At 45.8% G+C, this 288,358-nt stretch overlaps 8 protein-coding genes, 1 non-coding gene and 3 pseudogenes across 9 annotated transcripts; 9 read left to right on the forward strand and 3 right to left on the reverse strand.

Moving 5' to 3' along the window:
- Window positions 1-60,509: 60,509 nt before the first annotated feature.
- LOC102575343 (olfactory receptor 4Q3-like) lies at window positions 60,510-79,412 on the forward strand. The gene is made up of 2 exons (XM_059731849.1): window positions 60,510-60,882; window positions 78,472-79,412. Exons 1-2 carry the CDS (start codon window positions 60,510-60,512, stop codon window positions 79,410-79,412), a joined length of 1,314 nt encoding a protein of 437 aa, XP_059587832.1.
- Window positions 79,413-97,891: 18,479 nt separating this feature from the next.
- LOC106740322 (olfactory receptor 12D3-like) lies at window positions 97,892-98,832 on the forward strand (annotated as a pseudogene).
- A 12,697-nt stretch (window positions 98,833-111,529) lies between these two features.
- Window positions 111,530-165,663, forward strand: LOC102574872 (uncharacterized). The gene is made up of 3 exons (XR_009463423.1): window positions 111,530-111,821; window positions 140,075-140,182; window positions 164,272-165,663. It is a non-coding gene; the product is annotated as an uncharacterized LOC102574872 (transcript).
- Window positions 119,147-129,952, forward strand: LOC106740321 (olfactory receptor 11H12-like; annotated as a pseudogene).
- LOC132251470 (olfactory receptor 11H12-like) lies at window positions 141,851-143,257 on the forward strand (annotated as a pseudogene).
- Window positions 153,411-154,340, forward strand: LOC106740320 (olfactory receptor 4Q3-like). The gene has a single exon (XM_019499828.2). It carries the CDS (start codon window positions 153,411-153,413, stop codon window positions 154,338-154,340), a length of 930 nt encoding a protein of 309 aa, XP_019355373.2.
- Window positions 159,231-160,175, reverse strand: LOC102575108 (olfactory receptor 4D1). The gene has a single exon (XM_006277339.1). The coding sequence runs from the start codon at window positions 160,173-160,175 to the stop codon at window positions 159,231-159,233; it is 945 nt and encodes a 314-aa protein (XP_006277401.1).
- A 1,730-nt stretch (window positions 165,664-167,393) lies between the features above and the next one.
- LOC132243293 (olfactory receptor 4D5-like) lies at window positions 167,394-175,507 on the forward strand. The gene has a single exon (XM_059730803.1). The coding sequence runs from the start codon at window positions 167,417-167,419 to the stop codon at window positions 168,335-168,337; it is 921 nt and encodes a 306-aa protein (XP_059586786.1). The 5' UTR covers window positions 167,394-167,416; the 3' UTR covers window positions 168,338-175,507.
- Window positions 175,508-185,172: 9,665 nt separating this feature from the next.
- Window positions 185,173-193,499, forward strand: LOC132251919 (olfactory receptor 4Q2-like). The gene is made up of 2 exons (XM_059731850.1): window positions 185,173-186,070; window positions 193,358-193,499. The coding sequence occupies exons 1-2, from the start codon at window positions 185,173-185,175 to the stop codon at window positions 193,423-193,425; spliced, it is 966 nt and encodes a 321-aa protein (XP_059587833.1). The 3' UTR covers window positions 193,426-193,499.
- A 38,094-nt stretch (window positions 193,500-231,593) lies between these two features.
- LOC102576778 (olfactory receptor 12D3) lies at window positions 231,594-232,532 on the reverse strand. The gene has a single exon (XM_006271092.1). The coding sequence runs from the start codon at window positions 232,530-232,532 to the stop codon at window positions 231,594-231,596; it is 939 nt and encodes a 312-aa protein (XP_006271154.1).
- A 34,481-nt stretch (window positions 232,533-267,013) lies between these two features.
- LOC102567726 (olfactory receptor 4N2) lies at window positions 267,014-267,949 on the reverse strand. The gene has a single exon (XM_006277147.1). It carries the CDS (start codon window positions 267,947-267,949, stop codon window positions 267,014-267,016), a length of 936 nt encoding a protein of 311 aa, XP_006277209.1.
- Window positions 267,950-281,480: 13,531 nt separating this feature from the next.
- Window positions 281,481-282,416, forward strand: LOC102567492 (olfactory receptor 11H12-like). Its single transcript, XM_006277146.1, has one exon. It carries the CDS (start codon window positions 281,481-281,483, stop codon window positions 282,414-282,416), a length of 936 nt encoding a protein of 311 aa, XP_006277208.1.
- Window positions 282,417-288,358: the final 5,942 nt, after the last annotated feature.

Below are 288,358 nucleotides of genomic sequence, written 5' to 3' on the forward strand. Positions count from 1 at the left end.
ACCCTCTCCATCTCTACCCACCCTGCCTCTCCCCACCACTGCTGGTCACTGCACCATGGCTCAGCTTCTCCTCCTCCCCAGTATTCATTTGAACTGATCCGTTATTTATTTGAAATAGCTTTCAGCGCCCCCTCAGCCAACCCATGCAGTGAGCCTACTTGGTCTTGGCTCTGCCCTGGTGTGAGTATTAACCCAACTCCATCCTGATCCAACCCCAATTGACTGAAACATGTGCAAATCTTAGATTTTTTATTTATTCATTTTTTAACCCTCTCTCATTATATCTCTTTGTGCCTGTTCACTTCAAACAGTTTTTTCAAGACTTCTGCCCTTCCCACTCACAACTCCTGCTGGCTGCAGAGTGAAGCCATTCCCAAACCTTCCCACTCCTACTTAATAAATAATTAAGTAAATAAATAAAATAAATTTGTATTTTTAATTAAGTAAATAGCTTTAAGTAAATAATATTTAATTAAATAAATAATTAAGTAAATACATACAATAAATTAAAATAAAATAAATAAAAAATCCTATTTCTCCGGTGGAACTACAAGCCACCTTTCCTCCTCTTTGCCCACCCCAGAGGATGAATAGAGTCTTGGCCCCTGCTCACCAGGCCTTCTGGTGGCAAGTCACAGTTGTTCAGGTCTGAAACAGCATTAAAACTTAACTTGTGACTGCTCTAAAACCACTCTAACTTTATGAGGACATAACATTCCACAGATTTAAAAATGTTTTAAATGTAACCTGGAAACAGCACCCTAAGCCCCAAAGTCTAAGAGTTATTTAATTTCCACTGATTTAACTGGAAGTTAGGCACCTAACCCCAGTGAACACTTGTGTCTAGTTGCCTACAGAATGAAGGGAAGCAAAACCTGATTAAAAATGTAATCACAAAATTCAGACCATTTTGACCTTGATATAAAAAGATATTACTGAAGTTTTAATCCAATCTAAAAATCCGAGTACTTTCAAGTCCTCATTGGCAGAATTGTCAAGGGAGATGTCACAATTGGTCGCAAACACTTATGTATGCTGAATCAGGAGAGACCTTTTGGTGTTAGTCTTGAACATACCACATATATTTTACTAACACAGACAACAAAAGCATAGGCACCAGTCTGGAATATCAGAGTTTCTCCAAGTGTACAAATAAGAAGGGGAGAAAAAACAGATATGAAGCATCCATATCTGGATTCCTGAAATACTCAGGGAAGAAATCATTATGGAATTTGCGCTACGCAAGGGGTGCCATTCTGTTCCCTTCCTAACATCCAAATATCCACTTTTCACTGTCTATACAGCATTTTAAGTCATGTATGGGGCAAGGGAGAACATAATATCTCTTTACTTGGCACTGGTTAGGCCTTATAGCATTGTGTGCAGTTTTGGGTCTCATATTTTGAAAAGTCCATGGAGAAGTGAAAGCCGGTCAAGGTGGGTGAAAACTGATAAAAATGATGAAGGACTCAGAAAGCAAGGCATAGGGGAAGAGGTTGACAGAAATAGGCATTTTCAGTGTGTAGAAAAGGTGAAGAGGGGGACATGAAAGTAATCTTCAAATATCTGAAGGGCTATCATAAAGAAAAGGAAGAACACTTCTTCTCTCTTGGTGTGGATGTAACCATAAAAAATAATATGGTTGATTCCTTCAGGGCATTACATAGCAAATGAGTTTGCTAAAAAGTTACTATCTAGTTAAACTTGAGCAAGCAGCTGCAAGTTTTGTCAAAATATAGAGTTTGTCAAGGACAGTGTGAAGATGTGCAGATAGAGAGATAGTGTGATACGAAAGATATGCTTCTGTGGGTGTGTTTCTGTAAATAATGTTTTAGAAAAACCCCCAACAGTGAAAACTTAATTACATAAATATCCTGTAAATAGCCAGTAGTTGTAATAATAGCAATAGTAGAAATAATGAATATACACCTAACAAACGGTATTAAGTTTGGGAACAAAGAGTCATTGGACTACTAGACTGATGGACTACAAAGACTATGCCCCTGAATGTCCCAGTGTGACCCCAAACTGTCTGATCAACAGATTAGGGAGCAAGACTCATTTCCAAAGCAACTAGTACATTTTCTTAGTATAAGGATGTGTGTTATCTGCTAAATAAACCTACAACAGCGGAGTGCAAACTCCTATCTCTCAACCATTCTCTCTCTCAACCACCCATTAGTTCCCCAATTTAAGATTTTGGGGTAACATAGAGAGAAGGACATGTCTTAGTGGCTGGAGGTTGCAGCAAAGTAGGTTTAGATTAGATATCAGAAAAAAACTTCTTAGCTGTTAGAACGAGAGAGCTGTGAAATAAGGTGCTTAGAAAAGATGCAGAATCTTTAGGAGTCTTAAACTTACGCCACTTCAGGCCAGGATTATCTTTGAGCTTTGCGCTATCTAGCTTGAGTTAAATTAACTTCTAGGGCTGCCTGCAGATCTTAAAAAACAAAAACAAACAAACAAAAAAATTACTGGAAGAAGCAAAGTGTTACATCTGCAGTGCCTGTATAGATTGGATGCTTCAGTGGGGCTTTTTGGCTAAAGCCAATTCAATCAGCTATTGGATAAAAGCACTGAAAAAGCCTCTTTACAGATGCTGGACAAGCTGGGTCCAACTGAGGCATGCCTTTTCTGGGCATGCACAAGGGCTCAGTGTCGGAACACACTATGTTTAAAGTAAAGTGCTGTTTTTTGTTTTTTTGTTTTTAAAACATCTGCAAGCAGCCTAGGTGTTCACCTGAGATAAAACCATCAATCTGCAATCTTCCACTGCTGCCATTTTATAGCCCTGGACTGACAGCTGGGAACAGCTGGGTAATAGGTGTGTGGGTTGGGATGAGTGTCGAGGGAAGGAAAAAGGCTGAAGAGGAGTTGGAAAGCGGGGGAAGGGGAAGTGGAAGTGGAAGGGGTGAGGGAGAGCAGGATTGGAGTGTAGAAGAGGTGGGGCAGGGGGAGTGGAGAGCTGCTAGGCTCCTTCCTCCTCTGCCCATCAAGTGCCCTCCCAGCTCCCAAGTTCATAGATTCATAGATGTAGGGTCAGAAAGGACCTTGCAGATCTTCTAGTCCGACCACCTGCCCTGAGCAGGAGCGAAAAGTGTGCTCAAATGATCCCAGCTAGGTAATCGTCAAGCCTCCTCTTAAAGACCACCAAGGTAGGAGCCAGCACTACTTCCCTTGGAAGTTGGTTCCAGATCCTAGCCACCCTGACTGTGAAGTAGTGCCTTCTAATGTCTAGTTTGAACCTACTCTCTAACAATTTATGGCCTTAATTCCTTATTACTCTGGGAGGTGCTCAGGGGAACAATGTCTCTCCCATTCCCCACTGGTCTCCTCTAGTAAGTTTATAGATGGTCACCAGGTCCCCTCTCAGCCGTGAAGACTGAACAGGGTAAGGTCCCATAGCCTCTTCTCATAAGGTCTGCCCTGCTGTCCCCAGATCATGAGACTGGCCCTCCTTTGGACCCTCTCAATGCTGTCCACATCCCTCCTGAAGTGTGGCACCCAAAACTGGACACAGTACTCCAACTGTAGCCTGACCAGTGTTGCATACTGGGGGAGGATCACCTCCTTGGCCCTCCTTGTGATGCATCTGTAGATGCACGACAAGGTGCAGTTAGCCCTACTGACCGTGTCCTCACGTTGGTGGCCCATGTTAATTTTGGAACCAGTAACGACTCCAAGATCTCTTTCTGCCACTGTGCTTTCAAGAAGAAAGTTCCCCAGTCTATAGGTATGCTGCTGGTTCTTACTGCCCAAGTGCAGCACCCTGCACTTGTCAGTATTGAATCCCATCCTATTCTCATTTGCCCACCCCTGTAACCTGTCAATGTCCAGCTGTATCCTGTCCCTCCCTTCTGGCATGCCCACCTCACCCCAAATCTTGGTGTCATCCATGAATTTAAACAGGGTGCTTTTCACCCCCTCATCCAAGTCACTAATAAAGAACTTGAACAGTCTAAGCCCAAGGACCAGACCCTGGGGTACTCCACTGATCACCTCATCTGACCTGAGGGGATGGAGCTCAGGGCATGGGGGCAGCACAGACTGCAGGGAGCCTGGGAGAAGATTGTGAAGGGATCCTGATCCCTTGCCTCTGCCTTCACTACTCTTGGGCTGATGAGGGTGGCAGGGCAGTGATTTGGGTGTGAAGGGGAAAATTGGGTGTGGGAAATTAATCTGGGATGCAGGTGGTGATCTGGAGGATGATTAGGGGTAGTAGGGTGATTTTGGAGGTGGAGGGGATTATCCAAGTAATATGGGCAGGCTCTTCCCCAGTTCCTCCCCAGTTTATACTATAGCTAGAGAGCCAGCAAGCAGGGAAGGCGTGGAGCTGACTTGTAACTCTTAGCCATACCCCTGCTTACCAGCCTTTTAGCAGCAGGTTTCAGCAGCGCACATTGGAGAGTGTATTAACCCTGAAAATGTGATTGATCACTAGCACAAATTAACACAGACTAACATGCCTGAGAATTAGCATTTGCTAACTCTAATCTGTAACCTCACCCTAGGTGAAGTTCCTCAATATCAAGGTTGGCCGTACTTTGACTTGAGCTAGTCTCAGCATAACCTTTTATTGTGTAAACATAACAGCTGATTCGGAAATGCTGCCAATACCTTTACATGGTACTACGTTGAACATGTAGATGTATTTATGGTTTCTCTTCCTAAATCTGACACTGAGGTGCTTTGCAGATCTAGGCAAGTCACTTCTTTCCCTTAATTATCCTTCTCCATGTTTGTAATTGTGGTGGTCCCAGTAGGGGGAGCTACTACACACAGCCACCTGCCTCACTGTGCCAGGCCCAAAACCTCACTTTGGGAGGCTCCCTCAGGGAACCTACAGCCAGCTGTCCGGCTTCCTGGAGCGCACCCACAAGCCTGGGCTAACACTACCACCACCCGGGCAGTGGTCTCTGGTAGGGCTGTGTACAGTTTGGGGCATATAGACCCTGCAGACCTGGGAGGTGTTTTACCCACAGTAATATTTCTGGGTGCTTCTTTCAGCCTGAAGCATCCCAAGATAACATCAGGTAGAACTGAGGGAAAATAAAAAGACAAACTCCACTGGCCAAGCTAGGAGCAGCAATGCAAGCTGTTACTGCATTCCTGATTGGGGCAGCAGAGGGGGGTGTAGAACGAGGAAGTCAGAATACACTTTGAGCAAACATAAGCTATGTGAGTCTTTATAGCTTTGTACACAGTGATCCTTTTAAGACAAGACTAGCCCGCACATAATTCCTAACTCCTGGTGGGTTTCCATGTTTGCACTTACAGAAAGTCACCTGGAAGCAGCCTGGGGCATTTGCTCGCAGCTTTCAAAATGCTTGCCAGAATGAAGAAAGCACTCTCCACTTCCCCCTAGGAATTTAATCTGGCCAGGTCACCTGACTGATCAGCCTGAACCAAGAAGAAAGCAAAGAGAGAGAGAGGGGTCACTTGGGCTGTGAGGAACAAAAAGAAGGGGAGGTGATTTCTTCACAGTAATATTCAGACAATGATGCTGACCTTCCTTGTTCAGATAGTTGAGATCTTTAGTCAGGAAGTGCTAGAAGGTAGCTGTTATCTAAAAAGCTAGGTAATAAAATGCACAATGGGGACATAAAGGTAAAAAACACCAAAGTTTGAAAAAAAAATAGCATGAAGATAGCAGCGGCAGAAACAGTAGTGGGAGGGTTCCCCTTCCCAGCATCTCCTCCTAGGGTAGCAAGAAACGTGGGGAGTGGGGAGGTGCCAGTAGGGAAAACTCACCCACTGCTGCCATTGTGCCCAGCTAAGCCTGACTGCAAAAAGCCCAGCTGGAGCAGGAAGGAGTGGCTCTGGAGCTCTCTCCACCCCAGCTTCTGAAGCAGCTGGAGACAGGGGCAATGGTGACTTGCCAGGGAGGAAGGGAAGAAGATGTAAGGAACATGTCAGTGTGGGGAAATCTTACTTGTTTCAGAGATTTAAAAAAAAAAAAAAAACCTTCTTGGCTCCTTCTCCTGCAGGATGGCCCTCTGAAAGGGAGCTGCTTCACAGCCCCTGTATATAACTTCCCAGCCAGTATGTAGCCTAAAAGCCTAAAATCTGGGATCACAGCATGTTGAGCTGAGATGGTGCAGCCCCAAGTGGCAGGTGCCTTGGGGGTCAGCCTTCCAGCCTGGAGCTGGTCCCCTCTGGCTCAGTGTACTGTGGAGGGCTGAATGGGGCATGAGGGTGCTTTAGTGTGGGGCTAAATGGCAGGCAACCCCCATACTGAGGCACACTCCTGTCCCAGCCAGCTCTGTCACTATCTACACATGGACTTTTCCACACACAACTACTCCACCCAACTACTTATGTTGTCCTACAGCAGAGTTTATTGTTTTTCTGTGGCCTAATAGCGCTGCACATGTAGACAGTGACACTTTACTGCGGAGCTAATTAGTCACTTTGACAGTAAAACATCTGGTATAGAATGACCCACTGATAAATTTCAGCTCATAATTGTGGCTGAAACAATTTTCTAAAGTTAAAAGTTCTTCCCTCACAACAAACTTCCATGGGGTTTTTGCCACTATTAACATCAGTATTTTAACAATAACATTAAATTAATCATTATTTGTTTTCTCTCCTAATGATTTCAGATCCTCATTAGCAGTGGCTTCAGGGGACATTTTACTTCCTAGTGCACTGGATAAAGTATGAAACAAGTAGTTTAGTTTCTGCAAAGAGTCTGAAGGACAGACAGATCAAGAGTGTCAGCAGAATCATGATGTCTGAACAGGAGCCTGCAGGACTCATTACTGAGTACTTTCTAGTACACAGAATAGGTGAGAAGACAAGACAGACTACAGGACCCATATTTTTTACTTGGGATCACTGAATGCAGAGCTCAGAGGGGAAAACATCTCTTCTTCTGTACCTGCCTTGAGGTAAATAAATTTCTCCAGACTCTTTTAGGCCAAGATGAAATCATAGAATCCAAAACTTTTCTACTAAGCTTCCTTTCTATACCATTTTTTCTGTTCAGGAGCCCAACATACTTAACAAGGTTATTAGAAGGGATACGTTTGATGGTACCTTAGCTCTTGTGTGTGAAAGTTAACAAGATTTACACTTAAGAATAAGGCTATGCCTGCCCTGAAGTGCTGAATATAAAAGGACATATTTTCATGTATTAGGCTGAATCAGGGACTTCATGTTGTAAAATACTTTGATAGAAAGAGATCCTTAAATGCAAACTGTAAATATTGCCTATTATTACCATAATAGAGTAATAGAACAATATTTCTAAACAAACTTAGACTCAGGCTAATCTGCAATTGAGGTCATTTTTTTTTTCAGGCTTTTTAATTAAAATGATCCTTTTTTTAAAAAAAAAAAAAAGGTTTATGCATTATATTTTGCCCTGTTTCCTAAGCAAATACATTTTTCCTACAGTAAGCTGTTATTTTTCACAGGACTGCTAATGCTTTCTTTGTAAAGTGTTAAGTGCATTTCAAAAGGAAATGTTAACAGTTTTAATAAAATTCTCTCTTAAAAAAGTTTTTAAAAATATTTTAACCATTATTTGAGTAAACATAATCAGGTTGGTTAGATCTATCTGATTTCCAATAATAAACCTTTCCTTCCTTCCTTCCTTCCTTCCTTCCTTCCTTCCTTCCTTCCATCCTGATAAGCAATTAGACTTTTAACAAAAAATAATGAAGAAAATCCTAAAATAATGGGACTCTTTAACAAAAATATTTTCTGAAAAAAGGGACATTTTCTGTGAAAATGTATTTCTTCCGGTGAAAAAAGCAATATCCCATTAGCTGTACTATCGGAAGTACTAAGGTAGAATTAAGTCACATTTGCATAAGACTGTCAAATGTGACATACAGCTTTATGCTGAGACAGGAGATTGGAAAACACCGGACAAAATTTCTTTTCAATATCATTTGGACCTATGTGTCTAAGATTTCAAAATTAATAGATGGTGATCTTGACAACATTATTGGAAATACAAATAGGGTGATAAATTATGATAATCGTTTTACTTGTCATGTTAATAATTTTAAGGTTTTGATTTTGCGGGCCATTTCCTAAGAGCAAGATTCGTTTATGCTACTGGAATTACAAAGACAAAGGGATAGGTGGATCGATGAAGCCACAGTATGATAATGAAAACAACTTTCATGCAACTATAAATGCACTATAATAGATATAATCACTATGTGAGCTTTTAGCTCAAATTCCATTTTGGAAGGAATGAAGTACCTACAGTAACATACAGGAATTATTTATGCCAGTCTTAATAATGTTTTTATATCATAATCAACAGCACACAATGAGCATTGAATTTGAAGTGTAAAAAATTTTCTCCCAAAATTAAAAAATAGAAAATGGAGTTTTAATTACTTATATTTATTGATTGGATATCTAGCTGATCAAGTACTCAGCTCAGAATATAGCAAGCACATATGTTATGTATTGTACAAAATCAGAGCTCAAATCATACATTGGAAGATTACTTATCTCCTCCCATATACCAGGAGGTAAAATGTTAAAAAGCAAATTAAACAAAGCCTGTGTTTTTGTTGGGGTCATGAGGACACACAAAATGATCATTAAGAAAAATAAATTATAAACACAATCTATGATGAAAGTAAGCATTGGAGGTAGGATTCTTTAAGAAGTAGAGGAATATTAAGTACATACACTTGACAGAAAGGCAGTGGTAGCTGGGTACTTAATATTCTTAGACCCCTTTAATAATCCCATCCTAAAATTTCAGATCCAGAGGTAGTGCCTACATGAGATGCTGAGTGTACAGTAGCCAAAAAATACTGTACTGTAGTGTGTCACAGCATGAATAGTGCTAATACACTACTGCACAGTATTATTTAGGGTATTGCACTATAGGGTCACCTAAAAGATGTTCACTGGCAGTACTGCACAGTAAGTCTGGTTACTCTGCATTTATTTAGTACTTGCTAATACAAGTATTAAATAAATATGCAGTAATGCCTGTGTGGTAGTGTCTCACATAGCCATGTCCAGTGAAACTTAAGTGTGAGGCTCCATCCAACCATTTTACTTGTAAAAACTGCATGGTCTGAATGGTGATATTTTTGGTATTAAACTGAATCTGAACCATTGGAATTTAGGATTTTTAAACCTTTTTAAAGTAATCTCACAAATTTTCTTTCATTTGTCCTAGGCAAGTAATGGGAACAGCAGAAGAGAACCAAACAGTTGTCATGGAATTCATCCTCATAGGATTCAGAACTATCCCTGAACTGCAGGGTCTTCTTCTTTTGCTCTTTCTAGCAATCTACATTACTACAGTGGCGGGGAACCTCCTCATTGTTGCACTAGTTGTTACTGATCAGCATCTTCACACACCTATGTACTTCTTCCTGGTGCATCTATCCTGCATGGAGATGTGCTGTACTTGTACCATCCTTCCCAGGATGTTGGCCACGTTCTTGACAAATGAGTATGTCATCTCATTAAATAGCTGTTTCTTGCAATATTATTTTCTAAACTGGATGGAAGCAGCTGAATGTTGTCTCTTGTCAGCCATGTCTTATGATAGGTACCTAGCAATATGCAAGCCCCTACATTATGCAACACGTATGAATGGCAAATTCTGTTTGCAGCTAGCTATTGGGTCTTGGATAAATGGGATGGCTGCTAGTACTACTGTAACTGCTTTCCTATCCCATTTGATTTTCTGTGGTCCCAATGAAATTGATCATTTCTTCTGTGATTTAACCCCAATGATGAATCTTTCCTGTGGTGACACCAGCACACTTGAGATTGTTACTTTCATCCTGGCTTCCATATTCACATTGCCCCCATTTCTACTGACAGTCATATCATATATTTGTATCATTGCCACTATCCTGGGGATGCCTTCTGCCACCAGGAGGCACAAAGCATTTTCCACCTGCTCCTCACACCTTATTGTGGTGACACTTTTCTATGGGTCTCTAATCATTGTCTATGTGTTACCAAAAAATAGCATATTCAGAGACCTCAAGAAGGTGTTCTCATTCTTCTATACTGTTCTGACTCCCATAGTCAACCCTCTCATATATAGTTTAAGAAATAAAAATGTAAAGAAGGCTTTTGCAAAAGCTGTGAGCAAATATTTGTCTTTGATGAGAGATCAGAGAACCCATACTAATTATTAATGAAATGCAAGTGGCCATATCTAATAAATGAATTGGAGGGTCAGAGTCATTCAATTCTATATTCCTGATATAAAACAAACAGACTAAAACCAAAACGTTATGGTAGAATTCTAGTTCCCCCTGAGTATCTAAATTACAAATTTCCACCTATATACAGGGTTGGATCAAAAGGGGGTACAGTGGTGTAGTTGCAGACACCTTTGATTCCTACTCCCCTCAAACTTTAAAACTGACTACCTCTGAGGAGCCGCAGCATTTCTATTTGGGCAGCACTGACAGAGTCAATTGACTTCATGGCTCATTGCCATCTCCCTGATTCCTGTGAATCTCTCTCCACTCCCCAGGTGTTAACAAATATTTCTCCTTCTTAAAGCTCTTGATGTTCCAATATTCAAACTTTGCTTTCTTCTGCAGTTTAGCTGTCCTGTAGCCATTTCTGGTAATGCATCTCTTCTATTCCACAGCATAGCAGACTCAGACTGTTTTTTCACCCTAATTAAAAACCTTAACTCAGGTGTGGTAATATTTACTCAGGTATAGAAATAACTGACATTGAAGAATTGGAGGCACCATGAAGATGATAAAGAATACTTGATTTTGTGTTAGGAAACTGAATAAAAGACGTACATTTTTAATATAAAAGGCTACAGGATACAGTATCTTTTTTACCATTTTGATTTTTTTTGCCTAGTTTGTTGTGTGTTTTTTTTAATGTAAGCAGCCATTGATCTTTCTGGATCATGGTGTATGTGTGAGAAGTCATCAGGTCCTATAATGCATACATCTAGACATGAGTATGGAGGAGTGGAGACTTCCCAGACCTTCCATCTCTCCTCTAGACCATTGAGACAAAATCCAAAGGCCAGACCAAGTCTGGACATTCGATGCCTCGATGACTGCAGTTATATGCATGCCTGAGAATCAACGTGCATATACCACCTGCCGTTTCCCTCATGGCAGACAAGGATTCTACTAGTGGAATTAGTGCACATTCCAATAGTTATGTTTATTTTTGCTTTCATCTTCAACTGAATAATATAGCGCTAGCCCCCGCTAGCATATCTCCACCCCCTAGCATATTACTAAACTTCTAGTTTCTCTTTAACAGGAGAAAAATATGTGTTGTATTATGTGATGATATGCCACACCATGTGCACCCCCCTTTTCAAAATCTTAGATCCATCTATGCCCAGGCACTCTTTTGGCATCCTGGTTTAGACCAAACCTGTTCACTAGGCTACCCACAGTTCAGGCATCCGCATGGAAGGGTAGGAGCACTGAAGAATGTAATGGTAGGAGCCTAACATGGGGTGTGGCTTATATTGCCCTATGCCAGGAAGTAAGGGAGACAGATCACTCCCCTTAGGGGAAAAAAGTGCCTAGAACCTCAGGCTCTCATTTCCTACCCATTTGGCTACTGCAAATAAACCATAGGGTTAGGTTGCCTTCTTACTCTATAGTCAGGTATGTGCATGTGTGTCTGATCTTCCAACTGAGCAGACTCAGCTTATCATACATAGTTTCATGCCTACAGTGCAGTCAGGGTCCAAACCAGGCAGATAGCTGCATATTTACTTGCTGGAAAAAATAGTAGTAGTGGTGGCAAAGATGAGTTCCTAGTCTATGTTTTCACTCAACAGCATTTATTCATAGAAACATTAGAATCATAGAAAAGTAAGGCTGAAACGGATGGTCACCTAGTCCAACCCCCTGTTCAAAGAAAAAACCGCCCCATAAAAGTCCTCATCTAACCAATTCCTAAAATTAGAACTTGCATTTGAAAATATCAAAATGGTTTGACTTCAAAAAATATCACTTGTTTTCATCATAAACCTCTTGCCTGAATTCAGCACAAATGTATCATTAATTACAGTCCATCTGAAATTGTGCTTGTTGGTAAATGTATTATACAGTGGAGCGGGGAAGAGGGAGAAGGTCTCACATGGACATGACTAGATGTTTTAGATTGATTCTTTTATTCAGTAAGCATGATTTTTTTTGTGTTTCTATATTGCCAGTTGAGCCTGGATATTCAAAAGAGTCATCACAATTAGTGTCAAAGAACCAAAAATTAGGAATATCCTCTTTCCTCCCCCAACACACAAACACACACACACACACATATGTGCCATGTGGAAAGAATCTGATCCCATTTCCTCAATAAAACCATCAAGGAGAAAACAAGTAGAAAGGAATTTCATAGAAACAGAAATAAACAAGGGTCCAGCTTCTATTCCATTTACTAGGCCTCTAGGTAGACTTAGGGTGAGGACACACACCATGCCCATGTGTTACTGATTGAGGACAGGTTCACTATTGTCATAGTTCAGAGGTGTCCACCTTTCCATAGTGTTCCAAATAGAACAGTGGCATGGCTTCTATACCAGAGGGTGAAAGAGAACACCCAGTCCAGCATTCCTCACAGTAGTTGAGTTGGGAAGGTGCTTGCACATATGTTTGGGAGTCCCAGGGAGTTTTCACATTTCTGTTTCGCCTTCTCTCCTTTACATTATTTCAATAAATTTCAATAACCTGAAAGAGCATAGTCTGCACAATGCTTGAGTGACCTTCATGGATTCATAGATTTATAGACACTAGGGCTGGAAGGAACCTCGGAAGATCATCAGGTCCAACCTCCTGCCCCAGGGGCAGGAAGTCAGCAGGGATCATGGGATCCCAGCAAGATAAATATCTAAATGTCTCTTGAAGGTGTTCAAGGTAGGCACTTGAACCATCTCTGGTGGGAAGCTATTCCAAACCTTGGGGGCTCGGACACTAAAGAAGTTCTTTCTTATGTTCAGCCTGAAACGGTCATGGAGGAGTTTGTGGCCATTTGACCTTGTCATCCCTTGGGGCACTCTGGTGAACAGATGTTCCCCCAGATCCTGGTGAGCACCCCTGATAAACTTATAGGTGGCCACCAGATGACCCCTGAGCCTGCGCTTTTCCAGGCTGAAGAGTCCCATGGCTCTCAGCCATTCTTCATAAGGCCTGTTTTCCTGTCCTCTGATCATGCGCATGGCTCTCCTCTGCACCCTCTCAAGTTTCTCCACATCCTTTTTGAATAGTGGAGGCAAAAACTGGATGCAGTACTCCAGCTGCGGCCTCCCCAAGGCCGAGTACAATGGGAGAATGACATCCTGGAAATTACTTGAGAAGCATCCATATGGATGCAAGCCAGCATTTTGCTAGCTTTACTATCCACAGCATCACATTGAAGGCTTATGTTCGTCTTGTGGTCAATCATGACCCCCAAGTCCCTTACATCCATAGTGCTAAACAGTGTAGCACTGCCAAGCCTATAAGCATGCTGCGGGTTTTTCCTCCCAACCTTACATTTTTCAGTGTTAAACACCATCAGGTTCTCATCCACCATATACCTGAGCCTGTCAAGGTCTGCCTGGATCACCTTTCTGTCCTCAGGTGCGTATGCTTTACCCCAGAGTTTGGTGTCATTGACGAACTTGGCTAGTCCGCTTCTGACACCAATGTCTACATAATTAATGAAGATGTTAAATAGTATAGGTCCTAGGACAGAGCCTTGTGGGACCCCACTGGTTACAGAGCACCATGATGATTGACTTCCAAATCAAAGGCTTTTTTAAATTCAAGATATATGACATCAATCTCTTCTCCCTTATCCAGGTGATAGGTCACCTGGTCATAAAAGGAAATGAAATTGGTCAAGCAAGACCTACCCACAGCAAACCTGTGCTAGCTATTCCTCAGGATGTTGACGTCAGCCAGTCTGTTAAGGATGGCCTCTTTGATAATTTTTTTCCGAGACCTTCCCCAGAATAGAGGTCAGGCTGATGGGCCTATAGTTTGCTGGATCTACTTTCCTCTCTTTCTTGAAGATAGACACCACATTGGCCTTCTTCCAATCTTCAGGCACTTCACCAGAGCACCAGGAGTCCTCGAAGATCCGTGCCAGGGGCTGGGCTATGATGCTTGCCAGTTCCTTGAGTACCCTGGGGTGTAAACTGTCAATAGGATGCTAAGACCCATTTTTTTGAGTTCTCAGTAGAGGGAAGTCTCTGGCAGAGGGCCTTTGCAAGAAAGGAGTGAGGACACAGCTGCTTTTTAGATAGTTTGTGCTGAAGAAGCAATGCAAGGCAGGTAATTAAACAAAAATAAACTGAAGAAAACAAAAGGGGTGCATCTACACACTACATTGCTGTAGCCACGTGCTATAGTGATGTAGCATCCACAGGTGTCTACATGTGACCAGCAGCTACTTTGCTGTACCAGCACACTCCCCCAATATAGCATGCTGCTATGGTGAAGTGGCTGCTAAAAATAACTGTGCATCACGCATATGGCACAGTAATGCACCTAAAGGAAGTACTAAAACATGGCACAGTAACAATGCAACATGTAGACTCATCCAAGGAGCAGTAGAGATCTGGCAGTGTACCAAAATGGCCCACTGAAGCACTGGGGGGGGGTGGGGGGGGGGTGAAGGTGACAAAAAGAGAAGGAAGCAATGCAATGGGTAATATCTGGAGGACTGACAAGACTCATATCATGGAACATTTGGTTTCCACACCCAGAGAGAGAGGTAGTCAGCTGTGTTAGTATGGAATCAAGTAGTAGGTGAAGCAGGGATGCACATTACAGAGTAACTGAATCAGAGAAACATAAACTTCCATGAACGAGAGCTCACTTCATTAGATGCAACTTTCATTGATTTAGTCCATAAGGTGGACCTCTACCCCAACGACTTCTTGGTGTCCACAGATAATACTGAACCAGTCAACTGGTTCAAAAAAAGTCCTTAATTTTCCAGGTACAATTTGAAGTTTCAAGTGGCTTTAAGTCATGTCAATGGGCTTCAAATTGTACCTGGAAAATTAAGGACTTTTTTTTAACCAGTTTACTGGTTCAGTATTATCTGTGGACACCAAGAAGTCATCAGATTAGAGGTCTAGCCATTAAGGTTTAAACCACATTTTACATGAGCTCTGTTATGTGTCTCCATGCCCCTAGTCACCAAAGAGTAATTCTATTCCACCCTGCTAACATCCTCCAAAATCCATTAGTGCATCATCTCTTTGAACATATCAAATCTTATCCTTAAGACTATGCATCAGAAAAGAAGTAAGCATTAGGAGGTTCCATCCACCTTTTGCCTTACGTTTCTTACAGGGACTCATGCTGGGTGGAATAGGATCACATGTATGTGCCTAAGTTCACTTACACACTTTATAGTGGACTAGAATATGGTCCATGCCTAAGATTTACATTTCAATTTTAATTTAACACTAGTACAAAACAAACAAAGCTGTGCATACTGCAGAAGAAACATTCCCAAGTGACACTAGTTAGAAAAGGCTGGTCCATTTTCTCAGTAGACCAGAGCTGCAGACCTCTCAGCCACATGTCATGTAGGCTGCATTGTCTGTAGCATGGGTCCCTACACTACACCACAAGCTTCCTCTCACTGCCTCTCACTTCCTCTCACTGCCTCCATAGTGCATTCCCCCTCACCACTCCGCATAGCCCTCCCCCCCACCCCAGTGCAGTGCTAACCATCCCACCATGTCATGTGGCTGCATCACACTGCGTGGACCCATCCCCAAAATGCAATGGACAACCCCTGCTACACCACACAGCTGCCTACCTGCTCCATGGGGTCCCTGGGGCCCCTCTGATCCCCAGATATGGGCCCTTTTATCCCTATGTGCCACACCAGGCAATCTCATCCCCAGGGAGAAGGGGGAAGAGCTCAGAGACTCTGTCCATAGAAGCAGGAGAGCAATGGCAGGAGTGGCATCTGGACCACAAGCCCAGAAGCCACAGGAAAACCCATTGCAGGCCAACTGGCCATCTTTGAGTTACATCACAGACTGAATTTTGTAGATTGGTGGGTTCTCTCAGTCAGTCTCTAGGAGAAGGTGTTTGCCCATGAGGGAAATGAGAGGAGGCACAACCTTGCGCTAACTGCACACACGTTACAGTCAAGTTACATAGATATACTCATAAGGCTATAATTCAGAGCTGTGCTTCCAGATATGAAACTATGTTCAAAATGGAAACTGAACCACTGTTTTATTTTGGTAGTTTGAACTAGAATTGAACCCAAATGATTGAGTGCATCTGAATCCAAACCTGAACCTGAACTAGATTAAAATAAATTCAGTGGCAGCTGAATCTCTGAATCAGATTTGGCCAAATTGATTCAGGACAGTGATTCAAATTGCTATCCCCCAAATCAGCCAAATCCAAATCCAAATCCAAAGTGAATAGTGGTCACAAGCGTAGTAGCTGGGTATTCTTGTCTGTAATATATTGGATTAGTATGTTGGGAGGTTTTGCATTTCTTGTCATGGCATGGTCTGGATCCATTCAGTATGTTTTGGGCTGTAGGAAGTTTGTTTCTGTTGATGAGGTTAGTGAAGTTTGGTGCTTGTTGGAATTCACAAACCACTTTTCACAGACAAACCTATGAACTTCACTTCATCAACCTCCTAGATACAGAACTCATGTATTCAGTATAGACATTAGATTTATGACACACCATAACCTGCCTGACATCTGACTCCCAAGGTACCTTCCCACTTTTACCTGCTACATCTACCTTCCCCCTGCCTCCCACCCCTGTCCCAGCCCATCCCTCACCCCCTGACACCTCAATTTACATTTTCACTGACTGGCTTTCTTGCCTGCATTGCATGGCAGCCTCTGGCTTCTCTACTTTTCCTTCCATCCAGGAAGAACACACACAAAGAAACTAAATGCTTCCTTAGCCTGACAAAGGGTTTTTAAACCCAAAAGCTTGCTAAGATTTATTTATCCAACTATTCAGTTGGTCTAATAAAAGTTATCAGAGGTACCCTTGACTGGTCCATGCTGGGGCCAAGACCCAAAGCGAGGGTCAAAGGGCCAGGGGCCTACCGCAAGGAATGCCCAGAGCAAGAGGCTCAGGATTCTGACTGGCCTGAAGGCGGGGCCAGGGCCTAAGGGGGAGCCAAAGGTCCCAGAGAGAGGACCACAGCTGGAAGGGGTAAAGGAATGCAATCTGCAAGATATGGGCCACAGTGTAAGGGGAGGTACAGAGCTGTGGAATGGCTGTCACCCCAAGACACCTAAATGAGCAGCCTCCCTCCTGGGAAACATCTAAATCAGGTTTCCATCAAGCCATGGCAGGAAAAAGAGGGGTGGGCGGCTGGCCCAGAAACAGGTGGGTGGGCAGAGATCTAACCAGAACTGGGAAGGCCCCCTGTTACAGGTTACCGCCCCTGCTGGTTTCATTCCACTGTGTCTTAACACATACACAAAGTCACACATGTCACGAGTTTTTCTTTCAGATGTTTGAGGTGCATTTTCCCAGAAACCCCTGCACCTACCTACCTCCTTGAAACTTGGCAGACATCATGCCCTCAGAAGGGGCTACCATCCCAGCTGTTTTTTGTCCAAATATGCCAAAAAATGACAAAAGTATAGGTATATCAGTGATTCCCCATTATAATCTATGGCCGAATCACTGAATCTCTCTGAATCAGTGCCGAATCTTCCGAAGCTGATTCAGGCGAATCAATGCAGGACAGTGATCCAACTCTCCAAATCAAATCACTGTCCTCCAAATCAGCTGAATCTGAATCCGATTCAAATACTTCCCAATTCACACAGGCCTACCCACGACCACTGCTGCCTCCGCATACTACCTACTGTCTGGAATGGAGCAGCAGGGTCAGGAGGAGGATAAAAAGGAGTTGCCAGAGGCAGGAGCTAAACAGTACCAAGGCAGTTACAGCAGCAGTGGAGGAGCCCCATTGGGAAGCTGTGCATGGTAGTTGGGGCCAGGGCTGGGGCTGGGGCTGGGACTGGGGGTGAGATAGTCATGGGTGTGGTGCAGCATGGGTGTGGGAAGGAGTGCAATGTGGATAGCCCTGGGAAGAAGCAGGCAAGGCTTGGCCCCATGTGGAGTGCTGCAGGGACAGATGCAGGCTGTATACAGTCAACTGGGGGACTGAATCTGGCCTGCATGTTGTATTTTGCCCAACCCTGGACTAAGATATTGGGGGAATTAACTTCACCCCATTCATGAAGTACCCAATAGAATAAACCTTCTGGTACCCATTGAGAGGTATCTTGAAGAGTATAGTAGCTACACTGCGCTGGTGCAGTGCTTGTCATGTTTCCTAGGAGTAGGGAGCACATGCTATGAGTTTGGAGCAGGCAAGGGGATAGGGTGTGCTTATGGGCACCCCAGCTGGATGTGCTGCTGTTGCTGTGTGGAAATACTGGTAATATTCATGTCACAAATGTGTGTGAACCAGCTCTCTGAACTTAGAAATTCTTCCCTTCCCAACAAATTCCCTGAAGCAGTTGACACCACTAATATCAACATTTTCTTTTCTAAAACAATACAAGAAAATGTATCATTACTCCTTTTGTCTCATCATAATTTCAGATGCTCATTATCCATGGTGCCAAGGGAGATTTCACATTTTGGTGAGATAAAGGATGAAGCAAGTCAGATGTTTAGCTTTTGCAAAGTGCTTGAAGGAGAAACACACCAAGATCACCAGCAGAACCAGGGTATCTGAACGCTAACATGCAGGTCTCATTACTGAGAAGTTTCAAGTATACAGAATAAGTGAGAATATAAGACAGGTTTCAGGACCCATATTTACGTCCTGGCAATGCTGAGTCAGAGGAAAATTCTGAGCTTCTTTTGTACCTGCCATGAGATAAATAGAATTCACCAGATTCTTTTGGGATATTCTGAAATCATAAATGATATATATAGATATATCTTAGTGAGCCTCTATGCTGTATATGTTTCTATTATAAGTGTCACATAATTCATAAGATTCTTGAAAGGGATAGTGAGTTTGATGGTATGTTAGTTCTTGTGTGTCTAAGTCAGTGCTGAATATGAAATGTCTTAAAATATGTGTTTCTGTGCTTGGCTAAGTAAGGACCTTCATGTTGCAAAATACTTTGAAGATGGAAAGGAATCTATACATACACACTGCTAATTTTATTTACTATTCCACTAGGAATGCAATAGAAATATACTTCTGAACAGACTTCGACTTTGTCAAATCTGTCCTTAAAGTAAATTAATGTTTTCTCTCTGCTTGAGTACAATTGAAGTATCAATTTTATAAGACAAATTTGTTTATGTCTTGCCCTTATTCCTATGTAAATGCATGGGGATACTGCAAGTTATTTTTATAGTTCACACAAGAGTGTAAACACTTATAGTGATGGTGAAACTTATTTTCCAGTAAGAAATGTCAACCTTTTTTTTTTCAGACTCCCCCCACCTCAATAAACCTTTTTTATGTGTGGGGGGTGGGGGGAAAGGCAGGGACAGGAGAGAATTGGTTTAAAAAATCTGGTTTTGATAGACCTCATTAGTTTACAAAAATGCTTTTCTTTTTTCTTCCTGAAAAACAAATACTTTTTCTATCAAAATGTATGAAAACCACCCTAAAATTCAGGCAAACATTAACTAAAACACTTTCTGACAAAATAAATGTTTGCCATGAAAAAATACACCTTTTTGGTCAACACAGGCATTTGTCTTTGATAGTGACATCCACAGTGTTAATGTGGAAGTCAATTTTGTATAGATTGTAAAATGTGGCAATTTCTTTATACCAAAGGGAACCACTACTATTTTTGCAAAAGACAAGGGATTGATGAAGTTGTAATCCATATTTCTTTTGAATATGAAGTGGAGGTGAAAATCCAGGCTTCAGGGAATGGAGTAAAATGCTCAACAGCTTTACTGGAGATATAAAAATAAATAATCATAAAATCATAGGAAGTTTGGGTTGGAAGGGACCTCAGGAGGACATCTAGTCCAAGCCCCTGCTCAAAGCATGAGCATCCCTGACTGCATCAATCCATCCAAAACATTGTCTAGCCAGGTTTTGAAACCCATAAAAATATCAAAGATGATTAACTTTTTATATTTTATTTTGATAATTTTAAGGTTTTAAGCTGGTGAGGAGTTTCCTAATACCAAAAAAACCAAAGGTTTGTTTCTAAAAGAGTTATAAAGACTGACAGACTGAAAGGAAAACAGAAGCCCAGACAGAAGAGATCACCGTATGTGATTTCTGATGGTGCAGAGTTGGAGAAATATCTCAGAAAGCTTAAATGAGTAGGCAAAAAAGTGGCAGTGATCTTGAACACTGATTGCAGTTCTGGTCTTCAGATCACAAAATGGATATAGTAGAAGTGAAAAAAAAGATACAGAGAAAAACAAGCAAAATGGTCAGGGGTATGGAGTACCTACTGTACTAAGGAAGACTGAAGAGGCTTTGGCTCTTCAGTTTGGAAAGGAGAGGGCTGGGGTGGGGAAAATATAATAGAGGTCTATAAAATCATATGGACATGATGAACAGAGAGAAGTTATTCAACAAGTCATAGAATACCAGAGCTAGGGGACACTACTAAAGTTAGCATGAGACAGGTTTAAAACTAACAGGAGAAAATACTTTTTACACGGTGCATAGTTAACTTGCAGAACTCATTGCTACAGCAGGCTTTAGTGGTGGATAAAACAGTCAAGTTCAAAAAGGGACTAGACATATTCATGGATGGTAGATCTATAAATAGTTATTAAATGGAACAGTCAGAGATGTATCCCCTGATATCTCTAAACCAATAATGGTAGATGCCAAAGAGGGTAAGACCAGAGGAGAGATCACTGTGAATATACCCTGATCCTATGCTGTGAGGACTCTCAGTTATAGATGTAGATTGGATAGGATGGAATAATTACAACAATATGTAGGATTTACTATCCCAGCTTTAAGACTGGTATTATGTCATAAGCAACATGATAAATTAAGCATTTAACTTGATATATAAATACTTTCTCCCCCTCAATTAAGATATCAAAAATGTATTTTAATTATATTTATTTATTTATTTATTTATTTATTTATTGAATATATGGTCGACTGCATTCTCTGCTTCACAGACAGCATATATTTTACACGTTCTATATATTCAAAACTCAATTATAGATTAGAAGGGGAAGGCAAATATAGGTAAATCAAAGTCAAAATGTAGTAGTGATGTTTTTCGAGCAGAGGTTGGACATTTTGATGTATCCTTAAGAAAAAAGAAAAGAAGATAAGATAACAGCATATTTATGGTCAAAATAAGCACTGGAGCTATGATTTCTAAGAGGTTTCTAAAAAAAAAATAACTGTATACACCCTACTCAAAGGCATTTTGGAAGGTGTTTAATTCTTTTTCACTTCTCCCAAATCACATCCTAGGATCCCAATCATCTGGAAACTTATATGTTGGTCTCCAAAACAAGTATTTTACTTGTAACTAGCCTGATGGCATACATTATATATTTATGAACTGAAATTGAAACTGCATCACTAATATTTAACATCTTCTTTAATATTACATTTTTTTTTTTGATGCTCCTAGTCAAGCCACATGAAAAAAGCAGAAGAGAATCAAACAGTCATCATGGAATTCATCCTTGTGGGATTCAGGATTATTCCTGAACTGCAGCATCTTCTCTTCCTGCTCTTTCTAGCAATCTACATTGCAACGGTATCAGGGAATCTCCTCATTGTCGCATTAGTAGTAAATTATAAGCAGCTTCACACACCCATGTATTTCTTCCTAGGCAATCTATCCTGCATGGAGACCTGCTATACTTCTGCCATCCTGCCCAGGATGTTGGCCACATTCTTCACAAATGAACATGTCATATCATTAAATGGTTGTTTCTTGCAATATTATTTCTTCACCTGGCTGGCAGGCGCTGAGTCTCTTGTCAGCCATGTCTTATGACAGATACCTAGCAATATGCAAGCCCCTACAATATGCAAGTCTTATGAACAGCAGATTCTGTTTGCAACTAGCACTTGGGTCTTGGATAAATGGGATGGTGGCTAGTGCCATTGTGACATCTCTGATGCCACATTTAATCTTCTGTGGCCCCAATGAAATTGACCATTTCTTCTGTGATTTCACCCCAGTGGTGAAACTTTCCTGCAGTGACACCAGCATGATTGAGCTTGTTACTTTCATCCTGGCTTCCATATTCACACTGCCCCCATTTTCACTGACAGTCATATCATATATTTGTATCATTGCTACTATCCTGAGAATGCCTTCTGCAACCAGGAGGAAAAAGGCATTTTCCACCTGCTCTTCACACCTTATTGTGGTAACAATTTTCTATGGCTCTCTAATCACTGTGTATCTGTTACCAAAAACTAACACATTGAGAGACCTCAATAAGCTTTTCTCTGTCTTCTACACTGTCCTGACTCCCATGGTCAACCATCTCATATATAGCTTGAGAAATAAAAATGTAAAGGATGCTTTTGCAAAAACTGTGAGCAAATGTGTTGCCTTAATGAGAGATCAAAGAATCCACAATGATTGTTAATGAAATATAAGTGATTGTATCAGAATGAATGAATCAGAAACACAGATTTGAGTTCCTAACCCCGATGTAAGAAATAGGGGCCACATATAGACCATTAGGTCAACTATTTTACCTGGCAGGGAACAGGGGAGGGAGAAGGAAGCAAAACACAAAAAATAAAATTAAATTAAAATAACATTCCAGACATAAGAGCATTTGGACCAAGGAACAAGCTGGCCAAGGAAATATTGGGATCTTCTTCCTGGAGGTTTCCAAGAGGAGGTTGGAATTGAAAAAAAAGAAATAAGCGTCTGTCATGGAACTGTTCCTTGTACAATTGGCAATGGGAGATGACATGGTAGCAGACCTCCAGATCGGTAGCCATCTGGGGGATAGTGATCACCTAATAATAGAATTCACCATAAGACGGCGAGTGGGTAAGGTAACTAGTAGGGTGAAAGTGCTAGAATTTAGGAAAGCTGATTTCAATGAACTCAGGCGATTAGTCAAGGACACACTGCAGAGTAGGAGATTTGAAGAGATAGAAGCCCAAGAAGGGTGGCTGTAAGGAAACGATCCTTCGGGCACAAAGCAAGACAATCCCCGAGTGAGGCAAAAGAGGCAAAGGGGCCAGGAGGCTTCCCTGGCTGACCAGAGAAATCCAGAGCAGCCTAAGGGACAAAAGGGGAGCACATAAAAAGTGGAAACAGGGAGAGATCACCAAAGATGAATATACCTCCTCTGCTCGTGCTTGTAGGGAGGCAGTTAGACGGGCCAAAGCTACCATGGAGCTGAGGATGGCAACCCAAGTAAAAGACAACAAGAAATTGTTTTTTAGATATATAGGGAGTAAAAGGAAGGCCCAGGGAGGAATAGGACCCCTGCTAAATGGGCAGAAACAATTGGTGACAGACAGGGGAGACAAGGCTGAACTCCTCAATGAGTTCTTTGCCTTGGTGTTCCTAAGTGAGGGGCACAACAAGTCTCTCACTGGGGTTGTAGAGAGGCAGCAGCAAGGCGCCAGACTTCCATGCGTAGACCCTGAAATGGTGCAGAGTCATTTGGAAGAACTGGATGCCTTTAAGTCGGCAGGCCCGGATGAGCTCCATCCAAGGGTGCTGAAGGCACTGGCCGACATCATTGCAGAGCCACTGGCGGGAATATTTGAAAGCTCGTGGCACACGGGCCAAGTCCCGGAGGACTGGAAAAGGGCCAACGTGGTCCCCATTTTCAAAAAGGGGAGGAAGGAGGACCCGGGCAACTATAGACCTGTCAGTCTCACCTCCATCCTTGGCAAAGTCTTTGAAAAAATTATCAAGGCTCACATTTGTGAGAGCCCGGCAGGACAAATTATGCTGAGGGGAAATCAGCACGGGTTCGTGGCAGGCAGATCGTGCCTGACCAATCTAGTTTCTTTTAATGACCAGGTTACGAAACGCCTGGACACAAGAGGAGGGGTGGATGTCGTATACTTAGACTTCAGGAAGGCCTTCGATATGGTATCCCACCCCGTACCGGTGAACAAGTTAAGAGGCTGTGACTTGGATGACTACACAGTCCAGTGGGTGGCAAATTGGCTGGAGGGTCGCACCCAGAGAATAGTGGTGGATGGATCCGTTTTGACCTGGAAGGGTGTGGGCAGTGGGGTCCCGCAGGGCTCGGTCCTTGGACCGATACTCTTTAATGTCTTCATCAGTGACTTGGACGAGGGAGTGAAATGTACTGTGTCCAAGTTTGCAGATGACACAAAGCTATGGGGAGATGTGGACACGCCAGAGGGCAGGGAACAGCTGCAAGCAGATCTGGACAGGTTGGACAAGTGGGCAGAAAACAACAGAATGCAGTTCAACAAGGAGAAATCCAAAGTGCTGCACCTAGGGAGGAAGAATGTCCAGCACACCTACAGCCTAGGGAATGACCTGCTGGGTGGCACAGAAGTGGAAATGGATCTTGGAGGCCTAGTGGACTCCAAGATGAACATGAGTCAGCAGTGTGACAAAGCCATCAGAAAAGCCAATGGCACTTTATCATGCATCAGCAGACGCATGACGAATAGGTCCAAGGAGGTGATACTTCCCCTCTATCGGGCGCTGGTCAGACCGCAGTTGGAGTACTGCGTGCAATTCTGGGCACCGCAATTCAAGAGGGATGCGGATAACCTGGAGAGGGTCCAGAGAAGGGCCACTCATACAGTTAAGGGCCTGCAGACCAAGCCCTACGAGGAGAGACTAGAGAAACTGGATCTTTTCAGCCTCCGCAAGAGAAGGTTGAGAGGCAACCTTGTGGCTGCCTATAAGTTCATCACGGGGGCACAGAAGGGAATTGGTGAGTATTTATTCACCAAGGCGCCCCCAGGGGTTACAAGAAACAATGGCCACAAGCTAGCAGAGAGCAGATTTAGATTGGACATTAGGAGGAACTTCTTCACAGTTCGAGTGGCCAAGGTCTGGAACGGGCTCCCAAGGGAGGTGGTGCTCTCCCCTACCCTGGGGGTCTTCAAGAGGAGGTTAGATGAGCATCTAGCTGGGGTCATCTAGACCCAGCACTCTTTCCTGCCTATGCAGGGGGTCGGACTCGATGATCTATTGAGGTCCCTTCCGACCCTAACATCTATGAATCTATGAATCTATGAATTCAGAATCACTCAGAAATTGTGGAGTTCTCTCTTTCTGCTGTTAATAATAATCTACAGTGTGACAATCAGTGAGAATTTCATCATAATTTTAATATTATAAAAGCCTGTCTGTCTGTCTGGCTGTAATGCTTTATTCGCGCTCTGATTGGTTGACAGAAACAGCCAATCAGAGTGCTCCAAGCGTAGGAGAGCACCACCATGATTCCAAAGCTATGCTTAGGGCCAGACAGGGGGTGGGGGAGCTGGGGCCAGCGCCCCTTTTATTCACCCCACTCCCTACAAGAGGCACTGCAGCAGCAAAGGGCATTAGGTGGTGGCACTTCATCCCAGGCCCCTCCCCCCATCATTCTTGATGGGGAATTGGCTAGTTGTAATAATAATGGCTGATCAACAGCTTCATGCTCCCATGTACTTTCTTTCTGGGGAATTTGTTCTGCTTGGAGACTTGTTATACCTCCATCATTCCGCCTAAGCTGCTGCCCAGTCTCCTAATACCAAATTGAGTTATTTCTGCAGAACGTTACCTCCTTTCTGCTATACCTTACAATTTGTTTGGCCATTTTGGACAGAGTGGGCGCACGTGTGCCTCAGTGCATGTGTGCCCCCTGGACTCATCTACAGCAGTGGTGGAGGCGGCGGCAGAAGAAGACTCTTAAGGTAGGTGGGGCAGAGGTGGAGGGATGGCACAGCTGCAGAGGATCCAGAGGGGGAGCCCCCTGGAACCCTCTTAAGTGAGCTGGCAGGGAGCCATGCTCCTGAGCCATGTGTGTGAACAGAGCGCGCAAACATGTGTGTTCTGTGGGGCACAGTCAGGGACCAGGCTAGGGCAGGGAAATTTCCGCTGGGTGAGAGGACACAGCTCAGAGACTGATCCCTAGGGCTGCAGTCCTGGCCATCTGAGGAGCCGGGGCTCTCCCTCTTGGGAAGGGAGTCACAGCGAGCGGGGCAGCCAGCAGACACTTCCAGGGAAGCCCAGAAAAGCCCTAATTGGCTGATTCATTTCGGAACCTGATTGGCTCCTGAGCCAGCCCTGGGAAATTCAAACAGCAGCCCTTAAAAGCCGTGGTTTGGTCAAACCCTAGGCAGTTGGGCCTTGAGGACAGAGTGGGACTACATGTACCTTAGCACTTGTGTGCCCCCTGGACTCACCTACAGCAGCGGTGGAGGTGGCAGCAGGAGAAGACCCTTAAAGTAAGTGGGGCAGAGGCGGAGGGCCAGCACAGCTGCAGAGGGTCCAGAGGGAGAGCCCCCCCAAAGCCCTCTTAAGTGAGCCAGCAGGGAGCTGCGCTCCCAAGCCGCGTGTGCAAACAGAGCGTGCAAATAGATGTGCTCTGTAAGGGTGCACCTGCATTTGTGCAGACATTCATGAAAGGCAGGTGCACAGAAGGAGCGAACAAGAAGGAGCACCCAACATGACAAAATCAGTAACACCACTGCAAGGATTCCTAAACACATCAAGCCCTCCGATTACAACCCCATGGTCCTTGTCCATGTGGGCACTAATGATGCAGCTGGGAGGAGTACTGACCACATCATGAAGGACTTCCATGAGCTGGGGGTCAGCCTCAGAAAGTCAGGGGCACAGGTGGTATTCTCCTCCATCCTTCCAGCTGGCAGCAGCTGAAAGCGCCAGGTTGCCCACATCAGGGCGGTCAACTGGTGACTCCAGAGATGGTATCTTCAGGAGGGATTCAGATTCTGCAACTACGACCAGCACTTCCAGGGAGAAGGCTTCTTAGGATGGAATGATCTTCATCTCTCTCCTAGAGGTAAGCATCTGTTCTCCCACAGGTTGGCTGATCTCTTCTGAAGAGCTTTAAACTAGGTTCAATGGGGGACGGGGAACCAGTGGTTGATGAGAACCCAGGGTTAGAAAGCCACAAACAAGGCACTGGACCTAACCAGGTAAGCACTAAGGGGACCACTAGACATCAAGGCAAAGGGACACAAAGAGAACCCACTGGTGGACTAAAATGTCTTTACACATGCCAGGACTATGGGGAACAAGCAGGAGGAACTCGCACTCCTGCTTTTAGCACACAGTATGACCTAGTCAGATTAACAGAAACATGGTGGGATTCTACTCATCACTGGGTGGTAGGCATTGTGGAGTACAGGTTGTATAGACAAGACAGAGTGGGGAAAAAGGCAGGGGTGTAGCTCTCTCTCTTAAGGAGCAGTAGACATCTTCCTTCATCAAGGCAGGAGTGGAGGAGGGAAATACTGAGGCATTGTGGGTCAGGATCCAGGAGGGGCCAGGGGAAAAGGACTTGGTAGTGGGAGTCTACTACAGACCTCCTCACTGGGAAGATGAGCTATTCTCCAAGCAGCTTTCAGATGCCATACAGGAGAGGGAGGCAGTGGTCATGGGGGACCTAAATAACCCTGACATCAGTTGGGAGGAGCAGATGGCCAAAACAAGCTGCTCAAGGAGGTTCTTACACTGTGTGCAGCACCTCCACCTAACCCAGAGAGTATCCAGTCCCACCAGGGGTAATGCCTTGCTAGACCAGGTCTTAGCAACAGGGGATGATCTCGTGGGGGACCTGTGGGTACACAGTAACCTGAGTGGTAGTGACCACCACTTGGTAGAGTTCACTATCCAGTGAAGGGTGAGAAAAATATCCAGTGATGCAAAAGTTTTAGATTTCAGAAGGGCCAACTTTAATAAACATAGGAACCTAGTTAGTGAGGTGGCCAAACTCAAGAGCATTGGGCTAATGGAGGTCCAAGAGGGTTGGAAGTTTCTCAAGGGAATGATCCTTGGGACACAATAGGAGTCTCTCCTCTTATGCAGGAAAGGGGCTAAGGGGATAAAAAAGCCCCCTTGGATTAACAGGAAGCTTAAGGAAAGACTGGGGGCAAAGAAGGAGATGTATAGGCAGTGGAAGCAGGGGACAGCCACCAAGGAGGCATACACCACCCTGGCCCGCTATTGCAGGGAGTCAGCTAGGCAGGCCAAGGCAGGACTGGAGCTTAGGCTGGCTACAACAATCAAGGACAATAAAAACTCCTTCTACAGATACATAACAAGCAAAAAGAAGGTGCAGAATAGCATAGGACCCCTGCAGGACAAATCAGGTCAGTTGGTAGTTGATGCAGACAAAAAGGCAGAGTTCTTCAATGAGTTCTTCACTTCAGTATTCCTTAATACTGACCAAGACAATCCCCTCACCTTGAGCATAGACAGATGTCCAAAAGGCACCAGACCGCCAAAGGTTAGTGTTGACTTAGTTAAAGAGCACTTGGAAGGACTAGATGGGTACAAGTCACCAGGCCTGGATGACCTCCATCCATGGGTGCTGAAGGAATTGGCCAGTGTCATTGCTGAGCCACTGGCATGGCTCTCATGGTGCTCCAGACAGGTCCGTGAGGACTGGAAAAAGGCCAACGTGGTACCCATTTTTAAGAAGGGGAGAAGGGAGGAGCCGGGTAACGTTAGGCCAGTCAGTCTTACCTCTATCCCAGGAAAATACTAGAAAAAAATAATCAAAGAGCGTATTTATGAAAGCCCAGAAGGGGAAACGATGCTGAAAGGAAACCAGCATGGGTTCGTCACAGGTAGATCCTGCCTGGCAAACCTTATAGCCTTTTATGACCAGGTCACACACTACCTTGACACAGGAGTGGAAGCCAATGTCATCTACCTGGATTTTAGGAAGGCCTTCAACACAGTTTCACATCCCATTCTCATAGGGAAGCTAATGGGCTGTGGAGTGGATACCTACACAGTCAGGTGGGTGGCTAACTGGCTTAGGGACAGCACCCAGAAAGTGGTGGTTGATGGGTCATTCTCGGCTTGGAAGGAGGTGGGCAGTGGGGTCCTGCAGGGCTTGGTCCTTGTACTGGTGTTATTCAATATCTTCATCAGCGATTTGGATGAGGGTCTGGTGAGCATCCTCTCCAAGTTCACGGATGATACCAAATTATGGGACAAAGTGAATACACCAGAGGGCAGGGAGCAGTTACAGCCTGCCCTTTACAGGTTAGATCAATGGGCGGAACATAATAGGATGCAACTCAACAAAGATAAATGTAAGGTACTCCACCTAGGAAGGAGGAATCCCCAGCACACCTACAGGTTGGGGGATGACCTCCTCAGCAGCTCAGAGGCTGAGAGAGATCTTGGAGTCATAGCTGACTCCAAGATGAACATGAGCCAGCAGTGTAATGAGGCCATCAACAAAGCCAATCTCACCTTGTCATGTATTAGCAGATGCATGACCAACAGATCGAGGAAGGTGATGCTGCATTAGTCAGGCTGCAGTTGGAATACTGTGTCCAGTTTTGGGCGCCACACTTCCAGAGGGACATGGAGGATCTGAAAAGGGTTCAGAGGAGGGCCATTCACACGATTAGTGGTCTCCATGAAAGACCCTATGAGGAAAGGCAGAGAGATCTGGATCTCTTCAACCTATACAAAAGACAGCGGAGGGGTGACCTTGTAGCCACCTGTGACAGCGGCGCACCGCCATGGGCATGAAAAGAGGCAAGGAAAGGCTGCGGGACATACAAAACCCTGGAACAGAATGCCGGAGGGGGTGACTTACCTCCAGGAGACCCGGCGGTGCCAGAGCCTAGCCCGCGGCAGCAGCTGCAGCTACAGCTACAGCCTCACGAGCCAGCATTACGTTGGCTATTTAAGCAGCTGTTCCCAGTGAGGGAGACAGCCGAGCCAATCACGGCAGCCGACATGTCTGCTGTGGGAAAGTTTAAAAGCCCCAACAGCACCCGCAGGGAGGGCAAGCCAGAAGGAGAATGAGAGATCAGGCAGCACGTCTGGTGTGCTGAGGCTCCCGCCAGGGAGAGGCACAAGCTAGGCTGTGCCATACCAGCGCAAGAGGTAGTGAAAGCCTTTAAGCCTCTAGCAGAAGCAGGCAAGGGGAAACCTCCTATCCCACAAGAAGGAGCAAACAAGGAGAGGTCAGTACTCCCCTTTTGGGGGCGGGAAACAAGGGGAACACTGAGGCATCCTGCAGCTACCATCACTTCCCCTAGGGGAAATAGAGCCGGGGACGGGTGCGGAATCCCCTGGAAGCCACCAGGTAAGGGAAGGCGGCTCCGTGACCCTCTCTACCCAAGGGGAATATTATTTCTAGAGAAGCTAGGGAGGAAGGACACGGAGAAATATAAGAAGAGACGAAAGATAGAGAGAAGAGGACGGGCTGGCAGAGCCGTGCAACTGCGTCCGTGCCCCTGCATTCATAAAATCAACAGCGGGCAGCCCATAGAGGACCAAAGATCACCTTCCCACCAGCACAGGATCAGTTGGTGAGTGGACGGGGTGTAGGGGTGCAGGACCCCCGTGGAACAACGCACACAACAACTGTTAGTACACCCGTGTCGGGGAACCCCTTTGAGAAGAACTCCACTGGCTGGAACCCTCCCATAAGAATTTACCAGCAAAGTCGTGGCAGACAGGATGAGGGGAGGGGCTACCTCACCAATGGGTGACACCAGACATAAGACCACCATCATCACACCACCTATAAATTTATCAGGGGAGGACAGCAGGGAATTGGGGATGTGCTGTTTACCAGAGTGCTCCAAGGAGTAACTAGGGGTAATGGGTGCAAACTAGTGGAGAGTAGATTTAGGTTAGACATTAGGAAGAAGTTTTTTACAATAAGGGTGGCCAGAGTATGGAATGGGCTTCCAAGAGAGGTGGTGCTATCACCTAACTTGGCGGTCTTCAAGAGGAGGCTTGACAATCACCTGGTTGGGGTCGTCTGACCTCGATCCTCTTTTCTGCCAGGGGCAGGGGGTCGGACACGATGATACGTTGGGTTCCTTCCAACTCTATAATCTATGAATCTATGAATTTGTAAACCTCTAAACTATGCAGCCTTTAGGAATGTAAGGTTCTACATTCAGCTGGCACTGCTTTTTCCACTTGATTATTTATTGTAGATACAATTTTCTATGCAACCCTAATGATGGCCTATCTGATAACATCATCATACATTTCAAGAGATGACAAGAAAGCAATAACTATCTTGTGCATTGTATTTGCTCCTCTAATCAATCCCCTTATCTAAAGCCTGAGAAAGAAGTCAGCAAAACTCCCACTACCACTTTTCATAAGCTGTTGGGTTACAAAAGAGGAAAGATTTGCAAGATTTTTAGCAGTTTAAATTAAAATACACATACATTATTCTTTTAAATAAATTTGAAACCTGTAAGTGCAATGGTTTCCCTTTTCTTTCATTCATCACCATTTATCTCCTTTATCCCTATAGGTATAATGTTAAACCAACCATCACATAGAATCATAGAAATTCAGGGTTGTAAAGGATCTCAGGAGGTCATCTAGTCCATCCCCTGGCTCAAAGCAGGAACATCCCCAAAGACATCATCCCAACCAAAATATTGTCTAGCCACCTTTTGAAAACCTCCAAGGGTGGAGCTTTCACCACCTCCCTGAGTAACCTGTTCCAGTGTTTTACTGCCTCCTAATGAGAAAATTCTTCCTAATATCTAACCTAAACTTCTCTTGATGCAACTTGAGACTGTTGCTCCTTGTTCTATCATCTGTCACCAGTGAGAACAGTCCAGCTCCAGCCTCTTTCAAACCCCCCATCAGGTAGTTGAAAGCTGCTATTAAGTCCCCTCTCTGTCTCCTCTGCTCTAGACTTAAATACTCCCAGTTCCCTCTGTCTTTCCTCGTAAGTCATGTCCCCCAACCCTCACCATTTTTGTCATCCTCTGCTGGACTCTCTCCAATTTGTCCACATGTTCAAAGGCTGTTTACATGATGGAATTAGTTTAGCTACTGAGACCACTCTTAGACATGTGGTTATAGCATTTAGATGCATGGTTATGGTAACCACAGTAAACAATGTTCCAAAAAAATTGTAATGCATCAGCCTTGTCCTCTTGAGAAATACTGGATGACCATAATAGAAATGCTGTGGTTGCAAAGTCAACTGCATTTCTGTTCCCTTTTTGAGGTATCCCCTCAGGCCTCTGAACTCAGGGTGCAATCATGGAACCTGTCAGAACTGGCTGTGGATTTTGATTGAGAGAAAGACTAGGGGGGGTCCAACTGACTTGAATAGGCAACGCATAGGGGATGGGGGCACAGGGGGTCCTATCAGATTTCTGTGCTGACAACAGGGCATGGGTCTGCAGCCTGGCTGAAGCCAGGGCCCAGCAGCAGCAAATATTAGAAGGCAGCAGACAGGGATGGGGAAGGAAATGGGGAAGGTTTGGCCATGCTTTTATATGAAAAGAGGACAAACAGAGCCTGAGGAGTGTGGAAGGGACATGAATATAATTTACAGGTTGCTGGGAGCAGGAAAGCAACGGATGCAGGGAATCAGGGGTGGAGAATGTATTATATAATGAACACTAGGTAACATCAGGGACACCAAACAATTCACAAACATTTCACACAAATTTCACCAAAACTTACATTTCCATTTCCATTACCACCTGCCACATGCCCTTTGTTCTGCTCTCCCCAACCTAATTCCCAAATCCACACCTACACCCCAGCCCTCCCCCTTTCCCTTCTCAGTCCATATTCATGGCACCACTGGCCTTCAGCAGTCATCTTCTGTGCTCATCCCTGAAACACCATGTGCCATCTCTTCCGTTTCCATGTCTATTTCATCATGATGTCAAACTATACACACAAATAACTGTATATATATGTAGAGAGAGAAAGAGAGAGAGAGAAAAATTATTATTTTTTACAAAAATCTTTTTCCTTCCCCACCCCTTAACTCCTGCAGCCCTTTCTGGTCCTTATAATGCATAACCGCCCCCTCTCCTCTCCTCATCCTTCACTGTCCCTTGGTAACCACTATATGACACAGTGATCCTCCACTCCTTCCCTTTGTTCTTACCCCCTTGGTGAGTGTATACTCACCTTCACATTCAGCTGTCCCTTCTCACTCCCCAGAAAGGCATTTCTGTCTCCCGGATACCAATATACCATGTAGTCATCCATTTCCAGTTCTTCAGCATCTCCTGCCCTGTTGCCCATTCCATGATACAACTGTCCCTTTCCCACCCCAAACTTAAGAAGTCATAGAATCATAGAAAATGAGGGCTGGAAGGGACTTCTAAAGGTCATATAATCCAACCCCATGCTCAAAACAGGTTTATCCCCAACTATATCATCCCAGCTACGGCTTTGTCAAGCCATGTTTTAAAAATGTCCAAGGATGGAGATTCCACAACCTCTCTGGGTAACCTGTTCCAGTGTTTCACTACCGTCCTGGTGAGAATTTTTTTTCTTAATATCTGACCTAAACTTACCTTGCTGAAACTTGAGACCATTGCTCCTTGTTCTATCATCTGCCACCACTGAGAACAATCTAGCTCCATCCTCTTTTGAACCCGCCCTTGATGTAATTGAAGGCTGCTATTAAATCCCCTCTCAGTTGTCTCTTCTCCAGACTAAAGAAGCTCATTTCCCTCAGCCTTTCCTCATAAGACATGTACTTCACCCCACCCAGCTATTTTCACTGACCTGCACTGAACTCTCTCTGATTTGTCTATATTGTCCTCTATTGGGAGGCTTGCAAACTTGTACAGAAGTAGATTCCTACAGGGTAGCAGTAGATAAGGACTGGAGGGAGGGGAAGTATGTTGTACCATAAACATGGGAATGGTAGGAGAGGATTAGGGCAGGAAGGACATAATTTATGTTAAACACTAGAGATCAGAAGTTGAGGGATGGGGAAAAGGCAAATGCATTATATAATGGACACCAGAGGGAAACCGGGGGTGAAGGTTGTAGTGTACTGGACACTAGGGGGTTGAGGATAGTCAGGGAGAAAGAAGGGATGACCATAGTGCATAATGAGCACTGGGAGTGAAGCAGGTGGAGTTTGGAAACAATCTGTTTTATCTTATGCTGGGGACCATGGGGTGGCAGAGGGTGAGGGATAGGAATTCTCAGCAATACTGTATAATCAGCAGTCAGTGTAGAAGAATGTGAACAACAGGGAAGGGGTTTGTACAATCTGTAATGGGCTTTGAGGGTCAGCAAAGGGTGCAGGGTGGGGAATGGAAGACCCGTGTATAATTGACACTGGAGACAATAGGGAAGGGGAGGAAGAAGGGGAAATTGACTGTATAATGCATAACAGTGCATGGAAACAGAGACTTGGGGATCAAAAAGGAGAGTCTATACTGTATAATGAACAGTAGGGCTCAGCAGAGGGCAAAGGATGGGAAATAAGCAGTTGTACTATATAACAGGCACTATGGCAGGGGCAGGAAAATACAACCCCTGGGCCGGATCCAGACTGCCAAGCAATTCTATCTGGCCTGCAGGCACCTGCCAATTCTACCCTGCCCAGCGCATATGGCTTGCTTCTATCCTGGTGCGCAGAAGGGCCTGGCTCAGCCAGCACAGAGCTTCTGGGCAGGGCTGCTGCTAGACTGCTGAAGCCACTAGGAGACTTGCTTGGCTTCCCCAGCATCCAGTGGCTCCTCCTTGTCTCCCTGCTGCAGTGCTTGCTCTGGGCAGGAGGCAGGGAACTGGTGTGAGTGGGGGGACTTGCAGCAGGGGCAGGGACCATGGGGCTGGTGGGAGTGCTGAGCCCATGCCCAGGTGGGGTGGCAGAAGCATGGAGCTCAGGGGGCAGGGTGTGGGTGTGGGTGTCAGGGAGGGTGGGGAGGTGTGGGGACCTCTTGCACACTCCTCCCTCATGGCCCACAACCCCTGCCACTGATGGTAACAGCAGCCTGTGGGGGCCCTCGGGGTGCTTGTGACCCATGCAGGTGCCACCTGGCAGCACATGGCTCTGGCCAGAGCTGAACAAGGAGCACAGCTTCCATGGCCCACCTCTACTGTGTGGGGTTCCCTGCAGTGCATGTGTGCTCCAGTGCTCCTGACACTCGTCCACCATCAGGGGAAGCCCCGCGCAATGGAGCCAACTGCCTTCCTTGCTACATACAGGTCCCGGGACTCTGCCGGAAGTGGTGGGGAGCCCTGACCCCTGCTTCCATGAAGGCAAGGAGTGAGGAAGGAAGCCAGCTCCATTGTATAGGGCTTCCCCTGGTGGCATGCAAGTGCCAGGAGCTGCACATGTGCCACAGGGAGCCCCATGAGATATAGGCAGGCCAGGCAGGCTCCATTCCATGTCACCATGTGTAGCTCTGGCCAGAGCCATGTGCCACTGGGCAGCAGCACCTGCATGGTCCACAAGCACACTGAGGGTCCCTGCCTGCTGCTGCTGCTGCCACTGGCAGCGGTGGCTGTGTGCTATAGGGGAGAGTATGTGAATGTTTCTTGCAGTCCCCCACCCTCCCTCACATCCCACAAACCCCACACACCCACACCCTGCCTTCACAACCTCCCCACGTATACAACCTCCAACACACCCTATGCCCCCAAATACACAGCCCCAACCCCTCATAAACTGGACACACACACCCCCAACTACACCCCAAACACTCCCCTCCCCACACACAAATACAGTAATACTTTATTTTTTACCTATTTTGCACCTCTATATACACTACATAAACACAAATCATGACAAAAGTATTTTTGAACTAAAATTAAAATATATTATAAGTAGATGTTTGACTTTTAGTTTATGGTTTGGTTTTTTTCTGGTTCAGATAGCATCCCCCACCCCAACACACACACACACACACACACACACACACACACAAAAGGAGTACTTCTGGGGGTGAGAGGAGGGACTCCACTGCCAAAAGTCAGGAGGTAGGGGAAACATTTCTGGTCCCAAGATGGTGGCCAGGGGGTAAGGCACCTATCAAGGGGTGGGGATACCCTTGCAGCCCTTGACAGCTCACCAAAATTCATTAAGTGGCCCTCCAGCTGAAATAATTGCCCAGCCCTACACTAGGGGGAAGCAGGAGTAGGGGAATGAGGGAGCTGTGGGATGGTTGTACTGTATAATAGCCACTTGGGGACTGGAAAAGTTGAGGCAGCTGTACTATATAATAGGCAGTAGGGGGCCATAGAGGATGGTGAGTGGGGAAGGGGTGGCTATACCCATTTTAGGCACTGGTGGGCTGCAGAATGAGCCACTATTTCATGCAAAAGAGATAAGGGGGCAGCACTGGGGGAGAAAAGGGGAAGAAACACTTAAACTATGTAATAGATGCTATGAGTCAGCATAGGGTAAAGAATGGGAAAAGGTCTCTCGTTTCATCTTTCTCCATTCTTTGGAAGTCCAGATCCTGTTCTACCTATGGATCCCCGAAGTGCAATCCTATTCTACCTTCCTTGGGTCTCTGAAAAGCACTTAATGCAAAGAAAAGATAATCCTCACTGGGGTGGTCCCAGGCAGTGGAAAGGTGGCAGGGACAATGCATGGGGTGCTGGAAGTCATAGCGGGCTTGGGGAACAGTTGGATTTGGCTGGGTGCTCCCTCTGAGCAGGGGCAGCACCCAGCCTGCTAGCAACCCACCCGGGCAGCCCTGAGGGGTACCACTTCTGTGGAAGGAAGGACTGGGGGTCCCCACAAGTCAGGGGCCACTCGACCCATCACAGCTCACCCTGCAGTCATCGGAGAGGAAGGTAGGCTTTCCCGGGGTAAAAAAAAAGGATTGGGCCCCTCACTGCTTCTGCCTTCAGCAGTCACCTGCTGAAGGGAAAAGCAGTGAGGGGCCTGACCCTTTTTTTTTTTCAGCGGAGCCTGTCCACCTCTCCCGCAGCCAGGGGGCAAGTTGACAGCTGCATCATTGCAATTTGCAAAGTTGCAAACTAAACTACATCCAGATGTAGTTTAGTTTGCAAGAATGTAAAGTCATCTAAAACCCCCAGAAGTCTTGTACAAATACAGCATGACACCATTAAGCCACACAAAGTGACATTTTCATCATGTGTACATGTTAATGGTATCATGTGTACAAGTGCCCTGTGTGTATTAATGCTGTTCTCTGTGTTTCGTTAATGGTTATCTATCCATCTATCTGTCTGTAGCAAGCTTACCTTTTTGGAGCTTGGGTTGAGTCCCAGGATCAAGGGTCTGCTGTTTGATTGATGGAGCCCACCCACCAATCTGGAGGCAGCACAAGGGAAGCAATGCCCCTGTTTTAGGATGAACTACTGGGTTCAGAAGATTTTCCGTGCTTGAACAAAAGATGTACTCATGGTTTTTTTTCACTCCTGCAAAGCTTTATTTAAGGATACTCGCAGAGGCAGGTGATAGAACAGAGCAGAGAGGATGGTCACTTCACATCAGCCTTAGGCGGCAGCCACCACCCAGCATGGTCCTCCTGGCTCTGGAGCATCCCGATCTCAGGGATGTGACAGCCTGCGCTGGGGCTCTGCGCAAGTCAGAACTCTTGCCAGAGCTGAGGAACTCATCATAACTCAAGAATATACAGTTTATATAGTCTGGAGTAAACAACGTTATTTCGAGCTAGGGATTTGGTTATCTCAAGCTAGGAATTTGGGGATGAGTCATGATCCAGCACACCTGGTGTTTGCCACATTCCACTGTATTACAACATTCTACTATCTAGGTTCATGGTTCAGTTACGCTCACAGAGCAGGAGGCTACATGCCGCTTCACCGGCCTACTATGGAATCAGCAAGCAAAACTCTTGCTATTAGTAAAGCTTTTATTATTACAGTCCACCCCTCATTTGTGAGACAGACTACTAAGTATTTAAGGTTTAACTCGCAATCGTCTTAAGCAGTTCATATACGCTGGATGTTATACAGATAGGCGAGGGACTGAATGCGCAGATACAAAAAGCGTGTTTATAATAACAAGCATACAGCTATGATTCAAATAACAACAATAGGATGCAATAGAAGATTTAACACAACATTCGCTTTAGGGGACTGTTCTTTAAAAATGTCTTACTAATGATGCACTGTAAGGTTGTGCTTTTCTTGGGTGATTTTCAGTAGTTTACTATGGTGAGTTATTATTAGGACTCTGGTTCAGGCAATGGTGGTGGCTATCTTCTGGAGCTGGCGAGTGATTTTTTCACGCTGGTTAAGTAACTGCTTAAGCTGTATAAAAGAAACTTTAACTGGTATCACCCACAGAGGAATGGGGAGGGTAGAGTGCATGACTTTATATGAGACATTAAGGAAGGGGACACTCTCCTTGGTACTTAGGTCAGTAATAATTATCACCTGATGGCAGCATTCACACACAGGGCGTGAGGAGACTTTATCCCCATTCCACTGAATCAGTTTAGGAGAAAACACACAAGCTGTTTTATTCTTTAAGTCATATGTGAGGATTTCTTGTAACTACTAGCATTTTCACCTACAATGACTGGGTTTATGACTAAGTGCATGGCTCATACAAATGGTTACGAGCCGGCCACACACATTTCTCTGGCTAATTCTCACAATCATTTATGCGATGAGTCTTATTCATTAGATTAATGTGGGAACTCTCAAACATGGGGACTTATTATTAATCTTTAAACAACTGGGGGAATATCTGCATTTTACACTACACAGCAGGCTAGGTCTGATTAATGGCTAGTTTAAACTCTACTGTGCAAACTGAAGTATTGCACTGGGTGTACTGAGAGAGGGGTTACAGCTACTTTTTAAATTTTATTCCTAGGGCCTTTCGCTAGTTTGACTCTGAGGATTTTTGTATGACAGCTCTTAAGTTATGATATTGCTGATATGCTTGCAATTGCTAAAGCATACACAAGGTGGCATTCTGAAAGGTGGATTGCTTTTTCAAGATGTTAGTTATTTCAAGAGTGGTCCGGTTAACCCATTGCCAAAGATGATAGGTACCAACTAAATGTGTCTCGATTAACCAAGACAATAACGGTCTCTAAGAACTTATTAATTTTAGGGCTTGTCTATCAAGCAAACTCAATTTATTTAATTTGTTCTCTAAGGTTTTAATGTTAAAGCTATTGATTACTCCGGTGCCTGCTCCAGTTCTCCCTAGGGTAGTATTGCTTATATCTCTCTTAACTCACAGTGTATGTTTTAACTAGGGGGCACATTTTTTTTGGATTTTCGAAGCTCTACTTTGGTTATGTTGATGGTATACTGAACATGATGGATGCAAGGTCCTTGCCACACTGTACGACAGGTTGACTTAACTCTAGCTATGTGGGGTTTCCAGGTGGGCACGCTAGGTTGGTGCCTAACATCAAGCAGTTGAACTTACCATCCCCTCCCCCTTATGATGCTTGTATTACAACAAATCAGGGTGGAGTTTGGAGAAACTTGGGTCATTGGGATTTTATTCCCGGATTTGCTATCCCAACTTCTGGTTAAGTTTCTCAGGCTTTGCTGAACTTCTCTTTTTGTCAACTATATTTGCTTGATTGTGGTACATTTAATGGGGGGGGGGCCAACAGCAAAGGAAAAGTTTCCTATAACCATCTCATTACAATACAAAGTTTTTCACCCTCTCCCAGGTGATGGTTCTACTTGACATGAGGTGCTATTAACACTTAGATTTAAAAAGAGACATGACTGTGACTCAGGGGGGCATGTATAATTGCCGGAAATGCGGTTTCGAGCTGCACCTACCCATCCCCCGTGGTATTGGTAGGTAGCTGCGAAGACTGCGTCTCTACAGATATACAAGCAAGACAGACACACAAAACAGTACATGATAAAGTTAAAGTAATGCATAGCAAAACCAGATTTTTTTTAAAGAGGCTCTGCCAAATAGCTTGTACTAATCCTACTAATGTTGTCAGTCTGTAGAAGGTGGCTACTAGCCGAGCAGTCCACTCAACAGTGTCTTCAACATCCCAACGGGCCATTATTTGGATTGAATGCTAAGGGTTATAATTTTCTTGCTTTCAATTGGTTTTTAGGTTTCAAATGGTACTGATTTCTACTCCTAGGTGCTACTTAATCTGTATTTCCTTCTCCTTCGGCTATTAGTTCAGCAGGTATAGGATTTTTTTCAGGTTGGCTTATCCACACCCATTGCCCCGTAGACTCAGAGCTATCCTGATGCTGCACCTTTGAAGAACTTGATATCTGACCATTAACAGACGCAAGGGGAGCAGGTAGAAGCAATAGTCAGGCTATTCGATCTCCCTTTTCTCAGGCAAAAGGGGTTTCCCCCTGATTGTGCAGTATGACTTTCACCTCCCTCCGGTAATCTGGGTCAATCACACTTCCCTCAGTGACCACCCCTCAAGCCACAAGCCCCAACCAAGATTGTATTTGCCCAAACCAGCCAGGAGGTAAATCCACAGACCAATTCAAAGGTACTACTGCCATCTGTCCCACATCTAATATATCTGCTTCAGGTGCTGCTAAATCCATACTCACTGATCAAATAGTCATGGGGGCGGGAAGAAAAAAAGATTTATTGTTCTGTATTGGTTTAATGGTTAATGGGAGCATTGTCTCTCCCAGTGCTCCCTCCTCCACCCCTTTTTTCTGCATTTATGCATTTTATTAATAGGTGATTGTCTTTTGAAAAGTTTTTTATTATTAAGGGTAGCCACTGTTTTAGGCAGTTGAGAGGGCTACTTTTGGAGGGTTGGGCTTAACGTTTTGGTTAGTACTTGCTTTAGTTGACTATTTTATTTTTTAATGAGGCCTGCTGCCTGTGGGTGGTACTGCACATGAAATGTTTAAGCAATGCTAAGTTTAGCTGCTTATTGTTCGGTAAGCAATGCAGTAAAGTGTATACTTTGATTGGAGGAAATTTCACGGGGTATGCCATGAATATGGACAAGGTATGCTTTTAATACACGGATGGTGGATGAGGCATTTGCCTTCTGGACTGGTACAGTAATTTTATATTCGGAAAAAGTGTCAATGGCTGTCAAGGCATAGCAATAACGATTTATTGCTGGCAGTGGTTTAATATAGTTAACTTGTTATTTTTTAGCTGGTTCGTGCCCTCTGGGGATATGGCTTGGCTTTATGTTTAAGGGCTTTTGTGCTAACTGACATCACGGATACTGTGCTGCTGATGATGTGGTTTTACTCTGCGTTATGGGCAAGTTACGTGCAACTGCTTAGGCATAGGCTGAGTCTCTTCCTGCTTGTCCTGATTGCTGGTGTATTTAGTTGGCTAAAGCGTCAGTTTGACATGCTAATACTGGCCGGGTTAAAGCATTAGCATGGTTGTTTTATTTATGTTTAGGATTTTTAGTGTTGATGGGTTGGTGGGCGTCTACATAGCTAATATGAATTTTTATTATCTTAGATTTTATGGCTAGTTGTTTTTACAGGTTTTGGCTTTATAGGGGGTTTTTTTCTGATTTTTTAGTTTGAGGCTTTTTAGGTGCTGGACTATACTGTTAAACTATTTGCCACTGCCCAGGAATCAGTATAGATTTAAATTGCTGGGCTTTGCTATTTGGTTTTATAATTTACTACTAGCATAAGAGCTCTTAACTTAGCTCACTGGGAGGAGGCTTCCATCCCAGTATCTTTAAGTTGGTGACTAGTTACAGGGTTAATGGCAGCCGCAGTCTTCACGCAAGTAGGATTTTCGTATTGTGTTGAACTGTTTGTAAACTAGGCAGCCTTCCTTTGGTCAGGTAGCAGATTGTTATAGTGAGGGGCTTATGAGGCAAGTCGGGGGGGAAAGGTCGCAACGGGTAACAAATTTGGTTTACCTTCCACTGGTGCCGGCAAGGTAGTTATTTTTTTATGAAGTTTGCTTACGCTATGGGGGCTGGGCTTTGCACGCTCTTGCATGTACTATTTTTATTTGATAATGGAGGATTTGGGGGCTATCCCTATTTTGCTGGAGATGGAGTTCTGCATGACTCACTGCATTAAGGGAATTTTTGGTTTAATACGAATTTTATGTTTTTTAGTTATTTGTTTTGTATTGACTAATACTCAATAGCACGCCAGCAACTGCCATTTAAAAAGGGTGTAGTTAGCAGCTGCATTAGGTAATTTCTGAGTCCAAGAGCTTAATGAGCACTTTTGATGTGTTTTTATAGGAGTCTGCTACAAGTTCTATGATGCATGATTTTGATATACTGACACTTTTAATGTCATAGGGTTAGACGATGAATAAGGGCCCAGGGGCAGGGCAGTCTGTACGGCTGCTTTTATATTATTGAAGGCTTGGTGTTGTTTTTTTTCTTATTTAAAAGCAGCAGCTTTATGTGTTACTTTATATAGGGGCTGCATTAATATTTTAAGATGAGGTATGTGGGTGCACTAGAATTTAAAAAGGCCAATCAGTTTTTGTGCTTTATTTTTTAGTAGTAGGGTCGGGGAGGGAGAGTAGTTTATTCTTTATTTTTTGTGGAATATTTCTAGTAGGCCCTGACTACTGAACTCTTAGAAATTTTACATTTTGGGCTGGACTTTGAATTTTTTGTGAATTTATTTTCCACCCCCTCTCTCGCATATGTTTTATTACACATTTTAGGGTGTTGTTTATTAGCATTATATCATCAATATAATGCTTGGCTAACACTCTTTTAGGCAAAGAAATTTTACTTAGGTCACATTTGCCTATGTTGTGACAATAAGCAGAGGATTTTAAATATTTTTGAGGAAGCATGGTGAAAGTGTATTGCTGTCCCTCCCAAATAAAGGCAAACTGGGTCTGACGATTTGTATGCAGAGGGATAGAGAAAAAGGCATTAGCTAAGTAATTACAGCATACTATTTACCGGAAGCGGTACTAATATTTTCTAGCATAGAAACTATATTTGGTACCGCAGCTGAAATCGGGTCTACTACTTTGTTAAGTTTTCGATAATTTACTGTTAATTTTCACGACTCATTAGGTTTGCGAACTGGCTAGACAGGAGAATTGAATGACGAGTTAATGGGCACTAGTACACCCGCTTCCTGCAAGTCTTTGAATGTCTTGGTAATGTTTTTCTTCCCACCCAGGAATTGATATTGCTTAAGGTTAACAATCTGTTGGGGAATTGGTAGTTCCAGGGGTTCCCACTTAGCATCGCTCACTAATAAGCGTTTGACATTGTTTGGGGTGCCTATTCAGATATTTTCTCATTTTTCTAGAACATCAATCCCTACAATACATTCAGGGATAGGTGATATTACTACTCACATTAATCTGTGTTTGGTGGGTTTCACAGTAATATACAGTTATTAGACACTTGGTCACGGACACATTTTCATATTTTCTTAAAAGCATCTTTTCCCCCTTCAAATTATTCGGGTCTCCCATTATAATGGTAATTTTAGAGCCAGTATCTAATAGTTTTATAAAAGTTTGTACTCTTTTAGCTGGCTATTTTACCATCACTTGAGCATATGGCTTTTGGTTTCTCGGCCAGGGGAGGCTCACACTCCGGCAGGAGGGACTTTGGCTATTATGTCATTGTGGCTGGGGAGTGTGAAACTGCTTTAAGTCAGGGTGTAACGGGGGGGCTGAGGGTTGGACTTTCTCTGCAGGGGCTCTTTGTTTACTTAAAAGCTGATACTTCTGCACTAAAATTTTCATGGGTTGCTCATTAATTTCTTTTTTGGGCACTCCGTGGCTTATGAGCTAGACTCATAAATTTCATCAAGTTAATAGTTTTTTATTTCCTCCCTGCTCCTTGTCTGTTTGCTTTTGAATTGCTCGTGTTTGCAAACCCCCTGCCTCTACTCGAGGAGTATTCTCTAACAATTTGGCAGCTATGTTTTCGACCATTTTCCCCTGTCATTCTGCTAATAGGAGGGACACATGGGTATGCAGATGGGACGGAGTGCTATTGATTAACAAATTCTTAATCTGAGACATAAGAGGCATATTCTCTGGACTGTTTTCTATTCGCCCCTCATACATTTAATTTTGCATCACTTTTTTTCGCAAAAACCCCAGTCCCTCCTCCATGGTCTGCCAAGACTGTGGCTCTGGGTCGTCATGACTTCTCTTCTCTGGCTACTTGTTTATCTAGCATTCTATATACTAATTTAACAGCAGAGCATGGGTGCTCACTGGGGCTTGTGCAGTATGCATTGTAGCATTGTATAAAGTATCTCTTGTTAGATTTCCTAACGCCTTCAATTCAGCTACAGTGACACTTACATGTGCACTACTTTTATCGAGTACTCTTAATATCTATGTTTTTAGTTTCTCTTTCAGCCCTTGTCAAAATTTCTCTGCCAAGGTACTCAATTCTGCTGTTGTGTACTCTCTGATCTCTTGGGATTTACTGACTCTTGCAGGTCCCTGGGTGGTACAATCATAATGTACTGGTTGTGCAAAATACACGTTGGCACTCTCCACCATCTAAACTCTCAGCATGTTCGACTTCATTACTCTATATATTCTCATCCCACTCTTCTGGATCTATCTACCAACCTGTGATCTTCCTAGCATCTTGTAAAGGTATCCCTGTCGTCGCTGGAGCTGCCTCTGGCTTAGACAGCTGGGAGACTAGCTCTGGCGGGGAGGAGGAACAGTTAGGGGAGGCAGAATCAAGTTGTTTAGAACATAACTCATGCAATATTGATTCATTTAAATTCCGACAAGTCTGCCAACGGACGGCCTGATTGAGCTGTTCCTGCAGATGGGCATTTTGTGTGCTTAGACATTTAAGCACTGTAAAGAGCAGCCAAGGGACGGTGCGTTTAGCACCACTCTCCCCGTCAGACTTAAGCTCCTTCTCAACCCACCGTTGCACCTCAGTGGGAGTTACAGGGCACTCCTTCTTACTCTAATAAACAGATGGACTTAATTTACAGAGTGTCTTTGCTACCCCATACCACAACCTGGTATTGGGCCAACTCAGCATCCTTTTTTCCAATCTCTCTCCCTCCCGCTTCTGCAGCCTCTTAAATAGGTCTATGTCAAATCAGGAGAATCCCACCGCTGACCCCAATTGTCTTAGAATGAACTACTGGGTTCAGAAGATTCTCCACGCTTGAACAAAGGGTGTACTCATGGTTGTTTTCACTCTTGCAAAGCTTTATTTAAGGATAATCACAGAGGCAGGTGATAGAACAAAGCAGAGAGGATGGTCACTTCACATCAGCCTTAGGCGGCAGCCGCTACCCAGCATGGTTCTCCTGGCTCTGGAGTGTCCCAATCTCGGGGATGCGATAGCCTGCACTGGGGCTCTATGCAAGTCAGAACTCTTGCCAGAGCTGAGGAACTCATCATAACTTAAGAATATACAGCTTATATAGTCTGGAGTAAACAATGTTATTTCAAGCTAGGGATTTGGTTATCTCAAGCTAGGAATTTGGGGATGAGTCGTGATCCAGCACACCTGGTGTTTGCCACATTCCACTGTATTACAACGTTCTACTATCTAGGTTCATGGTTCGGTTATGCTTACAGAGCACAAAGCTATGTACCGCTTCACCAGCCTACTATAAAATCAGTGAGCAAAACTCTTGCTATTAGCAAAACTTTTACTATTACAGCCCCACACTTTTCCAAAGGCAGGGGGCAAGAAGCAGCTGGACCTGAATCAGAACTGCATCAGCCAGGTCCAGAGAATTTCAGGGGTGGAGCCCCTGAAGAGTATAAAAGGGGAGCATGCTCAGCAGACTAGAGAGATGATGAGGGACAGCGAGGAGAGAGGAGCTCCAGAGATGGCCATCCTCAAGATCCTGCATGAGCTTCAGTGGTGCGCAAATTGGTGCACAGGGATCAGGCTCTAGGAGCCGCTCAAGGCGGCTTGAGCCTGCAAACCCAGCAAGCAGCTGGGCAGTCGGTGTGCAGATTGGCACACGGAGAGCTGGCCCTGGGAGCAGCTTGAGGCTGCTTGGGCCCCACACGGTGTGCAGATTGGCACACGAGAGCTGGCCCTGGGAGCAGCTCATGGCTGCTCAGGCCTCACCCGGTGTGGAGGTTGGCTCACAGAGAACTACTTTGGAAGCAGCTTGTGGCTGTTCATGTTAGCCTTGGCCCTAGGATGAGTGACTGGAGCCCTGCAAGTGTGGCTCCACTTTTAAGTAGAAGAGCCCCAGTGTCCAGAGCAGGGCCCAGGAAAGGGGAGTACCTCTGGTGTGAGACCGGGGAGTCAGAGCCTGCAAGGGCTTGGCTCCCGCAAGAGAGAGAGAGAGCCCTGGTTGCCCAGTGCAGGGCACCAGGCCATTGAGGAGAGCCAAAGGCACCACTGGGGAGAGTCTCTTATTTGATCGGCCACCAGAGGGCAAGCCTTGACTTCTCCAGAGAGGAAGAGAGAGTTAGTGGGGAAGCAGGTCCTGCAGGGGAGGCTGGCACGGGTGAGGAGGGTCTGGCACCTCCACCCTCCATTGCAGGAGGGGCGTGTCCACATCCCAGGGCCCTAAAGGGGAGGGGCTTCAGGGAAACCCCTCAGGGAGGGGCTGAGTGCACTCCCTATTTTGAGTTTGCCATGTTAAGGGCTATATAGCTAGGGGTATTCTTTAAGGGGGTTTACATGGTTTATGTGTTTTAACGTCCTAATGTGTATATTGGTATTGTTATTTGTGAAGGTTGAAACAAATATTATGGTGAAGTTACTATTCCTATGTATTAATTGCGTTGTATAGGTTGTACGTTATTTGGTTTATATTTGGTATTTTATGTGAATTGTGGAATATTATATATAGTATTGTATGTTAAGCCTTGTAAATAGTCTATGTTTTATATTAAACATCTGTCTTTATTCTTGTAATAAATTGTACATAGTTAAGTATTTGGTTCTGGCCTGGCTATATAGAGAGGACAAGAAGCCACTTTAGTAGCTGACCCCTTCCTCAGCACCCTGCCTGACCACCACCACTGTCATTGAAGGACAGGGCACACCCCCTGGGTATACTCAGGCTACATGTCTGTAAGTAAAATTATCTGCTCATCCACCTAATTATTCTTTGAATCTTGCTGTCTGACCATTGAAATGTTTGTCCATTATTTATCCCTCTCATTACCCAATTGAAATTCTTTCAGTTCATTTTGTCATCTATTTAATGATTTCTATTTCTGCCTGTCTAAATATGTTTAGCCCTGTTTTCTCTCACTCATGTCCCTAATATCTGTCAAAATGAGGTACAGTGATCAGGGATGTTGACTGGATATGTTTCAATGGCCTGGAAGCTAAATTTAATAAAACACAATTGTGATTTTTTTGTAACCTTAAAGAATATTTCTTCTGATTCTGTAAGCAGCTGATTGTACACAGAAAGCAGTTAGGATTTGGAGTTGATAACAGATTATGAATGAGACTATCAATCTGCAGTGGACAGGGGTGACAAAAAGGCAAATTGTTCTAAGAGCTCGAGTCCCCAATGATCCATTAGAGAAGCGGCAAAGAATAACTTGTCCATAATGTGGTTAACTTTAAGGGTGCTGTTAATTTAACATGTTTTATACAAGATCTGGGGGGCCAGATCCAGATCATCATGGGAAAAAGTCACCCTTTCATTTCATTTCATTTCCTACTTAGGATAATGTGTGTGTGTGTGTGTGTGTGTGTGTGTGTGTGTGTGTGTTTGTTTATTAAAACATTTTAAAAAAGAAAAGGGGAAGTAGGAGTGTGGAAGAACTATTTCATTATGAACTTTGTTCAAATAATCTCCCTTAGCAACACATCTGCTAAATAAAATCTCTTCAATTAGCTCATTGTACCTGGGAATCTGCAGAGAATTGCAGGTAGCCACACAGCTCATTATAACATTAGGTGTTTTTTTTTAATGAACACTCCCAGGAACTTGCCCCGAGCTGATGAAACCCAAATTCTGCAGGGAAACATGACAAACTTCTCAAGTAGCTTAAGGGCAGTGACAGAAACAAAGGTACTTGTTATGTTAACAAGTCCCACAGAGAGTGAGTTCTAACCAGGGAAATCCTGGCCTGAGCTGCAGGTCCAACGAGGCTAATTAGAAAAGAAAATTAGTTATTGATTAAATTTTTATGAAAGAGGGAAATGGCCAGCTCGTGTCAAGTAGCCTCTAATATGTAAAATGAGACAGGTCAAGCAGTAATCCCCAGCCCCAGTGAAAGGGAATTGCTTGATTCATAAATTCCAGCTTTGGGAAAGTCTGAAAGGGAGAGGAATGCAGGGACTGGGATGTGCAAACAGGTTCCCAGGAGGCTGTCACAGGCAGCCAGGCTCAGGTGTTCAGATCTAAAGACACTGCCTGGCTCATAGGCCTTACTGACACAAATCAGCCAACGTGCCTTGATTTTTGGCAAGCATCCCTGCTCTGCCTGTGATCCTCAGCTGTGTCAATACCCTGTCCTAAACCACAGCCCTATCTCTCCCCACCCCCAAGCCTGTTATTCTATCTCTGGGCATGCACACATAGATAACAGATCTGCTGATGCTCAATTGCATTTCTAGTCTATCTGACATGTGTACACACACCACCCATCTCACTCCTAAACTGCAGACCTACCTGCTGACTCAAGTCTGGTATTGTCCTTTCTCCCTCACCCTGGTATTAATCAATAGTACTAATCATATCACTTAACCACCTTTTCCCTATTCCAGCTCTGGGTTTACTTACACAGTAGTGCTATGCAAAGCTTCAGATAGCAATTCAGATTTGGAGAGTATTCAGACAATTCGGAGGCCAAATCTATTAATCCAAATTGAATCACTAGAAGCTTTAGGTTTTCTGAATCGATTCGGAGCTTCCAAATCAATTTGGAAAAGATTTGGCAATTCAGAGATTTGGCCATAGGGTATAATGGGGAATCAATGAAATATCTATAACTTTGTTGTTTTTTGGCTTATTTGGATGAAGCTGGTGGAGATGGTAGCTTCTGCTGAGGGCATGAAGCCTGTCAAGTTTCAAGGTGATAGGTGCAGGGATTTCTGGGAAACTGGACCTCAAAATCCTGAAAGCAAAACTCATGTCAAGTGTGTGTGTTAAGCCACAGCAGGGTAAAAACTGCAGGGGTGGTAGCTCTTGCTGAGGCCACAAAGCCTGCCATGTTTCAAGGAGATAAGTGCAGAGGGAGTCTGGGTTCTGGAGCCCTGCACCTCTGGCCGCAGGCAGTCAAAACTTGGGACATGGGTGCTTGTGGGACTGTGTGTGTGTTCAAGTGCACTCTTTCTGGTGCTGAGGCCTCTGCACAACATGGCAGCGTGCCCCCATGAGACCTCGTCTATGGTCACAGACCTCCTTGGTCACTTTGAACAAGTGACTTAATTTACCTTGTGCCTCAGTTTCCCCATAAGTAAAATAGAGATCATAACACTTTCCTATTCCCAAAGGCAATGCTGTGGCAGTAAGGTCTGTTAATAAGTATGAGACTCTTTTTGTAAATACAGAGAAATATATAGGGAGACATATACAGATGGCATCTGGGTGTCTCTTTCCCTCCCTTTTAACTTCAGGATAATAACATTTTCTTCCCTCCCACAAATAGTGTAAGATTCAAAGCATTTTATCTGAGCATTAGTTTGCAACATGCTCAGATAAGCATAGTGAGAGGAAGCAGTCAGCTGCCTCAGTAGACATTTTATCTTCAGACAGTGGATCCAAACCTGATCCCATTGACATCAAGGTCAAATTCCCCTGGGAAACCAGAGTTTCTAGGATTTGAGTTTATGTGCAGTATTAGCTGATGAATTAGCACCAAGCAGGAAGTTTTCTGAAGGTAGATGGGCACAGAGATTCAAAGCAAATCCCAAGTGCTTGGGAGAGGAACCAGTGGAGAGGGTTTATAAGCCCTTTGTATTTACAAACATGGACAGGTAAAGGGGAAGCCTATGGAAACTGAGCATAATGACTCAGTGGAGATGAATATTAAAGACATTTGACTTGCCTTCTATGGTCACAAGATGGCAGCAAAGGACAAAAATGAGAGAAGAAACACTGCAGTAGTTAAATAGAAAGAAAAGGTAACACATTTTATGCAGCATGAAAATAAGTAAAGTGCACTGAACCTCTCCAATATATTGCTGCTACTACTACTATTACCACTACTAATTGCAACACCCAAGGACTATTATATTGTTATTATTATTGACAGCTAAAAGGTAAAACAACATTTCATGCTTCAACTGCTGGCCCAGAGAAAGACCAGCATGCAGATGGGCGCTACTACACTAGTCCAAATGGAAGGGGGTATAACCCTCACAAAAGTGGGGCCAGACAATGATCTTGAGACCTATTTGGAGACAAGTGGTATAAGTGGCTGGGATATACAAAAAGCTCTGGGATCACTGGGCCATAAACCTAGCCCCTTATTAGTCAGAAGAAGCTCAGACAGCATACTGGGCCCTGTGAGCTAAGGTTGCACAAGATGGACCCCCCTCAAGACCATCCTCTTAGACTGCATAGGTCTCACTGAAGAGACACACCAGTGCTGGTTCTGGCAGCAACAAGTAGCTAAACTCTGGGTACACAAGACCAGCTTGAGGACCAATTATGGGAAATATTTCCTTTTGATCTCAAGACACATAGACCTCAACTTATGTTGTTCCAGATGCCACAGGTTTTGAAGGAAAACTCCTTTTGGCAACAGGGAGGCTTCATAAGAGGATGTTTAAGGGAGTCAGGGTACAGTGAACAGAGTAGCTCAATGGGCAGCCAGCCTTAGGAAGAGATTGTGCCAGTAGGAGAAGGGCCTGACTTCATAGAGACACAAAGGGAATGGCCAGTCTTTGCTCCACTCTGTGGCTGGTTGGCTTTGGTGAATGAGATGAAAAAGAACTGATAATAGCAAGTGGCAAAACATGTGACCAAGCATTACCTGTGATACATATTGGAGATGCACTACATCTACTGGAAGAGGCCTGGGTGAGGTAACATTGCTCTAAGAAATGTATAGATATCGTTAGACATTTCAGAAGGGATGAAAAAGCACATTAAGATTGCACTGTCTAACTATCAAACACCAAAGAGGGGTGTTTGATTGAGTACAGCTTCCAGTCTCTATTCCCAGTTATGTTTATCTATTTTATCCAGTGATGATTTAATGCAAAAGCCATCCAAAGAACAGAGACAACTACCCAGGTCTTCCAACTCCCAGCAAGTGTCCTTTGACACTACTGTTTCTCCCTTCCCTTGACTCTTGCATTTCTTTCTGCACAGTTGTCCAGCTTTAACAGGGAGAGTGGAGAGTGCACCTCTTTTCCCTAATCACCCCCACTAAACTACCTTCCATCTGTGTATGGTTAGAGCATTTTCTAGGGAATGGAGTTTTCAATGCCCTCATTCCTACAAAGGCAATGACCTGAGGTCTTGACAGCTATTAGTTTTGAATGTAAGTGGCCTTGAATGATGAGTTCAGTGTTGGGCCTCTAGGAACACAAATAAACAATGCAAGCAGAATATCTCCTTGGGCCTCCCCCAGGCATAACCAGTGCACATTTACCCACACTAATAGGTATGTTCCAGAACCAGAATATACTGACAAAGGTGCTTCACAGTGTCTCTCTGAAGCGAAGCTGCTCTTAAAACCTCAGTCTCTGCTGTGCTCAAGGGCACCTGCTGGAGACACCTGGAGGCATCCTCAGTGACATATTTCTGGATTTGTAGTACATGTACCAGTGCAGATAGGTTGGGCACCGAGAGAGTCCTAGGCTATAGAATAGACCATCTGAGAACACTCTCCCTCCCAACTATTCAAGGATTGACTTGATAATCAGTTTGGGCATGCTTGTACTACCAAGATACCCTTATGCCCACCCCAATCACCCACACCCCCAGGGCTCCAGACCTGGAGGTACATCACTGATTTTACTTGTAAGTGGCCCTCTGTAGCTGCTGCTTAAACCATGGGCATTTATACACATGATGATTTTCACCATTTAAAGTAGACTAAAGTCATCAACTAATACACGTGCCAGACTTTAGAGCACTTTTAAAGTGGCAGAAATCGCCTTACATTTAAAACACTTCCAACCAGTTTTTAATTAAGTCAAAACGTGGTAGTGTGTGTCAAAATACCTCATTCGCCTTAATCGTGTGTCTACTTAACTGGGGCTTTCTAAGTGGTAATTCCTAATTGCTACCGCCAGCAGCCCAGTAACAAATCATTCTCATCTGTGTAAATGAAAAAATCAAAAATCAAAATAATCATCTTTGTCTATATAGGTTTTATTTATTTATTCAAAACATACCATTGAGTGGGGAAAGGAAGGTGCAAAAGGGAGAAATGCGGAACTGATCCCCCCCGAGTGCATTACAGCCAGCCATGCAAGCTCTGCTCTGTGGAGCCTGCAAGGGAAGCTTTCCATTTGGGGGAAGGGAACCCCCCCAACACGAGACTCCCCAAAGTCCCCACAAAGCTCCTCCAGGATTCTGTGCAAGCTCTGGAGAAGTGGGTTAAACAGTAAACACCCATGCTCCCCTTTACAGCAAGGGAGGGAAACCCCCATGAGATCTCCCCAAAGCCCCCAGATCCTGAGCAACATGTGGATCCTAGGAGGTAGTCGGCTTCCCCCCCACCGCCACCAGGATCTGCTCAGTAAAGCCAGCTGCATGCTCCATGCCACTGCTGCCACTGCAGCTGTGTTGGCAGTCTCAACCATTTGTTCAGGGTCACCCACAGGGCCATTTTTTCTAAAAGGGAAGGTTCTGCACCAGCCAGCCAGCATAGGTAGTTCTTACTTTATTTTAAAAATACAGTTTTAATAAATAAATAAAGGTTTAAAACTTTAAAATTTGACAAATTAACTGTGTCAGATAACGATTTAAAAAAATACCCTTGTCAGGCCACTGAGCAGCCAGGGACACCAGCACACACAGCACCCCCTCCTCCCCACAACACTTTGCAAGGTAGGTAGTTGGTAGTCAGCCAGGACATTGCAAATGTAGATAGCCTGCCAATGTGTTTTCCTATCATTGCATGGGGTATCACACAGTCCACTCTCCCTTCCCCGCATGATTCTCCAGCAAGGGTTTCTCTCAGTCTGGCCATGTTTCCTTAGCTGTAAGTGGTCTCATGTGGGGTTTTCCCCCCTTGCTGTGAAGGGGAATGCAGATGTTTAACCTGTTTCCCGCAAGTATGCATGGGACTCTGGAGGGCAGTTGGGGGGTCTCTGGTGGGGGAGAGTATAGCCCACTGCCCCCATTGTGCATGGGAACCTGGTGTGGTCTGAGAGACAGGGGCTTGGGGGGGCTGCAGTGGCCAGGGTGTAGTCTTCACTGTCCCCCATCCTGGGTGCAGGGGAACCTGGGGGTTAGCTTGCCAGTGTTGGGGCTGGTTGCAGGGGGTCTCAAGTGGCTGGCCCCTTTTCAGGGGTGATCAGCAGGGGTGGAGTGCGAGATCAGAAAGAGGCTTGCCTGTGTGACTTACCCACCCGCACATTATGGGGTGCAGTGTACCACTTGGTCCTCGCTGTGTATACAACACCCTGCCTCCCCTAGTCTTGCTCTGGCTCTGGGAAGTAGATTGGAGACCAGAGAAGCCTTTTTATATACCTGGGTGCAGAAGTCCTTAGAGATTCCTGAACCATGGGGTGAGGGGCTCTTGCCCCTACATCAGGAGCCCCCTCCCTGTGCTCTCCCCCCTTCAGCATAGCTCCAGATGTGCTTACTGGGATGGCAGAGTGTGGAGCATGCCATCTGCACCCCGTGCCTCCATCACTCACTCACTCCCCCCCTCCTTCCCTTCCTCCATGGAGGGTGTTGTGAAATTGATAAAAATATTGACCAAGTTGATTTTTATTCTGTTCCTTTACTTTATAACAAAGGAGAAGGCACATACCATTCACTCACCCACTCACTTGCAACAGTGCAATTAGATTATGCAGCATCTGGCGCCCACTGCCACCTGCTCCACAAAACTACAGTAAGGTATGAAACTCACCTGAAGCCATGGTATCTGTTTTCATATTTAAAGCACATTAACCTAAATCACTTTAAACAAAACACTAAAGTTAGAGTGCCTTTTTATGTGTTTTCCCTGCATATGTATAGATACCTAATTCCAGGCTGGGAAACATAGATCTCTTCTTCAGCTGACCTCTTGAAACCAAATTCCTCTCGAGCTTGAATTTCATGTGAGATCCTATTTGTTACAGTATATCAGCATCCTAGTGGGGTATTCAGTGGCATAAGGTGAGAAGTGCAATTAGGAACTTTACTGACAGCTATGCTTGGATGTGCCCAAAAGCAGGAAGGATGTCATAGTATAGCTGACAAAGTGGCAGAGTTTGAGTAGATGTGAGAGTGCAGTTGGGGCCTCTCTCACACAGCTACCCCACAGTATGTGTGTCTGTGTTTGTTCATGCACATGTATGAAAAATCTGAGACAGGTTAAGATACAGCTATGTAAAGCAGTTCCTCATTCCACTTATCTCTGTGGAAATATCCACTACAGTGGTTCTCAACATTTTTTACCTCCCACAACAACTCCAGTTGTCTGGCTACCTCCGCAAGCCCTGAACCTCCTGTTTTCCCCCTGGTCCCATGCACAGCCTCACAACAAACCCCCCTCATGATCTGACCCCATCAAATGTTTCCAATGCAGGTTGCACTGGGTGTAGTAGCCCTGTCTTGGGAAGCAGCAGAGTAATGATAGTGCTTTGCCTGGCCAGTTACACTTGCCTTTCAGAAGTGCTAATAAGCCCACTGACAAAGACACCAGTGGGTCTCTGCTACATCTCATGATGGAACAGACTGTTGACAGGAACATTTAAGTCACTCATCACCATCTGGAACTGCCTATTTAGCTCAAGTCTGACTCCCTCACAGGGCACTGATCAATAACCATTAGGCTCATACATTACATAAGATTCAGGTTGGGGTTTTATATTTCTTTTCCAACCCGGGCATTATAAATAAAGTAATACAAATTCACTTCATTATGGATGCATGTTCTCAGTCCACAGTAAAAATTCTTGATATATTGATACATGTATTTTTACTACCTGCTTTTATATAATGAAGAACGTTACTACTATATGAGACACATTAACTTGCCCATTACTCTCCCTAAAGCCTTTTGGATTGTTTTACTTTTCAGACTATAGATGATGGGGTTTTACATAGGGGTTAAGATGCTGTACTGGATGGAGAACATTTTATCTAGAACTACAGAGAAGGCTGAGCTGGGATTCAGGTACCGAGCAAGGCCTGTCAGGTAAAACAAACTTACAAGATGGAAGCTGCAAGCAGAGAATGCTTTGTGCCTGCTCTCTTCAGGGCATATCCTCAAGATAACAGAGATGATGTGAACATAGGAAACTAAAGTGAAGAGCAAGCTGCTGAGTCCAAATATCACAGAAGTGGAAAAAGGCACCATTTGATTTCAGAAAGTCTCAGTGCAGGATAAGAGCAGCAGTGGATGGAACTCACAGCTGAAATTGCTGATCGTATTGAACTCACAGAAGTGCAGGTTTAATTTTTTTAAAGTCTGTTAACATTGAATTAAATAAGCCAGCAGCCCATGAACCACCCGCTATCCCACTGCAGACTACTTTTTTCATGATCTCAGTATAATATAGTGGGTCACATATGGCAGCATAGTAGTCAAAAGCCATTGCTGAGAGAATGCAAACTTCCACAGCAGCTAATAGAGTGAAAAAGAACACCTGCGTAATGCAGCTGTTGACAGATATGGTTGCCTCCTTTTCTAGGAAGTTCTCCAGCATCTTAGGGACATGGGTTGAGGAACAGCAGATAACAACAAAGGATAAAGGGGGGTTCATAGAAGTACATGGGGGTATGAAGATGAGGATCATTCTGAATCACCAGCATGATCATCATGTTCCTGACAAGAGTGATTAGATAAATAACTAAAAACACCAGGAAAAGCAGAATCTGTAGCTGTGGAGTAGTAGGAAGTCCCAAGGGCATAAATGTGTTCACAGTGGTTTGCTTTTCCATGTAGATTTATTCAGCAAAGACCTGGAGGAAGAAAAAAGGGAAAAATAAATATATTTCATAGATTCAGAAAAAAGTTAGGGCCAGAAAAGTTCACTAGATCACCTGCTCTGACCTTATTTTTAGGCCAATAACTTTCATTTGGTTATTCTTTTATTAAGCTCAAAGTTTGAATTAGTGCATCTTTCAGAAAGGTGTCCAGTCATGCCGTAGAGCAGGGGTGGGCAAAATGCAGCCCACAGGCTGGATGCGGCCCACCAGGCCATTCTATCTGGCCCACAAGGCTCCTACAAAATTTAGAAAATTAATATTTATCTGGCCCTGGCTTCCTGTCATGCAGCCCTTGATGGCTTGCTAAAACTCAGTTATGGCTCAGCAGCCCTCCACCCAAAATAATTGCCCACGCCTGCTCTAGAGTCATCAACAGATGGGGAAATTGACCATTTCCCTCAATATATTTTTCTTGATCATCAATCAGCCATGCTATTAAAACTTTGTGCCTTATTTTTTATTTGAACGTATTTGGTTTCAGCCTCCAGATGTCTTTGTTTTGCCATTTTCTGCTGGTATAAAAAGGGAAGCTTTGGTACACATGCTACATGAAATTAATTCAACACTAATATTTAATTACATCTCAATCTTCATTTTGAGAAACAAGGCATAACTGAGGTCCAAGACGCACTGGTGCTCAGTGTAAGGCATTACCATCAGCCCTTAAATAAATTAAGGCTTTTTTCTTCACCCTCTCTATTTTTTATGAAAATCTTTTTTAAAACATGAACACCAAAACATAGTAAGAAATACAGTGATAATAAAAGGAAGAGTCAGGTAGAAAGGGAAGCTAAATAAACAAAAATGTGAACCAGGTAATTCATCATTGAGTGAGATTAAATGTAGATTTTTCCTTGCTGACTGACTGTTACAAACCCATCTGTGGGGGACCCCTGAGTTTCTCTCCATGGTGCTGCTGCTTGCCCCAGGGAACAGGTTGAGATTTCCCTAAAATAGCTTTCCTATCTCAGCAAGCCCCAGTTCCTTCACTAGAATACAGCTACAGTGAGGGATCTCTGCCAGCCCCAAGTGGACCCAACTATTGGGTTATGCAAGAAATGTATAGGTCCCCCTTTCCAAGGAAAGGGTAATCTGGAAACAATCACTTGCCCAGAAATCACTCTTTCCACCATCAATAAGGGGACAAACAGCAAAACCATGCATTACCGAGGATGAAAGGATGAAATTATGCCAGCGGCTCCCAATCTGTGGTACACGTACCACCAACGGTATGCAAACAACTTGTCAGTGGTACACATTAACAGATTTATTATAATTATTTTATCAGACAAAAATTTGCTGGTGGTACATGAGGTTGAACTGAAAAATTTGCTGGTGATACTTAAGGTTGTAGCATTTTAAACTGGTGATGAGCAATCTGTCAGAGTTTGAGAACTGCTGAATTATGGAAACAAATCAGACCACAGGTTAAGAGACAGAAACAGAAAGCAAATGTACAGATTCTTACATTCCTATCTGGCTACTAGGGCCGTGCGAAACAGCACTGTTCTGCTTCGACTTCTGTTTCGACATTTTGACGGAACAGTGTTTCGTTTTGAGTTTTGTTTAGTTTCAAAAGCACCTTTTCGTTTCATCAAAACTGTTTTGTTGTTTCGATTTTTGCCCATAGACTATAATGGGAAAACACAAAACAGCCTATAACTTTATCATTTCTTTCCTGATTTGGATGAAATTTGTGGGTATGGTATCCCCTTTTGAGGGCACAAAGCCTGCCCAGTTTCAAGGAGATAGGTACGTTTTCTCAGAAACTGCACTTCAAGGTGCTGACAAGCAACACTGCCACTTGCCAACAGCAGCAGCCTCCTGTGACCCAGCAGCAGATCTGGGGGCCCACACCCCCAGGAGGGCTGTGGGGCTGTGCTGGACTTCTCCTGGGGGTGTGGAAACCGATCTGTCTGTCGCATCACAGGAGGCTGCTGCTGCTGCCACCTGGGACCAGCGCTGGGAGCAGCCCGCACCCAGTGCTGGGAAGATTGGTGCTGCTGCTGGTCCCAGGAGGCAAGAGCAGCCTCCTGTGATCTGGCAGGCAGATTGGGGGCCCACACCCCCAGGAGGAGCCTGGCACAGCCCCTACAGTCCTCCAAGGGGTGTGGGTGGGCCCCTGAGCTGCCTGCCGGACCACAGGAGGCTGGTGCTGCTGGCTGGGGCCAGTGGCACCATCAATCTTCCTGGCACTGGGTGCGGGCTGTGCCCAGCACCATTCTCAGGCAGCAGGAGCAGCCTCCTGTGATCCGGCAGGCAGATTAGGGGACCCGCACCCCCAGGAGGAGTCCGACTGAACCCCGCAGCCCTCCCATGGGTGCGGGCCACTCGATCTGCCTACCAGATCAGCAGGCTTCATGACTTCAGCAGGGGCTACCATGCCTGCAGCTTTCACCCTGCTGTGCCTTAACAGATATGTGACATAGGTTTTGCTTGTCAGCAGCTTGAGGTGCAGTTTCCCAGAAACCCCTGCACCTATCTCCTTGAACCTTGGCAGACTTCATGCCCTCAGAAGGGACTACCACCCCTGATATTTTCTTCCAAGTATGCCAAAAAATGACAAAGTTATAGGCAGTTTTGTGCTTTCCCATTGTAGCCTATGGGTGAAACGTTGAAACAGTTTCAGTGAAACAAAATGGAACAGTGCTTTCAAAATGAAACAAAACGCGAAACAAAACACTGTCCTGTTGAAATGGTGAAACAGAAGTAAAATGAAACGGTGCTGTTTTGTACAGCCTTAATACCAATAGCAGAAATGGATACAGCAGACCGTGGGCTTTCCAATGAGACCATACATACCATACCAGTAAATAAAACACTAGAAAAATAAATTACATGCTACAAATCCCAAAACATAACAGTTTGTGACAATGACAAAGAACAACAACAAAAAAAAGCCAAAAACAAAACAAAAAAATTACTACACCCAAAGTAATATTCCCTTTCAAACCTGCTGTAGCCCTATAGATGATTCTTCTCTACAAAATCCCCAGAGTTTCATTCTGCCCATTGATCTAACCTGTCCAGATCGGCCTGTATCTTCTCCCTGCCTTCCAATGTGTTAACTTTGCCCCATAACTTGGTGTCAACTGCAAATTTGGACAGGGTGCTTTCCACACCCTCATCCAAATCACTGATGAAGATATTAAATAACACCAGTACAAGGACCAAACCCTACGGGACACCACTGTCCACCTCCTTCCAGGCCAAAAATGACCCATCCACCACCACTCTCTGGTTGTGGTCCCTAAACCAGTTGGCCACCCACCTGACTGCGTAAGCATCCACTCCACAGCCTGCTTGCTTCCTTATGAGAATAGGATGTGAAACAGTTGAAGGCCTTCTTAAAGTCCAGGTAGATGACATCTGTCTCAACTCCTGTATCAAGGCAGTGTGTGACTGGTCTTGGACAGTATTAAGTCCTGCTTTGGCCTGCCTAACTGATTCCCTGCAATAGTGCACCAGGGAGGTATATTCCTCCTTGGTGGCTGCCCCCTGCTTCCACTACCTACAAATCTCTTTCTTTGCCAACAGCAGCAGCAGTATACAGGGGGGCTGGACTCGACAATCCTCTGGGGTCAATGCCCTGAGTCTTTTCTGCAGGTCCCTGCTCAGTCAAGGGGGCTTTTTTGTCACCTTGCCCCCTTTCCTATGTAATGGAATAGTTTCCTTTTGTTCCACAAGGATCACTCCCTTGAGAAACCGCCAACCCTCCTGGACCCCCATTTGCTCAATGCTCTTGAATTCAGCCACCTCACTAACTAGCCTTCTAAGTTTACTAAAATTGGCTCTTCTGAAGTCTAACACTTTAGCCTCACTGGTTATTTTTCCCACCCTTCACTGGATTGTGAATTCGACCAAATTATGGTCACTATCTCCCAGGTTACTGTGCACTCGCAGGTTACCCACGAGATCATCCCCTATTGATGAGAACAGGTCTAGCAAGGCATTACTCCTGGTGGGACTGGACACCTCCTGGGTTATGTGGAGGTCCTGCATGCAGTTTAAGAACCTAGGTGAGCAGTTTGTTTTGGCCATCTTCTCCGCCCAGCAGATGTCCAGGTAATTTAGGTCCCCCATGACCACCACCTCTCTTGCCTGAATGGCCTCTGAGAGCTGCCTGGAAAATACCAGGTCTAGCTCATCATCCTGATGAGGAGGTCTATAGTAGACCACCACTACCAAGTCATTTTCCCCTGGACCCCCCCGTGTCCTGACCCACAATACCTTGGTATTGCCCTCCTCTACCCCTGCCTTGATGATGGAAGATGTGTACTGCTCCCTAACATAGAGAGCTACACCCCCACCATTTTTCCCCCACTCTGTCTCACCTATACAACCTATACTTCTCAATGCCTACCACCCAGTCATGAGTAGAATCCCACCATGTTTCCGTTAAGCTGACTGTCATACTGGGTGCTAGCAAGTAAGAGTGTGAGCTCCTCCTGCTTATTCCTCATACTCCTGGCATTTGTGTAAAGACACATTAGCCTCCTGATGGGTGCTCTTGGTGCCCCTTTGCCTTGATGTCTAGTGTGCCCCTTAGTGCTTACCTGGTTTGGTCCAGTGCCTTGTTTGTGGCTTGCCAACCCTGGGTTCTCCTCCACCACCAGTTCCCCATCCCACATCGAAACTAGTTTAAGGCTCTTCAGAGATCAGTCAACCTGTGGAAGAACAGATGCTTACCTCTAGGAGAGAGATGAAGTTCGCCCCATGCTGATCATGGCTGTAGAATCCAAAGCCCTCATGAAGCCACCATCTCTGGAGCCACTGGTTGACTACCCTGATGCAGGCATCCTGGCACCACCAACTACTGCCAACTGGAAGGATGGAAGAGAATACCACCTGTGCCCCCAACTTCCTAAACTCAGCCCCCAGCTCATGGAAGTCCTTCATAATGCAGTCTGGACTACTCCCAGCCGCATCATTTATGCCCACATGGACAAGGACCATGGGATAGTAGTTGGAGGGCTGGATGAGATCAGGAAACCTTTCAGTGAGATTGCTGATCTTAGCTCCAGGCACACAGGAGACCTGTCTTGCCATAGGATCCGGTCAGCGATTGGCCCTTCCATGCCTCTCAGGGGTGAGTCACCCACTGCAATTACCCAGCATTTCTTCTTCCAACTGAGCAACGATCCCCCAGTCTATCCAGTGGGGGTTGCAGGGACTACTTCCTCCATGGCCTCCTCTGCTGCATCCTCCACCAAAGCTGCCAGGGGCTCGTACCTGTTCCCCAGTTGCAATAGGGAAGCAGATGTCAGCTCCTGCTGCCTGGGTTCAGAGGTGACAATCTATCACAGGGCACTGAGGTGCCCTGCTCCTAAAGGGGGGAAACTGCTGGAGAAAGAGCCCTAGCAGGGAATAAGGAGCCCAGCTGTGGGTTGCCAGGGCAACCAGGAGGTCAGCTGACCAGAAGGGGCAGGGCCTGGCTCCCTTTATAAACCCAAGGAGCTGAAGCCAGAAGCAGTTCCCGACCAGCAGCTAAGGGAAAAGGAGTTCCCTGCCAGAAAAGCGAAGCTAAGTCTGGATGCCAGAAGTAACCGTGTCCAAGGAGACATGAGGCAGCCTCCTAGCACATTGGAACATCAAAGACGTGGCGGGGGAGAATCTGAGGGTGCCCTTGAGCCGACTTGGCACAGGGAGGGGCCTTGAGGAGATCACGGCCCTCCTGTAGGACCCCACCCGTGACACAATCTTTGACTCATTTGCTGCAGATCCCTCTCATGGGGTTTCTCCCATAGGCATCTGGAGCTGTAAGGAATGGAAATACCTGTCAATCACAGCCTCATCCTCCCTGATCCCCCTCAGCCTGCTCACTGCCTCCTGGAGTTCCATCACCTGCTCCTCCAAGGCCCGAAGGTGGGCACATGAGGGACAGGTAAGGGGGCTCCCACTCTCCCCTCCCCTCCCAGCCACTGGGTCCCCACCAGGCCACCTACACCAATCTGGGTGGAGACCTCTGGGGCAGGGTCCCTAGCAGCAACACACCGCATCCTTACCTTATCTACGGAGTTACGAGTCCTCATCACTCCTGCAGTTTGAGTTTTCTGCCCAGCCCAGTAGTCAATGAGGTCACTCCGGGCTGGCTCAGCAAATCAGGCAGCTGTGGGCTTGCCTGAGGAGCCTGTCGGCTGCCCCAATCCCTAAATCTCCCTCCTGCAAGGAGAGCCCCAGTTCCTGGCGTGGCAGCAGCTGCTGCCCCAGGGATCGCCCTCAGGGCAGTCCCCTCTCGCCCTGGGGTGAAGTTCCCCCCAAGCCTGCTCCCTACTTTTGCCCCACAGAGCACACCTGTTTGCAGGTGGCTCCCTGTCAGTTTACTTAAAAGGGCTCCAAGGGGCTCCCCCTCTTGATCCTCTACAGCTGTGCTGGTTCCTCTGCCCCACTTACCTTAAGGATCTGCAGATCTGCTGCTGCTTCCTCCACCACTGGATTTTTCATTCCCAGCCAACCACACCCTTATTAGCCTCCCCCAGCTGCAGTCCTTCAGGCTAACTAGCTGCCTTCTCTTAAAGGGGACAGGCCAGCCCGTTACACAGGACAACTGGCAAAAAAATGTAAGTGGAAACTTAGGATGTACCAATACTCTGCTAGGGTGAGGTGATATCAGGCTTCATCTAATTAAATAGATTCAATCACAGGCTTGGGAGTTGAGGTAGTAGGTCAGAGGTGAAAAGAGAGCAGGATTCTTCCTTCCCTTTCTTTTTTCTTGTAAGCAGCAGTTCATGGGAATCACCAAGTCTGCTAAGGTGTCCAATTGTGGAAGGGTGCAGGGGTGCTTCCATTTGAGGCTGCTCATTTTTAACCTTCTCTTGTAGCCCCCAAGAGGACTGACAGAGCTGGGTCACCTCAATCCATGTCAGTGGAAAAAGGCAGCATAAGGAATAGCCGTGTGTCATTCATGACAGCGCTTCCTTAGTGCAATTTCCACTGCATGGGCCTGATACGGCTCATCAAATGTGGTAGACGGGGATTGGAGGAAAGCCTCTCAGTTCTGGAGGACCAGACTAATCTGCCCCAAGGAAAATGAGACCCAGTCCAAGACTTTCCCAGAATGGGGCTTACTAGCAGGCTCATTTTACCTTGAGCTCTATGCCTGGTTGTGCCAGGAACTGGAGGCATCACTAGTTGTGAAAGCTGCTAAAGCACCGCCATCTCACACCATATCTCTTAGGCAAAGACAACATGATCTGTTGTTCTGTATGCTGGGCACAGATTGTGCAATTTTCCTCCTGTAGCCATTTTGCTTGTTTAATGAGACTCACCCCAGCAGGGGAGCCCCCAGCTGGAAATGATCAGCAACTAGGCTGAGTCATCCTCAAGGGCTACAGAAAGAGACCTCTACCTGTTTAGGCCCATATAAGCCCAGAGTAGGCAGTGTAAAAAAAAAAAACAAAAAAACAAAAAAACCAACAACCTGTATGGGCAACAGAATGCCTTCCAGTGTCTCTGGCTTGCTTGAAACCACTACCTAGCTCTCCCCTGACCCTCTTCCCTATCCCCTAGTTTTCTACTTCTGCTTACATACCTGCCCAAGATCCTAGAGTCTGGACTCCTAGCTTGTGACCCCTCGGCTCCTGGAATCTTGGCTTGTGCCTTTGCAACATGGGGTAACTGCAATTGGATAGGTCACCTAATATGTTACAGCTTTTTTTGAACCTCAGAGACTGCCACCCAAATGGAGCCCATGGTTCTGGGCTCCACGCAGATGGAGCCCCTGGCTCTCAGCTGTGGGGGCTGCCTGTCCCTTTTTCAGGCTCTGAGGCCTGGGAGCATAGCCACCTCCCCTTGTGGGGTCTGCTCCCTTTTGGGGTCTCTGGAGCGCCAGCTGGAGGAGCTCCAGGCCACAGACTGCGTGCCATCAAGGACTGTGAGCAGGGGATAGACTCCTACTGCTAGGCCCTTCTCCCCCAGGAGCTGGAGGGTAGACCACGGTCTCCCTCCAGAACAAGGGAGGACTCCGGGACCTTCCATTCTGTCCAGTCAAGGGGATGGACCAAGGTGGTCAAGGGCCCCAAGGCCTGCCACACCAAGGCCCCTGCCCCACTGGAGCTCAGCAACAGTTACAAACCTCTTGCAGCCCCAGCAGAGCCTACTAAGTTGCCAGCTTCCACAGGCAACACACACTTAACTGTAGCTAGTGCCCCCGCTCTCCCCAAGACTAAACGCAAAGTGTTTGTTGTGGGGGACTCCCTCCTGAGGGGGACTGAGGGGGTAATCTGCCACCCCGACCCCTTAGCCCAAGAAGTCTGCTGCTTCCCAGGGGCCCACATCTGAGACATTGTAGAGAAAATCCCTAAGCTCCTCCAGCCCACAGACCACTATCCCATGCTCCTTATTCATATGGGCACCAATGGCACAGCTCGGAGCACTCCCAGCCAGATCATGAGACATTACAGGGATTTAGGAGCAGGGCTAAAGGGTCTGGGGGCACAGGTGTTGTTTTCTTCGATCCTCACAGTCTCGGGGTATGAGCTGAGGAGGGAGAGGAGAATCCAGGTAGTGAACCAAAGACTGCAGCGCTGGTGTGACTGGGAAAGCTTTGGCTTCCATGACCACAGTCCGCTCTTGGGTGAGAGAGGAAGTGAGCTGCTGGGAAGTGTGTGTGTGTGTGTGTGTGTGTGTGTGTGTGTGTGTGTGTGTGTGTGTGTGTGTGTGTGTGTCGGTGAATGTGGATGCTTATATTTATAATATTAACACTGTATATAGTATGTGTGTATATATGTATTTATATGTGTGTATACAGGGGGGCTGGACTCGACAATCCTCTGGGGTCCCTTCCAGCCCGAATGTCTATGAAGAGATGGCCTCCACCTCTCTCTTCTGGGGAGGAGGCTCTTCTCAGCCAGACTGGCTGACCTGCTCCACCAAGTTTTAAACTAAGCCTGCTGGGGGACGGAGGGACTACTGCCACTGCTGGCCTGCTGAGCAACCTTTGCATAACCAGCAATCCAAGGCAATTAAGGGAACCCACCCCCGCCCCAGCCCTGGTACAATTTGTGGGCAAGGCAAGAGCCCCCAAGGGGACACTTGCCTGCCTGTACACAAATGCTAGGAGTTTGGGGAATAAGCAGGAGTTCCTCCTGCTTAACACAAATTATTACAACATCATAGGGATAACAGAGACCTGGTGGGACTCCACCCATGACTGGACCATGGGTATAGACAGCTATACCCTGTACAGGACAGATCCAGTAGATAAAAGGGGCGGGGGTGTAGCTCTCATGTTAAGGAAAGCTACACGTCCCTGCAAGCTGATCTTGGCAACCAGGGTGGACTGGAGACCCTCTGGGTTAAAATCCATGAGGAACATGGCACAGGGGACATGACAGTGGGAGTCTACTACAGACCTGCCACCCAAAGCCAAAGGTTTGACCAGGAGTCCACCCACGAACTGGCTGAGGCCACATGCTCCAGGACTATGGTTGTCATGGGTGACTTCAACTACCCAGACATCTCATGGGAGGATCACTCGGCAAAATCCGAGCGGCCGCAAAGCTTCCTATCATGCGTGGATGACCTCTACCTGACCCAAGAAGTCTACAGGCCAATGAGAGGTAAAGCGCTGCTTGACCTGGTACTGGCAACTGGGGACGACCTAATCGGTGACCTAGTGATTGATGGGAAGCTGGTTGGCAGCAACCATGAGCTGATTCACCATCTGCTATAAAGCTGGCAAGTCAGTCAGCAACACTGAAGTCCTTGACTTCAGGAAAGCTGACTTTGACAAGCTTAGGAGGCTTGTCAGTGAGGTTGTAAGGGACCACAACCCCGGGGGAGAGGAGTTCAGGAAGAGTGGTTGCTCATCAAAGGAGTGATCCTCAATGCACAAGCTAATTCTATTCCATCTTGGAGGAAAGGCAGCAAGAGGGCACAGCAGCCCCCTTGGCTCTCCAGGGATCTAGAAGACCTCCTGAGCCTAAAAAGAAAGGTCTACAAAGGATGGAGAGTGGATTCACCTCCAAGGAGGAATATTCTTCACTGGTCTGGTCCTGCAGGGAGCAAACCAGGAAAGCCAAGGCTGCAACTGAACTCCAACTAGCTTCGAGTATCAAGGACAATAAAAAGTCCTTTTTCAGATATGTGGGGAGCCGGAGGAAAAGCAGGGGCAATATTGGACCCTTGCTAAACCAGATGGGACATCTGACAACTGACGCCCAGGAAAAAGCCAACCTTTTAAATGGGTACTTTGTGTCGGTCTTTCATCAGTCCCACGGGATGCCCATGCCCACCATGGGACAGGGAGGTTCAGGTGAGGATGATCCCCTGCCTTCCATCAATGCTGACCTCATGAAGGAACACTTTGAGAGGCTGAATACCTTCAAGTCAGTTGACCCTGACAATCTACACCACAGGGTACTCAAGTTGCTGGCGAGCATCATAGCCCAGCCCCCGGCACGGATCTTCAAGAACTCCTGGTGCTCTAATGAAGTGCCAAGACCGGAAGAAGGCCAATGTGATACCTATCTTCAAGAAAGGGAGGCAAGTGGATCCGGCAAACTACAGGCCCATCAGCCTGACCTTTATCTTGGAGAAGGTCTTAGAAAAGCTCATTAAAGAGGCCATCCTTAATGAACTGACTGACACCAACATCCTGAGGGATAGCCAGCTTGGGTTTGTTGCAGGTAGGTCTTGCTTGACCAATCTCATTTCCTTTTATGAACAGGTGACCTATCACCTGGACAAGGGAGAAGAGATTGATGTCATATATCTTGACTTCAAAAAACCTTTGATCTGGTATCCCATGATCACCTCTTGGCAAAACTGGCCAGCTGTGGCCTTGGGTCCACCACAATCCACTGGCTGGGAAATTGGCTCCATGGTTGGACCCAGAGGGTGGTAATAGACGGAAGTCAATCGTCATGGTGCTCTGTGACCAGTGGGGTCCCCCAAGGCTCTGTCCTTGGACCCATATTGTTCAACATCTTCATTAATGATGTGGACATTGGAGTCAGAAGCGGACTGGCGAAGTTCACCAATGACATCAAACTCTGGGGCAAAGCATCCACACCTGAAGACAGGTGGGCAATCCAGGCTGACCTGGACAGGGTCAGCAAATGGGCGGACGAGAACCTTAAGGTGTTTAGGTAACACTAAAAAATGCAAGGTTCTCCACCTTGGGAGGAAAAACCTGCAGCATCCTTATAGGCTCGGCAGTGCTACACTGGCTAGCACTATGGAAGAAAGAGGCTTGGGGGGTCATCGTTGACCACAAGATAAACATGAGCCTTCACTACGATGCTGCAGCTAGTAAAGCGAGCAAACGCTGGCTAGCATCTATGGATGCTTCTCAAGCAAATCCCAGGACATCATTCTCCCCTTGTACTCGACCTTGGTGAGGCCACAGCTGGAGTACTGCGTCCAGTTTTGGGCCCCACAATTCAAAAAGGATGTGGAGAAGCTTGAGAGAGTCCAGCAAAGAGCCACACTCCTGATCAGAGGTCAGGAAAACAGACCTTATGATGACATACTGAGAGCTATGATGAGGCTCTTTAGCCTGGAAAAGCGCAGGCTCAAGGGTGGTCTGATGGCCACCTACAAGTTTATCAGGGGTGACCAACAGTATCTGGGGGAACGTTTGTTCACCAGAGTGCCCCAAGGGAAGATGAGGTTGAAAGGTTGTAAACTACTGCAAGACCATTTCAGGCTGGATATAAGGAAGAATTTCTTTACTGTCCAAGCCCCCAAGGTCTGGAATAGCCTGCCAACAGAGGTGGTTCACGCATCTACACCTTCAAGAGAAATTTGGACACTTATCTTGCTGGGATCTTATGATCCCAGCTGACTTCCTGCCCCTTGGGCAGGGGGCTGGACTCGATGATCTTCCGAGGTCCCTTCCAGCCCTAATGACTATGAAGTGTGTCATGCCCCAAGCTTTTGTGTCTTTCTGGGACTGTTGTCAGATGGGGGTTCATTCATTCTTACACATAGAGATGGTATCAGCTGTCCAATGTAGACAACAAATGGACTCTGCCAGCAGGTGATGGCATATATTATGTTGATAGAAGTGCAGGTAAATGAACATTAGATTATTCCATGTTAATTTATCCAGTGGTGATGCAGTCTGTGTTGATGAGGGGTGCAGCTGGCATCAGGATCCAGACCAAAGTCTGGTGTTTTGGTAACAATAGGACTTAGGTAGTTCATTGCTGGACAGACTCTGTTTGAGGTAAGGGTGTTTGCTGTTTGAGGCCAATGTGGTGCCCATTTTCAAGAAAGGGAGAAGGGATGAGCCAGGTAACTTTAGACCAGTCAGTCTTACCTCTATTCCTGGGAAAATGCTAGAGAAAATAATCAAAGAACACATTTGTGCAGGCCCAGCAGGGGAAACTATGCTGAGGGGAAACCAGCACGGGTTTGTCACAGGTAGATCCTGCCTGACAAACCTTGTAGCATTCTATGACCAGGTCACATACTGCCTGGATGCGGGAGCCAAGGCTGATGTCATCTTCCTGACAAATTTCGCATTCTATCCTCATTGGGAAGCTAGCAGACTGCGGTGTGGATGCCTACACGGTCAGGTGGGTGGCCAACTGGCTTAGGGATCGCACCCAGAGAGTGGTGGTGGATGGTTCTTTCTCGGCCTGGAGGGAGGTGGTCAGTGTGGTCCCACAGGGTTCGGTCCTTGGACCGATTATTATTTAATATCTTCATCAGTGATTTGGACGAGGGCGTGGAGAGCACCCTCTCCAAATTTGCTGATGATACCAAGTTATAGGGCAAAGTTAATACACCGGAGGGCAGGGAGCAGATTCAGGCTAACCTGGACAGGTTGGATCAATGGGCAGAGAGAAATGGAATGCAATTTAATAAAGATAAATGTAAGGTACTCCACCTGGGAAGGAGGAATCCCCAGCACACCTATAAGTTGGGGAGTGTCCTTCTCAGCAGCTTGGAGGCAGAAAGGGACCTTGGAGTCATAATTGACTCCAAGATGAACATGAGCCAGCAGTGTAACAAGGCCATCAACAAGGCCAATTGCATCTTGTCATGCATTAGCAGGTGCATGACTAATAGATCAAAGGAGGTGATGTTCCCCCTCTGTGGCGCTGGTCAGGCCGTAGTTGGAGTACTGTGTCTAGTTTTGGGCACAGAGAATCTGGAGAGGGTCCAGAGGAGGGCCACTCACATGATTAGTGGCCTTCGTGATAGACCCTACAGGGGGAGGTTGAGAGAGCTGAATCTCTTCAGCCTTCACAAGAGACAGCTGAGAGGAGATCTTGTGGCTGCCTATAAATTTATTAGGGGAAGTCAACAGGGAATAGGGAACACGCTATTTACTAAGGCGCCCTAGGCAGTGACTAGGAATAATGGGTGTAAACTGGTTGAGAGTGGATTTAGGTTAGATATTAGGAAGAAATTTTTCAGTGAGGGTGGCCAGGATCTGGAATGGGCTTCCAAGAGAGGTGGTGCTATCACCTAGCTTGGAGGTCTTCAAGAAGAGGCTAGATAGCCACTTGGCTGGGGTCATCTGACCTTGGTCCTCTTTCCTGCCGGGGGCAGGGAGTCAGACATGATGATCCATTGTGGTCCCTTCCGACTCTACAATCTATGAAGTACAGCATAAAGAAGGATGACGGATTCTTATCCTATTACCTGGGTTACCCTTTGTGACCCCTTTTGTCCCTATGGTTATATTTCTTGTTTGCCTCTCCAAGCACTGCCCACTCTCCTTTTCCTCCCTCCCTCCCTTCCCTTATGTTTTGCATTCTAATTACTCTCTCTATTTGACAGCATGCTCCATGCATGTCCTTTCATAGCATCTGATGAAATTATCTTGGCTCACAAAAGCTTGTGCACTTCTAACGGCACACATACAATCAACTGACATGCAAGTAAGCTTGAGCCACTTCCTCTTGCGTTCACCCCTGGGTGCCAGCAGAAGTCTTCTTTGTCATCGGGGCCCCTGTCCACCCAGAGGTCTCAAGCAGCTGTGGGCTGCTAGGTGTTAACAGTGATGTCCACCTTGTGGCAGGGCACTGTTGGTGCCTGCCACTTTAAGGGCTGAGCCAAGCAGCTATCAGGTGCTGAATTGTGACAGTCATTTTAGATCCCTGGCTGCCTATATAAACAGAGCAGTTTGCTGCTGGCAGGCCAGGCAGTAACATTGCTTGGCTGCTAGGCTGAATGCAACATCCTGGAGGTAAGGGCAGGAGCTGTAGGGGATGGTTTGGAGGCTCCTGGTCCTGGGCATGACCTAAAACTGCACTCTGCCAGGAGTGGGTGGCCTGCTGGGACTCTCAGTGGTGTGGGAGCCCCCAGGAAATACCAGGCTAGTTACCACCCCAGTGAAAGGTGCGTAAGGGCACCTTCAGCCCAGCACTCACCTTCAGGTGGTCTATTTGTAACATTGGAACAGGGAAGGCAGGTGAGCTTCAGGAAGTGCCTAAGCCTGCTGGGGTGAGTGACCCTGTGGGGCCAGGCATGCTTAAAGAAGCACCTGAGCCAGGAATGGGGGACCCCAATCTCTGAGTGCAGGCAGGAGGCATAAGCCCAACTGAGGAACTCGACTGGTCAATGCTGGGGCCAGGACCAGAAGGATCAAAAGGGCAAGGGGCCCACCATGAGGGACACCCATATAGAGTGAAGAAGCTCAGGGTCCTGACCAGCCTGAGATGGGGCCAGGGCTTATACAGAAGGCCCCATAGAAGGGGCCACAGCTAAAAGGCAAAGTGGACAGTTGAGTTGACTGCCTGCAATGCCATCTGTGAGGCTTGGGCCTCAGTGTAGGGGTGGAACAGAGCCACGGATAGCACCCCCCCAATATCGGGATGTATAATGGGCAGCCTCCCACAAAATTAAAACTCAATTATGTTCCATCAAGGCATGGCAGAAGAGACAGGTGGGCAGCATGCCCAGAAGCAGGTGGGGAAACTAGCCCTGTGGCTACTCAGGGACTCCCACTCTGTCTCACACCGCTTTTGCGGCTTTGGACCTCAAGTTTACAGAGAAGCAGTCCAGAGAACTTTCAAATACCCCAATCAGTGTTACACTCCAGGCACAGCCACAACAGCAGCCACAACCACAGTCCTATTTCAATGAAAGTTGCAACACCAATCAGTCACACCAGCTCTCTCTCTCTCTCTCTCTCACACACACACACACACCAGTCACTATATCATATAATAGAAATAGGGCTGGAAGGGACTTCAAGAGGTCATCTAGTCCAACCTGCCACCTAAGGAAGGAAAGGTCTTGTGACCCCCATATGGGGATCAAACGTTGGTGTTATTAGCACCATACTCTAACAAGCTGAGCTAACTGGCAACTCTAGTGCAATACTAGTTCAGTAACAATGACAACAGCTATAATTATATTCACAGTCACTGCTGTACGCAGCAACAGTTACACCAATAAGCAAAGTGACCACAGTGACAATCCAATCATAACAGCACCCTGTCACAGTCCATGCAACACATATGAACAAAACAATCCCTAGCCCCAACTCCCGTTTTGCTACCTACAGTGTTGCCTTGTCCACAAAATGCTGCATTTTCTATGGCTGCCCCAGTGAGGATGAGATCTAATCACTCACACCAACCATACCAGTCCCCCACCAGAGAAGACTAGGTGAAAAGAAGAGGCAAAGTGCACACCCCCTTTCACTAGGGACACCCTAAGGACAAACTAGGGACACCCTAAAAGCATGTCACATCCCATCCCCTCCTTGCAGGTCAGTGGCAGGCACCTCTGATCTCAGTCAAAATTTTTCCGCACAAGCTTCGGCAGTATTTTCCAGATCCAGAGGCCTGTGCAAGCTACCAATGTTCCCATCACCCCCAAACCATGCTCAGAGGCAGAGAAGCCTGGGCACCCACATAGTTGAGTCCTCACCTCACAAGACAGAGGGAGAAGCAGCATTCCAGGAAAGGAAACTTTGGGCGGCATACTTTAAACCACTAGACCCCCAGTCTCAGCTGGGGGTCTAGTGTGGCTCATTACACAAAAATGTAAGGGTGTAAGTAGGGCGGTATGAAATTTCACTGGGTGTTTTGTTTCTATGCTGTTTTGACTCATTTCGAGCTCAAAACGTGAAATTGAAATGAAACAAAAGGCTTCAAAAGAGACTTGAAATTAAACAAAGGCACTCAAAATGTTTTGAAAGTTTTAAAATGTTTCAAATTTTGAAGCTGGACTTGCTTTCAGGGAAACAAAGGAGGCTCAGGGTAGCATACCCACTAGACTCCCAGTCCCAGCTGAGAGCTGGGATAGAACATAGGAGTCCCTTACCAATGTAAGGCTGTAAGTAGGGCTGTGCGAAATTTCACCAGGTGTTTTGTTTTGATGCTGTTTCGACTCATTTCAAGCTTGAAACAGTGAAATTGAAATGAAATGAAAGGCTTCAAAAGAGCCTTGAAACTAAACCAGGGCACTTGAAATGTTTCAAAAGTTTTGAAATGTTTCAAAAGTTTTGAAGCTGGGCTTGCTTGCAGGGAAACAGAAACTAAGGAGGGGGAAGAGGGGGGCAGGACTGCTCTCATATTGACATGTCTAGCTGGCCAGTGACTGATCCTTCCCTGAGGTCCCTTCCAATCCTAGTGCTCTGGGGCAGGGACAGAAAAACATCTGTGCCTTAACACACACACAGTCACACGTCACGAGTTTTGCTTGTCAGCAGCTTGAGGTGCAGTTTCCCAGAAACCCCTGTACCTATCTCCTTGAAACTTGGCAGACTTTGTGGCCTCAGCAGAGACTACCACGCCTGCATTTTTCACCCTGCTGTGCCTTAACACACACACGTGACACAAGTTTTACTTTCAAGACTTTGAGGTGCAGTTTCCCAGAAACCCTGCACCTATCTCCTTGAAACTTGGGAGCTTCATGGCCTCAGAAGGGGCTACCATCCCTGCAAGTTTCACGTGAATCAGGAAAGAAATAACAAAGATATAGGCAGTTTTGTGCTTCCCCATTATAGCCTATGGGTGAAACTTCAAAAGAGTGAAACAGTTTAGACAAAACAAAATGGAACAGTGTTTTGAAATGAAACAAAACTCGAAACAAAACACTGTCCCGGTGAAATGGAAGTCGAATCAAAATGGTGCTGTTTCATACAGCCCTAGCTGTAAGTTATAAGGCAGCCCTTGCCCTTTATTCTTCAGTAGCAAGAGCCCTGGTCAGTCCTTCAGAAGAAACCGGGCTCCCTATCTACAGCACCAAGACATGGTGGAAAACTACCAAAAGCTGCCAGATTCCCTATAGAGACAATCCTCTGAGCCCTGGGGACCTCACATTTTCCCAGTCTGAGATCTTGCTAAAGGAAGAACTAATCAGAGTGTTTTCAAAATTAAAGTGAGGGGAGGCCCTTTCTAACACAGCAGGTCCTTTCTAATTTTCAACTTTGGAAAATTATCATTGAAAATTAATATCCTATACCTGAATAAGTACATGCTTGAATTTTTGGAGGCCCAACCCATCTCTAGAATTTACTATTTGAAATCTTCTCCTCACAAAATTGCTCTTAGAAAGGAGCATTTAAAATGGATTCATTACAAATTACACTTTAGAAATAACTTATTTAAAATTATGCCTGAGAAATTAATTTTCCCATAATGTAATGTGTGGGACTTTCAAGGCCTTTGTGCTGTGCTTTCTTGTACAGCTGACTGTGTTCAGCCTACACACGGAGAAGCCCAAACATCCAAAAATCACAAGACTGGTCCCAAAATCTCATGGACTTTTCAGAAAAATCCTGGGGGTCTGAAATATCCTAAATGTGGTGTTCTTTTTCATAGATTAGGATCATAGGAAAGTAGGGGTGGAAGGGACCTCACAAGGTCATCTAGTTCAGCCTCTTGCTCAAGGTAAGATCATTTCTAATTAAATCAGCCCAGTCAAGTGTCTGTCCAACCTGCTCTTGAAAATTCCCGAGAGACGGAGATTCCACAACTTCTCTAACTATTCTGCTCCAATGCTTGACCACCCTCATAGTCAGAAAGCTCCTCATAATCAGGAACCTACTTTCCCCTGCTGCAGATTGAGGCCACTGCTCCTAGTCCTGTCCCCTGTGGCTACATGGAAAAGCCCATGTCCATCCTCTCCACAATCACCCTTCAGTTATTTGAAGACTGTTATCAAATCCCACCTCAGTCCGCTCTTTTTCCATAATAAATAACCCCAGTTCTTTCAGCCTTTCTTCAGAAGTCTTGCCTTCCATACCCCTAATCATTTTTGTTGCTTTGTGTTAGACTGTCCCCAATCTGTCCACGTCATTCTTGAAGTGTGGGGCCCAGAACTGGACACAGTACTCCAAGTGAATCTTCACCAGGGCTGAATAGAGTGGAAGATTTGCAAGTGACAAGCATGTTAATACAACCCAGTATGCCATTGACCTTTTCTGCAACAAGACCACACTGTTGGCTTGCACAGATTCTAAGATTCTGTTGATTCAACAGATTTTGCTGATTCCACAGAAATTAAGATTTTTATGAACAGAAGGTCCATTTATGAGATCATCTGGTCTGATCTGACGTATTGCACAAGTTGTAGTATGTTCCAGTGGTTAATCATCCCGCTTGTTAAATATCTGGGCCTTATTCCTCATACAAACACGTCTAGCCCTAGCCTCCAGCCGCTGGTTTTTGTTCTGTCTTTCTCCACTAGGTTAAAGAGCCCTTCTGTATGAGATAATTTCTTCTTAAGAACGTATTGAGGCACTGTCATAAAGTCTTCTGGGGTTGATTAATACAGGCATAACAGCTTCAAGTTTCCCATAGCAAACACTAGGCCTAGAAATGTGCTTGTGAAAGCTTTGATTCTCATGATATCACTTGCTTTCAAGACTTCAGGTTTCAGGAAAATCAACAACAATCACAGTTTTCAACATGAATGACGCCTGCCCCCGGTGGCTGGTGGGGGGGCACAGCGGCAGGAGCACCATGGTTGTAAGTGGGGAGCTCCCACAGATGCCACCAAAGGTTTCGGTGGGGGGTGGTGAGCACTGACTAGGGGTCAGGGACCTCCCGCACATGCTGCTGGCGACAGTGTCAGTGGTGCCTTTTTGTAGGGGGTGCACCGCCACTCTCAAGGGGGTGTACATGCACCTGCATGCACCCCCTACATGTTGCCACCAGTTTTCAAGATAAAATCATAGGAGCTGGCAATACTGCATGAATTTTGTCACACTGTGTCTGTTTGCTTCTGTATGATTTTTTAAGGAGCTCAGGAGAAAGAAGACATTAGGGTTTATGTTTTGTCTCTGCTGGAGGGAATGAGACTTTCTATGTCCCCTGCTCTGTATGTGTGTGTGCTCTGACCTCTACCTCCACCCTTCCTGCTGCTGTGTGTGTGTGTGTGTGTGTGTGTGTGTGTGTGTGTACGCTCGTGTGTGTGCGCATGTCACTGATGAACTTTGTTGCAGGGAATAAATACTATCCAGTGTATTTTGATTATCTTGCTGTCTGGATATCGGTTGGCTCAGGAGGGTTTGGAATGTTTTACCTGTGGCAGGTTAGGGTGTTACGTCTTGTGTTGTGTCAAGGTTGAGTGTATAGTTTTTCTAACGGTGAAGGATTTGTATGGGATGGTTCGGATAGAGATGATCCTGCCTCAGGCAGGGGGTAGACCTAGATGACCGATGGAAGTCCCTTCCAGCTCTGCTTCTCTATGATTCTATGAATGGCATGTAGATAATTTTATTCTAAGGGCCCTGTCTCTGACCTAGCCCTCTGCAGGGGTTTCAGTTGGATCAAGGAATGAGGAATGGAGCAAGGAGATCTCTTAGGAGGGCTGGCCCTAGTCCAGCCTCTAGAAAGGGGAACTGGCTGGGATGCCAGGAAGAGAATGGAGGATAGGGCCTTTCTAATCTTGGCAGCACTGGGTCTGATCCAGCCTATGCTACTGGTCTGGAGCTGTTTAAAGTGTGGGGAATGAGGCATCAAATATTTCCCATTGAGGAGGTTGGGGAGAGGGTAGGGAGGGGAAGATGATTCTGATCTAGCTGCAGAACAGGAGCTCCTTGTTTCAGACAGTGAGAATGGAAAACCAGACCTTTTCCTGACAGAGGGCAATAGCTGGGTCATTTCTGTACAGGTGGCAGTGGTGAATGCATCATAAATCAGTAATTATCATTTGTCCTTTGCTTGGCCTTCATGGGGAGCAAGTTTCTGGGTTCTCAGTGCAACAGATGATCTTATGAGAGAGAACACTACCACTGATGGCACCAGTCAGCTTTGTGGCTGGCAGTCTCAGAAGAGGAACTAAACACTGAACAGACAACAGTGATGGAGTGCAGCTACTTTAACCACTACAACCCCTCCCCTCCCCTCCCAGGTTATGGATGTTCCTAGGACTCCTGGCTTACAGCACTTTTCCTATTCTCTAGCACACTACACCCTATCATACCCTGCTTACTTCCCTAGGGATAGAATTCAGAAATCCTGACTCCCAGCCTCCACTGTCCCCACTCTCTTATTCTCTTATTATTATTCTCTCTCATTCTCTTGTCCCCACTCTCTTATTCGTACAACTAGATCTCACTCGATTCCCAGAACCATGCACAGAACCCAGGACCCCTGGCTCCCAGTCCTCTCCCACCTCATGCTCTAATTTTAGAGATACTCTGATCAACGTTTGCTTTAGCAAAGGCTTTTGAGTGCAGAGATGCAAGTTCTCTGGGGACTGTCTCCACAGGGAGTCTAACATGTCTTTAAAGTTTCTGCTTTGTTTTGATGCTTTGGCAAAACAGCCTGATTCCTTCTGAACAGCTGGTAAGGGCTAGAACTGCCAGATGGTAAAGGGTGAGACTTTACTTCAAACTTACATTTTTATCCTGAGCTCAAGACACCCAGGTTCTGTATCCAGCTCTGGGAAAGCCAGAGAGGTCAATAAATCAAAATGGAGCTGGGAGCTCGCACAACTGGATTTAATCCCCAGATTAGGGAGAAAAGTGGGGTCTACTTGGTTAGACCATGTGGGAGCAGAGCTAGAAGTTAGAAGTCCTGGCTTTTAGGCCCAGTTCTGGGTATTGACTGGGGTCTAGTTGGTTAGAGCAGGGAAGTGGGGAATCTGGGTTTTACTCCTAGCTCTGGGAAGAGACTAGTGTTCAAGAGGAAGGGAAGAGGGACTGCAGGCGTGAGCTACTGGATTCTCTTCTGACCTCCACATATCTTTTACTTGCTTATCCTGAGCAGATCCCTTACCCAGACTGGTGCTCCTTTCTTTTTTTTCTACTAGTGGGGTTCAGTGCATTTCCCTGTGTCCCTAAACCTAGGACCACTGTTGTGCTAGGAAGGTCTCTGCCACTGAAGCATGCTGAATGCTCCTAACAGGGAGAGAACTGGCTGTGATCAGAGATACCAGCTGGCTTACAGTGAGCTGTGATGGGGTCTTGGGGTGTCCCCGGTAGAGTAAAAGGAGCGTGTGCTCTGCAGAACCACAGGGGATGATGCCTGCCCCTCTTATTCGCTGTTCTCTGGTGGGTGACGCCACAGCTGGTATGAGTGAGGAGGTTTAATTTCCTACTGCGGTGGTTATGGAGGAATGACCCTGTGGCTTGTACGACATGGTGGGTAGGGGTCAGGGTATGAGACCAGTCACTGTGTCTGTTGTTGTGATTGTTCATGTTGTCATTGTGACCACTGCTGTGGCTGGCACTGGGTTTTTATGATAGATAGATAGATAGATAGATAGATAGATAGATAGATAGATAGATAGATAGATAGATAGATAGATAGATAGATAGATAGATAGATCATAAAAACCCAGTGATATATAGCTGTAGATATAGATCTATATCACTAGGTTTTATAGATATAGATATGTATCATATAGCTATAGATCTATATATCTCTATATATCTCTATATATCAAGATCTCTCTCTCTAGATATATATCTAGAGCGAGACAGAGATTGATATATCTATCTATCTATCTATCTATCTATCTATCTATCTATAGTATGTATGAGCACATGTGGCTGTTACTAAAGTGTGGCTTGAATTGTGAATGTGATTGTGCCTGTCACTGATCTGCTTTTTTCTGTGAATGTGAAAGTTTCTGGGCTGTTATGATTATGGCTTTTGGTGTGGCTGTAACTGGTCCATTTTGGTGAGTGGATGGGTTGTTCTTGTTTTTGTGTAATGGGGTTCCTGTGATAGTGACCTTTTGTGGTTATGACCAGAGTGTGGCTGTGATTGTGAATATAATTGTGGATATTATTATGACTGGGACTGGACTGTTCTTGCTGTGACTATGTTGTTATGACTGTCTGGTGTGTCTGAGCTATGATCAATGATACATTTCCATGCTGATGTTTCTGTTGTAGCAGTGGAGAAACATTTTTGAACCATCACACTACGAAAAGTCACAAAACCTTTCTCCAGCACCACAGATTTAGAAACACACACCCTGATCATCTGGCACTGTCACCAAGATAGCCCAGGGAGGGTAAAGCACAGACAATGGGGCTAGGGAGGAAGATGGGGTTGATTTGTGAATGCAGTAACTGACTTGGAACTAGAGATCTGAAAAAGAAAGAGAAACAGTAATATAAGGAGTGTGTCTCGGGGCAGCATGGGTAGAGTGGGGACTAGTGGGGCCGGAAGCCAGGGTTCTATGTCATCAGTGGAGGAGCAGGGGAATGAGTCTGGTGGTTATAGCATGCAGGTCTGGGAGTCAGGATTCTTGGTTCCTATTCAAGACAGTTTCTCTAACTCCCATTATCTCCTCCTTGCCCCAGACACAGAGTGGATGAATGGCTCTGCAGTCTCAGAGTTCATTCTCCTGGGCCTGTCCCGCTCTCGTGCTCTCCAGCTCCTCCTCTTTGCCTTGGTTTCTGCCACCTATACCACCATCCTTCTAGGCAACTTCCTCATCATGGCAACAGTGTGGACAGACTCCCACCTCCTCCAGTCCCCCCAGTATTTCTTCTTGTCCAACCTCTCCTTTATTGACATGGCACTGGGTACTGTAACTGCTCCTAAGATGCTTCATGACCTGATAAACCAAGACAATACCATCTCCTATGGTAGCTGCATGACCCAACTCTTTTTTCTACACCTCCTTGGTGCCTCTGGAATGTTTCTTCTCACTCTCATGGCCTATGACCGCTATGTGGCCATCTGCTACCCACTGAGCTATACAGCCATCATGCACCATCAGCGCTGCTTTTGCTTACTTCTGGTCTGCTGGGCTGGAGGCCTGCTTCATTCTACTACTCAGTTAGCTTTGATCATCCAGCTGCCATTCTGTGGTCCCAGCGAGCTGGACAATTTCTACTGTGATGTGCCCCAGGTGGTCAAGCTGGCATGCATGGACACTTATGTATTTGAGATACTTAGCATGTTCAGCAGTGGCCTTCTCTCACTGCTGTGCTTCTTGGTCTTGCTGGGGTCATATAGTTTCATCCTAGTGAAACTAAAGAGCCACTTTGAAGATGGAAGCGGAAGGAAAGCTTTGTCTACCTGTAGTTCCCACTTGACAGTAGTGAGTCTCATCTTTGTGCCTTGCGTTTTTGTTTACTTAACGCCTTTCTCCAGCTCAAGGATAGACAAGATGGCCTCTGTCTTCTATACTGTCATTACACCAATGCTCAACCCCATTATCTACACGCTGAGGAACCAGGAGGTCAAGGAAGCCATAAGGCGGTTGAGGAGCAGGTGTGTCCTCTGCTGGGCATAAACTTAATTGTGAGCAGAGAAAACTAGTGATACACTTTGAAGGGATGACTACAAAAGGTGTTTTTTTCTAACATGGCATTGGGTTCTGTAGATAAACTTTCTTGTGAGGTCAGAACCTCCTCAATATGTTTTTTGCTTAGGTGTGGGTTAGAAGGGGGCTCCTGAGACTCTGGATCCATACAGTTGTGTGTTTTTTCATGTGGCTTCAAAAACCTCTGTGTCTTTCTGTTTCTGCTTAAGGAAGACAGGGGTCTTAGAAAGGGAAGGAAAACAAAATGTTTGTCATAGTTATTAATGATTTTTTTTTATGCAACTTCTAGACTATAGCAAAAAAATGCCCTTTTAGATTCTCTAGAAATGTGATATTGAGAGCAGTACAAAAGTTTTCATGTTGTCACAGACCTTGCTTCTGTGCCTTTGGTTTAAAGAGCTGCAGGCCAGTAGAAAAGGCAGGAACATCTTTCATAGGAATCCACATTGAAATTTTCACAAGAACATATGAGCTCCTAATACTTAATGCAAAAAAAAAAAAAAAAAGTATTACTTGGGAGTTAGGTGCAAGTCATGAGAGGTGGGTGGGGGATCTGGTGATAATGATTTTCTCAGATTCATACAAGTCATCAGATCTAACCTCCCTACACATATGCATGCAGGTTTTAGCTGAGAAGCTAGATTAAAGGATGTCCTGTAGAAAAATTAACCATCTCCTGTTAAAGATTGGGTGATGAGGAGTCCATACTTCCCTTAGTAAAAGTGGTCCAACATTTAATGCAGACAAGGTTCCTTCAGTGAAGTTGATTTCTTTTATTTCACCAACTTTAATAGTTGGAAAAAAATTTCTTATCAAGTGTTCAGGTTTAAAAACCCTTCATCAGGCTGAGGAAGCATCTGCAGTTGGTGTGGTTGCTGTTCCTGGATGGAGTGAATAGTAAAGAAGCCAGAGGCTGGTATGCATGCAAGAAAGGCAGTCAATTAAGATGTAACCTGAGGAGTCAGTGGGTGAGAGACAGGTGGGGTGGGGGGGAGAAGGGAGATGAATGTGGCAAGCAAATAATGGAGAAGTACTTGGGGAGTCAGAAGCCAGGCAGGTTATAACGTGTCATAAATCCAATGTCCATATTTTTTAGACCTGTGCAAGTCAGCAGTGATCTGATCCAGCTTTGGATCCAGCCGCTTCAGATGGCCGCGACCTGATCCGGAGCTCCGGACCGGGTTTCCGCTTCAATCTGGCCAAAGCTTCAGAGCCACCCTGGAGATCCGGCCATAGGGTATAATGGGGGAATCAATTAAATATCTATAACTTTGTTGTTTTTTGTTCAATTTGGATGAAACTTGTAGGGATTGTAGCCTCTGCTAAGAGCATGAAATCTGCCAAGTTTCAAGAATATCAATATAGGGATTTGGGGGGAACTGTACCCCAAATTCTTGAAAGCCAAACTCATGTCACGGCTGTGTGTTACACCACAGAAGGGTTAAAGCTGCAGGGCTGGTGCACCACTGAGGCCACAAAGCCTGCCAAGTTTCAAGAAGATTGGTACAGAGGTTTGGGGGGAACTGTACCTCAAGCTGCAGACAAGTAAAACTCATGCTATGGGTGACACTGCGTGTGTTAAGGTGCAGCAGGGTGACAGCTGCAGGGATCGTGGCCCCTTCTGTGACGCCTGCCAGCTGTGGAGGAGATCGGTGCAGGGGGCAGTTCTGGGGCCCTGCACCCCTAGCTGCTGACAGACAAACTCATGCCAAGACTGTGTCTGTCTTGGGGCAGTTGTCTGTATTGATTCTTTCCTCTCCTCAGCCTGGTTTTGTAGGTGTTAACTGATGCTCGTTAAGTCCTTATGTAGTAGCTAGGTCCTGTGTATTGAGCTGGTCCCTGAGTGAATCATGATTGACTGATTGGTAACTGGTGTAACAGTAGCTTAGCAGCCAGGCCTGCAGCAGTGTCTCCACTCCCTGTCCCAAGGCAGACCCAGTCAGTGCCACAAGCACCAATGGTACCAGTTTTGTTTGTCCGCAGCTTGAGGGGCAGTTCCCCCAAACCCCTGCACCCATCTTCTTGAAACTTGGCTGGCTTTGTGGCCTCAGTAAGAGGTACCAGCCCTACAGTTTTGACCCCCCCTGTGTCGTAACACATAGATGTGACAGGAGTTTTGCTTTCAAGAATTTGGGGTACAGTTGCCCCAAAACCTCTACACCGATCTTCTTGAAACTTGGCAGGCTTTGTTATCTTAGCATAGGCTACCACTCCTGAAGTTTTCACCCCACTATGTTGTGACGCCTAGACGTGACACGAGTTTTGCTTTCAAGAATTTGGGGTGATATTCCCCCCCAAAAACCCCTTTACCAATCTTCTTGAAACTTGGCATACTTCATCCTCTCTGCAGAGTCTACCACCTCTCAAAACTTTATCCAAATTGGACAGAAAACAACAAAATTATAGGTATTTTATTGTTTCCCTATTATACCCTATGGCCGGATCTCGGACATGGCTCTGAACCACTTCAGGAAGCCTAATGAGGCCAGCGCTTTGACCCAGATGTGCTGCTTTGGACCCTGAAGCATCCGAAGCTTCTCTGGATCCAAAGGCTTGCACAGCCCTAATATTTAGCCCATGATTTTTTGTATCCAGGAGGTTGATGAAGTGAAGCTCATAGGCTCATCTGTAAAAAGAGTTTTATAAGTTCCCTTTGAGAATTAGAACAGAGAGATCGGAGAGAGAGAGTGGTTTTCGTGTGAGAAGTGTGCCCCCACAGGTATTTGGGTATTCTTGTCTTTAATAGATTTCTGGTGTGCATTCATTCTGCTGCATAGTTGTTATCTCTCCTATGTATTTTCCAGCAGGACATTTGGTGCATTGGATGAGATGTATTACATTTCTGGAGGTGCAGCTGAAAGTTCAAGGAATGCTAATGGCTCTGTTGTGGGGTGTAGTAATTGCAGCGGTGGTGGAAATGTGTTAGCAGGTTTTGCATTACTTGTCATGGCATGGTCTGGATCCATTCAGTGTGTTCTGGGTCATAGGAAGTTTGCTTCTGGTGAGGAGGTTGAATTGCAAGACTGAAAACTCCAACTCTTAGACAGCCTTTGATTATGGGAATCCTTATAGACAGTCAGTCAGTCCCCTTTTCTTTCACAAACAGAATTGAGCCATGCACCAAAACTCTGGCTTTCCAGCTCTTGGTTCATTTTTGTAGCTGTCATTCGAGCTCTCTCCACTATTTCCACCTGAGCGGGACATCCCACTCCCAAACAGTTCTTACTAGTGCCAAGAACAATCACCTCCTTGCTTCTACCTGTGTAGTATGAATTTTTGCATATTAGTTATTATGCTTAAATTATAATAGTATTGAATTGATAAACCTCTATGATTGCATTAGCTTTATTTTTTTCTTTTATGAACTAAAACCCATTTTATGCTTGTTTCCTGCTTGACATGAATAAATGAACTTTGTATGCCCTGTGTACGTGAGTGTGTGAGAGGATGAATGATGAATGGTAACTATTTGCATGAAAACAGAAGATTTAACTGACTGTAAGCAACCAGGCACCAATGTATGAGTTACAAGGCAATAAAGTAATTAAGCTAATTAGTGGATGGCTGAAGAACTTATCTGTGATCAGGTGCAAAGAAGATAGTGAGAAGAAGGACTTTTGCATATCCTGCCATTTGAACTACACAATGCTTCAAGGCAGAGATGCCAGCTTTACTGGAATGACCTCAAGTTGAGATAACCAGAATAAACAAACTCTAATTAAAAACTGAGTATGGAAAAAAAACAACCCAGTGCTAAACTTAGACTTGAAATACCTATAAAAGTGAGATGCAGACAAGCCAAAATGGGGAATCCACTCTCTGCAACCTCCTGGAGCACAGTGTCTGTTTAGCCCTGTTCCTATCAGCATCGTCAATGAGCCTGGACTGGCCATACAGTGCTAACATTGATTAACTTCTGCTGGTAACTATAACATCTTACTGGAGTTGTTTGGTCTGTATGTCTGTTTGTATGTATGCTTGTATGACTGGTTTGTCCAATCTTATGCATCTGCTTCATGTAATCAATAAATGTGGCATTTTGCCTTATCCCCCTTTATAAGGTCTTGCTCTTGATTTGAGCAATTGGCATTTTAAAGTAACACCTGAAGCAAGGATCTAATAACCCTGGGAGTGTTCATGTTGCTGGATAAGTAGGGTACCAGCCACAGCTCCCAACAGAAACAGAGCACTAGACTGGTGGCCTTCCAGGGGGTCTTTACTGCACTGGACAATAGCAACTCTGGGGTGCAGCAATAGCAGCTTATGAATGGACACCACAGCAGGCTTGTCTACACATGTATTTATGCATAAACTTTACTTAAGGTGCATTAAGGTGACTCAGGTACATGTCTACATGTGGACGCACTAATATACATTAACGTATTGCATGTCCATTGATGTACACTGTGTTAATGCACATTAGTGTGTCTACATATGCCCCAATGCAACCTAGCAATTTGCACCTAAATTTGATACCTCCCTTATGCAGGTATCAAATTTCGGTGCACATAGCCTAAATCACCATTTTTAAGGCACATTCAGGGTATGCTTGTGTAGACAAGTGCCCTAAATGCTCTTTTAAAATGGTGGTTTTAAACTAAGCCTGCTTAAGAGAGGCATATGTAGATGTGTCCAGCAGCAGCAGCTGGGGATGGGCAAAACAGCAAGGCAGGCAGTAGCAGCTGGGGTCTTTGACTCCCAAGGCAGATTAGACCTCTCCCCTTTCTGCCCCCCACCAACCCCAACCCTGCTCTCCTCTGCTCAACATTTCCTTAGGGCTCAGAGGTTGAAAAGGGGATGCATCAAAATGCATTTTGCTCGACTGTGGCCCATTTAATCAAACAATTTGAAGCACTCTGTACCTGTAACCTGTCTTCTTCAGTATTTACCATTCCACCAATATTGTCATCTGCAGACCTTAAGGTCAGAGGTTTTATTTTATGATCTTGATCACTGACAAAAATACAGAGTAGCTGTGGACCAAGAATGAACCCCTACGGGATTCTCAGAGTAATGGACCTTACTCATGGGTGTTCCTCTGTAACAGGGGGCCTGCTCAGGGCTAACTTCCCAGTGGCCCACCCACCTGTTCCTGGGCTAACCACCTGCATTCTCATCATCACCGGCCCCCACACAGGGCCCCAGAATCCTCCTGATTGAGCCCCACCTGGAATCCTCTCATCAGGCAGTCTCATCCACCTTGATATTAGGCACCATAGCTCCCTGAACCGCTTCCCCTTCCAGGTGTGGTCCCCCCACCAGGACCTTCGGCTCACTAGCCCCGGCCCACCTCCAGGCCAATCAAAGCCCCAGGCACACAGCTATTGGGCGTTCCTTGCGGTGGGCCCCCAGCCCTTCAACCCTTCCAGTCTTGGCCCCAGCATGGGCCAGTCAAGGGATACTCAGAGGCCTGAGCTTATGGCCCTTTTCTCACTGTCTGAGGGTCCACCCTCTGGACCCTCCAAACAAAGGGGTCACCCCCCACCCCAGTCCTGGGGGGGAGGGGTTAAGGCACCCCAACCCACCTTTCACTGGGGTAGTAACTCACCTGGCATTTCCTGGGGGCTCCCACGCCACTGAGAGCCCCACCAGGCCACCCACTCCCAGCAGGGTGCAGCTTTAGGTCATACCCAGGACTAGAAGCCTCCTTACCATCCCCTACAACTCCTCCCTTACCTCCGGATGATATCAGCAACCCTCCAGCCAGACAGTGTTGTTGCCTGGCCTCCAGCAACAGAACTGTCCTGTTTATGTGGGCAGGCCCAGATCCAAAATGGCTGCCCTCATCAGGCAGCTGCCAGCTGCCAGCTCCAGGCCTTTAAAGTGGCAGGCACACACCATGTCCTGCCACACCCTCTTTATCGCTGGAATTCTGATACTTAGCTGTTTGAGATGTCAGTGAGCCATCTGTTAATTCATCTAAAATGTGTCATGTTAGTTGCATATAATGCAATGTTTTTACTCAGGCTGTCCTATACTTTAAGTCAAACTGGTTTAAGAAATCTAAATTTGGGAACAAATGTGGAAAATGTTTCTGCACTGCAAAATTTTCCATGAGATTTCAGACCGCCTCAATACTTTCATTTCTTCTTACAGAGGCAATTAGGGAGAAAAGATGTATTTTCCCTTCTGACACCCAAAGAGGCTCTGTACACCTTCTTCATGTGCTTTTGGGACCTGTCACACTGTTAATTCTTCATAAAGCTGGAAGTGAAACCTAGTTCTAGCCTTTTGGGTAGGAAAAGTGATAAACAAATTGATGAGAATAGTGTGACTTTTTCGTGTCTTGTATTTCCTGTAACTGATTCAATATATTGTCCAGTCCGCTGTGTTGGTAAAAAGGCTTGTGTGGTGTGAATTTTAGTAGGACCTTATTAGAAATACACAAATGCATAATACAGAATCCCCTGTAAAGAGTTTGTAATTGAAATACCTTTTAAGACTAACAAATAGATGCACTTTACAATCTGAGCCACTACATACCAATGGCATCAGGTGTGTACAGTTAATGTAAATCAGGTTATAGAAAGCATAGCTCAGCAAGAAGGTTGGGCCCTGGCTCATTCCAATGGGCCACATAGTACTAAATCCTAGTTCATGTTAATGTGTTTAAATGGTGCATACACAGCTGAGTAATAGCTTGTTTGGACACTTGCTCATACTTTATGTTTCAGTATTGCCCAGGCTAGGCTACTGACTAGGCTAGGACCATGTTTTAACTGAGCAGCTGCATGGGGAAATAGATTACCAGCTATGCACATAAGGCCAGGGAAGTCCCAAAATGTTAATCAGGGAAAGACCACAACCAGGGTCAGGCTAGGCCCCAGGGTCCCCTCCCTGATGTCTCACTCTGACTTGCTTTCATCTTCCTGTCCCTACATATCTCCCTCTCTTTGTTTCCAGTAGGCCATCTTCAAGAGGAAGGATAGGGTCTAGACACTGTGAAGCCCATGGCCTAGTAGTGAGGGCACTTTGCTGAAAAGCAGGATATGCAGATTTAAACCTCCTGTACATGATAGGATCCTAGAACATAAGACTCTCCATGGGCAAGTGCCCCAACCACTAGGGGCTAAATCCTGGGGTGGCAGCTACCTTCCTCTTCACTCCAGGCTTGAGTTCAGGATGGAACAGAATCCAAAAATGTATGTAAGTGCCAAAGACTGCAGTTACACAGATAAATGCATGCCATTTAAGCATACACAGTAAAAGAAGGATTTAGTCCATAGAGGATAAAACCCTACTATTAATACTTTCAAAGTATATTTGGACTTTCAAAAAACCCTTTCTTAAAGAAATAACTATACTTTCTCACACACAACACATGCTTCCCACCAAAAAATAGCTGCTAGAAGCTGGAATGATGTTATAGGTATGAACTACAGCAAGACAGTTTCTGCTGCTTACCGAGAAAAAGTACACATAAAATCTGCACCTGCTTCACAGGCAGCAGAACAATGAGCAGGCTCAGTTGCTGTTGACTCGATTACTACAAGGAAAGGTCTTTTTTTTCTCCATTCTGCCTTTCAAAAAAAAGTTGTGGATTTTATTCCAGGGCATGTTGTATTGAGGAAATACCATACTGTAATGGAATTAGAAATGAAATCCACTTATGGACCAGAACTTGACTTAGGGATAGGAAATAAAGAGTTGGTATAAATGATCAGTTCTCTGAAGAGAAAGAACTAAACAGTGGGGTTTCTTAAGTAACTGTGTTAGGACTGGTGTTTTTTAACATAGTCATCAATGATCTGGAAAGGGCTAGGAGGAGAGTAGTGAGGTGGCCAAATTTGCAGATGACAAAGCATTATTCAAAGTGGTAAAAACTGAAGCAGACCACAAAGAGCTACAGAAGAATCTTGCAAAATTGAGTCAATGCATTATAACAGTGGACGGGGAAGTGGGGAGGGAATGTGTTGCTTGACACAGAGAGGAAGTAGAGGGGATTCTTACTTGATTCAGGAACTTAAAAAAAAGCCCCCAACTGCTGCTCTCATGTTGTGGCCTACAAAGGGGATGTGGCCATGCCATTGCAACCCCTCTGGATCTGCTCCTGAGCATGGTAGATTCGGGCACAAACTCTAAATCAGACCTTCCTAAAGTTCTGAATATTGGAAGTGGCAGTGGGAGAAATCAGGGAGTAGACAGTTCTGGACATGCCCCATTTACTCTTCCCCTTAGCGTTCACTCTGCCACTGTGTGAGATGGACCTATGATCTGACCCACTGAATGACAGTTCTTATGTTCTTACTTGCTGTTGCAGTTGCTCTTCTAATTGAAGTAGTAGGGGGTTGCGTGAACAAGCTGCATGTCCATATTTAATAGGCTGTGCAAAGCTTCGGACCCTGATTCAATTTGACAGAGATTTGGCAGGATTCGGTGGCCAAATCTCAAAATCCAAATTGAAACAGAGGACCCTTTAATCTCTCCAAATTCAATCGGAACCCTTCGGTGGCAGGGCACTGTTGGTGCCTGCCACTTTAAGGGCCAGAAGGCAGCAGCTGGCAGGTGCCTGATGAAAGCAGCCATTTTAGATTCAGGGCTGGCCATATAAACAGGGCAGTTCTAATGCTGAAGGGTCAGGCAGCAATATTGCCTGGCTGGAGAGCTGCTGATATCCTCTGGAGTTAAGGGAGGAGCTGTAGGGGATGGTAAGGAGGTTCCTGGTCTTGGGTATGACCTAAAACTGCACCCTGCTGGGAGTGGGTGGCCTGGTGGGGCTCCTAGTGCTGTAGGAGCCCCCAGGAAATAGCAGGCCAGTTACCACCCTGGTGAAATGCAGGTTGGGGCACCTTAACCCCTAGTTCTCGCAACCAGGTGGGTTATCCCTAGTTTGGAGGGCCCAGAGGGTGGACCCTTGGAGAGAGAAAAAGGACCATAGACTTAATGCCTGTCTGAATTTCCCCTGACTGGCCCATGCTGGGGCCAGGACGAGAAGGGTCAAAGGGCCAGGAGGCTCACCATGAGGAATGCCCAAGAGCCAAGGGCCTGGGGTTCTGACTGGCCTGGAGGTGGGTCAGGGCCAGAGAGCCAAAGGTCCCAGTGTGGGGATCACACCTGAAGGGGGGTCAGTTCAGGGAGCCATAGTGCCTGGTATGATGGTGGAAGAGGCCGCTTGAGGGGAGGAATCCAGGTGGGGTTCAATAGGAGGATTCTGGGGCTCAGTATGGGGCTAGTGACTTATGAGAACATCTAGATGCCATCTGAGAGGCTTGGGCAGTGGTGGAGGGGAGGAAAAGAGCTACAGATAGCACCCCCTCCCTTCCCCTCCCCCCCCCCCGGCATCAAGGCAGAGAATGGTTGCCTCCTGCTTAATACATCTATGAATTAATTAACATCAAGGCATGGCAGATGAGCATGCAGCCAGTTAGCCCAGGAACAGGTGGGTAGGCCACTCTGAGAACAGCCCCGAGCAGGCCCCCTGTTACACCTCCAAATCCATTCGCAGAGATTCAGAAAGATTCAGAGATTCGGACATAGAGATGGCTTTAAATCTTTTTTCTACATACCTTTGGGTAGCAGGGGCTCATGAGTGCTGTGATGCTGGGGCACATGGAGTGTCCCACAGAAGTGCGGGGGCCTCCCCAGTGCACTTGGCAGCAGACCCAGAAGTGGACCAGAAGCATATCTGGTCCACTTCCAGGTCTGCTGGGGAGCATGTGGTGGGGTCCCCTCATGCCTTCCTGGCTCAGTGACTGGTGCCTCCTGGGTCTGGGGGAGACAATGACAATGCAAAAGTCAGTGCACCACCTACAATTCACATGTTGCTTAGGGTCTGGGGGCTTTGGGGAGATCTGATGGGGGTGGGGTCTCCCTCCCTTGCTGTAAAGTGGGGCGTAGAGGTGTTTAACCCACTTCCCCCAAGTATGCATAGGACCCTGCAACGGGCGGGGGGGGAGGTGCTTTTGGGGTCTCTGATGCTGGCATGGGCATGGAGTGGAGCTGAGGCAGAAGCCTGAGCCCCCACTGCAGTCCAAGCTCTGCCACCAGGAGGAGCGGAGCCAGTGGCATGGAGTGCACTACTGGAGCAGATATGGAGGGGCAGTTCCTCCCTACAATCCACATGCTGCCCAAGGTCTGGGGGACTTTGAGGAGATCTCACTGGGGGCTTTTTCACTTTCACTCATTTTGAGCTCTGTGTGCTGTGATGGGATGGGGTGCTTTATCTGCTCCCCACAGTGTGCACAGGACCCTGGGGGAGCTTTTGGTAGTCTCTGGAGCAGAAGGTGTAGTGGACCCCGCCCCCCCCCGCCCCCCGGAGTGTCAGCTCTCCCTGCAGTGGTGGAGAGGGTAGGCCAGGTGAATTCCAGCTGCACTTAAGGATTTACCTGCTCCAGAGCTTGCACAGGACCCTGGAGGAGCTTTCTGGGGTCTTTGGGGCTTCGGGAGGTTCTCATGGTGGGGGAGGGGGGTTCCCCTCCCACAATGGAAAGCTTCCCTTGCAGGCTCCACAGAGCAGAGCTTGCATTACTGGCTGTAATGCACTCATGGGGGTGAGATGATTAGTTCCCCATTTCCCCCTTTTCCACCTTCTTTTTCCTACCCAATGGTATATTTTGAGTAAATAAATAAAACCTATACAGACAAAGTTGATTATTTTTATTTTGGTTTTTTTCTTTTTTTATTTACACAGATAAGAATGATTTGATACCGGGCTGCTGGCAGTAGAGCAAGCTAGCTACACCTTGTTGTAGCAACTGAGAATTCTCTGTAATTATGCATTTGTTTGAGTAAAGATAAAAACTGAAAAACACAAAAAGGAACATTAAATACACATATAAATATTTAAAAAACAACAACATAGGGAAACCCTAATCTCAGCATTTCATTTTCTTTTTCCTCTTGGAACAGAAAGGAAAACAAAGTTTTCCTAGGTGAAAAAGAAGAATAGTAGAAAACCCATAAAAGAACAAAACTGAAGTAACCTGACATTTATAACAAAATATAATCTGCAGTTTTTAAATGCATAGCAGAGAGGAATGTTTGTTTTTGTTTTATTTTGTTTTTGTTTCTTTTTTTTTTTTAAAGGAATCCTGAATTAAAAAGTATTTGATAAAAGTTTGCTAAAATGTTTTATAATTTTCCAAACAGCTTTAGTTTCAGTATTTCAACTTGCCATCAAACTAAGCATCCACTTTTTTATTTTTAACTTCCTGAAAATATGCAAGCCAAGGCAATATATTGTCATATAGGCCATGGATTCTTCACTGCAAAGGATGCTCTGCTATATTTTACTTGTATTATACTACTGCTTCTCTGTTTATACATTTCTTAATATTAAAAAATAAAATAAAAGGATGAACACAATGGGTTGTGGCTTCAGTAAACTTATTGAAGTTCTGACTTTAGAAGTTTAAACAGTCTTGGGTCTTGCTGGTACTTGAATACTGAACCACAGAAACCAAATGAGTGGGGAAATATCATCTGCTCCAGTTGTTGCTGGAGAGTAATAAAAGGAAGGAAGTATCCTACTTTGGGGTGAGAGCTAGACTAGGTAATCCATATAAGCTCCATTCTAACAAAATCTTCCCTGATTATGTGCCTTACCCTTTGAAACAAACCCCAATACAGCAATCCATTGAAATGATGGGAAACTTGATCAACTTTTGAGAGCTCCAACTTGTTCATATTTTTTTTATTTTAGTCATTACCATGGTAATAACATAATTTCAGGATTTTCTTCCCCCTCCCTGCCCAGTAAGTTTATTATGTGCCATTGACTATAGATAGCAGAAGATAAGAAACAGAACAGAGAGATATCTGCACATCTCCAGTGGACAATCCCACTTCACCTTTCTTAGAAGATACGGGACACTGGAGCACCACTCCAGATGTTTCCATGCTTACCTGGCCAGTGTTATGGCTATCTGCCTAGATTGTCAGAGGGGGTATCACTGGGAAACATGGTCCCAGAATACCCAAAAATACTGCTGTACTAGAAGAAATAAGGGCTCTTAAAACCTCTATCAACTTGTTGAAAGCTGCTGCAAAAAGCTACATGAAGGCACCAGTCTGTATGGTATGTTAAGAGAGAGACCCAGTCACCATCCTGCATCAGCCAAAGGAACCGTGCCAATCTGCTTCTCTGCAGGTAGGGTAATTGCTTGGCTGCTTGCATAAGCCAGTTTACTCATTGCTGTAGCACCTCTTGGGTGGTAAGTTAAACTAGCACCTGGGCTAACAGCAGACCAATGTGATGGCCTGCACTGGAAGTGAATTAGATGCAGCCAATGGTAGGAGGAGGGCAGGCTGCCCTCCTCATCCCCCAATCCATTATAGCTCTATTCTCCTATAGGCACACTTGACAGAAGACTTAGCTCAGGTAAAATGAATGGTACAACCATGCTAGCAAAATAGTTGAAGACAAGCTTATTTCCAGAGCCTTTGACTCCTTTTCAAACAGTTTCAGCCTTTTGAGTGTGTACAGAAGTTGCTTTTTTGCCATTTAAAGTACTTTATTGTCATGACTTAACAGAACTGAGTGCCTTTATAGCATTTAAAAAATGGATACGGAGCTTTAAATTAACCTTTGTTAAATGGGTGAGGCATTAAATTTGAAACACTGTATTGTGCAGCACTTTAGTAACCTACAATGCTTAAATAACTTCTGTACATTGGATCAAATTTCTGACCAGTTGAGAAGCCCCAGGAAGCTATGGAGTGCTCCCTGCCTCCTACTCTGCAATGTGCAGGGAGGCTCAGAGCCTTCCCGTCCCCCCCGTCCCCCCTCCCACACATACACACTGTTCTTCTGTCATGTTTAGGAGTAACTTTATGGTACTATAAAAAGTGCTCTAAATTACAGTGCTGTAAAACATGCCTGGAGCCCTTCTGTACACACCCTTTTGTGTTGAGCTCTGTTCTGTCACAACTACATTGCTCGTAGTACCGGAGAGAGTTACACAATGGAATGCATATTACCTTGTGGAAGTCAATGTCACAGGATGTGTATAGGACAATACTTCATATTCATGTTCAAAAAGGGATTAAAGAAATTGATGAACACTATTTCCCTTAGCTTTATTAAGCCCAGAAGTCAGGCTATACCCCCAGGCTCAGGACATCCTAAGCCTATGACAACTTGTAACTGTGGAAGTCAAACAGGGTCAATCAGTTAACATTCATTCTGTTTCTTATTTTGTAAAGCAGTGGTGCTCAACCTTCTTGCCCCTGGGTCAGATGGGCATTGCCCAGTCTATCAGTGGCATGGATCCAGCTGGTGGGCCCAATCTAGCACACAGGCTAGATTGCCCAAGGCAGGCACAACAGGGTGCAATCTGGCTGCATGGGGAAAATAGGGGTGCCCCAGCCCCAATCCAGCTGTAGGGGAAGGGGCATGGCCTGGTCCCTATCTGAATACAGGGGGAAGAGAGAGAAGGGAGCTGGGAGCTGCAGGTTATCTTGGTTTGGATGGGCCAGTACTGCACTATGTTCTCCTTGCCTTCTTCCTGCACACACCCCCCACCCATCATGCAGCCAAACTAGGACAGTGCCACACTGTTTCAATGCACCACTTCAGGCCATGTGGGTGCAGCTGGCACAGTTCCTGCCACAACCTAACCATGTACCTGGGACTCAGAGTAGGGTAGGAGCCATGCTGGGGTTGGACAGAAGTCATGCCAGCTGCGCCCATGTGGTGCAGCCCAAACCAGTGCAGCACTGCATTAATGGATCCCACACTCCTACCAGGCCCCAGCCTGGCAGAGCCGGGATAACCTATAGCTCCTGGCCTTTCCCCTGCATCTTCTCCCCCAGCAGTGGGGAGAACCTTACCAGAGCTTCAGCTCACCGGGGGTCAGGCTGACTGTTCTGCAAATGGCTGCAGGGTTGGAGCTGCACAAACAGGTGAGAAGCACCAAAAGCCAGTGCAGCTGCTGGCTGGATACAATTCTACTGCAGAGAAGCAGCCACAGGCCAGATAGAATCATTTGGTGGTCCACGTCCAACCCATGAGACATATTTTACTCACCCCTGCCCTAAGGGGTAGCAGAGGGAAGGTGAGGATTGGGGAGGTAAATGATGTATTGTATTGTGATACTATTTAATGGACATTAAAACGTGGCAGAGGATGAAGAGTAGGGAAAGGGATGGTTTGCTGTATATGACCAGTAGATTCATCAGAGGATGCAAGTTGCAGAAGAGTTGGTGTAAGTTATGGTGTCACAAGATATGGATGAAAGGGAAGAGTGGGAAAAGAGCAGCTGCACCTGATGATTATGACTAAAGGGTATAGAGAAGGTGAAGAATGGGGAAGGATGGCTATGCATTGTAATAGGCACAAAGGGGCAGCAAAAGTTGCATAATGGGAAAAGTGCAGCTTCACTGAAAATTGGGCACTAAAGATAACATAGAGTGAGAGGTACACTGGGGTATCTATAATCTATAGCGGTCTATAGATGGCTGCAAAGTAGCGCTGTGTGAAACGGCGGCATTCCGTTTCAACCAGTGTTTCGATGTTTCTACGGAACAGCATTTCATTTCAAATTTTGTTTTGATTCAAAACAGCTGTTCTGTTTTGTTCCATCAAAACAGGGTCATAACGGCAAAACTGTTTTGACGTTTCACCCATAGGATATAATGAGGAAGGACAAAATAGCCTATACCTTTGTCATTTCAAGCTTGATTTGGATGATACTTGCAGGAATGGTAGCTCCGTCTGAGGGCATGATATTTGCTAAGTTTCAAGGAGATTGGTGCAGGGGGTTCAGGGGAACTGTACCCCAAAGTTTTGAAAGCAAAGCTTTTGTCATGTTTACGTGTTAAGCCACAGTGGGGTAAACCTGCAGGCATGCTAGGTTTCCCCTTCCTGTGCCTGCTCCCACCTTGAGGGAGAATAAAACTGAAAAAGGATTGAAAAAAAACCAAAAAACTTAAAAGCCCCAAACCAGGGTAGGGCTGGATTCAGAAATTTAAAAAAAAAAAAGTTACTATATTATTGTTAACCCAGATAAAATTAAACTGATTTTTGAAGGGAGTTGACAGACCTGCAACTCCCTGATGTAATTTATGGTGCTTCACAGGAAGTGTCATTATAGTGTTCCCCCTTACCCAACAGACATTTGTTGTTGGGTCCAGGGGGTTGAGGGATTCATCTCCAGTTTGGAGCAGCTGCCTGTCCCTCCCCATTACCTTCAGAATGGGTGGGATGAAGGGAAGGGAGGAAGCCCTATCTGGGGCACTGGAGGGTGGGGAAGGTGGATTGGAGCGCCCCCTCCCCCTGCCCCACCTCAAAGGAGCTCCAATCCACACACCCCACCATCCAGCACAAGTTGGGGAAAACCCAGGCAAAGTCCCTCCGCTCCCTTCTCCTCCTCTCATCATTCTGAAGACAGCACTGGGGGTGGGGTTGGGTTCCATCAACCCATTCCTGCTCCTAGTATATGCTGTGACAGACATTAATGAAGGTGCTCCACTTTGGAGTACCTTCGTCTGAACCTTCATGTAATGAAGGTTCAGATTGTCGCACATTCAGGCACTTTTAAAGCACTGTGCAGCCATGCACTTCTGTAAGAACATGGCTGAAGAGTACTTTCAAGGGCCAGTCACATGACAAATGTAACTTCTGTGCCAAAGATACCAAAATTCATAGTGAAATCAGTTTCAGTATGGTTACTCCAAAATGTATTATACTTATTAATATTATTTAACTTTTCAACTAGTTTAAAGAGACTCTTCAAGAGCGTGAGATATCAATGGCTCCTGGCTTTCACTAATGCTCCATTACATTTGACAGACAAACAACTTTAATTTCCTATGAACTTACAGAAGTTCCTGAGACATTTCAATTGCCTTCTTTTTCCCAAGTCATGGTTAGCTTATTTAAGTCTGTAAAGGACTCAGATGCAGGTAAGGTATGAGCTGGAAGTCAATAATATTTTATGAAATTACAAATAAAAGGATTAGGACTGGAAATTCTTTTGTTTCTCCTTTCTTTCTTCTTTTCTTTCAGTTGCTGCTCCTAGCTACCCATGGGTAGAGAAATGGAATGTGGAGCCTTGTTTCATTTCTCTTTGCCTTAATATTTCCTTAGTAAAATACAGTGAAACATGGAGAAAAAGTGCTATATTAATGCAATAATAAAATCATTGTCATCGTTCTTGGCTAATAGAGTCAGTAAGTTCTGTCAAATGTTAGTGTTGTTATTTTAACTCCTCACATCATAACAACAACAACAACAACAACAATGATGATAATAATGAAGGAATGGCAGAAACTGTTCTAGATCATAATAAACATGAATGTAGGACTTGGATGTATCTGTCCTGTGGCTCTGGGTAGTTGCTGACTGCTTGTAAGAGAGAACACAAAGAGGAGACTTTTTCAGCTTACAAATCAGTGAAAAGGATTCTACCCTTGATCCCCTGTAGCAAGTTAAGGGGCATTTTGATGTTTTGGGCATTAGGTTTGATAGTTGTTTGTGCGAGTTTGTTCATGATGCTTGTAATAACAGATTAGACAAGCATTATCTGGGATAGTTTGGATAGAGGGGAGCCTGTCTTGAGCAAGGCTGTGGGCTAAATTTCTTTCTGATGTTTCTCACAGCCCTACTTAATTCTATTCCATATACTACAGATAGAGGATATAGAGGTTCTATACCATATACTACAGATAGAAGATATCAGATACCTGAACTGGGAGTAGGATCAGCTACAGCAATCAAGGTTAGAGAGAAGCTCGATTCTTCTCCGTAACCTATTAAGTGTCTAATTGGATTTGACATCGAAGTGTGGCTCTGCTCCACCCTGTTAAAGTCCTGGAAATCCAGTCTAATTTTGTAACACTCCACCATTGCCCTCTTAAGACTGAGTCACAAGAAAGAGAGAAGGAAAGGGACTCGCCCTATTTTAACTGTTTTTCAGTGACTTAAGCAGGGATGGTATTGATTTGCACTTAGGAGCCAAAATCCACTTACATGTCTAATAAGTGGAACAGAATCTGGCCCTAAATATTTAATTCTATGCTTGCTGGGGTTCTTCTCTCTCCCCCACTCCTTCCCCCCACCTCCCACTTATTTTGTGAACGGAAGTGTATGAACTCATATTTTAAATGATCGAAACTTACCTGTGCAATTGAGATGGAGATGGACTTATGAATACTAAACATCAGCCTGATTACTTGATATGGTATGTGCTGTATGCACAAAGCATCTTAGTTCATTGGCTCTCTGTTCTTAATGCAGGCAGAAAGAAAAAGAATGGCTCATGGAAATGACCTTTCCACAAACAATGAAAATATGTTAAAGGGTGCTGTTATGACTCTTGCCATGGGTGATTCTGTCTCTTGCTTTTATCCAGTGTTTTAAACTGGTGCATTCTGAAATGGCCAAGGCTTGCCAGATACAGGAGAGCATGGAAACTCCAGAAGGTCATGAAAAAGAACAAGACCTACGGGTATGTAAAGAAGTATTAAGGACAGATCTTGACTGGAATTAAATTTAGACATAGATTCCTGCAAAAGGTATGTTTGTTTATGGTGATATCATAGGATGATGGGACTACAGGTGAGATAGCAATGTGTAGACTACAAAACTTTTTTTCTGATATTGTTTCATTTTTAATAAGGAGTTTTATTGCTTTGTTTTTTTAAAAAGGACTTCAGATCTCTGAGCCCTTCAGGCCATGAATAACTGAAGTATAGAAACAAAGGATGAAGCATGTGGCACAGGGAGGGTATTGCATTCAGACCTTGGTCTAAGAGTAGGGAAATTGTGAAAGTCCACTCTGAGCAAGGTAAGGGCACAGTACTTAGTATTTGAGGGGATTCAGTTAGAAAAAGTTGGCAGAAATGTCCTTAACCCTGTAACTGTGACAGACCCTCCCCAGCATCTGAACACTCATGCTCAGGGTGCATGTAAACATAAATTCAGCAAAGTAGTGTAATTACATTCACACCCAATTTTAAGTGCATGAATAGTGGTGGTAGTCAAAAATGTCTAGTAATTAAATTGAATCTAATGAGTACTTAAAAACATACAAAAACGGCTGTTTCTCCTATACAGGTTGGAGTAATTTCCCTTTTCCTTGTTCAACTCGTGTCCATATTATTTTACCTCTGCAAAGTCTGAATGCGCTTTAAGAAATGCAAATATTGTAGTAGAAATTGTCCTTAAAATGACTCATTGCACCCATATCCATTGCTCAAGGCAAATGATTATCAACAAGTTCTGGGTAACCTCATAACAAGCATAACCCTCTATAATGTATTAGTTTGTGTGTAGTAAGATCTTGGATGTGGATATTAGACCTTGAAGGAGGGAGTGAAAATTTCTTTCCTTTATTCTATAACACTGGTTTCAGTCCTTAATACTCCCCGGACACCCATTGACATTTGACCCAAACTGCAATCATGACCCAGTGGTTTAGAAAAACAAATCTACAAAGCTGGAATGTTATATCTATTGAATGTTTAGTCTAGTTTTTTGTTGTCTTCTTTGTTTTCTTTCCCACAGAGTGATGGAGAACCACACAGAGATAAGCGAGTTCATCTTCTTAGGACTGACCAGCCTCAGGGAACTACAACATTTATTCTTCCCTCTCTTCCTAATAGTATGCACAGCCAGCCTGCTCAGTAGCAGCGCCATTTTGGTTGTGGTGCTGTCTGAGTGCCAGCTTCACATCCCCATGTACTTCTTCCTGGGCAACCTCTCCTGCCTGGATATCTTTTACTCCACAGTCACTGTGCCTAAGATGGTTTTCCCTTGCAGAACCAGACCATCTCCTTTTCAGGCTGTCTGGCCCAGCTCTACTTTTTCCATTTCCTGGGAAGCAGTGAAGCAATACTGTTGGCTGTTATGGCCTATGATCATTATGTGGCCATCTGTAACCCTCTACACTACACGCTAGTCATGAACCAATGGGCCTGCCCACTGCTGGCAGGAAGCACCTGGGCTACTGTCTTCCTTCATGCCCTGATGCACTCAGTTATGACCTCTCAGTTGAGCTTCTGTGGCCCTGTCTCTGTTCACCACCTCTCCTGTGACATCAAGCCCCTGCTGAACCTGGCCTGTGGCAGCACCCAGCTCAATCTGATCCTTCTCAACTTCTTTTCTGGAAATATTGCTCTCCTTTCCTTTAACACCACACTCCTTTCTAACCTCTACATCATCTCATTCCTCCTTCTGAAGATGCAGTCCTGGGAAAGCAGGAGAAAATCCTTCTCCACTTGCACTTCCCACCTCATGGTGGTTTGCCTATTCTACATGCCAGTGTTTGGTAACTACATGCTAGCTTCCCCCGGGGTCTCCTCTGAAGGAGACATGATCCCCACTCTCACGTACAGTGTGGTCACACCAGTTCTGAATCCGTTGATCTATACCTTAAGGAACCAAGAGGTTAAATGTGCCCTGAAAAAATTCCTGAAGAGAAGAATCTTCCCTGAAAAGAAATGACTACAATGAATCCATAAAGGCCTAAAACTTTTTTTTCACCTTTATTCACCTAAGGGGCACTTGCATAACTGTGTAAATACAATTTTGGACACTTAGTTTTTAGATTCTGTTTCAACATGTGGTAGAAGAGGATTATACTTATACATACATATCTAGGAGGAGAAATAAAGAGGGATTTTGGCAACATTTAGCCTGGGTTTTCACAGTCGCAGCCCATTGCTGACTAGTGAGTGTTGCAGAGTCGAACGGTCCCTCCCCACCATTTTTTTGGCCTGTTATATAAAGAGTTAAGGTTCTCTACTGTGAATTTCTTGTTGAAGTATTTTGGGATTTTGTTGAACTTCCACTGGAAATTTTCTCCATGTGTATGCTATGGGGGTGGAGGGGTTGTTGGAAAATTGTAACATTCTTGAGCAGAGAGAGGTAGTTAGCTGTGTTAGTCTGAAGCCAAGCAGAAGGCAGGGTAGAGATGCACCTTATAAATTAAATAAGCACTTGATTAAGTGAGGTTGGGCTTACAAAACTTACACACCTCTCCTCATAAGAGACTGGAACATAGGCCTAGTAGTTACTTGCCATAAATCCTATCAGGAGGCAAAAATCAGGGACCAAGTTACCAGATCCCAAGGGTAATTTAAAGGAAGAATCCAAATACAGGCTGTGTGAGAGATCATGAGTCCATGACTAAGTTACTATAATTAAGGGGGAAAACGACTAGCCAGAGTTCAGGAACCATGCAAGCAGGATCCAGAAGCCAGAAAAATGATCCAAGAATAAATGCAAAGCCAGTTCAGGGACAGAGCCAAACCAGGATCAGGAACCAGGAAACCAGACAGTGCAGGAACTCGGAGGCTCACCAGAGCAGAGCTGAATCAGTACTATTGGCTGGCCTGAAGGCTGATGCCTGGGTGGGATTAAATGGGTAGCTACTGTCCCAGCTGCCGCCTGTGGAGGGTTTGGAATTGAGAGTGTGGTTGGGGGTAGAAAGGTAAGAAAGATTTATTGACTTAACAAAAACACAACTACGCGTAGTAACAAAACAAACAATGACAGACAAAAGCAATTCATGTCAGCAACTTATCAACAGTCCCCTCTGATGCCTGATACACAGCAAGCTTCCCTTTCCACAAAGTTCAGCAAAGTCAGGTGTCCCAGAACAGCGCTGTCTGAAGGGTGCCGTGAAGGACCCTGGAATGCAGTCCTTGGGCTCCTCGAGGTCCATGGGCCCACTGATCCAGGCAACAGCTAACTAATCATTTTTACAGAGCTGTATCTTCTTTCTGAATGGTTTCCAGATATTCTAGCTCATTTATAGCTTCTGAATGATACTGATAACAAACGACCACTCAGATTCTTTGTACTTCAACTGTCTTTAGACTGATCAATTAGCAGTACAAGCCTTGCATTCCTTTGATAAGGTAATTTTAACTGCACCACAGGGCCTTACTACTTCTAGGCTTTGCTAAATGTACTAGGCCTTACTTTATACAAGGCCTCACTACATCTTAAACTTGAATTAGGCTTTTAGCAGCAACATAGTTTAATATCTAAACAAATACAGAAAAACACTTGTTCTAATCTTCATAGAACCATCAGCAAGCACCTTTATCACACAGGCACACTTTTCAGCTGTCACAGCTGTACTCCCAGCAGCCATTTAGGAAGCCAGCCAGTTAATTAATTGGGGCAGATTTATCAATCAAAACCACAGATAGGTGTGGGCACCGAGGCAGTTAAACCAGGCTGGCCTGCCTGATTAGGGTCCCTGACAGTTAGTCTATAAGATACATCTCTACTCTGCCTTCTGCAGTGTTTTTGTAATGTTTCTACCCTAAACTCTAGGTTACTTATATGTGCTCTGAACTGTATACTATCTTAACTTCTGCTGATGGCTAAGTTTCTATTAGAAGCATTGGATCAGAATCTAGTGTACTTATTCAGTGTACAAAAAAAAGGCAGTGGCTGACTTTCCTTGAGGCCATTTATGGCATCAACATTGCCATCCTGGGCCTTACATATCATAGTTGAAGGTACATCAACTGCAAGGGCTTCTTCCCTGTCGTGTTTCAAAGCATTGTGAACCACCTGAGGTAGTTCATTCATGTTAATGTTGGCTAGTTAGGCAAGATCCAACTCTGCAACTCTGGCCTCCTTAACCTGATAAAGCGAGGACAATTTGTAAGCATTGAAGTGGAGGGGGTGACCATGTCCTTCCTCAAAAATCAGAGATTCAGCATACCTGCTCTGTCCCTGACTCAAAGCCATACATAGGGTACTTGGATGTCAGGAAGAATCTCTTCTACTACTGCCTCATCAATAGACACATGATTCTGCAGTACAATTTTGGAAGTCTCAAGGCATTCTCAAATAATCCATTTCTAAGTACTTGGAGGAGAAGAAGCTGATTAGGAACAATCAGCATGGATTCAACAAGGGTGAATCATGGCTGACCAACCTGATTGCCTTCTATGATGAGATAAGTGGCTCTGTGGATGCGGGGAAAGCAGTGGACTTAATATACCTTGACTTTAGCGAGACTTTTGATACCATGTCCCCCAGAATTCTTGCAAGATAGCTGAGGAAGTATGGGTTAAATGAATAGACAATAAGGTGGATAGAAGCTGGCTGGAGTGTTGGGCTCAACAGGTAGTAATCAAAGGCTCAATGTCTAGTTGGCAGCCAGTATCAAGTGGAGTGCCCCATTGGTTTGCACCCTCAGCAAGTTCATGGATGACACCAAGTTGGGGGTGTAGTAGATACACTGGAGGGTAGGGCTAGGATTCAGAATGATCTAGACAAATTGGAGGATTGGTCCAAAAAGAAATTTCATGAGATTCAAGAAGAACAAGTACAAAGTCCTGTATTAAGGACAGAAGAATCACATGTGCTGCTACAGCCTGGGGATTGACTGGCTAAGCAGAACCTCTGCAAAAAAGGAACCGGTGGTTATAATGGACAGTAAGATGGATATGAATCAGCAGTATGCCCTTGTTGCCAAGAAGGCTAACAGCACACTGGAGTACATTAGCAGGAGCGTTGCCAGCAGATTGAGGGAAGTAATTATTTCACTCTATTCTGCACTGGTGAGGCCACAAATGGAATATTGTGTCCAGTTTTGTGCCCCCCCTCCCCCCCCTAGAAAGAATGCGGACAAGTTGGAGTGAATTCAGCAGAAAGCAACAAAAATGGTTCATGGCTGGGGCATATGACTTCTGAGGAAAGGCTGAGGAAACTGGGTTTAGTTAGTCTGCAGAAGAGAAGACAGAGGGGATTTAATAGCAGCCTTTAACTACCTGAAGGGGGTTCCAAAGAAGGTGGAGCTGGACTGTTTCCAGTGGTGACAGATGAAAGAACAAGGAGCAATGGTCTCAAGTTGCAGCAAGGGAAGTTTAGGTTGGATATTTGGAAAAACTCTCTCACTAGGAGGGTGTGAAGCACTGGAATGAGTTACCAACAGAGGTGGTAGAATCTCCATCCTTGGAGGTTTTTAAGGCCCAGCTTGACAAAATCTTGGGTGGAATGATCTAGTTGGGTATGGCCCTGCTTTTAGCAGAGGGTGGGACTAGATGACCTCCTGAGGTCCCTTCCAACCCTAATTTTCTATGCTTCTATGATTATGAAAGATACAGGGTGTCTGCCTGGTGACTCCAAGCACTACGTGCCCCACTCTCTATTCTTCACCTGTGTCCTGCACATCTGCTAGACAATGGAGAAGCTTTCCACACTACTTGGGCAGATGAAGTACAGTGACTGTTGGCCTGTTATGGAACCATGGTTGTTGAGCACCTAGGAAAAATCAATCACCAGAACATTTTTTGAGGGATAACTTGGCAGACAACTTCAAGACAGTGTGGGACATGGGACAACAGGAAGACAAGTAGCGGGGAAGGGCTGTGGACTAGTGTGCTCATTGTATACATAGCTAAAACTTTCATTCAACATTTCAAACTAAAAATAAAATTTCATGGGCTCCTTATCAAGGAGGAACAAGGTTGACAATGTTTAAATTATATCTGGCATACGTGGGGCCATAGCCAAGGCAGTAGGCATAATGTGGAGCACACAGGGCTGGGGCTGGGGCAGGGACAGTGGGCCTAATTTAGCACACAGGGTGGGGGTGCGATATGGGGAGTGGGTTGGGGGCAATGTGCTGGATTGCACCAATGTGCCAACACTGTGCTGGATTGGGCCTACTGCAGCCCAATGTTGTTACCCTTCTTGGCAACAAGGACACACTGCTGGCTCATATTCAGCTTATTGTCCACTGTGACCCCCCAGGTCCTTTTCTGCACAGCTGCTGCCCAGCCAGTCAGTCTCCAACCTGTACTGGTGCATGGGATTGTTTCATCTGAAGTGCAGGACTATGCACTTGTCCTAGTCGAACCTCATGAAATTCCTTTTGGCCCAGTCCTGCAATTTGTCTAGGTCACTCACTTGTCATCAGTATTCATGTCTGCAATATGGCCAGAGCTGTGGGCAGTGACAGGGAGGGAATAGCATCAAGGGGCTGAAAATCAGGGAGTGTAAGGGGCAAGAGCTTGGTGTCACAACCTGATGTAACACTGAAAGACTGATGTTCTGGGATGATGTAGACTGCTTCATGTCGGTCCCAGTGTTGATCTTGTCATCACTTTCCTATGGTAGAGGATGGTAAGGCTTTACTTCCTCACCAAAAAGAATCAAGAAGTCTTTTGAAAGTGGCTTGACTTCCTGTATAAGATCCAAGGTGCTGTGGGAACAGACTTAGGCAGGGCTTTCTTCTCCTCTTCCTTGGAAGCATCAGAGTCTTTGGTGCCTTTTGCCCAGCATTGCCAACAATAAAGCGAAGAGTCATTCCACCTTGTGGATGTGTAAAAAATCCTTCTAGTAGGTGGCCATCATCCTGTGGATGCCAGAGATCCAATTGTGTGTCATGCCATCTTGTACCTCAGGTTCAGGATATTGGTCTTTGTGTAGTACTGGTTACAGTCCTGGTTGTGTTCCTGAGCTGCCATTTTAGCAGTGATGCAATGAAAAACAGCATGGTTGTAGTGGTTTATCCTGAGTGCCTAATCGGTTATCTCATTGTTGCAGATGAGGAGTATATCCAACACTTTGTTCCAATTCACTTATTGGCACACCTATAAAATTTGTCCAAGACAGTGACAGGGATATTGTGGTCTTTGGCTCTTCCCCACCTTGAGGTAAATACACACAGTCAGTAATCTAATATTTTATCCCTCAGGATTACTACTGTAACAAAAACACCAACTGAGGCTTATTCCCTAATTTGGGTCTACTCACTTAATCTGCAGCAGCTTTCCCCTGAATCTGCCAAAGGAAATCCATCCTCTTCTACAATGTGGGGTTGAATATCCCCCTCTATCCTGGGGTAGGCTTTTATACTCACTAGCTCTTCTCCTTTTCCAATCACATGACCCCTTCTGCTCCACCTGATGGAGGAGTCCCTCACTGCCTGTGCAGTCACTGTACCAGTAGTGGGTTTATTACTTGGGTCTCTCTGCCTTCCCTTAAGCTCCCCTTTAGGCCTCTGCTCCTATTGGCCCAAAAATGAGTCTTAAGGAGGCCATGTCATCTTTCCAGGCTTTTCTGTCCATTCTTTATAATAGTGACTTGACTCCCTGTTACAACATTTATCCTACATGTGAAATAGGACTTAAAGTTTAAATGCCCATGGGCTCATATACATGCCACAATTTTTGCCCTTTCATGTCCTGCAACTGCGTGTATGTTTGCACAAGCAGGATTTCATGATGCTTTAAAAATTTTGTTTGAAAACCTAATGTGTGTAAACACTGCTGTGACGCTCCAAAATAAACAAGTTTAAATTTTATAAACCTATCTAATTTAATGAGAATTAAAACCTGTGGTGTGTACAGGCACTCCATAAGTGGCACTTATGCATCTAAGTAAAGTAATTTGGCTGCATAAAATAAAATAAGTTCTATCTATCACAGGGATGAGCAATTATTTCTGGTAGAGGGCTGCTTACTGAGTTACTGCATGGGTAGCCCTGCCCCTTGATGGGTGCCCCACCCCCCAGGCTCCATCTTATGACCAGAAGTCCTGCCCCCTAACCCCTGACCTTTGCCACCAGAAGTCCCTCTCCTTGCCTCTGGAAATACTCCTTTCAGCAAGGAGTTTTGCCACAGCCTCTTAACTTTTTCACCTGTATGGGGTGGGATACCGTATCGAAGGCCTTCCTGAAGTCTAAGTAAATGATGTCAACCCCTACTCCTGCGTCCAGGTGTTTTGTAACCTGGTCATAAAAAGAGACTAGATTAGTCAGGCATGATCTACCTGCTACGAACCCGTGCTGGTTTCCCCTCAGCATAATTTTTCCTGCTGGGCTCTCACATACATACCACGCACCTACACATACACACAGGTGAGTTCCTAACTTGGATGGTATGGTATATATGTGTGTGTTTGGGGTAAGGTGAGAGAGAAAGTGTAAAGAGTGAAAGTTGCCAGAACTGGGACTGGAACCAGTAGACTAGAAAGAAGCTGGGCTGAGGACCTGACGCTTAGGGTTACTTAAGGTCAAGTGGCCCCAGGGTTACTTGAGGTCACTGGTGCAATGGAGAAAGCCCAGTGGGAAGGAGGAGACATCCAGGAAAGAGAGAGAGAGAAGCAGAAATCTGGGAGCTTGGGGCTGGAAACTGAGACATACAGCTGGGAGCTTGGGACTGGAAACTGAAGCATACAGCTGGGAGCTTGGGGCTGAGAAGTGGTGGCAAGGAGGAAACAGTCAGGAAACAGACAAAAACCCAAATTGTGGTTTCAAAATAACAGATTTATTAAACAAACAACACACTACACAGTCCCATGAAGTTATTGGTTCACACACACACACACACACACACACATACACACACACACAAGCACTCACAATGGCAGCAGGAGAAAGAGACTCAGTGGAAGGGTTGGAGTCCAGGTAGGGAAAAGAAACAGAGTCCAAGTCCTTGGTTGAAGAGAGCGTGGGGGTGATAGCTACCTATCCAGGCTGGAAAGGGGTCTTTGTCCAGCAGGTATTGTCCAGAGGAGGGTCACTAACAGGGCCTCTGGGTGGATAGGTGGTGTGGTGAGGTGCTGGTCCAGATGGAGAGGGTGTCCCAAGGAGTAAGTCTTCACTACCCCTTTTTATGGGGCAGACTACCTATGATCTCCTATCAGAGGGCCTGTCCAGGCAATGTCAGTCCTGTTCCAAGGGGCTTCAGGTGTTCATACTGAGCATGTGCAGCCTGGCACAATGGTGGGTTGCCTCATCTTTTGTTTCTTGAATGCTGAGGGTGGTTCCAAGGGCTGGATTGTTGTCCAGATATTGGTTCTGATGGTTCGATCAGGCAAAGGAACCTATTTTTAGACCTATTGCCATTGTCTCTCAAGCACCCTCATTCATCCCCATTCATTCAGGAACAAAGTTACATAGGACGGGTAGTATGAGTCATAGGTTACACAACAGGGCATGGAGACAAGGTGGAGACTTGACAAACAAAATGGAAACTTGGCATGACTTATGCTAACTTACATATGTAGGCCTAAATCATATAGTATCAGTAAAACAGTAATATAGAACAGTAAAAATCAATATAAATATAATAATTATACAATATAAAGAAGGAGAAAAAACAAAACAAATACAACTTGTTACCAAAATAAAATGCTGAAGCTTATCCTGTGTCTTAGCAAACTTATACTTATCTATAGGGAATAGAGAGGGAGAAAAAAAGTTAGAAATGGTTGGGGAGGGGAAGGGAATGCATTTTAAAATAATAAACAAGAAAAACTGGGGGTTTTGCTACATATTCAGCAAGAAAACCAGAAAAAGCCAGTGAGAAACCGCAAGTGAAAGAAGATAGGGGTCATGCTTTGCAGAAGGGTCATGCTTTGCAGAGAAGTATGTAAAAGAAGGGAATACCATGCTAATGAAACAAACAGTAAACAGAGGCGGAGTTTGACATGGGAGTAGAAATGGGTGGAACCAAAGGAGGGACATAGACGGGGGGAATCTTAATATGTATGAACCAAGGTGTATAAATGTGGAAAGAACTATTGTTCAGGGCGACTCCCCAGTTTTTTGGTTTTTTGGGAGCTAGTCCAAAGCTGTCTCCATTCTGAATAAGGCTGTTGCGAGCAATGTGTGCTGGTGTTTGCTCCCTGCTTGCTCTGACTAATGAGTAACAGGATCCATGAGCAATTGAATCATCATCTCCCTAAGTCATTGGGCACCGCGTGGAGTCAGGGTCTAACAGGAATGTGTGTGTGTGTGTGTGGGGTGCCTGCTGGCAGTGGGGGAAGGTGGACATATGCCAAGTCTGTATCAGGGTAGGCAGTGGTGGAGTGGGGGGAGGTGTCTTCCCTTCCAGTGAGATAAGGGAGCAGTCCTTCCAGGGTGGCAGGAAGCTACATGACTGGGCAAGTGGTACATGGAGCGGTGCCCATACATGCAGGGTTGGAATGTCTAGGAGACCTGCTTGGGGGGCAGGCAGGACCATGACCAGGCTGCCTGGTGCAGCGTGGGAGCCCCAGCCTAGGGCAGGGGAGGTGCCACAGGCCTCCCCTCCTTCCCCCTTCAGCCTGTGTTGGGGCTGGATTCACTCCAATGCCACCTGCATGAGCCAGAGCTGCCACAGTCACTGTACTCAGGCCCGAGTGAGACAGGGTCAGCTGGGGGCCCCCTCTGACAAATTCAGGGAGCAGGAGACTGCAAGTTGTGAGGGACACCAGCATGGCCCAGGGTGGCAGGGGACTGTGGCTTGGGAGTGAGGGTCACTGGCAGGACCAGGGGCTCAGGACTGGCCATTGATCTTTACAAATGAGTCCCAGTACAAAAAAGGTTGAGAACCACTGCTCTTGAGCATCATGTCCTTTCATGACCAGCATAGAGAAGGGTTTCCCATCCTCTAGACCAGTGGTTTTCAAACTACCTAAAGCCACAGAAGCTTCTCATAACACTTCTTCTGCCATGAAACCCCTACCACTATTCTGTGAACTGACATGGATCCAGATGACCTGGCCTCCAATGGCAGCACATCATCTCTCATCATGCTCAGCCTCAACCCCTGATGATCACTTTTGAAAGCCCAGGGCTTCATGGAACAGAATTTGAAAACCATTGATTTAGACTCACCGTGAAAAGCAGGTCTTGGCATGGGGATATATTCCCTAGACAGTATAGCTGGTCTAGAATGGCGATTCTCAACCAAGATGCTGTGGCACCCAGGAGTACTATGAGGTCCTTTTAAGGGTGCTGCATCATATTGGCACTGTCATTTGGGGCTGTGTGAAAGAGCACCATTTTCTTTTGACTTCCATTTCACCGTTTTGAAGGGGCAGTGTTTCGTTTCATCATTTTGTTTTGTTTTGAATCATTGTTCTATTTCATTTTGTCTAAACTGTTTCTCTGTTTTGACATGTTTCAACATTTTGCCCATAGGCTATAATGGGGAATCATGAAAATCCCCGAAATGTTGTCATTTCTTCCCTGATTTGGACAAAAATTGCAGGACTTCTAGCCCCTCCTGAGGGCATAAAGCCTGTGAAGTTTCAACAACACTGGTGCAGAGGTTTCTGGAAAACTGCACCTCAAACTGTTCAAAGCAAAGCTAACAACACTTATCAACAGCATCCTGTTATCCAGTATGGACCCACACACATGGGAGGGTTGTGCTGGAGTCGCCGCAGGCATAGAAGGCCCCAGACCTGCACGCTGGATGACAAAACACTGCTTCTATCATGGGCCAGTGCTGGGCACAGCCAAGACCCAACACAAGGAAGTTAACTGGTGCTGCTGGCCTCAGGGAACAGTAGAAGCCACCTGTCATCTAGCATGCAGATCAATGGTCCCAAACCCATACTTGTCTTGCAACTTGTTGGCTAGGGAGCTATCACACACACCCTTGGGCAACATAGGCAGGTCAAGACACAGTGCAAGCTCATTCCCATGACCCTGCCTTTCCAGCACCACACTCATATACATACGTTGACACACCTCAAGCCCACACTTAAAAAAAAAAATGTTAACCCTTGACAGACAGGCCTGTGTCCTGCAAGAAGAAGCCACAAACATCCCCCTTTTGCCTGCCAGCATGCTTCACAGCCCAGGGCATACAAGAAAAGCCTCCAGGGTTGCTGGCTTCTTTGTGCTTGGGCCTCAACAGTCTCAGCTGCCCCAAATTTAAAAAAAAAAACAAAACCCATTTTAGCCCCCCAAGTTCCCCTTTCTCACGCATATTCTGAGTACTCCAATGGAAGCACCGGCCTAAATCTGGGCCTTGGCGTGGTATGCCAAACCCCGAATGGGGTTCGGCATGCTATGTCGAGGCCTGCACTTTTCTACCCTGGAGCCTTGCCACTACTCGGTTTGGTTCTGGGGTGCATGGCACCACCCATGTGTTATGGTGCAAAAAAAAAAAAATATATATATATCTGGGCTGTGAAGCTCCACCTGGGAGTCTGGGAACACAACAAGGCTTGAACTTGCAACTCTTTGGGGGGGAGTGAAGTCTACACATACACCACTAGGCCACACAAGCAGGTAAAAGCTTAGCCCAAGCTCATTCCCATGACTCTGCCTTTCCAGCACCACACACATAAATTGACACGCCTCAGCCCCACACTTAAAAAAAAAAAAAATTAAATGTAAACCCTTGACAGATGGGCCTGTGCCCTGCAAGAAGAGGCCAGAGGCAGCCACAAACATCCCCCTTTTTCCTGCCAGCATCATGCACAGCCCAGGACGTACAACAAAAGCCTCAAGAGTTGCTGGCTTCCTCGTGCTCAGGCCTCAACAGTCTTGGCTGCCCGAAAATTCAAAAAGAACAAAAATACCCCAATTTGGGTCCCCAAGTTTCCCTTCCTCACACACACTCTGAGCGCTCCAATTGAAGCACGGGCCTAAATCAGGGCCACACCGAGGCCTGCATTTTTCCACCTCAGAGCCTTGCCACTACTTTGTTTGATTTTGGGGCCAATGACAGCATCCATGTGTTGTGGTGAAAAAACATTTTGGTGACAGGGGTCCAGTTGGGAGTTTCTGCGCGCACACAGGCTTAAATTCAAATTGCTCGGACCCTGCAGTTATCACACAGACCACTAGGTCACGCAAGCAGGCCATAGCCGAGCCCAAGCTTTTTCCCATGTCCCGGCCATCCCTGCACCACACTCCTATACATACATTCACCCACCTCTGGCCTACACTTAAATTTAAAAAAACCAAAAATTTAAACCCTCAATGGATGGGCCTGTGCCCTGCAAGAAGAGGCCATAGGCAGCCACAAGCATCCGCCTTTTGCCTGCCAGCATCATGCACAGCCCAGAACATACAAAAATGCCTCACAGAAAAAATAAATAATTATAACATTTGGGAATAGAATCAAAATGGGTACATGTATTTCAGTTAAAGTTATACAACGGTGTTTGAAATTCAGTTTATTAAATTTATTTGAAAGTTACAAGATGCCAGTGTTGTACCCTCTCTTATGAAAGAGAACAAGCGTTAATTTGTATTTGTTGTTGTGTTCTTCTATTTTTTATATATTTGTGTGTCATGAATCGAACATGACCGATTATTTAACAAATATATATCGAAGCTGCACATGATGCTGGAAACTGCATGTCATGATCCCTGTATATTTTGACTTAGCTTTGCTTGTTGCTTTTTGCTTTTTACTTTGTTAAGATTTATCATCACATTGTTATGTTTTCCTTATTTTTCTTTTGAGCATTTTGAATTACGCAAAGAGCTTAAAAGTAAAATCATCAATGTAGATGCAATAATTTAATTGATTTTCATTTCTCTTTAAGAATCCATTGGACTATCTTAAATTATTGGTTACAAAAGAATTCACAGATTAGCTATCTTATTACTACAACACAAGAATAAAACCAACTATGTGTTATAACTATTTCACACCAAGGTTCAGAAATTCTGAGAGTATTGGAACAAGCTAGGCAAATGATGATACACCATTGGTATGATATTTTCAAGGGATTGTCACCATCATGGACGGCGGTCCTAAATGTTATGTTACATCCTATTATGATTTTTTCTATATTAATTGGAATAACATTTATTATAATGTGTTATATGTGCTGTTGCATGAAATCGCTATATCCAAAACTTCGAGCCCTTCAATTAGAAATCAGACATTTAACTGTTTGACAGGTCTAAATTTTGACCTGTTCATTGCTGATGCTTGAAAGGTCAACTGGGGAAATGCAGCATGTCAAAGGGAAAAATATTTTTATTTTGTAGGAATAGCAATGTATAATGTAATGCCCACCAAAACTTATTAGCTTAAAATTGTTTTGTGCTTAAAACAAAGATCATGCTTAGGATTTAATAGACTTTTTTTACCTTATTGCTGTTAATTTTTGTATTTTCCTTAAATTGTGAACTATCTTAAGGACTCCATTTTATGTTGTTTCTTGCTTGACATAAGTGAGTGATCTTTGTATGCCCTGGGTACGTGATGTGTATGTGTAGATGAATGAATGGAGATTTTTGCTTGTAAGTGAAAGGAGGATTTAACAGTCTATGTAACCAAGCATTGTCTTAACGATGTGCCAAATGTATGAGTTACCAGACAGTAAACTAACTAATGGATGATTGAAGAACTAGCCTGTGACCAGTTGCAGAGGAGATAAGCTAAGCTACAGGGTAAAGGAAGAATTCTGCTTGTCCTGCAATTTAGTTTAAACAACTTTCAAGGCTGGAAGACTCACTTTTATGACAGGAATGACCTTGAGCTGAGATAACAAGAAGATTATTGAGAAACAACATCTGGGCAAAGACTGCAGATGGAAAAATACCTCAACTTTGAACAAAGATTTGAAATCCCTATAAAAGTGGGATGCAGCAATGCCAGAATGGAGGATTCACACTGCAACATCAGGGAGTATAGGCACATCTTTTCACCCCTGCTCCCACCACCATCTCTCTCAATGAGCCTGGGCTGGCCAACTAGTGCTAACATTGAGCAAGCAAGCAGGTAACTATAACATTTCTATTGAGTGTGTTCGTCTGTGTGAATGATGAGTATGTTTGTCTTTGTGTTTGTCTCTGTGAAGTCTTTGTATGGTATTGTTTTATGTAATCAATACATGTGGGACTTTGCCTTATCCTCTCATAAGGGCCTCACTTGTGATTTGAGCAATTGGCAATGTGTGTAATACAGGAGGGTCCTAGAAGGTCAGGGGCATGGTTGGTGGAGTATCCTCCTCTCCTAGGGGAGAATCTGGGTCCCAGCAGGAGAGCTTCCTCATGCTTCAGGCAGCATCCAGCCTGCAAGGAAATAGTGTTATGCAAAGCTTCGGGTGGTGATTCGATTTGGAGGAGATTCAGCCAGATTTGGTGGCCAAATCTCTGAATCTGATTTGAATCAGGGGACCAAGTTAAAGGTCCAAATCAATTCAAAGCTCTCCAAATCTTTGGAAAATATTCGTAGAGCTTTGATGATTTGGGCAGTCCCTGGTGGCTGCAGCAGGGAGCCGCAACTGACTCTGAGTTGGTAAGTAGTAGGGGTGAAGGAGGAGGGGCTGGGGAAGGGGACCATGTGGGGACTCCTACCAGCCTCCTGCCTCCCCCGCTCCCCCTGCCCCCTCATGGCTGCCCTGCCCATCCCAGCTCTGTACTTTAAAGAAAAGCCCCGGTGCTCACCAGGTACTGCCGGGCACAGGCGCGATCCCTGCTTCCTGCCATTGCTCCACACTGCATGGGAGGCTCTGCCACAAGCCCTCCAATCCCCCCACTGCTCCCCCAGCCCCCCCACAGGTACCCCACCCAGGCCAGCTCTGGCCCTTCAAGAAAAAAGATGGATAAAGGCCCCAGGACTCACCACTTCTGCAGTGGCCTCGGGGCTTTGCGGGGCTCGTGCACAGGACACATGGCACAGGCATTTCTTAAGATGGCCCATGCAGGGCACCTGTGGGGTGGCTGAGGGAGCGACGGGGGGGGGTCAGGGGCCTCATGCAGAGCCCCCCACGCAACGTGTGGCAGTGGGAGAACAGCAAGCATCGGGGGCTTTTTTTTTTTTCAATTGCCAGGAGTTGGGGCAGCCATTGCCAGGCTGGGAGAGGGGCAAGGGATGGACCTGGCCTGGCTGCTTTGCCAATTCAGCTGAATCAAATTGGGGCAGTGATTTGAATCACCAAATTGAATCACTATCCCCTGAATCTACCGAATCCAAAGCAAATACTAGTCGCTTCACACAGGCCTCCAAGGAACACTACAGTCTGGGTTTGGCCCAAAATTCAGTACAAAGTGAGTTTGACACCCCTGCTCTAGAGAATGAGCAATCCCATTTTCTCAATCTCTTGCCAACTTTCGTGATACCATAACAAGAATGGTATGTTGTTTGTTGATTTTGTTAAAGCAACAACTCCTAATATCAGTTGATTTTTCTCAGACTCTCAGCTTGAGCTGAAAATGCAAACTCTTCATAGGCCCTGTGCCTGAATCCCTTGGGCTGAAAGCTGTCATTCCCCCATACTCAAAGACAAATAAAAAGTTTAGCTCTAAGTTGACTGCCTTGCCCAAGTATCCTCTCAAGGAGGAAAGACCAGGTATGAAAAAGGTTGTTGTGTTGAGTAAAGCAAAACAAAAACCAATGGCTAGAAGTTAAAGCCAAACAGCTTGATTTGAGAAAAAAGGCATAAGCTTCTATTATTTTGGGTGCTCAAAATATGACTTTCTCACAGGGTCAAAGTATCTTCTCAGGGAGCAAATACCAGGTCAAAATATTTTTTGCCTAGCGCATGAAGCAAGGCAGGAAAAAATCAACAGCTGAATGGTGATCATCTTGAAATGAGAAATAGGGTTCAAATTCTTATGATCTAGGGAAGTGTAATCACTGGTACATGTTCCAAAGGGCAGTGGTGAATTCCCCAGCTCCTGGCCCTTCAAAGCCAGCCCAGAGGACTATCTGGGTGATTTGATTTCATCAAACAAATGTTACTAGGCTCAAGATAGGGTATCTGCGTGAAATGCTAGAGCCTGTATAATGTGGAAGGACAGGCTAGATGGTCTCATATATGATTCTTTCTGGCCTTCAAAGTGTGCAATCTGAAAAAATAACCTCATATTAGGGTATTACAAAACCCAATGATTTTTATTTATTTATTTATTTTTGTCTGAGAATGCCAATAAATTTTGGGAACTTTATTATTATTATTGGCTGTTGGCCATATAATTCAGAGGAAACCATGATGGCTGTGCCTCAGATCCACATGAAACCTGACAGGCCTCCTTAAGAGACAGAGCATTCTGATGGACAATAGAGGAGAAACTTGTGTTAAGTTCTGTTAGACCCCGACTCCATGCGGCGTCCAACAACTAGGGAGACGACAGTCCAATTGCCCATGGATGCTGTTAGTCATTAGCCAGAGCAACCAGGGAGCAAACACCAGCACACGTTGCTTGCAACAGTTTTATTCAGAATGGAGACAGCTTTGGACTAGCTCCCAAAAAACAAATAAACCAGGGAGCCGCACTGAACAATAGTTTTTTCCACATTTATACACCTTGGTTCATACCCATTACCATTCACTCCGCCTCCGTCCCTCCTTTGGTTCCACCCATTTCTCCTCCCATCTCAAACTGTGCCTCTGTTTAAGGTTGCTTTCTTCGCATGGTATTACTATGCATTTCATTCATTTACATGCCTCTCAGCTAAAAGCGCGTGCATAAGACTTTCTCCCGGTCAGTTGTGGTTCTTGCTGGTTCTTTTTAGTTTCTTGCTGACTTCAACACCATCTCCAAGTCCGTATTTCTGCTTTGTTCCCTAACGATAGCTGTTGGTCTGTATCCTATTTTTACACAACACATCATGCACTTTGCACCCTATCCTTTTGTTAAAAATCTGCTTACTTAAGCATTAGCAAAGTTAGTTACTTTTAATATATCATCTAGCCTTGTGACCAGCAGCTTTTGCTGAGACACAGGAAAAAAAGCCTTAATTCAATTGCACACTCAATGCTCCCCAAAATCTATACCATTACCCTAACACTCCCTCACAAAATTAGTATAGGCCGCAAAAGAGAAACCCAGATGATTCTCCAGCGTTCATCACTCTCCCCACACAATACACCCCTTGGGCCTGGCAAGGTAGATGGTGCTTTTGTGTTACTCAGACAGAGGTCTGACCTTTGCCTATCGTTGATGACCATTGAGTGGGTGTTTAGGGCACTTGCTTTTTACCCTGGGACTGAGCCAGGAACTGGGACGATGGTACCATAGGGATATTTTTTTCTTTATCAATGGCATGAACATGCAGCTGAACATTAACTAGATGCTTGGTGTTGTCGTGGAAACACACGCAGCATACTTTTGAGTCAGGTCAGTAGAAGCTTTTATTCAAATGAAACTATGGCTGTAGGGGGGACCCCAAAGTGACATGGATTTCCCAAGCACTTGGAAGGGGTTCCCCCCCCAAGAGCAAAATCAGGAGACTTATATACTTTTTAACAGTCGCTTACAACTCACATGATCATATAGTGGAATTAGCTAGAAAAGCAGCTACAAACATTACTTCATACTGCTTTGCTGTTATCAGGCTGGGAACTATAGGGGGAGACAAAGGGAGAAATAACACTCCCTTCTTGCACCTGGAAATCAGAGTTGTACATACTTTTTGCTATCTTCAAGGCCGCGGTGAGTGAAGCAGTTTCAGAGGAGTTACAAAGAACAAACACTTTCTCTTATCTGTTCTACTATACAGAACCAGCAATTTCCCACAAAGCAGTTATGTCATCTTATAACTCGTATGATCAAAGTTTAAGGCATTCATTTTTTTCTGATTCTACAGTGTTATTGTAGCACTATTAGTGACTTTGATTTTTTAAAAGTCTGAATAAATGTCAAGGGTTAAAAAGGACCTTTTTTAACTTGCCATGGAAAATAGGTATGCTGTTTGCACAGGAAGGCCCTGGTTTTTATTTTACTTTGTGTTCCTAATCTTTGCATAAATTCTGGGAATTAATAAAACCACATTGCATTACTATTTTTACTATACAAACTAAAATACATTAATTTTAACACAAACAAAACAAAAACAAGGGTGTAAAGGGAAACAAAGGATGACAAAGCAAACAATTTAGTAGCCTTTTTTTATTTTTGGCATGGCTGAACTCTGCAAGGTCATGGAGGTAATGCTTTGCACAATGTATCATTTTGTAGCCCCTTTTCAGGTATTTCATAGCTTATCAAGAAGTTTTGCTTCACATTTTATAGTCCAGCATAGTTGTTATTACAATTACTTATAATACTAGCATTTTACAGACTTAGTAAAACACAATCGTTACACATAACAGTTAAGCTTGATTTTTTTCTTGTCTTCAGTGGTGGTCCCATTCTGTAAAACAAAAAAACAAAAAGGAAGGAGTTCATCCCTTTAGTTTAGTTTTTCATACACTTGTGGCTGGCTTTGCTTGGTTTATAGCCAGGTTGGCACTCATTTAAAATTTTCTCCTCCTTGCACTTCACAGAGGCTGCTTTTACAGCAGTGTTCTTCTCTTAAAGTGGTGGCGTTTCATGCCACACTTTTTTTTTTTTTTTTTTACTTGCACCAAGGGTTTTTTCCGTTGGAGTATGCTCCCGTTAGCTTTTTGTTAATTCATAATGAGAAAATGAGATGGGAGCTAGGGTTTTAAGGCACCCTGTATTTGCCTCTGCCTATTCCCCAGGGTGGTTATTATGCAGCATTTTGCAGAGCCTACCCTGCTACAGGTCGCTCTACTACACTCACCACACCTAGGAGGGTGGCAGTTTCAGGTCATCCTTAGGATTAAACTTTCTACTCTCCTGCTTTGATCTTCTTTATTTCTGATGGCCACAGTCTCTGACTTCTGGGTTTTTTGCCCACCCCTCGGGTTAGTTGAGGTTGCAGGCTCCAGTCTCTGGCAGCTCTAACTGATTTTTTCTCTATGCCTTTTTTCTGGACTGCCAGATTACTTGGTCCTTTAGGGCTCTGAAGACTCTTTATTAGATTTTTCTTTTCTTTTTTTCTCTCTCTTTTTAACAACTTTTCAGAATCCTAACACTTTTTCTAGGTTTCACTCAACTTTTAGTTTTCCTTTTCTTAACATATTTTAACCATATCCTTTCTGGGCTACAGGCTTCACAAGCCGTTCTTATCAGTGGCCCCTTCTTGCCTTGCTCTTTGTAAACTAATTTATTCATCAAATTTCTCTCTGTTATAGCTGTACAGCTCAGCAGGCTTCACTTCAGGACTAAGAAAGTTTCCCTGAAAGACTGTGGGTGACAAATTACACAGTACATAGAATTCCTTTAGGAAAACTTTTCCCACCTTAAAAAGGAAACCTTTAAACTATGCCTCTGCAGAGAAAAACATATTATGCCTCTTAAGAATAAGTTCACTCCTCTTTCCCTGCTCAGAGCAACTTAAAGAAATTCTGAGCACTGATTTCTCTTTACACAGCTATACCCTGATGTTTCTTAAAATAAGCAATTACACTCCTACAACTATTTCTATTTTTCTAAGTTCTTCACTGTTCCTAGAGAGGCAGGGGAGAGAGAGAACTAAGTTTCCCTTCACATTCAATCACAAATTCTCTGCCACTGCCTGAGCAGATGTCCAGTAACATACCTTGTCTTTTTCTGTTCTTTTTTGCCTCCATTTTCTGATATACACAGGATTCTAGAGTGTCTGTCTCATATTTCTCTAACTGGCTTTGATCTCTTTGAAACTATACTGCCTGTATAACACTTTGTCTTGCTAAAACTTGTACTAGTAACTTACACTTTACAAACTTCACAGCAAACACACCTGCTTTTGTCTTTTCTCTAAAAATGGCTGTAATTATTTTCCTGAGGACCTTACAGTTAAAGGACCCTGTTCATTCACACAGCCTTTCTAGCAGAGAGATGATTTCCTTTGCTTTTTAGCTTTCTATTGTAAACACAACAGGAGGTTTTTACTTAAATACAAGTGGACCACAGCATATACTTCCACAGCACGTACTCCTGTTCACTACTCTGCCTGGCCTGAACAAAGTCTCCTGACCATCAGTAACAAACAGCATCTCCTACACAATACTTATAACTTCAGTTACTTCCTATATAACTTTACTACAAGTTTCAGCTAACCCCTCTAAAACAGATCACTCTGTATCAACAAGTTCTCTCATCAGTCAGGTTACTACTTTTGTGTCCTGATGTAGTTGCCAATTGTTAGACTGGATTTGAACCGAGCACCTATACCTTTGTTTTGGACGGACACAACTTTCAGACTGACCACAACACCTGCTAGTCAATAATAGGTGAATTTATTAATACAGAGCAAGAACAAAAAACAACAATACAGACAATTAAACAATTCTATATCTACTAAGCCTAGGCTGTCATCAAAGTTAAGGTACATCTGGCCAGGGTGCAGGCTTTACTCTGAGGCTCCCTCTCTTAGGTGTTAGCAGTCTGGAGGTGAAATCTTGAACACTCCAAGCTAAATCCTGGAGGGCAGTTGCTTTACTTAAAATTCCCTCGACCCAACTCCAGGCCGTAATCCAAACCAGGCTAGATGGACTCTCCCAGGGTTCTGGACCCCCATTCTGTTTAACCCAACTTACAGAAACACCACTGAGGTCACCCTGACCCCAGAGGAAAAGCCTCTGAACCCACTTCCATTCTACTGGGGAAAGGTAAAAGATGGGGTATGATAGCTGAGGTGGCCCGAGAGAATCTAGTACACTCGTGTATAAGTATGCAGCTAAACTTTACCCTGGTAGCATCGGGATGATCAGCCCCCTCCAAATGTGTGTTGAATCCTGCCAGCTACACCAAGATGTTAGACCCCAACTCCATACAACACCCAACAACTAGGGAGACGATGGTCCAATTGCCCATGGATCCTGTTACTCATTAGCCAGAGCAAGCAGGGAGCAAACACGAGCACACTTTGCTCGCAAAAGCTTTATTCAGAATGGAGACAGCTTCAGATTAGCTCCCTGTCCCACGGGTACAAGCATAGGGGCTACGCACCCCCAGAGAGGAAAGCCCAAAAGTAAAGAATACTTACTCTAGGGCTCCAGACGTCAGGCAAGAGCTGCCGATGAGAAAAGCCCATGTGGTTCATCAGCCATGCCTATATACAGCTGGGGCCAGCGGGTGGCATCACGTATGATCACCAGCCAGTCAGGATAAAAGCCATCACCAACTGGAAGCAGAAGAGAGTGGGAGAGGAAGTGGAGGCTGTGGATGCTTTCCATGCTGGTGTCAATCAGTGTTGGAAAGAAGGAAACTCTGATCGGGCAGGGATGCCCCAAAAGCAACAGCTGTGGAGAAGTCCCATGCCAGTCACAGATGGCACTAGCATTTGAGAAGGGATCCTGCTCCAAGAAGACCAAGGAGAAGCATGGAGGATGGTGGACACTCCCCACGCTGGACGCTTTCAAACCAGGTTGTGGGAGAAGAATTAACCTAGAGAGAGGTATGGGAAACCCTCAACCATCAGAGAGTGGAACAGTGTCAGGGGATATGGCAGGGCACAGACTCTAGAGCAGAGCCAGTATATTCAGGCAATCAAGCCTGATCTTTCCTTTTGCATACCTGTCTTTTTTTTTTCTTTCATTGGCATCCTTACCTTTCACTTCCTTTTGGCCTATGCCTGTTACTGAGTTGCCTTCTGTTTTATTTTGTTATTTCATTTTATTTGCTGGTGACTCTTCATTGAGGGGTCTGGGTGACAGCCATACACCAAGGACAATTTACAAGAAGCAGCAGACAACTGGCAGAGAACACAGGAGGCCCACAGGAGACGGGAACATCCCACAGACCCAGAGTCTATTAGGAAAAGAAGAAGATCCGATACCTGAGATCATGCGACAGGTAAGAGTCTTCAACACCGGTTGGTCAGCCACATCAAGATCAGGTGGCCCATTGGAGGCTGGCATATGGAAGGGGTGTAGGGGAGGTGGAGCCCCACAAATATCTGTCAGGAGGAACAACCCACCTTGAGGGACCGCCAATGGGAGACCCCACCACTGAAGAAACACTCAAAGTCATGGCAGAAGAGTTCTGGGGTCTTCCCTGGGGTAATCAGGACCTCTATCAGAGGTTGCAAGAAGCCTCTCCACATCCATCACTAGGCACCCGTGCCAAGGCGGTGCATGAATGGATACTCAAATCAAGATGGGCACACTCCCTAAAAAACAACAAACGGGGGAGCTGCACCGAAAAAATATATTTTTTCCACATGTATACACCTTGGTTCATACTCATTAACATTCACTTCACCTCCATCACTCCTTTTGTTCCACCCATTTCTCCTCCCATCTCAAACTGCACCTCTGTTTACTGTTTGCTTCCTTAGCATGGTATTTACTATGCATTTCATTCGTTTACATGCCTCTCTGGTAAGACTTTGACCCCTGTGTTCTCCCAGTCAATTGTGGTTTCTTGGTGGTTCTTTCTAGTTTCTTGCTGACGTCAGCACCATCTCCAAGGCCGTACTTCTGCTTTGTCTCCTAAGGATAGCCATTGGTCTGTATCCTATTTTCACACAACACATCATGCACTTTGCACCCTATCCTTTTGTTAAAAATCTGCTTACTTAAGCATTAGCAAAGTTAGTTACTTTTAATATATCATCCAGCATTGTGACCAGTGACTTTTGCTGAGACACAGGAAAAAAAGCCGTCATTCAATTGCGCACACGGTGCTCCCCAAAATCTATATTGTTACCCTAACAAGTTCTACCTCATTACTGAGGAAGGTGTGATCTCTGTAGGCTGCTGATTAGGCCATCTTTGATGGTGGTACCTCCCCCTTCCCCAAGGGCCTTGCAGTTCATGACAAAAGCAAAACCAACATTATTTGAGAGCATGTAATACTGATTGTTCTTCAGCTATTGCATCCTCCATTGGAAAATCCTTTTCACCCAACTGGTCATGCCTGCTACAGTCCCCATTCCATCAGAAATGGATTCTCTCTTGGTTCAGGAGTGAAGGAGGCAAATTGGTGTGATGTTAGCAATGGAGACAGCTGGCCAAGAACTCTGGAATTTTTTAACTAGACCATGAGACCTACAAAGGTAAATACTGTGAGGGATTTTCTGACTTATAAAATAAGAGGCAGGAATTTCCAAGAATTTATAGTTTCTAGAACATTTGTTTCTTATGAGAGTTTTTCAAAGACATTTTATGCAACACCATACGAAAAAGAGTATCCTGAAAGCACTAATTCTGCAGAGAATTTTCTATCTACAGTGTTCTAAAGCGTTCTTTCTGAAGACAGCTTTTTACCCACCTTCTTCTATAGAATCATTCTAGAAATAGTGTTATATCAAGATTTTTTTTTTAACAGGCTTTTCTAAAGACAATTGTTTAAATAGTCATTTCTAAAGTGTAACTTGTATACTGCTTATTTTCCTAGAGCAGTTCCTATTTGCCTAAAGTGTCTTTTCTAAAGTCATTCCCAGACCTGAGAATTTTCTTCTGAACATTTCTAAGGAAAATTTTCCCATGTGGTATTGAAAGAACATTTTCCAAATTATCATCTCAAAAGGAATAAAAAAAATAAATTTTATGGTGTAATTTTAGAAAGATTTTCTAAAGGAAATACCTTTATATTTGTCTAAAGCATACATCTGAAGTTAAGAATTTCTCAATGTAAAAGGGATTCTATTTTAAATTATTTTCCTAGAAAAAGTTGTAACTACTACAGATGGTCTCCAAAATATTTTTTTCTGATAATCAGATTGTTTGTCTAAAGCCATATTCCCTAGTATCATTTGTATGTTTATTTTTTCTTGTTACATATTCAAAGCATCATTTCTAGAAACTATTTTCTTAAAGAATTTCTAAGGGGTATTTTTAGACAGCCCTTCCCATTAGGATACTCACAGCCAGTTTTCCAGGGTATACTTTTCTAAATGTAATTTAAAATGGAATTTTAATCTTTAAAATGGTATTTCCTATTCAGCTCTCTCAAAATATAGTTCTATAAACTATTTTTCCAAACAACTAATTTTGAGTAATTTCAAACTTAGGACTTTGCTAAAGCATTATATTCTATAGAGACTTATCTTGGAAAATATCAAAGAAAAAGAAAAAAATACTAAGGCATTAATTTTGACAAATACTTTCAAAAGTATGATTTCTAATGACCTAGCTCTGACTTTTTCTTTTCCCAAAAAATTGATTTCTGAGGAGAAATTTGTAGCAGTGTGCTTTTAAAAAGCAAATACTAAGAAGTCAGGATTTCATGCTTAAAATAATTGTACATCTGTGTATTTGCTTGCAGGACTGCGGTAGTAATATCCAGAGAAAATTGTCAAAAGCGTATTTAGCAATGCAGGGCTAGAAGGAATCTCTTGGGTAATCAAGACCAATCCCTTGCCATCACAGGCAACCTATGCATACCATCACTTTCAGATCATCCAGCTCTATCTGGGAATCAGTTAGGTTTTATATTTCCACAGTTCCTATCCAAGAGGATGTTCCTCTCCTAGCAGTTTTCCCGGTTTGTTCTCATGTCCACAATGTCATTGAGAATTTTCTATAAATAATTTTCCAGAGATAATTTCCCATGGTAATTTCTGAAGAGAATTTCTAAAGCAATTTTCAAGGCTTACTTCTTAAACTTATTTTCTAAAGCAGCTTTAGTAAAGAGTGGCATTTGTAAATGTATATTTTTCAAAGCAAATCAACTCTATCCTAGTGGGGCAGGAATTATGCATATAGGATACCTGTGGTTGTGTGGGTAGCGTTTGTGCATGTGTGTGTGTGCACACTTGTGTGTGCACATGTGTGCGCCTGCACATGTTTAGGATGCTGTGTATCTAAGGTAGTGTATCCAAGGATGCTGTGTATCTAAGAGTGTTACAGTACCATTTTACCTCTTTCTAAAGAGGTTCTGGCCTGTTGTGCATCCTCTGAGCTTAGACAGTGTGAACAGATGCTTCCCACCTTTGTTTTGACCCAGATTTAATAGAGATTACTTTAATTTTATCAATTCTTTAAATCAATAGAAAATGATTTTTTTTAGATTATATGGACCTACTGAGTTATAATTGCCAATTCTTGTTTTAATACCATTATCTAGAAATTAGTATTTACTATTTTACTATTAAAACTGAAACTGTAAAATGGCAAGGCACCATTCTTAATTTAAATTTTAATCAAATTTCAAAAAAATGTACAACAGAAAGATGCGAACACAATAATGTAATTGTATCTGTAGGCTTTATATAATTCTAATATAAAATTTTTACTTAATATAACATGTAGTTTCCCACTTAATATATTAAGTTAATGTAAACATACATAGAGGTATTAGCTTACTACTTAACTACATCTGAAAATATATTTATTTTATTATATCAATTAATCTGCAGATTAGTAAAATGTTCAGAATATAATATTTTAACTATATCTAGATATTTCTATCATAGGTAAACCTCAATTTATTATTTAAAAAAAACAAAGGATGTAATAATTAATCTGCATTTTTCAAACTAGTGATTTATATATTTTTTTTTAATTATCTGTTAACAGTTCTAGCAAATTTGGATATCATTACAATAATATTTTTTTAAATCCTTAAATTAATATGTAATCTAAAGTTTAGATTGCATAGCAATTGATAATATAAAGACATCAGTAGAGAGCTTATTGAAATAATATGCCAATCAAATCTAGAAATTAATGCCATGGGCTTTGTTGAGTTAATATTTTAACTGAAGTTAGGAGTATTGTGAAAAATATTTTTTTACATATTAATTCAAGCAGTATTGTCTATCACATAAAATAATCAGTTATATTTAAACACAGTATGAATTCATACTACAGTGATTCATTTACTGTTGTAATTAAAACAATTATTGATAAAATATTCACTGTTTCCATTTGAATGAACAATGCCACAATATATAATGGTTAACTCACAATTTAAAAAACCCCCAGAACTCTATACCATGGACAAGTATTAATTATTAATATTATATTCCATCTACAGATATTCATAAGATATATAACTCTGACTGGCAATTTTTGTTCTCTCTCTGTACAATATGAAGCACAATAGGTTGGAGTTCACTGGGGGGGTTGTCCAGCCAGGTCTTAAAAACCTCCTAGGATAGAGATTCCACAACCTCTCTGTTCTATTGCTTTATTACTCTCTTAGTGAGAAATGTTTTACTAATTTCATAGATTTCATAGACATTCGGGCTAGAAGGGACCCCAGAGGATCATTGAGTCCAGCCCCCTGCCCCAGGGGCAGGAAATCAGCAGGGATCACAGGATCCCAGCAAGATAAACATCCAAATGTGTCTTGAAGGCATTCAAAGTAGGTGCTTGAACCGCCTCCAGTGGCAGTCTATTCCAAACCTTGGGGGCTTGGACAGTAAAGAAGTGCTTCCTTATGTCCAGCCTGAATCTGTCACATTGGAGTTTGTGACCATTCGATCTTGTCATCCCTTGGGGTGCTCTGATGAACATACATTCCCCCAGATCCTGATGAGCACCCCTGATAAACTTACAGGTGGCCATCAGATCACCCCTGAGCCTGTGCTTTTCCAGGTTGAAGAGTCCATGGCTCTCAGCCTTCCATCATAAAGTCTGTTTTCCTGACCTCTGATCATGCACGTGGCTCTCCTCTGCACTCTCTCAAGCTTCTCCACATCCTTTTTTAATTGTGCAGCCCAAAACTGGACGCGGTACTCCAGCTGCAGCCTCCCCAAGGCCGAGTGCAACAGGAAAATGATGTCCCCAGGATTTGCTTGAGAAGCATCTATGGATTCAAGCCAGCATTTTGCTCACTTTACTAGCTGCAGCATCGCACTGAAGGCTCATGTTCATCTTGTGGTCAATCATGACCCCCAAGTCCCTTTCATCCATAGTGCTAACCAGCGTAGCACTGCCGAGCTTATAATCGTGCTGCAGATTATTCCTCTCAAGATGGAGAATCTTGCATTTTTCGGTGTTGAACACCATCAAGTTCTCATCCGCCCATTTCATGAGCCTCTCTAGATCTGCCTGGTTCACCCTCCTGTCCTCAGGTGTGGAGGACAACCCAGAGTTTAGTGTTGTCGGTGAATTTGGCCAGTCCACTTCTGACACCAATGTCCACATCATTGATGAAGATGTTAAATAGTATAGGCCCTAGTACAGAGCCTTGAGGGACCCCACTGGTCACCACACACCAAGACGATTGACTTCCATCAACCACCACCCTTTGGGTCTTACCGGGAAGCCATTTCCCCAGCCAGTGGATCATGGTGAGGTCAAGTCGGCAGTTAGCCAATTTTGCCAAGAGGTGATCATGGGATACCAGATCGAAGGTTTTTTTAAGTCAAGATTTATGACATCAATCTCTTTCCCCTTGTCCAAGTGATAGGTCACCGGTTTTAAAAGGAAATGAGATTGGTCAAGCAAGACCTACCCACAACAAACCCGTACTGGCTATCCCTCAGGATATTGCCATCAGCTAGTCTGTTGAGAATGGCCTCTTTGATAATCTTTTCCAAGACCTTCCCCAGGATAGAGGTCAGGCTGATGGGCCTGTAGTTTGCCGGATCTACTTTCCACCCTTTCTTGAAGGTAGGCACCACATTGGCCTTCTTCTGATCTTCAGGCACTTCACCAGAGCACCAGGAGCTCTCAAAGATCCATGCCAGGAGCTGAGCTATGATGCTTTCCAGCTCCTTGAGTACCCTTGGATGTAAACCATTGGGGCCGGCTGACTTGAAAGTATTCAGCCTGTCAAGGTGTTCCTTCATGAGGTCAGCCTCAATGGAGGCTAAGGAATCTCCCTCACCCGGGCCTCCCTGACCCATAGTAGGGAGAGGCGTCCCATGGGACTGGTACAAAAATTGACACAAAGGACCCATTTAGCAAGTTTGCTTTTTCCTGGGCATCAGTTGTCAGTTGTCCCATCTGGTTTAGCAGGGGTCCAATGTTGCCCTTGCTTTTCCTCCAGCTCCCCACATATCTAAAAAAGGACTTTTTATTGTCCTTGATATTTGTAGCTAGCTGGAGTTCCATCTCAGCCTTGGCTTTCCTGGTTTGCTCTCTGCAGGTAAGGACCAGAGCAGAGTATTCCTCCTTCGTATTGGTTCCATTCCTACATCCTTTGTAGGTCTTCCTTTTAAGATGCAAAAGGTCTGCTAGTTCCCTGGAGAGACAAGGGGGCTGCAGTGCCCTTTTGCTGCCTTTCTTCTGAGATGGGACAGACTTTGCTTGCGCATCCAGGATTGCTCCCTTGAGGAGCAACCACTCATCCTGAACTCCCCTCCCCTTTGGGTTGTGGCCCTTTAGGGCCTCATTGACAAGCCTCCTTAGCTTGTCAAAAGTCAGCTTTCCTGAAGTTGAGGACTTCATATTGCCGACTGACTTGCCAGCTTTATGGAAGATGGTGAAGGTGATCAGCTCATGGTCACTGTCACCCAGCTTCCCTTCGATCATTAGGCCGCTGATTAGGTCATCCCCGGTTGCCAGTACCATGTCAAGTAGTGCTTTACCTCTGGTCAGCCCATAGACCTCCTGCATCAGATAGAGGTCATCCACGCGCGAGAGAAAGCTTTGTGACCGCTTGGATTTGGCTGAGCGCTCCTCCCATGAGATGTCTGGGTAGTTAAAGTCTCCCATTACAACCATACACCAGGAACACGCGGCCTCAGCAAATTCTCTGGCAAACTCCTGGTCGAGCTCTTGACCCTGGGTAGGGGGTCTGTAGTAGACTCCCACCATAGTGTCCCCTGTGCCTTGTTCCCTATGGATTTTAACCCAGAGGGCCTTGAGTCATCCACCGTAGGTGCCAATGTCAGCTTGCAGGGATGCGTAGCTTTCCTTGACATAGAGAGCTACACCCCTGCCCCTTTTGTCCATTCAATCCCTCCTGTACAGAGTATAGCCATCTATACCCATGGTCCAGTCATGGGTGGAGTCCCACCATTTCTCCATTATCCTTATGACATCATAGTTATTTGCATTTAACAGGAGGACAAGTTCCTCCTGTTTATTCCCCAAGCTCCTGGCATTTGTGTATAGGCACACGAGTGTGCCTCGTGCAGAGAGAAGTGGAGGCCATCCCTTCCCAGCAGCTCACTGCCTGTCTTATCAAAGAGCAGGCTGTGGTCATGGAAGCCAAAGCCTTCTCTATGACACCAGCACCGCAGTCTTTGGTTCACTACCTGGATCCTCCTTTCCCTCCTCAGCCCGTAGCCTGAGACTGGGAGGATTGAAGAAACACCACTTGCACCCCCAGACCCTTTAGCCCCACTCCCAAATCCCTGTAGCGCCTCATGACCTGGCTGGGAGTGCTCTGAGCCGTGTCATTGGTGCCCACATGGATGGTGCCTAATATTCAACCTAAACTTCCCTTGTTGCAACTTGAGTCCATTGCTCCTTGTTCTGTCATCTGCCACCATTGAGAACAGTTCAGCTCCACCCTCTTCTGAACCCCGCCTTTAGGTAGTTGAAGGCTGCTATTAAATCCCCCTTCGATCTTCTCTTCTCCAAACTAAATAAGCCCTCAACTTCTCCTAAACTCAACTTCCCTCAACTTTTCCTAAATCATGTGCCTCCTAAGTCATGTACCCCTCACCATATTGTCCTCAGCTGGACTGTCTTCAATATGTTCACAGTCTTTCTGTGGTGGAGGATTTAAAACTGGACACAGTACTCCAGATGTGCCCTCACCAGTGAAGAATAGAGAAGAATCAATTCCCTTAATCTGCTGACAACTCTCCTACTAATGCAGTCCAATATGCCATTAGCCTCCTTTGCAATGAGGACACACTTTGGACTGATATTCAGCTTATTTCATATGAAATATTTTGGGGTTTATATCAGTCACACATAGAGATTAATACGAAAAAATATCTTGACAGTATGAACTATCAGGTTTTTCTCCTGTATATGTTAGGCCTGATTAATGATTGATGTTGTTCCTGGATTTGCCTGAATTCAAAGTGAGTATCTGTAAATCCTACCACTGATCCAATTTTGTCTTATTCACAAGTCATACAGGAGAGGAGAAGCAGGGTAAATTTTCAATGATGATGTGGGGGGTATGAATTTTATTTTTAAAAATGAACTTTGACCAGATTTTAACAACCATCTAGGCACTTAGAGTGAAGAAAGGGGGTTGCCCATCAGCTGCCTGATGTTCTCTTGAGCATTATGTGCTCTTATGACCAGCACAGAGAAGGGTTTCCCATCCTCTAAACGAGTGGTTTTCAAACTTCCTAAAGCCACAGAAGCTTCTCATGTCACTTCTTTTACCATGGAACCCCTATCAGTACTCTTTTACCCAACATCGATCCAGGTAACCTGGACCCCAATGGCAGCACATCATCTCTCAGCCTGCTTGGCCTGAACCCTTGACGATCTCTTGTGAAAGCCCAGGACTTCTTGGAGCAGAGTTTGAAAACCACTAATCTAAACTGGCCCTCAAAAGCAGGTCCAGGCATGGGAATGTGTTACCTAGGCAGTATAGCTGGTCTAGAATAATGATTCTCAACCAAGGTGCTGCGGCACCTAGGAGTACCCTAAGATCCTTTTAAGGATGTTGCATCATCTTAGTACTGTTAGGTGTGCAAATGCTATACATAGCTTGATGAAGAATGCATTGCATTTGAAATCTTATCTAATCTAACCTTATTCCAACTGTACTGTCGGTCCAATAAAGGATATCACCCCCAAAAAATCCTCACAATTTTGCATAATTTGTGGACCAATGTGCCTACAACTTCACTTGAACACTACAACACACATGATTCACAAGATGAACCCAAAGATTTCCCATAGCAATTCTTATTATCAAAACAGTTCTAATGTCCTGTTGTCTTTCTGAGTTTTTTTTCTGAGCAACAAAAGAATTGCTCTGTTATTTCTCTGTAGCCAAAAAATGACTGGGAGCTAAGAGCTGGAATTTTTGAGGGGTGCCCCATGTCTAACAAGAGGTATTGAGAGTCCAATGAAGTTGAAAACTACTTATCTACAGCATCCATATTGGGCCTTTTCCATGCATGGAGGGTGTTGGATCATGTATGGACTTTGAAATACATTATATGTGTGAGTGTATGTGCATGTGTATGTGGCACATGTGAGAACACAGCTCCCTATAGGGGGATGGAATCACATTCAGTGAATGAATGTCTGCTTTCCTATACCATTTGGTGAACATTCTGAGCGCTGATGATATAACAGGAGTCCTAACTCCTAGATCTCCCAGCTCTACCCCACTAGAGCCTTATCCATTCTCAAAGCCAGGAATAAAACTTGAATATCTCATGTGTCATTTCCTTCCAGATCCAGGCTTCCGCAATGATTTTAAACAATCCGACCTGTGACTGAGTTCATCCTCTTGGGCTTTTCATCCCTGGACCAGACAAACCACCTCTTCCTCTGTGTCCTCCTCTCCTCAGCCTACACTCTCACACTGGCAGGCAAACTTTGCATCATGTGGGCTATTCTACAGGATCCCCACCTCTACCATTTGTCTTCCTGGGGAATTTCTCTTTCTTGGACAGCTGCTATGTCATAACTACAGTGCCATGGATGCTGGTGGACCTGGTGACCCCTCAGGGAGATGTGATTTCCTTTCAAGCCTGCTTCCTCCAGTCCTACTTCTTTTTCTCCATGGGAACCACTGAATGCTTCTTCCTTTCAGCCATAACCTTTGATAGGTATCTAGCTATTTTTCACCCCCTGTGTTACCCTAATCTCATGTCCCAGCGGTCCTGCTTACTCCTGGTGACCTCCTGCTGGGTTTGTGGCTTCCTCTGGTTCATCATCCCCATTGTCTTCATCTCTCAATTCCCCTTCTATTGCCTCAATATCTTGGATCATTTTCTCTGTGATCCAGCCCTACTGCTGGCTTATTCTGGCCTCCTATGCATTGGTTCTTAAGGCAGTGATAAGGTTGCCCCAGGGGACTGGGAGACACAAGGCCTTTTCCACGTGTACCTCGCACCTCACTGTGGTGGGTATCTTCTATGGCTCTGCAATGGTCACTTATGTCAATCCAGCAGCCTCCGGGAGTAATGGGAAGATAGTTACACTCTTCTGTGTAGTGGTGACACCACTGTTCAATCCATTGATCTACAGCTTGATAAACAAAGAGGTGAAGGAAGCTTTGAGGAGGACACTGCTGGGAGAGCGATAGCTGTTCCCGTTTAACTTCTGGAGATACTGACAGACTGGCTCACAGCATAGGGAGTATATCAGAGTGGATCGTGCCTGTAGGAGGCTTCAACTCTAATCTGGGCCCAGGAATGAGGCAGGGTCCTTTCCCCTCTAGAAGACTCTATCTCTGATCTAAGAGAGCAAACACACTCTGTGTGACTGTTAGGAGTCACTCTTCAACTAAAGATAAAATCCATATGACCATTCACTTGGAACACAAACTGTGTGTTTCTATGCTTGCACAATGTAAAAAAGTGCAATGATAGTGTGTGCCTGGATGCTGGATCCCCTCTTTCAATTTTTGATGCTGTTTAATTTCAATTGTTATCCTGCATTGCATGGATTATTATCACACAGTTCAAGTGGGCAAATTTTTCCCCATGTAAATCAGGAAGAATCCCTGGGCTATCTAGCTATATCTCAGTGCCAGGTCAGATCCACCAGGCTGTGGAGGCCCCAGGAGCTGGCAGTGGGCCAGGAACCTGAGCCCACAGCATGTAGCCCACACCCATCCCCATACTGCCCAGCTGGGCAACAGTCCCAGCCCCTGCCCTGCCCAACTCGCTCCCTCCCTCCCCAGGGGGACCTCAATCCCACCCCCACCCCCCACATACTTACCTGTGGGAGCTGCTCTGTTCACATGCACATGGGCCCCTGCCTAACCACCTTCCTCCTGCTCCCCCAGCCTGCAGAGGGCTTATTGCAAAACTGCAAAATCTGTGGGTTTTTCTGGTAAAATGAGATATCCATGTTTTATTCTGGTAAAGGGGTAAATTCATGTTTTACTCCATTTTCCCATTGGAAATGGAAAACCTGGATCCCTGGTCTTGACTTTAGCTAAGTTGTACATTTTTGCTTTGTCTTATCTTGTTGTGTTGTAGCTTAGGCAAAGTTTTTCTGTTGTTTCTTTGTCTTATGCTTGAAATTGCAGATTTCTGTGCTCAATAATAATAATTCTTCAGAGAACAGACTATTCTTGTTCGAGCCATTTTTATGACTTCCGTGTCACCACCTAAAGTTTAATGATTACATCCAGTAACAGGGGCTGCCTGTAAGCCAGGACAGCTTTGTCACCAGTGACTACCAGAGATGGAATTTCTCTTCCAGGAGGAATAGGAGGTATTTAATCATGTATCTAAAGTGTTCAAGGTGGGGGTTGTAGGTGCCAAGCAAGGGATTGTGTTGTCCTTGATCTGGTGTTGGTACTGTAGTAAGCCAGAGTAGGGTCTGAGTCTGGTTTGTTGATTTGAGTGCCTACAGTTTGGGGATTGTACCTCTAAGACTGTACTATAAGGGAAGCTTAGGTTAGATATTAGGAAACATTTTTACATTAGAAGCATTGTGAAGTACTTGGACAGGCAACCCAGAGAGGTTGTGACATCTCTATCCTTAGAGGATTTTAAGACCCAGGTAGACAAAACCTTGCCTGGGATGATCTAATTGGAGCTGATCCTGCTTTGAGCAAGGGGTTGGACTACATGACCTCCTGAGGTCTCTTCCCATCCTCATTTTCTATGTTTCTGTGATCCCTCAGGTATTCATCCCTGTCAGTGGAATCAGAGCAGATATGGTTATATCACAGAGCTTGGCTGTAGAAGATGGATCTAGTGATGTTCTTAGGATTAAAGCTTGTAGCATAAAGGTAGCTGTGCTGGTTGTTTGGTTTCTGATTCAATGTAGCAGCAATGTGGCCATTGCTAACCTTCACTGTGATGTCTGGAAATTAATATGATGCATGGAATATTCCAGAGATAGTTTGATGGAAGGGTGGAATTTGTTAAAATGCTGGTGAAATTTCTCTAGAGGCTTTTTTCCAAATGTCCATATAATTAATAAGTCACTAATGTCACTGGAGGTGGGGGCAGGGGAGAAACTAGGGGGGTTAGAGGGCAGCTGTTGGGGAAATGAACTTCAAGATCTGTTATAAATATGCTGGTATATTGGATAGGGGGTATATGTATGCCTATTCCAGTGCCATTCGTTTGTATGTTCACAGACAGGGAGTCCCCAGACCAGAAACAGATGTGTATGAGGGCAAAACAGGAGAGTGAAGTGGAAACAGAAATAGAATTTAATAGGGATAATGTTCTTCCTAGTTTGTAATCCATCCTCATGGGGTGTACAGAGACATGACATCCATGGTAGCAAATATAGAGTTTGCTGTAGCTTGTCAATGAGGCCCAGTTTTGTGTTTTTTTTAAATCTGTGGTAGTTTCAAATAGCTGGTGGCTCCAGGGGCATATGGGAATAGGATAGAGTCAAGATAGCCAGAAACTCCTTCTGTTATGATGCTGATGCCAGAGATAATGGGGTGTCCTAGACTGCCAGGTTCGTGGGTCTTGGGTAATAAGTAAAAGTTGTCTGGCCTAGGTTCATGGAAGGTGGAAGCAGTAATCCTCTCCTGTATTTCCAGAGTTGGCTTCTTTAAGAGTGTTGATAAATTTCCACATGAATGAATGTTTTTGAATTTCAGCAAAGCAGATTTAGATTAAACCGGGGGGGGGGGAGGAGGGGGAACAATTTTCCTTACTCTCAGAACAGTAATGTAGTGGAATAGTCTGCCTGTGGCAGAACACTGTTGGTGCCTGCCACTTTACAGGTTGAGAGCAGGCAGAAGAGCAGCAAGCAGGTGTGAGCCAGCCCTAATGAGGAAGTCACATGACCTCAGGAGGGCTCTGGGATTGGAAGAGGAGACTGATCAGCCTCCATTTTAGACCAAGGCCCTCAGGGCTGAGGGAGCAGTCTGCTGCTGGCAGCCAACCATTTGGGTCGGACTCGATGATCTATTGAGGTCCCTTCCAACCCTAACATCTATGAATCTATTAATCTATGAAAAGAGCAACACCTAGCTGAGCTGCTGCAGGGAACATACTTGAAGGTATATGGGCAGAGGTTATGGGGAAAAAGGAGGCTCCAGGCCCTGGTTATGACTGAAAACTGCACCCTGCTGGGGCAGGATGGTCTGATGGGACTACCTGTGTTGGGGTAGTCCTATGAAATGCCAGGCCAGTTGCTTCCCCAGTGAAAGGCAGGTAGGAGCACCTTATATCCCCAGCCCCCACTATCCAGTCGGTCACAGAGCAGATAGTGGAACGAGCCATGCCTAGGGAGAGGTACCTGAGCCCAGGAGGTGTAAGACCCCAAGGCCCCAGTATTGGGGCAGAGTGTTGGCCCCAGTAAGGGGGCGGAGAAAAAGAACTGGATGTATAGAGTAGAGCTACGAGGGAGGCCTGAAGGGTGTGCAGTACTGATGTGTGTACAGTATAGGGTTGCAAGTGGCAACCTGAAGGGCTTCACTAAAGTAAGTTAGTGACTGGGCCCCAGTGGAGGGGGTAAGTTGTTGCCCTAGAGACCAGGTGAAGGAGAAGTTAGGCCAGAGGCAGAGCTGAGCCTTAGCAAGAAGGCAGTGCATAACTGAGGATACCTGGGCAAGCAGAGCCAAAGGCCAAGGATGATCCATAAGGGGCTGGGGAAGTCATGGTGGGATGCCATCTGTGAGACATGGTAAGGGGAGTTTAGAGCCATGTGTAATACCCTTGAGATTGGCCAAGTAAATGGGCAGCCTCCCACCTGATTAACATATTCATTATTATCATCAAGGGGTGGCAGGTAAGGAAGGTGGGCAGTTAGCCCAGAGACAGGGGAACAGGCCAATGACCAACAGGCCCCCGGATGGCCCCATGTTACAGTGCCCAAGGATAGTGTGCAATCTCCTTCACTGGAGGTTTTGAAGAGGAGGCTAGTAAGCATTGGGCAGAGGACATGATTTAGGATTAACATTCTTGTCTCGGGGGGTTGGACCAGATGACCCTTAAAGTCCGTTCCAATCCTATGATTCTATGAAAATGCCAGCAACAATCATCATGACAACCGAGTCACATCAGCAACCCAGGACAGTACACACAACAGCCACAATATCTGGTCCCATTTCTGCCTCTACCCTCAATGTTGAGGTGTACACAGGGATCACTCCACCATTTCCAACCTGGTGGGCAATGTGTCCTGCTCACATCCTTCCACTTGAAAGTGGCAGAAGACACAGACATAATGTGTATTAGCCTCCCATTACCATTCAGACTGCACTCTACTTTCATTGTTCCACAGATAACATGAGATCCAACCACAGCTCATTCAACCAGGTGAATTAGTGGTAGGTACCTCTGATCAGTCAATTTTTGCCCTCCAAGAGCAAATAAAAAGCCCCCAAGCCAGAGGACTATGGTGGCCAGTTTGGGTTAGGGAGTGGGGAAACCCTGACCACTGAAGCTCTGATCCATGAGTGGTTGAACACTTACCAGCTCTTAGTATGGTTTAGGAGGTTAGAGCTGTAGTTTCAGCTCCTGGGATGCAAGCCCAATGACAGGAGAATGAGGCCTTGTGGTAAGAACAGAGTTGCTCCACTACCGTGATCTGCTCAGCCTGAGACTGTCACTGAGGCTGCCAGACAGAGAGTAATTAGGCAGCATCTCTCATATAAGGTCAGTGAGAACCCACAAACTTGTGCCCTACAAAGGTCAAAGTTCCAATAATACTTACTGGCCTCGGATGCATTCACAGCTGAGACTTTACCGGGAGTGGCCCCATATCTCATTCTCCATATCACTCTGGGCCAGGCAGTTCCTCTCCCTCTGAGGACAGAATGGATCCAGTGACCCCTAGACAGGTGCCTCATATTGTAGCAGAAAGCCCCCTTTTCCTCTAATGTAGCAGAAAGCCCCCTTTTCCTCTTGCCTGCCTTTGCTCTCCCCTCTTTGGATATGTTTCTCTTTTTCTACCTTTTCTTCCTTCCTCTCTCTTTCACTTTAAGATAAGGAATTGTATTTTAAAATTTGTATGTGTGCATTTTGTATCTCCCCTTGTAGTTTGGTATTTTTATCTATTTGTGTGCCATGGCATTTGTAGCTTATATTTTATACTCCTCACCTTTCAACTTGCAACTAAATGTGTTTTAGTAAGTTATACATTGCAACATTGTTAACAAGGGCAGGAATCAAACTGCCCTTCCCTGTATCAGGCTGGCCTCTGAAAGAGTGAGTGAATCAGTGACTGAATGTGTAACATGGAAGCAGGCAGCAATTGTCACCTGGAAGCTGAACTCAATAGAAGACAATGTAACAACCGGGAAATCTCTAAAACTCACTGATCAAGGGCTAGAAGCCCTGGCCTGACTTAATCAACACCAGAGACCAACTTTTGGGCTGAATATCTCCAGATCGACCACTCCCAGAGCCCTATTCTAAATTCATCAACGGACTCCCAAACCTGCACGTACATGTGGACGACCCCTGGGGCTGACAGATGCTGCCCAGTAGCCACCGAGGGGGGGAAGTCCCACGAGGGTCAATGACCCCTGGATTGGTCAAACCAGAAAACTGGGGAGTCACCAAAGTCTGCCAGGGACAGATAAAAGGCAGTGAAAAGTGACCCTCAGTGGCGCCCTCTTGATCTCCAACTCGACCAGACCTGTCCAGCCAGAAGGACCAGCCAGCGACCCCCTTCTGGAAGATAACACCACACTGAAAGAAGCCTCAACGACAGACTCCAGTGCTTGTAGGATAGGTATACCTGACTCTGTAGCCTGCTACTGTGTGCGTGTGTATGTGTGTGCATGTGTGCATGTGTGTGTGTGGACCAGCCCCAAGGTTTATGATTACAGTGTTTCAATCCACCTAATAAACTAGAATTTTAAGGATCCTGAGTTGGACATTTGTAGCCAACATTATCAAGAGCCATGGCAAGCTCCTACAGTGCCAGCCATTGAAGAGTGGGAGTTGTGCGGGAGGGGAGTCTTACCTGCCCTACCTCTCCTTACGTTGGTGGCAGCTGCTGCTGTAGTAGCAAAGTCTATAGCAGCTGCTGCAGTTGATGAGCAAGCTCACCACACACTGGCACAGAACTGGGCACCAGAATGCAGCCTGCCACTCTCCTCTGCCCCCACCCTGCTCAAGGAGTCTTTGCTGTCACAGGTGCAGCCCTGCACTGCCCAGCCAGGGAGTCCAGCACTCAGTGGTATATGGAGATGAGGGGTTGAGTGAAATAATGTCCCTCCCCCCAGTTTTTGGAATGGAAAGTGCAGCTTCTTTCCCAGTAGTGTATCTGGGGATGTGGTGGAGAACAAACAGGGCACCAGAAACAGCCCGTGCTGTGGGGCTGCTGTAGCCAGTGTACAAAGAGCCTACCCCACAGCTAGAGTGGATCTGTGTTGTGTTCTGGTGTCCCCCACTACATAGGTGCCCAGAGCTAGTTCCCTGCCTGGCCCTCTTCCCACTACTGTGTTACTACTCATATCCCAGTTTTACCAGGTGGTCTCTGAAAGATTGGCACAAATATAATGGACAGAGTTCCAGCTCACCTGCAGATGGCATCAGAGTCACACATACACAGCAAGTGTCATTCCCCCAATATGTGTATATGTTCCCACTGCCCAACAAAACTAAACTTTATAGACATGGCAGGGTGCCTTTTATAAAAGTGTGCCAACTCCTACTATTTTATCACAAAACTGCAGTGTTTAATTTTGTTTACAATCCCAGATCCTAGATTCAGAAGATTTCTTCTGAGCCTCAGCTTTCATCTGAACCAAAAAAATAAGTTTCCAGGTCTCATGTTTGATGAAATAAGATTTAAAGTGTGATGTCTGGTTTCTCCAAAAGTGGAACATAATAAAAAAAAACAAAGAGGAGTTGATGATAGTATCTAAGTATCTTCTCAGGGAGGCAAAACAAGAACAAATGACTGGAAGCTGAAGCCAGATTCAACACCACTTACCCCCTTGACAGTCCTCTTCGAAACTTTTCCTGGTGATTGGCTTCAGGTAATTGGATAAAATGATATTGCTGGTGTGATACAGGAGGTCAGACTAGATAACCTCCTATGTCAGGGGTTGGTAACTATTTGAAGAAGGCCTTTACAGGAACTAAGTACTGAGCATGGGCCACTTCCAACCCAGTTCACATTGCTGCTTTAGTCACCACTACCCAACCCCCCAGCAGTGTTGCCACTGTGCTGCTTCTCTTTGCCACCCAGCCACCATGCTGGCAATGTCCTCTGGTGCTGAAACACTGCATTGGCTCCCTAGTGCCAAAACCCTGTAGAACCTCCAGCTCCATGGGCTGGATAAAATGGCTCTCTGAACTGGATCTGGCCCACAGGCCATAGGTTGACTACCTGTACCACACATGGTCCTTGTTGGCCTTAACATCTTTTCTGGAGGACCCTCAGATTAGATCCTCAAGATACCTGCTAGACAGACCTTGGTAAGAGGTTGAGCACTTTTTGTTGAACCAGATGACACAACCCAGAAGAGAAAAAAAGACTTCTAAGTTCACCCATTGCATTGTGAGGGATGAGAAGACCAGCATTTTTCAGACAGCACAGTTTTTGATTTTTCATCAGACATTGCATTGTTCTGTAACTGTAACCATAATTATTGTGCATTTAGTTAATACATCATTAAGCAAGTACTAAACTAGTTATGTGCAGTAACTACTGCACATTAATGAATGCGTAGACATGCCCCATATGATATATAATTCCTAAAGTAGTATTTCCATAACAAAATTGATCTCTATAATCAAAATATAGGGATTTTAATTTTATTAATTATGGCGTACACATAAGAGGTCTAGTCAGATACCTGATGAATCCATTTAAGGCTAACAAACCCAGTTTGACAGTGATGCATCCGTTTCACAAGTTTCACAGATCCATGTGTTGCCTGACTTGATCCTACCCAGAACCAAGGATTGATATAATAACATTATTAATGTAACACGTTTAAACATCAGGAATCATGACAAACCTTACTAAATTAAGATACTAATATTAATCATTTTAAAATAACCTAGAATTTAACATAGCAGGTAAACATTAGTGTAACAAATTATGCCAATCTAGAGGTACAGTGTTTAATATTGAATCAATGTTTTAAAGAATTTAGGAATAATTTGATTATAGTTCTTCATATTATATTACTTTAATTAAACTCTAAATAATATGATATATTATAATTATTTTTGAAAAAGAAGGCATGGGCTGATATCATATGCAGTCAGGAACTTAGTGGATTTATAAGTATAAAATAACATCACAATCATTATTGGCTTAGTGTTTCCATAACAATAGGGATACACAGAATAATCAAATGTAGACATTATTATAACACAGACTCATAAGTTTTAAACATTAAGTCCTGGAATTTGTGTAATCTGACTGACCATGAAGACTCTCTGGGTCAGAGACTGTTGCCTGTGGGGTCAAGCCAACTCTCAGGATCTCAATATTGTGTTGTTAGACAGGAGAGTGTGACACAGTTGCACATATACAAACACACAAATCAATTAGGTGCATACACACACACACACTACCAACTCAGGCAAAAACACATCCAAACTAGCCTAGGCACATGCATACCTATCATCAATTCAAGGACATATACTATACATCCCAAAAGTTAGACAAAAATCAATTGTCCATACCTCATAACTTGTATGGTACAGTATGTATGTGTGTGCTTGGAGTACCTGGGGGAAGGTTAAGATGAGAGAGAGAGTTAGAGTGTAGCAAGTGAAAGTTGCCAGAACCAGGATTAGAACTGGTAGACTAAAGAGAAGCTGTCTGAGGAACTGAGTTTACTTAAGATCAAGTGGCCCCAGGGTTACTCAAGGTTACTGGTGCAAGAGGAAAAAGCCTGGTGGCAAGGAGGAGACAGCCAGGAAAGAAACTGAAGCAGAAACCTGGGAGTTTAGGGGAAAAGGCAGTGGGGATAAGACAGTGGCAAAGAAACAGGGGGTTTGGAGGTAGAGAGGAGCTCAGGACAGGTGTTGGAGGTGGCAGTGAGACAGAAGCAGGAGAGGGAGAAATGAGACAGAAGTTAGAGGGGCGAGGAGCAGAGATTGGAGCAGGGCCAGACTGTAGCAAAGAAACCTAACTCAGGTGTACAAATAACAGTTTTATTAAACAGACAACACACTACACAGCCCCATGAAGTTATTGGTTCACACACACACACAAGCACTCACAATGGCAGCAGGAGAAACAGACTCAGTGGAAGGGTTGGAGTCCAGGTAGGGAAGAGAAGCAGAGTCCAAGTCCTTGGTTGAAGAGGGGCTGGGGGGGTGATAGCTACCTATCCAGTAGGTGTTGTCCGGAGGTGAGTCATCGGCAGGGCCTCTGGGTGGATAGGTGGTGTGGCATGATGCTGGTCCAGATGGAGAGAGCGTCCCAAGGTGTCAGTCTTCACTACCCCTTTTTATGGGGCAGACTACCTATGATCTCCTATGGGGACGGCATGTCCAGGCAATGTCAGGCCTATTCCAGAGGGTTCCAGGTGTTCTTACTGAGCATGTGCAGCCTTGGCACAATGGTGGGTTGCCTCATCTTTTGTTTCTTAAATGCTGATGAGTGGTTCCAAGGGCTGAGTTGTTGGTCCAAGTATTGATGTTGATAATTCTGTCATTCAGAAGGAACTATTTTTAGACCTACTGCCATTGTCTCTCAAGCACCCTCATTCATCCACATTCATTCAGGAACCAAGTTATATAGGAGAGGTAGGTATGAGTCATAGGTCAGGGGACACAAAATGGAAGCTTGACATTACAAGATGAAAACTTGACATGACTTATGCTAACTTACATGTGTAGGTCTAAAACAGTAATCACACAATATAAAAGCAGTAAAAAAACACAATACAAACATAACAATTATCCCTTATAAAACAGTGGATATCTATATCAAAATAGCAGGGCACTTATTTGCAGAGGGGAGAGAAAATAAAACTTACTACCTAAAATAAAATGTCAAAGCTTATCCTACATCTTAGCATATTTATACTTATCTATAGGGAATAAAGAGGGAGAGAAAAAGTCAGAAATGGTTGGGGAAGGGGAGGGAATGAATTTTAAAATAATTAAAAAGAAAAACTGGGGGTTTTGCTACAGGAGCATGTGTTCTGGATCTGCACAGTGTGCAGCAGCATGGGACCTGGCCAGGGCTGGGCTCCTGAGTGTTTCTGAGTGACTAATGAAAAATAGCAATAATCATCCATTGATTTATAAGTTTATTTCATTTCTAATGAATCATTCTTTCTTTTATTTACAACCAGGAATTGAGAGAGGCATATCCAGGAACCTGCACTAACAGATTTTCCTCCTACATGTGAGTGTCTTCTGATCCATGATTGATGCCATCTCTGGATCTGTTTGAACAGAAGGTAAGGAGATTTGAAATGTCCCTTTAATCTACTTCAATTTCACCCCACAGTCTCCTAGAGATAAATATTGTGGGTAAAGCACTCAAAGGCATCTAGCTGATTTTGAAGTCTGAATCCCATTTTTAAAAGGAAGCCTTGGCCAGATTCAAAAACTAGTTGATGTACCATGCAGAGAGGTACCTATGGAGAGTCTCAGAAACACCTGACTGTAACCAGTTGAGGAATGTTTGAAACTCCCAGTCTTAGTTCTGGTTTGCTGAGAAGAAATTCTTCTAGGTTGGCCCTCAAAAGCAGGGCCAGCTGTGGGAAAGCCAGGCTATCCAGCTGTCCTAGGGCTTCAGTGCAGTGGCTTTCTCCAGCAGGGTTGGTGTCCACCAAAAGCTAAATGAACCTGCCCTGAGTGGATCAACCATCCCAGGTGGATGTGAGACTGTTACTTGTGCAAGCTACAGACAGACTTGTGCCTATTCATGTCTGCATGCACACATAGTTTGACTGCTGCCCCCAGCTTGAGTGATGGGGCTATGCTCAGAGTCCCACCGCTGCTCCATCACATTTGAAATTCCAGACCCCCCATTGCCTTCAGATGTGGTGATATAGCCTGAGGAGTTTTATTTCCAGTGTCTCCCAGCTCTCACCCACTAGATCCTTCTTCCTTTCTGGGGCCAGGAATAGACCCGGGAATCCTGTTTGTCATTTTCTTTCAAATCCAGGTCTCCACAATGAATCTAGAAACACCACCAACCCTGTGACTGAGTTCATTCTGTTGTGCTTCCCTTCCCTTGACCAAAGAACCGCATCCTCCTAAGTATTCTCCTCTCCTTAGCCCATACTCTGACACTAGCAGGCAACTTATGCATTGTATGGGCTGTTGGGCATGACCCCCACTTCAACTGCCTGCCCCTTAGGGGTTTGCGAAGCAGGCCGTATTCAATTTGGATTTGGATTCAGCCCAATTCGGGGGACAGTGATTCAGTTCACTGATTCAGATTGTCCCGATTCAATTTGGCCAAATCCGAATCTGAAGATTTGATTCTGATTCAGAGAATCAGTGATTCGGCCATAGGCACAATTTTAAATGTTTTTTCTTCATACCTCGAGGTACCAGGCATAGCTCATAAGCACTGCGATGGTGGGGTGGATGGAGCATGGAGGGGCCCCTCACATGCTTAGCAGCAGACCTAGAAGTGGACCACAAGTACTTCTGGTCCACTTTCGGGTCCACCGCTGAGTGCACAGGAGATACCCCCTCCCCCTTGTGCTCCTCCAGCTCGGCAATCAGCTGTGGGGGAACCCCTGGGTGCTCCCCCAGACCCAGCAGGCACCAGTTGCTGAGCCGGGGGGTGGCGGGGGTCCCCCATGCGCTCCACGGCGGACCAGAAGTGGACCTCCCCACGGTCCCATGGGATATTCCATCCGCCCCACCATCTCAGCATTCATGAGCCACCTGGTACCTTGAGGTATGTAGAAAAAACATAAAGTTGAGTCTATGTCCAAATCATAGAATCTCTCTGAATCTCTCCAGATCGAATCGGAGGCTTCCAATTCACTTTGGAGAGATTAATGGGTCTCCTGATTTGATTCGGATTTGGAGATTTGGCACCCACATTGAGCCAAATTTCCTCCAAATCAAACCAGCAACCAAAGCTTCACACAGCCCTACCACCCATGTATGTCCTGCTGGGAAACTTTTCTTTTCTGGAGTTCTGCTATGTCATTGCCACAGTGCCACGGATGATGTAAAACCTGCCAACCCCACAAAGAGATGTCATTTCCTTTCAAGGCTGCTTCTTCCAGTTCTACTTCTTCCCCATGGGGGCTGTGAGTGCTTCTCCCTTGCATCCATGGCTTTAGGTAGGTACCTGGCCATCTGTCATCTCATGCACTACTCCAGCCTTATGTCCCAGTGGCCCAGCCTTGTTCTGGTGGCCTCTTACTGGTTCCTTGGCTTCCTCTGGTTCATAGTCCCCATTGTCCTCATCTCCCAAGTCCCTTCTTGTGACCCCAATATTCTGGATCATTTCATGTGTGACCCTGTCCTACTGTTTCATAGATTTCATAGATTTCATAGACATTAGGGCTGGAAGGGACCTCGGAAGATCATCGAGTCCAGCCCCCCGCCCAAAGGGCAGGACGTCAGCTGGGGTCATAGGATCCCAGCAAGATAAGCATCCAGTTTCATCTTGAAGGTGTTCAATGAAGGCGCTTGAACAACCTCCGGCGGCAGGCTGTTCCAGACCTTGGGGGCTCGGACAGTAAAGAAATTCTTCCTTATGTCCAGCCTGAAACGATCTTGTAGTAGTTTGTGACCATTCGTCCTCGTCATCCCTTGGGGCGCTCTGGTGAACAAACGTTCCCCCAGATACTGGTGGTCACCCCTGATAAACTTATAGGTGACCATCAGATCACCCCTGAGCCTGCGCTTTTCCAGGCTAAAGAGCCCCAGGGCTCTCAGCCTGTCATCGTAGGGTCTGCTTCCCTGACCCCTGATCATGCGCGTGGCTCTTCTCTGGACTCTCTCAAGCTTCTCCACATCCTTTTTGAATTGTGGAGCCCAAAACTGGACGCAGTACTCCAGCTGCGGCCTCACTAAGGCCGAGTACAGGGGGAGAACGACGTCCCGGGATTTGCTTGAGAAGCATCTATGGATGCAAGCCAGCGTTTTGGTCGCTTTACTAGCCGCAGCATCGCATTGCAGTACTGTTGACGACTTTCTGCATCCCAGCTCCCCACACTAAACTTTCTTGCTATATCCTGTGTTGCCTTCTTATCTTTACCACTTTCCTTTTCATTCTGACCTCCTATGTGATGGTACTTAAGGCAGCATTTAGGCTGCCACAGGAGTCTGGTAGATGCAAGGCTTTCTCTACCTGCACCTCACACCTGACCATGGTAAGTCTCTTCTAAACCTCTGTTATGACTATCTACATCCTTCTGTCAATCCCTGGGAGCAATGGGAAAGTGGTGACACTTTCCTATGCACTGGCAACTCCATTGCTTAACCCACTGACCTACAGTTCAAGAAACAGGGAAATGAAAGAAGTATTGAGGTGGACACTACTGGGGAAGAGGTAATGTGTCCAATCTGGCTCTCACCTGGAAGGGAGTGGTGCAGAGAATAAGGCAAGGGACCTTTTCCTGCTAGACGGACCCTCTTCCAATTCTTCCCAAGGGCAGTGGGACTGGCTACACCAGGGAATTGGGTCTGTGATCTAGAGCATTTGAAGCCTAGGATATGTTGGCTTTGATCCAACTAACCAAGCAAAGCGTGTGTGCAAATTTGAAGAGTCACTCTGGATAAAACTAGAGCAGAAGTTTTGTGTATGTGTGTGTCTTTTGGTGGGGAAGCTGCTCTGAATGGCTTCACCATAGGCAGTTACTGTGAAGTAGCATTGCCGAATGGCTTTTAGGTGATGCTGACTGCACAGTAGCTTGGTACTACCGCACAGTAGCATCCTGTCATGTCATGCTTTGTGCCTGTAACTTCCTGTGCCTTTCTCCTGAGCATCGCGCATTTGAGTTCTTCACGAACCTCACTGTGGCTTCTTGGGCTGCATGGCCAGGCTATTGGGAGTGGCCTGGGGTCAGATCCCCAGGGGTCTCTCCTGCCACATCTTTGATGATAAGGAGTTTCCAATCGGAAGGACGATGTCTGGTCCTGCCCCCCTGGTACTTTCCCTTTGCCATCCTCGCAACTGTCTCTTCTTGGGGCTCCACCTCCCCTATACCCCGCCTAATGCCAACCATGGTGTTGCCTGTCAAGGCCAATGCTCAGGCCCTCCCTGCCACTTGGTTCCTTAGGGGCTGCCATGGTTGGCCACTGGTGAAGTGCACTCCACAGACTCCGCGCACTCCGCAGAGTACCAAGCGCATTCTACGGCCCCTCTTTGCTCTTTGGCTTACATGAAACTGGGCTCTACCCGGGCTCCCACCACCCTTGACACGTCATTGACCCCCTGAGTTCAGTATCTGCCACCGGTCATTCGGGTCAAGGTCCCATCCTCATTGTGTTCACTGACGTCCCAGTCACTGTGGCTACCGGCTTTGGTCCATGCCGGGTCCATCAGCAACAACTTGGGCCCTCACTGGCCCAGCATTCTCTTTACTCTCCCTTTCTGAGGGAGCCACCAAGCCTCCTCCTCCGGATCGTCCGGCTGCTATGGCCCCTCTGGGTCAGCTGAAACTGGCTTATCACGTGCTTCTGGGGATGGAAGGAGCCTGGCTGGGTCTGCACCAGCCTGAAGAAGCAGCAGCAGAGCTGTGTGCCGCTCGGGACAGGACGAGGCTGGCTGGAGTGGCAAGGGCTCAGCTGCATTTTCCCCTGCCTACACTGGTCAGTCCTGAGCAGCACACAGCTCTGCCGCCACTTCTGCTGGCTGGTGCCGACCTGGCCAGCCTCCTCCCATCCCCAGCAGCATGTGGGAAGCTGGCTTCAGCTGCCTGCTGCTTTTCCTGGCCGGTGACGACCTAGCTGGGCGGGGCAGCATGCAGCTGATGCTGGCTTCTCACGTGCTGCTGGGGATGCCCAGCGGAGTTGGCACTAGCCAGCAGAAGTGACGGTGGAGCCTCCTGCCTTTTGGGACCAGCTGGCACAGGTAGGGAGAAAGTGCAGCAGCATGTGGGGAAGCCACCGCTTGATAGGGGATGGGATGGGCTGGCTGGGCTGCACCAGGGTGGGAAAGCTGTGGCTGGGCCCCCTGCAGCTGTGGTGTATGCTCCTTTAAGACTGAACAATATGCTTAAGAATAGAGCATGAACGATCTGGGCTCCAACATAAATTTGGAGCAGGTAAAAATCTTTGTAAAAATATTGTCCAGTGTTTGGATTGTGTTTGCTTCTGTTTCTCTGTGTGTGGGATTGGGGGTTCAACTAGTTACTATTTGTTAAAGATGTGTTTCTAACAAGTTATTAATTCAATAAAAGTAAATCTTCTTGAAGATTATTCTCAAAAATGCCCATATTTTGTTGCTTTGATTAGTTTCCACTCTGGCTGACATCTTTTCCACATTTGATCTGTCAACTTGCATTATGCTTCTTTCATTCATTGAGAAGTGAGTAGAAGTGAAAGTGTTTATTTTAGTCATGTGCTTGGTATTATTTCATTCTTGCTTTTATATTGTTTTTATTTTGGATTTTAAACCACATTTCCAGACTCATTTCATTGTCACTTCCTGCAACTTCATTGGTGTCAAAGGTCACCATGATCACCATGTGATCCTTGGGACACAAAAGGAGTCTCTCCTCTTATGCAGAAAAGGGGCTAAGGGGATAAAAAAGCCCTCTTGGATTAACAGGAAGCTTAAGGAAAGACTGGGGGCAAAGAAGGAGATGTATAGGCAGTGGAAGCAGGGGACAGCCACCAAGGAGGCATACACCACCCTGGCCCGCTGTTGCAGGGAGTCAGCTAGGCAGGCCAAGGCAGGACTAGAGCTTAGGCTGGCTACATCAATCAAGGACAATAAAAAGTCCTTCTACAGATACATAACGAGCAAAAAGAAGGTGCAGAATAGCATAGGACCCCTGCAGGACAAATCAGGTCAGTTGGTAGTTGATGCAGACAAAAAGGCAGAGTTCTTCAATGAGTTCTTCACTTCAGTATTCCTTAATACTGACCAAGACAATCCCCTCACCTTGAGCATAGACAGATGTCCAAAAGGCACCAGACCGCCAAAGGTTAGTGTTGACTTAGTTAAAGAGCACTTGGAAGGGCTAGATGGGTACAAGTCACCAGGCCTGGATGACCTCCATCCATGGGTGCTGAAGGAATTGGCCAGTGTCATTGCTGAGCCACTGGCATGGCTCTCATGGTGCTCCAGACTGGTCCGTGAGGACTGGAAAAAGGCCAACATGGTACCCATTTTTAAGAAGGGGAGAAGGGAGGAGCTGGGTAACGTTAGGCCAGTCAGTCTTACCTCTATCCCGGGAAAATACTAGAAAAAAATAATCAAAGAGCGTATTTATGAAAGCCCAGAAAGGGAAACGATGCTGAAAGAAAACCAGCATGGTTCGTCATGGGTAGACCCTTCCTGACAAACCTTGTAGCCTTTTATGACCAGGTCACACACTGCCTTGACACAGTAGCTGAGGTCAATGTCATCTCCTGGATTTTAGGAAGGCCTTCAACACAGTTTCACATCCTATTCTCATAGGGAAGCTAACGGGCTATGGAATGGATACCTACACAGTCAGGTGGGTAGCTAACTGGCTTAGGGACTGCAACCAGAGAGTGGTGGTTGACGGGTCATTCTCAGCCTGGAAGGCAGTGGGCAGTGGGGTCCCATAGGGTTTGGTCCTTGGGCTGGTGTTATTTAATATCTTCATCAGCAATTTAGATGAGGGTGTGGTGAGCACCCTCCCTAAGTTCGTGGATGATACCAAATTATGGGGCGAAGTTAATACACCAGAGGGCAGGGAGCAATACAGCCTGAGCTGAACAGATTAGATCAATGGGCAGAACATGATAAGATGCAATTCAACAAAGATAAATGTCAGGTACTCCACCTAGGAAGGAGGAATCCTCAGCACACCTACAGGTTGGGGGATGACCTCCTCAGCAGCTCAGAGGCTGAGAGAGATCTTGGAATCATAGCTGACTCCAAGATGAACATGAGCTGGCAGTGTAATGAAGCCATCAACAAAGCCAATCTCACCTTGTCGTGTATTAGCAGATGCATGACCAACAGATCGAAGAAGGTGATGCTCCCCCTCTATGCAGCATTAGTCAGGCTGCAGTTAGAGTACTGTGTCCAGTTTTGGGCGCCACACTTCAAGAGGGACATGGAGGATCTGGAGAGGGTTCAGAGGAGGGCCACTCGCATGATTAGTCATCTCTGTGAAAGACCCTACAAGGAGAGGTTGAGAGATTTGGATCTCTTCAGCCTATACAAAAGATGGCTGAGGCATGATCTTGTAGCCACCTATAAATTTATCAGGGGAGGAAAGCAGGGAATTGGGGATGTGCTGTTTACCAGAGCGCCCCAGAGAGTAACTAGGAATAATGGGCGCAAACTAGTGGAGAGTAGCTTTAGGTTAGACATTAGGAAGAATTTTTTTACAGTAAGGGTGGCCAGAGTCTGGGATGGGCTTCCAAGAGATGTAGTGCTATCACCTAACTTGGACGTCTTCAAGAGGAGGCTTGACAATCACCTGGCTGGGGTCGTCTGACCTCAGTCCTCTTTCCTGCCAGGGGCAGGGGGTCAGACACGATGATCCATTGGGTCCCTTCCAACTCTATAATCTATGAATCTATGAAACAAAATGGAATCTTTGAAACAGAGTAAAACTCAAAATGAAACACTGCCCTGGTGAAACGGTGAAATGGAAGTTGAAACAAAACGGTGCTGTTTTGCACAGACCTAGCTGTAAGTTATAAGGCACCCCTTGCCCTTTATTTTTCAGCAGCAACAGCCCTGGTCAGTCCTTCAGAAGAAACCAGGCCCCTTCATGACATGGCATAAAACTACAAAGAGTTGCCAGATTCCCTATAGAGACAATCCTCTGAGCCCTGGGGACCTCACATTTTCCCAGTCTGAGACCTTACTAAAGAAAGACATATTCAGACTATTTTCAAAATTAAAGTGGGAGGGGTCCTTTCTAACACAGCAGGTTCTTTCTAATTTTCAACTTTGTAAAGTATCTTTGAAAATTAATATCTTACACTTGAATAAGTACATGCATGGATTTTTGGAGGCTCAACCCATCTCTAGAATTTACTATTTGAAATCTTCTCCTCACAAAATTGCTCTTAGAAAGGAACATTTAAAATGGATTCATTACAAATTACACTTTAGAAATAACTTATTTGACATTATGCCTGAGAGATGAATTTCTCCATAATGCAATGTGTGGGACTTTCAAGGTCTTTGTGCTATGCTTTCTTGTGCAGCTGGCTGTGTTCAACCTACTATAGAGGTCCAGGAGATATACTGAGGATGTGAGACACACAGACAAGCCCAAACATCCAAAAATCACAAGACTAGTCCCAAAATCTCATGGCCTTCTCAGAAAAATCCTGGGGGTCTGAAATATCCTAAACGTGGTATTCTTTTTCATAGATTAAGATCATAAGAAAGTAGGAGTAGAAGGGACCTCACAAGGTCATTTAGTTGAGCCTCTTGCTCAAGGTAAGATCATTTCTAATTAAACCAACCCAGTCAAGTGTCTGTCCAACCTGCTCTTGAAAATTCCCAAGAGACGGAGATTCCATAACTTTTCTAAGCATTCTGCTTCAAAGCTTGACCACCCTCATAGTCAGAAAGCTCCTCATAATCATGAACGTCAATTTCCTCTGCTGCAGATTGCAGCCACTGCTCCTAGTCCTGTCCCCTGTGGCTACAGAGAAAAGCTAATCTCCATCCTCTTCATAATCACCCTTCAGTTATTTGAAGATTGTTATCAAATCCCACCTCAGACCGCTCTTTTCCTTAATAAATAACCCCAGTTCTTTCAGCCTTTCCTCAGAAGTCTTGCCTTCCATACCCCTAATCATTTTTGTTGCTTTGTGTTAGACTGTCCCCAATCTGTCCACGTCATTCTTGAAGTGTGGGGCCCAGAACTGGACACAGTACTCCAAGTGAATCTTCACCAGGGCTGAATAGAGTGGAAGATTTGCAAGTGACAAGCATGTTAATACAACCCAGTATGCCATTGACCTTTTCTGCAACAAGACCACACTGTTGGCTTGCACAGATTCTAAGATTCTGTTGATTCAACAGATTTTGCTGATTCCACAGAAATTAAGATTTTTATGAACAGAAGGTCCATTTATGAGATTGTCTGGTCTGATCTGATGTATTGCACAAGTTGTAGGATGTTCCTGCTTGTTAAATATCTGGGCCTTATTCCTCATACAAACATGTCTGGCTCTAGCTTCCAGCCACTGGTTATTGTTCTGTCTTTCTCCACTAGGCTGTATGAGATAATTTCTTCTTAAGAATGTATTTAGGCACTGTCACAAAGTCTTCTGGGGTTGATTAATACAGGCATCATGGCTTCAAATTTCCCATTGCAAACACTAGGCCTAGAAATGTGCTTGTAGAAGCTTTGATTCACAGGATATCTCAGGATATCACCTGCTTTCAAGACTTCGATTTCAGAAAAATCAACAACTATCTTAGTTGTCAACATGAACAACATGTGCCCCCAGAGGCTGGGGGGGCATGGCAGCACTGGTGGTGGCTAGAGCACAACTGTGGCGGCAGAAGCACCGTGGTAGTAAGCAGGGAGATCCCGCAGATACCACCAGAGTTGTCAGTGGTGGGCATGGAGGGGTGACGATAACTGACCAGGGGTTGGGGGCCACCCACAGATGCCACTGGCAGCGGCAGTGGTGGCCAGCAACAATCACTGACCACCTGCAGATGATGCCGGCTGTGTCGGCGGTGGGGGTGGCAAGTGGCGACTACGTACAGGCAATGCCAACAGTTTTGGTGGTGCCTTTTTGTAGGGGGTGCACCGCCATGCTTAGGGGATGCACATGCACACATGTGCGCCCCCTACACGTCACCACTAGTTTTCAAGATAAAATCCGAAGGAAGTCCCTTCCATCTCTGCTTCTCTATGATTCTATGAATGGCATGTAGATAATTTTATTCTAAGGGCCCTGTCTCTGACCTAGCCCTCTGCAGCGGTTTCAGTTGGATCAAGGAATGAGGAATGGAGCTGACAGTACTGCAAGAAATTTGTCAAACTGTGTCCATTTGCTTCTGTCTGAATTTTTAAGGCGCTCAGGAGAAACAAGATATTAGGTTTATCTTTTGTCTCTGCTGGAGGGAAAGAGACTTTCTGTGTCCCCCAATCTGTATGTGTCTGTGCTCTGACCTCTGCCTCCACCCTTCCTGCTGCTGTGTGTGTGTGTGTGTGTGTGCACACATGTGTGAGCACGCGCATTCATGTATGCGTGCACGTTACTGATGAACTTTGTTGCAGGGAATAAATACTATCCAGTGTATTTTGATTATCTTGCTGTCTGGATATCGGTTGGCTCAGGAGGGTTTGGAATGTTTTACCTGTGGTAGGTTAGGGTGTTACGTCTTGTGTTGTGTCAGGGTTGAGTGTATAGTTTTTCTAACGGTGAAGGATTTGTATGGGATGGTTCGGATAGAGATGATCCTGCCTCAGGCAGGGGGTAGACCTAGATGACCGATGGAAGTCCCTTCCAGCTCTGCTTCTCTATGATTCTATGAATGGCATGTAGATAATTTTATTCTAAGGGCCCTGTCTCTGACCTAGCCCTCTGCAGGGGTTTCAGTTGGATCAAGGAATGAGGAATGGAGCAAGGAGATCTCTTAGGAGGGCTGGCCCTAGTCCAGCCTCTAGAAAGGGGAACTGGCTGGGATGCCAGGAAGAGAATGGAGGATAGGGCCTTTCTAATCTTGGCAGCACTGGGTCTGATCCAGCCTATGCTACTGGTCTGGAGCTGTTTAAAGTGTGGGGAATGAGGCATCAAATATTTCCCATTGAGGAGGTTGGGGAGAGGGTAGGGAGGGGAAGATGATTCTGATCTAGCTGCAGAACAGGAGCTCCTTGTTTCAGACAGTGAGAATGGAAAACCAGACCTTTTCCTGACAGAGGGCAATAGCTGGGTCATTTCTGTACAGGTGGCAGTGGTGAATGCATCATAAATCAGTAATTATCATTTGTCCTTTGCTTGGCCTTCATGGGGAGCAAGTTTCTGGGTTCTCAGTGCAACAGATGATCTTATGAGAGAGAACACTACCACTGATGGCACCAGTCAGCTTTGTGGCTGGCAGTCTCAGAAGAGGAACTAAACACTGAACAGACAACAGTGATGGAGTGCAGCTACTTTAACCACTACAACCCCTCCCCTCCCCTCCCAGGTTATGGATGTTCCTAGGACTCCTGGCTCACAGCACTTTTCCTATTCTCTAGCACACTACACCCTATCATACCCCGCTTACTTCCCTAGGGATAGAATTCAGAAATCCTGACTCCCAGCCTCCACTGTCCCCACTCTCTTATTCTCTTATTATTATTCTCTCTCATTCTCTTGTCCCCACTCTCTTATTCATACTAGATCTCACTTGATTCCCAGAACCCTGCACAGAACCCAGAACTCCTGGTTCCCAGTCCTCTCCCACCTCATGCTCTAATTTTGGAGATATTCTGATTAATGTTTCCTTTAGCAAAGGTCTCTGAGTGCAGAGATGCAAGTCCTCTGGGGACTGTCTCCACAGGGAGTCTAGTGTGTCTTTAAAGTTTCTGCTTTGTTTTGATGCTTTGGTGAAACAGCCTGATTCCTTCTGAACAGCTGGTCAGGGCTATAACTGCCAGATGGTAAAGAGCAAGACCTTACTTCAAACCTACATTTTTATCCTGAGCTCAAGACACCCAGGTTCTGTATCCGGCTCTGGGAAAGCCAGAGAGGTCAGTAAATTAGAGTGGAGCTGGGAGCTCGCACAACTGGATTTAATCCCCAGATTAGGGAGAGAAATGGGGTCTACTTGGTTAGACCATGTGGGAGCAGAGCTAGCAGTCAGAAGTCCTGGCTTTTAGGCCCAGTTCTGGGTATTGACTGGGGTCTAGTTGGTTAGAGCAGGGAAGCGGGGATTCTGGGTTTTACTCCTAGCTCTGGGAAGAGACTAGTGTTCAAGAGGAAGGGAAGAGGGACTGCAGGCGTGAGCTACTGGGTCCTCTTCTGACCTCCACATATCTTTTATTGCTTATCCTGAGCAGATCCCTTACCCAGACTGGTGCTCCTTTCTTTTTTTTCTACTAGTGGGGTTCAGTGCATCTCCCTGTGTCCCTAAACCTAGGGCCACTGTTGTGCTAGGAAGGTCTCTGCCACTGAAGCATGCTGAATGCTCCTAACAGGGAGAGAACTGGCTGTGATCAGAGATACCAGCTGGCTTACAGTGAGCTGTGATGAGGTCTTGGGGTGTCCCCGGTAGAGTAAAAGGAGCGTGTGCTCTGCAGAACCACAGGGGATGATGCCTGCCCCTCTTATTTGCTGTTCTCCGGTGGGTGATGCCACAGCTGGTATGAGTGAGGAGGTTTAATTTCCTACTGTGGTGGTTATGGAGGAATGACCCTGTGGCTTGTATGACATGGTGGGTAGGGGTCAGGGTATGAGACCCGTCACTGTGTCTGTTGTTGTGATTGTTCATGTTGTCATTGTGACCACTGCTGTGGCTGGCACTGGGTTTTTATGATAGATAGATAGATAGATAGATAGATAGATAGATAGATAGATAGATAGATAGATAGATCATAAAAACCCAGTGATATATATCTATGTATATATATCTATATATATAAATTATGTATAGATATCTATATATAAGATATCTATATCTATATAGATATCTATATCTACATCTACATCTATATCTATATCGATATAGATATCTATATATCAATCTCTAGGTAGATAGATAGATAGATAGATAGATAGATAGATAGATAGATAGATAGATAGATAAGTATGTGTGAGCACTTGTGCTGTTACTAAAGTGTGATTTGAATTGTGAATTTGACTGTGGCTGTTACTGAGCTGCTTTTTTCTGTGAATGTGAAAGTTTCTGGGCTGTTATGATTATGGCTTTTGGTGTGGCTGTAACTGGTCCATTTTGGTGAGTGGATGGGTTGTTCTTGTTTGTGTGTAATGGGGTTCCTGTGATTGTGACCTTTTGTGGTTATGACCAGAGTGTGGCTGTGATTGTAAATATAATTGTGGATGTTATATGACTGAGACTGGACTGTTCTTGCTGTGACTATGTTGTTATGACTGTCTACTGTGACTGAGCTATGATCAATGATACATTTCCATGCTGGTGTTTCTGTTGTAGCAGTGGAGAAACATTTTTAAACCATCACATTACAAAAAGTCACAAAACCATTCTCCTGCACCACAGATGTAGAAACACACACCCTGATCAGCAGGCACTGCCACCAAGATAGCCCAGGGAGGGTAAAGCACAGGCAATGGGGCTAGGGAGGAAGATGGGGTTGATGTGTGAATGCAGTAACTTGGAACTAGAGATCTTGAAAAGAGAGAGAAACAGTAATATAAGGAGTGTGTCTCAGGGGCAGCATGGGTAGAGTGGGGACTAGTGGGGCCGGAAGCCAGGGTTCTATGTCATCAGTGGAGGAGCAGGGGAATGAGTCTGGTGGTTATAGCATGCAGGTCTGGGAGTCAGGATTCTTGGTTCCTATTCAAGACAGTTTCTCTAACTCCCATTATTTCCTCCTTGCCCCAGACACAGAGTGGATGAATGGCTCTGCAGTCTCAGAGTTCATTCTCCTGGGCCTGTCCCGCTCTCGTGCTCTCCAGCTCCTCCTCTTTGCCTTGGTTTCTGCCACATATGCCACCATCCTTCTGGGCAACTTCCTCATCATGGCAACAGTGTGGGCAGACTCCCGCCTCCTCCAGTCCCCCATGTATTTCTTCTTGGCCAACCTCTCCTTTATTGACATGGCACTGGGCACTGTAACTGCTCCCAAGATGCTTCATGACCTGATAAACCAAGGCAATACCATCTCCTACGGCGGCTGCATGACCCAACTCTTTTTTGTACACTTCCTTGGTGGCTCTGAAATGTTCCTTCTCACTCTCATGGCCTATGACCGCTATGTGGCCATCTGCTACCCACTGAGCTATACAGCCATCATGCACCATCAGCGCTGCTTTTGCTTACTTCTGGTCTGCTGGGCTGGAGGCCTGCTTCATTCTACTACTCAGTTAGCTTTGATCATCCAGCTGCCATTCTGTGGTCCCAGCGAGCTGGACAATTTCTACTGTGATGTGCCCCAGGTGGTCAAGCTGGCATGCATGGACACTTATGTACTTGAGATACTTATGATGTCCAACAGTGGCCTTCTCTCACTGCTGTGCTTCTTGGTCTTGCTGGGATCATATAGTTTCATCTTAGTGACACTAAAGAGCCACTTTGAAGATGGAAGCGGAAGGAAAGTTTTGTCTACCTGTAGTTCCCACTTGACAGTAGTGAGTCTCATCTTTGTGCCTTGCGTTTTTGTTTACTTCAGGCCTTTCTCCAGCTCAAGGGTAGACAAGATGGCCTCTGTCTTCTATACTGTCATTACACCAATGCTCAACCCCATTATCTACACGCTGAGGAACCAGGAGGTCAAGGAAGCCATAAGGCGGTTGAGGAACAGGTGTGTCTTCTGCTGGGCATAAACTTAATTGTGAACAGAGAAAAATAGTGTTACACTTTGAGGGGATGAATACAAAAGGTTTTTTTTTTCTCACATGGCATTGGGTTCTGTAGATAAACTTTCTTGTGAGGTCAGAACCTCCTCAATATGTTTTTTGCTTAGGTGTGGGTTAGAAGGGGGCTCCTGAGACTCTGGATCCATACAGTTGTGTGTTTTCATGTGGCTTCAAAAACCTCTGTGTCTTTCTGTTTCTGCTTAAGGAAGACAGGGGTCTTAGAAAGGGAAGGAAAACAAAATGTTTGTCATAGTGATTAATGAAAATCAACAGTTTGAATCACTGTCCCTGATTTGGGCCGAATGCAAATCGAATAGGGCCCGCTTCACACACCCCTAATATTTAATCCCAATTGACAATGCAGTGCATATGCTAACTGCCAATGCACTGGTATTGCTCTACATTCATGGTTTTGATTTTTGAAAGCTGATTGGGGATAAGAGCAACCCAGGTTTCATTTATTTGCACAGACATAAAAGGGCTCTGAATGTCCCAAAATGGAAGTCTCAATCTAAGTATTTGCCAGAAGAGAACATGAGATGGGAATTTCCACCCTTGCTTTAATAGGGGGAAACTGAGGCACAAATAAATATGGAAAACTATTCTCCCAATATCTCACAAGCAAGTTGTAGAGCCAGTCTTAGAACCTAAGAGCCCTGGCTCTCTGCCCCACTTATTCCAACCTGTTAGACTCCACTCCTGTCTCTGAGGTATGACGGAATCCTGCAGGAGTCCTGGCACCCAGAACATCTTTCTTTGCACTTGGTGCAACTCCCAACATCCAGTCATGACAGTAGAGGTTGCTGTGCTTCAGGGAATGTGACACAGGCATATCAAGCAGTGATGACCCCCTGGAGAAGGGTTCAGACTTGTACCAAGCCCCAGTAGAAGCTGGGTTGCTGCCTCTCAGATATCTTTTCCACTTGTGGCCATGACAGATCTGCTGGCAATGGAGTTAAAGTATCAGGCCCACTGTCCTACTCCATTTCTATTTTTCTGGATGGTAGTCAGGAGTGCAAGGGAAGAACACACAATAAATGCAGTTACTAATAAACTCATGCTTGCAGTTAAAAATAAAGGTCTTTAGAATTTCCAAAAATTATAGGTGACAATTTCCTGACACAAGAAACACATACTCAACACAGGGAAGTTCTATATTAGACTTAATTTTAACAGATGAAAAGAAATTAATCTCAGAAAAAAAATTATTGGTCACTAATTTGTAAATAGCTATGATGTTATGAGGGAATTAAATAAATATCTATCAGGAATGTTTTAGGTATAATTGACCCTAATTTGGGTTGGAGAATTGGACCAAATAATCTTTTCAGATCACTTTTCCCCCTATATTCTATGAATCTTTATGCAAACAGAATGAAGTTTTAAATTAGTAATATATGTTTGCAGTTCTTTAGAGAAGCTAGTTTAATAAAGGTGTCATATTAGCATTTTGTGACAAAAAGTATGAGCAGGAGGAGGGTCTTTTTTTGCATTAACAATTTTTTTGGAGTGGAATAGCCGATCCTTCTGTTATCTGGCAGATCAGAAGCCCACACCACCGGGAGAGCTGCAGGGGTCTTCTAGACTCCTCCTGGGGTGCGGGCCCCCAATCTGCTTGCCGGATCACAGGAAGCTGCTACTGCCGGCCTGGACCAGTGCTGGGCACAGCCCGCACCCAGCACCGGGATGATTGGTACTGATGCTGGCCCCAGCCAGCAGCAACTGCATGCTGTCATCTGGCATGCAGATCTGGGGGCCAGCACCCCCCAGGAGGTCTGGGGGCTGTGCCAGAATCCTCCCAGGGGGCACAGCTCCTGGATCTGCGTGGGATGACAGGAAACTGCTGCTGCCAGCTGGGATCAGTGCTGAAGCCACGCCCGGCTTCAAAACCCAAAACATTTAGAAACTTTCAAAATGTTTCAAGTGCCCTTGCTTCATTGTAAAATTGTTTCAAAGGCTTTTGTTTCATTTCAGTTTCATTGTTTTGAGCTCAAAACACATCAAAACAGCTTTGAAACAAAACACTCAATGAAATTTTGCACAGCCCTAATAGCCGTAATAACTACAGCCAGTGCCGCCACTGCCACTCCATGCTGCCGTTGCACCCTGGCTGGCCCTGTGCCGATACCGCCCCTCCCCCCACTTTGCGTCTGGCCACTCGCCACCCCGCACCCTCCCACTCTGCATCTGGCTGGTGTGCCATGGGATGGAAAAGGCCATGTAAGTGTGCTGTGGGATGGAAAAGGTTGGGAAATGTTGTTTTAGACTCAAGGCACTTCATCATTATTTTCTAAATTTAGAAAATTTTTTTTGTAATGGCACACCATTACAAAAATGCATTTATTTATTACCCGGAAGCAGAGGCTGAGGGGGGATTTGGTAGCTGCCTACAAACTTGTTGGGGGAGATCAGCAGCAAATAGGAAGGGCCCTATTCCCCCCAGCAGCACCTGGGGTGACCAGGAACAATGGTCAGAAGCTGCTGGAGAATAGGTTCAGGTTAGAGATTAGGAGGCACTATTAGGGTGGCTAGGATCTGGAACCAACTTCCTAGGGAAGTAGCCCTCGCTTCTACATGGGGTAAATTCAAAAAGAAGTTGGATGGACACCTGTCTGGGGTCGTGTGATCCCAGCATGTGCTCCTGCCAGTGGCAGGGGGTCAGACTAGATGATCTGTTCAGGTCCCTTCTGACCCCAAACTACTATGAAACTATGAAAATATGAAACTATTACAGTGCTCACCTCTGAGCTCAGGGTCTGGGCAGGAGGGTGGAGGGAGGAGTGAGCACATAGAATCTGGGCATGGATGAATAAGCACTTACCTCCTTACTCCCCATTACACCCTTACAAGGATCTTATGGCACCTGTGTGTGCCGCAGTACCCTCACTGAGAATTGCTGCTCCCAGGAGAATTCAACTAGAATGTAAGGACAGAATTCTTCAAGTGTCATGAAGAAACAGAACCCAAGAAACTGGCATCCTGAGACTAAGTTGCTCCATACCCTAGCATAGTCCTTTGAGCTGAGGGAAGAAACTAGAAACTAGGGCTGTGTGTTGACGAAACGAGAGGTGTTCCTCCCCCCACCTCCCACAGCCCCCCACAGCCGCCCACAGCCCAGGGACCACACCACCCTGCAGCAGTTCGCCCTCTCCTCCCTGCCGGAGAGGCAGGTAAGTCAGTTGGGTGTGTGCATGACACGGGGTTTCAATCAGCCCTAAATTGAAGCAGTGTTTTTTAAAACCCACCGCTTCAATTTAGGGCCCCCCCCCCCCCCATTTCATCTACACACACCCCAGGACTCCTGAGTTCCATTCCTACTTATGGGAGTGGAGTGTGGACTAGTGGGTGGGGAAGAGGACTGGTTTAATCACTGTATACCTTAGTTTCTCCATCTATGAAATGGAAATAATTACTAAGGTTCTTTGTTGGAATGAAGTTCTGATAAGAAATACTTTTCTCAAAAATTAAAATTCTCTGTTTAAAAAATTCAATTTTTTTAATATATTCTGTTCAGATTGACAGATTCATTCCACCTTTCTGAATGTCTTCCATCAAATAAAAGCCATACATACAGACAACAGAGTAACTGTAACTGGAGAACAGAGGCAATGTGGGAGGGAAGGGGCTGAGTATTCTAGCTATCCACTTGCCCCACAGCCTCTCTCAGGTCTGGTCTATTGGAGAGACAAGGAGACGGAGAACCTGATGTGATGATTCACTCTCATATGCAATAGAATGAATCATTCTCAAGGCATCTGTGTCAGATTGACTCTCCTATTCCTGTTTCTTATTTTTTCCATGCCACATAATATTAAAAAAGCAGGCAGGCTGGGAATCTGGGTTCTGTCCAATTGCTACAATAGGAGTGGGGTCCTCTGGTAAGAACGTGGAACAATGTGTTGTACAATTGAGGTTAGCTGATAATTCCTCAGTCCCCAACAAACTCTGGGAAAGAGGAAGAGAGAAAGATTTCTATCCTTATTTTACAGATGTGCAAACAGAAGTCTAGAGTGATTAAATGTTTCATCCAAGGGGACATGGAGAGTCTCTAGTAGCCCTGGAAAGAAAGTCCGGATCTCTTGGCTCCTAGGCCAAGAACATAATTAGAAGGGTATACTTTCCCCTTGGGGGACTGGAAACACTGAAGACACTGGAGAATTTTCACTGAAAAAAATAATTTCAGCCTTCTTTGATCACTTCAATAACCTCAACTTGCATGGCTAGATTCAGGCAGTAGCAGATCCAAGAATGGGGCAAGGGGGCATGCCCTCACCCCTCCCACACTACACCTTTAGCTGTGCTGCACTGGCACAGTGAGCTCTGAACTCACTGTCCAGGCAGCGCAGGCTCCTACTGAAGCTCTGAGTGAGCAATGAGTTCTGAGTTCACCAGCTGATTGGGGCAGGGTGCGGCTGGAGCCTTTGCTTTTGTATGGCTCCAGAGCCAGGGGGTCAACGCTACTGTTCGCTTTTTCCTATACTCCCTCCCACCCCCCCCCACCCCCATGCTGCATTCAGCAGCAGTGGAAAGAAGAGGATGAATGGCTATGGCAGCTCTCACCCTCTGGACATTGGAGCTCCATGAAAGCAGGGGCTCTGACTAGCCACCGTGCTGAGAGCTCACGTGGCATAGACAAATAAGGGTGCAACTGCATCACTGCCGAACATGAAGTAGGTGTGGTGGAATATAGGCTGACAACTCATTCACAATATTGCTCTCTTCAGACAGTGGAATTAAGAGAGGGACTCCCATTGCCTTGGATGAATAATGTCCATTGACTTCAAATCAAACCATTTCCATTGACCTCCATAAAAGACACCCAAGCAGGATGAGTATTCTTCCCACTCCTTCCTTTGTTTACATGTTCAGTCCTTCCCATGATACCAGGACTATGCTGGATATCCTCTTGATGGCACCTTTCATCTCAGTGTTCCTCAGAGTGTAGATCATGGGGTTCAGCATAAGGATGAAGACTGTATACAGGACAGAGATTACTTTGTCTGCTGTGAAGTTGTGGAAGGGCCGGTCATAGATGACAATGCAGGGTCTAAATATGAGACAGACCACAGTGATCTGGGCCAAGCAAGTGTTGTAGGCCTTTTGCCTGCCCTCGCTCATGCGCATTCTCAGCATCACCAAGATGACAGCATAGGAGATCAGCAGCACCACAAAGCTCAAGCTGGACAGCAGGCCACTGTTGGATACCATCAGCCATTCCACAACAAAAGTATTAGTGCGGGCCAGCTTCGGGACCTGGGGAACATCACAGAAGAAGTTGTCCAACACTTTGGGCCCACAGAAGGGGAGACATATCATGAGGGCAACCTGGACTAAGGAGTGGGCAGAACCACCTAGCCAGGCCCCAGCCACCAGCCCAATACACACATCCCAGTTCATGATTTTCAAGTAGCGCAGGGGCATGCAGATGGCCACATCGCGGTCAAAGGCCATGACTATGAGGAAGACTTTAGCACCACCATCCAAGTGGAAAAAGAACATCTGGGCCATGCATCCATTGAAGGAGATGGTCCTGCCCCCCAGGAGGAGGTTATGCAGCAGCTTTGGGACTGTGACAGAGGAGAAGCTGACATCGATTACACCGAAGTTGGCCAGAAGAAAGTACATGGGTGTGTGGAGATGGGGATCAGAGATCACTGTAGTGATGATAGTGAGGTTCCCTACCCATGTGGTGGCATAGACAACCAGAAAGAGGATGAAGAGGAAAAGCTGAATCTGGCAACTCTGGGAGAGACCAAGCAGGAGAAATTCAGTCACTGGTGATGTGAGGTTGTCCTGATCCATCTCTGCCTGCACATGGAGATAGGACAGTATTGTGACATACAACCACAAAGAGGAATGAACCCCACAACCTCTAACTTTGAAGGATAGCCCTCCACACTTCCCTAAGAATGTGTTATCTGCTAACAATGAACAAGCATCCTGTATTTCAAATGCATTCACCTCTAAGCCTGAAGCTGAAGGCATGACTGGTAGCTTGGTTCAGCACAGACTTCTAGATAAAAACAAATCATGTGACCTTGACCAAGTTATATACTGTTGTTGAAAGGAATTGGAGATGAAGCTTTCATTAAATGACTGGTAATTGGGTTTCCTAATTCCCTGGTCATAGATAATGTGTAGCGGGTGCACATGCATCCCCTGAGAGTGCTGGTTCGCATCCTCCCCCCCACCCTGAGACCAAACATGGGAGGCCAGGTGGAGTGCTGGCTCTGTGGGATGCAGCAAGGGCCAAGCAACCTGTTTCTCCTCCGATGATATCATGGGACAATTGCTCAGACATCTTTCACAACAGCATGGGACAAACTGCCAGTAACTCTTATTTCATTAACCTTTCTGGGGCTCTGTCTCATGGTTACTAGGGGGTATTTGGGTGGCTCATGCAGAGATGCAGTCTTTTTCTTTGGTGGTGTGTCCTTGTTGAGTAAAGGTAGTTTTTAGAATGGTCAGGTGGGTCATGAGTATTTCCCCTAGAGCAAATACTGTGGTATCTGACAATCTACCTGTAGATCACAGCTTTAATAGTGTGTTTGGGGTGATTATAAGGTTTGTGAAAATAAGTGTGGTGATCAGTGGGATTTTGCTTATAGGATGCCATTGTCCCTTGATAGCTATTAATACTGGTGTAAGAATATTCCAAACAGAATTTAATGGACATGCACAAAAACAACATAATATGGATGCCGTCACCTGGATGTCACCATCCTGCACAGGAACCCTCCATGACTATCTATCAGAATATCACTCTAGTGTATCCAAATTGTTATTTCTTATGCTTCTTCCTTCTCCCCCTTTCTGCCTGCCTACTAACTATCCTTAACTTGTTTGAATGTTCTGTCTTTCTACCTGTCTCTGGCGCTAAGTACAGACATTCAAAAAGCCTGAGCCTGAATTGATTCAATGTTTGTAGTTTAGTGTAACCTGCATAGATTGAACCTATTAGCAAGTGCGTAGACATTCACTTGTGATTCAGAAAATGCAGGCACATGCCTGCAGTGGCTCAGGGTAGAACAGCCCTCCCTTCCCTTACTCAATACTGAGCTGAGGGGGTGCATGGCCAGTCCCAGGTAGGCCACTATGATTAGAGAGGGCTTTAAACCTCCACCTTGGCCTGCACAGTCCCCAGCTGGAGTGTGCCTGGAGGGGGAGGGGGAAGCAGCCCTTTCCAGGCTTTTCTCCACTCACCACTCAAGGGGCGGAAAGTGTTGCCAGACCTTGGCCGCCAGCTAGCATGCTGAGGCAAAGGCGGGGGGGTGGGGAGGGGAGGAGCTGCTTGTGTAGAGTGAATGCATCTATTAATGATACTGGATGAGCATTTCAATCTCCCTCTCCCTTTCTCTTCATACTGTCCTCAGCTGTAGACAGGAAGTGTGTGGCATCAAAGTCTCTCAGAAGTGCCTCTGCTGTCTTCTTTTTTGGAGTGTGCACAGCCACTTCCCAAAGAGTTGCTAAGGGCAGTGTGACAGTATGAACTTGTTTGTTCCAGGTCAATCTGCTGCCACCTTATTATCCTGCTAGCTAGTGCTTCATATTTGCCTAAATCTCAAACTGACAGCACTGATTGGTCACATTCATTGCAAACTAGGTCATTTCTCACATTTCCCTCTGTCCTCTGTTGAACACTGACATATTACAGGTCTGGGAAGCTGCACTCTAACCAGGCTCAGTAATTGATACATAGAAGCAATCACCAGAATGGCTGCATAATGACACTTCAATTGATATAAGAGTTTCAGGATGGGAGATGTCTGCACTCTGATGGCTTTGAAGCAAGCCATCAGGGAGCTTATCAGAACACAAAGCTTATCAGCCCATCAAGCACTGCTTGCTGACTACAAAAGAAAACTAAAGCATCTCTCTCATTACTTTACATTCTTCTTACCCGCAAAGTGGGGGCATTTGCAAGACCTTTGCAAGCCACTGGCTTCTTCAGGAAGAAGGGAGGGAGAGCAGCAGCCCTGGTTGGCTGACAGACGAGGGAGGGCTGGCAACAGCCCTGGTTGGCTGACCTGCTGATTAGTTCCAGAAAGGCCTACATGGACACTGTTCTGTCTGCCTCTTTTCCAGTGAAATTGGACAGACACACACACACACACACACACACACACACACACACACACACACACACCTGTCAGAATTAGCTAGCATGACGGGTGTGTGGCCAGATGCCAACTGGGGTTCATGCTGCTGCAGTCTATGCTACGGGAGTGGGGAGAGAGAGGCGGGAATCCCTGCTTGAGCAGCAAGCAGCGGGGCGGGGTGGGGAGGCAAAGGGAAGTCTGGCAGATGCTACTGTGCCTTTGCCAGGTACATCCCAGCTGCAGTCCTACACCCCTTTTTCAGCCATCCAGAGCATTGTCAGTGCTCCAGTTAGGGAGGAGAGGGCTGGAGCCAGCCCTGCTGTCTGGAGCATACAGCCCAACCCAATCCATCCCAGGACTGAGAAGCATCCTGGGATACTGGGGGACTCTGGTTTAACTTAAACCAGGAAGGGGTCTGGGATAGAAGTTCCATAAATCGGTTTGACCTCAATCAGTTAAGTCTGATAAAGCATTCTACCAGGATTACCTTAAACCATTTTTGGCTATTTTGAAACTGTTTTATGTGCACTGAACTTTTGCTCTGGTACAGGTTTAAACCCATTTCTGATCACTTAAACCAGTTTATGTGTAATTTCTGTTCCTAGCCTATAGGTCCAGGGTCTGTCTGTCTCTGAATGTAGTGTTCCTATCACAGTGATATCAGAGTGCTGTTCTTCTCTCTTTCTGTATTCAACCTAAGCCTCAGACCCCAGCTGGAACTACTTCAGGACTAAATTGAGTCATCCCTTAGAACTATAGGAAAAACCTTCTCTCTGCCCACGTTTCTCTCTTTTCCTTTGGCCGAAGCAGATGACAACACCTGTCTCTGTTGAATATGACACCACCAGCACTTTCTCTATCACTCTTAGAATCTGCTCAACATGTTCTCACAACTGCCACATGTTGAGTCTCTCCCAGTCTAATAGGGCCTTGTGTGGTCATGTTACCAGCACCCAAGAGTAACTTCTGTCCCTGCATCAACAACACACACTATGCCTTTATCTTAGTTCTTTAGGCCCTGTACTTTCACTGCTAAAAGTATGAACCTCAGCTGCTTGAGCTAAAAGGAAAAATATATAAAGGCCCTATATAAATGAAAAGGTTTTTAAAAAGTGGCAGGGGCAAGAGCAAAAGTTCTAAATGGTCTTGTTTTCTAAACATATATTTCATTTTGAATTTTCCCATAAAATAAAAATTTTAAAATGTAACAAATATCTTCTTTGCATTTTTTTGAGAGACAAAGTATTTTCAACTAACTCTAACTATAAAGTGCCTACAAGGCATTGTAGCAACCAACCTGTAAGTGCCTAAATTCTAAACTGATGCTAATCCCTGATTCTTTGACCTTTAGGCTCTTAACTCTATTAGGCTCCTTTGAGCGTGCCAGTTTGAGTGACTTGGAGTTGGTGACTGAGAAGGGAGATTCACTTTAGTTGAACTGGCCAAGTCTGGTGCGATTTGGAGAATTGTCCTGGATTCTGTCTTGCCTTACCTAAACCTCTATCCTCTGAAAATTAGGTTGAAATACCAGCTCTCCCTGGCATCTTAGCTGAGACAGGCTCTGATTTACAAGCAAGTGTCACCTAATAGGTGTTTAATAATCTTATTTTGAGGCTGAACCACCAAGCAGCAAAGTATCAGCATAACACCCTACATCCTTTTGTCATCACCAATTGCATCAATCCCTACCAATGACCTCAAGGTGATATATCAGCCTTCTAGTCTACGGACAATGTGAATCTTTGGCAGAGTTGCTCTGAACCTCAACAAATGTGACTTTCTAATAACTAATTTTTTAGAATTTGCAGATGGATGAGAAGACTGAATTTTTGGGGTGCAAAAGGCTGCGTGTCCATCTCTAAAGGAACTTTGTGAGCATCAGAAGAGAGATGCCAGGCAAATACACCCTACTGAAATCAGCATAACTGTCGCAGAGGTAAATGAACATGGAAGAATCTCAGAGTGCCACTGGAAATATTTGGATTCATTTAGGGCTAGTGCATCATGCTGGAAAAATACAGCAGTAGAGCCTCAAGAGCCAAGGAAAAGATATGGATAGAGGAGTGCATATAAGTTTAGATAGAGAATGTGTATCAGGCTATGTATGGATGGAGAACTAAGTATGGGTATGGATAGATAGAAACCAGTATATTTATTTGATATTATCCACAAATTCATGATATATTTTTTGATCATTTTCCCATATTAAAAAAATAAACTCACTTCATTCCTAAAGATAATTTTTTTAATGAACTTATATATCTGCTATATTTATGGCAGTGGCTTGTGAACTGTGAATGCTTCTCACATGCAAATGTTTAGGCTCTATGTTAAAATATGGAAGAGCAGTGAAATGTTAGTCTATGCTAAATGTAGGAGACCAGAATGGGTTCTCTAATGGGTCTCTTGTTTTACACTTGATGAATTTGAAAAATGATATTCATGGACCATTTGTCCCTTCTAATTTTTTTTTTTAATGGCTTAGATAATTATTTGATAAAAACAACATATTTTGATGTATTAATTGGATAGATTCTGGTCCTGATGACTTCAATGTTAACATTTTCATTAGATTTTTTGTGATAAATCAGTCCTGAAATATCAGATAAAATCAGTGTATTTTATCCAATAAATTCAGAGCATTGTTGAGCTATTTATGTGATAATATCAATATAATCACAAAGCATTTACTTGATAAAACTGAGAAAAGAAAATTAGGGTAACAAGACTCGAAGAGGCCTCCTGAGTCTACTAATCTGATTCCCTGTTACACTGGATGACCAAATCACATATTTTAAGAATTTTACAGAATATTTTCTTTAAAAATATAAAAAATTGTGACTTTAGCGCAATCAGTCATCTGATCTGGGGTAGGTTTTCTAAAAAAGTCAGGCTACATTACAGCTGTTACAAATACACGTTTCACATTAGAAATCTAGATGTAAACATTGCCATTTACTATTTCTTACACTTCCTTCTGTCTGGGTAATCATGAGTGTGTGTTCAATTGGCTTAGGTTATTTTCTGTCTATCTAGATATGTGTATAGTAGTCCCCACTGTAGCATCAAAGGATGAGATTTTCAAGGACATTTCAGTGCATAAGGATCTACAGGTGTATCTAGTGAGGTTCTCAAAAGGGCTCAGAGGATTAGATTGGAAAAAATAAAACCTTAAGTGCCTACAAGTTGAGTCCTTCAGTGTCTACATTTTTTATTTCTGTTCCTCAAAGTGGAATCCTGAAAGTAGAATTAGATGCTTAGGTTCCCAATGTACAAGGGGGCAGTTAGGGAATACAAAATGGGATTTTTAAAAAATCCACATGCTTTGTAGAGAGCTGCCTAAGCCTAGTTAACCGGCAATGCTGAGCACAAGGCAGGGTCTGAACACCTGGTCCTTTCCGGACCACAGACAGCTTGTTCAGGACTTCAAGCAGGTGATTTAATTCATTCAGAATATAGAGCCCTGAATGCCCTGCCGAGGGCCCGTGCTGACTATTATTCTTTTAATGAACTGATCAGGGTTCGCTGTTTTTCTTCTTAAATAGAAGCATTTAACTTGCAGCCTGAAAGCTGCACGCAGCCCCCAAAGGCACTCTTCATGTTAACAGCCTGTAAATATCTGAAGGGCTGCTATGAAGAAGAGCGAAAGCACCTTTTCTTTTCTGTAGCGCAGAACAGAATGTGGACCAATGGCTTGAAGTTGTAGCAAAGTAGGTTTAGGTTGGGTATCAGGAAAACCTTCCTCACTGTCAGGGCAGTGAGGCAGTGGACTAGTCTGCTGAGGGAAGGAAGAGGTTGGATAAGGGTTAGTCAGGGAAAATCTAGGGATGATCTAGGAGTAGCTATGCCTTTGTTATCCTGTGGGTATTTCCCATGCTTCTGGGCTTTGCTGGTTGCCACATCCTGCTAGGAAGGAATTTTTGCTACATGTTTCAGGGTTTGTTTGGGGTTTTTTGCTTTCCTCAGACGGTTTGGTTGTTGGCTCCAGTCAAGGCTGGGGATTTTGACTGGGGTGTGCCAGTGCTCTTGCTGGGACTAAAACCCAGAGGTCCCTGGCTAGTGGGTCTTTCCCCTCCACTCAGGGTCAGGCCAATCACCATATTTGGGTCACAATGGATTTTCCCCCCATGATCAAATTGGTAAGGTCTGTGGGGATTTTTGCTTTCGTCTATAGCTGGGCGGGAGGAAGGAGGGGAGAACATGGCCCTCTTCCTTGGATGTCCGCCTTTCCTCTTGAACCCTTATTATTGTGTAGAAAGGGATGCAAAATGCATGTGGTCAAGAAAGAGTGCAACTCTGTACCCTTCTGCTTAGGGCACTCCGCTGACTTGGGAGTGCTGGGTTCTTCTTCCCAGATCTCCTCTACAGAAAGAGTATGGGGAGCAAGAACCAGAGTCCAGGATTTAGCTTTCCTACTAAGTGCCCCAACCCCTAAGTTACAGTCAAGTTACTTGTAGCTTTCTTCCTTTCAGTCATAGGGTCAGAATGTGGATCAGCTTCAGTGGGATGGGTGGAAGCTGGCCCTACCTGATTAGTCCATTGGTTGGTGGTTAGGGCACTCTCCTGGAAAGTGGGAGATCAGTCTTTGAACACTATCAACCTGAGGCTGGACTTTAACCCAGGGCTCCTACACCCCAGTGTGGCAGGCATACTCTGAGCATGTCTGCTGGATCAGACAGCATTTCTCAATTTGCACCCCACTGTAGTCAAGTCAGGCACTCTCACATATTAGGGGGCCTAACACCTACTTCCTATTTAGCCACCTAAACTCCTGTTGGAACCACTGGGAGTTTAAGCAACTAAATACCCTTTTTTTGTATCTTGCCATAAGCCCTCAGCTGCTCAGACCAGGGTAGCTCTTGGCATGCACAGAGCATAAAACTATTAGCTGCTTTTCTTATTTCTTTTGCCTCAGGATGTGTGTTTAAGGTGCAAAGTGACTTCATGGAAAGGGAGAACTATACCACAGTGACCAACTTCCTTCTCCTAGGACTGAGTGGATCTCCAGTGGTCCAGTTCCTCCTTTTTTTCATCTTCCTGGCTGTCTATGGAACAACAGTGCTGGGAAATCTCCTCATTGTGGCACTGGTAGCCTGTGAGCACAACCTTCACACGCCTATGTACTTGCTTCTGGGGAACCTCTCCTTCCTGGATTTCTGCTACTCCTCTGTCACAGCCCCCAAGATGTTGGTAGGCTTCCTTTTCCCATCTCAGACCATCTCCTATGGGGGTTGTGTGGCCCAGATTTTCTTCTTCCATTTCATTGGAGGTATCAAGATCTTCTTGCTTACCATCATGGCCTATGACCGGTATGTTGCCATCTTCCACCCACTGCGCTATATGACCATCATGAGCCATGGTGTGTGTGTTGGACTAGTGACAGCTTCCTGGGTTGGGGGCTTCATCCACTCCATTGTCCAGGTAGTCATCATCCTCCAACTCCCCTTCTGTGGCCCCAACAAGCTGGACAACTTCTACTGTGATGTGCCCCAGGTGGTGAATCTGGCCTGTACAAACACCATCACCGCGGAGCTGCTAATGGTGTCAAACAGCGGCCTGGTGACCCTTCTGTGCTTTGTGGTGCTGCTCATCTCCTACTCTGTCCTGCTGGCCAAGCTGAGGACATACTCCAGTGAAGGACGGAGCAAGGCCTTGTCTACTTGTGCTTCTCACATCACTGTGGTGACCCTGATTTTTGGGCCCTGCATATACATCTATGCTCGCCCCTTTCGCTCCTTCCTCTTGGACAAAGCTGTCTCCCTTCTCTACACAGTCATCACGCCTATCTTGAATCCATTCATTTACACACTGAGGAATAAGGATGTGCAAATGGCTATGAAGAAGTTCAGAAAGATGAATATGTGATGCTAGGGTGGGAATGGACTTTTTTTTAGCCATTCAAAGCTTCTGTGTGCATGTCCTAATACCCCTGACATGGGTGTCTGGGCACTGTATCCTACTGGGTGGAAAGAAGACTCTTTCAATACATGTCCTTGATGTTTAAGAGTGCTCTCCTACAGGCTGAAGTAGGAATTGCTCCTAAGGAAATTACATGTTGAATTAAGGACAAGAAGAGTATGGATTTCCTACCAGGCTAGTTCTCTTCTAGTTTCCAAGGGGCCTGCAGGTATCCATCTGTTTTAGGTGGCCAAGTGCCACACTCTAGTGGTTGAGACAGAAGCTGCCCCTATATCATTCCCAGCAGGGAACCCTTTCCCTGCTGGGAATGATAAAGCTGTTAGTACAAGATACAAGGAGGGCCTGGATTTAGAAGAGGACAGGAATGGGCCCCAAGATGGGATTTAGAATGGGACAGGAACTGGCCCAAGATTCTACCTTATCTAAAGTGCAGATGTAGATCCACGTCTACTGGATGGAGATGGAATCATGACAGTTTGTATCATAGATATTAAAGCGTGGAGAGTCCAGTGGTAGGCCCTACTTGGTGGAAACAAAATTCTCCTCCATGTGTCGTATTCCCTTTAGGGTACAGATTCAGGTGGCCAGGCCTTTTGGAGCCACCTTCTGGAGTCCTACACTTTTCAAATAGGTTTTGGTGTGAAATTAGCTTGTCAGAGTTGGCTGGATCCTTCTCTGGGTTAGTGAAAAGATTCATGACAAAACTCTCATGTTTCCCTGAGCTGCTCAGTGGCCATGTAATTAATCTATTGGGTTGGGCTTAGACTATTTGAGCTGAGTTCCCAACTCTGTCCTTAGCTCCTTGGGCAAGCTACTTAGCCTGGGATTTTCTAAGAGACCTAAAGGAGTTAGGTGCCTCAAAGCCTCAAATCCAAACCTTTGATGCTTTCTAACTCAACTTCCCTGCAGACATAGTGCTCCTCTGATTTTGTTTCCCTCTGGTCATAGGTCTGGGCAGAGTCCCATTTGGGCTATACACTTGTTTGTTTGGATCCTCACATTCATTCACAATACAAGTAACATTCTGTTTGTACCTTCCAATATATATTTAGGATGAAAAAAATGTAATCTGTATCTAAGAAGGGAGCCCAGGAGTTCTGGTTCTCAGTCCCTCACTATAATAGATAAGACTCCACTCCTCTGCTAAAGACGGGAATAGAATCCTGTAGTTCTGCCTGATTTTCTACCCCCTTCCTTCCTCTTTACATGCTTTGACCAATAGTCCCTACAACATCCCAAAGTGGTAGAAGGAACCCAGGAGGCCAAGCCTCCTGCAAGGTACATCAGAGTTGAAAGGTGATTTTTATTTTAATTCTTCCCATTTTGATGACCAATGGTTTCATTTCTAACATAAGGATTGAGCCCACATGCTTGCTGACCATGATGGAGCTGCGTTGACTTAGATCAGGAGCAGAACCTGTGGTGAAAAAAGGAGCCTGCAGTATGTGAAGGCCTGCATGCAATTTACACCCATGATCAATGTCTACATGTGCGCTTAATTGCAATAAATTACCCTGGCATAAGATAGAATTGTCCCCTACAGTACCATCTTACACTGGCATAAATTAGCTTACTTCAGCCTAATACCACGTGTAGATGATGACACTTTCCTTTGCAGCTAATTAGTCTATTCCACAGTAAAGTGCACATGTAGATGTGGCCATTATGATTAATATACTTTGGGAAACACAAAAGCTGTCAACAGTAAATACTGCCATTAGTTGTGTTCAGTATTAATAGTGCACTGAGACAAATGGAAGAAGGTCATGTGTCTTTGGGTTGTTGCTACAGACTATTGACAAGCTCAGGTACCTCCATCACTGTATTGATTGCACCTGGACCACATTTTGAAAGTTTCCTTTGCAAATGATATGTGTAGGAATTGTGAGCCAGAGCCCAGCTGGTATATATTGGCTGTAGCAACATCAGAGTCAGTGGGGACAGATCCCCACCTGGTGTACAACAGCACAACTCCTGTGCAGTCTATTTAAGCAGCAAAAAGCAGAAGTCAGCCTTGTTTTTGGACTATTGACCCACAGTACACAAAGAGCTAGCAGTGCCTGCTGCATTCCCTTTGTCCACATGCAAAGCTCACAGCTACACCTCCACATTGCAGCCTGGCAAAGCATAACAGTTTGCTTGGACACTTTTGGCTGCCAAACTCCCCTGTCAGCTAGAGCCCTGATGACAAATCCCAGGAGGGCTTACTCACTTTTCTGGCCTATCCCAGCATCCCTAGGCATTTATGGAAGTTACCTGGCATAAAAAGAGCTGGCTACTGGGTCATAAATGACATTGGCGGAGAGGGAACAGCTGGAGATGAAATTCTGGCTTGTTGTTCCTGACCCTCTGCAGGTACCCAAATAAGGTGAGCTCGACCTGGATGGGATCTCTGTCAAAAATCTCATCTACTTTCTCCCTCATCCTTCCTCCTTCTTTACCTATTCATCTCCCTCCCCCAAACCCTAACATTTGTCACACCTCTTCTTAACTGTATGTTTCTTTCACTTTCTCTGTATCCTCCTCCCCTTCTCTCCATCCATCTATCCGTCCATCCGTCTGTCTGTCCTTCCATCCATCTGTCTGTCTATCACTGATCCAGTGTGGAGGGGACCAGTCTGGCTGAATGGAAAGAGCTGATCTGGGGGACAGGAATGAGAAGTCCATAGAATGAGGAGCCTGTCAGAGATGAAGGAGGAGGGCAGGAACACTGGGTCTATCAGGCCCAAGGAGCTGACTGAGAAGGGAAGGGGAGACAGGGCTGGCCAAGCTGGGAACAGCAGGGAAGCTCACACTGGAAAGAAAGTGGTCTGTTCTGTTGCAGCCATTGCTGTCCTTATACACATCTAGTTTTGTTCCTTGTTTTGGATGAGAAGAAAAGAAGCCCACTGGCTCAGTCAATAGCTGGGGAGTGAGGAGATTTGGGTACAGCACCAGTTTCAGCCACAGACTTGCATACCCTGGAGCAAGTCTCAGTCTCTCTCACTCTCCCCAAAAGCAGAATGGGGTAATGACACTGACTGGAGAAGACTGGTGACAATAATTACCATAGGATCATAAAAGATTAAAGACTTCTGGTAATTTGGGAACTGCATCAGGACCCAGATAAATGGATTTCAGTGTTAGGGGTAGTCTCCTTGCTGAGGACCCTGTGCCTGCTGGAGTCCTTTGGCATGGGACTAGGACATGCTGAGTGATTGGAATTGAGTTCTGGGGAAATCCTTGTTGTGAAGTTTTGCCAAAACATTGCCTCTGATGTGGTGTTCTCTTTGTCTGCCCCGTCTGTCTCATCTTTTCACATCTCCTCGTTATGCCTAAAACCTCTGTCTATGTCCATCTTTTTCCACCTTTTGCATGTCCACATGTGACAGGCTTACCTACTCAAGCTCCAGTATGTCTAGGGGCTCAAGAATCTTCAATTCCAATTGGTGGAGCAAATCCATCAATCAGAAACAAGCTGGGGGAAAGTAGGCACCACCTCTTTCCCGAAGGGAGGGGGAGAGGAGCTCCCCGACTGGACTGTGGACTGCAGCACGGCAGGTCTGCCGGACTTCAGGGGTGGAAACCCAGAAACGTATAAAAGGAGAGTGTGCTTGGCATGCTGGGGAGAAGATGCAGCAAAGGACAGCAAGGAGAGAGGAGCTCTGGAGAAAACTGTCCTCGGGACACCACCTAAGCCTCAACGGTGCGTGGATTAGCACGTGGTGCTCAGGCTCTGGGAGCCACTCGAGGTGGCTTGAGCCTGCGAACCCGGCAAGCGGCTGGGTGGGCGGTGCATGGATCAGCACATGGAGAGCCAGCCCTGGGAGCAGCTCAAGGCTATTCAGGCCCCACCCAGCATGCAGGTCAGCACACGGAGAGCTGGGCCTGGGAGCAGCTCAAGCAGCTGGGGTCCCACACGGTGCACAGCTCAGCGCAGGGAGAGTTGACCTCAAGAGCAGCTTGAGGCTGTTCAAGTTAGCCCTGGCTCTAGGCCGAGTAACCAGAGTCCTGCAGAGTGGCTCCATGTTAAACTAAAAGAGCCCTGGTCCCCAGGGCAGGGAGAGGAAGGGGAAAGACCCCCAGTGTGAGGCCAGGGAACTGGAGCCAGTAAGGGCTTGGCTCCTGTAGGAGCACCGTGGATGTCTAGCGTGGGGCACCACACCATCAAGAGTAGCCAGAGGCATCGCTGGAAAGAGGCCCTTGCAGGACTGGTCACCAGATTTCATAGATTTCATAGATTTCATAGACATTAGGGATGGAAGGGACCTTGGAAGATCATCGAGTCCAGCCCCCTGCCCAAAGGGCAGGAAGTCAGCTGGGGTCATAGGATCCCAGCAAGATAAACATCCAGTTTGCTCTTGAAGGTGTTCAATGTAGGCGCTTGAACCACCTCCAGTGGCAGGCTGTTCCGGACCTTGGGGGCTCGGACAGTAAAGAAATTCTTCCTTCTGTCCAGCCTGAAACGCTCTTGTAGTAGTTTATGACCATTCGACCTAGTCGTCATCCCTTGGGGCGCTCTGGTGAACAAACGTTCCCCCAGATACTGATGGTCACCCCTGATAAACTTATAGGTGGCCATCAGATCACCCCTGAGCCTGCACTTTTCTAGGCTAAAGAGCCCCAGGGCTCTCAGCCTGTCATCGTAGGGTCTGCTTCCCTGACCTCTAATCATGCGCATGGCTCTTCTCTGGACTCTCTCAAGCTTCTCTACATCCTTTTTTAATTGTGGAGCCCAAAACTGGACGCAGTACTCCAGCTGCGGCCTCACTAAGGCCGAGTACAGGGGGAGAATGACGTCCCGGGATTTGCTTGAGAAGCATCTATGGATGCAAGCCAGCGTTTCGGTCGCTTTACTAGCTGCAGCATCTCACTGCAGGCTCATGTTCATCTTGTGGTCAATGATGACCCCCAAGTCTCTTTCTTCCATAGTGCTAGCCAACATAGCACTGCCGAGCCTATAAGGATGCCGCAGGTTTTTCTTCCCAAGGTGGAGAACCTTGCATTTATCGGCGTTGAACACCAACAGATTCTCATCCGCCCACTTGCTGAGCCTGTCCAGGTCAGCCTGGATCACCTGCCTGTCTTCTGGTATGGATGCTTTTCCCCAAAGTTTGGTGTCATCGGCGAACTTGGCCAGTCCGCTTCTGACTCCAGTGTCCACATCATTAATGAAGATGTTGAACAGTATGGGTCCAAGGACAGAGCCCTGGGGGACCCCACTGGTCACAGGACACCACGATGAGTGACTTCCATTAATTACTACCCTCTGGGTCCGACCCCGGAGCCAATTTTCCAGCCAGTGGATCGTGGAGGACCCAAGGCGACAATTGGCCAGTTTGTCCAAGAGGTGATCATGGGAAACCAGATCGAAGGCTTTTTTGAAGTCAAGATATATGACATCAATCTCTTCTCCTTTGTCCAGGTGATAGGTCACCTGGTCGTAGAAGGAAATGAGATTGGTCAAGCAAGACCTACCCGCAACTAACCCGTGCTGGCTATCCCTTAAGATGTTGGCGTCGGCCAGTCCATTAAGGATGGCCTCTTTAATAAACTTTTCTAAGATCTTCCCCAGGATAGAAGGCAGGCTAATGGGCCTATAGTTAGCCGGATCCACTTTCCTCCCTTTCTTGAAGATAGGCACCACATTGGCCTTCTTCCAGTCTTTGGGCACTACACCAGAGCACCAAGAGTTTTCAAAGATCCGTGCTAGAGGCTGGGCTATGATGCTCGCCAGCTCCTTGAGTACCCTGGGGTGAAGATTGTCAGGGCCAACTGACTTGAAGGTATCCAGCTTCTCAAGATGTTCCTTCACGAAGTCAGCATCAATGGAGGGCAGGGGATCACCCTCAACTGGACTTCCCTGTCCCGTAGCGGGCATGGGCGTCCCATGGGACTGATGAAAGACCAACGCGAAGTACCTATTTAATAGGTTGGCTTTTTCCTGGGCGTCAGTTGTCAGTTGCCCCATCTGGTTCAGCAGGGTCCAACGTTGCCCCTGCTTTTCCTCCAGCTCCCCACATATCTGAAAAGGGACGTTTTATTGTCCTTGATGCTCAAAGCTAGTTGGAGTTCAGTTGCAGCCTTGGCTTTCCTGGTATGCTCCCTACAGGACCGGACCAGTGCAGAATAATCCTCCTTGGAGGAGACTCCCATCCTCCATCCTTTGTAGGCCTTTCTTTTTAGCCTCAGGAGGTCCGCTAGGTTCCTGGAGAGCCAGGGGGGCTGCTGTGCCCTCTTGCTGCCTTTCCTCCGAGATGGAATAGACTTAGCTTGTGCATTGAGGATCGCTCCCTTAAGGAGCAACCACTCTTCTTGAACTCCCCTCTCCCCATGGTCATGGTCCCTTAGGGCCTCACTGACAAGCCTCCTGATCTTGTCAAAGTCGGCTTTCCTGAAGTCAAGGACTTCCGTGTCGCTGACCAACTTGCCAGCTTTTCAGCAGATGGTGAAGGTGATCAGCTCGTGGTTGCTGTCACCCAGCTTCCCATCGACCACTAGGTTGCCGACAAGCCCTGTCTGCTTCAGAGTGGGAGCGTGAGTTGCTGGGGAAGCAGGTCTCACAGGGGAGGCGGGCTTGGGAGAGGAGGGTCTGCAGCCTCCACCCTTCTTCATTGTAAGGGGGGGCATGTCCACATCCTGGGGCCCTAAAGGGGAGGGGCTCCAGGGAACACCCCATATTTTGTGATGTTTTTGTTTGTGATGTTTTTGTTTTGTGTTTGTGATGATTTTTTGATGTTGCTTCATACTGTAGAGATTAATATAGTTATGAGTACTCCTTAAGGGGGTTTATATGGGTTTATTTCTCTTCATTACTTATATGTGTTTACTGCCTATTATTGGAATTTACCTGTATTGTTGCCTGTGTACGTCTATTGCACTGCTATCTCAACTTACCTGGGTTTATATAAGTTGATGATTATATGTGTTTTATTGTGTTGATGCCTTGACTTACCTGTTCCAGGGTGTTAATGTTCATCTGTGCATGGGGTTAATTATTGCCTTTGCTGTGAATCACCTGTTCTATGTTTTGCAGTCGCTCGAAGTGGTGCAACGTGTTGATTGCAGTGTATTGTGTAAGGTGTCACATACTACTTCTGTAAATATTTAATGTTTATTATTTATATTTATTTTGTATAGCAGTAAATTTGTATGTAGTTAAGTGTTTTGTCCTAGCCTGGCTCTATAGAGAAAAGAGGGAACTTCTCCCTACTGGCAGGCCCCTCTCACAGCACTCTTCCCTGACCACCCCATCCCTTCCACTTGCAGACAGGGCACAACCCTGGGTGTACCCTGGCTGCACACATATACAGTTTGATCTCTTCTCTTTTATCATTGGGGCTTTCTAGCTTTCAGTGACACTGCAGGTAGTATAGAGAAACTGAACTAACAGAGAAACTAGTAGCTGTCTAACAGCAGCAGTATGGAGCACTATGTGGGCAGAGCACTTGCTTGGCTATTATCTTTAAGAAGTCATGGAGATCAGATGAGGTCCTGGATGACTGGAAAAGGTCCACTATAATGCCCATCTATAAAAAAGGGGAAAAAGATGACCTGGGGAATTAAAGATCAGCCAATCTGATTTTCATTCCCAACAAGAGTATGGAGCAGACCATCAAGGAATCTATTTCTAATCACCTAAAAGAAAACAAAGTGATCAAAAATAGTTCATATGGATTTATCAAGAACAAGTCAAGCTTGACTAACCTGATTTCTTACCATGATAAGATGAGGGGCTTCATGGAGTGGGAGGGAGCAGTAGATGTGATATATACCTCAACTTTAGCACAGCTTTTGACACACTCTTCTATGACATTCTCATTTGTAAGGTAAGGAAATACAGTCTAGATTAAACAATTGTAATGGGGTACATAACTGATTGGATTATTATGCTCAAAGAATACTCATTAATGGCTCAATGTCTGATTGAGAAGTGGTATCAACTCAGGTTCCTTAGAGGTCTGCCATGAATCTGGTACTATTTAATATCTTCTATAATGATTTTGATGCCAGGACTGAATGCATAGTTAGCACATTTGCAGATGACACCAAGCTCAGTGGAATTTCAGACACTTTAGAGGACAGGATTAGGATCCAGAAGGAACTTGATAAACTGAAAAAATGGTCAAAATTAATTGAATGAAATCCAATAAGGACAAGTGCAAAGTCCTGTACTTACGATGAAACAACCAAATGAACATACATAATGGGGGGGGGGGGGGCCGGCAGGCACGGGGCGCCATGAACTGGGTTGACTGTAGTTTGTACTACAGAAAGCAACCCCCTGGTACTGAAATCAAGCATTTTCTTGTTGCAAGAAACACCAATAGCATATTGGATTATGTTAATAGGAGTGTTGCTTGCAATCTGAGGAAAGTGATTCTTTTATTCCAGCTTAAGTAATGTCTCACCTGCAGCACTGTGTTCAATTTTGGACACTGCATTTCAAGAAAGACTAATTTCAAAGAGTCCAGGGGAGTAATAAAAAAGTTTAGAAGGCTAAGAAACATGACTTATTAGAAAAGGTTGGAAGAACTGGGAGTTTGTTAGGGAGTTTGCCTGGAAACTCACCTTTTTTCCCTGTAAACTTGGTGAGAGGAAACAGGTTAGCAAGGAAAAGGGAACCTTTTGGGACCAAGGAGCAGCAAACAGTCCAGCTTACAGTTTGCTAGTGAAGGTCTACTAGAAAGAAGTGGTGGATTAAGTGACCCAGAGAAATGGCTGAAGGATGTTGCAATGCCAGGGGTGACCATGAGCTGATCAAAAGTGACTATAGGGCTCTGGGTGCAAGGGTAAGGGGGAGAGGGCTAAGGTGGTGATCTCCTCAATCCTTCCAGTCAAGGGGAACGGCCAGGCCAGAAATGGACACATCCTGCAGATCAATGCATGGCTGCACATATGGTATCGCCAGCAGGGATTTGGCTTCTTTGACCATGGCATGTTGCTTTAAAAAGAAGGATTGCTAGGAAGAGATGGGATCCACCTGACAAAGAGGGAAGAGCATCTTCACAGACAGGCTCGCTAACCTAGTATAGAGGGCTTTAAACTAGGCTCTCTGGGGAATGGAGACCAAAGCCCTGAGGTAATTGAGCAAGTGGGTGACCTGGAGGAAATTCAAGCAGGAAGGAGCAACAAGGAAGGCCTTCTTATTCTTCCTGAGAAGCTGAACAAGCTAATTACCCCAGGTATCTATACACAAATGCACAGAGCCTGAGAAACAAGCAGGAAGAATTGGAAGTCCATGCACAGTCACAGAGCTATGATGTGATTGGAAAAGCAAAGACTTGTTGGGAGCTCACATGACTAGAGCACTGTCATGGATGGGTACAAGCTGTTCAGGAAGGGCAGGCAGGGGAGAAGAGGAGGGTTGTGCTTTATGTTCAAGAGCCATATTATTGCTCAGAGCTCCAATATGAAGCTGGAGATAGGCCTATTGGAAGTCTCTGGGTTAGAATCAAAGTATAGATATTTCATTGATTTCCCATTATACCCTATGACCGGATTTCCGTAGCGGCTCCGAAGCTTTTGCAAAGTGGTTCAGAAGCGCCGAACTGCTTCAGAAAGCCTAAAGGAGCCACCGCTTTGATCTGAACATTCTGCTTCAGACACCAAAGCATCCGAAGCTTTTCCGGATCCAAAGCACGGTCCCAAGTCTCACACAGCCCTAATGAAGACCCCAGTCTAGGATGCTGTCACCAGTCCAGCACACACACCATGGTTCATGATGGTCACATAGTGCAGTGGGTGGAAGATGGCCACATACCAGTCATAGGCAGAGCGCTGGTCAATGAAGTGGGAAACTTGGGTGCTTGGCCCTCCTTCACGTGATGGGATTCAAGTCCATATTTCCCAAAAGACTACTCCAAGCACTGGCCTCCAGGCTATTTGGGGCGGTGGGGCATTCTCTTGAGCCTGGATCATGATGCAGAACAGAATGGAAGATAGACTCAGGTACAGGAGGGCTCTCAAACCTGTGGATCATATGTGGGCTGCAAAGAGTTAATTAGCAGTCCCTGGGCTCCCAGCCAGTGGTTATTCCCCCTCCTGCTCCAGCTGCAGGAGAAGCCAGGGGCTCCAAGCTCCCCCTCCGGCTTCCACTTCCTGCTCCCATCCCATGGGGTGGTGTGGTGTGCTGTAGCTCACAGGGTTGGCCATGCCTGTGGCCTGGGACATTGAGGGTTGGGGCTGGGGCAGCTGCACAATACAATGCAGTGGAGAGGAAGGGGGCATTTCAGCTATGGGACCCATGGTTTGCAATGGTACAGTCCCCAGTGGTGTGGCCCATGCAGCCCCAGGCCACTTATAAGCTGGACAGCCCTGAGCTAGAGGAAGAGCATAAGAGGGACCCTGACTCTCTAGCTCTAATAAGTGAACACAGAGAGAGCTGCTTTTCATGGGCTGCCTTTAGCCTGGACAGGAGGCTCATAAGCCATATTTTTTCTACCCCTGGCCTGATGCTTACAGGACATTTCCTCAAAGGAAGAGAGGTGGATTCAGATTCCCTTGGGACAAAGAGTCCTGGGCTCCTGCATTTCCTGACTGTTCTAGAGGGGGAAGGAGGGGCACAGCCTTCTCCTTGGGCTGTGTCCTAGGCAGCTCACTGTGAAAGGTGGGCTGTGAGAGCACCAACTGAATCAAGCCCCACAGGCAAAGGACTGCCTAGTTTGTCATCCTCCAAGGGTCTACTCCATGAAGTTGCTTTGTGGCCTCTTTGAGAATGTGACTGCAGATGCCTGCTCTCTCAGGAGAGTGACATGAACTGTGATCTCTGGGTGGATGGAGGTGCCAAGGCCCCATAGAAGGGCTGGTGTTAAGACATAGGTGTATACCTAATTTTTTTGCCCAGCATACTGCCTGCTGTGGATCCCATTCAGAGGCACCTAACATTCCCCATGTACTGTATAGGAAGCTCAGAGCAGGCCTGGGAGCCCTGCCAGATGGATCAGGTTCTTAGAAGTCAGGCACTCCAGTGTGTCTTTTAGGCACTAAAGTCCTGCGCTGGATCCAATCCTAAATGTTTCAGATTTCCACCATTTGACTCCAGATACTTCCTGCCTCAACACTAAAGAGTTTGTTGCCCTTGAGCCTCTGAAATAAAATCAATTTGGTTTTGTCACTTGTTATTAATTCCCTCTGAAACCACACTTCCAGCTGCACCTGGCCAAAAGCCCCAGTGTAGCAATATTCTGTTGCTATGTCCCAGATAATGAAATCATTCACTGATCCTAACATGAATTTATATATCATCAGAAGCAAGGGATGAAGACACAGATCAATGTCCAGTGTCTCAAGATCATCACAGGTCTTCTCTTCATTTTTTCATGGGAGGTGAGTAAATGATAAACCCCTGAATTGGAACAATTATTTGTTGCTAGGTTCATCTCCAGAAATCTGAGTCCATGGTTTCCATTTTTCAATATCAGTAACAGGATATATTTGAAGTTGACCGCCCCACCCCACCACCCCAAGAGTTTTGATCTCTCAGACTGTATTTCTTGTACCAGAACTTGTAACAGAATGTAGGGTCTTGACTCTTCCCTTTCCTTGCTTCAAGACTGCACTTACTTAAAAAGACTGAGGAGTCCAGACTTTCTTGCCTCATTGTTCTAACACTATAGCTCCATCCCAGAGCCAAAGACAGAACCCAGGAGTCCTGATTCACAGCTCACATTGCTCCAAATCAACAGACCCCTCTTCTTTCTGAGAGCTACAGACAGAACCCGGGTGACATAATTCATATGCCCCATGCCCTAACCCTCTGCACTGCTTGAACTAGAAAGAGAAACTGGGAGCCTTAAACCTCAGCTCCCTAAGTTTCCCTAGACTTGTTATGAAGAGGAAATGAGAAAAATGGTTCTATTTAGACAGGTGATGAATAGGTGGGGGTGTATTGGGCAGGTACAAAGGTACAATGGGATAGCAAGTGTAGCTAATCTAAATACAAGTATGGTGATAATCAAACCAAAAATCCACCAAGTCCAGGGGTGCACTGCTGATCGTGGGTAGCCTCAGATGCTTCAGAGGAAGGGGAGAAACATGACAGAACATGACAGCAGTGCCATATGTTAGATGAAAGGTCCATCTACCTGTCTCCTGTCTCTGACAGAGACAGTACATGATTTAGAGGAAGAGCATATGAACAGGACATGTCTGCAGTGACAACATTTTTGTCAACATTTATAATGAGAAGTAGGATCTTCTTGATGTAGTATGCCATCAAGTAGGGTTGAAGTGTTGTTGTATCTGTCATAGTCAAGAAAATGTCTGAAGGGCAAGGATTTTTTGTGATATCTTTTATTGGACCAACTGTGTAGTTGGGAGTGCTGTTGGACAAGCTTTCAAGCCTGAAATGCCCTTTTTTAGGTCTGAGAAAGAGGCAGATACTGGCTGAGCTAATATCAGAAAAAAAGACTCCATGCAAATTCAAAAAGTCTGCTTGAAGGGATGAAGGAAGACTGTGAACTAGGACTGAAAAGGGATTAACAGGAGCCTTTATGAGATAAAAGAAGAGCAGAAGAATATGCAATCTAGTGTTAGTGGTAGTTATTACCTGTGAAGTGCAGGGAGATTCTTGGCCATATTTATAGGTTGTAATAAGCCATTAAACCACTGTTTATATAAAGTCCAGATTTTTGAATTGTTTAGTAGAGTTATGAATTTCTGTTCCCAAACCCATTTTCTGGAGATTTTTGGTAATTTCCCTTTGAACATGAAGATTGTGAGGTTGGAGAAGGACTGATTGTTCTGTGCAGAATGTGCTGCTGTTGGTGTTTGTGTGTCTCTGTCTTTTCAAGTCTCTGTAAATGCATCATCTTGCTATGTTCTCAGTCTCAGTGAGTCCAGTGTCTGCCCAAACCTAGCAGGCCACCGGGCTAACACACCAGGTTCTATAGGTAATGAGCACAAGGGACTGAAGTGTTTAGCATCACATCTGCCCACCTTTTATTCTCTAGATTGAACATACTCATGTACTAATGTGATTCTAATCACATTAGGGTTGATTCTAATGTGGGACTCAAACTCACTCAAACTCACAAGGTGGTCAGGAACAGCCAGCATAGCTTCACCAAGAGCAAGTCATGCCTGACCAACCTGACTTCCTTCTATGATAAGGTGACAGGCTCTGTGGATGCAGGGAGAGTAGCGGCTGTGATACATACCTTGACTTCAGCAAAGCTTTTGACACTTTCTCCCATGACATTTTCATTAAAAACTACAAGCTAAGAAAATACAGACCAGATGGAAATACTGTAAGGTGGACACGTAACTGGTTGGATCATCGTACTCAGTGAGTAGTCACGAATGGCTCACTGTATATTTGGAGGGAGGTTTCCCAGGGGTGTGTGGGGTCCAGTATTGTTTAATATTTTCATTACTAATTTGGACTATGTGATTGAGTTCATGCTTAGCAAATTTGCATACAACACCAAGTTGGGTAGAGTTGTGGAAAGTAGGGCTTGGATCCAGAATGACCTGTATAGACTGGAGAAATGGTCCAAATCAAGCAAATGAGATTTAGCAAGGGCAAATGCAAACTCCTGCACTTGGGACAGAATAATGGCATGCACAAATATAGATTAGGGAATGACTGCATAGGGTGCAGTGCTGCAGAGAAGGACCAGCTGGTTACTGTAGATCATAAACTGAATATGAGCAAACAGGGTGCTCTGGTTGCAAAAGAAACCAAGAGCATCCTGGATTGCTTTAATAGCAGTGTTACTTGCAATTCAAGGGCAATGATTCTTCTACTCTATTCAGCACTAGGGAGGTCTCACCTGGAGTAGCATGTCCAGTTTTTGGCCTGCACATCAAGAAGGATGTGGATAGTTTAGAAAGAGACCAGCACACAGCAACAAAAATGATGAGGGCCCTGGGAGGAAAGACTTATAAGGAAAGGCTGAAAGAGTTAGGGTTATTTAGTTTGGAAAAGAGAAAACTGAAGGGGTATTTGATAACACTCCTTAAATACCTAAAAGGTGATTATAGAAAGGATGGAGATGGGCTTCTCTCTGTGGCGGTAGGGGACAGAACTAGGAGCAATAACCTCAACTTTCAGGAGGGGAAATTTAGACAGGAGATTAAGAGAAACTTTCTGACTGGGTTGGTCAAGCAGTGGAACAGTCTATCTAGGGAAACTGTGAAGTCTCCATCTTTGGAAGTATTCATAAGCAGGTTAGGCAGATGTTTGACTGATATGGTTGAATCATGGCTGATCCTGCCCTGAGCAGGGCGCTGGACTAGATGACTTTGTGAGGTCCCCTCCAGCCCTACTTGTCTATTATCTCTGAAGCTGAAACAAAGCACTTTAACTGCTTTGCCCCCAAAATCCGGCATTTGAATGAGTTCCCCAGGTCTGATTCAGTGAAAAAGTATTCTCATTTTAGCAGGCTGGCATTTGCTGCCTTTTAGATTACGCATACAGATATTTTAGGCTTGTCTATTTGTAGCTCCAAGTCAAGAGAACTTTGGACAGAAGGAAGAATATTTGAAGTTGAGCCAAGAAAACATTTTATAACACAAGGAAAAGGTACTATGGACCATTCAAGAATAAGAGATCACCTTGAGACTTAGACATGTTCAAAAAGGGGTTAGAAGGGGTTAGAACAGGAGGAGGTGGGAGCTAGGATTTATGAGTTCTAGTCTGAGCTTTGGGAAGAAACTGGATGTTTGTACCATGGGTAGATCTGGGATTCAGAATAGTGGTTTTTGGCCTTTTTTTTTTTTACCAGGACCCATTTGTAAACATCAATGGCAAGTCCCAACCCAATGCCCCTCACTCCCAACCCACTGCCCCCAGGCACCAGGCCCCCAGTGTGTGGGGTGGGGTGGGGAGGAGGGATCGGGGCAGCAGGGGTGTCTGTGGGACATGAGGGGCCCAAGCAACCCCTTGCAGACTGGAACTCCGCCAGTTTCCCACGTTTTCCTCGTTAAATGAGAATCCATTTTTAAATGTGTTGATCCATTTTTAAAGTTTGTTCAGCACCCATTCATATATTCTTGCAACCCACTTTTAGGTCACGACCCACGGGTTGAGAAATGCTGATTTAGAAGATAGGAGGTGCAGCAGAGGCCACTGGCATCAGCCCTCAGAGAATGGGGGTGGGGATGAGGTGCAGCAGGAGCCATAGAGGCAGTGAGGGACACTGAATGGAGCAATGGGCAGGGAGCAGTGGCAGGAAAGAGGTGCACACCCCCTGGACCTGCTGTCCCAAGTGGAACCAGCACCTGCACAGATGATTCCTGCATCCTCAGGCTGGAGCAGCTCTGCTGCACCTGGGTCAGCAAGGTATAATGGCAGGAGTGTCCCTCCTACCTGCATTGTCTCCCTGCCTGGCTTCCTAAGGCTCCCTGCCAGCCCAGAGGCTCCATCACCACCACCAGTTTGGCCTCAGCAGGGCTGTGTTACCTGACCAGGATGTCAGGCAGCAGCTTATTGCCCCATGAGGAACCAGGACACTGGTAACTGGGATACAAAGCAAGTTAGTATAGGGGTAATAGTTCAGGGCCAGGACACTTGGGGTCTCTCCCTGACTGTGGGAGGAAGGCTATAAAGCTTAGTGTATTAATGGCTGTGAAGAAGTAAAAAATCCTTCAGTCTGATGTTAGAGCACCCTTCTGGGAAGTGAGGGGTCAGAATTTGAATCCCCTTAGTTTGGAACAGGGTGTTATTCCTTCCTTCAGTTGATCCTGCTAAGCACTAAGCATTGGATTTATGGGTTTGAGGGGGGTTATTTTGCCTATATTAAAAGAAAATCATGAACCATTCTACATTTCCAACACAATACTGGTTGTCTCCATGCAGCTTCTAAATAAGGCATCCAATGGCAGGAAAAGAGCAAAATTTTAGATTCACCCCTGCCCTTATTCGAGTCTTTTATCATTCTCATGTGATATAAGATATCTCATCCTGCTTCTTACCAAATGCAAAACAGAAATATTTCCTCCACACTTCTGCCTGTTTTGCATTATTGTTATTAATACTGTTATCATCTATCCCTAGTAAAGTGCCTAACCCAGAGGTGGGCAAAATGCAGTCCATGGGCCGGATATGGCCCACTAGGCCATTCTATCTGGCCCATGGGGCCCCTAAAAAATTTAGAAAATTAATATTTATCTGCCCCTGGATGCCTGTCATGCAACCCTTGATGGCTTGCCAAAACTTGGTAAGTGGCCCTCTGCCTGAAATAATTGCCCACCCCTGGCCTATCCCATTTCTAGGATGTAATTCTTAGCTTCAGCCTTGCTGGCCATAGGGTTTACTTAATGTCTTCAGCTTCCCTTATTAAATGTCTACTCTTGCAACTTATACCAATTAATATCAATATCTACATCCCCTGTTTCCTGTGGTTAAATGATGCTATTTTATTTCTAATTTCTGTCTTCATTTCACCATTCAAGCAGGATAGGCATCTAGCCAAACTTATCCTCTTCCTGGATAGAAGAATCATGGTTTTTTTGTCCATCTAACATGATTTCAGGCCCATGAATCTCCCACCATGTATCAGCCATGCTAATTATATCACATTTCTTTTTTACGGGGGGAGAATTTCCAATTCATTTTTCTTGTTATTCCCCAAGCTGATTTAGGACACTAATGGGAAAAAATTACATAAAGTTTGAGTAAGCTATTCAGGGTTTCATCCATTGATTTCCATGATGAAATAAAATCTCAGTAAAGGTTTCAAAATCATGCCCATTGATTACAGTGGGAGTAAAGCATAAGTCAAGCCTTAGCCAAAACCACAGGATTCTTCCCTTTATTTTTGCTTTCAGGTCATCCATATCCAGTTACCTAAGGCCAAATGGAGCAGCTGTGGGGAAACCAAACTATGGTGAGTGAATTCCTCCTGGCAGCCATTTCTCCAACTCCACAGTCCCAGGCTGTTCTTTTTGTTGTCTTCCTTTTGGTCTACCTTTCTACACTGGTAGGCAACTTGGCCATCATGGTGACAGTCAATGCTGATCCCTACCTCCGTACACCCATGTACTTCCTGCTAAGCAATCTCTCCTTTCTGGACCTATGCTTCTCTACAGTTACCGCCCCCAAGATGCTTATGGACTTCTTGTCTGAAAGAAGGAGTATTTCCTATGATGCCTGTATGACCCAACTTTTTTTCCTCCACTTTGTGGGGGCAGCTGAGATGTTCCTACTTACTGTTATGGCCTATGATCGCTATGTTGCCATTTGCAAGCCCCTCCATTACTCCAGTATCATGAACAGGTGTCTTTGTAGCTGCCTGGTGCTGGCCTGCTGGACAGGAGGGTTCATCCATTCCACAGTCCAGACCATACTCACCATGCAGCTACCCTACTGTGGGCCTAATCATGTGGACAATTTCTTCTGTGATGTTCCACCAGTGATCAAGCTGGCCTGCACTGACACCTATGTGATGGAACTGCTCACAGTCTCCAACAGTGGGCTGATCTCGACCAGCTGCTTCATCATCCTGGTGACCTCCTACACAACCATTTTGGTGAAGATACGCTCCCCTGAAGGGCGTCGCAAGGCACTTTCCACCTGTGCTTCACACCTGACTGTAGTAACTTTGATCTTTGGGCCCTGCATCTTTATCTATGCACGGCCTTTTTCCATCTTCTCAGTAGACAAGCAGGTCTCTGTTGTCTACAACATCATCACCCCCATGCTTAGCCCCTTGGTCTATACATTGAGGAACAAGGAGGTGAAGTCAGCTATGAAGAGACTAAAGACGAGGAGCATCACTTCTGGAGAAAAGATAATATCATGAAATTTAGCAATGGCTGGGAACCAAGTAGTATCCTGGGGACATACTATCTAGGCAAGGAGGAGATATTGTCCAAGTGAGGGAATTGTATGTGGGGGAGATAGATATACTGACTGTTTTGGGTCATTTTATGGAACTGATACTCAGTTCCATAAAACTGTCCATTTGGGTTTGATCTGTAACCGACAGAGACTTTGGATAATTATGGAACAAGAAATCATCCATAATCTGGACTGTGTTAAGTATGGTTTAAACAGGAACTATGGATTTTTATCCCAGTACCTGTATAAACTGTTCTAATTTCTTTGTTCCTAAGAGCTTATTGTTTGCTTCTCCTAGCATTGCCCCCCTCCCTACTTTCTGCCTTTTGTTTTTAATTTTTTCTCTCCTTATACAATGCATGTCCTTTCACAGTATCTGATGAAGTGAGCTTCAGCCCACCAAAGCATGTGTTATATATATATATCTACTTAGCTTATAAATGTAAGAGACTAGGACATTAGCAACCTTGCTTAGTGGCTAATTGCCACAGGCAAAATCAGGGGCAGGAATCAAGGGCCAAATTACCAGATCCCAAGGGCAATCCAGGAGCAGAGTCCAAACACAGGCCAGGTCAGAGATCAGGAAGCTGCAACCCAGTTAGCAGGCCCAAGGGCAAAAACAGAAGCCAGAGTCCAGGAACTGAGTAAGCAAGGTCTGGAATCCAGGAAACCAAACCAAAGGGAAATCCAGAGTCCACGGACAGAGCCAAACCAGGGCCAGGAAGCAGGAGGCTTACCAAAGCAGAGTTGAGTCAGCACTGTTGGCTGGCCAAGAGGCTGCTGTCACAGGTGGGACTAAATCGGGAGATGGAGCTCCCAGTGGCCAATTCCAAAGCCAGCTGGTTAATTACCTGGGTCACAGCTTGTCAGCCAGAGACCCAAGGCAGGCAGGGGTGGATTCAAGGAGGTGCAGTGGTACAGTTGCAACACCCTTTGATTCCTGCTGTACCCAAACTTTAAAACCAGCTGCCTCAGAAAGGGAGCAACATCTATTCTGGCAGTGCTGATGGAGTCAATCACCTTCATGGCTCATTATAATGTACCTGATTCCTGATCAACTTTCATTACTCCACAAGTTGTAATGACCCTATCTTCTTTCTAATCATCTTGATATTGCATTAATCAAGTTATTCTTTCTTCTGCAATTCTGCTGTCTGTTAGGTACTCCTAGTTCTCTCTCTCTTCTATTTCTGCAGACTATTAGCTAAAAACCTTATCTTAGGTGTGGTAACACTTATGCAAGTGAACATTGACTCTAGATGTGAAAATGATGGACAGTGAAGTGTTGGATGCATTGTCAAGATGCACAGGAAGGCTAGAATATGTTTTATGAATCTGAGTAAGAGCTACAGGGGTGTAGGTTGTGGCCATATTGGTCTAAGGACATAGGCAGACAAGGTTCCTTGGGTGAATCTGATATCTTTTATTAGACCAACCCACATAGTTGGAAAATAATTATTAAGCAAGCTTTCGGGTTCAAAAACCCTTCATCAGGCTAAGGAAGTTTCAGCGGTTGGTATGTATTCTTCCTGGATGGAATGAAAAGTAAAGAAGCCAGCGGCTGGGCTGGTATGCATACAAGACAGGTAGTCAGTGAAGGTGCAGATTGAGGAGTCAATGGGTGAGAGACAGGCTGGGTGGGGCGGGGGGGGGGGGGAGAGAGAGAGAGAGAAGGGGGATGAAAGTGGAGAGATACCTGGGGAGTCAGATGTCAGGCAGGTTATAATGTGTCATAAATCCAATGTCTATATTTAGTCCATGATTTTTAGTATCCAGGAGGTTGATGAAGTGGAGTTCACAGGCTCGTCTCTGGGAAGTGTTTTGTAAGTTTCCTTTGAGGATCAGGACTGAGAGACTGGAAAGAGAGTGGTTTTCTTGTGAGAAATGTGCCCCCACAGGTAATTGGGTATTTCTGTCTTTGATAGATTTCCGGTGTGCGTTCATTCTGGTGCGCAGTTGTTGTTTGGTCTCTCCTACGTATTTTCCATCAGAGCATTTGATTGGATGAGGTATATTACATTTCTGGAGGTGCAGCTATAAGATCCAGGGATGCTGCTGGCTCTGTTGTGGGGTGTAGTAATTGTGGGGGTGGTGGAGATGTGTTGGCAGGTTTTGCATTTCTTGTCCTGGCACGGTCTGGATCCTTTTGGTGTGTTCTGGGCTTGAGGAAGTTTGCTTCTGGTGATGAGGTTGGCGAGGTTCGGTGCTTGTTTGAAGGCTAGGATGGGTGGCTCTGGGAAGATCTTTTTAAGAATAAGGTCTCTTTCTAGTATGGGTTGCAATTGTTTGAGGATTTTTCCATACAGGTTCAAGGGAAGGGTGATATGTCATAACCAGCGGTGTGTGATTTGGGGGTGGGGGGGAGGTCTGTACTGCAGCAGTTCTTCTTGTGGTATCCGGGTGGCTCTTTCGAACGTGCGATCTATCTCTCTGGAGGAGTGTCCTTGCTGGGTGAAAGCCTTTTTAAGATTGGTGAGGTGGCAATCCCGGGTGTTCTCTTCCATTCAAATGCGGTGGTATCTGAGGGCTTGGCTGTATATCACAGCTTTTTTGGTGTGTTTAGGGTGATTGCTGGTTCTGTGCAGATATGTATGTTGGTCTGTGGGTTTCTTGTATAACGTGGTCTGTATCCTATCATTCTGGATACTGATCATCATGTCTAAAAAGGAGATGCTGGTGCTGGAGTATTCTAGAGAAAGTCGGATGGAGGGATGGTGACTGTTGAATTTCTGATGGAACTCAATCAGAGATTGTAGGTTTTCAGTCCAAATGATGAAGATCTCATCGATATATCTTAAGTATAGCAAGACGGAAATGCCCAATTACCTGTGGGGGAACATTTCTCACAGGAAAACCACTCTCTCCAATCTCTCAGTCCTGATCCTCAAAGGAAACTTACAAAACACTTCCCAGAGACAAGCCTATGAACTCCACTTCATCAACCTCCTGGATACTAAAAATCATGGACTAAATATAGACATTGGATTTATGACACATTATAACCTGCCTGACATCTGACTCCCCAGGTATCTCTCCACTTTCAGCCCCCTTCTCTCTCTTCCCCCCTCCCCCCCAGCCTCTCTCTCACCCACTGACTCCTCAGTCTACATCTTCACTGACTGCCTGTCTTGTATGCAGCCCAGCCCAGCCCCTGGCTTCTTTACTTTTCATTCCATCCAGGAAGAGCACAGACCAACTGCTGAAACTTCCTTAGCCTGACGAAGGGTTTTTGAACCCGAAAGCTTGCTTAATAATTATTTTCCAACTATTTGGGTTGGTCTAATAAAAGATATCAGATTCACCCAAGGAACTGTGTCTGAGTAAAAGCTATACATTTTACTATAAGAACTACAGGACTACTAAAACAATATTTGGGGCTATTTCTGCCTACCCCTACTTCATTGTGTTTGTTTGTTTTTATTTAATATATGAGCTAGAAAATGAGTACACATTCCAGCTAAGTTATATCTGGTTTTGCTTTGCTAGTCACCTGAATAATATGCTAGCACTGGGAGCCTAGCATATTAATACAGCTTCTAGTTACTTTTTATCTGGAGAAAAATATGTCCTGTGTTATATGTGGTGATGCACCATGCTAACTGCATGCCCCTTTTCAAAATCCTAAATCCTCCCATGAAAGCAGGTGTGACTTCCCAGGCAATTAGCCCAGGCTGTTCTTCCTGTTCGGGTCCCTTACAATTGGCATCTGGAGGAGGAGAAGGAGGCATATTGGTCAAATGCTGAGTGATAAGGATCTGCAAGTGCAACATAGATATGAGAAAGACTAATGAAACATAAGAAATTAGATGTGGAAGGGTCCTCAGGAGGTCCAACCCCCCTACTCAACCCCCCTAGTCCAACCCCCTACTCAAAGCAGGACCATCCCCACCTAGATCATGCTAGCCATGGCTTTGTCTAATCAGGTCTAAAATACATCTAAGGATGGTAATTCTACAATTTCTCTGGGTAACCTGTTCCAGTGCTTTACTACCCTCCTCGTGAGAAACCACTGAACCATAGCAACTTAGGAATGGTGTTCTGCATCTGTACAATGGATTGGACCACATGACCCTTGAGGTCCCTCTCAACCCTGTGATTCTATGGAACTGTTTTTTTTTTTACCAAATCCAAATCTTGTATTTTGACCCTGAGTTTTTAAGCTTTTTAACAAAATGAAAGGGTACATTAAATAAAACAAACCACATTTCAAGCCAAAGGAAAAAAAAAAAAACAAAGATGTGACTTGGAAAAAATTAAGACAAGCTGGTTCAAATTTTTCAACGTTTTATTTTTATTTTACATGAGAAGAATGGCAAAATAAGCACCTATTCACAAAATGTTTCATTATCAATAAATTGGTGTTTCACCCAAAATATTTTGGGTACAAATTTTTGCCTGCCTGCAAATATTTCTTCTCAAAAGTTAGAAACATATGAATAGATTGAAAATCCAGAATGGACAACTATGATCACATAGTCTAACCTCCCACAACTCAGGAAATTTCATCAAGGTTTGGTAGTAACAATGACAACAGCAGTAATCATTTCCACTACTACCCCTAACACAAACATCTTTTTATATGAAGAGTATATTATGAAGAAAAATTTAAAAAGACTGGAATTCTTCGCATACAAAAAAGGCAAATAAGAGGGTATTTGATAGATGTCCATAAAATACTGAACAGGTTAGAGAGGGTATGTTGGAAACATTTGTTTTCCAAGCCTTGTAACACCAAAACACATGGACATCAGTTCAAATGAAAGGTAAAACATTCAGAACCAGTCATGGGTGACTGGTGCCACCTTAGTAAACGGGGCACATGCCGCCCCCCACCCTCCTCCCCAGTGACCAGTCAGTGACCGGGGGGAGTCCACCCGCAGCTGATCTCACTGATCAAGCAGGGGTTCCCCATGGCCAATCCTGTTGCCTAAGCAGTGAGCACGGCCAGTCAGGGGGTCCACCAGCACTCTCAGGGGTGCATGTGCACCCCCGTGCATCCCCTATGTGTTGCCACTGGAACCAGTAGCATAAGGATGCAGCTAAGTGTCTGGGGCATGGAAGCAGTGGCAACTTCCGGTTGTTGCATGATTGTGATAGCATGGCTGCAGTAGCAGCCATTTGTTTTCATGCCTCCCCTCAGCCCTCCCCCCCAACCCCCACCCCCACCCCCACACTAGGGGTGGTCGCTAGGGCTGTGCAAAGTTTCAGTCCCTGATTCGATTTGGGAGAGATTCAGTCTGATTTGGTGGCTGAATCTCTGAATCCGAATCAAATCATGAGACCTTTTAATCTCTCTGAATCAAATCAGAACCCTCCAAACCAATTCAGAGAGATTCAGAAAGATTCAGACACAGACACAGCTTTAAATGTTTTTTCTACATACTTCAAGGTACCAGGCAGCTCATCAACACTGTGATGGTGGGATCGATGGAGCATCCCACAGGAGCGTGGGGAGCTCCCCAGTGCACTCGGGAGCAGACCCAGAAGTGTACCAGAAGCACCAGAGAGGGTGCTAGGGTCCCCCGCCCTGTACCCCTCCAGCTCAGTAACTGGTGCCTCCTGGCTTGGGGGGGTACCTGCGGTCTCCCCACAGCCAATTGCTGAGTGGGGGGGAGGGGGGGACATGGGAGACCCCACAGCATGCTCCCTGGTGGACCCGGAAGTGGACTAGAAGTATTTCTGGACCCACCCCCCCTGCACTCTTGTGACATGCTCCATCCACCCCAATATCACAGCATTCATGAGCCATGCCTGGTACCTCAAGCTCTGTAGAAAAAACATTTAGAGCTATGTCTATGGCGAAATTGCTGATTTGATGAATCAGCATCAAATCTTCGGATTCGGCCAAATTGAATCGGGGACAGTGATCCTAATCAATGAATCAAATCACTGTCTCTGATTGAGGCTGAATCCGAATCTGAATAAAATACAGCCCGTTTCACACATCCCTAGTGGTCACCCTGTTCACCCTGCCCTGGTTATGCCACTGTTCAATATAGAAAAAAAGGACAGAGGGAGGGAGAGAGAAAAAGCCCACAACTTACATTTCATGGGCCTTTCCTCAGATAGACTCCTTCTATTAGTTTCTCTATTCACCCACCATATTCATGGGGGCTGCCTTTTATATGGATGCCTGTTTCATGCCTGGAAGGGACAGCAACAAAGCTGATGTTGTGGTGGGTGTGTTATAGGCCACCAGACCAGGAGAATTAGGTGGATAAGGCTAGCACAAGTTTCCAGATCACAGGCCCTGATTCTCATAGGGGACTTCAATCACCCTGATATCTCCTGGGAGGGCAATACAGCTCTGCACAGGCAATTGAGGAAGGTTTTGGAGAGTGTTGGGTACAACTGCCTGGTGCAAGTGCTGGAGCGGCCAACTAGGCGCCATGCTGTTCTTGCCTTGCTGCTCACAAACAGGGAAGAATCGGTGGAGAATGTAGTAGTGGATGGCAATTTGAGCAGCAGTAACCAGGAGATGATAGAGTTCAGGATCCTGAGGAAAGGAAGGAAGAAGAGCAGCAGAGTAAGGACCCTGGGCTTCAGAAAAGCTGACTCTGACTCACTCAGGGAATTGATGGGCAGGATTTCCTGGGAGGCCAGTAAGGGGAAAAGAAGTACAGGAAAGCTGGTTGTATTTTAAAGAAAACTTACTGAGGGCACACAAACATACCATCTTGATGTACAGGAAGACTAGCAAGTATGGCAGACAGCCAGTGAGCTAAAACACAAAGAGAAATATTACAAGAAGTGGAAACATGGACAAACAACTAAGGAGGGGTGTAAGAGTATTGTGAGGGCATGCAGGGTTGAAATCAGGAAGACCAAAGAGCAACTGAAGTTGCAGCTAGCAAGAGACAAGAAAGGTAACAAGAAGGGATTCTACAAATATGTCAGCAACAAAAGGAAGATCAAAGAAAGTGTCAGGGACCACTCTTACTGGATGGGGGAGGCAACCTAATGACAGATGATGTGGAAAAGGCTGAAGTACTGAATGTTTTTTTTACCTCAGTGGGCATGTCTACACAAGATGCTACCTTGCCACAGTGATGAGCTACAGAGATATAGTTTCTTACTACTAACCAGGATGCTGCCACTACTATACAGTAGCAATGACCTACTGCAATAGGGTTGGAAATGACCCATGCACTGCTGGGACTGTTCAGTACTGGAACGGTACTGATGGGTATGTGTAGATGCGCCCAGTCTTCACAGGCAAGGTCACCTCCCAGACTACTGCACCTGGCAGGACAGTTTGGGGAGGAGGTGAGCAACCACCAGTGGTGAAATAACAGGTTAGGGACTATTTATACAAGTCCGGGGGGCTGGATCTGATGCACCCAAGGTTGCTGAGGGAGTTGGCTGATATGATTACATCGCCTTTGGCCTTTATCTTTCAAAACTTGCAACAACTGGGAGAGGTCCTGGATGATTGGAAAAAGGCAAATATAGTGCCCATCTTTAAAAAATGGGCATCCAAAGAGGTACAGGGGAAGATGTGGGAAAGTACAGACATGTTAGCATCACTTCACTCCCTGGAAAAATCACAAAGCAAGTCCTGAAGGAATGCATTTTAAGCACTTGGAGAAGAAGGTGTTTAAGAACAGTCAACATGGATTCACCAAAGGCAAGTCATGCATGGCTAACCTGACTTCCTTCTATGATGAAACAACTGGCTCTGTGGAAAAGGAAAGATCAGTGAATGTGATATACCTCGACTTTAGCAAGGTTTTTGATAAGATCTCCCACAACATTCTTGCAAACAAGTAAAGGAAGTCTGGATTGGATGAAATGGCCTGTAAGATGGGTAGAAAACTGGATGGATCATCAGGCTCAGAGAGTAGTAATCAATGGCTCAATGTCTACTTGGCAGCCAGGATCAAGTGGAGTGCCCTAGGGGTCACTCCAGGGGTTGTTTCTGTTCAATATTTTCATCATCAACCTGGAAGATGGGATGGAATGCACCCTCAGCAAGTTTCCAGATGACACCAAGCTGGGAAGAGTAGTAGATATGCTGAAGAGTAGAGCTAGGATTCAGAAAGACCTCAAAGAGACCTCCTTCAAGTAGGCCACAACAATCCCATGCACCAGTACAGGCTGGGGACCAACTGGCTAAGCAGTAGCTCTGCAGAAAAGGACCTGGGGTTACACTGGAAAATAAGCTGAATATGAGCCACCAGTGAGCCCTTGATGGGAAAAAAAGCTAATGGCATACTGGGCTGCATTAGTAGAAGCACTGCCAGCAGATTGAGGAAGGTGATTCTTCCCATCTATTCAGCACTGGTAAGGCCACGTCTGGAGTAGTGCCTTCATTTTTGGGCCCCCCACTACAGAGAGGATGTAGACAAATATGAGAGTACAGAGAGTCCCATCTCTTGTAGGAATCCTTCTTCTTGAAACAATATCCCATGGTCCAAGAAGCCAGAGCCCTGCTGGTGACACCATCTGTGCAGCCATGCATTGACCAGCAGGATATGTTCACTCCTACCCTGGCCTTTCCCCTTGACTGGAAGGATCAAAAAGAACACCACCTGAGCCGTTTTTCTCTTCACCCTTGCACCCAAAGACCTATAGTCACTTTTGATCTGCTCAGGGTCAACCCTGGCAGTATCATTTGTGCCCACATGGATGAGCAGCATGGGGTAATAGTCAAAGGGCCAGATAAGTCTTGCTAATCCTTCAATGACATTTTGGATCCAGGTCTCGGCAAGCAGCAGACCTCCTGAATCAACAAGCAGGCTGGTAGATGGAAGTCTCCACCCCTTCAGAGGGGAGTCTCCAACCACCATGACTTACTGCTTCCCATTGGTGTCAGTGGTCTCAGTCCTCCCAAACTTGGGGATGCCTGGCCTGAACTCTTCTCACAATGCTCTTCAGGCAAACTGCTGCAGGTGGAGATGAAGATTTCTGCTTGCTGCCAGAGCTCACAAGCTTCTAGCTTCTACCCTCCTGGGAGTCCATGTCCTCTCTCTTCTCTAGTGCTGCCTCTGGCAGTACTTCCTCCACAGTCTTAGAGGTCTCCTCCATCATCAAATCAATGAAATCCTCATAACAGAGGATGCTTCAGAGCCTTGTTACCTCCTCCTATAGCTAACTCACTTGCCTTCTCCTTGAGAGACACCACAGAAAACACCGCTGACATCACAGGCACTCCCTGACCTGGCTGGCACTGGAAGGAACCTGTAAGCTTGCAACCTGCAAGCTGAAGCCTCCCAACCTTGGGGGAGACCCACCCTCAGACCAACCACGACCTTTCCATTCAATAGTTGGCAAATTTATTGATGCACAGTGATAACAACAACAAAAAAGGAATACAAACAATCAAGCAATTCTATATATCTACCAAATCCTATGGCTGTCATCAGAGTCAAAATACATCTGGCTGGAACACAGTCTTCACCCTGAGGCTTTACCTTAGCTGTCAGATGTCAGCATATCAGCAATCTGAAGGTAGGCTGCTGAGGCCCACACCGATGAAACAGGTTGGTGTTGTGCCCTTTGTCCATGGTGGCCTTGGGGACCCTTCCTGGGGGATAGGGATGGGGATGGGGAATTGTCTCAGGGAGAAAAATGAGAAGGAGGAGGGACAATGATGAGGGATGGGGAGGGACCCTTTGTTACTCTCAAGTCTCTGCTTTCGTATTCTTCTTCCCTCCTAATGACTCTTGATGACTCTTGATTTGTGGCTATCTCTGGTTGGTCACACATCCATGTAGCTTTCTGGGCCTTCTCCTAATTTGGTCTGTTCCCCCAAAACCAGGACTCAGGCCTCCCTGCTCTGGGGCCTTGTTAGCTGGTCCCACTTTATCTTATGTTATGGACAGTATGGTACATACTATCTCTGTTCCCAGACTATGTATTCTTGTTGTGTTAGATAGCCTGTCTGTCTTGAAGGCTGTGATCTCGTGTTATGGAACAGTATGGTACATGCCCCCTCAATTCTCAGGATGTGTCCACGTGTTGGCCTTGTTATTTTAGACAGCCTGTCTGCTTCCAGGACCATGAGACTGTGTGACCCAAACTCTTAAAAATCAATTAACCCCTGCTGCCCGTCCTAAACCATTCTAATGCATATACATATACCTATAAGCCAATTTCCAAAAAGCAAACATTTAAATACCATTTTCTAAACCAACATACCCCTCCTTTAAGTTTTACACCTTTGCAACATAAATGAGCATAATCACTGACATCATCTGGAATGCTCATGGGATATGTGGGGAGGACCTCCACCAGTCATCCTGGGAAAAATATGATGGCATTCATGATCAGGGACTCCAACCACCTGGATGCTGTAATGAACCCTTAACCATTGTTCAAATGTCACCCATACTCCTTCTGACTTGGTCTCTTGCCTCAACATTCCCTAGCTCAGCAACTGAGTTTTAGCCAATGAGGTTTGAACAAGCCTCCTACACTGGGACCGGGGAATGTACGGCCCGAGATTCCTACCAAACATTTTACTCAGCATTTCAGGTAGCATTTTGCTCCACAAGCAGTGTCTTATCCAATTGTCAACATGGCTGTTCAGATCAGAGAAACATCATCTCTGGGGACCAGATATGTTCTTGGCAATTTTATTCTTCCTGTACAGTTGGCAATCGATTTTTTTGTTGTTCCAACTGGACACTTGGTGCCACCGTAGCACTACCAGTGCCTCTCCATCCTGTAAAAGGTTGGAGAAATGCCAAGGGTCAAGCGTTTTCAGCAGCCATGGAAACCAGATATGCTGTTTGCACAGAAAGGGCCTGGTCTTCCTCAGGATCCCATCATTTTACTCTGTGTTCCAGACCTTTGCACAAATTTTTGGAATTAATAAAACTACATTACATTACTACTTCTACAATACAAAGCTAAGAACAGATATCTAATACAAACAAAGCAAAAAGAAAGTAAAAAAGGAGAAAAAACTCAAAAGGATGACAATAAAAGAAACAATCAATCCAGCCTTCTTGATCTTTGGTGTAGCTGAATTCCGTGAGGCCTACCATTTTTGTAGCCACTTTGAAGGTATTTCACAGCCTATAAAGAAGTTTTGCTTTACATTTCATAGTCTAGCAGTTGGCATCACAATCACTACACATAATACAATCAAGCTCGATTCCTCACTGTACCCAGCAAACTTTGTGATGCTTCAGTGGTGGTTCACACATACTGCAAAACACAAAGACAAAAAGAGAGGGGCTCAGCCCTCTCAGTTAGTTTACTCAGCTGATACACTGTGGCTGGCTTTACTTGGCTTATATTCATGTTAGTGCCGATCCAGGAATTTCCCTCCTTGCTCCTTACACAGGCTGCTTTTTCAGCAGTGCTCTTTTCAAAGGGGCAGGTGCTCCAAGGTGTATCTTGCCACACACCTCTTTTCCTTAGCTTTCACCAAGGGTTTTTCTGTTGGGGTATGCTCTCCCTAGCCTTTTCCCAATAAAGCATAAACCACAAGGCAGCGGGTCAGGGTTTTAAGGCACTCTGTATTCACCCCTGCCCTTTCCCCAGGGTGGTTATTATGAGGGTGGCAGTTTCAGGTCATACCCAGGACCAATTTCTCCACTCTCCTTCTCTTGTCTTCTTTCCTCATGGGCACAGTCTCTCACTTCTGGGCTTCCCGGACCTACCTCAGGCCAGTAGGGTGACCATCATGGAGGACAGTTTGGTTGCCCTGTGCCCTCTACGGATACGAAACCCAACGCCTTTATGTCCTCTATTTAAAAATAGAAGGCATAAAGGCGTTGGGTTTTGTATCCATAGAGGACAGAGTAGCAGAAAACCAGACCGTCCTCTATGATGGCCACCCTACTGAGGCCAGCTGAGATCTCAGGCTCCTGGTTCTGGCAGCTTTAACAGTGGTCTTCTCTCTTTGCCCCTTCTCTGGGCTACCAGATCACTTGATCTTCTAAGGCCCTGCAGACCCCTCATCAGATCTCCCTCTCTCTCTCTTGGCTCCCCTCTGAGCCTCTGGACCCATTCAGTCCACTCTCTCCTGACCTGACCCCTCCTGGACTCCAAGTCACTAACTCTTCCTCACACACCTTTCAGACTGTGAGTTCTTGGCTTCTCACGCTTTCACAAACTTCAGCTGGACTCTGCTTTTTAGCACCCACTCTCAGTTCCTCTCTTTGGGCTCTGCAGGTCTGTTCTTCGACCCCTTCAAAGCACTTTCACTGTAGCAGGTCTCTCTGGAGTCTCTCTTAACTCTTATGGCAATACTTTCTCCAGCAGATCTCTCTTTCTAGACACTTTACCATCTCTGCTGGCCTTGCTTTCTAAAAACCAAAAACGATCTCTGTCTTTTCCCCACACAGCCTGTCAGTTCTTATAAAACACACACACAATTCAGCAAGCTCTGTTCCAGGACTAAGAAAGCCCACCTCCCCAAAAATTGAGGGTCACAAATTACACACTACACACAATCCTCTCAGGAAAGCTCCTCCGAGCCTTAAAACTATGGGTCTGTGAAGGAGAAGGCGAAAAGCAGGCATCTTGCAAAGGGGGAAAAAAAGGCACCGATAAGGCTTCCTCTGACTCACAATCTCTTCCCCGCACCCAGCAGCTCTTGGCACTGATCTCTGTTTATACAACTGTAAACTGGTATTTCTCAAAACAAGCTGTTACACACTCCTGTCTTACTATTCCTGGAGAGGGGGGAGAGCAAAGTTTCCCCTTCACTTCCAATCACAAATTTTCTGCTTGAGCAGGTGTCCAGTAACATACTTTGTCTCTCCCTGTGCCACCTCCTGCCTCTATTCTCCAGGGCACACAGGATCCCAAAGTATCTGTCTCACATCCCTCTGTCTCTGATCTCTCTGAAGCTACACTGCCTGGATAACACTTGGCCTTGCCATAACCTGCATGTATAACTTCCACCTTACACACTCCACAGCAAACACAGAACACTGCCCTTGTAACCATCCACACAGAAGACTGCAACCCTTCACAAGAACCTTAGAGTCCCTGTTCATTCACACAGTTTCTCCAGTGGAGATAGATGACTTTCTCTGCTCTCTCCCAGCTTCTTACTGCAAACACAATAGGACCACAGCACATACCCAAATCCACTACTCTGCCTGACCTAGGCAAACAAAACTTTCTCCTGCACAACACTTTCTTATACAGGTACTTACCACCCTAGTTACAGTTACCATACAGCTCTATCTCTACTACAAGTCTTAGCATACCTCTCTAGAAAGTGTCACTCTTATCAACAAATTCCATGATCAGTCAGGTCACTGCCCTCAAGTTCCAGTCCTGGGTTTCCAGACCTAGTCCCAGTTCCTGAGTCAGCATCTCGAGTCCCATGTTAGGAGCCAACTGTTGACTCTGGATTTAGGACCCAGAGGCCTTGTTCCAACCTGACTGGCACTGGAAGGAACCTGCAAGCTGCAGTCTGCACAACATCAAACCGGAAGCTGGGTTGCTGTTGGCTCTGGATTTAGGACTCAGAGGCCTTGTTCCAGGGGTGGCTGGGGGAACTCACCCTCAGACTAACCACAACCTTTCCATTCAATAATAAGAAAAATTACTGATATACAGTGATAACAGAAAAAAAGCAATACAAACAATCAAGCAATTCCTATACATCTAAAAATCCTAGGGCTGGCATCAGAGTCAAAATACATCTGGCCAGAACACAGTCTTTACCCTGAGACTCTTTCTTAGCTGTCAGATGTCAACATATCAGCAACCTGTAGGTGGGATGCCAAGGCCCACACCCCCCCTCCAGTGGAGTGGATGAGACAGGCTGATGATGTGCCCTCTGTCCATGGTGGCCTCAGGGAGCCTTCCTGGGGGATGGAGATGGAGACCCATCTCAGGGAGAAGGATGGGAAGGAGGAGGGATGACAAGGGAGGATGGGAAGGGACCCTTTGTTACTCTCAAGTCTCTGATTTTGTATTCTCCTTCCCTCCTCGTGACTCTTGATGACCCTTGATCCATGGCTATCTCTGGTTGGTCTCTCTCTGTGGCCACATATCCATGTAGCTTTCTGGGCCTTCTCCTAATTTGGTCTGTTCCCTCAAAACCGGGACTCAGGCCTTCTTGCTCTGTGGCCTTCTTAGCTGGTGCCACTTTATTTTATGTTATGAGCAGTATGGTACATACTTTCTCTGCTCCCAGACTATGTGTTCTTGTTGTGTTAGACAGCCTGTCTGTCTTGAAGGCTGTGATCTTGTGTTATGGAACAGTATGGTACATGCCCCCTCAATTCTCAGGATGTGTCCATGTGTTGGCCTTGTTATGTTAGACAGCCTGTCTGCTTCCAGGACTATGAGACTGTGTGACCCAAACTCTTAAAAATTAATTAACCCCTGCTTCCCATCCTAAACCATTCTAATGCATATACATATACCTATAAGCCAATTCCCAAAAAGCAAACCTTTAAATACCATTTTCTAAGCCAACAGGTGGAAGCCTTGGCAGTGTCTGATCCTACCTAGACAGACACCTCACAGTTATAAGCACAGGAAGAGCTGGAAGAGGAAGTGGCTCTGGGATTGCGATGTCCTCCAGCTGTCTTCCTGGGTATTATAATCTGCTGCCTCTCCTGCCTCTCTATCCAAGCAAAACTTCCCTAGCAAACTCCTCTGTAGTTTGCTCGCCTGTTTGCTGTTCCTTGATCCTGAAGGTTTCCCTATTCCCTGAAAACCTCTTTCCTTTCAGCAAGCTTATAGTGAAGAAATGTGTCAGAGAGTTTCCAAGCAAACTCCCTAGAAAACTGTCCCTTGCTCTGGACTCTAGTTAAACAAGGGGCTTAATTATTGATCTAGCTGCTGAGTTTTAGCTGCTTAAAATAAAACTATGTAGCCTAGTCAGTCTTAGTTACATATAAAAAAAGGAACAGAAAAATAAAAATATGCTGATTTACATCAGCTGGGGGGCTGGTCTCACAGGTTTTCCCTATTTGGGCTAATTTTTCTTTTCTTTTTCTCTTTATAATATTTTAGGAGAACTTGACACTCATAATAGCACTAGCAGAGCCAGCTCTGAGCATTCAGCCTAATGCTTTGGATACTGCTGCAGTTAGTCTTCTTTAGTATCACTTTAATGAGTTAAAACACTATAAGTATCTCTGTCCGAATGACAAGTATGCAGGGTTGTGTGAGGTGTGTGCCATTGTTTTCATGTCTCTGTTCAGTTGTGTCTCTGATGGCCTGAAACTGTGAACAGAGAGACCACCCAGGACCAAGGATCTAATTCATTGTGACCTAGACCAAAATGTCAAACATGTGGTCTGTGGGGTTCCTAGAGGGGTTGGAAATTCTGGAGTGGGACCAGTCACTGAATTCTCGCCTATGAGACCTCAATGGGGAGACATGCTGGGGGTTGTGGGGGGGAAGGGGAGAGTAATAGTTGTGTTAACCCCCATGGCTAGGGACAGAAGTTACACATAAACCAATTTAAGTGATCAGAAATTTGTTTAATCCTGTAACAGAATATAAATTCAGTGCATACAAACCATTTTCAAAATGACTGAATCCAGTTTGAGATAAACCTGGCTGAATGTAGTAACAGACTTAACTGACTGAGCTCAAAATGGTTTTTGCAACTTCTGTCCTGGGCCCCTTCCTGGTTTAAGTTAAACCAGAGTCCCCCAACATCCAGGCATGCTCTGCAGCCCTGAGTAGGGCCGTACGCTCTGCTCCATCTGAGCAGGGCAGGCCCCGCCTTTCCGCTCCCCAGTCAGAGCACAGGCAGGCAGGGGCAGGGGGCGTGACCAGATGCTGGCCCCAGAAGGGAGCAGGGAAGAGATTTATTTCCTCCCTCCCCATGTCCCACCAGCATGGACCTGCATTTCTCTGCTGGCTGCTGGGGAGGGAGGCAGACCCATCAGTAGTCAAGAGTAAACTAAGCAGGGTGGGGGGTTAATACTCCCCTCCCTGTCCTACCAGCATGGACCCAAGCTGAGGTCTGCCTGGCACTCCACCCTTGCTGCTGCAGTGGCAGGTGCAGGGGCAGGGGGAGGGGCATGGCCAGAAGCCAGCTGGCATGGGATCCTGAGGCAGAGCGGGCAGAGATGGAGGTTATTCCCTCCTCCACCCCTTCTGCCCCTGAGGGAACACAGCAGGGTCTGCCAGCCCTGACTGCTGCTGCCACCACTTGCTTCCTGCACAGGGCAAGTGGCAGGATAATAGCCCCCTCTTGCCCCCTCTGCCAGATGCCAGAGGGAGGGGATGCAGCTGGCCTCTGGTGGCACCTCTGCCCCTGCCACTGGACCAGTGAGGGGGAGGGCCCTTGATGGGGCAGCAGCCCTTGTCATGGTGTCTGGGGAGCATGAGCCTATTCCCAGCGGGGGGGGGGGGGGGTTGTGAGGAGGGCATCAGAGCTGCCACAGACCACACGAAGTGAGCGGTAGTACCGGGGCTTGAAGCGGTGTCCGTAGCCCCCCAGCCACACCCCCAACACTGCCCCACCACTTGCCCTGCACAGTCTGTGGCAGCTCTGACTGCCCTGCAGCATTCCTCCCCTCCCTCCCTGTCCCCAGCTGGGAAGAGGCTCATGCTCCAGGACACCATGACAGGGGCTGTAACCCCTGTCATGGTTGCTCCCCCTTCATTGTTCCAGCAGCAGGGGTGGGGATGGGGGGATGGCCAGAGGCAAGCCAGCATGGCCCCTTAGGTCAGGACCAGGGAAGGGGGTTATTCCCTCCTCTGCCCCCAGGAGATGGCAGCTGGGGTCTGCCCACCCTGACTGCCACAGTCGCTCACTCCCTGTGTGAGGTGAGCAGCAGGATAAGCCTTCTCCACCAGACACTGGAGAAGAGGGCCATGCCAGCCAGCCTCTAGCCACACCCCTGTCCCTGCCACCAGAGCAGTGAGGGTGGAATGACCCTGATGGGGGCAGGAGACCCTGTCATGGTGTCCCAGAGCACCAGCTTCTTCCCAGCAGGGGGCCATGCTGTGGGGAGGGCTGGGGTGGGGAAACCTGCCACAGACTGCACAGGATTAGTGGCGGTGGTGCTAGGCGGGTTTGAGGGGCTATGCCACCCCTCTGAGCCCTGGTGCCACCCCGCACAGTCTGTGGCAGCTTTCCCCACCCCACAGCCTGGTCCCCACCTGCAGTATGGATACCCCACTGGGAAGAGGCTCATGCTTCAGGACACCATGACATGGGCTGCAGCCCCCACCACGGGCCCTGCCCCCTTGCCACTCCAGTGGCAGGGGTGGGGGCATGGCCAGAGGCTGGCCAGCAGGGCCCCTTAGGCGAGGGGGCAGGGAGGAGGGCTATTCCACCCCTCCCTCTGGCATCTGGTGGAGGGAACAGGGAGGGGGCTTATACCACTGGTCTTCCCATTCAGTGAACGACCAGTGGCAATGGCGGCCGGGGTGGGCAGACCCCGCTGCAGTCCCCAGGAAAGAGTGGGAAGAAGGGGGAATAAATCCCTTCCCTGCCCCCTCTGCCTCAGGGGGCCATGCTAGCTGGCCTCTGGCCATGCCCCCACCCTCATGAAAAGTTAAAGGTAAGTGCAGTTATGAAGCCTAAGATGCAGAAAACTCAAAATGGACAGTTTAATGTACTAGAGTAAGAGGTGACTCCTTGGAAACTGGCAAATCTCCAAATTAAACTGGCAGGCTAAGCAAAGGATGAAAAAGAAAGGCCCTTCCTGGGCCATGTGGGCTAATGGAGTAGTGGCCCAGGAAGTAGATAAGTTTTTCACCCCCCAAGAGACAATGGCAGTAATGACAAAAAATTTTACAGGAAAATGGCATGAGTCAGCGCAACCTCCCAGCAGATAAATCCAAGAATGTCAGGGTATTATGCCTACCAGTTAATAAAATTTGCGTTGGGAACCTTGGACACATGAGAGTTAACAAAAATCGACACGATAAAGGACCAAAATGGGTAAATTGGCCGGGGGCGGTACGACAACTAAGCGGAAATGCGTTTGTGAGGCAACTTTGAAGGGGAAATTGACCATGGACCCCCTGAGGGTTGTAGTCACTGGGACTGCATGGAAAAGCACCCTTTGCAAAGGGTCAGGCCCCTTGCAGGATCTTTTGCTGCAACGATATAATGTCTGGACAAACTGTCCCCTAAAGAAAATGATAAAAGGGTTGCAGACTTTAATTAATTTAACAAGGGAACACCCAAAATTAAAACAGGTGGCAGTAGTAAAGAGAGTGCCGGCGAATGCAAAAAAAATTCCCCGCCGACAGCTCTAGATAGAGCTGAAGAAGAAAAAAATCCCCCTAGAGCAAATTAATAGGAAGCCTACAAGTAAGTTGTACAAAATCTAAAAGGAAAATAATCTAAAAAAAAAGAATAAAGATTGCCGTGCTGTAGCGGTTGTTCCCTCAGCACCTCCCCTGGGCCAGGAGCCTGAGACCCCAGTAGGGCTCCACCCTGACTTAAAGAATTTGCACCTAAATTAGGGGGGCCCCGGAGAGGGGATGCAAGTGTGGTGGGAGAAAACTCCCTGGAGTTTGTTGTCTAGCTGCATAGGAATCAGGAAACACGGGTAAAAGCTTTTACTGCTGTTTATTTGCTCGAGCAATGACCATTAAGCCAGCAAAGAGGCAAAATGGCCCCCCCTAAAGGGTGGGGCGTTGTTTTATACTTTTTACAATAAGGCAAGACTACAGGGTTAACAAAAGCAATACTTGGGTGGTGCTTTACAAATCTTCATAACAGCATATTTCTGTTAAGCTGAACTAGCACTTTTAAAAAGCCGAAGTTAAGTAACAGTAACATTATGATACGTTAGTAAAAACTTGCACAGTGGTACATACTTCTTAAGGACACGATCACTGTACTTAGAACAATGGCTTCTTTGTCTTATCTTGTTCCTTGCTGTATCTGGTTTACAGCACACAGACACAGATTCACTTGCTACATTTTACTCAGAAAAAGGTTAACACAGTTAAAATGATTACTTAACATAAATAAATGGCTGGCTTAGCTATTATTCTGCCTTGTGGTCAGCAGTATTGCTAAGCCACAGGTCATGCCTTGTATTCAGTTGCAAAGCTAATACTTCTTAATAATCTAAATTATTGTTAACCTAACAGTATGCTATCAGAAAACTATTTTATTTCAGGGTAATAACAAACATGCCCACCACAGTCCCCACTTTGTTCCAAATTTCCAGAGGAAGCTTTGGAACACACTTTTAACTATTTAACCTCTAGTGGAGTTAGGTCTTGATAATTGTTGCTGGATATTTGTACAAACTGACCATACATTTTTACTTGCCTTTGCATAAACTGTTGTCCTAGAGAGCATAAACACTGAAAACAACATAACAGGCAGACTATAGTTATAACTATTTCAATTATACTTAGCATAAAAGGTCTAAGCTATCCCGTAAGGGAAGGGAACCAACCAGTAAGCCAGATAAGGGGTGTATCTTTGGGGATTTTAGCTACATCTTCGGCTTTTTGGATATGGACAGCTGCATCTTTGAGGTGGGTTTGAACTTTAGTAAAAGAACTGTTAACCCATACACAACATTCTGGTCTGATAACCATGCAAGCTCCCCCTTGAGCAGCGAGGAGAAAATCAAGGACTATACGGTTTTGAATTACCATTTGTCGGAGTTCTTCTTGGGTGTCAGCCAAGGCAGCAACAGCCTTTGAGAGGTCTTTGTGACCTTCACTGAATTCGTGAGCCATGATTTCTATCACAGCTTGGAGGCGTAATGTAAATCTTCTAAGGCACACAGTGCCTATTCCCGGGAGCATACTTGCAAGGGAACACCCAAGTCTACTATATCACGGCTTTCTTGCAAATCCCTCTTGTTTCGCCACCTGCCCCGTGGAAGGTATGTGGCGAAGGACGTAGAGGGTTTTAGCATTGCCGGATAGCAGATACCTTTTCCTTTGGCAGGGATTTTATGGTAGGTGTGGGAGTCACAGACCCAGTATTGTCCTTTTAAAGCAGTGAGGTTTGAATACTTAGGAGGTATTCGGCCACCGTTTCCTAGTTCTAGCACTCCACGCTCACCCTTTGATTTAAAGGAAGGATTTGCAGTTTCATTGAAGAAGCATTGTCCCCGGGAGGTATTAGTGTACAAACAATACCACAAGGTATTATTATTACACCAGTCTCCTCCAATTGAACTAGTAAAATAGTGGTGACATATGCTGGTGCCTAAATTGATGCAGTTTGATACTGAGCAGTTTACATAAAAACACCGATCTCCAACAACAGGCTTTACTAAAAGGTACTTCTGCTGACTTTGGTCCCCAGCTTGGTTATTAGAGGAATTTAAAAGTGACTCGATGGAGCCCAAGGGGATGGCAGTCATGGGAATTCCTCCTTGGGTGTGGAGAGGAAAATAACTGCACACTTAACAGTTATTTTGGTTTTCTGCTTTAGCAGCTCTCTCAACATATTGGAGGTACATACTGTTATCAGAGATATGGGCAACAGTAGGTTTAAGAGTAGCCTTAGCCTGAGGAGACTCTGTAAATTGTTTGAAAACTGGGTGGCTAGGCTTTACACAATATTCTGCTTTATAAGTAAATACTCGGACTTCTGCTGAACTACAGCAATGTGAGGGAGGATACCAGCAGGCAATGTTGACTTTTCTGTCTATTTCAGAGAGTTTGCTTGAATTGCTTATCTAGCCAGGAAAACTGCAGGTGCCAGGATTAGCACATCTGCAGCAACTGGTGGCTATAGCTGACCCCTGTGAAAGACTTATTTCTCCAGCAAAGAGAAAGATTAGAAATAACATAGTTATAAAAGCCATATTATAACAAAAATCAGCACAAACAGTATGAACAACCCTGCAACTCTAATAACTGTTCTTCTGGGGCATGTTACAGTCTCAAAGTGCTCAGTTTTGGCTGATCCAAAAGTGTCTAAAGGCTGCAGTACTTGGAGTTCAGTGTTCTCTGCGCTGGGGAGGACCCCAAAAGGGTGACAGTTCACTAGTGGACTTCGGTTAGTTTGAGTTTTATATTATCTAATGGGCTGCAGGTCCAGGAGGTGTTTGTTTTTATTTTTTTCATCTGTTTCTGGCTCACCCTTGTCGCGGTCAGGTGGGCGTGCGGTGCTCCCGCGAAGTCCGCAGTCATCTTCTTCTGGTTTCCCCTTTTCCAGGTCAGGGAAGCTTGCGTTGGAGCCAATCCTGAGCTCTGGTGAAACTTCTGTCTTCTTCGTACGAGTATAATGAATCCAGTTTTCCTTTTCTGCTACTTTTACGGCGGTGTGGGAGGTGAGGAGGACTTGATACGGTCCTTGCCACTTAGGTTCAAGGGGAGACCATTTCCAAGTTTTCACATACACCCAGTCTCCAGGCTAGATGCGATGTGCTGGGACATCAGCAGGTAAAGGTTGGCTTAAAGCAGCATACCTATGGAGAGATGTTAACTGAGACTGTAGAGATAAAATTTAAGAGGTGAGTCCTTCATCGCCTAAAAGAGAAGAAGTGTGAGCCGGTAGTAAGGGGGAATGTTGGGGAACAGGGTGTCCAAACAACAGCTCGTAAGGGCTGAGCTTTAGTTTTCTCCTGGGGGTGGATCTGATGGACATAAGGGCCAGTGGGAGAGTCTAAGTCCATTTTAACCCGCTCTCAGCACATAGCTTTCCAGTTTTTTGTTTCAGGGTCTGATTCATTCTCTCTACTTGTCCTGAGCTTTCTGGGTGACAAGGGGCATGGAATTTCCATTCTATTCCTAGGCAGCTGGTCAGTGTTTTATTTATGTCAGCAGTAAAGTGTGATCCTTGATTGCTTTCAATGATACATGGTGGACCAAACCTGGGTATAATTTCATTAAGGAGTATTTTTACTACTTGTTGTGCTGTAGCTCTTCTGGTGGGGAAGGCTTCTATCCACCCCATGAGTTGGTCCACAATTACTAGGAGGTTTTTGTACCCATTGTCGTTAGGCATATCAGCAAAATCTATTTGTAGTCTTTCAAAGGGAGTATAAGCCCAGGGGCGGTCTCCTGGGGGTCCTGATTTTTCTCCTTTGATATTAAACTTTTGCATATACTGCAGTGTTCTAAAAGTCTTTTTGCTTCCTGGTAGACTCCAGGTGCATAGAACAGTCTATTAGTGATAGCAGCAAGTTTTTTGCAACTTAAATGCTTGCTTTGGTGAAGTTGTTGTAGATAAGGTTTAAGGGCTGCTTTAGGTAGCACTATCCTTCCGTCCAGCAATCGCCATATTCTATCCTTTTTAACTACTTTACTTCACAAAAGATCAGGTACAGAAAGTAAAAAAAAAAAACCCATCAATCTCACTAAAGAAAAACCATTACAGGACATTCAGAACTTCACACCGTGACAAACACTTTCGCAGTAATACACATCATGTCTAACATTCCATATAGCTCTCGAGAAATGAACAGTTCTACTCTTCCCTGTCTCATAGTACACGTGCAAAAACTTTCAGCATTTCACTCCGAGAAAAAACAAAAGCAGCCTGGTGAGGGACCAGGGCACAGCACAAGCTGGAAGCCACAATCCGCTGCCATGCCCAACTGCTCAGGCAGTGGTTCAGCTTCAAGCACTTCAAATGGAGTTACTACTGCATAACCCGTTTTTCTAACTCCGTTGACTATTTTTGAAGAGCTATTTACATAAAAAATTAAGTCAGGGTTGTCTAAGGGTAAGTCACTAAGATCTGCCCTGGGTCTGTCTGAAAATGCTGCAACTTGAAGGCAATCATGGGAGTCTGGTTCCCTGTCGCTGGTTAGAGGTAATAGAGTAGCCGGATTCAGGGTATTGCATCTCTCTGCGACCAGGTTTGTGGCCATTAAAACTGTGGTTTCATACTTGTTCATTCTCTGATGAGAAAAATGTTGAGTATTTTTCTGGAGGAGGAGGAGGGCTACTGTGTGTGGAGCCTTTAGGATAAGGGGGTATCCGAGGACTAATTCCTGGGCTTTCTCAACTATTGTTGCAGCTTCTGCCACTGCGCGAAGGCAGCCTACTCCCCCCTTTGCCACTGGATCTAATTGTGCAGAGAAGTAAGCTACCGGGACTTGGGTAGTGCCTAAGGGTTGAGTAAGTACCCCAGAGGCTACTCCTAGTCGCTCATGGACAAAGAGCATGAAAGGTTTTCGATAATCTGGTAGCCCTAGAGCAGGGGCAGAAGTTAAAGCAGAGTTTATATTACTGAAGCTGCGGGTGGCTTCATGATCCCAAAAGACTGATTCTTCTGCATCTTTTGTGGTAAGCTGTACAAGTGGTTTGGTTAACTTCTTCTTAAGCATTTAACAGTGGATTTACAAAACTAAAGCTTGCTTGGTGACACCTTGTGGCCTTTGGCAGCTAGTGCAGTGCTTAACGTACACTCTCTTTTCCAGTGTCCTTCCTGTTTACAATAATGGCCTATATGGTTGGTGGGTACGGTCCGGTGGCCTAGGGACAAAGGGCCTCAGGCCACGGGGCAGATTAGTTCTATAGGGATTTGACGGCTGAATTACCGCTGCCAACATGCGAATGTTGGACTGGTCTTTCTTTTGTTTTGCTTTTTTCCTTTTTTTTTTTCTTTCTATTAAAAGTTTTAGTAGCAATGGCTAAGATTTCTGCCATGGATTTACTCTCAACACTCTCAGTGTTATTTTGGAGCTTTTTTCTAATATCTTCTCTAGCCTGACTTATGAATACAAGTCTTAACACAGGCAAAGTGGCAGGTGTCTCGGGGTCCATGTTTCCATACTGGCGTATAGCTTTACAGAGTCTTTCAAAGTAGTCTGAAGGGTGTTCTTCTGGACCCTGAACAGTAGCTGTCACTTTGGACCAGTTTGTAGTTTTATCTCCTGCTTTTTTTAGTCCTTCTAAGATGCTGTCTTTTAGCATTCATATTGAATTCTGCCCCCCTTCCTTGTTATAATTCCAATTTGGATTTTGCCTAGGTATGCCATTAGGCATGGAGTGGTTTTGATGCTGCTGATCGGCTAGAAATTGGTCAGCGTGGCATAGTACTTGGGTCTTCTCGTCTGAGGTTAAGAAGCTTTTGAGAAGCTGCATGACATCTGACCAGGATGGGTTATGAGTCATGAAAATGGTTTTGAAGCACCTTAGAACTACTTCAGGATCATCTCTGAGCCTGGGGGTGTTCTCTTGCCAGTTTAAGAGGTCGGTGGTGGAGAATGGAGCGTGTTTCCAGTGACTGATAAGTTCTCCACCCTTGCCAGGCACAGGGTATTCTCTTAGGGGAGCCAGAAGGCTAGGGGCAGGTACACGTTGTCAGGTACGATTAGCTGTGGGAGTCGGACCAGTGTTCAGGGAAGTTGAGTCTGGAGAGGGATGCCTTGATCCATCTACAGGCTCAGGACTTGGGTGGTCGCCGGGAGGCAGTCGGGGTGATGCCTCCCCATGATTTCCCGAGTCCCCTGCCAGAACGGGAATGAATGGATCAGGTGGGATAGGGGGTCTGGGCATGGGTTTATAATCATCATCTGAATATGAAGGTGGTGCAGAAGGTTTTGGACATTGAAGGGGAGCTAACAAATTCGGGAAAGGTACAGGGGTCGGGGTGATTAAAGGCTTATTAGCAACATTGTCTCATAAATACCAATAATTCATTAGGTCGAGGCAGAGGTCCTCCAAGATCTTTCGTAAGGCAGCCAGGCGATTTGGGTCAAATGATCCATTTTCTGGCCATTGTCTTCCCAAATCTAACTGAGACGTATAAGACGTCTAATTAATTAAACAGAGTTCTGCCATACGAGACTTGGACAGTTCTGCCTGTCCCTCCAAATGTTTCCAATTCCTGATCATATAATCAAGGGGTGAATATCCTAGGCCAGAACCCATGATTATATCCAAGTATAAGCAGTCTTATTTCCCTAAGTTCTACCTGCCTAGAAGCTGTTTTGTCCACATACAACAACTGGTGTTCTCGGATCCCACTGGCTTTCTCCGTGAGGAGGGGCGTCTTGAGTCCGAGACCCTAGTCGTTGGCCGTTATAACAGTATTTCTACCTTATATCCGTGTCTTTCGCCTTACAGCCAGGCTGCCGTTCTAACAGCTTTTAAAGTGACAGACGGATACCCTCAAAGACTGCTTCCAGAGACCTCTAGAGGTTAAACCAGAAAACCAGAAACCAGATAGAAACCAAAAACATACCTGACCTGAGGTACTCGCCGGTACCGTTCCTTTACCCTATTTGAGGATCCCGCCTTATTGGTCCTGGGGGGATCATCCACCTCCCGAGACTAACCCAATAGGTGAACTCACCTGGTGCACGCTGGGGTGTCAGGGGATGGAGGTCTCCAAAGGCACCAAGCTAGATGGGTCCCATCTGGGGTGCCAAATTGTGGTGGGAGAAAACTCCCTGGAGTTCGTTGTCTAGCTGCATAGGAATCAGGAAACACGGGTAAAAGCTTTTACTGCTGTTTATTTGCTCGAGCAATGACCATTAAGCCAGCAAAGAGGCAAAATGGCCCCCCCTAAAGGGTGGGGCGTTGTTTTATACTTTTTACAATAAGGCAAGACTACAGGGTTAACAAAAGCAATACTTGGGTGGTGCTTTACAAATCTTCATAACAACATATTTCTGTTAAGCTGAACTAGCATTTTTAAAAAGCCGAAGTTAAGTAACAGTAACATTATGATACGTTAGTAAAAACTTGCACAGTGGTACATACTTCTTAAGGACACGATCACTGTACTTAGAACAATGGCTTCTTTGTCTTATCTTGTTCCTTGCTGTATCTGGTTTACAGCGCACAGACACAGATTCACTTGCTGCATTTTACTCAGAAAAAGGTTAACACAGTTAAAATGATTACTTAACATAAATAAATGGCTGGCTTAGCTATTATTCTGCCTTGTGGTCAGCAGTATTGCTAAGCCATAGGTCATGCCTTGTATTCAGCTGCAAAGCTAATACTTCTTAATAATCTAAATTTTTGTTAACCTAATAGTATGCTATCAGAAAACTATTTTATTTCAGAGTAATAACAAACATGCCCACCACACAAGGGACACCCCCTTCCTCGTTCCTGGTGGAACAAGTCCCTGGAGATTCCAGGGGGTACCCTTTTGATCAAATTAAAATTAAAGGTCGTGAGGTGGCAGGGTAGTTTTGAATGCATACCAGGACGGAGGTTACCATTTTCCAATGGAAACACCCGCCCCCTGAGTAGACTTCTGGTAGTACTAAAAAAAGGTAAGAAGTAAAGCAATTAAAAGCAGTAAAATCAAAAGTATGGTAAAATTCAAAAAGCAAAAAGTCCCCACAGTAGTAACTGCTACCCAACACCCGCTATAAATATTAGAAACCAATGTCCTAAGCTATTGTATTATAAATAAACCCTGCCAAAACGTAATGGCTCTAAAGAAAAAGTCCCCATGCCAAAAAGCAGGCCATGGGTCTGCTCAGAGTGGAATGTAGAAAACACCAAAAATGAAATACAAATTAAATTAAAAAAGGAAGCAAAGCCACGTTTCATGTATCCCTATCCCTTAACGCCCAAAGCTAAAAAAAAATGGTTCAAAAACTATTGCAGGCTAGACTGGTAAAGCCCACTATTTCCCAGTGAATGGCCCGTGTGAAAAGCTAGTAAAAAATAGCAAATGGTAATAAATTATCAAAAAGTAAACAAAAAAAAACCCAAAAAAACTAAGCCCGGTGGTCAGCATCCTACCCAAAATGTGAAATGCAGCCCAAAAAGTGTGTGCTTCCCATTTCACTGTAATTAACATCTCAAACTGTTTCTAAGCAATTCCAATGCAAAAAAGCAACCAAAATATATTCGCCTACATGTTTAAAAAAAAACAGTATCAGCCGTTGCGCCTGCCCCAAGGCTGGTGTAACTCACCGATATTAGCACATCAACAGGTACGTAAGGCACTCAAATCTCAGCCGCAGGTTCAAAGTTATGTAAATGACATATTAATTTAAGCAAACACCTCCGAAAAATGTGCTACTACCTCCCACAAGGTACTACAAGCTTTAAAAGCAGCAGAGTTTCAAGTAAATCAAAAAAAGGTCCAATAAGTGCAGCACTCAGTAAAGTACCTTAATATGCAATTAAATACACAAAGCCTGGAAATCCTAAAGCAAACCAAAAAAGCATTAACCCAACTTCCCCCACCCCACACCCAGAAAAAGCTACAGTCCGAATTGGAGTTAATGAAATGGTGTCAGGCGGCAGTACCCGACTTTGCGGCCCTGGCATGCCCCCTCTATCGATCACTAAAAGTAAAAAATGAACCGTGGGTGTGGGAAAAGGATAAAAAAGGACTTCGCCAAGAAATGCTACAAGCTATATTAAAAAGCCCTCCCTTATTCCCTCCAGACCCCAGCACTCCTAAGTATTTAAAAACAAAAGAGTTCAGAGAAACACCATCAGTGCAGTGCTGTACCAATGAAGTCCACAAGAATAAGAAAAGTAAAAGTTGTTAAAAGCTTAAAGCCAGGCGCTATCCAGCACAGAAACTCACTATAAAACATTGCAACAAAAAATACTAGCAGTGGTTTTTAGGCTCAAAAAAAAAAAACAAAAAGTAAAAAATGCCCCTTTAAAAATTCAAGCACGGCCTGAGATTTTCATAGATTTCATAGACTTTAGGGCTGGAAGGGACCTCGGAAGATCATCGAGTCCAGACCCCATTTTGACTGCCTTAAAAAAAGGCCCGCCCATGGGATCTCCTCACCAAACTCAGTGGCTAAAATAAAGTTTGCAGCTGGCCGGGTACCCACATTAAAAGACTAAAAGAATGTTAAAAAACCCTGTACTCTCGTGGTTAAAAACCCCTATAAAAAAAAAGGCCATAAGCCCCATAACCTGTGCCGACAGTTTTAACCCTGCTGACCCTCACACTTTATTTACTAACAAAGCAGCAAACAGTCCAACGGCAACTTAAACTTAGTTCTGCCCCTTCTCAAAAAAATGTTAAAAAGGCAAAGTAAAAGAAAGCACCCAGCTAGCTAAACTATTACAAGCCTTGCAAACACGTAAGGAAAAGTAAAAAAATCAGCCCTTTCACCCAAATAATAAGTCGGCCGCCAAGGTTTCAATAAAATAAAAAGGTGAAGTCAGATCTAAAGCAAGAAAACCAAAGCCGCTCCCTCCAACCTCCGTTAGAGGTCAAAATAAAGTTTACCTCCCAGCCCAAACAAAAAAAACAGCAAAAAGGCTTAGTCCTAACATAAAAACAAAAAAACACAGTGTTAATAAAAGCCCCCACCAACAAATATTAAATTCCTGCTAATCAAACAGCTGTTTTTCAAAAAACACCATAAAAGCTAAAGTACTGTTGCTAATAAAACTAATGTAAACTAGTAATGCCATTTTCTACCCTGGCTATTAAAAATCAACCATCCAAGTGTAACCACTAAAAGCTACATAGCCCAATATTTCCTGCCCCGCCATGGCTCACCAAGAATACATGTCTAAAGTGCTCCTACTTCGCGCCTAAAATTCCAGTAATCTCCAAAGCTGGCAACTAGCGAATACCCATAGCCTGTATAAAGCGCACTGGTGTGCATAAATCAACACCACAAAGGCAAAAAAAACGCAGCTGTAAAAAGCCACCCACCTGTATCAAACATGTATCAAACCCTAAAAAAAATTACATTCCACTACAAAGTAACTGTGGCCCTGGGCACCAATTAGTCTTTCTTAACCCACAATAATAAATACATCACAAAAATCAAGAAATTTCGGCCCATTAAGGTAAAAGGCGCACATAACCACGCAAAAAGCACTTACAAGCATACCGTGTGCAATAAACTCCAAATAAACTTTGTACTAATGTTCTCCAATATCACAAAATCAATAACTAATTGTAAACCCAAAAGACATCCCATCCCTACAAAGGTATGGGAGGCTTTGTATAAAAGCAGGCCAAAAACCCCCTGCTAAATGCAAGACAAAAGCAAAAGTTGCAAAACAAAAAAACTATCTCATTCTAAATTTCAGTACAACCCACCTATCCAAAAAAATTTCCCATGGTTATAAAAGCCAAAGTCCCAAAAACCTTTGTAGTGTTCCCTTCACTGTTCCTAAAAAAATTCATAATCCTACAGTAAAAAATTAATGTCACCCGGGTACACCTGTGTACCCGGGTGACATTAGGCAAATAAGCAAGCCTATCCTGTCCGCTTAGCAAAAAAGTCCCAATATACATACAAAATTCCGCAAAAATGCAATAACTGTCCTAAGTTCCTTAAAAAGTGCTAAAGCAGCACTCAATCAAATAAATATAAAAGTTGCAAAAAACAAACTTGCTAAAATAAAACAACTCACCCAACAAACATTAAAAAGTCAAATAGTAACTCACGCAAAATACCAAAAAAAAACATGTTAAAACCATAACAGTGGCAGTACAGCCACTCAAACAGTTGCATACCTTTATGCATTCTGTATTTTAAAAAATACAAAACCTAGCAAACAAAACAAATTCTGCCATATCTTATGTTACAATGCAAACCTTTGTATTACACCAATATAAAAAACAAGCACTTTAAATCAAGTCCAAATGCCCAACAATCATATCCTATACAAAATAGTACCCAAAATGCAAGCCCCTTTTTGCAAGTTATTTCCTCTAAAATAAAAACACCCTTAAAAAAGCACATCCATGTAAAATCAGTAAAAATAAAAACCAAAACCTAACCTCTCTATAAGTATGTCCCAATCCCTATAATATTAACAAAAAAAATTAAATCCCCAAATCCCCTGCCAAATAAATAACTCAATCCAAAAAACTCTTAAACCCTAAAAAGTATCAACAATAAAAACAACATAATTAAATATATTAACATAAAAACTTCTTAATAAATCCCCGTTGTTTACACCAAAAAAGTGTAAAAAATTGTGTACTAAATAAAATCTTTAACCAGACTAGAGTAGTAGTTAACAACGCCATTAAATATCTATGTATCACTTCAGTAACACCAGTTACTTAAAATAATAAAAATATCTCCCAAACCCCTATTAAAAATACCATTGTAATATAACTGCTATAAAAAGTAAAAAGCATATCTATACACAACCTACTTATTCCCAATCCTTAACCTTAGCAAAAACCTTCCCAATAAATTAAACAATAACATTAAGCCCTTCCTAAAAAACTGTGTACCAGCAATTAAAAAATATTTAAAAATAATTAATAGCCATGCTAATGCTTTAAATAAAAAAGCAAGCAAGCAAGCTTGCATATAATATATCAAAAAAACCTCCTAAAAGTAACAACAAAATTAAAGTCAGTGTCCAAACACCATTAATACAATATCTTCCTAAAATATAGACCTACTTAAACAAAGTTAATGAGCTTTGTGTTACATCCAATAGTTATTGTTTTGCTGTGTGCTATTATTTTATGCTTTCTAATGTGTATGCTTACCTGTTAGGCCTAAAAGTTATATTAGCAAATAAAAAACCTAATAAATTACGTTAATAGTTATATAACCTTGTGAAATTTCAATCAGCATAAATACATGCAAATGCAACCAGTCAAAAAAAAATTGTAAAACTCGTCCCAAAAAAGCTTCTAAAAAAAGGCCAAGCTAACACTCCAAAAAAAAAGATCAGTTTCGTGAAACCTAAAGGCCACAAAATAATAACCTAATTCATCTGCTAACTTGCTAATATTAAAAAAGTACTGCTCTTGCATAACCTAACAGCTCTAAAAAAACCCCAAAATAACAGCTTTAAAAAAAACAAAACTGCAGCATGGCCCAAAGTAACCCTGCTTTGCAGCAAACAGCAAAGCTTTGCTCTAACACATAAAGAGTAATAAAGCTAAAAGCTATTGTGTAATTAAAAAATCCAAAAAAATCCCCCCCCGACAAAAAAGAAGTATAAAAGTTATAAAAATTAAGCCCAAAGTAAAACTGCTTCAAAAAAAAACAAAGCTACAAACCCAATAAAAAAGTAGTCTCGCCACCCTGAATGCAGGGTGGAATTTCCAAAACCCATCAAGTAATAACACAAAACAAGGTAAAAAGTGCCTTTCCTCCAGTCCAAAGCGCTTGCAGCTTAAAAGTCCTTAGTATCAATTTAACGTATGCTAATTACTTCTTCCTTATTAAGTTAGCATGTACTATTACGTTTCTTTCTTCCAATAAAAAAGTTACAATAATTGTTTTGCTTTAGCGTGTGACCTGTAAGTTACTCACCTTCCCTAAAAAAAAAAACCCTCACAGGACCCTACCTACCCATTCCTGCCCTGGCTCATGTGGCACTACACCAGCCAGCTCCCTCCACCAGGCACATTTCAACAGGTGCCTGGGTTGAACCCACATGCTGGTGAAGAGCACCTTCAGCTTCCTCAAGGAATGCTGGCACACCATCACTGCCCGCCTTGAGATCACTGAGGCCAGTATCCCCACGTCATCATCACAGCCTGTGTGCTTCATAACACATCTGTGAGGCTTAGAGGGAGCTGTTCCATGAGGCATTGGCAGAGGAGGTGCAGCAGGAGGAGGATGCCTGGCAGTGGGAGAGCCAGGTGCAATGGTAATGACAGCAGCGCCCTCCCCCTACCTCATTCCGAGTCCCCAAGTGAGCCTCACACCCAACAATGAGAGCCAGAGCACTATGCGTGAGAGGCACTGGCAGACCACTTCTCCTGAACCCTATGATGTAGGGCACCTGGCTGGCCAGTGATGGATCCCAGGTCCACTGCGCACCCCCAGCCCCATACTCACTGTAGACAATTTTCAGCAAAAGTCTTTATTCTCCTCCGCAAACACAGACTCAGTCCCACCCTCCCTCCCCAACAACAGACCCTGTCCCACCCTCCCTCCCCAACATAGACCCCACTACCAACCCCACCACGCACCATCAGTAAAGCATCCTTTTCCCCATGCAAACTTTGTACATTGTGCTCTGTGTGCCCTCCCGCAGTGGAGGACAGTGAGGCAGAGGCACCTACAGGGCAGATCATGGAGACAGGCACCCAGCACCCCAGCCTCTGGCCACACTATCAGAGATGTGGACCCTGTGGCAAGGCTAGTAGGTGGGGGGCTCACCTGCTGGTGCCAGTGGTCACTGCTCTGCCTGCAGGTCCCTCCTCCAGCAGGTGGCCACTCAAGCCCACTGGGGTGCTTAATGCTGGGTGGTGGGCAGCAGTCAGGGGGCAGGCAGGGCCATGGCCAGGGGCTGGGCAGTGGATGGCATGAAAGTGACTTCCAGAGGTCCTCTTCCATGGCCTCCACTGCCCTGGCCATCATAACAGCCTGCCACTCCTGGGCCTCTAACATCCTTTTGAGCCAGAATGCCTGGTCCTCCCAGTCCCTCTCCCACTTGTGCAAAATATCCTCAGCATGCCAGGCCCACTCCTTTGTCAGCTGCTCTTTTGCCATGGTGACCAGCCAGTCGAGTAGCAGGGTCCTGTCTTGCATCTCCTGCTGTCAGAGGTGGCACATATGGAGAGCCCCAACCAAGGGTGTCAGCAAACCTGAAGGTGCATCCCCACCAGCAGGTAGTGCCTCTCTCCTGCATGCAGCTGCTGGACCGGCAGAGCCAGGAGAAAGAGGATGTTTGTGAGAGTTTGTCACATTTAAGAGAGAAAATTGTACTATACCAGGGGGCTGTGCACTGCCTGGCCTCAGATCAGGGGTTGTGCATGCACTGGTGCCCAGCGATCAGGATAAATTGGCCAACCAGGTACTGCCACAGGCAGCTGTTGGCCAAGCCATCCATTCCTACTCCCTCCACAGGAGCAGGTGGCTCACTTGGTGCTTGCTGCAGGCAGCCTGCTTTCCCTACCCACTTGCCAGGTTGGGCCAGGACTGGCTCCAGGCAGCACCTACCATAGCTGCTCCAGCCCCTTTCCCCACCTTCTCCTGCAGGCCTGGAAGTCTCCTCCTGTGACACCAGGCCCGTGCCAGCTAGACTTGGGGGCCAATGGACTCCCACCCAACTGGGACACAAAGCTGGTGATGCCCCTGCCCTCCCCCACAGTAGGCCTCTCCAGAGATGTGGCCTTGGGCAGGGCCCCTCTGTGCATGGCCTGTGCCCCAACCATGCCCCTGGTGACAGTCTCCTGGTGCACCACAATTCTGTTTGAGCATACTGAGGAGGGTCCAACCCACTACGACCTGCTTCTGTTGATCACCATGGTGCCCAAGATGTGCCTGAGAACCTGGCACAGGACCCCATGCTTTGATGGTGCCCCAGGCCACCACATGGAGGGATACCTCTGCCTATACTATTTGTCCCTGTCCCCCGTGATTGAGGACAAGATCACTCACAGGCAGATGAGTTTCTCCACATGTGAGTCCTCTGACTGCCTAGCTGGGAGGACTCTGGCTGCTCCGTAAAGTTCTGCACTGCCTCCTGCCTCCCTGTGTGCTGTGGGGGGCAACTCCAGGGGCCACTGGGGTCTGTGAGGCTGCTGTGGCCAGCATGGAGCCACCACTGTGGAACCCAGTGGCCAGAGGCAAACAGCAGTTGGCACAGGCCCCAGGGTCATGGCAGAGTTTTAAAGCCCAGGCTAGGGCAGGCAAAGAGCCACCCCAGCATCAAGGCTGGAGAAACTTGGAGCCCCATGCCCCTGGGGCAAGCAAAGGGTGGCCTCCTGGTGGGGGGACTGATTGGGAGCAAATTTGCTCCCAGTCAGCCTCTACACATAGGCTACTGCGCAGCAACTACTGAGCAGTTAATTTACCACCTGCATTTGCAAATAGCTGCAAAAATTTCCAAACAGCTGCAGCTTGCTTTTCTCTTGTATTTTACAGGTGTCTGGTGGAAAAAGCGGATGTAGCCTTTGTCAGGCACACAACTGCTGCAGAGAGCACTGGGGGTATGTGATTATTTCACCTTGATTTTAGAGTCCATCAGAGGTTTGAAACTGCAGCCAGGAAACAGACAGGCTGGCTGCAGAGGATGCAGAGGATGAGGAGCTGGGTCTGTCAGCAGTCACAGCAAATTAAAACAGAGGAAGTCTTTGTAATATTGGTACAAATGTTGAGCAGGTTGCTTAGGAAGAATAGTTTTATATTTGTAACAGTATTGCTTCATCTTATTTCATTATTATTGTGCTCTGTGGGCCCAGTCCAAAGCCAACTGAAGTCAGCAGGAGTCTTTCCAGCTCCTGTTACAGAGTTTGTTAGGAAAAAATCCAGACTGGTCCCTTCAGCATATCTAGTTTTCGCTTCATCGTTTTTGAAAATCAAATGTCTGGTCTCAGGAGGGTGATTCAAAGAATGGTGTTTGGCACTTTGGGTCACTGTGCAGTCAGTGGGGCTTATGCACCTCTGAAGGGTGAATCAAAGGTCCAGATGATGAGTAAGGTCTGGATGATGGCCTGCCGAGAGAACAGCCAGTAGGGAGCACAGAGCATCTGATGGTGAGTGGAAGTTCCACATTCCATTTAGACCATGCTAAATCTGTGGAAGGTTATGTGGTGTTAAAGTTGGAGCATGCTACGGACAGTCACATGTTAAGTAGTCCCGAATACCATTTCTTGCCTACCCAGCTCTGACTTGCCACTAGAGGGCTGGTGAGCACGGAGGGGGCTGGGAGCCAGGGTACCTGTGCTGTAGCCCTGCTGGGAGTGGGGAAGGAAGCACTGGGGGTAATCCATCCTGGGATGATGGGGCTGCATATTGCTCATTTTATCTCTGTGGAGCAGATTGAAGTTACCCTAACTAACTGACATGAATCAGGTAGCACAGCCCAGAGTTAGCCCTTGTCTGAAGTAACTTTGAGATGCTCAGAACACGAGTTAAAGAGCTTTAATGTGTAGATGCTTGCAATTTAAGTGCCCTTAGTATGGCCTAAGTGTAATGTGTAACTTCACCCTGAACTCCTACCCCTCTCAGCACCTTAGGCACCTTATTCAGAGCCACACATTTGGATCCTTCATCCCCTCAGATCTGGAAGAATGTGGTCCTGTCCTGAGAGAGGAAGCCTAGCTGAGCAGAGCCCACTCTTGTGGTTTGAGCCACGCACATTTGTCATGGAGTCAGAAGGAGAGCAAGCAAGAGCCAGGCTGACTGACATTTCTCATAGAAGGACTTTTGAAAGAAGCTGACTCAACTCTTGTCTCCTCATCGTTGGGATAGTCATTTGTGGGGTGGGGGAATGACTCTTGGGTTCTAAGCCCTGTTTCCAGGATTGCTTCTATATTAGACAGTCATTAGCAGTAGTGTAACTAAGGATGGGAGGGAGCAGGGCACCAGTCCCAGGCACTGGTCTAAGTGGATGCACAAAAATAGCAGTCATGGTCTCTGCTGGTCTGGTTGCTGCAGCTGTGCACTACTGCCACCCAGGGCACAAAACTGCCCAAGTATACCTCTGGCCATTTGATTAAAAAACCCCATATAATCTTGAAAGCAGGGCTTGGGACCTGACACTCCCCTTCTTTCTCTAGTCATGCTTTTGCTATACTTTGGTCTGAATTCAGTGCTGTGGATGTGTTCTGGGTATGTTCAGAGCATGAATAACAACACGGTCCCTTATCAAACCAATTCTTTTCAAGGAAACAATAAAGCTGACTGGGCAAAAGATCTGACAGCAGACCAATTTGAGCTGCTGTGCCTTGATGGGACCTGGGCAAAGCCTGGAGAATATGCAGATTGTCATTTGGCAGAAGTTCCTACCCACGCTGTGATGACACGTCCTGATAAAATAGAGCTCGTCCATCACATACTCCAAGAACAACAGGTCTGTGCTGTGGGTGGAGTGTATTCTATCGGTTTTTGTACCCTACATCTTAGTTTGTTACAGTGAACCAATTGCAGTCATGCATAAGTAACATAAATCATTAGACCCATTAGAAAAGCCACATACTGTTCAAATCCAGGCATGGGTAACTATATAGCTATTCTGCTTCTTGAAACAGGTTGTCCTGTACCTGCCTCTCAGGTTTAGGTATATTCATAGGAAGGATGTTGACTATAGTTTCTCTTTCAGGGATCATTTATGGTAGTGGAAGAGTGTTGTACAACATCACTCTCACACTACTGTAACATGCAACATACTGAAATCTTACAGTGGAAAATCCACAACCTAATCAGCTTCTTTTCTTCTGTTAACTGTGTGTCTACTACCCCTGATAATTTCTCTCAACCCTTCCCCTGTGCTGTGCTTCTCTTGCTGTGCTTGGCTTCTTGGAATCAGAGACCCGATGAAGAATGTCTGCCATTTGAAAGCTTGCTTGATTTGATCCCAACTATGTAGTTTCAGAGTTTCATAGTAGATAGGGTTGGAAGGGACCTGAGTAGATCATCAATTCCAACCCCCTGCCATGGGCAGGAAAGAAAGCTGGGGTCAAACAACACCAGCTAGGTGATTTTCTAGCCTCCTTTTGAAGACCCCCAAGGTAGGATTGAGCACCACTTCCTTTGGAAGTTGGTTCCAGCTCCTAGCTGCCCCGACTGTAAAGTAGTGCCTCCTGATATCTGTGCGGGCTGGGACCCGAGCCCGCCCTCGTCGCCATGCGCGGCAGTGATTCCGATCCCATTCTGGCCGCCATGGGCAAGCCGGGGGCGAACCGGGGTCGTACCGGACCCGTCTCCGGTGCACGCGGGCTGTGGCCGTCAGCCCGGACACGCGGGGTGGGAGAAACCGCGGGGTGGGAGAAACCGCGGGATGGTCCTGTGCACGTGAGTTAGAATTAGTCACGGAGGCATAACGGTTGATTGAAAAGATTGTTTACTTACACCCAAAGATGGTATCGGTGTAGGCTGGATAAGTTTCCAGGCACAGCTCCTGCTTGAACCCTCGTTGGAGGACTCTGCCAAAACGATTTCTCCCACGGAGTTTGCTAGGCTCCACGGGTCCGGTTAAGTTGGGTTTGAAAAGCTTCCCCGGAGTTTGCTAGGCTCCGCGGGTCCAATAAGTTTTTCCCCCGGAGGTTGCTAGGCTCTGCAGGGTCTGAAATTATAGGAAAGGGATACGTCTAGGATTGCGCTCGGCGACGGGGAGAGGCGAGAAGTGAAAGCTCCGTAGGCTCGGCTCGATTGCCTCTCTCTGCCTGCTTAGGGGAGGCGCGCCGGGTCCGCGAGGGCCCACAGCGCTTGGAGATCTTCACACAGAATATCTCTCTCTCCTTCCTCCTCCAACTACCCAAGCCTTATGTACGGCTAGCAAGCCAATCGCTAGCCGCCACGTGTGCCTAAATTAAAAGTTGGCCAATAACATGGCGTAGACTCTAATACAAATGGCGGGACCTTCTTTGCGGCGAGCATCACTACAATGCAAAAGGAATGCACACTGCAAAGAAGCTGTAATTTGGCAGGAAATCCCCCGTTGCACCAGAGCTCTCTCTAGCAGCAGAGAGCTCTACCGTGCAAAGAAAGTGACAAAAATGGTGGGAAATAATTTAGCGGTGCCGAAGCACACAAACAAAAAATCACAACTTTGGGTTGTGACAATATCTAGCCTGAATCTATTCTTGATCAACTTACAGATGTTGTTCCAAGAGTTACTCCGAGTAGTGCTCGGGGGAACAGGGACTCCCCCGTAGCCTGCTGGTCCCCCTTGGCCAGTTTGTAGACGACCACCAGATCCCCTCTCAGACTTCTCTTGTGGAGGCTGAACAGGTTCAGGTCCTGTAGCCTCTGCTCACAGGGCTTGCCTTGCTGGCCCCTGATCATGCGAGTGGCCCTCCTCTGGACCCTGCTGTTCACATCCCTCCTGAAGTGCGGTGCCCAGAACTGGATGCAGTACTCCAACTGCAGCCTGACCAACATTGGATAGAGGGGGAGGATCACCTCCTTGGACCTGCTCGTGATGCATCTGTGGATGCATGACAAGGAGCAGTTAGCCACTCTGACCGCGTCCCCACACTGTCGGCCCATGTTCATCTTGGAATCAATAATGACTCCAAGATCCTTTTCTGCCTCTGCACTGATGAGAAGGGAGTTCCCCAGCCTGTAGGTATGCTGCTGGTTCTTCCCCCCCAGGTGCAGCACCTTGCACTTGTCAGTGTTGAAACCCATCCTGTTCTCATCCGCCCACCTCTGTAACCTGTCTAGATCTAGTTGCAGCCTGTCCCTCTCCTCCAGCATGCCCATTTCTCCCCACATCTTAGTGTCATCTGCAAATTTGAATAAGGTGCTTTTCACCCCCTCATCCATGTCTCTGATGAAGATGTTGAACAGTGTGGGCCTGAGGACTGAGCCCTGGGGGACCCCACTGCCCACATCCCTCCAGGTCCAATATGACCCAGCCACCACCACTCTCTGGGTGCAACCCTCCAGCCAATTTGCCACCCATCTGACTGTGTAGGCATCGACGCCATGGTCGCCTAATTTCTTAATGAGAATGGGGTAAGAGACACATGAAAGGCCTTCCTAAAGTCCAAAAAGACTACGTCCACAGCGACACCTGCATCCAAGGATTTTGTGACCTGGTCACAGAAGGCCACCAGGTTGGTCTGACAGGACCTGCCTCGAATGAACCCATGTTGGTTGCTCCTAAGCATGATCTCCCTTGCTGGCCCCTTGCAGATGTGCTTCTGGATAATTTTCTCAAAGAGCTTCTCCAGTGCTGAGGTAAGACTAACGGGCCTGTAGTTTCCTGGGTCCTCCTTCCTCCCTTTCTTGAAAATGGGAACCACATTAGCCCTTTTCCAGTCCCCCAGCACCTTGGTAGAGCACCACAAGTGCTCGTAAAGCCGTGCCAGGGGTCCCGCAATGTCCTCTGCTAATTCCCTCAGCACTCTGGGGTGGAGATCGTCAGGATCTGCTGATTTGAACACACCTAGCTCCACCAGAAGTTCCCTATGTCCTCACTGACCCGGGGCCTGACAGCGCCTCCCCTGGGTCCGTTGGGTATCCCAGTGTGGGGGATGCCCCAGTCCCTGCTCAAAAAGATGGAGGCAAAGAAATTGTTAAAGAGGTTAGCTTTGTCGCCTGGTGTGACCACCAGATTTTCCAGCGTATCCTGAAGAGGCCCTATGCTACCTGGTACCTTCTTTTTACCCACTATGTATTTAAAAAAGGACTTCTTGTTATCCTTGATCCGGGTCGCTAGTCCCAGTTCCATCTCTGCCTCAGCCTTCCTAATAGCCCCCCTAGTTAGTTCAGGACAAAATATCTCCTTAAGAAATCCTTGCCTCAGAAGTCACCAGATAAAATATATCTTGTATAAAACATATAAACAGTTCTTGTAGCAGAGACTGGAAGCCAGGCCCACCACTCCCACCCCCAAATGTGATGGCTCTAGCCATAAGGCTAGGGGGCCATGCTCCTTTTTGTATCTTTTGTCTAACCCAATGTATGTTGAATTCTTTGTCTACAAAGTGGCATTGCTACACAAATTGCAGACAACTTGTGGCCTAGTGCTTAGGGTGCTTTTCTGGGAGCTGGTGATACTGAGCTGAAATCCCCTCAAGCAGAGAAGGGAATTGGCTCAAGGTCTCCTGCTGGGTGATTGCTGTTGCTCTAAGATTATTGTACAAAAGGGATGGGAGGTGGGGGGTGCACATCACCACTGCCAACTTCTTCTCTGAACATGTTTTAGTACAAAATCCACTTGCAATTTTGGCAGGTTTAATCCAGTAACGTTCTCCAAAAATACCTATGGAATGAAACCTCCAGGGAAGAGGGCTATAGGTACATCTGGTTTGTGTATCCCAATAAAGTTTAGGAGAGAGATGGGCACTGAGTGCTCAGACTTGTAAAGACTGAAGCACTTCTGGGCATGTGCTGAAGCAGAACTTTAGGTGCTTGGGGAATTTGAAGGTAGAAAAAAAAGCGGAGGCTCTGGAGTTTAGCTGCTTCCAGGGAAATCAGATTTGCAGATCCATAGTAGATCTCCTGAGCTATTCTGCTAAGGGGGCCCTTAGATGACAAAGAGAGGTCATTTTGAGGTACGTGCAAAATATTTTTTAAATGTTCACTTCTGGTGAAAGAACTTTCTGAATCTTTCCCTTAAACATGGTCTGATTTGCATTAGGTGATCTTTATGTGCACATTTTAAATTTATTTTAGACACAGTTTGGACGTGAAAAAAATGCAGATTAAGATTTTGCGTTGTTTGCGTCTGATACCAAGGACCTTTTGTTCAAAAACAAGACCAAGTGCCTGATTGAAGTGCCTAAAGCATTTGGAAAGCAGTACATTGACTCTGTTGCTAATCTCAATAAGCGCAATCCATCAGGTAATTGTAACAGTCTTAGATAAGAAATAGATGAAATGGCTTTCTTTGTTTATAGACATGCAGTATGTAGGGAGTTGGAGCTGTAGGCAAGTATTCCTGTCCCTTGCCTGTTCAGTTTTTTCCCCCCCAAAAAATGAGGACAAACCCCCAGTGTTAAAATATATATGAAACAGTTAATTGCATGGATTGTACACTTGCTCAATGCGCTGCACAGGAATGGTCCGTTCCCAACACAGTTACAGGAGAAAGATGGTTATAGAGCCTTTCCTATCCTGCCTGTGTGCCCAATCTGGTTCTGTAGGAGCCGCTTCTTAAGATAAGAGGTTTCTAATTCAGTTTTTTATGTCCTTTCAGTTCTTGACTTTTCCTCTCAGGTGGCCACCTAGGGTGCACCCCATGAGTGGGAACATAATGTGTTTCCCTAGGGATAAATAGCAGTGGCACATATTTAGTGTTGCTTCAGGCGGGGTAGGGAAGCCTGGAGCTGGCACCTGGGCTGGCCCCAGCAGCCTTACCTGGGACTCTGGAGGCCTCCCAGGGCTGCAGCCGCAGTGATCTGGGTGTGCAGAGCCTGGCTGAGAGCTGGAGCGTGGCTCTGGCTGGCCAGGCTCCAGATTCGGGTGGGGCACACTGCCACCATGTGTGTCCTTTTGCTTTTTTCTGGTGCAGTTTTTTTGACACCAGGAGAACCCAGTGACAGAAAAACCCCACCACGCTGCTAATTAGCAGTGCGGCAAATGCATGCATGTGAGGTATGTGCAGTTTGCAGCACCACAGATGCGTTTGTGGCACCACAAACCGCATGTGTGCGCTTATCCGGACACACCCCAAGAGGGTTAAGTAGTAGCTGTGATGGAGGTAATTTTGTGACAGGGACTCAATTTCACTGAGGTACTTGACTGAGACCACCCATTTATTTCATGTAGTTCACCATATACCCTTTGAATGGCAATGACTTTTGACCACTTGTGACCTGTGGTGATTTGAAATAATGTCATGACAAGTCCCTTGAGAACATGCAGTCCATTGGATGCCAGAATTAGGACCATATTTAATCCCTTATGTGGAACTGTTGTGTGGAAGGAGCAGATGAGCTACATGGCTGTAAAATCTCTGCTGCCCATTCAGTGCTCCTGCACCCTCCCCCATGGCCTTTCCTCTTGGAAGAACCCATGGCCAGAGTAGATTCTGGTGGGACTGGGGGAGCTCTTTATAGCACAGTGCATGTGTGAGCCCATGATGTGTTTTCTCTATGGTCAAGTTGCTGTTATTGTTTTAATTGTCTCTTTTCCTCTTATAGAACTCCAGAAGCTCTGCAACTTCCTCCAGTCTCATTAATCCAATCAATGGGATGCAAAACCAGGAAAGTTCATTCCTCCTAGCATTCTCAGCACTTCCTGGGGACCCCCTGCTTCCATCTCTTTCTCTCCCTTTAACTCACCATCATGAGGAGGGGTTAGGCTTTTTTCATACAACTTTATATTCCTGACTGTCATCAGAACAAGAAATAAAATCTTGAAATGTTACAAATGGGCCTGCTGTGATTTATTTGGGACTATTCTGGAGGTTTTCTGCTCTTATTAAATACAAAGAACAGTGCAGTAAGATCTACCGGATTTGTTTTTCAATGCACCCATCATGTTTCTGGAAGCACTAACACACAGTTATGTTTCAGACTTCTGGGACTTGTTCAGATCCAAGGCCCAGTTGTCAAGTGGAACTAATCAGAGCTGTTCAGTTGAAGTCTCTGCTAGGACTAGATGACCTGCATTTTACATAGTAGAGGGCTTTACAAAAGCATAGTTCACTGCATGGAGAAATTACATAGCTTATATTTCTAGAAGGACATTTCATGGAAAAGTACGACTGTGATATGAAAGCTACTTAACAGTCTGGACAGTGAAAATTAGGCCACCCTCTCTGGCAAGCTTATTGAGGCACCCCAGTCAGGGCTATTGGTCAATGTCAAAGCCCAGTGGGAATCCAGAGCTTTGAATTCATCCTTCTCAAGGCAGGTACCCACATATCGTCTTTCAAGAAAAGGAGCAGGATTTACTATTTTTAGTCTTTGTGTTGGCTTTTTAGCTTTAAGTGATTTTCTTAGTTTCTTTGCATTCTTAATACTTATTGGTTCCGTTCTTGTTTGGTTTCCTCGTTCCTGCTAGCATTCGCAAGGGCCAAAGGAAATTAGGCACCCAGACCCCTATTCAGTGGAAGCTGAGGTGCAGATTCTTAAAGACACTTACACATTGCTTGGCTCAACACTGAAATGTTAAACCTCAGAATGAAATGGTTTAAAGGAACCATCGATTTAAGTCATCCAAGACAGATTTTTTTTGAGCAAAAAAAATGATTCACTTGAGAAACTTTTTCCAGCTCTGGGCATTTCCATTCTCTATGTAACAGGAAAGGGGATACAACAAACTTTGTGGGAGGAAGCGTCAGTGCTGTAGTAGTAGATTTCAATTTGAATTCAGGACACAACATTTAGTAATGATGATCAGGGGTTCAAAACCCACCCAATCTAGGGCAGTTCATGCTACAGCTCCATAGTCTTGAGACCAAGATGGACACAGATAAGGTTATGTGGAAGACTGTTATTTATACAACACATTTTATATGACAGGACTGGTTGGAAATGGGTTGTGAGTAGCAATGCCTCCCAAATATATAGGCTTGGTAGGATTCAATTTTTATCAATAAACATTGATCTTACCTGGCACTCACAGACCAACGGAAAAAAAATGCCCATCGGTAATCATCAAAATTAATAGAAAGGGGACATTAAAAAAAAATCTGGGAGCAGGATGAGAAAATTCAATGCAGGGAGTGCCACATGTAGTCTCACACACATACCCACACACACATGTGCAGCGGCCACTGCAGGCAGGGTGAGAAAAGTCTCCCTTTCTCGCTCACAGAGAGAGAGAGAGAGAGAGAGAGAGAGAGAGAGAGAGAGCAGGTGCCACAGGCAGGGTGGAGAGAGCCCTGGCTGTGCTGCCCGCGCACTGCTCCTCCAGCAGCGGCTCAGGCAACTGCTGCAGAAGCTGGGGCCGTGCTGATAGGGCTGTGCTGGGAGTAGAGGTTGGAGGAGCAGAGCTGTTGGCATCTGGGAGTCCAGTGCCACCAGCCACTCCCTGTGCCTAGATCCCAGCCCATGACCAGGCACAGAGCAGCACCAAATTCCCGGCAAGCTCAGGCCAGCCCCTGAATGATCAGGCTTTGCCAGGAGTTCAGCCCCTGTCCCGATCACGCAGGGGCCAGGCCAGGAAGGAGCTCTGGGAACATGGGAAGATGCAATGTGATCAGGGCAGGGCAAATGCGGGTGCCCCTGGGGTCCAGCTGCTGCCCCCACACTGCTCATGGAGGCTGTGGCCATCAAGGGGCCAGGCTGCCCCTCCACTGCCACCCACCAGGTAGGGCTTGCCTCCTAAAGGGCTAAAAGGACCAGGGAGCTGCATCCCACTCTGAGCTGAGTGTGCAATCTTAAACATTTAAATCAATAAACATTGATTCAAAATTGATAAAATTGAAAGAAATGCTTTAAAAACATTAAAAAATATATATTAAAAAAAATAAAAATTGAATTCTGCCAAGTCTATAAATATAGCAATAAGAATACCTACCTCATCTTTAGCTCTTTTCATCTTTAACTCAGTTGATCTGAAAGGGCTTCAGAAAGGAAGTGGTATCCCTCTTTTACACACAGGGACCACTGAAGCACACAGAGGAAAAGTATGTTGCCAAAGGCCACCCAGCAGCACAGCCTAGAAGAGCCATTAGCAGACTTTCATCGCTGCATGCCAGATTGACTCCGTTCAGGTCAAAGGTGAGGGATGTGCATGGCCTGATCAAATGGCTCTGCAGGCTGGATCTGGCCCAAGAGCCCTGGATTACCAATCCCTGCCTAAAAGATCATGGGCACTAATACAGGGCTCACAAATTATTTAAAGCGATGTTATTTTATTCCTATAAACTATAGTGTGAGTATGTGTTGGAGGGCTGGGTGGAAGAAGGATGGAAAAAGACTTGATTTCAGTCTGGGTGAGTATGGGTGAATTCCATGTGGAAAATATCATAAATTGCGAATTCAACTTGGTGGGAGAGGTAACTAGGTCAGGCAGTGTGTTCTAGTGGATCAAACTTGGCATCACAACTCACTGGGATCTGGGTCTTAGACTTGGTTGTGTTCTCAGGTGCCATTGTGTCAATTCCTGCCCTTCCCGTTGCCTTGGTTTCCTCACTTGTGTAATGAGTCTAATGAAACCAATTAATCACTTTAGATGTGTTGAGACAAAGGGCTGTAGGCATCACCTATCTGAGTAACAGGACCACGTGGCACTGTAAAATTCAAAGAGGGTTGTAAAGCTGCCAGTAAACAAAGTGGCATGAGCTTCATGGATGAAAAGCAATCAGTCAGAGGAAGGAATATTTATTACACTAATGAAACATGGTTGGAGACCCCTTCATATCTTGAAGCCACTCTAGGCACCTATGATTTTGTCCTCCTTAACTTGCCTTTTTTTGGCTGGGAACACCTTTTCTTATATCTCATTCTTGGGAGAGGGGAAGGACTTCCTTTGGATAAAAAAAAAATCGCTTACATTTTTTGATTTTGGAAAATAAGTATTTGCACCATGCTTCCTCAGTCCACAATGGCACAAGGTTTCCCTGTAACTCCTGCTACCTGCTCCCCAATCCCAACTCCTTCTCTGCACTGCAGCATCATCATATAGCCTGTGCTGTCCCATCCCCTTGATAATCTTACCCCCAGCTCCCCTCATCCTGACATGATAAAAGGGGACAGCCACACCCCATCCTGCCTGTCACTTTCCCATGACAATTCTTGTGTCCACAACCACAAAGTGGATGGCTCCCAATCAGAGAAGTTGCAATATGTCACATAGAATAAAATGCTCACTGTGTTTTACCAGGCCTAGGGTACACCCAAGAGAGACATAGGTGAATTTAAGTCTGACTTTTCCAACAGTTGTCCAGGATAGCTAGGGTCTGGGCTCAGGGAAGAGTTACTACTTCCTCAGGTGCAAAAATTTAGACACCAATTCCAATATCTCCAAACCAGCCAAGTGATACCCTGGCATAGGCTTGGAGTGAGCACCCATCGAAGTAGCAAGCTCCCACTCCCCATTCCCTAAACCGGGATAACTGTTTACCCTGAAAGTGCATTAAAGCTGGTGCCCTCCAGAGGAAATAGGAATATTTCCCATTTCTTGCACATAGGGGCTAGCAGTACTCTCTGTCCCTGGGGTGGATTGAAGCTGGCTCCCCATAAAGGAAAAAGGCTGTGTAACTAATTCCCTGTCTCCTGACCTGGTCAACCTCCCACACTGGGGCTGAATTGCACTCAGTTACCAATAGCACCCCCAGCAGGGGCATGACCATATGGCCTATACCCCACTCCCAGATAAGAGCAGGTACTCTCCTGAGGGGGAAGTCCTAGTGTCCCAATTACTCATGTTAGGCATACACCCGCCTGGCTATGACCCGCCTCAGAGCAGCCTTGACCTCCTTGTTGCGCAGAGTGTAGATGAGGGGGTTAAGGACAGGTGTGACAGCCGTGTACAGCACTGTCACAAGCCTGTCAGTAGCCAGAGACCTCTGGGAACGTGGCCGCAGGTACATAGCCCCAGAGCACCCATAGCGGATGGCCACCAGAGTCAGGTGGGCCCCACAGGTGGAGAAGGCCTTTCGCAGCCCCTCTGCTGAGCGCATGCCCAGAACAGCCCTCAGGATCATTGCATAGGATACTATGGTGAGAGTCAAACAGCCCAGGATGATGGAGCCAGTGACACCAGCCAAGAGGATTTGGTTGAACTGGATGTCAGAGCAAGAGATCTCAAGGAGTGGGGACACATCACAGAAGAAGTGGCTAAGGTGTTGCTTACAGCAGAAAGAGAGACATGATGCCATGATGGCATGGAGAAGAGAGTGAAAGAATCCAGCTGTCCACACTGAGCCAGCCAGGGCCCAGCAAAGCCGGCGGCTCATCAGCAGTGGGTAGTGCAAGGGCCGACACACAGCCAGGTAGCGGTCATAGCCCATAACAGTGAGAAGCATGGCCTCAGTGCTGCCCAGGAAGTAGAAGAAGAACATTTGAGTGATGCAGCCCCGCCAGGATATGGGGCTCCCACCAGTGCCACCCCATACCAGCCCCACAAACATCTTAGGCACCGTGGTGGAGGAATAGAAGATGTCAATGAAAGAGAGGTTGCCAACAAAGAAGTACATGGGGGTGCATAGATGGGAGTCCCACAGAGTTATGGAAGCCACAGCCAGGTTCCCTGAGACATTGGTCAAGTAAAGGAGGAGGAATAAGCCAAAGAGGAAGCTGTGGAGCTCCTGTGTGTCTGACACCCCAAACAGGATGAACTCGGTCACTAGTGTCATGTTATCCATGTCCTTGGGCTCAGCTTGCAAGAGGAGATGAAGAAGAGAAGCGCTGGTGGCTGTAGGAAAATGACAGGAGTGAATGGAGGGCTGCCACAGCTCTTTCCAAGCCCTGATCCTCTGCCCCCTGATGCTGCACTATCAATAGGACCCTTAGAATGGTGCTCCAACATGCTCCCCACCATCAGTGTCACAGGGACCCCTCCAACTTCTGCCTCGTACTATGCTCTTTATGTATCCCAGCTAACAGTCATCCACACACCTAGCAACCCTCATCCCTCATCATTGTAGCCATCCCTAATACCTTATTCATATGCACTCTCATTTCCCAGTTTCCTCACCCATCAGACAGGGATCTGCTTCAACATACTCCCCAACCTGTACAGTTAAGCCTTCCACCTTCCTCTTTACCATACCCTTTTTGCACCCTTGTTCACAGCTACAGCCACCCCTCCACCCTGTAACATTCCTTTTCCTGTTCATTCAACCCCCTGCACTCTAATCCCCCAAACTCTGCACCCATCAGCATCACCATATGACAATATTCTTGCATCTTCTGCTGCCCAGGCCTCCCTACCCTGCGGTGTCCTTGCTTCCCAGTTTCCTCTATAACCTAACTCTTGGCAACCCTTACTACCCATCTGCCCTGAGCCCTGTTCTTCCATACCCACTCTCGGGAGCAGGTGAAGGAGGTCCCATTCCTGTCTCTGACCCTCTCCCCACAAGCCAAAAAGATTCACAGTTTACACATAGCCTTGCATCAGAAACTAAGCAGACCTAGATCCATTTACAAAGCAGTACCTCCAGTTAACCCTTCTAGCTGCCTTCATGGTGAAGACATTGTAAAGAGAAGGAATCCAAGCTATACCCTTCTCACGAGTTCTTTCCCCCACACTGTCCCACTGTTTCCTGTTTCCAAGGTCAGCAAGCTGGGCAGATAATGAAACAAAAGGAAAATGCAGTGGCTTCGGCAGGTTATATACAGGGCTATTGTCAACAGACCTGGCTCCTAGCTCTTGTGTGCCAATTCTCACCACCTGTAGTCATGGAGAGAACTGGTTCTCCTGAGACCCACCCTCTTGCTCTAATTCACTTGATCCCAATCCCTTCACAGCCAGAGAGAAACCTAGGAGCCCAAATCCCAGAGTAATCGAATGATCTGTATTTTTCTCCCAGAGTCATGAACAGAACCCAGCAGTCCTGGCTCCCAGCCCCAGTCCTGAGACACTACCTACATTGTAGAGATGGAGATAGAGTGCAGGAAGCCTGACTCCAATCCATAAAGGTATCATCCTATCTGGGAACAGAATCCAGAAATCCTTTGCTCTAACTCATGAAACTTCCACTTCCCTTCAGACTTTGAAATGCTCATGAACTAATAAGAAGCCAACCAAGGCACAAGCCCATGCTAGTTTTATACAGGGTGCAGGTGACAGTCTTGATGCATCTTATAGATAGAAATAATAGAAATCATAGACAGAAACTCCATTCATCCTAGGGAACACACGCTGACCCTCTAGTGAGGCAAGTCACCTGGAGAAGTTCCTTTAGACAAAGAGCCCAGCTCCTGGCATTTGTTATTTAACAGATGCCTAGTGAACATAAGGATCACCAAGAACCCAGCCTCAGGGGTCTGAGGGCCTCTGAGATTGCTGGTTGGGTAAAAGAGCTAAAACCAATTAAAGTGTCTTCTGCAGTCTCTCTGCAAAACTGATGTACATTTCCCCTTCCAACACTGATGATAGAATGCAAGAGTCCTCCTGAGTCCATGCCTTACCCCACATGCCCCTCCACCACCCCCAGCTTTAATCTACTTTCCACTTCCCCTCCCAAATTTGGAAAGAGTCAGGAAGTCAAAGAATCATAGAGAAGAAGGGCTGAAAGGGACCTCCAGAGGTCATCTAGTCCAACCTCCTGCCTGAGGCAGGACCATCCCTGTCCAAACCATCCCATACAAATCTGTTGTCTAGCCTCTTAGTAAAACTAATCATCCCTAACACAACACAACACATAGCACCATAACCTGCCAAAGATAAAGCGGGGAGACGATAGTTTCATAGTTGATAGGGTCGGAAGGGACCTCAGTAGATCATCAAGTCCAACCCCCTGCCATGCTGGAAAGAGTACTGGGGTCAAACGACCCTGGCTAAGTGATTATCCAGACTCTTTTTGAAGAACCCCAGGGTAGGAATGAGCACCACTTCCCTTGGAAGTTGGTTCCAGCTCCTAGCCACCCTGAATGTGAAGTAGCACCTCCTGATGTCTAGCATGAATCTACTTTCAGTCAACTTATGGCCGTTTTTCCTTATTACTCCCGGTAGTGCTCAGGGGAACAGGGAATCTCCCATAGCTTGCTGGTCCTCCCAGTTTGTAGACTTCTCTTGTGGAGGCTGAACAGGTTCAGGTCCTGTAGCCTCCACTCGTAGGGCCTGACTTGCTGTCCCCTGATCATGCAAGTGGCCCTCCTCTGGACCCTCTCAATGCTGTCCACATCTCTCCTGAAGTGTGGCGTCCAGAACTCCAACTGTGGCCTGACCGGTATCACATAGAGGGGGAGGATCACCCCTGTCATGACCCAATGATTGTGTGTGTACTTCAGCACTGCAGAATTATTTCCCGCCACATGGAACGTTCTTTGCACGGTGCAATTCTCAGCTGCAGAGAGAAAAACCCCGGTGCAAAGAGTTCCCGCCAGGCGTATGCAAATTTGTGCCCCCTATTGGCTGTTTCTAAATTATTCCCACGTGGCAGCTAGCGATTGGCTTGCTAGCCGTATAAGAGGCTTGAGCAGTTTCCACCCAAGCCGGAGATCTCTGAGAATCTCGGGAGGACCCCAAGATCCCCGATTCCGAGAATTCCGGAAGAAATCCGAGAGAATTCTGGAGAGAATTCCATGATTACTTTGTGGACTTCTACGTAAATCTCGGACTGACTGGTGGTCTGATCAGCTACCAAGAATCTCTCCCCATCACCGAACGATCCCGACGTATCCCTACCCTGCACGCTCATCGAGAGTCATATTTCGGACTCTCATTTCGTTATCCAGAGCTTTGTCCAGTTCATTTTGCAGAGCCTAGCAAACTCTGTGTGTGTGTGTCTTCGGTGGAGCCTAGCAAACTCCATGTGTGTTTGTCTGTAACTGCAACGCAAGCAAGTCTTTCTGCCTGCACTGCGACCACCTACGGTGTAAGTAAAGTTTTCTTTGTTCAACCGTACAAGTCCGTGCCTAATCCTAGTCCGTCGTGCCAAATTTCCCCGCCCACGTGCCCAGGCTGCTGGCCACAGCCCCTCGGCCCCAACATCCCCCTTGGACCTGCTCGTGATACATCTGTGGATACATGACAAGGTGCGGTTAGCCTTCCTGACTGCGTCCCCACACTGTCGGCCCATGTTCATTTTGGAATCAATAATGACTCCAAGATCCTTTTCTGCCTCTGTGCTAATGAGAAGGGAGTTCCCCAGCCTGTAAGTATGCTCCTGGTTCTTCCTGCCCAGGTGCAATACCTTGCACTTGTCCGTTTTTAAACCCATCCTGTTCTCATCCGCCCATCCCTGTAACCTGTCCAGATCTAGTTGTAGACTGTCCCTCTCCTCCAGCATGCCAACTTCTCCCCACATCTTAGTGTCATCCACGAATTTGAACAAGGTGCTTTTCACCCCCTCATCCAAGTTGCTGATGAAGATGTTGAATAGTGTGGGCCCGAGGACCAAGCCCTGGGGGACTCCACTGCTCGCATCCCTCCAGGTCAAAGAAGACCTGTCCACCACCACTCTCTACCTGAATGGGTGTGGCCCTCCAACCAATTTGCGTCCCATCTGACTGTGTAGGCATCGACACCACAGTCGCCTAATTTCTTAATGAGAATGCGGTAAGAGACAGCAGACAACACCCTGCTTTTGTAAAAGGTTGTTAACATAGGCTCAAGTGATTCCAGGTTGAGGACCATACTTCTTGCTACAGAAGAAAGCAAAAACTCCAACAGTCCATATCAATCTGACCATGGGGTACAATTCCTTCTTGAACCCACATACAGCAATTGCTTTAACCCTGAGCAGGGGGAGGATGGCGGGAGTTCCTTTAGCCAGGAATCTCAGGGTTTTAGTCCCAGCAGGAGCACTGGCACACCCCAGTCACAATCCCCAGCTTTCTCTGCAACCAACACCCAATGCCTCTGGTGAAAGCTTAAGAAAGAAGATGAAGAAGAAAATCTTTGACACATGTAGCAGAAAGGAGGTGGGGGGATTCTTTCAAGCTACATGAGGCAACCATCAAAGTCCAGAAGAATGGGAAGGTTGATATCCAGAAACATGGGAAATACCCAGCAGAACATGGGCATATCTATGCCTACATCATCCCTGACCAGTGGCTGTCCAACCTCTTCTTGAACACCTCCAAGGATAGAGAGTCCACAACTTCCCTAGGGAGCCTGTTCCCCTCCCTAACTGTTCTAACGGTGAAGAGTCCTGCCTCCTGGCCTCTTCTCTCTATCCTTTAGACCAGGAGTATCTAACTCACCCATCCCATGGGCTAGATGAGGGGCACAGGGTCAGTCTTCTGACTGGATCAGGCCGATTGACCTACCCCACATGTTGGATCCAAACCATTGGACTGGTCCAGCGTAGGCACCACATGCAATGTGTGCCCTGGACTAGCCATTTGTGCTGCTTGCACTGCATGCATCAGCTGAGCACAATGTGTCCTATGCAGCATTCACCCACCCTGGCCCTGTGCACGGTATGGGGCACCTGCAGCAGCCCAGCCCTGAAAACTGGATACAGCACATGGGTCCAGTCTCTGGGCCCAATCCCAAACATCTCTGGATTCAGTGCTCACCCCAGACTGGTTCTATGTGCCGGCTCTAGCCCAGTGCATGGCACACAGTGCATAGCCCTGGGGCTGGTCCAGAGCACCTGCTGTATGTGGCACCCATGCCAGCCTGGCCCTGCACACTAGATCTAGCATGGATGGCCCATCTGTGGGCCTGATCAGGGCTGGCCCTGAATCTGGTTTGCAGGGCTGGTCTGGCATGGGAATCACACATAGCATGCACTCCAGAACAGCCCCATGCCAGGTGCAGCCTGTGTCAAACAGTCTCCATGAACCACATGCAGTGCACAAGGCCAAGACCACCTCATGCTGCATGCAGCACGCAGCACTTTGGGCAGGATGATATGACACCCCTTCATTAGAAGACAGAGGAACAGGAACAACTTCAGCATCCTCTAGATGACAGCCAGGGCTCCAGGCTTCTCTTTCCAGTAGGTTCCACATGCTGTGATCTGACTCTGTTTACACGTATGAGTGCTTTGAACTGTGAGGTCCCACCTCCCAAACTGTGCCCACCTTAGCTAAGTACAGACAGTCAAAAAGCCTGAGGCTGAATTGATTCAGTCTTTCCAGATTAGTCTAAACTGCAGAGATTAAACTGAGAAACAACTGGACTCATGTTCCTTTTTGATTCAGGAAATGTAGCCACATGCCTGCAGTGGCTCAGGCCAGAAGCTGGGGCGGGCGGGGCTAGAGCACAGCTCGCTGGCACATAGCCAGCATGGGCTGTGTGTTCACTTCCTCTTCCTGCTGCCCCTGGAGTCTCTGGGATTTGCAGTCCAGAATCACAGCAGCAAGACTTTGCAGTGTTGCTCATCACTTCCTCTTCTTGCTTCTAGGTACATTTGGGGTTTGTAGTCCACAGTTGCAGCCGGCAGTAATTTTTTAGCCAGGGCAAGGCAGGCCAGGGCAGGTCAGGGCACCATATTCAGGGGAAGAGAAATTTAATCTCCCTCCCCGGCCCCCGGCCCCCGGCCCCAGCCCCCAGCTGGAGTTTGCCTGCAGGGGGGGTAGTACCTGCCTACCCCTCTCCCCCTTCACATGAACCTTTCTCTGCAGCAGCAGACAGCCCAGCCCAGCCCCACCCAGCCTAGGGCTGGAAAGCATGCTGGGATGCTGGGGGATTGTGATTTAAATTGAACCAGGAAGGGGTATGGGACACAAGTTTCATAAACTGCTTTGACTCAAAACAATTAAATCTGATACTAGATGTGATACTGAGCTTCTGTCCTGTTACAGATTTAAACCAGTTTCTGGTTATTTAATCCCTCCACCTACCATATGGCCTGCAGGGTCAGGGGACCACCCACTGGCTAAATCCCAGCACCTCTTTGAGAAGGTGAGATTAGTAACATGGTACTTCTTATCCATACCCCTCCACCTCCTGAGAACCTCTTAGAGCTGCAGTGCTATAATATCCCTCATATCTAGAGACAGCCAGTAGGGGACAGCATTGGACAAAGTGGGTGGGTTGCAGCTGAGTAGCCTGGTCAGGAGATGAATTTCTGGGCACCTGATGCTGGTCCAGATGGACCATAGCAACCTTTGCATGAAGGAGAATGGTGTGGGTTGTTTGTGAAATTAATTCCCCAGCGTATTAATTATCAAGATTGTTACTATGCCACTCGGGGCATTCTTAGGAGCTGAGAATTGCAGGTAGGAGGGGTTTTTGTTTTGTTGTGGTTTAGTTTGGTTTGGTTTGGTTTGGGTTTTTTTAGCTGAAACACCTGCATTGTGGCTATTTGCTTTCTTGTCCAGATGGTGAAACCAAGGCACATAGCATTTGGGGCCAAAAAAGACCCTTATACCAGTCATTGCAAACTCCTGCAGAGCAGAAGAGACAGGATCCATGTAGCATTCCCTATGTCCTGCCCATCACACTGGCCTGAGCAACAGCCCTAAAACAGCCTAAAGGTTTGCTTTGTTTTACCAGCTTTTTCAGTTACTTCTGGTGAGTATTGTGGTATTTGTTCCTCAGCAATTGACATGAAGAGAAATGAAGATTCAGCATCCTTTTTTTCTTTTTATGAACTCCACTATGGATTTTCCAAAATGCCTAACAGAATAACCACAGTATTGCCAGTCCACAAACATTAAAAAATCCTGAGCTAAGTGTCAAGAAATCATGATTCACCAAATTCCCCTTGATGCTGTTTGAGTAGATGGAAAGGTGAGATGGAGAGTCACTTAAGAGGTGCTGCACTACTTTAGCATTGTACCCATCTTTCTGAAAGGCCCAGACCCAAAATATTGACACAGCATGAAGATCTCCCCTCAAAAGGATTCAAATTTATAGCCTGTTATTTCAATGATCAGCACTACTCCTCCCATGTGTCCATCACTGTAGGCTGCTGATAAACCAGTTCCTAAGGAAGCAGTGATTGTCAGAGGCATGAATTGCTTGTGAAGAGAGATGTTACAGCTTCCTCCTTGGTTTCTTTCTACTTCTCTACCTGGCCAATGTCCTGGCAAACCTGTCTGTGGTCTCCATCACTCTGTGGGCCCCACATCTCCACACCCTCATGTACTTCTTCATCAGCAAACTCTCTTTCACTGACATCTTCTACTCCTCCACCACAGTGCCTAAGCATCACGGTAGTTCTGGCACTGGCATGGGATGGCACTGGTGGGAGCCCCATATCCCATTGGGGCTACATCACAGATGTTCTTCTTTCACTTCTTCCACTTCTTGGGCAGCACAGAGGCCATGCTTCTCACTGTCATGAGCTATGACTGCTACCTGGCCATGTGTTGGCCCCTGCACTACCCACTGCAGATGAACTGCCAGCTCTGCTGGGCCCTGGTTGGCTTAGTGTGGGCAGTGGACAATTAGCTTCTTTCACCCTCTCCTCCATGCCCTCATGGTATCACGCCTCTCCTTCTGCCATAAGTGACGCCTTGGGCACTTTTTCTGCTATGTGTTCCCTCTCCTTGAGCTCTCCTGCTGTGACATCCAGCTCAACCAAGTCCTCTTGGCTGGTGTCACTGGCTCCATCATCTTGGGCTGTTTGACTCTTACTGTTGTGTCCGATGCACTTATTCTGAGGACCATTCTGGGCATGCATTAAGCAGAGGGTCTGCGAAAAACTTTCTCCACCTATGGGGCACACCTGACAGTGGCGGCCATCCACTATGTGTGCTCTGGGGCTATGTACCTGCAGCCAAATTCCCAGAGGTCTCTGGCTACTGACAGGCTTGTGACAGTGCTGTACACAGGCAACACGCCTGTCCTGAACCCCCTCATCTACACCCTGTGCAACAAGGAAGTCATGGCCACTCTGAGGTGGATCGTAGCCAGGCAGGTGTGAGCAAATGAGATTCTAGGCCTTTCTCCTCAAGAAAGCACCTGCTGTTACCTGGGATTTTCTGCCTCAGAGGGCTGGGAAATAAGACAGGATATTTTTCCTGTAGTGAGGACTGACTGCAGTTCAACCCAGTATGGGGGAACTGACCATTTCAGAGTATCTGGAACTTGCTACAGAGCCTTGGGAGCACCTAATGCCAGTCTACCCAGAGAATGGGTAATGAGAACTTTCCTTTGCTAGCAATCATCATGTTGGTCCAACCCCACTGCTGGGGAACTGGTTGGCCTGACTTGCAGGGACTGGGACAAGGGGCCTAGCCCCCCACTACCTCAATATATATAACCCTGCTGAAGAGTACGTAGGTTGCATGACCTGAGTAGCCTCATTAGGTGTGCAAAGTCAACAGGTCAAGGGTCTGTTTGTATCCATTCGTTGATTTGGGCTTTCAGTGTAATGAGCCAAGGAGGAAAGAAGGGCATAAACCTTTGTGTCACTTACCTGATCTTCTTCTCATTAGCCCTCCCTTTCCAGTATTTTCCCCCCATTTGGATGGCACACAGGGGCTGCAGGAGACACATGTATGGGGACTGGACAGTTCTATGTGAGGTGGTGTAAAGGGTGGGGGAGAGCCCAGGAAGACTCCAGTGCAGGGTGCCCCCTTTTGAGAGCCTTCTGGCTGTGGCTGATAATATCTTCACTAGTAAAAGACATCTGAAGCTGAGATTGAGGGGCACTGCCTGAAGTGGGGAGCAGTGGCAATCCTGGTGTCAGGCAATCCTGAGCGGCAGCAGCCAGCCAGCGATAGGATCTCCAGCCTGCGATCCAGAGGGGGAGACTCATGTCGCCATCCCTTCCAGACTGGGATAGAAGGTAGAAGCCCCAAGGTGGTGAGTTCTTAGATAGACACTGACCACTGACACCAAAAGACCCATGGGGCTTGTTGTTTGGGATGAGTTTGGAGTGTTATTTGTTATTTGGAGTGTTGTTGTTTGGGATGATATTTGATATTCGAAGTATTTTGTTATTTGTGGAACTTGATAATTTGGCCTATTTAATTGCTGGATTAATTAATAATTGATAGGGGAGTTAGCAGCACAGAGGCCATGCTTCTCACTGTCATAAGCTATGACTGCTACCTGGCCATATGTTGGCCCCTGCACTACCCACTGCAGATGAACTGCCAGCTCTGCTGGACCCTGGTTGTCTTAGTGTGGACTGTGGACAATTAGCTTTTTTCACTCTCTCCTCCATGCCCTCATGGTATCATGCCTCTCCTTCTGCCATAAGTGACGCTTTGGGCACTTTTTCTGCTATGTGTTCCCTCTCCTTCATTTTTTGGTTACCTTCAATAAACTGTTATATTGGTTAAAACATGAACTTATAATGAACTTTAACATGCAAACATTCACACTTTAAGTGCCCATAGTAGGGTCTAAGTGTAACATCTAACTTCACCCTAAGTCTAATCAAGGTACACAGACTAGGCATTCCCCCTCCTTGTCTCCCTTGAAGGGCTTGAGCCAGGAAATGTACTAAGAAGACTCCTGCTTGATCAGGTTCCACACAAACTGCTATGGCATGAGTTGCTTCCTTTAGAAACATGACCTGCATCCAGGCATTTTGTTGTAGTGGCATTGTTTTTACAGCACTCAGTCAGGATTTGCAAGCTCTTGGTTCAATACCCTCCTCTCTCTAAGAAGGTTCTCTTACCTGGGAGAATACCCTAACTGCTAGACTCCATAGTAGTCCAGAGTGATGGGCACTCCACCTTTCTTACTGATACCACAACTCTATGCAGGAAAAAATGAAAATTCCAAATTCTCAATCTAAATCTACTGTAAACTATGAATCTCCTTGAACCTTTCACTAGGAAACAGGATCTCCAGGACTCACCTCACTCTTCCAGCTTCCCATTTTTGCAATAAATGTGCTCCAAAATCCACTTGCATGTTTAGATTTGCTTGAAAATGCTGAGCATTCCCCATATAGGCCATTGTTCAGGACCCTCAGCAATTGCTTTCCTAGAGGCAGGGCAGCCAAATGCTTTACGGACTCCAAAATCTGAACCCATAAGCGCAAAGAAGTAATGTTAAGGTTGTAGATTCATCTCAGTAAATATTAAACATTCACTAAACTTATGCTACAGAAACTATAACATTTGCAGAGTTACTCCATGGATCATTGAATTTACAAATATTGTTTCTATAGATACAATAGAGTTACCAATGGGTTTCTCCCAAGACAATGTTTAACTATCCAAGAATTACTAGAAAGTTATTATAAATTCCTACATAAAATTTTACTGGGTTTCTACAAGATTTTATGTATAATTAAGAGTTGCACTGTAGATACGACAGTAATAACAGTTATGGCATAGGTACTGCATGTTTATACATAATAGGAAGGTACTGTAATAGGGTTGGAGTGTTGAAGGTCCCCTGTCTGTGAGAACAATAATATCCCAGTCTGTCACTTCACACCCTGACTCTGTGAGGGTGGATGGATGTATCCTGGCAGTTGAGAAGCTGGTAGGTTACAAAACCATCAGCTATGCGTCCCAGATCAACACAGTGTCAATGATTTTCTTGAGCTCCTCAAACTTTTGAATCAAGTGGAGCAGGGTGTCATTAGAGGAGACTTCATCACCATAATGCCACTATGATTGAACAGCCCACCCATAAGGACCCTGCTGTCCAAGATCCCCACCTTTCTCAGTGATAAAATAGCTGAAGACCTGGCTTGTTTTGGTAAGATAACCATCCCTATTTGTAGAATCTCAGTTGGCTGCACAACACCCAAGTTCAAGCATATCCTGTTCTTCAGGAGCCAGGCCTTTAGGATAGGAGCAAGTCCTTGAGAACCACCCTGTGATATGTTGTGGCAGGGTACTGTTGGTGCCTGCCACTTTATGGACTGAGCCAAGCAGCCAGCAGGTGGTTGATTGCGGTGGACATTTTAGAACTCTCACCGTCTATATAAACAGAGCAGTTCCCTGCTGGCAGGCCAGCCAGAAACATTGCTTGGCTGCAAGGCTGTATGCAACACCATGGAGGCAAGGGCAGGAGCTGTAGGGGATGGTCAGAGGCTCCTGGTCCTGGGCATGACCTAAAACTGTACCCCGCCGGGAGTGGGTGGCCTGGTGGGGCTCTCAGTGGCGTGGGAGCCTCCAGGAAATGCCAGGCCAGTTATCAGCCCAGTGAAAAGTGGGTCGGGGCACCTTAATAACCCCAGCTCCTACAACCAGTTGAGTTACCCCCTAGTAGGGTCCAGAAGGCAGACCCAGGAGGGAGAGTGGGACTATAGACTCAGAAGCCTGACTTGAAATCCCTTGACTAGTCAATGCTGGGGTCAGGACCGGAGTATCAAAGGGCCAAGGGCCCACTGTGAGGGACGCCCAGAGCTGAGGACCTGGGGTTCCAACTGGCCTGGAGGTAAGACCAGGGCCTGTGTAGCCAAAAGTCCTGAGGGGATCACACCCGTAAGAGGGAACAGCTCAGGGAGCTGGCAAGCCAGAATGAAAGCAGAGTAGGCCGCCTGAGTGGAGGGATCTTGTAGGAGTTTGGACTGGAGGATTCTGGGGCCCAGTGTGGGGCCGGTGAGCTTAAGCTCCATGGATGCCATCTGCAAGACTTGGGCTGCAGTGTAGGGGAGGAATGGAGGCACAGATAGCATCCCCTGGCATTGGGGCAAAAAAAATGGGCAGCCTCCTGCCTAATTAACAACTTAATTAGATATCATCAAGGCATGGCAGGAGAGAAGGTGGATGATTGGCCCAGAACAGGTGGGCGGGGCATTGGTAGATCAGCCCCGAAAAGGCCCCCCGTTACACATGTGCTAGGTGAACATTGGTATGTGGTATCTCTCTCCATGAAACAGGCCATGTACTTTGGCTGCACTAATCCCACCCATCCATCCCTCACATCCCATTCTGGAGAAATCCTAGTTACTACTGCTGGGGCAGAAAGCTGAGAAGAGGGAGAACCTACCTCAGTCAGCCTTTCTGCTCCCCCTGGACCTTTCTTCTGCTGTTCCTAGGGAGCTGAGCACTTCCCTTCTCACCCCCTAACAACTGGGAGACACCCCAGGTCCTACTGAGGGCATACCCAGCCCTGTCCTGATAGTGCTGCTTAAAATGGGGGTGAGGTAGAGCCTATCTGACTTCTCCTGTAGCCTATGAGGTAATAAAGGAAACCATCAGCTTTTTTCCTCAATCCCCAGCTGTCTGAGCCCAGGAATAGTGAGATGGGAAGTTGGACTGTGGGAGTGATAAGTTCAAATCCTCTTAGGTAGAGAATGAAACTAATTTCTCCCCCATCCTAAGTGAGTGATGTAACTGTCAGGTCATTGAACAAACCCTTTTTCTTCAATGTCAATTGTAACAGGGTTCCTGACCAGAGCCCTGTTACTTGGAGAAAATACCCGTAGCTGGCAGTCATGATGCCCAGGCAGGGGCGGGGGGAGAGATTCCCCATGCCACCGGTAAGCCAATGGGACCTGGCTTCTGGGAATATAGGGAGGACAAGGCCCCGGAAAAGATGCCTTTGGGCACTGAGAGAGAGAGAGAGGTTGCCCAAAACCCCAGAAAAAGATGGCCCCTAAAATGTGGAGCTGAGACCCAGAGAGATGCAGGGAAGGGACTGTATGGCTGCCAGATCAGTAAAGATGCTCGATACCTGCAACAGAACTCCAGCTGCCGTGGTGAGTTAGAAGAGGGAAGAAGTCGCAGGTCTGGGCAGTGAAGGGGCAAGGCGTCCCACAATAAAGTCTTGATTCCCAGTTGGGACCCGAAAGGGAAGCAGGCAATGACCCCAGAGCAAAGGGGTAGACAGCCAGGACCCTCCATGCCGGCACGGGAAGCAAGGGAGCTCCCGGAGACGACCTGGCACAAAACACAGGGAGGCGGAGAGAGACACGGTGAACCTCTGCTGCTAATAAGGCAATTAGGAGGCAATAAGCCAAGCCCAAGCAGGAGTGGCTCGCGCCCAGGGGAGCTCAGTCAGGACTTTAAGGTTCCATTACCCGCAGAAAGGGGACAGCTGGGACTGCTCCTTTGCTGTAATTGGCACATAAAAGGCACCACTCACGCAAGCTGCTAAGAAGGCAATAGGCATCGCAGGACTCCAGCCAGTACTTACCCTTAGAACTGTGAAGCCGGCAATCCTCTCTGGAATATGAGGGTGATTGAGGAGGCAAGTGGGACGGGCTGCTGCCTGTGCTCCGGACCGCTGTAAAAGAAAGACGAAAGAATAAAGCACCTGGAATCATGTGACATGTCAAGCATTATTACTCCGTGGGTACCTACTAACATTCCACCTCTTTCCTTCCTTAGTAAGATCAAAATCATGGCAGGAAAGAACCAGAGGAATGAGTGGTACCCCGCAGACTCAATATCATCAATCAATTGTAAGCTGGTCTTTTCCTGTGACTAACATGATTTTTGGTAATGGAATAGACTCAGTGCACAGGTGGGAACGTGATCTAAGTAAGCTGCAAAAATGTCCCATACACAACTACTTTTAGACATGTAAGTGGCACTTGGAAGCCTTTAGGTAAAATATGATTTTAACCCACATGTTTACAGCTATTACAACTATTTACACCCTCTCCCTTCCTTCCCCCTGCCCCATACTATAAAGTAAGTTACTGCATGGCTTATATAGAGTTAGTATATAGCTCTACTCAGGAGATACTAAAGTTACTGTTAGGTTCCTCATAAAATACTGTACAGACACTGTATATATTACAGAGGTACTCCAAGGACACAGAAATTTTGTCAATAAGTTATGCAAAATAATTATATACAAAGATACGAATCACAGCAAAATTACACTACAGATATTACCAAGTTAGTCCCCAGAAATTATCAAATTGCTACATCATTACTCCATACATACTTCAGCAGTGCTCCACAGTTACTTCATAGACTTTACACCATGACTAGAAGGCAACTCTGGAGTAAGTTCAACCTCAGCTTTTCCCCAGACTTCAACAATATTCCATTCCTAACACATCACATTCTGACACACTTCTTTTTCCTTCTCCAGAGCCCAATTACCCAACAGCCTCTTCATGGCACTGAGGATCTCCCTGTTCCTTAATGTGTAGATCATAGGATTCACAAGGGGAAAGACCACAGTGTGAAGCATGGCCACCACCTTGTCCATGCAGAAGCTACAGAAGGCCTGGCAGTAGATGTAGATGACTGGGCCAAACATGACAAAGACAATGATAATATGGGTGACACAAGTGGAGGCCACTTTGCTCTTTCCATAGGAGGAACCTCCCCTCAACTGGACCAACAGGGCCCCATAGGAGATCAGCAGAAGCAGGAAACACACCAGTTTTGTGACTCCACTGTTGACAAACATCACAAACTCTATCAGGTTGGTGTTGGTACAGGCCAGTTTAACCAACTAAGTGATGTCATAGAAGAAGTTGTCCAGTGGACTGGGGCCATGGACTGGGGCCACAAAAGGGAAGATGGACAATAAGAATGACTTAGATGATGGAGCGAATGAAACCTCCTGCCCATGAAGCTCCCACCAGGGCCCAGCAATCACCAACCCCCTGTTCACCATACTGCTGTAGTGCAGGGGCTTGCAAATGGCCAAGTATCTGTCAAAGATCATGCCCATGAATAGGTTGATCTCAGACCCCCCCTAGAAAGTGGAGGAAGAAAAGCTGGGCCCTGCAACCTTTGTAGGAGATGACCTTGTGGTGAGAGATGAAGTGGACCAGCATCTTTGGAGGGGTGATGAAGCAGTAGCAAATGTCCAGAAAGGCCAGACTAGCCAGAAAGAAATACATGGAGGAGCCCAGAGGGGTCACACTGGATGGTGAGGATGATAAAGACATTCCCAGGCAGAACAACAACATAGAAAATAAAGAAAAAGATAAAGAGGGAGAGCTGGACCTCTCTGGTGTGCGATAAGCCAAGCAGTACAAACTCTGTCACCTCTATGCTGTTCCCATGTTCCAACAGATGCATCTCAAGTAAAACTAAGGAAGTGATACTCCCGCTGTACTCAGTAGTAGTAAGCCTGCAGTTGGAGTACTGCGTCCAGTTTTGGGCACTGCACTTCAATAAGGAAGTGGAAAAACTTGAGAGGAACCAGAAAAGAGCCACCCGTATGATCAGGGACTTGCAAGGCAAGCCATACGAGTAAAGGCTGAGGGACTTGGGCCTCTTTTGCCTAAAGAAGAGAAGATTGAGAGGGGACTTGATACCGGCTTACTGCTATATCAGAGGAGCTTGGTGAACAGCTGTTCACTAGGGCACCCCCAGCGAAGACCAGGACCAGTGGATACAAACTCCTGGAAGGCTGCTTCAGGCTTAATACCAGGAAAAACTCCTTCACAGTCAGGGTGTCCAGACTGTGGAATAAGCTCCATCCAGAGGTGATGCAGTCACCTACCCTGGAGGTTTTTAAGAGGAGACAAGACAGTCACCTCACTGGGGTCACCTAACCCCAGTTGTCTTCCTGCCTAGAGCAGGGGGCCTGGACCCGATTATCTGCAAGTTCCCTTCCAGCCCCTAACAATCTATTAATCCTGTCAGTGCAGAGCCCTGTAACAACACAGGAGGATTATTGTAATAATTTATTAGGCCTGAGAATGTAGAGTCAAATGTCAGGCAATAGGTTAGTTCCATCATTTGACGATTGCACATACCTTGACAAAGAAAAGGGTCCCTGGTGTGCACAGTGCTGCACAGACCCTAACTGAGACTCTCTCTGTATTATTCCAGGAGTTCCAGACTCCACTGTAATTGCAGCTGGGTTGGGGGCAGATTCTTTCTGAGTTCAAACACATACGGAGATACAAGGTCTTACCCACCACCATGCAGTATGTTGTGGCCACCTGAGCTAGCTCTGAATGGAGTGTAAGTTCCAAAACCTGACTGAGAAGTAGGTAAGCACTCAGGCACTTACCCATACAGTGCTCTATTCTGTCAGAGGTCCACGGCCAGCAGCTCCTGAATTAGCCGAGGTGAAGCAGTTGAAGATACAGCTACAAGACTGATAGTCACTGCAGGGAAAGCACCATAGGGAAACCCTTGATTTGAACCCTTCTCTCATTCTTTTTTTGTGTTATACTTTCAGTTATTATTGTCTTCAGCTATTCATTTGTTATTCATTTGCATACTAATGCAATCATTTATTTATGTATGTATTTATCCATTAAGTAAAGAAGGGGTCTAAAACTCACCTCATGAACTAGGCCAGACCCAAACTGTAGGGCTTCTTGCAGACCAGATCCAGCCCAGAACATACAATAGCAGGGGCAGCAGCTCTGACTCCAGCCCAGGGCATGTGGCAGCAGTAGCAGCAGCTCCAACTTTAGCCCCAGCAGCAGAAAGTCTGGTTTCTGTGTTGTGCTCCTTGCCAGAGCCAAAGCTGCCACTGCCACCACATACCCTGTGCTGCAGTACCAGCTCTGGCTTTGCTATGAAGCATCAAGAAATGATGGCTCCAACATAGGGTGGCCGAAGAGGTAGGGCCACAGCACTAGGGATGGGTAAAGTGGCTGTAGATTGACCAGGACTGTATCAGTCCTCACTTGCCCTCATGCCACTAATTGCCATGCCCACCAAGTCCCAAGTCCCCTGGATTCTGTAGCATGCCATGCCCCTCAACCCCACCCCAGCAGGCCTGATCCAGCCCATGGGCCCTATGTTTGATACCTCTGGAGTAAAGCTCCTTCCTTCCTTCCTTTATGGGTACATTGCTACATTTCTGCATTTGGTCCTTCATTTTTAATATCATATTTATGACATTCAGTTTTTTAATATATCCTTTTTATCTATTCAACTCATTAATTTGTTTAAGTAGAACATTTGTATTCCTTTGTGTATTTATTCCGTCACATACTTCTCTCTGAATAGTTCACTAAACCCATTCCCTGCCACTGGAGGGGTTCAAAGTACTGGGGGTACCCCCCATGCTCTCCTGCTCTTTTCCTGTGGCATTTTCTTTTAGATCTATGGGCTGTGCCCTAAAGATGCTAAATTTGCTTCTGGATCTCATGAGTGTTCTTGTGGATATTTGATTTGGCATCCATTACATGGTTGCCTGCAACTGCAGGGAACTGCACTGGATGTTGGTCAGTCTTTCCCTCATATATGTATGTATGTATGTATTCTTGTATTTATTCCTAGAGGTATTCATTCCTCTTGTATTCATTCCTTTGGGGACATGCTGAATTAAGGATTTATTAAGTCTTTCATCTATTAATTTAATGATTGATTCAGTCCTTTATACTTGTCATTATTCAGTCAATTATTCCCATATGTGCCTATTAATTTGCAAACCAATTCTCTGTCCAATCATGTATCTCTCACTTTTTTATACTTTCACATATTTATTCCTACATTTATTATATTATATAATGTATTGATTTGCAATAACTATGTGTACTTTATTTACTAATATATATGAGAAATATAAATGTATTCATTTATATATAATTTATTTCTTATATACAATTACAGGTAAAGAAATATTCAACATTCCTTCCTCTGTAGTTGTATATATGCCTTTATTTATTCTTAGATATATTCACCACTCCTTCATTTGCAATTACAGCATTTTGGCCAGGTTTTCATTCATTCATTCATTCATTCATTTAAACATTCATTTAAATAAATAACATTTAAAAATAAGATTTAAAGAATTAAAAGATTCGACATGAGACAACAGTATAATGAGCCCGGATGAGTCAGTGGAGCCAGAGGTTGGAATTCAGGCTGGAGCTGCCCCTGCCTCCCCTCTTCCCTCCCCCACCACAAATATGGGTCCCTGGCAGCGGGTGGGTGGGAGGTAGGGAGGGACACCTGCTTCCCTCAGGGCAGGGGTCTGCGCCACCCCCTACCCACTTCCCCCAAGAAGCCCCATCCTCACCTGGGCTCTAGGCAGGGGAAGCTGCTCCCTGGTCTCGACTCTGCTGGCCTGAGATAAGTTAAAGGGTATGTCTGATGTTTCTGCCATTGTGCCTGGTAGTTGTATGAGAAGGTTATTCATTAGGTTTTAAAAATAGATTATACAGACACTTGTGTAGCATGGGCAGCAGGATGGACTAGATGACCTCCTCAGGGCCCTTCCACCTGTACTTTTCTATGATTCACTGAACAGTAACTGCGCATAAACTCTTGCAGGTTCAGGCACGTATACAACTGGATAATTATGCACTGTGGGATAGTGCGTATAATGGAGTAGAGGCAGGTGAGGGGCAGATATTTTGGTTATCAATGTTGAAACTTAAGTAAGAAAAAAGAGTTATGGTTCAGAATGAAAATCAAAGTAATATCTTAGTAAATAAATTTGAAGGAAAATCCCTTGTGGACTTTTTTTTTTCCCAGTTGAGAGATCTTTGGAAAATCTGTTATTTTTTTTTAAATGATTTAAAATAAATCTATAAATGAAAAGTTGCTTCAAAGTAAACTATCAAGTATTTTGCTTAAAAAGTATTAAATTTAGCAAATTGGATTTTATAGAAACTTTAGACCTTTTTCATAGATAGTTTCATAGTTTCATAGATGTTAGGGTCGGAAGGGACCTCAATAGATCATCAAGTCCGACCCCCTGCATAAGCAGGAAAGAGTGCTGGGTCTAGATGAGCCCAGCTAGATACTCGTCTAACCTCCTCTTGAAGACCCCCAGGGTAGGGGAGAGCACCACCTCCCTTGGGAGCCCGTTCCAGACCTTGGCCACTCGAACTGTGAAGAAGTTCTTCCTAATGTCCAGTCTAAATCTGCTCTCTGCTAGCTTGTGGCCATTGTTTCTTGTAACCCCCGGGGGCGCCTTGGTGAATAAATCCTCACCAATTCCCTTCTGTGCCCCCGTGATGAACTTATAGGCAGCCACAAGGTCGCCTCTCAACCTTCTCTTGCTGAGGCTGAAAAGGTCCAGTTTCTCTAGTCTCTCCTCGTAGGGCTTGGTCTGCAGGCCCTTGACCATAAGAGTTGCCCTTCTCTGTACCGTCTCCAGGTTATCCGCATCCTTCCTGAAGTGTGGCGCCCAGAATTGCACGCAGTACTCCAACTGCAGTCTGACCAGCGCCCGATAGAGGGGAAGTATCACCTCCCTGGACCTATTCGTCATGCATCTGCTGATGCACGATAAAGTGCCATTGGCTTTTCTGATGGCTTCGTCACACTGCCGGCTCATGTTCATCTTGGAGTCCACTAGGACTCCAAGATCCCTTTCCACCTCTGTGCCACCCAGCAGGTCATTCCCTAGGCTGTAGGTGTGCTGGACATTTTTCCTCCCTAGGTGCAGCACTTTGCATTTCTCCTTGTTGAACTGCATCCTGTTGTTTTCTGCCCACTTGTGCAACGTATCCAGGTCTGCCTGCAGCTGTTTCCTGCCCTCCGGCGTGTCCACTTCTCCCCATAGCTTTGTGTCATCTGCAAACTTGGACAGAGTACATTTGACTCCCTCGTCCAAGTCGCTGATGAAGACATTAAAGAGTATTGGTCCAAGGACCGAACCCTGCGGGACCCCACTGCCCACACCATTCCAGGTGGAGACCGACCCATCTACCACAACTCTTTGGGTGCGACCCTCTAGCCAATTTGCCACCCACCGGACTGTGCAGTCATCCACATCACAGCCTCTTAGCTTGTTCACCAGTATGGGGTGGGATACCGTATCGAACGCCTTCCTGAAGTCTAAGTATACGACATCCACCCCTCCTCCTGTGTCCAGGCATTTCGTAACCTAGTCATAGAAAGAGACTAGGTTGGTCAGGCACGATCTGCCCGCCACAAACCCATGCTGGTTTCCCCTCTGCATAATTTGCCCTGCCGGGCTCTCACAAATGTGAGCCTTGATAATTTTTTCAAAGACTTTGCCAAGGATGGAGGTGAGACTGACTGGCCTATAGTTGCCCAGGTCCTCCTTCCTCCCCTTTTTGAAAATGGGGACCACGTTAGCCCTTTTCCAGTCTTCTGGGACTTGGCCCGTGTGCCACGAGCGTTCGAATATTCCCGCCAGTGGCTCTGCAATGATGTCGGCCAGTGCCTTCAGCACCCTCGGATGGAGCTCATCTGGGCCTGCCGACTTAAAGGCATCCAGTTCTTCCAAGTGACTCTGCACCACCTCAGGATCTACGTATGGAAGTCTGGCGCCTTGCTGCTGCCTCTCTACAACCCCAGTGAGAGACTTGTCGTGCCCCTCACTTAGGAACACTGAGGCAAAGAACTCGTTGAGGAGTTCAGCCTTGTCCCCCCTATCTGTCACCAGTTGTTTCTGCCCATTTAGCAGTGGTCCTATTCCTCCCTGGGCCTTCCTTTTACTCCCAATATCTAAAATACAATTTCTTGTTGTCTTTTACTTGGGTTGCCATCCTCAGCTCCATGGTAGCTTTGGCCCGCCTAACTGCCTCCCTACAAGCACGAGCAGAGGAGGTATATTCATCTTTAGTGATCTCACCCTGTTTCCACTTTTTATGTGCTCCCCTTTTGGCCCTTAGGCTGCCCTGGATTTCTCTGGTCAGCCAGGTAAGCCTCCTGGCCCCTTTCCCTCTTTTGCCTCGCTCGGGGATCGTCTTGCTTTGTGCCCGAAGGATCATTTCCTTTAGGCACAGCCACCCTTCTTGGGCTCCCATCCCTTCAAAACTCCTACTCTGCAGTGCTTCCTTGACTAATCGCCTGAGTGCATTGAGATCAGCTTTCCTAAAGTCTAGCACTTTCACCCTACTAGTTACCTTACCCACTCGCCGTCTTATGTTGAATTCTATTATAAGGTGATCACTGTCTCCCAAATGGCTACCGATCTGGAGGTCCCCTATCATGTCATCTCCCGTTGCCAATACTAGATCCAGTATGGCATTCCCCCTAGTGGGACCATGCACCTCCTGTGTCAGGTGGAGGTCCTGTACACAGTGGCTAGCCACAATGTTACTAGCCACATTTTAAGTGGCTAGTAACATTGACATGCACTCATGAAACAGTTTGGTGTCTGCAACTCTTTTTTTTTTTTTACTGGAAAAATGTTTCATGGGTAGGTAATACATTCCCTGCTTTAACTGTGATATTAGAGATACTCCTCACTGTCAGACTCAACTTCAAACCTTTTCTGACCAAGAATACATATCTGTTAGAAAGTGGAGTAGCATGGAGGTGGCAAGAGGGGACTGAGTGGCGGGAAGAGGATAGCAGAGAATAAAAGGGAGGAGGACAGAAGGGAAATAGAAAGAAAGAAATCCTGGGAAGGGCAGGACTGACACAGACTTACCTTGTGCTGCCTTTGACATGTCCCATCTCCATCCTGACCCGCCCTGTAGCTCCCTCCCCCTGAGTCCCCAGTGCTATATTCTCTCTGACTGGTAGAAAATACAGGTTTGGGCTTTTTGTGATGGTGAGCCCTAGGGGTGTATGAAGCGGGCCCTATTCAATTCGGATTTGGATTTGGCCCAAATCAGAGACACTGATTTGATTAGTTGATTCAGATCACTGTCCCTGATTCAACTTGGCTGAATATGAATCTGAAGATTCGATGCTGATTCAGAGAATCAGTAATTCAGACATAGACACAGCTTTAAATATTTTTTCTACATACCTTGAGGTACCAGGCGCAGTTCGTGATCGCTGCAATGTTGGGGCACATAGAGCGTCCCACAGGAATGCGGGGGGGGGGGGGGGAGCCCTCCATGTGCTTGGCAGCTAACCCGAAAGTGGACAGGACGTACTTCTGGTCCACTTCCAGGTCTGCCTGGGAGCGCGCAGGGGGGCCCCCCTGTGCCCCTTTGGCTCAGTGATCAGCCACAGAGGGATCCCAGGTGCCTGCCCCAGAACCAGGAGCCACCAGTCACTGAGCCTCGGGGTGTGTGGAGGGGGGCCAGCGCATTCCACAGCGGACCCAGAAGTGGATCGGAAGTGCTTCTGGTCCACTTCCGGGTCTGCTCCTCTCCATGTACCCCAGCATCGCAGCACTTACGAGCCCTTAGAGGTATACAGAAAAAGCATTTAAAGCTGTTGTTTCTATGTCTGAATCTCCAAATCTTTCTGAATCTCTCCAAATTGATTCGGAGAGTTCCGATTCGATTCAGAGAGATTAAAGGGTCCTCTGATTCGATTCGGATTTGGAAATTCAGCCACCAAATTGGGCCAAATCTCCACCAAATCAAATCCAGGACTGAAGCTTTGCACAGATCTAGAGCACTAGAACTCTGAGGCCCCAGGGAGCACAACAACAGCTCAGCACCAAAGGACTTGTTAGCCAACATTAGGACCCAAGAACTGTAGGAGTAACCTCAGGGTGGTGAGAATGACAGCAGGAGGAAGGGGAAGTGTCCAAGGCTGGCCATGGAACCCACAAGTCTTACCTTCCTGGTCCCCAATCCCAATCCTTTGAGAACCAGCCTTGTTTTAATTAAGGATTCTCACATTGCTTTAAAATCTAAAATGTTTTATGAATTAAGTAGCACAGCTTGGTGTAGCATGTTAATGAAACTGAAATTTTCCACATTTAAGTCTCATGTGCATATATTTACACACAAGCACAATAGATCAATAGGTTAGGAAATTATTAGGACAATTAATAATTTTTAAAATTAGTAGATGCCATCATAATCATGCTATGCAAATGTTAATGGCTATCCTATTAATTTTATGATAATGTAAGAAAAAAATTTTGTGATACTCAAGCACGAAATAATTAAAAGAAGTGGCTAAAACCAGAAATATTAAGACATGTAATAGTAATTAGCATATTATTAAGATTAGTAATAAAGAGCAAGATAAAACAATCAAACATATAATAAACTGTGCTTGTGATAATAGCATCCACATTATAAGATTAATTAATTTCTTAGACATAGACAATAAACTACAGAAAAATGAATTAGAAATAAAGATGAGAGCTAACAAATATTAACTAAAATCATAGTGACATCGTTGTGACAGCTGAAAATTATATTTGTGTGTGATGACGGATGTCTCGCGTCTAGTATCACCCGTCGTTTAGGTAGCCCCTCCCCTCATCCTGCCTGCCACGACTTTGCTGTTATGTATGATTGTGAGAGGGTTCAGTGGAGTTCTTTACCAGAGGGGTTCCCCGATGCGGGTTGTCATGGCGGGGTCCTCGCGGAGGGCCGTGATCTCCTTGAGGCCCTCTCTCCGCGCTACTCTGGCCCGAGGGCACCCTCCATTCTCACCCGCCACGTCTTGATGTAATATGTAATAGGGAGGCTGCCTTGTGTTTCCTCGGGCCTGTCAGCTCCTGGACCCCTCGTGGGTCTCCCCGTACAATGGCACTACCTAAGCGCCCCAGCCTTATGGGCTATGCGTGGCTCCTACCTCCCCTGATACCACGCCCTAAGCCTCGCAGATGTAAAGGACGTTGTCCGGTCTGTCTCTCTACTGTGGCCCACCCTGGGCTCCCTCTCTCATGCCCAGCCTCTTGCTGGGACTCTTGTTTGGCCCACTATGGGCCTCCCCTGCCGGTGTGGTTCCGCTCCGGGACTCTCTAGTGGGCCTCCGGTCTTATGGGCCAACCGCACGGATACCCTCCCTGACTCTGGCTCCCCGCGCTGCTACTCCCTGTCTTCTCAGGGGCAACTGCAGCACCCTGCCTTGGTCTGAGGGGGATTGCCGCACTAGCCTGCGGCTGGGCTCGCTATGCCCGTGTGCCCACACTGGCCTACTCAACAAAGCACAATGGCGTTCCCCCTCTCTGGGGCTCGCCTACTCAACAAAGCACAATGGCGTTCCCCCTCTCTGGGGCTCGCCGCGCCCGCACTGGGCTGCTCAATAATACACAATGGCGTTCCCCCTCTCTGGGGCTCGCCGCGCCCACACTGGGCTACTCAGTATGGCCCCACTCTCTAGGGCTGCTCAGTATGGCGCTCCCCCCTTCTCTGGGGCTTGCCGTGCCCACATTGGGCTACTCAGTAATACCGCCCCTTTCCTGGGGCCGGGGGGCTATGTTCCCCCACACGCAATCCGGGGTCTCGGTCCCCGTTCGCAACCTACAGGCTGCGCCCGCGACCCACTGGCCGCGCTCCTCGCCGCCCACTGCTCGCGCAGTGGCGTGCGAGCTGCGCCTTCCCTGGCGCTATACAGGGGCTATGTTCCCCCACACGCAATCCGGGGTCTAGGTCCCCGTCTGCAACCTACGGGTTGCGCCCGCGACCTACTGGCCGTGCTCCTCGCCGCCAGTTGCTCACGCACTGGCGTGCAAGTAATTGAGGCCTCCTCCAACCCCTACAGCCTCGCCCAAGCCTCCGGGTGTAATAACACAAACACAAAGCAAAACCACAAGCCCCTAGGCTGTAACACAAATGCAAGCCGCATGGCCATAACTCATCATCATAGCTCAAGCCTCCAGGGCTATCATGAGCTGTACTTGCGACTTAGGCTCCTTCCCATATCTCGGCCGGGGGAGCTCCTGCCTCTCCGACTGCTGGCAGAGAACTCCCAGCCTGGCCTCAGCCCTGAGCTTTATAAGGGCCAGGCCCTGCCCCCTACAGGCAGCTGGCTCCGCTTGGTTGCTCCGGCAACCCGCAGCTGCGCTCATTACCTGAGCCAGCCTCAGCTGGGCTCGTCATGTCAGGCCAGGGCGCACTCACTTGCTCCCTGGCAGTTTCTCCACTCTAGGAGCAGGGGCACCGAGGTGCCCTGCGACACACCTCCCCCCCCCCCAAGATCGAACTCACCGAGGGAGATCTTCATTCTTGTCACATTCAGTTTGACTTGGCGGCTCTTCTCGGCCTTTCTTCCGGCACCCGGCGCTTTCTGCATAAGTGGCGGAGGTTTTAAGGCGCTCCCTGCTCGCCTTTTCCCCAGGGTGCACCGTGTGGGATTTCCTGGGATTTACCCTGCCAAAGGTAGTCCCCCCACACTAGCTTTTCCCTGGTACGGTGCAAACTAGGCCTCTGTCCTCTCCGCCTTTGTCGCCTCCACACTCTTCCTGGTGGAGCAGTTTTCCCTTGTTCGGGGTATCTGGTCTCCTCTTCCCCATCTCGGCCTTAAAGCTCCTCCTCTGTGTTCCCTATAATCACCTCTCCTTTCCGAGGTCCTCTTAGTCTCCTGCCAGTCTTTGAGCTTTCCCCAAAGCTCCCACTGCATTTTAAGCTCTCGCTGGACATTTTTCTCTTCCCAGAACTCTATCTTTCCTTGACCAGTGGATCTCCCCTCCGGTCCTGTATACACCTTTACGAACGCTACTCCTCCAACTCTAGCCTCGACTATTCTCCTCAGGGTCCTCCATTTAATTTGTCCTGGGAGATTGTGAACATATACATAGGGCCTTTTCCTTCCCTTTTGTTCTCTCTGTGATCGAGTTACCCTTGCTGTTGAGGGTTTACTAGCCTCCTTAGCAGGGCCTGTAACTTGCACTCGATCCGTTCTCTGTTGCTGCACAAGCCCAGACGTCTTGTCCTTAAGATGGAGTTTGTCACCTCTCTCCCCTCTCCCCTTAAGTTCCTTGGGGCTTTGGCCCCTTCCTTTCAGTCTAGGCCTTTCTTCCTGCCCTAACTGTTCTCCCTTTTTAGTGCGGTGAGGGCAGCATGGCTCACTGTTTATGTCACTGCCTCTGACCCCCTCGCTGTCTTGGACCGCTACTACTTTCTCTCCCTTTACCCCTTTCAGTTGTACCGGACTTGACACGGGGATTACCCCCACGTCATTCCTTCTGGCGAGTTCTTCCACTCTTTCTCTTAAGCTATTCAGCTCTAGGGCACACTGCTCGGCCCAGCGCTTCCACTCTCGCTCGAGGTGTTTGACCATCGTAGGGCCACTCTCTTTCCCCGCTACTGTCACCTCTGTTTCAGGAGGTTCCATTGTCATTGTTCCCTTCTCCTCCTTGGGGATTCTCATCCCTATATTCTCCCGAATTTCTAGGTTCACCTGGCCCTTTAAATATATGGTACGGGCTCTCTCCATCCACTCTCCGGCCTCTATCAGGGTCGCTCTCAAGGTCCCCAGTTCTTGCCACTGTTCCTGGCACTCAGTATTAATCCGGGACACGTGCTCCTCTAATTGCTTAGCTATTACCACTAGCTGTTCTCTCTGTGCCTGGACAGCCTGCCCTAGTTGCTGCTCATTCTCCTGCTGCAACATTGCCTCTCTGGCTGTACTTTCTCTTAGTAGGGCCTTCAGGGCTGTCTCTCTTCCTGGAACCTTTTAATCTCTTCCTCTAAGGCCTGTACCTGTTGTTTCGAGGTTTGCATCTGCTGCCATAGCTGCTCCCTCTCGGTGTCGGTTGCTGCCTCTTTGACCGACCTCTCTTCTAAAAGAGCTTCAAGGTGCTGTACCTGTTCTTCACAGAGGTCCTTTTCCACTGCCCCTTTTTTCAACTGGGCCCGCAACTCTTCAGTCTCTCTCACCTTGGCCTCTAATTCTTTCTCTCCCCTCTGACACTGGGCCTGCAGCTTTATATCCTCTTCTGTTTTGGCTTTCATCTCAGCCTCAAGGGACTGCTTCTGTGCTTCTAAAGCCTCCTGACTGGCCATATATTCTTTTACCCTCTCCATTTCTCTTATTATCACCTTCCTGGTTTCCTCTACCTGGACTTGATTTTCTGCCAGCTTCTTTCTAAGCTCCTCAACCAAGCGTTCAGCCTGGTCACATCTCTCTTGCCAGATCCCCAGGCTCTCCTGTAGGCTCTCTATCTGCGTCGCCTGGCTACGGATCTCCTCCTGGAGAGCAGCTATAAGGTTCTTGGATACCTCTAGCCGCAGTTTCTTTTCTTTTTGTTCCCCCGTCTGGCCTATATCAGGTTCTGGGGACTTCTTCTCCCATGCTGCTAACCGTTTCTGCATTTCGCAGAGTTTTTCCTCCCGCTGCCTACCTCTCTTAGTCTCCTCTGCCACGAGCCGCTCTATTGCTCGGGTCTTCTCCGCCTCTGCTGCCAATAGGCGCCTAATTTCTTTGGAGCCTTCCTTTTTTCCGGGTTGTCCCCGCAGTTCTAAAGTGGCCACTTTGGCCTCGGCTTGCTCTTTTTGTGACTGAGCTATCTCTAGCTCCCATTCTACTCGCTCAATATTTTCTTCGAGCTCGTTCACCCGTAACAGCCACTCAAAATTCTCTCGTTTCAGGTTTTCTATATCATCTATTCCTGCCATAGTTATGCCTCTTTTTCTCTAGACCTAACCCAATGTCTTTCTATCTGCAATTCTGACTGGCAGTCTTGTACTTGACCTGGGTTTATTCTCCCAAGTCCCTCAAACCTACTGCCCCGTCTGTCTCTGCAGATCCGTTCTAGCCCTAAGGTTCTTTTCCCCTTCTCAGGGACATGGGTTCTTTCCCCGTGCACAGCCGTTTCCCGGCCAATGCACCAGATGTCACGGCGGGGTCCTCGCGGAGGGCCGTGATCTCCTTGAGGCCCTCTCTCCGCGCTACTCTGGCCCGAGGGCACCCTCCATTCTCGCCCGCCACGTCTTGATGTAATATGTAATAGGGAGGCTGCCTTGTGTTTCCTCGGGCCTGTCAGCTCCTGGACCCCTCGTGGGTCTCCCCGTACAATGGCACTACCTAAGCGCCCCAGCCTTATGGGCTATGCGTGGCTCCTACCTCCCCTGATACCATGCCTCAAGCCTCACAGATGTAAAGGACGTTGTCCAGTCTGTCTCTCTACTGTGGCCCACCCTGGGCTCCCTCTCTCATGCCCAGCCTCTTGCTGGGACTCTTGTTTGGCCCACTATGGGCCTCCCCTGCCGGTGTGGTTCCGCTCCGGGACTCTCTAGTGGGCCTCCGGTCTTATGGGCCAACCGCACGGATACCCTCCCTGACTCTGGCTCCCCGCGCTGCTACTCCCTGTCTTCTCAGGGGCAACCGCAGCGCCCTGCCTTGGTCTGAGGGGGATTGCCGCACTAGCCTGCGGCCGGGCTCGCTATGCCCGTGCACCCACACTGGCCTACTCAACAAAGCACAATGGCGTTCCCCCTCTCTGGGGCTCACCTACTCAACAAAGCACAATGGCGTTCCCCCTCTCTGGGGCTTGCTGTGCCCGCACTGGGCTGCTCAATAATACACAATGGCATTCCCCCTCTCTGGGGCTCGCCGCGCCCGCACTGGGCTGCTCAATAATACACAATGGCATTCCCCCTCTCTGGGGCTCGCCGCGCCCACACTGGGCTACTCAGTATGGCCCCACTCTCTAGGGCTGCTCAGTATGGCGCTCCCCCCTTCTCTGGGGCTTGCCGTGCCCACACTGAGCTACTCAGTAATACCGCCCCTTTCCTGGGGCCGGGGGGCTATGTTCCCCCACACGCAATCCGGGGTCTCGGTCCCCGTTCGCAACCTATGGGCTGCGCCCGCGACCCACTGGCCGCGCTCCTCGCCGCCCGCTGCTCGTGCAGTGGTGTGCGAGCTGCGCCTTCCCTGGCGCTATACAGGGGCTATGTTCCCCCACACGCAATCCGGGGTCTAGGTCCCCGTCTGCAACCTACGGGTTGCGCCCACGACCTACTGGCCGTGCTCCTCGCCGCCAGTTGCTCACGCACTGGCGTGCGAGTAATTGAGGCCTCCTCCAACCCCTACAGCCTCGCCCAAGCCTCCGGGTGTAATAACACAAACACAAAGCAAAACCACAAGCCCCTAGGCTGTAACACAAATGCAAGCCGCATGGCCATAACTCATCATCATAGCTCAAGCCTCCAGGGCTATCATGAGCTGTACTTGCGACTTAGGCTCCTTCCCATATCTCGGCCAGGGGAGCTCCTGCCTCTCCGGCTGCTGGCAGAGAACTCCCAGCCTGGCCTCAGCCCTGAGCTTTATAAGGGCCAGGCCCTGCCCCCTACAGGCAGCTGGCTCCGCTTGGTTGCTCCGGCAACCCGCAGCTGCGCTCATTACCTGAGCCAGCCTCAGCTGGGCTCGTCATGTCAGGTCAGGGCGCGCTCACTTGCTCCCTGGCAGTTTCTCCACTCTAGGAGCAGGGGCACCGAGGTGCCCTGCGACACGGGTGTACTCACAGTTGTCACCTCTGTTGTTCCACAGGGCTCCACCACCCCTACACCCCGTCTACTCGCCAACCGATCATGCGCTGGGAGGATGGAGGCCTGCGGTTCGCTGCAGGCTTGCTTGTCATTGGTTTCCTCCAAATGTAGGGACCCAGGCCTAGCTGTATCACTTGGCCAGCCCGTCCTCTAATCTCGCTGGCTCTTCTGCTACCTCTTGATGTCCTTCTTCCCTCCCCTTTCTAGAAATAATATTCCGCCTGGGTGGGGAGACTCCCCGGACTGATGTCCTGGACCCAGCGGCTACTAGGGACTTCTCCACCTGTCACTGTCTCTGTTCCCCTTAGGGGCTGTGCTAATCCGCGCAAGGTGCCTCGTCGTTCCCCCTGCTTCCCTCCTCCAGAGAGGGACACTGGCCCTTCTCCGCTCCCTACCTGGGGTAGGACAGGGAGCTTCCTGTTACCTGCCTCTGTTAGAGGCTTCGAGCCTCCTCCTGCCTCTGTCAGAGGCTTCAAACCTCACTCTGGCTTCTGCGTGCGTACGTCACAGCCTGGCTGGTGCCTTTCCCAAGGGGGAGCCGCAGCACGCCGGACGTGCTGCCCGCCTTCTCTCTCTCTCTCTTGCTCCCCCTCCCCACGGGTGCTGTCAGGGCTTTTAAACTATCCCACGGCAGCCGTATCGGCTGCTGCGATTGGCTCAGCTGTCTCCATCACTGGGAACAGCTACTTAAATAGCCGGCGTAATGCCGGCTTGCGCGGCTGTAATTGCGGCTGCTGCCGCGGTCTCGGCTCTGACGCCGCCGTCTCTCCTGGAGGTAAGTAATCCCATCCAGGGTTCTGTCTCAGGGTTGCGTCTGCCCTGCAACCCTTCCTTGCCTCACCCTGTGCCCGTGATGGCGGCATGCCGCCGTCACGTTGTGTAATAAAGGTGCTTGCTGAAGGCTCTACAAAGATTAGACTGGGTGTTTTTCTGTCATTTGTTCAGATATTAAGCTATATGTTGTTGCTAGGAGCCTAATTAAAGTCAAAGATTAATAAGGCCTTGTATGTAGTGAGGCCTAATAAATTTAGCAAAGCCTTGTAGAAGTAGAAGTAAAACCTGTGGCATAGTTAAAATTAACCTTATCAGAAGAATGCAAGGCTTGTACTGTTATTGATCAGTCCTAAGGACAGTTTGAAGTAGAGAGAATCTGGATGGCTGTAAGTTATCAGCATAGCTCAGACGTTATAAATTGGCTGGCACATCCGGAAATCATTTAGAAGGAAGATGCAGCTCTGTGAAGAAACTACTAATTAGCTGCTGACCTGGATCAGTAGGCCCATGGATCTCAAGGAGCCCAAGGACTGAATACCAGGGTCCTTCCCACTACCCCTCAGACAGCGCTGATCGGGGATGCCTGACTTCGCTGAGTTTTGCAGAAAAGAACTTGTTGTACATCAGGCTTCAGAGGGGACTGCCAATAAGTTGCCAACGTGAATTATTATTGTCTGTCTTATTATACTACGCATAGTCGTGCTTTTGTTAAGTCAATAAACCTTTCTTACCTTTCTACCCCCGACCACACTCTCAATCCTGAACTCTCCGCAGGCGGCTGGGACAATAGTGACTCAGGATTAATATTACTGGAACTGCAACCAAAATCTGGTCCCAGCCTTCTTCCAGTCACCAGGTGGCTCTTTCTTTCCAATGAAATTACTGAGATTGATGAGGAATGATTGCTTGTATTGATCCCTATACATGATGGTACCACTCAGTGTGCAATGTGGTAAACTGTTGCCCAAGACACAGGAGTTATGGATGGTCAATTACAGACCCCCAAATGGTCCTAGTTTCCTAGAGTGGGCCTACATCAGAATGTGGGTGCTGAAATCCAAGAATATGACCCTTCAATCCACATCTACCACCTGCCATCTGCCAAGTTGCTACAGAGGCTGTGTATGTAGAGATAGCACTACTCTTCAGTCCCCATCCCCAACCCAACAAAGCTATTCCACAAGTAAAAGTCTAGGTTTGTTAAGCCACAGAGACAGAGCCTGACTCTAGCACAGTGGTAAAGGCCCCTGCCTTGGAGTCATCGTGACCTCTGTTCCAAGGACTGTTTGTGTATTTTGTATTTAAGTCATGGAATAAAATACATAAAAAGCCCTGGAAAGACACACTGCTGCTGTGACTCGCTGTTCTGATCCACACAACAGACTCCAATTTAGGGCAGAGATATCCATGTACTGTTGCAATCTGCCTTGGGTAATCTGCAGCTGCCAAGAATGGACTCTTCTATACTGCAAAATGAGCTTGGACTACTCACTCAGGGCTGTGGATTCCAATCTTAGACTCATGAGAGGACACAATTCCTTGGTGGATTTACCCCTAGCTCCTACAGTTATGTATTTGATATCTGGAGAGGCGAGTAAAGACTCCAGGAGTAGGAAGTTCTGGTGGTTGGCATGAACCTGTTCAGCCTCAGCAAGAGGAGGCTGAGGGGGGACCTGGTGGCTGCCTACAAGCTCATCAAGGGGGATCAACAGCAAATAGGCAGAGCTCTTTTCTCCCCAGCACCACCTGGGGTGACGAGGAACAATGGTCATAAGCTGATGGAAATAGGTTTAGGTTGGAGATCAGAAGGCAATATTTTACAGTTAGGGTGGCCAAAATCTGGAACCAACTTCCCAGGGAAGTGGTCCTCGCCCCTACCTTGGGCATATTCAAGAGGAGGTTGGATGATCACTTGTCTGGGGTCTTGTGAACCCAGCATTCATTCCTGCCTGTGGTAAGGGGTCAGGCTAGATGATCTGTTCAGGTCCCTCCCGACCCTAGCTACTATGAAAGTATGAAACTATGAAACTCAGCACCTAGGACTGAGTAGACACCATGCCTGCAACCTGAATCCTGAACTTACTGCCTTTTTAGCTCTGCAGCTTAAAACAGCATTCATTTGATAGAGAATAGCACAGTTCCACCCAATTTAAGTCAGGCTCAAATAGCATTCATTCTACAGGTAAATTCCAAGGTTAGCTGGTCCATGGGGCTAGAGAGGGACAGTCTGTTTAGCAATGACATGAAAAGGCATGGCCTGGTTAAAATCACAGCTGGTCATATTTGACTCTCCAGTCTTAGTGTCTAGGTTCCCCTTTACTGGCGGGACTCCCTCTGACTGGACTTCCAAGAAAGGTTCAAACTCATACCTTTGGAGCTGTCTTAGGCTGTTGTTTTACTTTCTCTTTCAAACATGTTACGTGCTTTTAAGACAAAAGTGTCTGAATGTTAAGGCAGAGAAAGACAAGCTAAGTTCTCTCTGAGTGTCTCAGAGATAATCGTCTTCCAGCAAAGATTATGCCCAGCTGGTGTTTGGTATACTTGGACCAATCATGACAAAGTCTATGATGATATGGACGATTGAGGGAGGATTAGGGGGCAGAGCAGTAATGGATGTCCAAGGGGGCCCAGTTTGCCAGGAAGAAGCACATGGAGGAACCCAGGCGGAGGCTGTGTAGGATGGCGAGGGCATTGAGGGTGTTCCCCGGGACATGCCACCACACCATCTCTGGATCTGCCCCTGCTGGCTTTCCATTGTCTGGGGGCTTCCTTCTGTTGCTTCTATGGGCCAACATATTGAATGTATCTGCAGTAATTGAGGTCTGAGACAAGATTAGGATGCTGGTGAAAATGCAATTACAGTATAATAATTCCTAACCAGCACAAAATTGCATCATTCTTTGATATTAATATACCTAAACTAAAACAGCAGTGTGCTCATCCTCATTTTGGCTGGCTTGGGAAGTTTGTTGATAATGGCTTAAGAGCATGCAAACTTTAGTTTATATTGGGGGGTGGGGGGAATGTTGAAAAGTCCTCTGCATTTTGCTCCTCATCCAACCGCAGTATCCCTGCCAACTTCACATTCAGTCCCAACTTATTTTCCACTTTCTCCAGCTCTCAGACTGTGCCTTTCTGACCATAGAGTCGCTATAGAATTACTCTCTGGGTGCTATGGGCTCATTCCACAGATATAAAAGGAAAAAAATCTAGAGGTACTAAAGTGTTGCCACACAGATATTGTGGCCTAAATCTTGTGTCCCTCTCTCAGGTGAATCCCACTTATGATGCGCAATTCTGTAAGCCACTAAGGCCAATCCTATTCCACCCAATATAGCACCCACAAACCAGCTGAGATAGCTGGATTCCATTTACAGTGAAGTTCTCTTGTGATCCAGTTCTCCTAAGGCAAATGGTGGGGGGTGTGGCAGGTCTCATTTCCACCTACACCTTTTACCCAACAGCCAGATAGTTATAGCATTTTGCCCTGGAAGTGGCAGACAGTGGAGGGTTCTAGGCCACCCTCTCTTTCAAGGGAATGTGAATCCAGATCTCACACATCTTGGTGAAGTGTTCCTAACCAATCCCCAAGATGCAGAATAGGTAGCCCATCATCATCTATCCCTCCACTTAAAACTAACCCACTGAGAGGAAAGGTTTTCAAGAGTCAAATTCCCTCTTGCAGGCTCTTCTTTTGGCCTTAGGATTCCTGTCACTTCCAAGAAAGGTGCTGTAACCACTAGGCCACTGGGCAAAAGGGACTGACAGTACTATTAGTAGGGACATTTCTACTACTATGGATCTGTAGGGCAAAATAGGATCAGCCTTTGCAGGTGCCATAAGGGAACAAATATCTTCCAGGATGAACTAGGATTAAGGGTCATGAGGTGACATGCATTTTCTGGAATAGCCTGAAAAAGAATTAGTCAAATAGGATTTGGCCTATATACTTACAGAGCTAAGAGGATTTCCCCACAGATGTTGTAGACTTACTCCATAATTACTATAGAGTTACTGCCTGGCTTATACAAAGTTAATTTATAGTTATTTCATAGATAGCAGTGTTCTACACAGCTGCTGTAAAGCCTCTCCATCTATATTTTAGATCACTTCATGGATAATACATTGATTCCAAAGTTACGCTGTGGACCCAGAAAGTTAGACCATAGGTTCTGCACCATAAAAAAATACACAAGGTGTGTCTACACCTGCATTAATGTGCTTTTTCTAATGCTCATTAAATTTAGTACCTCCAGTGTGAGGTAATAAATAAATGTGGGTTAAGTTGCCCTAATTCACAGTATGAAAAGCACACATTTTTAAGTGATGTATAATGTGCAGCAGCCTATTTTACTGTGCATTAGTGTAAGTGCATGGTTTTTTACATGACCCTTTAATGTGCAACAAAATAGGCTATTGCACATTAAAGTGCACATACAGATGCACCCACAGGGTAAAGAATCACTGTACTCCACAGATACTGCAGCTTTTAAAATGTTATTTCAAAGATACTTCAGAGGAGCTCCATGGTTAATTTGCAGAACTTATACCATGATTAAAGTGCTACTCCAGTACAACTCAAACAAAACCTTGTCCAGCAAAACAATAATATCCCGATTTCTGCATTTCTTTTATTCTGACATGTTCTATTTTCCTTTCCAGAGACCAGATCTGCCCAGCTGCCTTTTCATAGCACTGAGAATCTCCCTGTTCCTCAGTGTGTAGATCATGGGATTCATGAGAGGGAAGACCACAGTGTGGAACACGGCCACCACCTTGTCCATAGGGAAGCTGCGGAAGGGCCGGCAGTAGAGATAGATGGCTGAGCTAAACATAACAAAGACAATCATGATGTGGGTGACACAGGTGGAAGCTGCTTTGCTCTTTTCATAGGAGGAACTTGCTCTCAGCCGTAACAGCAGGACCCCATAGGAGATCAACAGAAGAAGAAAGCACATGAGCATGGCCATGCCACTGTTGAAGAACATGATGAATTCCAAGATGTACGTGTCAGTGCAAGCCAATTTGATCACCTGGCTGATGTCACAAAAGAAGTTGTCCAGCTTGTTGGGGCCACAGAAAAGGAGAGGAACAATGAGGGCAACCTGGATGCTGGAGTGAATCAATCCGCCTGCCCAGGCAGCCACCACTAAGGCCCAGCAGACTCCCCTGTTTACCACAGTGGCATAGTGTAGTGGCTTACACATGGCCATGTACCTGTCAAAGGCCATGGCAATAAGCAGGAACATCTCAGCTGCTCCTAAGAAGTGAAGAAAGAATAGTTGGGCCATGCAGGCCCCGTAGGAGATAGCCTTGCAGCAGGAGAAGAAGTCAGCCAGCATTCTAGGTGGGGTGACAGAGCAGTAACAAATGTCCAGGAAGGCCAGGCTGGCCAGGAAGAAATACATGGGGGAGCCCAGGTGGGGGTCTCCATTGATGGTGAGGATGATGAGGACATTAGCTGGGAGGATCAGTGAATAGAAGAGAAGAAACAAGCCAAGGAGGAACAGCTGGACCTCCTGGGTCTGAGACAGTCCTAGCAACACAAACTCTGTCACCTCTGTGCTGTTTCGATGCTCCATTTCATCAGTACGGAGTCCTGTAACACATGCATGAATTCTTGTTATTCTTTGTAGTTGTCATTTTGTGACATAGCTGTCATGGTAGCTTTCATGAAAATGTCTGGTTCAGGGAACAGCTAATATCAGAGCATTGTTGTACCAAGTATTTCAAAGACCATGACCAAGGATGAGCTCCCTGCATTGTGCAAGTGCTGAACAGTCCTCATCTGGCATTTTCAGTCCTCAACTGAAAATCAGGTTTTCACTGGGCGCATCTACACAAGACACTAATTACATAGTAAGTTAATAACACTGCATAGTAGTGCATCACACCATGGACAGTGCTAATACACTACTGCAAAGTATTATTAGGCTACTGCGCAGTCGTGTCACCAAAAAGGCATTCACTGGCACTACTGCACAGTAGCTCTGGTTACTGATCATTTAGTTAGTTCTTGGTTATACAAATACTAAATTAAACATGCAGTAACCACTGTGCATTTATGAATGTGTAGACACACACATTGAGTCTGAGCTCCCTGTTGTGTTGGTAGGCAAGTCGACTTAACTAATAACTGATGCAGAATAACTGTAAAATGGTATGAGTAAAGACGAGGCTGAGTGACAGAAAAGGAAAATTCCTCATGGGGAGTTGTCCTTCGATATTTTTCACTAGCATGCCTCAGACTCAGGTCACGTTTACTATTTTCACTAGCTAAAAATGTCTGTTGGTGTAACCAGCAGATACTGCAGTAAGGACAGTGTAGTAAATGCCAATGAAAAAAGGGCAGTTATATAGAGTACTCTGGATCACATAGTAACCTAGGTCCACACTGTGTACACCAATACACGTAACTGCAAGTTAATACTTCTTGAAACAAAGACTGTGGAGTCTACTTACAGCATAAAGACCTGTATTTCAGAAACTGGTGATTTCTATATGTACTTGGATTTTTGTACACAAGAAGTCACCGTGGCCTTTCACTGGCCAGAAGTATTCAGGTAAACCATGGCTGTATAAACAGGGGAGTAGTAAACAGGAACAGAAACACAGTTAAATCTCTGCAAGCAGCCGTGGGGAGACTAGTTTTGGTAGCCATATTTTTTAAATAATGCTGAAAACTTGGAGATGCTGTAGGAAAACCATATCAATGACTCGTAAACTATTAAAGAGGAGACAATATCAGGTATCTAAGAGGTCTTCAATGCACTCAGTAAAAGTAAAGTAAAATGCAGTGGTTGAAAGTAAAATCTAGGAACAGTTAAACTGGGAATAAGGATCAAATATTAAATCATGTAGGTGATTATTATTGGAACAAACTGCCTAGCAATCAGGAATACCTTCCTGTACAGACTGGCCTTTGTAAAAGGTGTTTCAGTTAGCTGCTTGCAAGCTAATGGACTCAATGTAGGTGAACATCATTGAAATTTTTGTCCTGCTGGATGCAGGAGGTTAGGTTTAGATGGCTCTGGCCTTTCAATCTAGGCTTCTCTAAATATGTGAATTTTAGTAGTGCTAAACAAAGATTCGATGCTCCATAATTCTGGGTCCTCTGCAGTCAAGACCAAAACACAGTCCTTACTGTGCTTCTCGAACTATAGTTTTTAACTGAGACCAGAACTCCACTGAGCCGTATTTAGTCATACATCTTTTCCATTAATGCATTTATACACAGATTTATTTGTCCCTTTACTCACTTGTCTCCACATTTATTTAGTCCTTCACACCTCTAATTCTAGATGCAGCGGTTCACTCTTTCATCTGCCCAGTTCTGCAACTGCTTCTCTTTTTACAGGTATTAACAAGACACATGCATCCTATTCCTTGCAGATACATTATTAACTCCTTGTACTTCACAACAGAATGGATGGACATAGGTTTTCCTGATCTACCTGATATGAGCTTTTAAAATCTTTTCCTTGCCTTCACAATTGCATCCTTTCTGAGCCTTCTTGAGCACATTCAATTAAACATCCACGCTGATGCTCTTTAGTCTCCTCCAAATAATGAGGCAAAGAGCTTCAACACTCTGCCGGCTGTTTTCCCTCATTATTCTACTGCATTTCTCTTCCTAATAACCTATAGCAGGTCTTTCACTTACCTTTGTACACAAGGTACTTAATTATTAATGGCCCATGCTTGCTATATACACACCTTGCATGGCTTGATTGTGTTTTCCTTATCTTTTTCTCTCTTTCCTTTTTCTTCCACTTCTAGTTTACATACATAATCTCAGGAATTATCTGCATGCCCTGCATCCAGAGGCAAAAATTGGTGTAATTTCCAACCTGTGTTACAAAGCCCTTCTTTTAATTTGCCCTTGCTGAAAATTGGTTCCAGTTAGTTACTTGTAATTTGATTATGAATGTTACAACTGGGTGGGAAAAGCACTACAAACAAATCTTGTCCCATGATGGAAGCCAAAGGTGAGACAGTACCCCTCACTGCACCAAAAGAATTAGCTGTGGATTTCCCAAAATACAAACACTTATGTCCCATGAATTGAGCAATACCTTTATGTAAAAAGTGGACCTGTCACATTGCAAAATAGCAGAATTAAATCTAATGTGAAATCACACTTCTTGGCAAAAAATATTCAGTCAGGTTTGTCCAGCTAACAAAGAATAGCACAGCCTTAAATGCCCTACCTGATGCTTACAGAGAAGGACAAAACTCCTTTTCACTGCATCTCAGATGCAAAAGAAAGAAAGAAAGAAAGAAACCTGGCCAAGTATCCGAAAAGAAGAAGTCACAAGATCTGAAGGACTGATATTAAAGAATTGTTTAAAATAGTCCAGCACAATCATAGCGGGAGCTTTTGGTATAAAACATAAACCTGGTTTATATACTTGCCTTTTATATGCATACCTCCATGGTCAAGAGACGAAAAAAGAGAGAAAGAAAGAAGACAAGATAGGTGAAGTCTTACCCTGTTCCGCCTTTGAAGGAGAGGGTTCTCTCAGCATGCTTTAATTTCTGCCTCTCCTTCCCAGCTACCCCCAGCTATGTCCATGCTGACAGGGATAGGCCTGAAACTGTTGTCCTTGTGGCTGGGAGAGGTGGAGTTTCAAGGTCAGGTTAGTGCAGCTGCCATTTGGTAACAGGTAGCTTGTTAGTGCTTGTTAGAGCACCAGCTGTGACCCCCAGAGAGAGATGAGCTGGGATCTCAGACACCAGGGCAGTGGGAGGAGGACTGAGAAGGAAAACAACTGGGTCTACATCAGGACAAGGTCTTCGCAGCAGTGAAGTGATTCAAAAATTCATGTCCCACTGCCCAGAAGAGTGTCCTTACCATCAGGTTATGATCCCTCTAGTCTTTGCTCTTCCTACTCACACCCCCATTCCCCGTCCAGCTAATGAGTCCACCCTTCATGAATCTCCTATCAGTCATATACTTATGCTTCTTTCTCTCTGCCCCATGGTGGCACACCAGACACTCATCCTACATAAAGGCTAGGGGACCCTGAGCTCGGACAGCCTCAAAACTCTTATGGGGATGGCTTGTGTCCCTTGTACTATTCAGACAGCATTGTTTTTTATATTAGACAGCCTTTGTTTAATCTGGGCTCAGGAGTCTTGCGTTTCTGCCTGCTCAGCAGCCCAGCTAGAAAGTGGCCCAGCTACCCAGTGGTGGCCCACCTACCCAGTGCTCATGAAGCACATATTGTAACTTCTTGGTTAGGGGACTCTCCTCTGGCATAGAATCCCCTGAGGGTGAGGAAATGCTTGAATCCAGGGCTCTCACTTCCTGGGTAGATCACAAGGCTATTGGATCAAACATGTGTCACCTTGGATCTGAGTTGAATACACTACAGATTATGCAAATTCAGTGATGTATTCCTACCTAAAACTATGGTTCTCCAGGGACTTGGGCAGAGTTCAAGTGCTCACCACCAAGACTTTGAACAGAAATCGAGCTTTATTAGGAGCTATGTGCCATAGAGAAACTAAGCCAGTGGTTCTAAACCTTTTTAGACTTGAGGCATCCCTCCATAACTTTTGCCAATTGAATGGCACCCCATTTCAAAAACTAATTTATTACAGTGCTTACCTCCTTTCAGAGGGGCTGGGTGGTGGGAGCAAGGGAGTGGCCAGGTAGGGATGAGCCTGAGCCTGGGCTTAAGCACTTATCTCCTCACACCTGACTTTTCTCTTCACACCTTGCAGCACCTTTCAAACTTGTAGCACCCCAGAGTGTCATGGCACCCTGGCTAAGAACCACTGGCCCAGGCACATCTCACAATTTGTACCTGAGCACATACAGAAGCTCATGTAGTGGGCCCAAGGGAGCTTTGCCATGCAAAATGGAAGCACTTGGGAAAGTTTGGGCTTGCTGGTGAAAGGCCAGTTTGAATCCCTCTTGGAAAGCAGGTGGTTGAACTCTGCCTAAGTCCTATGTAGATGCCTAAGGAACCACTTGGAATCTTGTCCTTTGTATGGATAGAGACCTGTGTATTCAAGACTACCAAGATGCCTAAACCAGGCTTTCCCCTACCTAGTGATGGGGAAAGGAAGCAAGAGAGAAAGGAACTGATTTCCCAAAGGCAGATAGAGCCAGGAATAGAATGCAGGCACCATAACTGACAATCCAGTCCTTTTCTAACCCACCTCCCTCCATTATCCTCCTTGTAAATCACAGAGTCATAGAAACGTAAGGCTGAAGGGGATCTCAGGCAATCATCTAGTCCAATAACAGCTCAAGGAAGGTACATCTCATACAAGTGCTTGTCTAACCTATTCATAAAACTCTACAGACAACCCTGGCACAATGCAATAAGGCATATAGCTTAAGGACACCAAAAAACACCCTAACCTGCTGCAGGTTAAGCAGGAGGGCAAGGGCGCTGCCAATGCCCTGATACTGCAAAGGTGTTATCTACATCTATGAGGATCCAAGGAAGAGAGCCATGCCCCCCCTGTACAGAGGAAGGAAAAAAAAACATAGTCTGGACCAGGCTGACAATAAGGTAAAATTCCTTCCTGACCTCAGATGTGATGATTGGTCTAATTCCAAGCAGTGGGGCAGCACACCCCCTAACCAGCTATCTCTGGGTTTTCATTCCAACAGGAGCACCGGCAGATCCCAGTCGAAGTCCTGCCTTGGCTGCACCCAACACCTAGTGATCACTGTAAAAGAGTGTGGGGGAAATCTTTCTGACTCTTAAGTGGCAACAGTAAAGCCCAGAAGCCTGAAAAAAGCCAACTACCCTCTACTCTGTTTTGCAACATGAGAAGAGCAAACAACTCCACAAATCAGACCCCCTTTCTGTCCTCCTTTCCCCTTTATAAACTTATTCTGGCCCCTTTAAGAACATAACATAAGTGCCAAACTGGGTCAGACCAGTGGTCCATCAAACCCCGTATCCAGTATCCAATAGTGGCAGAAATGGCTGCTGTACAGGGAGAGCATTGAACCAGATATCTCTAGAGTGATCTGTTGCCTATTCAGTACCCTCCCTGGCATACACTGTTTATTAGTTTAAAAATGCCAAAAGAAGCATCTTCAACCATTCTCTTCAATGGCCATTAATAGATCTAGCATCCATGAATTTAGCCAGTTCTCTTTTGAACCTGGCTAATCTATCTGCTTCCACCACCTCATATGTTAGTGAAGTCCACAAGCTAAATGCACTTGTGTAAATAAGTATTTTCTCTTGTTTGTTTTAAACTTGCCACCTACTAATTGCAGCAGGTGCCCCCTAGTTCTAGTATTTACGGACTTGGTCCATGCCCTTCATGATTTTATAGACCTCTATCATAACCCACCTCAGCCTTCTCCTTTCTAAACTGGCATGTCTCTCCTAGCATAGTAACTGGAGACCATGGAGACCCCACCTGCCTGCTCCACCTGGTGCCCCATGCAATGGCCGCTAGGCAGACAGACCAAGATGCCTGGGCAGTGGGGCCAGGTCTGGCAGTGTCAGTGACACTGGCAGCAGCAGCCAAAAGGAGCCACTGCCAGCAGGGCTGCCAGGAAGCTGACCCCAGCTCCTGTACCACCCCAGTTCCACTGCAGGCTGGATAAAATCCCTTGGCAGGTTGGATCTGGCCCAAAGACCAGATTTGCCCAGTCTTGATGTACTAGCTGACCAACACTAACAGGCCACAAAGAAAGCTGACTTGATACTAAGCCTGTTCAGAATTATTCAAAAGTTTGAAGAAGTCTCTGACCTGGGAAAGGAAAAGTAGAGGATTTACCAGGAGCAAAGAGTTCAACAAAAAAAGGCAACAAGAATAAAGGGACACCACAAAGAAGTCCAAACTAAGAATGTGGTATACCAAGAGGTCCAAGAAAACCACATGCCCTGTCAGCTAGACTCTTTAGAGACCTGTATATTAAATAAGATCAATATGTGACAGATGAGAGAAGCAGGAACACCTGAGGAAAAGGGCTGGCTAGAGTGGATCAGGGAGAAGGTGAGATCTGCCGCAAGAGCTTTAATCTCTTGTTGCGATTAAAATTTGATCAATAAAGGCTTTTATGCCCAAGCCCTTCTAGAATGATGTATTTTTATCTTTTTGCTTTTAACATTTCTATTCTTCTCTCATACTTCATTTCTCCTTCTACACATCATTAATGTGGTGGAGCCATACAAATGCTTTATTGTTGATGTTTGCCAGGTCCTCATCCTGGGTACATGGGTGTGCTGCACACATGAGGAGGTGGTAACCTGTCTGTAGTGCATCACCACATGCACATATTGGACTGTCCTTTAAGCCAATTCTATAAAGTGCGGCATTAATGCATCCCAATCCAGAGCAAATCCTGTTTAGTTTAATCCATAAATAGTGGGGGAGCTGGTAACTCAATAATAATCTAACTCCCTTGGTGGGCCATCTTCAGTGACATAAAGACAAACCCAAAGAAATCAAGTGCAGTTGGGTGCCTTTCTCTAAGCTCTCCAAGGGCTTTTGCACAGTTCTGCTGACTTCTCTCAGCTTGGGCTCTCCTGGGCTTGCTCACAGTTTCCAGTCTCCCATATTGCTTCTTCCCCTTTCAGCACAGGGCTCTCCTTCAGATAGCACAGCCAGGGACCAGCTTCAGTTCCCCACACTGCTTCTCTCTGCCCAAAAGTGAACACCTTACTTCAGCAGTTAGAGCAGACTAACTTTTGCCTTTGGTGCAGGACTTATATAGTCCCAACAGCTTGCTTTTTCGGACATCTCAGGTGCTTTCCCTTAAAGGTGGAGTCCTCAGTGTTTTACTCTCTCAGTAACAGGGCAGGTTCCCCTGTTACAACATAGTTCTTACAGATACTGAAGTATTATTAATACTGTACTTATTGAAGTATACATTGGTACTACAAAACTAGTATTGTTATTCTTCTATAGCTATTATAGAGTTCCAATAACATTATAGTATAGAAAATACAAACTTCCTTGAAAATTATTAGACTGTATACTTTTATTATATACATACACATATATGCATTATATAGTTACTATATAGAATCAGAGAATCAAAGTAGGGCTAGAAGAGACCATCAGAAGTCATCTAGCCCAAGCCCCACCCTCCAAAAACTAACATGGGGTTCAAACCCACAGCCCTGAGAATTAGTTTTATGCACTACCAACAAAGGGCCTTGTTACACATGAATTTTAGGTGGCTCAGCAAGCTTTTAACCCCTAGACTGTCCACACATTAAGACATGCAAGCTAGTTTTAAGCACCCTTTAGACATTTTAAAGATACATCCTTCGAGGGCAGGCTTATCTCTGAGCTGTGTTAGTCAGCTGATGTACCACCAAAGTGTGGTCACTCCCCAGAGGTAAGCCACCCAAGTTTCAGTCCTCCAGCATCCCAAGATGCAGTGTCCCCTGCACCACACCCTCCTGTTCTGTGTGGACAAAATTTCCACCCCCTGAACTCTGCTGTGCAGGATGAGGTACTGGCACCAATCCAACTCCCCTTCTTACCCCTAGAAGTGTGATCTAGCCAGGCATCTTGCAGGGACACAGTCATAGCTGTGCAGGTTGGTTGACTGCTTTAAACTGGAGCTAACATTAATCGATCAACATTGGAGAAGCTTAAAGTGTCATTTGTCACAAAGCCTTAAGATAGCTAGAGGCACTCTATGGGATTTGTTACATGTTGATTTTAGGCAGCTCAGGGAGCTCCTAATTCTGGGATTGCCCACACATTAACATGGGAAACTATGTTTAAGCACATTTTAGGCATCTTAAAGGTACATCACTCCAGCCTAGGTTTATCTGTGGCCTAGGTTACCCAGCTCGTGTAATCTCTGGTACACACTCCAAAGGGCAGTGGCAGATTCACCAGCTCTTGGTCCTTCAAAATCAGCCTGGAGAACTTTGTGGGTGGTTTGCTTTAATCAAACACAAGTTACTGGCCTAAGATAAGTATCTGAGTGAAATGCTAGAGTTAGTCTCTATAATCAAGATGGCCAGACTAGACGATGAACACCTATATCATCCTTTCTGACCTTAACATTTAAGAAACTCTGCAATCTGAAAATAAAGAACCTCACATTAGGGTTATTCAAAAACCCCCTTTTTTTTTGAGAATGCCAGTAGATTTGGGGAATTTTGTTATGATTTTTGTATGTTGGCCATACAATTCTGAGGAAACCATGATGTCCTGGCCTCAGATCCTCAAAAAACTTGACAGACCTCCATAACAGGCTAAGCACTCTTTGCTGAACTAGACTACCAAATAGTGGAGATAATTGTGTTAAGTGGTATCCCTTACATTACTGAGAATGGTGTGATCTCTGGAGGCTGCTGATTGAAGCATCCTTGAGAGTGGTACCTCACCACTTCCCCAAAGGGCCTTCCAGGTCATGACAAAAGCAAAACCAACCATAATTGGGAGCATCTGATACCAGTTGTTCTTCAGACATTGCATCCTGCATGGGAAATCCTTTTCACCCAACTGCTCATGCCTGCTACAGTCCCCGTTCCATCAGAAATGGATTCTCCATTGGTTCAGGAGTGAAGGAGGCAAATCCGTGGTGATGTTTGCAATAGATACAGCTGGCTAAGAAACCTGAGGATTATTAAGCTAGGTCATGAGACCTACAAAGGTAAAAACTGTGAGGGATTTTCTGACTAATAGAATAAGGGGTAGGAATTTCCAAAAAAGCTTGAAGTTTCTAGAACATCTGTATCTTATGTGAGTTTTTCAAAGAGAGATCTCTTGCGACAGCGCCATGCCCAAAAAAATACCCTAAAAGCACTAATTCCACAGATCATTTTCTATTAGGAATTTTCTAAAATATTCTTCCTAAAGAGAGCTTTTTATCTACCTCTTCTAGAGGATCATTCTAGAAATAATGTTCTTTTAAGATTTTGTTGAGTAGGCTTATCTAAAGAAAAATTTTGAAATATTATTTTCTAAATTGTAACTTGTATACTGCTTATTTTCCTAGAGCAGTTCCTATTTACCTAACGACTATTTTCCAAAGTCATTCCCTGACCTGAGAATTTTCTTTCTAAGGAAAACTTTCCAGTGTGATATTTAAAGAGCATTTTCTAAATTATCACTTCAAAAAGAATATAAAGAATAAATTTCATGAGGTAATGTTTAGAAAGATTTTCCAAAGGAAATGTCTTTATATTTGTCAAAAGTATACATTTTAAGGAGATTTCTCTCAAAGAGAATTTCCCAGCCTAAAAGGTTGTATATCTAGAAGTATTTCCCAGAATAAGCTATAACCCCTAGAGAGTTTCTTTTAAAGGTTTTATTTTTCCCTGAGAGGTGCATGATTTTTGTAAAGTACCATTGCCTAGCATCATTTGTAAGGTGCATTTTTTCTTGATATATATTAATAGCATCATTTTTAAAAAACATTTCCTCAAATAATTGCTTAGGGGTGTTTTTAGCAAGGCTTTCCCTCTTCCCCTTAGGATACTTGTAGACAATTTTCCAACGTATACTTTTCCAAATTTTAATCTCTAAAATGGTATTTCCTATGCAGCTTCTTCAAATATAGTTTCTAGAGCGTATTCCCCGAAACAATTATTTTTTAGAGGAATTTCTCAAGCTACAGGCATTGTTAAAGCATTATATTCTATAGGGAAGCTTCTAAGATAATTTCTGAGGAAAAGAAAGAAACATATTGAGGGATAAATTTTTACAAATACTTTCAAAAGTGTAATTTCTAATGACCTAGCTCTAGACTTTTTTTTCCCAAAAGAATTGATTTCTAATGAGAAATTTGTAAGGCAGTGTTTTAAAAAGCAAATTCTAAATAGTCAGGGTCTGATGCTTAAAATAATTGTGCATCTGTATATTTGTTTGTAGGATGGTGGTGGTATTAATTTGCAGAGAAAACTGTCAAGAGTGTATTTGGCAATGCAGGACTCCAAGGACTCTCCTGGTTAATCAAGACTAATCCTTTGCCATCACAGGCAACCCAAGCATATCATCCCTTTCGTAACATCCAGCTCTACCTGGGAGGCAGTTAGGTTTTATGCTCCAACAGCACTTATCCAGGAGTGTGTTCCTCTCATAGCAATTTGCCTTATTTCTTCTTACGCAAACAATGTCCTTGAGAAATTTCTATAAAGAATTTTCTAGAGATCATTTCCTAGAGTAATTTCTGAAGACAATTTCTAAAGCAATTTTCAAGGCTGATTTCTTAAACTTATTTTCTAAAGCAGCTGTAATAAAGCATCACATCTGTAAAGTATACTTCTGAAAGCAAGTCAACTCTCGTAGAGTTGAATGGAGGAGGAACTACGCGTATAGAATATCTTAGTGGATGTGTGTGTGCCTGCACATGTTTAGGATGCTGCATGTCCAAGGTAGTCTGTTTCATAACCAGGAGAGAAAAGAAAAGAAAAGAAAAGAAAAGAAAAGAAAAGAAAAGAAAAGGTTACAGTAACTCTTTAGCTCTTTCTAAAGAGATTCTTACCTGTTGTGCATTCTGTGAGCTGAGACAGTGAGAACAGATGTTTCTCTCCTTTGTTTAAGACCCAAGGTTTATATAGAGTACTTTAATCTGATCAAATCTATACATCAATAAAACTGATTTTTTTTAGATAAAATGGATCTACTATGATAAAATTACCAATCTCTATTTTGATTACATGATCCACAAATTAAACTGTCTCTGCTATCGTACTATTCAAATTGAAATAGTAAAATGGCAATATACCACTCTTAATTAAATATTTCACCAATTTTTAAAAATTGCACTACAGAAAAATATGAATGCAATAGTTCAGTTGGATCAAGAGGTTTATATCATTCTAAATATAATATTTTAAAGTTCTCTTACATGTAGCTTCCCATTTAATATATTAAGTAAATGTAAATACACATAGAAGAATTAGTGTAATACTTAACCACATCTGAAAATATAATACATTTTTAATAATGAATGTATAAAAACAAGACTACAAGACAGAACTCAGTTGCATCTGTACATTAATTTCATATGACATGATTGATTTCTTTTTTCAGTCATACCCCAAACTTAATATAGAGACACATCTCGATGCCGTGAACTAACAGATCTTTCTCATGCATATCTGTTAGGGCAGATCCATGACTGATGTCATTCCTGGATAAATCTGAATTCAAGGTAAATATCTGTGAAGCATTCCTCTGATCTAATATTGTTTTATTCATAAATCATGCAGGAGAGGAGGAGTGGGGTAAATTTTTCAGTAATGATGTAGGGAACTGAATCTCGTTTTTTAAAAATGGTCTTTGACCAGAATTTAAGAACCATCTAGGCACATAAAGTGAAGAAAGGGGGTTGCCTGTCAATTCTCCAGTATTCCCTTGGGCATCACATGCTCTGGTTACCAGCACAGACAAGGGATTCCCATCCTCTTGCCATTATCCCCAGTCTCTCTGTGGAACCCCTGATGAAAAAAAACCCCGTGGAATATAGAACTATTACTAGTACGTTATTATCATCTGAGCAATACAATATGTAAACTATATGAAGCCGGCAATTTTTGTTCTTCTTTGGTAGAACATCACGCACAATGGCTCTGAGTTCTCTCGGGGGTTCTTAGTTGTTGTTTTGGGGTTTTTTAAATAATGAATGAATAACAACACCAAAACTACAACACAACACTCAGTGGCATCTGTACTTTAATTTCATATGCAATAATTGGTTTCTTTTTTCAGTCACACCCAAAAATCAATATAGAGATATATCTTGATACCATGAATTAACAGATCTTTCTCCTGTATATCTGTTAGGCCTGATCAATGACTGATGTCATTCCTGAATGGATCTGAATTCAAGGTAAATATCTGTGAAGCATTCCACTGATCTAATACTGTTTTACTCATAAGTCATACAGGTGGGGAGGAGTGGGTAAAATTTTCAATAATAATGTAGGAACCTGAATACCATTTAAAGACAATGGTCTTTGACCAGATTTTAAGAACCATCTAGGCACCTAAAGTAAAGAAAGGGGGTTGCCTGTCTGGTGACCAGCACAGACAAGGGTTTCCCATCCTCTAAACCACTGGTTTTCAAACTTTCTAAAGCCACAGAACCCCTCCATAGCACTTCTTCTGCTGTGGAAGCCCTACCGCTACTCTGTGAGTTGACATGGAGCCAGGTGACCCAACCCAGCCATGACAGCACACCACCTCCCAGCCCCTTCTGCCATTATCCCCAGTCTCTCTCTGGAACCCCTGATGATCTCTTGTGGGAGCCCAGCGCTCCATGGGACAGTCTGAAAACCAGTGATCTAGGCTGGCCTTCAAAAGCAGGTCCAGGTATGGGTAAGTGTTCCAGAGGCAGTATTACTGGTCTAGACTCATGGTGCTCAGCCAAGGTGCTGTGGCACCCAGGAATACCATGAGATCCTTTTAAGGGTGCAACACAGTATTAGCACTATTAGGTGTGCAAATGCCTGCACATGACCTGGCGATGAATGCATTGCATTTGCAAGCTTGTCTAACTTTATCCCAACCATGCAGTTGGTCCAATAAAAGATATCACCACAAAAAGATCCTTGCCTTTTGCATGAGTCTTAGACCATCATGGCTATGACACCACTCTAACACCACAACACATGATTCACAAGACAAATTTCCCATAGGATTTCTTAGTGTCAAAAACTTTCTGATGTCCTGTGGTCATTCTGAGTTCTTCCTGAGAAACAGAAGAAGTGTTCTGTTGTTTCTCTATGGTCGAAAATGATTGAAAGCTAAGAGCTGGTATATTCTGAGGGGTGCCTTGAGTCTAATGAGAGGTACCTAGAGTCCAGTGAGGTCAAGAACTACTGATCTACAGCATCCATACTGGGTCTTTCTCATGCATGGAAGGTGTCAGATCACGTATGGACTCATGTATTGCATGTGTGAGTGTATGTGCATGTGCATGTGAGCACATGTGAGAGCACTGCTCTGTGTTGGATGATGGAGCCATGTTCAGTGAATGAATGTCTGCCTGTGTGCTGTTTGGTCAACATTCTGCTCTCAGGGCTGATGATATAACAGGAGTCCTGACTTTCACATTTCACAGCTCTCCCTCATCAGGGCCTTATCCATTCTCAAAGAAAGGAGTTGAACTTGGTTATCTTGTATGTCATTTCCTTCCAGATCCAGGCTTCCCGAATGATTTTAAACAATGCCACCAGCCCTGTGACTGAGTTCATCCTGTTGGGCTTTTCGTCCCTGGACCAGACAAGTCGCTTCTTCCTTTGTGCCCTCCTCTCCTCAACCTATACCCTGACACTGGCAGGAAACTTTTGTATCATGTGGGCTATTCTACAGGACCCCCGCCTCCACCATTTGCCCATGTATGTCCTCCTGGGGAATTTCTCTTTCCTGGAGATCTGCTACATCACAGCTACAGTGCCACGGATGCTGGTGGATCTGGTGACCCCTCAAGGAGACATCATTTCCTTTCAAGCCTGCTTCCTCCAGTTCTATTTCTTCTTCTCTATGGGGGCCACTGAATGCTCCTTCCTTTCAGCCATGGCATTAGATAGGTACCTGGCTATTTGTCACCCCCTGCATTACCCCAGCCTCATGTCCCAGCAGATCTGCTTAATCCTGGTGGCTTCTTGCTGGGTTTGTGGCTTCCTCTGGTTCATGATCCCCATTGTCCTCATCTCTCAGCTCCCCTTCTGCCACCCCAATGTCTTGGATCATTTTGTTTGTGATCCAGCCCCATTGCTAGCTGTCTCCTGTGCCCTTAGTCCTCAGACTGAACATGCCTTCTATACCCTTAGTTCCCTCATCATTATTGGTACTTTTCTATTTATTCTGGCCTCCTATGCAATGATTCTTACGGCAGTGATGAGACTACCACAGGGGGCTGGGAGACGCAAGGCCTTTTCCACATGCACTTCACATCTTGCTGTGGTAGGTCTCTTCTATGGCTCTATTATGGTCACTTATGTCAATCCAGCAGCCTCCGGGAGCAGTGGGAAGATAGTCACACTTTTCTATGTAGTGGTGACACCACTGTTCAACCCGTTGATCTACAGCTTGAGAAACAAGGAGGTGAAGGAAGCTTTGAGGAAGACACTGCTTGGGGAGCGATAGCTGTTTCTGTCTAGCTCCTGGAGGTACTGGCTAGCAGTCTCACAGCATAGGGAATGTAACAGGGTGGGCTGTTCCTGTAGGACACTCCGGCTCTAATCTGAGCCCAGGAATGAAGCAGGGGCCTTTCAGCTCTGACACAATCTCTGATCCAACAGGGCAAAAATATTCTGTGTGATGCTAGGAGTCACTCTTCATCTAAAGGTAAACATCTGTTTGACCATTTAGTTGGAATACAAGTTTTGTGTGTTTCTGTGCTTGCACAATGTATGTTAGTGTAATGATAGCATGTCCCTGCATGCTGGATCCTCTCTTTCCATTTCTGGTGCAGTTTAATTTCAATTGCTTCCCTGTTTTAGATGCATTGTCATGACATTTAGCTCAAGTGGGGAAAGTTGTCACTAATGAAATGAGGGAGAAACCCTGGAACATTTATAATAGGGCTCCTACCCCATTACTAGAATAGAAAGTGGGGCAGGCACCCCTGGCCCATTCCCTCTCCTTCACTACCAACTCCCACATTTTTCTACATTTTTCCCTCCCTTACCTTGCTGTGTGTTTACCAGTGTTTCCCTACCCTGGTAGAAGTCCCTACCCCTCTTCCCCTTGCTTCCTTCCAGTTAACTGTGGTCCCCTCTCTTTCTGTGCCCTGATGGTGACCCCAGAACCAAACCCAGAGTCAGGGAGGACCTGCAGCAAGATAGCTGCAGGTCCAGGTGCAGGCAGAGCCTGATGACCCGGGGAGGAGGAAGTAGAAGGGCCATGTGACACAGGGAGTCCTGTATAAGCCCAAGCCTCAGGCCAAGGCAGCAGTTTGGCTGTGGAAGTAATTGTGAATGGATACCTTTGCAAGGGGCATGATAACTAGAGCCCAGACTATAGAGAGGACTCAGGAGGTGGCCCCAAGTGAAGGGAAGCTGGGAGCCTGCATAGGAAGCAAGTTAAGTCCCCTGGGCACTTTCTGTTTTGGCTTTTGTTTTTCTATGTGGAGCCTGGCACCAAGGGCTGCAATGAACCCCATGTGGGCCATTCCTTTGCTGGGACTGGGGCTTGCATTTTTAGTGGGTTTCATTTCCCATCACAAGCTTGATTGTGCACTGTGGGGAACCTGAGGTCACCCAGTGTGACCAGTGTGCTCTGTGGCTGAAGTTGACTGAACTGAGCGACAGGAGGTGGCAGGGGGTCCCTAGCACCTATGTACTGGATATTGCAGGAGCTGAAAGTTGAGGTCATGGGAAATGACCAGAGCTGAGGCAGGACCCTGCAGCCCTGAGCCGTGGGCCCCAAGCTGGAGGGTTCAGTGAGAGTAAAACTGGGGAGCCTTGGGACAGACAGGGGCTGTCTCTTCCAAAAGTGTGCCTTACCCTCTGCATTGCCTCCCTTACTAATTCCAACATCAAGACATGGCAGCTGATGCTGCAGGATAGGGGAGAGGCCAAAGGGTGTAGGTACTAGTAGGCCCCTAGAGGCAGGCACCCTGTAGCAGCACTTGTAAATGACCTACAAACATCAAAGGCACTCTTACATGTTCTCTGGGGGTAGGGTCGGGGGCAGCTCTTTACTGCTCTAATTAAAACACAACCGTATCTCCTGTATCAACATCCCTGCACTTAAATGGTGGCAGGGGTGCCTGAACTAAAGCTCATTAGATGAGCTTTAGTTCAAGCACCCCCCACCACCATTTTTATGCATGGAGACACTAATACATGAGTTCAGGAGGCTGCTCAAGTACAGCAATTGCTACACTCCAGCAGACTCGATTAATTTAATCTCCTCCAACGTGCTGGAAGTCCAGCACATCCGAGCAGCCTTTCTGCTCATGTATAGGTGCCTCAAAAGATCAATACCCTGGAGCTAGGATCAAAATCATGATAATGTTAGTTTTGTATGTGATGGATCTCTCTCCCATCCTGGGACTGTGGGAAGAATCTTGGTGTCCTGGCTACCACTCCAGGGCCCTAACAATTGTACTGCACAGCTTCTGTATGATTTGTATCAGTCCCAAAGATTAACCGCGGGAGGGAGTTTCTGACTGTTGTCTTTCCTGATTCATTCACAAGAGTCAGAACTATCACAACAACAAAGCAGATACAGCGAGATGAAAAGCTGGTGTCACAGGCATCCGGAACACAGCAGCCACAGTCACACATAATTAATTTTGTCTTATTTATTTATTCAGTTGATATGCCACCCTTTCCAATAATGTCTAATGGAGGATTGCAGTAAGAAAACAGAACAGCTTACAAAACAGGAGAATGACAAGAGATAAAACAATGTATAAGGCAAACTAGAATACTAATATAAAAATAGAGACCTCCCTAATCTGTATCTCAGCCTAGCTTGGCTTGTTAATGCCTGTCCAAATAGGAAGATCTTATAGTGCTTCCAGAAGATATCCAGGTTCAGGCTCTATCAGGCCTTAAGAGGGAGGGAGATCTACAACTGAGGAGTGACTGACTGCTGAGAACATCTTGCCTACATTTTGCCAAGCAGACTTGGCATATTAATAGTACTTGCAAGTGGATGCTCTCACTAATCTTGGGGATCACAATGGGGCCTAAGAGAGAAGGCGGTTTCCTAGGGAAGTAGGGCACAGGATGTTTGGGGCCTTATAGGACAAATCCATCACTTTGAATTGCGCCGGGGCCTCTATACATCCAGAGCTGTCACGTAGTTTTGGGCTGCCTTAGCCTGCTCTGTAAACTGCATTGGCAGGGCCTGGTGAGGATGGGGCTGAATATACTCCTCCCACGTGAGCCCGCAGGTTTGCTCCACAGCTGGAGGTTTGTTAGTGAGGCTGTTCTGGCCTGGTCCTTAGCAGCCATGCTCAGGTGTTGGAGACTGAGGGCTCGAGAGTAGGCACTGGCTACAAGGCCAGAGCAGTCTCACAGGTGAATTCAGCAGGACTTACTGTCCTTAGCTTCCACAATTAGGGCTTTAGGCATTGGGCTTAAACAGAAACAGCCCACATCCATATTCACATCACTGCCATATTCAAGTGACAGCCCCAGCAGCAAAAATACACAGGCTGAGATGCATATTAGCAGTACTCAGAAATACAGCCAAGATCACAGCCTGACTCCAATCACAGGCATAAGTTTTTGGAAAAAATAATCAATTGGATAAATGATAGGAATATAGTAGACATTGTATACTTGAGCTTCAGTATGGCTTTTCATAAAGTAGAAGGTAGGGGAGATATATGACCCTGTTCCTACTGTACCTGTGTGACAACGTCTCTGTGGTGCTTTTTTGTATCCCACTATTAGTATACAAGATCGGATTATGGGGACTGTGCCTCTTATCTGCCACATAGGTGCATGGATATGTGGGAGTAGGGTGGTACAGATATTGTGACAGGAGTATGTATGGTATCATCGCCATAATGTACTTTGGACTGTCAAGTGAGCAATAGCAGCCATGGGACAGGTTGGTAGAGGTACTGTAGTGTGTGTGTGTGTGTGTAAATACACACTTGTGTGTGTGTATCTTTGCAAAAATTAAAAGGGTATGTATGGGTGAGGGAGTGAGAAAAGTTTTGTTTATCCCTTGCATTTTAACACGATTTAACTGCATTCAGCAGTTAGACTATAAGAGGCCAGAGGAGTCAGGTTTGCAAGCACTGGCCCTGCCTTCCAAAGCTGTATAGCTGGTAAGATGACTGATGCTGTAAGATGAAGTTGAGTTAATGCAGCTTTGGGCTGAGTGCTCACCAGGACATGTGTGGAAGTCTAAGGTGAAGGGACCCCAGTTCAGGACTCCCAAGAGAAAGGAGAGGCTTTGTGTTGGAGCACTCGTAGAGGGATGGTGTTGCATCTTGCCATCCAACCCTAAAGCAGTAAGTGCAGGTGATTGTACACATCCCTTAAGTTCAGTTAGAGCCTGTTTCCTGCTTGGTCTTAAAGGGTGTTTATATACGTGCTCTGGGAGTGGGGGTGGTCTTTTAATTAGAGCGGCTCCTAAAGCCACTCTAAGGAGTTTCCCCTCTAAAGGGAAACCAGCACGGGTTCGTAGCAGGCAGATCGTGCCTGACTAATCTAGTCTCTTTTTATGACCAGGTTACAAAACACCTGGACGCAGGAGTAGGGGTTGACGTCATTTACTTAGACTTCAGGAAGGCCTTCGATACGGTATCCCACCCCATACTGGTGAAAAAGTTAAGAGGCTGTGACTTGGATGACTACACAGTCTGGTGGGTGGCGAATTGGCTAGAGGGTCATACCCAGAGAGTCGTAGTGGATGGGTCAGTATCAACCTGGAAGGGTGTGGGCAGTGGGGTCCTGCAGGGCTTGGTCCTTGGACCGATACTCTTCAATGTCTTCTTCAGCGACTTGGACGAGTGAGTGAAGTGTACTCTGTCCAACTTTGTGGATGACACAAAACTGTGGGGAGAAGTAGACATGCCGGAGGGCAGGGAACAGCTGCAAGCAGACCTGGACAGGTTGGATAAATGGGCAGAAAACAACAGAATGCAATTCAACAAGGAGAAATGTAAAGTGCTGCACATAGGGAGGAAAAATGTCGAGCATACCTACTGCCTAGGAAATGACGTGCTTGGTGGCACAGAAGTGGAAAGGGATCTCGGAGTCCTAGTGGACTCCAAGATGAACATGAGTCGGCAGTGTGACGAAGTCATCAGAAAAGCCAATGGCACTTTATCGTGCATCAGCAGATGCATGACGAATAGATCCAAGGAGGTGATACTTCCCCTCTATCGGGCGCTGGTCAGACCGCAGTTGGAGTACTGCATGTAATTCTGGGCGCCACACTTCAAGAGGGATGCAGATAACCTGGAGAGGGTCCAGAGAAGGGCCACTTGTATGGTTAAGGGCCTGCAGACCAAGCCCTACAAGGAGAGACTAGAGAAACTGGACCTTTTCAGCCTCCGCAAGAGAAGGTTGAGAGGCGACCTTGTGGCTGCCTATAAGTTCATCACGGAGGCACAGGAGGGAATTGGTGAGGTTTTATTCACCAAGGCGCCCCTGGGGGTTACAAGAAATAATGGCCACAAGCTAGCAGAGAGCAGGTTTAGATTGGACGTTAGGAAGAACTTCTTCACAGTTCGAGTGGCCAAGGTCTGGAACGGGCTCCCAAGGGAGGTGGTGCTCTCCCCTACCCTGGGGGTCTTCAAGAGGAGGTTGGATATGCATCTAGCTGGGGTCATCAAGACCCAGCACTCCTTCCTGCTTATGCAGGGGGTCGGACTCGATGATCTATTGAGGTCCCTTCCAACCCTAACATCTATGAATCTATGAATCTATAAATTTAAAGTGCCTAGAGCATTTTGTATATCAGTGTCCCCATGCTTCAAAATGGTAATAGGGGAGCTTTATATAAACCTCATTGAATACCCCACTGCCATTTTGAAGTGCAGGGATACTGATACATGAGGAACTGGAGGCTCCTGGAACGTGACAATTACAATGCTCAATTAATTGAGTCTACTCTGATGCACTGTGATTACAGTGTGCCCTTGGATCTGCCTTGCTGCTCATGTATAGGTGCCCAAAAAGCTGAAACCCTTAGGGTACTAGAAGGTAGAAAAAGCCTGCCTCTGCCAGCTCCTGAAAGAGCTGAGGTTGCCTTTAAAAGAACTGAGTAGCCTCTGCAACCAGAAGAGTAACAACACCTTGGCACTAGTGAGGAGCACCAACAGGAGTAGTGAGGAGCAGCAATAGCAATGAGAAGTGATCAGGATCAGAGCTGCATGACATGGAGCAGCGGCCCACAGCAGTGATGAGGAGCAGCATCCCTTCCAGCAGCAGCGAGGCATGATAAAGAGCAGCATCCCCGTGTATCGGCAAAGAGCAGCAGCAGCAACAGTGAAGCAGCCCAGTGATGGTGCAGCAAGAGATACCTTGGGCTAAAGATACACTAGCTCTACTGTCTACTTTGCTCACCCTGTGTGGAACAAAGCGAGAACTCAAAGACTACTGCTTGTGCTG

The sequence above is a fragment of the Alligator mississippiensis genome, chromosome 7 (genome assembly GCF_030867095.1).
Source record: "Alligator mississippiensis isolate rAllMis1 chromosome 7, rAllMis1, whole genome shotgun sequence".
NCBI classification, from domain to species: domain Eukaryota; kingdom Metazoa; phylum Chordata; order Crocodylia; family Alligatoridae; genus Alligator; species Alligator mississippiensis.

Bases quoted from the DNA above. Each gene is read 5' to 3' on its own strand.
- LOC102575343 (XM_059731849.1), top strand. From the start codon at position 60,510: ATGCTGATCATGGCTGTAGAATCCAAAGCCCTCATGAAGCCACCATCT. The intron at 60,883-78,471 runs GTGAGTCACCCA...TCCTTGCCCCAG, and splicing joins CCCTTCCATGCCTCTCAGGG to ACACAGAGTGGATGAATGGC.
- LOC106740320 (XM_019499828.2), top strand. From the start codon at position 153,411: ATGAATGGCTCTGCAGTCTCAGAGTTCATTCTCCTGGGCCTGTCCCGC.
- LOC102575108 (XM_006277339.1), bottom strand. From the start codon at position 160,175: ATGGATCAGGACAACCTCACATCACCAGTGACTGAATTTCTCCTGCTT.
- LOC132243293 (XM_059730803.1), top strand. From the start codon at position 167,417: ATGGAAAGGGAGAACTATACCACAGTGACCAACTTCCTTCTCCTAGGA.
- LOC132251919 (XM_059731850.1), top strand. From the start codon at position 185,173: ATGGAGCAGCTGTGGGGAAACCAAACTATGGTGAGTGAATTCCTCCTG. The intron at 186,071-193,357 runs GACTAAAGACGA...GTGTAGATGCGC, and splicing joins GGTGAAGTCAGCTATGAAGA to CCAGTCTTCACAGGCAAGGT.
- LOC102576778 (XM_006271092.1), bottom strand. From the start codon at position 232,532: ATGGATAACATGACACTAGTGACCGAGTTCATCCTGTTTGGGGTGTCA.
- LOC102567726 (XM_006277147.1), bottom strand. From the start codon at position 267,949: ATGGAGCATCGAAACAGCACAGAGGTGACAGAGTTTGTGTTGCTAGGA.
- LOC102567492 (XM_006277146.1), top strand. From the start codon at position 281,481: ATGATTTTAAACAATGCCACCAGCCCTGTGACTGAGTTCATCCTGTTG.